The sequence below is a fragment of the Heloderma suspectum genome, chromosome 1 (genome assembly GCF_057233095.1).
Source record: "Heloderma suspectum isolate Gila_16-S chromosome 1, 16-S_ref, whole genome shotgun sequence".
Classification (NCBI taxonomy): Eukaryota; Metazoa; Chordata; class Lepidosauria; order Squamata; family Helodermatidae; genus Heloderma; species Heloderma suspectum.
The window spans coordinates 384,875,132-385,163,489 of NC_139458.1; the positions used below are offsets into that span (position 1 = coordinate 384,875,132).

The 288,358-nt window shown below is 45.1% G+C and overlaps 1 protein-coding gene and 1 long non-coding RNA gene across 2 annotated transcripts; one reads left to right on the plus strand and one right to left on the minus strand.

Annotated features, from left to right (window-relative positions):
- Nucleotides 1-10,783: 10,783 nt before the first annotated feature.
- MOCS1 (molybdenum cofactor synthesis 1) lies at nt 10,784-63,331 on the minus strand. The gene is made up of 11 exons (XM_084828537.1): nt 63,117-63,331; nt 48,459-48,591; nt 46,409-46,576; nt 44,091-44,255; nt 34,237-34,298; nt 32,761-32,872; nt 32,102-32,217; nt 30,474-30,584; nt 25,304-25,424; nt 23,014-23,061; nt 10,784-16,418 (listed from the first exon to the last, which is right to left on the minus strand). The coding sequence occupies exons 1-11, from the start codon at nt 63,252-63,254 to the stop codon at nt 15,544-15,546; spliced, it is 2,049 nt and encodes a 682-aa protein (XP_084684663.1). The 5' UTR covers nt 63,255-63,331; the 3' UTR covers nt 10,784-15,543.
- A 109-nt stretch (nt 63,332-63,440) lies between these two features.
- Nucleotides 63,441-145,715, plus strand: LOC146359968 (uncharacterized). The gene is made up of 3 exons (XR_014786892.1): nt 63,441-63,591; nt 112,257-112,460; nt 144,479-145,715. It is a non-coding gene; the product is annotated as an uncharacterized LOC146359968 (long non-coding RNA).
- Nucleotides 145,716-288,358: the final 142,643 nt, after the last annotated feature.

Consider the following 288,358-nt stretch of genomic DNA (forward strand, 5'->3'; position numbering starts at 1 on the left):
CCATCATCATGCAGTCTATGATGCACAAGAAAGAGCGAGACAGAGTAATCCAGATGTGCCACAGCAGATGTTCCATTGGGACAAAGTTCTGAACAAACCCAAAGAACTCAGTTTGCTTCCCAGTGTACATCTGCTCCTCCCCAAGGAAGGCTGGAGCTGGAGTCAGGAACACCAACATCGTTACAAATCCCTGCTCCTGTGATTTTTACAGCAGTTGAATTACCGGCTGCAAAGATAATATCCCCCTCCCTGTTAAAAAGTTCACCTGCTAGTTGTTGCAAATGAAGCTGCTGTGAAATGGTTGGAAAAGCAGTCTGGGCATATTTCCGGTCAGCTGGCAACTTGAGAAGAAGACCCCATGTTGCTAGATTCTCAGTAGGACTAGAGATCAGCCACCGCCGCCTCCTCTCTCCCGCTTGCTCTTCCTCCCCATAAGAAAACAAAAGCATGGGGGAGCAGAAAGTCCCCCCCCCTTTGGCAAGCTGTTCCCCAACAGAATTGGAGCTGAACAGATCACAAGCAAAAGTGAGCACAGCCCCCTCCCCTTCCCTCCCCCACGCCACACATTCGTTGGACCTGTAGAGAAGAAGGCTCAAAATTCTCCAGAGCCCAATGCAAATATTTTAAGATGATCTGACCTCTGTGGTCAGAGGCCATCGGGAGCCTTGATCGTGTATTTTGCACAAGTTGACATTTGCAAACATTTTTCAGCACAGCTACATGTAGCCCTCAAAACAATACTCAAGCAGAGGGGCTAACCATGAGTCACAATGGGGCTAGCTCCTTGGTCTCCTGAAACTGTCTCAGCTTGGGCACAACTAGTAGCTGGATAAAATGGAACTCCTGGTCACACCCGCCACCAGACTTGTGTCCAGGAATACCCCCACACCCCCATTTCAAACAGACTGAATGCCTAAACTGGATATTGACACCCACTACCAGATATTCCTGTATCTGGGTTGCGCTTCTGTTGGGCCGCCCTCTTCCAACCTATTACACCTTCCCGACACCTGTACCTCACTGAGGGCCAAAGGGGGAGAGACGTGGCTGGGAATCATACACATACCAGTGAGATCTAGCTCCCAAACCTCTACTGGTCTCTCCTCTTTATGTATGAATTACTTTTTAACCTTGCCTTCCCTCCCAGAAGCTGACTGATAGCTCTCCCCTCCCCCATTTTATGCTCACAACAACACTGAGGGCAGGGTTAAACTGACAGATGGCAACCGTGGGCCAGTCACTCCCTAAGCTTCATGTCTGAGTGGAACTTGAACCTGGCACCTAGTCTGGCATGCCATCTCCAGATGTTTTGGCCCACACCTCTCAAGCCCCCTCAGCATTGGCTACATTGGCCCAGCCTGGTGGGAGTTGTAGGCCAAAACATCTGAATAGCCTCTAGTTGCCCATCCCTGCTCTAACTAGTCCATTGCACGGCCTCCCATATAGAAGCCGAACAGCATTTCCAACACACTGTTCACTAATATGGCAACCAGAATAGAGTATGCACATGAAGCAAAGCTGGCCACCTTTCCATTATTTACTCCAACAAAGGATTTGAGTTTCCTTAGGGCAGAATGTGGATCCTCCCATCTTTCGGACACATAATGTGAGACTTGGAAACAATTCCTCAAGGAGAGGAGAGGAAGCTTGTAGGCATTAGTCTGCTGTTTTTATTTCATTGTGGTGATAAATCTGCCATCATGCGAGATGCTAATCTGGTCTTCTTTTACTAAGTGGCAGAGTTAAGAGGGGAGGGCCAAGGCTCAGTGGCAAAGAATACAGATGCAAAGCGGAGAGAGTTCAAGGTTTAATCCTTAACATCTCTGAGTAAAAAAGATCTGAAGTCGCAGGGTTGAGCCCCTTGAGAGCTGCTGCTAGGATAGACCTCCACAATAGATGACATAGTATAAGGCAGTTCCTCAAAGTCCTAGGGATATAAAGCATATTTTCAAAAAAAAGGATTCTAGCAAATTTGGAGCAGAGGCATTTTTCAGAGGCAACAGCGTTTTGCGGGGCTTGTTCTGTTTACCAAGTGGATCTTCCCCAACCCTCCACACTCCCTGTCAGCTGCATTTAATTTTAGCAACAGCACTATCTCGGAACATCTCCCCCCCGCCCCCCCCCGGAATGCAAACTCTCAAGTAAATAAGTAACAGCTTCTTGATGCAAAACGACTGCCCAAAACCACACTGCACAATGCACAGCAGCCAGTTGGGTCATGGTTTCCTCCATGGGGACCCACTTTATATACAGGCAGTAGCGCGGAGCATTGCTGCTTCCTTCTATTCCTAGCTTCTGCTAGCTCTTGGCCCCACGTTTTCCAGATCCTTTAATTCAGCCTCCTCCAAGCTGGTGCCCTGTAGATGTGTTGGCGTGTGACTCCCATCATCCCCAGGCTCTGAAAGGAAGACAACGTATTCAGACATTGTTTGTCTCTCACCTCTCAAGAATAATAATCAATGTCAATGCCATTTCCCCCTCCACAGTGCCTTGGGAGCAGGGATGCAGAAACTCAGGCCCTGGGACCAAATTCAGCTCTCTGGGACTCCCAATTTGGGCCTTGGGGGTTCCTCAGAAGACCACACTCCCTTCTCCCCAACCACCAATTGTATGGTGGTTCCCCAGTTTTTATACAGTCTTTTCCCCATTCTAAAAGGTTGAAATGCCCCTTTTCAGGTTTAGTGGCTGGCAGGAAGAGCTTTAAGCTAAAAGAGGCTGGTATTTTTGATATTTTGGGCTCCACCTCCATGTTGCTTTTGGCCCCACCCACCACTAGAATATGGCCTTTGAGAGCTTCTCCAAAATGGAATTGGGCCCCCAGGCTGAAAGCAGCCCTGCACCCCTGCTCTGGAGTAAGCCAGCTTTGGTCACATTACAAAAAAGGTAAAGGTAAAAAGGGCCGCGGTGGCTTAGTGGTTAAGACGCTGAACTGCAGACTGCGGAAGGTCAGCAGGTCAGCAGTTCGAGACCCGAGTGCTGCGTGACGGAGTGAGCTCCCGTCTTCAGTCCCAGCTTCTGCCAACCTAGCAGTTCGAAAGCAAGACATTGCAAGTAGATAAATAGGTACCGCCTCGGCGGGAAAGGTAACAGCGTTCCGTGCACCTCAGTGTTCAGTCATGCCGGCCACATGACCATGGAAGTGTCTTCGGATAGCGCCGGCTCTTCGGCTTAGAAACGGGGATGAGCACCGCACCCTAGAGTCGGACACGATTGGTTGGGGACACCTTTCTAAAAGGTTGAAATGCCCCTTTTCAGGTTTAGTGGCTGGCAGGAAGAGCTTTAAGCTAAAAGAGGCTGGTATTTTTGATATTTTGGGCTCCACCTCCATGTTGCTTTTGGCCCCACCCACCACTAGAATATGGCCTTTGAGAGCTTCTCCAAAATGGAATTGGGCCCCCAGGCTGAAAGCAGCCCTGCACCCCTGCTCTGGAGTAAGCCAGCTTTGGTCACATTACAAAAAAGGTAAAGGTAAAAAGGGCCGCGGTGGCTTAGTGGTTAAGACGCTGAACTGCAGACTGTGGAAGGTCAGCAGGTCAGCAGTTCGAGACCCGAGTGCTGCGTGACGGAGTGAGCTCCCGTCTTCAGTCCCAGCTTCTGCCAACCTAGCAGTTCGAAAGAAAGACATTGCAAGTAGATAAATAGGTACCGCCTTGGCGGGAAAGGTAACAGCGTTCCGTGCACCTCAGTGTTCAGTCATGCCGGCCACATGACCATGGAAGTGTCTTCGGATAGCGCCGGCTCTTCGGCTTAGAAACGGGGATGAGCACCGCACCCTAGAGTCGGACACGACTGGTTGGGGACACCTTTCTAAAAGGTTGAAATGCCCCTTTTCAGGTTTAGTGGCTGGCAGGAAGAGCTTTAAGCTAAAAGAGGCTGGTATTTTTGATATTTTGGGCTCCACCTCCATGTTGCTTTTGGCCCCACCCACCACTAGAATATGGCCTTTGAGAGCTTCTCCAAAATGGAATTGGGCCCCCAGGCTGAAAGCAGCCCTGCACCCCTGCTCTGGAGTAAGCCAGCTTTGGTCACATTACAACCCACCAGCTAAAAGACTAGGGATGTGGGAGAAAGCCGCAGTGGAATCAAATGAGTCTGGATTTCTATGAATCCGACCTGTGGATTCCGTAGCGGACTGGCTTTTTCGAAGTCACATGGATTCTGCAGACTTGCAGACCAGTTTTTTTTTGTTTTTACTTTCCAGAATTTTATGCACATTTGGTCATAGACAAATACGTAAAATTTAAAAAAGCTGGTCAAAAATGTGCATTTCCCCCATAGGTTAAAGCATGAAAATGCACATTTGGGGGGATCTGTGCATTTTGGCAAGTGTGAATTTGCGCAAATGTGAATTTGCACAAATTCAGGAAATTAGAAAAAATCCAATTCCGCCAATGAGTGGAGGACAGAATGAGAGGCACCTGACAATCCACGGAACAGATTTTACCAACTCTGTACATCCCTACTGAAGACAAATAGTGTTGGTCAGGTTGCTTGCCCCTCAGACAAAATTATAGTTCCACAGGCAATAAAGAATGGCTCTTAGTTGAACCCCAGTCCCATATTTTTGCCATTCTTCTCACCTATGTAGAGTAAATGTGGTTCAACTGTGGACCTTTAGGGTACGGTGGCAAGTTTAATGCAAATGTCGACCCACTATGCAGCAACTGTGGAAAAGGTGAATTCCACGTTAGGGATCATTAGCAAAGGCATTGAAATGCTATGCTGTGACGACACTTGGAATACTGCACATAGTTCTGGTCCTCGCACCTCAAATAGCATACTGTTGAGCTGGAAAGGGTGCAGAAATGACCAGAGGGCTGGAACAATTCCTGTATGGGCAAAGATCACAACATTTTTCTTGCTTTCTAAATTCTTAAAGAGAGGCATATTATAGCAGCCTGTGTGTGTAGTATTCGCTAATACCCCCCCCGCCCCGCTGAAGTGAACCGTCTGTGTCTTCTCTGTGTTGATCCTCCCAGAACAGAAATTAAAGAAGGGTTTTTTAAGATTATTGTTCAATTGCTCTTGGGTCTTACCTTGTCGCATGCGCTGTTACCCTGCCTTCCATAAAATAACACAAAATACAAAACAATAAATTAAAGACACCCATCCTTTGCTTAGGCAGTTCTGCTTTTCTTCATCTCTTGTGTGTCTGTGTCCGTGTGCGCCCTAGATTGTTGTTCCACCAACACTATACGTCCAAATTTCAAGGCAGTGTTGACAAAGCACGAGACACCTAGTAGGTATATTAATTACCTACTTATTCGAATAACACTCCACTGTGCAGCAAAGCAATCCAGTGCAATATGAGGCATCTTCGGGGCATTGGCGGGGCAGAGGTGAGCGAGGTGCTGCTGTCACTAGCAGCACCGTTAGGCCAGCCGCCTGTCCCCTAGTCCAGATAGTGCCTCCCGGTGCAGTGGGGCAGCAGAGCGCGGAGGCCAGTTGCAGTGCTCGGAGGTCACTGCTCGAGGAGGCTGGCGTGGGCAGGGGCAGGAGTCGCACTCTTGCCCAAGGCGGAGCAGCATCTCCTTCTGCAGTGGAAGGGGGGAGCCCACTGATGGACGCCAGGTCAGAGGTGTCTGCCGCCCTGAGTGGTGGAGGGCGAGGAGGAGGAGATCAGCCAGAGTGTGTTGGAGGAGAGCAGCAGGCAGAGGCTCCAGCACCCGACCCCTCTTCCATTGTTCCCCTGCTCGTGTGGTGCCCCCCCCGAGTCAAGGCAGGCAGTCTACATCTCTTCTCCCCCGAAACGTCAGGGCAGCATCGTGTGGGACCACTTTGAGTTGGGAGCGGATCCCAGCACTGCCGTGTGCCGCCACTGCAGGGTCTCTGAGCAGGGGAAACAGCCGGGGCACTACAGCACCAGCAGCCTGCTCCTGCGCTGAAGGAGGCAGCACCAATCGGCCTGGCTCGGGGAAGAGGTCCCCGCGTCCCAGCAGGCTGGCAGCAGGGGAGCAGAAGGCTGGTAGTGCCTCTGGAACTCCTGCAAGCGCTCCGCCTCTCACCCCCAAGACGTTTAGGCGGGCCACCATGGAGGAGAGGAAAGTATGAGTCCACCCGGTGGAGGTTTCCAGCGTTCAAAAATCAGTGGCCTTTCTGGGCTAGGCACCGACTACTTTCAAAAATCAGTGGCCCTTCTGGGCTAGGCACTGACCGTGTGCATTCAAGACACTTCCAAAATACTCATTTAGTGTGTGCTAGAAACAAACAAAAGCGGGTAAAAAATCACCTCTGCCAGCCTGCCTGCCCGGTAATGTGTGTATTCAGCCATAGAGAGGCTGAGCCGGTGCTTCTTCTGAATAAGGGTTTTGCACTTCGAAGAAACCTGCAGCAGAGATGAGAGACAGTGACCTCTGCTTCAACACACTTTCCCTTCTGAGTTTGGACTGAGTTTCTGGGAATATCAAATTCAACCTGCACCTAGAACACAAGCCAGCAGGCCAAACGGCCTGGAATTTGGCAAATGGGATGCCCTTGAGGGGGCCCGGGAGGGGCCCAGGTGTCACGCACGTCCATGGAAACAGAGAAGTTACGGCTCTTTGCTTTCTGAATTTTTGTGGAAAAAATCAAGTTTCACCAGTGCCTTGCACACAAGCCAGTGAGCCAAACTGCCTGGGCTTTGAGGGGTGCGATTCCCTTGAGGGGGGCTCGGAGGCCCAGGTGTCACCTGTGTTTGTGGAAACAGGGAGAAGTTACAGCTCTTTGCTTTGAGAGTTTCTGTGGAAAACATCAGATTTTAACTCCACCTGGCACAAAAACCACTGGGCCAAACTGTCTGAACTTTTGCATGTGGCCTCCTCGCCAGGGGGGTGGAGAGGTCCCCAAATTTCATGCCTGTGTCATAAAAACTAAAAAAGTTATTACCATTTGTGTTTTCCCATGCAAGTCAATGGGAAATGCCAAAAACGGGCAATCCAGATATCTGAATCTTGCTTCGGATTCAGACCTGAGTTGAAGTGGAGGGGGTCTGAAGCGATCCGAGGCGGACAGGAGTCACTTCAAAGGATTTGAAGTGGCATCCAAAGCGGGGGGCCTGTGCACTGCCCTACTCGGAATCCCTTCACAGTGAATCAGTGGGATGTACGTGGGGACGGGTTTGTCAGCGGTGCTCTCTGCCTTTCATTCATTGGGGCAGGGAGATACTTCACTTATTCACTCAACCATCAACCAGAGAACCAAGGGCTCCTGGGAGGCGGCACCTCCTGCCTCCCAGGAAGAACGTCAGGGCACAGGGGAGACCAGCCTAGCCCAATACATCAGTCAGCGCAGTATTTGCTTTCTTTCCCCTCCTTCCTCCCAGTCCCCTTTCCTTTTGTGCCATTTCTTTTAGGTTGTAAGCCTGAGGGCAGGGACTGTCTTAGTATTAACCTTTGTAAGCCACTCTGGGAGCCTTTTTTGGCTGAAGAGTGGGGTCACAATGCTCTAAATAAATAAATCCCATTACTGTGAGAGTAGGAGACATTTCTATGCATATGAAGAGTATTTCTGAACCATTGCGAGGTTTGTCAAGGCTCCTGTCTTCCCTGCCAATAGGACTAATCGAGCGTTGCCTGAATTCTCCATGAACCCAGAAGAATGGAGGCTCTGGCAACATTTTGCCTTTTCCATTGACCACAGTTGGGACTAAAATTGGGCAGAATGGAGTCCCTCCTATTGGCAGCCCTAACAGGAGACATAAGACTTTGTGGGTAGCAAGTTATCACCTCTCCTCTGCTATTATTACTTGGACTCTGTGAAGGGTGCCCTCCCTTTCCCTTCCAGCACTGATCTGTGCCAGCAGCAAATGCCACACACAGTTATAACTTCTAACATTTCTTTTCATACCCTGACTTGGCTGCAGAGGCACTGATTATTGAAGCTTTAAATCTTGTGGGGAAGGAGGGAGGTATTAGCTTTCCTAAAGTAAAGGACATTAGCCGGGGTGGGGAGGTGTCTGTAAAAAGAAACCAAGGGACTCTATCCAACATATTAGCCAAAACAGTACATATTTTCAAGTTTTAAAAGGTGGCACCCATGTAAAATACTCAAAGAAGCATCTGGCTGTTCACCTAGTCTGGTTTGAGTAGTTCCACAAACTCAGTAATCTATACCATTTTAGCTGAATAGCTATCCTACAGATTCTTCTACAATGCTAAAGGAAGCCTTAAATATAATTTACCTCAATGTATCAGCAGGTATCCATGGAATCGTGACACCACTGATCCAACTGTTTTTGTGGACACAAGCAGGGGCTATCCTGTTTTGTTCAATGGCGGAGGCCATGCTGCTAACAACAGATCTGGTGCAGTCTCTCCCTTCTCCTATAGTGGGGAGCATCACACAGGGAAAATGTGGTTTCAGAAGGATACACACACAGCTACTACAGAATCAAACAGGAGTCATTTTCCAGCCCAGATGTCCACCCCAAATCATCCCCAGGAGACTGATGGAATCCAATGGATTTCTGAACGCTCTTGGGGATTTTCCAGGGGAGAGAGCTGGTGATCCAGCTGAGGCCCTAGTCTCACTGTGGAATGGTGAGATGTGGCAGGCCACCCATTTGATTGCACCTCCTGAATGCCCTCTCTGGCACTGTAGAGCCTGCTCTGCTCCTTGGCATACTGGGGAGCGCCAGACAATGAAACAGGCTGGGCATTGGCTAAAGCACAAATAGCGTAAGACCTGAAGTGAAGATGACCAACCATGCTCTAGAGCACATCGCGAAGGCTTACTTTGCTGCCTCCATTGCGTCGTCGAGCAGCTGTCCAGTGGAGCTCTTTGGGGTGGTTCAGGGGTTGTTAACAGTCTCTGGGGTGAATGGAGCCATGGTCCCGTTAAGGACCCGCTGTGACCTTTTGGCATCACACTTTGAGGACAAAACTGCTGGTCTCGACACTGTTGTTAGCACAGCTCCAGTCAAGGTATCCACTGCCACCATCTGCCTGATTGTGTGGCCTCAATTGCAGTTGCTGCAGCGGATGACATGGACAAGGTGCTTGCAGCAGTGTGACTGACCACATTCTCTCATGATCCTTGACCTTCCTAATAAGAACTAGCTGAGGATGCATGATCAGGCGGGTCCAGGGGGTGCTGAATGCATCTTTGCACAAAAGGATGGTTCCTTTTGTCCCGAAGGAGGCAGTAGTACGACCACTCCTAAAGAAACCCACTCTGACAACTACCACCCAGTCGCAAATACCCCTTTCTTCGGGAAAAGTATTTGAGAGGGTTGTGGTGAAGCAACTGCAGGGACTCTTGGAGGATTCTGATTATCTGGACCCATTCCAGTCTGGCTTTCGACTTGGTTATTGGACTGAACCAGCCTTGGTTGCCTTGATGGATGACCTTTATTGGGAGAGGGACAGGGGGAGTGCAACCCTGTTAATTCTGCTCAGCCTCTCATTGGCTTTTATTTATTTCATTTATATCCCACATTTTTCCTTCTTAAGGAACCCAAGGCAGCATACATAATCCTCCTCCTCCATTTTATCCTCACAACAACCCTGTGAGGTGGGTTGGACTGAGAGTCTCTGACTGGCCCGAAGTCACCCAGTGAGCTTCCATGGCCAAGTGGGGACTAGAACCCGGATTTCCTGACTCCCAGTTCAACACTCTAGCCACTACACCACACTGGTTCTCCAGTGGTATCCTCCTGGATCAACTCCATGGGCTGGTCATTACTGTGTTACATGGTCTTACCTGCGGGTGGATTTCAGAGTAACATTGGGTGACTGGTTCTTGGCCCCTTGACAGTTACACTATAGGGTTCTGCAGGGTATCATCTTGAGGAGGGACCCTCATGCTCAGCCATCTGGATGTTTGTAACCTGAGAAGCAGGCCTACTCATATCTAGACTAGCCTGGGAGAACACCTCCCCCATGTCTGACGGTTCTCCTTCAGAATCTGAACTGCTATCCCACTCCCTGTGCTCAGAAACACCCGACATCAGGCGTCTTTTCTGTGGAACTCCCTGCCTCTTGATGTCAGGCAGGCAACAAGTGTTGTTTTTGGCACCTGCCGAAGACAACTTTATTTCAAGACGCCTTTCTTGATTGACCAGTCATGGTTTTTATTGGTATTGTTTTAGAAATGTTTATTATGTTTTATTCCTTTTATCACCACTCTGGAACCTGTTTAGATGTGGAGCGATATATAAATGTTGTAAATAAATAAATGACTAAATAAGGATTTAGATTTCACTGCACTGCTTCTTTGGTCTATTCCTCTTACTATAATTAATGAAATACAAACTTACCAGTCTCCCTAAAATATATTAAGACATGCAACTTTTCCTTACATAATAGGAAAAAAATGTCCAAGGGGTAGGCAATTTTTTTAAATTGTAATTCCTTATCTGAATAGAACTGCCTATGCTATCCCTTCTTACACAGCTGCTATGCTCTTTCTTACACTTTGGGTAGCTATCACTTCTCTATCCAACGAAATTCCTTTCATTGCCAATATCTCTTAAAGTCTAAAATCAAAATATCAAGGCGATGGATTTGGTCACCTATGATCAAATAACCTTTCCAACTTCATCAACCCCCTTTCCTATTTCAACTTTATTTTGCCTAGTTCAAGACAGCAAGTCTAATGGATAAGAACATAGTCCTTGTATATTGTTGGGACAGATCCAGTGATTCTGAAACCAAATTGAAGACATTTGTGGGAAAAAAGGTCTTCAGAACAGTCTTCATGTTCTCCCCAGTGACTTTTTACCTCTCCTTTGTTCAAGTCTTCATCCATAAAAAAGCTGGACAAATTTGAATGTACATCTTCAGAAATAAGTTTGCATACTCTTACATTGTTTGCAATTTTCTTTATTCTTAAAAGTGCAGTACAGAAAAAAAATTAAATCTCAGTACCACTTAAGAATTCTTAGTGTAAATTATTCTGTCCCAACTTCACCATTATATGGAAAACATACCAACTTGTGCATAGATCCAAGAGTTACTTATATTGTGGTCGATTATGGCACCAAAATGTGCCCAACAACTCACTTTGAATATAAACAACCTCCTCCCCAAACCCGTAATCATGAAGCCCAATCGATTCACCCACAGGCAAGCTTAAAGGCAATTTTATTTTTAAAAGTTCTTATCTAGATACCCTGTTATCAATTACTGCACAGGTTTTTTCAGAAATCAACTCAATGTATTCAGAATCGGCATTTATACTATACTAAACTAAGCTTTCTTTTCACTGAAGTTAATTTCTAAGCCCTTTTAAAAGAAATCATGTCACAGCATTCCTGAATAAAAAGCAAAAGCCCCAGAATGAACCTTTTATAGTTTTCTTTTCTTTAAAGGAACTCCTTCACATTTGGTAGGTGGGAACCATGGGATCGTTATCAACTTGGGTATAGTACTGAATCTTCTGTGCTATCCAAATATGCTTTCAAGCTAAATACTGCTGAACAGCAATGTGGGACAGTAGAAATTCCAGCGCTTTATTTTTCCACAGAAAATTTTTCTATTTCATAAGTTCATTAACAACAATGAATGAATGCCAATTACGAATACAATATTAGGCCAGCTTGGCAGTTTCAAAGTTGTAATTAATGTTTTTCAGGTCATGATCCTTAGCAAGTATGTGAGAGAATACATATATGTCTCCGTATGAAATAAGAATTAATAGGAAGTGACAGCGAAACTGAAGGAGCCCCAACAACCTCAGGGTAACAGAACTGAACTCTGCTGAAATAGGGGAGTGGTTGTCAGCATATCATGTAGTTCTTTGGGTTGCTAACAGTACTTAGTGCTGACTGGGGAATGCTGGGAGTTGTAGTCCAACACATCTGGAGGACACCAGATTGGGGAAGGCTTAATTTAGAGTGTCAGTAGTTTTCAGTTCTTTCGCTTTTTTCTTAAATTTAAACAATGTAAGGAAAGTACATGCTATTGTCTTTACATACATTAGAAATGTATACATAATATAACATTTAAATAACATTAAGGGTGCTTTGATTTTTTTCCCCTCAGACATTTCAGGTCAAATACTTGTGATGCATTGGGACAAAAATAATAACAACATGGTGTACTTTTTTAGCTTTGTTGTTATCTAAATAGAAGTAAAATAAACATACCAAATTAGATCGTTTTCTAGGGCATCAGAAAATGTTCCAATGCAAAGTTTTCCAGAAAACCAACATCACTGTTACTGAAGGTACAAAAGTCAAGCTACCCCACCAAAGCAAATGTCTCTTTTGTTACTGACTTTTAACAGCAATTGAGGAGCATCTTAACATCCTAGCAGCCAGAGTATATTCTTGCAGCACCAGAATAGTGCCATATCATCACCAAGAATTCACTGGAAACATCTTTTACACAAGCCCCAATTGTACACTTGTTTATCTCATTCACTTCACAGGAACATGTATAGGAAACATTCCTGGTGGACCCTGCAGACATTTGTCATAGGATGCCATCAGGAACATTCATTTTCTGGTGCAGTGATCTCAGGACACTGTCACCAGAGTAAGAAACACAAATTAAGTTACCCTGAATCTAACTAATGCTTCACGGATTACCTTTTTCAACACAGAGGTGACCTCTCACTCATGGTGAAAATAACCAGTCACTTCGCGCTTTTCTTTGAATGCTCTAGATGTAGGAAAAATATACAGATGTGTGAAGCAGCAATTGTTAATTTTAGTTCAATGAGATTGGCAGATACTTCGCTCAATGCACAAAGATGTGGGATAAAAATGACTATGTAGGAACTGATGCAGGAAACTATGTTTCTTTTACATGATCATTTTCTAGTTTCCATCTTTATCTTTAACAGAAGAAGCTTTCGTACAACAGAAACTTGGTAGACTTTGGACATTGCAGTCCAACTAATTAGGGACATTAGGGATAGCCACAAACTGTCAAATCCGGATTCATATTATTCTACAGCACTATTTATGCAGCTAGAATTCTTAACATACCAAAACATGCATAAATGGAGTGCTAGTGCAAGAGATGCTAGATTAAGTAGGAAGCAGACTGGTGGCTTGGTGTTCATTTCAAACCTGCATCCTCGGGTTTCTGCTATAAACTGGAACTAATGCTATGAGACAACAATATCAGAGTTGCTGCTTCACACAGAGGCAAATTTAGGTAAGGAAATTCTTTAAAGCTTAATCCTGGAACATTGCCTGCAGCAGATACACATTGTACTACAAAAAACTGGAGACAAATTTTGATTACAAAACAGCTTGAAAAATCCAGCCACATGCAAAGGCCAAATTCAGTCTGGAAGCACAACTACCACTGTCTTCTCTCACCTTTCCAATCCAATAGGGTGGAAACCCAATTTCTTTTTCATTCTCCTCCTGCTTCCCAACCTTGGGGCATTCTCCGCTTCATTCCTAAACACTAAAGACATCGTTATACAGCCTAATTTAAAATTTTGAATGAGATCCTCAACACAGTGTGAAAATCAGATGCATGGCTCAAAATTTAAGGGCTGAAAGTAAATCTCACATACATTGAAAAAAATCAGCCTAAGTATTAAAAATACAAAAAGCCAAGCTTTTTGAAGGTTTTAAAGTTTCATTTTGAAATGCAACTTCACAAGAAATGAACGTGATACTGTCCATCTTCTAAGTGAAAAAATGTGTGTGCACAGCTTTGTGTATGTGGGAAGGGGCAGACAGTGAAGGCGGGGGGGGGATAAGCAGGAGTGGACTCACACACAACACAGCACACATAGGAGAGGAAGGAAGGGCATCCTTAAATCTTGTTGATGAATTTTAAGGCAATAGTGCTCAGAATCCGCTTTCCCAAGTCAAAATACTTTGGTTTATGTCTAATAGTCCTTGCTTTCAACAGTATCCTTAAGCATATGTTGGGAAAAATGGATTAGAATATAAATTTGAAGTTCTGCAAGAAAATAAGAGTTAGAAGGCTTTTTTGTTGTTGTTCAGTCGTTCAGTCGTGGCCGACTCTTCGTGACCCCATGGACCATAGCACACCAGGCCTTCCTGTCCTCTGCTCTCTCCCGGAGTGTGCTCAAGTTCATATTCATTGCATCCGTGATGCTATCTAGCCATCTCATCCTCTGTCGTCCCCTTCTCCTTTTGCCTTCAGTCTTTCCCAGCATCAGGGTCTTTTCCAGAGAGTTTTCTCTTCGCATTAGGTGGCCAAAATATTTGAGCTTCAGCTTCAGTATCTGTCCTTCCAAGGAGCACTCAGGGTTGATTTCCTTTAGGATTGACTGATTGGACCTCCTTGCAGTCCAGGGGACTCCTAAGAGTCTTCTCCAGCACCACAGTTCGAAAGCATCAATTCTTCGGTGCTCAGCCTTCCTTATAGTCCAGCTCTCACAGCCATACATTACTACTGGGAAAACCATAGCTTTGATTAGACAGACCTTTGTCGGCAAGGTGATGTCTCTGCTTCTTACTATGCTGTCTAGGTTTGCCATAGCTTTCCTCCCAAGGAGCAAGCGTCTTTTAATTTCATGGCTACAGTACTTCCCTATATTTGTTTCAACTCTAGTGTGTTACTTACATAGGATTATACCAGTATGAATGCTACCATGGCGGACATGTTGGAAATGACCATCCAGGAGGTTCTGGGTAAACAGAGTAGAGAACATTTGGAGAGGTAACCAAAAGGTATCCCTGGGAGTGGTTTCAGCACAAAGAGTGTGTATCCTCCTGCAGAGGAGAAACAAGACTATCGCTTCTGAAAAATAACTTTGCTGAAGGAAGACTATTTCCAAAAAGGTGGCAGATAAGAAGGAAGAGAAATAGCAGCTATGTTAATAGGTGCAATTTTGTTGCCAAGAAAAAAAGTTGAACGTGCAAGTTATTGTACCCCATACAGTCTGAACATATTTAGGAGCCTAAAGTTTCACAGCACATAGGCAGGACTAGGTTTTGAGTATTTACTATAACTTTTCCCAGTTGACAAAATCTCCCCCCCCCCCCCTATTTTCAAGAATAAAGTTGAGCTATTTTCACTGTACCAAAACTGTATTTGGCCCAGCTGATTCTGGAAGTGGTGAAGTTCCTCACAGTTTATGTTTTCCAGTGTTAGACCCATGTGTGGTATTAAAATCACTGCCCTTTTTGTTAGAGAATTCTAGCTACCATTCTTTGTCCCCAGCTGAATTCCTAGGTCTGGATCAGATTATTCTTAACCAGCGGAGTCTAGTTCAAATCCTGTTGTGCAAGTGGTTTTAGCGCTGGTGAAAAAGAGATGGACAACTGTGAACACTGGAGACTGTAGCTTTGTACACAACCGGAACAGTTAAAACTGCTCATCATTCACAGCTACACGTCAGCAAGCAGTGCAAGTCCAAAACACCTTAGCAAGGCTTAGAAGCTACTGGCAAGGAGGCCATTTGCTACACGGGCAGAAGGCAGGTGAATGAGAAGATCCAAGCCTACATCGGACAGGCCAGACAAATTATATGAGCAGCTGTCAATCCAACAGCAAGATGATAGGCAACTCAAGTTGTGCTTTCTAGTTGTCAATGGTTGGAACCCTGATTCTTAGAATGTGAAGATGATGCCTTTGGAGCTGTTATGCAGGGGATGACCTGTGGATGATCCCTTGGTTTAGATCTGCATTAACCTCGCTGGAAGTCGCCTCTTTGTCCTCCTTCCTTACTGAGCAGTTTCACCTCTTCAATAACCATGTCGTGAGTGACTGCTTTGCACATATCATACACTGTCAGGGCAGCTAGGCTGGCAGCTGTCAAGGCTTCCATCTCCACGCCCGTTTTCCCCTGGGTGCGGCACAGAGCCCGGATCACCACCGCGTGCCTCCTCTCATCCAGGCTCAGAGTGACGTCCACTAGGCTCAGTGGGATGTTGTGGCACAGTGGGATCAGCTGGCTGGTCAGCTTGGCTCCCTGAATCCCTGCAATCTGAGCAACCGCCAGCACATCCCCTTTTTTCATTTGGCTTTGCCGCACCAAGTTAAATGCCTTCTCACCTAGACGGATCATGGCACTGGCCACGGCAGTCCTTTCAGAGTTTGGCTTCCTGCCCACATCCACCATAGATGCACGGCCCTCCTGGTCAATGTGGGTGAGATGATCTGAGGCACCAAGAAATGTGGCAGTGGGAAGAGATCGCCAGCTCTCCTCCTCTGCTTGCTTCCTCATCACTCCAGAGTGAAGGTCCCTAATCGAGTGAGAGGTCTGCTTGGAGAGAACAGTTCCTGTCCAAAGGCACTTTGCATCCAAGCTCGAGTTCTTTCGGAGGCTACAGTTGCTACTGAGCTGAGTTTGCGGGATTCTTATGGCAAGCTGTCGTGCTGAACAAGATCCTGGCAAGCCATGCTGTCCTGTAAACACATTTTTCTTAAATGTTTTCCCCATCTGTTTGGATAAACTTGCTCTCAGAGTCAGCCAATGGCCAAGTCTGTGGCCCCAGTCATTTAAGCTTCCTCGGTCCTGCAGGGCATCTTGAAGCAGGAGGAATGACCTTGATGCTGCCTCTAGGGAAACAACAATGAAGTAGATGGTTAGAAGATAAAAGCTACTAGCAAATGTATGCAGAGTTCTATAAACCCCTATGAAGCATGGAGAAACATATATATCTGTATCCTTTCAGATAATGAATGTTTCCTTATTTTGCCAGGGTTCTTATCAGTTTTTAGAAAGCAGCTACTGAGGTCTATGGAACCCACAGTCCAGAAAACTGCACTAACTCTCATGCCAGGCGGGGCCTTGGCATTGTTTCTTGTACTGCAGCTCCCCCTGCTACATGGTGCGCTGCATTTGAAAAATGGTGGGCATTTTAAATGCCATTTGTACTCATAAGGAAAGAGAAAGGCAAAATTTGCAATGGGTGTGTGCAGGGCCACAGCATACCTAAAGCAGATATGGCTCAAATCCCGGAGCGCCACTAATCCAGAGAGTCTACAAGTGATCACGGAGCAGAGTTATAAAAACACTACTGCATTTAATCCATCCCTTGATGGAATTATGGATACTACAGCCATTCTGAAATGGTGATAGTTTGTCCTCTATTCTAGGGGTAGGCAACATGCTGCCCTCTAGATGTTGTGATCAACAACTCCCATCAGCCCCAGCCAGGAAGTCCAATGGTCAGGGATTATGGAAGCTGAAGTCCAAAACATCTGGAGGGCATCAGTTTGCCTACCTCTGCTCTAATCTAATTAGGGATGTCAGAGAATCCCGTGAAGGATCTCGGTGAGGCCGAATGCCAGTGCATTTGGCCCCCCGAAATTCATGGCGGAATGGCCTGCCACCCCCCCGCCCCCCGCGGATCTCCCCTGGGACAAGACTTACCTGGGGCGGATGTTTCGGGTGGCGGCGGGTGGTCTTCCGACTGGCTGCCACCGCTGCCATTTGCAGTCTGTGTTTTTTTCTTTTCTTCCCCCCCCCCCCCCCCCATAGACGTGATAGGCTACGTAAAGACTTACGTAGCCTATCACGTCTGGGTAAAAAACAACAACACGCATATGCAAATTTGCGTTCCTTATTTTTCGCCGTCTTAGTCTACGTAAATATTTACGTAGACTAAGACCGCGAGAAATAAGGAACGCAAATGGCGGCGGCCATAGCCGCTGCCATTTGTGTACGCGTTTTTTTTTTTTTTTTACCCAGAGCCCTCCGTGGCGGGAAATCCGGCTGCAGACGGCCCTGGCCTGGGCCTGGACAGCTGCTCTGCGGAGCCGCCGCGGAACACAGCCAGCTGTCGAGGATTCCGGGGGGAGGACCGGATCGCCTCCCCCCCCCCATCGAGGATTCCGGCGGGAGGGACGGAATGCCTCCCGCCCCACCATGAACAGAATCCACGAAAAGTTAAGTGACTTTCATACATCCCTAATTCTAATAAGAAACTAGAAGTGAGGAAGGAAAGTCTGACTCATGGAACAGTGGCTAGAAGTAGAAGGGACTAGATGGAGCCTGGGGCTGCGGTGGGCAGCATGCAGCTTTCTGTCTCGAAGACATCCTGATGGAGTCTCTTGTAGATGTGGAATCTCTTGCAGATTATGATTACCCTTCCTCCATAGTTTTGGAGCTGTAAACTATCATGTAAAAAATGGACATAGGGGAATCTGTCAGGAGTCTGAGAGATGTAGTGGTTTGTGAATTGGAGGCCAATGTCTGATGCATGCATGACTACATGGATGCACGAAACTACCCCCCCACCCCCATGCTTGGGAAACCACAGAGCTCTTTTAAGTGTACAAAGACACATCCAGGGGAGGGTACCCAGTATGGTGAGGGCTCTGGAAACCAAGTCCTATGAGGAATGGCTGAAAGAGCTGGATACGTTTAGGCTGGGGAAGAAAAGATTAAGGGGAGACATGATACCAGTCTTCAAATATCTAAAGAGCTGTCATACAGAAGATGGAGCAGCCGTGTTCTCTCTTCAGAGGCAGGACTAGAACAAATGGGTGGAAATGGCAAAAAAATCAGATTTCAGCTAAACACTAGGAGAGACTTCCTAGTGGTAAGAGCTGTTTTGACAGTGGAGCAGACTGACAAGGGAGGTGGTGGGCTCTCCTTCACTGGAAGAATTTAAGCAGGGGCTGGATGGCCATCTCTCAGGGATGGCATAGCTCCAACATTCCTGCACTGAGCAGGGGGTTGGACCAGATGACCTCCAAGGTTCCTTCCAATTCTAGAATTCAATGAGTCTATGATCACAACGGACCAAGACCCCTGACTTTCAGAAGTGGCTTGTTCTGTGGGAAAAAAAGGTTGGTGGGAAGGGGATTGCGGCTGCTGAGGAAAGAATAATTAACTTTAGACAAAGGAAAGGAAAAGCCCCACTGGTGTACAGAGATTGTTGTGCAGTCCTCTAGATCAGGGGTAGGCACAAAGTAGATATCCAGATGTTTGGAATTTCAACTCCCAGCATTACTACCCATTGGTCATGCTGGCAGGGGCTTCTGGGAGTTGAAGTCCAAAACATCTAGAGATGAACCTTTTGCCCACCCCTGCTCTCGACTGTAGCCCACAGACAGATTCACTTACACGATCACTCCCAAGAAGGCCGGTTCCCTGGCCACACGTACGCTTCCCCCCAACATAATCGGGAGCTTTCGGAGTGGGGTGTCGCATTGTTAAGCGCCCACTTTCAATTCTGTGTCTCATTACTACATCATTTTTACTAGCACCTTAGTCCTTTTTAGCACACCCTCATTTGGTGCAGCAGCCAAAACTTTAAGAGTGGGAAGATTCTACTTTTCCGTCCCTGGAACCTGAAGGAGTAACGGGCAGCGACTTGCATAAAAGGAGCTGCGGACTGTTGCCAGCTCGTGCTGCGTTAACAACAGGCACGTCAAGCCTGTGGCTGTGCTGCTGTGAGCTCAGATTCCCTCACTGACACGCGTTACCTTTGCTCTGGCTGGGAGCGTTGCCAGCCTAAGTTCCAAGCCCACTGGGAACTGGACCCCTCTGCCCTTCTCATTAATCCCTTGGCTGTGGCAAGTCTAGAGTCCAGTGCCAAGGTCCAAGTCAAAAGGAGCCTCTTAAGCATAATAGAAGCAATTCTCTTTATGAGCAAGAGAGGGAAAAGGGGAGGAAGAGGCGAAGTAGTAGCCAAATCTCTCTTTAATGATGTGTACCTTGAAGCAGCAGCTTCGGCACACTCTTTCTGGCTTCCCTGTGAACCTTCTGCTCCAACAAGGAGCCCTGGTTTATTTCCAGCAGCTGAGAGACAAGGTGGAGCCCAATGCAGCTCAACTCACAGACCAGTTTTGTCTTTAAGAGGAATTCTAACAAAGACTCAAGGTCTGATCATCCTACAGCAGAAGGCATTTCTACTTTGAAGGCACAGGAACACACACACACTCTCTCTCTCTCTGCCCTGGCTCAACTCTTGGGATGCAGGGGCACCCCCACACTGATCTTAACAGGTCCACCAAGCCAGCGGAAAACAGTATGTGGAATCAGCCCAGGTGATACAGTGCAGCCATCTTCCTACACTTTTCTTGGGACACCTCCAACATGCCTGGCTCAACAAGACAGTCCCCGACCGAGAGCAGGAGACCTTCTGATAGACTGGAGAAGTGTACTTCGCAAGCAATTTTTGTTCCACTCCCTCAGCATGATTGGCTACAAGTCCTCTGCAAAGTTTGGTGCACTTCCTCCACTCCCTGCACTTCCTCCATTCCCAGCGCCATTTCAGCTTCTGTCAGGTTCTCATTTTTCCATTCCTCAGTTTGTTCTGTCCCATTTCTACATCAGTTTGTGACTTAAAGTCCATCTGAAAATTCGCATGCACATTTCTCCTAATTTATACATCTTTGTACACATTTTTTGTTCAGAGAACTGCCTCACAAAATTCTGAGAAATTTACTGAAGGATAACTGCATTCTGATTCACATACTGATTCTGGAAGTGCGAATTTGTTAAGTTCTTATAAAAATGCAACTGAAATTCTCCCACAGCCCTGAGGACACATTTAAAGGAGAAGGTCTCAAATGCATTTTAGAATGTTTCCAGCTGCAGAGTTTAGGGCTGTAAAATCCATAGCATATGCCAAGAATGCTGAAAAAAGGTAATGCAGTACATCCACTGTCAAGGGCTCCTTGGAGGCCTCTCTCAGACTAATCCAGTAGCCAAGTCTAGACACAGACAAAGGGAATCTTTTCAAAGCTTTATTCCTCTTTTACAATTTAACAACTCTACTGTTAGCAACTAGATATGAGCAGCAGAGTACCTATGCCCTACGTTGGAACAGTTGGTCCCTGTTTGAAGGAGAATCACTGGCAGACCCTGAACTTATGGGCTAGGGAGAGTCCCTCCCCTTTTCCCTTGGATCCTCTGGGCGCAACCGTTGTTTGCGCGCCAACCGGGCACTACGCCTCCTCTCCGCGCCCTCCATTTGGCGCCGCTCCCTGCGTCAGTGTCGCGCGTCCAGCAAGTCTGCTTCCCGCGCTCTCTCACTCCCAGGACTGCTATCTAAGCTAGGAATGCTGGTGGGAGGAATCTCTGCCAGCTGTTGGCCCTGGGAAGGATGAGCGCACTCCTCTCCCAGGAGCGGCTGCTCTTCCTCAGAATCAGAACTACTCTGGGATTCTATGGGCTTAGTGTCCACCCTGACATCCACTCAGATACATGCTCAAATGATTCATTAAAGCTTTATAAGTGACGCAGGTAGACGGCGCAAGATGTATACAACCAACAGAAGACCCCCCCCCCCCAACGCCCGGATTTGCTCATAGATGAGTTTATTGATAGACCCTAGAACAGGGGTTTACCCTAGAGTAGGGGTAGGGAAGCCCTCCAGATGTTTTAGACTACAACTTCCATAAACCCTGATTATGTTGGCTGGGGCAGGTGGGAGTTGACCCCTTTACTGCATCTTATACACAAAGTCATTCCTACTTTAGCCTGCTGATCTGTGAAATATCAGGTTCTGTGAAATATCCAGCCACACCCCAATAGCTAACTGTGGAATCCATTAGGAAAAGGAAAGGAACGCTTGTGTGCTGCCTGCAACCAAATACCAGGTGAAATTTTCTGGCGAAGGCCTAGCCTCTGCCACAGATCTGGGATCTAACTTTATGGTCCTACTAAACTGGACTCCCTGCCATTTATCTGGCAGCATGCCTGTGCTAAGTTTGTACCAATGCTCTCTGCTTCTTGGTGAGTTTCTTTCAGTTCCTCATAGCTCAAGATATAGTGGCTGGTTTCCCCTAGTATATGACTGGAGAGGACTTTGTTAGTGGTGGAGTTGAAAATTAAAACACTAATAACTTGCATGGCATGAGGAGCAGAGATTGTCATACTGTGACACGGGGCTGGGGAGGCTGTCTCCATGACTGCCTTACAGATGCATCATTGCCGACACAGGAAGAAGCACGGCATACAGATGAAGACAGTGTGGAGTTTCAGGCTATGATTCAGAAGTGCCTGTATTCTATAATCCAGCACTGCCAACCCACAGCACTGCTTGCATTTATGTCTCTACTGTAGAAGTCTTAACTGCACCCTTCTTTTGCATCTCACCAAACGTCCCACCATGCCAGGGAGCCTATGTGAAAGAATGCGCCAAAGGAAACACTGAGATCAGTCTATATTTTAAGAGAATCTGGTTAAATCGAAGCAATGAAGGGAAACATGGCAATATGCTAAGACAGCAGAACAGTACAACTAATTCTTTGCATAGCTCTCAGTTGGTATGTAGTGGAGGCTATATACCCTCAACCCCATCCTTAGGGCTCTCCACCCACTTCCTCCAGCCTGTTCACACAATAGCTGGATTCACTGGAACTATGCAATCAGCTTGAAGTCCAAATTAGGAAGCCCCTCTAGCTGTTCTCCATACGCCTGTGCTAGCCTATGTGTGACAATAATACTGGCTCCTGGCTCAGCTCTGGTCACAGAGACCATACTGTTTGTACAGAGAACGCCAGTGGTTAATTTTCCCAAGAAGCAGAAATGCATGCTTGTCAGACTCGATCAAGTTCTTTGCTACAGAACAGTCTGTCGTCAGCCAACCTGCCATTCCAAAACCAGCTGGAAGGATCCCATCTTTGCATCAAGCTTCCTTTGCTCCCCCCAAAATGCCTTGTTCAATTATAGGCAAGGCCCCAAATACATCTAACAAGAGCGCCACTGGGATGGTGACAGGTTTACCACACAGTTCTCCCATGCTGTGGGAGCGCTAGTAGTTAATTGCTCCCATTTTCCAAATTATCCAACCACATAATTCTAGCAATGCATCCAATTTTGAAGTGGCTGGGAAGAACACAGAGAGAACAAGGCACTTCTTCATTATAAACATCTCACCTACAGACCACGAGGAGGAAAAAGGCGAGGTGGCCCATGAACTTCCACAATGGTGGATAACCAAGTTGTGCATTCAGAATAAGGCTGGCATGAACGGCCCAAGAGATTATGAGGTTTCAGCCAAATAATGTGTAATACCTCCTTGTGTGAGTGTTTAAAAAGTATTTGTATCTCTTCTTTAAAAATTGAAATACATCTAGCCTTTGCTTACGGTACATGAATAGTTTTGCATAACTTAGACTGAACGACTCCCCATGAGGCAAATGTAAATATAGCATTATTGAAGTATTTGTTACGTACAGATTGGTCACCCACCAATGAGGATCATCGGTCTGTTCTTCATCTGGGAAATGTTGAACATGCCTGGGAATAAAATAATGAATTATGGAGTCTTGTGGATTTTTATCTAGATATTCTATCATAAATGGAAACAGTATTGGAAAAGTGCAGGCAATAGTATAGAGATTGGCATTACACACATCCAGGGAGACATTCTCCATCAGAACAAGGGATTCAGAAGTACACGGGTGAGGATACACAATTTATTCCAGCAACATAGGGCTTCTTCTGCATTGTTCTTGTGGGCCTTCTTGAGCAGAAGAAGGAAGTTTGAGTCCCCTAAATAAAACAAAACCAGGCTACACTGACAATTCACATGGGAAGTGCACACACAGCCTCCTGTATCATACAGGTAAGGGAGGACTGGACCAGAAGCAAAATGCCAGAACAGGACACCTAATCACAAGGCTTTAGAAGATCCAGAGAGTTCTCCTGTGCTGTGGAACTGTCCATGTTTCCATATGGAGGCTCACCTTAGACCCTACGAACTACTACAATAAGATTTGGGTTTACAGGCTGCAGAATTTTAAATGGTTGTTAAGGCACAGGTGTCACTGCACTGATAATAAGGCCAATTACAATTTATGGAAATGTAAAACCTAAGAAAGCATTCCCCCCCCTCCCCCCAGGGAATGGAGTTCACAGAATTCTCATTGTGACTTGGCTTTTCTACATTTCTAGCCTTTCAAATCCACAATCAACAGTAGTATTTGCCTTGTACTGGAAAGAAAAAACACACTAGAATAATGCCAAATGTCATAAATACAATGCTTGCCACAATTAAAACTTTCAAACTGTCACAACATCAACACTGTTTTAAGTTGCTAGGTGGAACTAAAAGCCAAGTTGCAAAGGTAAAAATAAAGTGACTGTGAAGAAATGCCCTGTTTATAACTGTTGTTATGTAATGTTTACTTCGTGCGGCCTCCGTGAGGCTACAACGTACCTGAGTAGGACTGAGGCCTCTGTTTGTTACTGTAAAAGGCCTGTGTAGTAGTTGCTGAGTGACATTCTGAAGCGGGGGAGAGAGACAATCACTTTGAATATGGTTAGATAGGGCCTGGATCAGGTAAATTTGATCCTGACTGACTGGGGATTCTAGCTAGGTGGAAAAGAGCGGTTGGGAAATGGCAATTAAGGAGCTGACAGTTGAGGGATTCAGTTCATCTGTGGTAGTCACTGAGGGAGAAGGTCTGCTGGTTGGTGTGTGGTGTTTTAGAAGGACTAGAAGCAGAAGAGAAAATGAACAGCTAAGGCCTGAATATTAAGCTCTTCTTTCTTTGTGGGATAACCATATGTGGCTGGTGAAGATCAGGTGTAGGGAGCAGGTGGCTGTGTTATGCCAGGAGGCAGCCCTACGATCTTGCCAGAAGAAGGTTATATCTGCCAGCAGATAACAAGTGGCAAGAAATGTAACAGCAGCTTTGGTCTCAGAGGAAGACTACTCCTGGAAACTGGACTTGGTTGTCGGTGTATTTGCTGGGGTGAAGGTTTAGGGAATGTGGCCTGAGGTAAAAGAAGTCATTAGAGGCTTTTAATAGCAACAGTCTCTCTTGACTCCTTAAGAATTGTCACTAAGCATTCTGTTGAAAACTCCAAAGTAAATATTAGTATAATGTATTATAATATTAGTATTATGTAGAAAATAGCTGTTTCATAAATTAACTTGTTTAACAGTTCATCTCATCTCTAGTGTTGGTGTCCATCTCACACCAAAGCCTCTTATACCATGCTACTAGGAGGATTTATAGTATTCTAAGTTAATTGGTGGCAGCAGAAAAGGGCCAGCTTGGGGAACCCTGAGTTATAATGGCAGAGAGTTCAATAGGCCCTGAAATATAAGCATTTGCTGGAAACAAGAAACCCCATAGGTGGCATTGCTCAGTGAAGGAGCAGTTACCCCACAGGTAGTGGCAGTGCTGGGGAGAGAAAATCCACTATAGTGACCAGTTGCCACTTAGGACAAGAAGCACATAACATCTTCAGCATAAAATGAGATTGTTGTTCAGTCGTGTCCAACTCTTTGTGACCCCATGGACCATAGCACGCCAGGCCTTCCTGTCCTGCGCTCTCTATAAAATGAGATCCTTTCATGCTAAAAAAAATAGTTGAACCCCCAAATACACAGATAAAGAGATCAAGTCCTATTGATCATGTATTCTGTTATAGACTAGGGCACTGCACTGTCTGTGCTTGCTCTTAAATGGTGTGTACAATATGACCTATGTTACTTGGAGGGGAAAAGCCCCACCATAAAATGAAATACCTGCATGTTGTTTCTTCTTCCTCCCAACAGCTGCACCAATGATTTCAACCAATTCTTCCTCTGTGGCATTAGAACGTAAGTGATCCCGCAAGGACACTTCTGAACTTCCAAAAAGGCACACCTGAAAGATTGGTAAATGTACATTTAATAGTGGAGCATAGGCCATTCACGTATACAAAACAACTAGAACAAATTAAGGAAATACAGCATGAAGTCAAAATCTAAAATGGTTAAAACTAAAATTCACAATACATTATTTAAAATTCATTTACATTCATTTAGAATAAACTGCTTCCATATTTAAATGGATAATTATAATCTGAGAGTTAAGACAGCTAAAAAAACATTAAAACAAGGCATCCCCAGAACAGTCAACTACATTATCAAAGATAAATTTTGCACCAATTCTCGATGCTGCCAAAGCAAAGACAGAGACCTTGTGAGTTACAGTGGAATCTATATCAGACAAAATATTTTAAAAAATCTGTTCTGGAACAGTGATACAGTACAAGAAAGACAAAATAAAACCCAAACATGTAGACCTTGGTTCACCTGAAAGGAGGATGCAGTAGAGGAAGAGAGGGGATGCATAAGTGTCGGTGACACGGGGGAAAACTTCATGAAAACAGCCTCAAAATGTTTCATCTTTAAATCAACTTTAGGGATGGGAGAGCAGAAGGCTGCTCACCCTGAGAATGAATCGGGGGCCTTCAAGGTGCCCAAAGAAGCGTTGACACCCCTCAAGGGGTGTGCACAAAAGAAGACTTAATGGGCCCCCTGCCCCCAATCCTGCCAGGGGAAGTGGCTGAAGGCAATGAATCCTTTGAAGGCAAGGATTGCATGGGCTGACAGCTAGCGTGATCCTTATCTTGAAAAGGCAGCCAGACATCTATGCTATTCCAGGCTGGGAGGCTGCCACACAGGGATGTAACAATTACAGAACAACATTCATCAATCAATCAAAATAGAAGCAGCACCCAATCCAACAGACCCACTTACAGGCCAAGGACCTTCTTGAATAAAGCGGTCTTTGCCTGCGGGCAGAAAGACAGCAGAGAGGGAGCAAACCTAGCCTCCCTTGGGAGTTCCACAGCCTTAGCAGGCGGGGATTGTGTGGGCTGACAGGTCTGCCACCTCCCAGGATGTACCTTCAAGGGCGTTCCATCCCGGGCTGCAAGGATAGCGGTGGTCATGGTGGTGGCAGTGTGAGAGCACAATAAAGGTGGGCAGCCTGCTGGAAGTGGACTGTGCTGCCCGCCCTGATTCTGTTCAGACACTGAGCAGCGGTTTCCACTTGTGAAGGCAGCCTTTATCTGGCAACAGCCTCCCACAAACTGGCGTCCACCAGAGTGGTTGTTTTAAAACTCCCATCTTTCCAGTGGCCATGCTGGCTGTGGATGATGGAGGTTGTAGTTTCCCCCCATCTGGAAGGGGGAAAGTTGCTGAAGGCACTCTTAGAACATGAGCACTGGATTAAAGATGGGCATGGGTTTGATGCTTGAACTCTCTAGCCAGATGCACCTCCCATCCATGCTTCCCTCTACAAGCACCAATAAGCTCCACGCCTTTGTCTCAGACCTGAACTCTGCTATAATAAAGAGCATGAGCATTCTTCCAATGCTCATCGTGTTATATTTACAAGCTGCTGGCAACTGGGGACATGGTAATGGCTTCCCTGACAAAAACAAGACAACAGTCATCATTTTTTCAGCTGCAGGAAAACTTGGAGGTGTGCGTGCGTGCATGTGGGGGGGGGGAGGAGGAGGAAGAATCGTCAGGAAGCTAGACAGCCACTCTCTCCTAAAAAAAATGCTATTCCATAATTGCAGTACACATGGGTGCTGGGTAATCTACAGAGTATGGCTCACATAATGGCTAGAGAAGCTTAGGGCTCCAGATTCTGGAGGGCCCTCGGGCCTCAATGAGTCTACCTTTCCGCCACCATGGTCTCCAGCTGCTATTGCTCCTCATCCTCTTTCTCATCACTGCTCCATTCGCTTGCTTGACAGGCAGGGAGCCAGACAGCAAGTAGGCAGCGGCATCCAGCGGCAGGGAGCCAGAAAGCAAGTAGTGCTCCTACTTACCACCACCACCATCGCGTTGGCAAGAATGAGAGGCAGGTGAACAAGCAGGTTGCAGTGGTGAAGAGAAGGGGCAACTCAAACAGGCCCCTGACTGAAGTGGGCCCCTGCTGGCCTGTAGTCCTCAGCAGGTGCTCAACTAACCCTGTCCTTGATGCCGGCCCAGGTGAGCAACTCGTGCAGCATCAAATGCTGCAGCAAAGTTGCCTGTTTAAACAGAATTTGTACTGCAGCCTTCTGCAACTTGGTGCCCTCCAGATGTGTGGGACTACAACTCCCATCATTCCCAACAAATGGTGGGAGCTGTAGTCCAACGCATCTAGAGGGGACCAGATTGGGGAAGGCTGATGCAGTGGATATCAAGCCACAATGAGTGTTCTGCGGTTATTCTATGATGGCGTTTTCCAATGGCAAGCTTTGGCTGCTTGGGGAGACCAGCATCGACAGATCTCAGCTTTCACTTTTTTGTCACAGAACACCGCTTCTCAAAGGCACATACGACCATCAAGAAAACTGTTAAGCGTACATTGCTCCAAATTCAAATTATTCGAAACTGTTCACAAATGCCAGAACGATGTTAACAGCTAAGATCAATCATTCACTAATATCTGTTAGAAAGGCCAGCCAATGAAAGCCTGGCCAATGAAAGGCAGCACTTGGGGGTTGGTGCGCCCACTGAAATATAACAAGAGACTGGTATACGTTCAAAATGGTGCAAGTGACGAGGAACTGCTTCCACATGACAAATTTATATGAAGACAAGTATATAAGCAATTAAGGCACAATCATTTCTGCGCGCCAAATTGCAGAGGAAATCAATAATTCCAATGCATATACACCAGCATATGTACTGTGCCTGGTTTTGTGTATATATATGGCTGATTCCACTTCCTGACTTATGGCTGCTTTGGCAGCGTTACCTCTTCTGTGGGGTGACTGGCTTTCGAAGCACAAGGACGTTCCAGAGAAAGACTGAGTTGGAGAAAATCAGGTTAAAATTATTTTTTGCTAGCAAATCTTTGGGGAATAAGTAAGATTGAGAATATATATGTTTCATGAGTCTATGAGTCTTTTCAGAATTTCCACATTTAATACAATATTGAAGTTCTCTCCAGATGAATTAATCAGCTCACAATTTATAATATGCTTGGCTATTTGGCCTTATTTAATTGATCAGTACACCAGTGAATATTTACAATATTAAGGAAATTGAATTTTTTGGTGATATTAGATTTCAGAGTGCGTTATATATAACAATTAAGAAAAGTTCCTGAGGAAGACTATTTCTAGTCGAAACGGTAACACAATGGGGTTCCATTGAACAAGATGGCGGATATGATGTATTGGAACTATTCCTTTGTAATTGACTGATATGGCTGATATAATGAATATGCAGTGCAATTATTGATTTCCTCTACAATTTGGAGTGCATAAATGATTGTGCCTTAATTGCTTGCTTGCTTGCTTGCTTGCATGCATATATATATATATATATATATATGTGTGTGTCTTCAAATTATTATAAATTTTACTCTTTTCATACAATAATTATTGGTAAATTACAGTTCTGTAAGGTTCCTTGAACCTTGTGTGTTTTTGTAGAATTCTAATTGGGGATCCTATCTTCTTTTTTCATTGGGTGCACACAACAAATGACAGGTTCTTGCAACAACCATGACTCCCTCTTCCTGGGAAATGTGGTAAGTCCCCCTTGAACAATTTAATGACTGGATCTGAATAACTTGCTAACAATTCAATCATGCAGTAATACTGGTATATAGGAGTTCTCTTCTCACGGTGTGCTATTAGGCTTAGGGAGTGAAAAGGTGAGCCACCATATGGCGAAAATTTCAATTGACAAGGCTACCATGTAACAACTGCTGAATCCATCCCAGTCTCTCAGCCTTGTGAGCCCACAGACATTACTAGTATGTTTTTGTTTACTAGGGACTGGCAGGGGAGGGACACAGAGCTCCACCTCTCTTCCAGCAGCCTGTTGCTTTCCTGTGTTGGGTGTGGAGGAGGGGGCTTGCCTCCTCTGGCAACCTGGAGGAGGGACAAAGAACTCCACTCCCTCCCCTATCAGACCACTCACTCATCAGAATACATGTTCTTGTCAGCTATGGCTACCAGGAAAGTGCCTGAATACAAGGGGTAAAACTGAACAGAAGTCCTACTTAGAATAGATCCACTGAAATGTGTGAGCCTTAAGTTAGTCACAACTCACTTAAGTCCCTTTTACTTCAGTGGGTCTACTCTAAGTAGAACCTCTGTTGGATTTTACCCAAGGCTGCCCAACTGTGAACCAAAGCTCTGCTTTGCATATTTTAGGGACACTTAAGATCCAGTTCTACAAGTTGTTTCAGCTACTGAACTCATTCTAACTTGGTGTTGACAGATAGTACTAGAACGCTAGCTGCCATCATGAGGTGGGCTGGAACACGAGTGCCAACACTGAACTGAAACTAATTTCAAATGCACAACAGTTTAATTTGGCAAGAAGCACTGATCATCCTCTCCCAGCTACAACCCCGCAGCCCCCCATGCACGCACACACACAATCTCTCCCTCCGATTGCTCAGTCTGTGCAACACATGCCTGATCAGACAGATCACGCAGAGCTCTGCAGTGAAACTGGATATTGGGAAAGAAGAAAAACCAAGTCCTCCACAGCCCCCTGGCTCTCATTACTGGGAGTAGCCTGTTGCCAACTTGAGATGATTTTAACATAAAAAGCTCAACAACGTGTTTATCTTTGCAGGCTACTCACCAGTTAGTTTTATAGCTTAAAGACGGTGCAGAATGAAAATAGGGATGGAAGAAAGGCAATATTTCTGGAACAGCAAGAGCTGAGCAAAAAGGTACAGTTGTTCCTTCAAGCAGTAAATTAAAGAAACTACAGTAGGATGCAACAGGGATTGTCATTTGATTTACCACTTGTGTTTAGGCAGCATTCGCCCAGTGACTTCTGGGCCTGTTTTGGATGCAGTGCCAATTTTGTCTGCGTGCACATGATGGAGCTTATATAATCAATCAAATATTAGCATGCATTCAAACATCCTAGCTTGTCAACAACAGGATGCTACTACCTTCAAGTTTCCATCAGCTGTGATCCTCAGTCGATTACAGGATCCACAGAAGTGCTCAGACATCGAGGTGATGAAGCTGACTTGCCCCTGAAAATGTGGTACCTTATATGGCTGCCATGACCCAGACATGGACAAGAAAGATAAAGCAGAGAGAGAAGTTGAAGGACATCTTCATTAACATTTGAATTATCAATTTGGCTGGCCCTCGTTAGCATTGGGCCCTTCAAGCGAATTAAATGGGAGATGGCTACAGGATACTGGCAGCGCCATATCTACAGGCTGAATCTAAGGTGAATTTACAGAAGGAAGTGTCACCATGAGATGAAAAATTGCCTGTTATGTGTGTAATACTGAAAACAAACAGCTAACCACTTCTTGTGGTTGTATGACTTTCACTATGCAAGGGCATGTTTGATAAAGAGTAGCCAGCAGAATTACCAGGATTCTTATTTTCTTGTGATACTTGATTGTGTGACTTTGTTCTACAATGTATGCAGAACGGAAGATTCCATGACGACTGTTCTGGTAGCACTGCAGTAAAATGTGACGTGAACCATGTACAGATCATGTGTAACAACTGGCTGTACCTACATTTAGCCATCTGTACACATTCTGGAAAACTGTAATTGGACATGGATTCCCAGAATCTGTACACCATGTGTATAGGTTTTCTATTATTTTCTATTATTTTCGCCCTAATCATCATCAAATTTTTTACTGTCTTTTCTCTCTTCTTCACCCATTTTTTCTTTCCTGTTGAGTACTCTTTCCATTAGTGGAATGTTGGTTTTGCTGTATGTTTAAGTAGTTGGAAAAAAATGGAAACGTTGCAGAAAACATTAAATTAAAAAATGCACATACAGCCCAGCAGAATACAGGTGGGTACAATTACTACCCATGATGATCTAAACACCAATAAGAGTTTTTTCCCCTTCATGTGTTTTCTATGTATGAATTTTGTTACATATGAAGCAATCTTGAGGACTGCTTCACATATGACGTTACCTAACAGTTTCCAATATGTGCTACATATGGCAAGAGAGAAACTCATGTGATATGTATGCCACATGAACCACAAGTATGTGGTTGTATTTATATTTACAACTTTCGTATCTGTGCAAGAAAAATACCATGTCTGAAGCATCCCTAACTTCAGTGGGTCAGCATGGACACAATTAAAGATAACCTTAACTATCCAAGGAAAAGACAAACTGGTTTTTTTTTATCATTCCACAGCAAATTAGGAGCTAATTTCAGCTATCCTGTAGGATAGTAAGAGATCTGGTTTGCAGATACAGCTCACTTTTGCTTCTTAGCCTTAAAATTCATCATACCAGATGTATACTTGAATCTTCTGTGTACCCTTCTCTACGGCACATCAAACAGTTTTGCTTCAGCTACATTTAGGCTATTTTTATCTGGCCACAGACTCCTTCCAGTATTATAATCCTTTAATCATGATGGCCATAATTGCCAAAAATATGTGGCGAGGTGTCTATGAGGACAATTGCAGCCATTTCACTTTTCCTTTCAATAGCTTATCTCATTGGCATTGGCTCAGCTGGCTTATAAGCATGCCCTGAATTTTGATAAAATTTTGGGACTCCTTTGATCATGCTAGTAACCACCTTGGCAGTGCTAGAGACATCTTCACATGGCAGCTTTTCCAGCTCTGGCCATCTTTGCTTGATTGTATCCAACATCTCCTTATACCTCACCATTTTCTTGAAGTTCCACTTGTTGCCTAGAATGAGAGGGGAACCAATATTACTGATCGGTGTGTCTAACAGTGTTGGTGTGGAGAATCTAGAAATTCTACAGCACAAAAGGCATATCTTTGTGATCTGATTAAATTCTGCATACAAAGTTATGTTTGTATGCCCTCCCCGTTCCCTTCCCCAAGAAATTGACATTTGTGTCAGGAGCAGCAGAGCATGGAGGACTGAAGGCGTTGCAGAGAAGAACAGTTAAGAACCAGTGAAAGACAGCAAGTAAAGCAGAAACCTGTGCAAGTCCCATTCTATTGTACAAGAATACTGCTTGCCGTTCTGTTAGTTTTTCAGTGTGGTTTGTGCAATACTCAAGGGCCTTTGTATGGGTGGAACTGGGTCTAAGCTATAAAAACATCTTCATCAAGCTTCAGTTTCTCTATCTGTTAGTAAAGTATATAATGGGAAGGTAAATTACCCAACTTTCATGAATGTTGTGGGAACAACTAAAGGACTGTAAAGTGGATGCGATATGTCATCCTCTCAAGCCAAGCACAGCCAAGGGCTGAAGCACTCACCGTCAAAGGGCATGTATTCTATGAAGCGCACATCCAGAGGCTGCTTCTCAGTAAGAGCCGCAAAATCTACCAGCTCATCTTCGTTGAGGCCTCTCATAACCACACAGTTCACCTAGGAGGAAATCAAAGGACAGTCGACTGAAGCCAAGGGGTGCACGGCTTCCAACATCACTAGCATGACAGCATAACCTGCCATCCAGATAAGGGCTCAGGATGAAGACCGAAAAAGGGCAATTCTTCATTAACTTTTGTCTAAAGGAGAACCAAAAAGCTGGGGGCTGGGAATTTATTCCAGAACCTGATCATCAGGATGGAGGCTCTACACCAAACTTCCCTAACCTGGTGTTGGACTGACTCCCATCATCCCCAGCCAGCATGGCCACGGCCCTGCTGGTTGGGGATAGTGGAAGCTGTAGCCCAACACATCTGGAGGACACCAGGTTGGGGAGGGTTGTGTACACTCACTTCTGTTTTCCATTTTTGATTCAGGAATGGTGACACAGACTACAAACAGATGTTAGGAATGTATTGTTTAAACAAATATGACTAATAATCATTAAAGAGAATACAAATACATGAGATATAGATCTGGAATTCAGAACTGTCACTTGAGGCACAGGTGAACTCAGTGGCACGGAGCACTTTTTATCAGCTTAGGCTGGTATACCAACTACGCCCTTATCTGGACAGAGATAGCCTAGCTACAGTTATCCATGCTCTGATAACTTCTCGTCTGGATTACTGCAATGCCTTATACGTGGGGCTGCCTTTGAAAATGGTCCAGAAACTTCAGCTGGTCCAAAATAGGGCAGCAAGATTGTTAACAGGGACTGGCCTGCGAGCTCATATTACGCCAGTACTTTTCCAGCTGCACTGGCTGCCGGTCCATTTCCGGGCCCGATTCAAAGTGCTGGTGTTAACATTCAAAGCCCTTAACGGCTTGGGGCCAGGTTACCTGAAGGATCGCCTCCTCCCATATCTGCCTGCCCGGACCTTAAGATCATCATCAGCAGCCCTTCTCCGTGAGCCCCTGCCAAAGGAAGTGAGGCGGGTGGCTACTAGGAGGAGGGCTTTTTCTGTTGTGGCACCCCGGCTCTGGAATGAGCTCCCTAGTGAGGTTCGCCTGGCGCCTACATTGTACTTCTTTCGGCGCCAGGTGAAGACCTTTTTATTTTCCCAGGCATTTTAGCTTTCTAAATTTTTATCTTTGCTGTTTTAAATCTGTATTTTAAACTCCTGTACTGCTGCTAGGTTTTATTGTGGTTGTATTGTTATATTGTGGTTTTAATGTTCTATATATTTTAAATTGTTTTATTGTGTGTTGTTTGGTTTTAGTTTTTGTGAACCGCCCAGAGAGCTTCGGCTATTGGGCGGTATAGAAATAAATAAATAAATAAATAAAATTTTACAACAGTGAACTTATTATCTGTGATGATGAATAAATAGCTCAAGATTTGTAGCATGGAATATTCTCACCTTAACAGGATCATATCCAAGTTCAAGGGCTTTGTGAATCCCTTCCATCACCTTGTGGAAACCTAAAACATAAGACACGGACCAACTGTAACATTGGAAGGATAAAATAGTTCTTCTTTTAAAAATAATAATGAAGGGTCTTTTTAAAAATATAAACTGAATTTAACACAAATATGTTACAGGTCATACTTTGTATTTTTGTGGCAAGTTATGAATATTTCCATTTCAATTGAACAGTATGGTTATCTTCTTTTCCAGCTCATGGGGAAAAGAACGTACTTCCAACTATCAGCCATTGCTTCTGGAAAGTCTGGACATCTAGACCAAGATCCAAAATGCTGCTTATATTCACACAAGGAGTTTGCATTAGCCCAGTGGGAAGCCTTTTCTTTTTAACTGAATGGATGACTCTATACACACACACACCTCAAACTGCTTTTGAAACTTTGCTCAGATACAAAAGCAACTGTCATGTGGCATGGATGTGCTGCTGTTGAAACCCCCCCCCCCCCATCCAGGTCTAGCCATCCCTAGTGCTCACAGAACCAGTTTCACAATCCCCTGGATTCTATTCTTCAAGTAAAGAGGCCTATACGCTGCTTCTGACAAGTAGGTAGACTTCATCTGATGTCAATTCCTGGGTGGTGGGTTGCTGGGAAGACTCTGTTCTTCCAAGAGATAAGGGAAATAGCAGGATGGATGGGAAAAGGGTCTGAGAAAAGGTATAAGCCTGAAATAAGAAACTTGGAATGACACAGGAATTGCTTGATGTCAAAGCTTGTTTGTTACTTTTCCATCCTGTGCCTCAGAAAACCTCTGACATCAATTGCAAGGTTTACACTGATAAAAGAAGCTTGCAGACTAAACATGGCAGCTGAGAGTATAACATGTAGTGATAAACATTCCAGAGTTACCCTCGTGAATAGGATGCTCACGGAAGCTCTGGGAAGCGGGTCAGAAAGAAGGACATTTGTGTGACTTTAGGAAAGGCAGAAAGCCATTTAGAACCAAGAGAACAGTCATCAAAACACAATGCATCAGCATAGGACAAACACACCAGTCACACAAGATGTCTAGACAATTTGTACCAGCTCACTTGTTTTCTTAATGTGTAATTCAGAGAAAATCTGCAAAGACAAGAGCTAGCCCTACATTGGAATAGATCATACCCCTGCAGAGAATAAACCCAAGCCCAAATTTCCCTCTCCAGACATCACTCTCCCACTCAGGGTGAGAGGAAAGGCTGGATCAGACCAAATGCCTAAACAGCCCACCATCCTGCTTCCTAAAGTGGTCAACCAGATGCCTCTTAGGAAGCCCTCAAGTGGCACATGAGGGCTCTCCTGTTTTTGTTCTCAGCAACTGGTATTCAGAGGAATGCTGGCTCTGATTCTGGAGGTAGCAGACAGCCATCATGACTATTAACCATCAACAGACTTTCCTGCTTCCATGAATTTGCCTAATCCCCTTTCAAAACCATTTACAGTTGTGGCCATCATCACATCTTGTGATTTACAAAGTACTTGGGTGAGGTTTATTTATTTTTTATTTTATATATTTTTACATTTATATCCCACCTTTTTTCCTCTTGCGAGGAACCCAAGGCAGCTATGTGATCCTCCTGCTGTCCATTTCATCCTCACAACCACTCTGTGAAGTAGGTTAGGCTGAGAGTCAGGGACTGGCCTAAAGTCACCCAGTGAGCTTCATGGCAGAGTGGCAACTAGATCCAGGATCTCCTGAGTCCTAGTCTAACACTTTAACCACTTCACCACACTGGCTCTCACAGTTTGTCTCTGACAAAGCACCATAACAGTCTGGAGTCCCATCTATTTAATGTCTTCTGTCTTCACAAGAAGCAGATATAGTTGCTTGACCAAACTATAATAAACTGTTCAAAACTTTGGTAAAGCCATACGTTTTCCAGGCATTACAACGGAGTGGTTGTTGCACTGGATTTGCAGAAAATCAGGTTGGCTTTGTCCGAACACAATAAGGATTCCAGGATTTGTTTCATACTCAAGTGCAGGTACTCAAAGGACAGGTCGCTCCATCTATCCAGAGATTCCCATACATAGCACAATCCAGATTTAGCAACAACTAAATATAACACAAAGGAAATGTGCAAACATCTTGAATCTATTAAAATCACTTTAAAAGCTGGTCCCCCCAACCCCGTATGAACTTGATTTAATGATACAGTAGCACCATCTAGTGGCTACAGGTGAGCATTTCCCCTGTAAACAGCAGGCTACAGACATTGAAATCTGAAACTACTTGCTTCCTTTCAAAAGCCTGGTTTCAACTTCGGTGTGCATGTCAGATTCTCACGAAGCAATATTAATCCTGTTTCCACGCTGCCTCTCACCACCCTAAGACTGTGAAGTCAACATTTGCTTTTTCCTAACAAATTCCAACACACGAAGTAAAACCTTTTATACCTGTATCTGCAAACACCAGTATAAACCCCATTTAACCACAGCCCAAAGGGAAGTGTGTGCACTCCGTACCCAAGTTTAGGGCCAAATATTCTCCCCCACTGCACTTTCACAGGGCCGTTTGTTCCCCCCACAAAAGTGTGCGTATGGTGGTTGTGGTGGTGGGGAGGAGAATTCTCTGCATCTTTTGTGTATATATGGCTGAATTCTATTAGTGTTTGGAGGAGCCAGTAGGCTTACTATTATAAGAGGCGACGGCAAGGGATTTCCACTTCCTTCTACATGCACAAACCCTTTGCCCACTGCTTCAAACGGTGGTGTGGTGGCGCTGCGATCAGCAGCTTAGTGGCATTCCTCCTTTGCCACAGAATGGCCCAATGGGGATTGCGTGGAAAAAAAGGAACAGCTGCTCCTGCTACTCTTCACCTCTCCTTCAAGGTCCCAAAGGGTTAGTCTTACACCCCATACTTTTATCAGTCCCTTACACTGACAAATGATGAGGCTTGGGAAAAAATCAGCGCTATGTTTCCCATGTGCAATTTAGGATGTCAAGTGGAACATCCAGGTGGATATGATGGCGAGATGAAGGATGGGGCCGAAGGCAAGATGGTGTAAGAAAAATGCATTTGGAAAGAGTCTGCTGGTGGTGGCAGCTAAAACCTTGAGAACTAATAACATTAGAGAGAAAACAAGTGGAAACTGCAACAAAATGTTGCAGTGTGGAGTTATTCTGTTCAAGATTCTAGTTACTCCATTCCACCACCACCACATCCATTTTCTATCCTCTCCCCAGTCAGTCATTCTGTGGACACTGAGCATGTCCAGTCCTCACAGGGCTGTTTCTTTTTTTTTGGGGGGGGGAGTGCTCCCTCAGGGGTTTCTCTAATGATTTTTTGTGCTTTTGCAAACTTTGGGGTTCCGCCCAAGCCTGTTGATAGCTCCTCCCTTGTACACTGGTGGTTTGGTTTTGGCTATAGAAGCAACACTGCTCACAGCCTGAACATCTGAAAGAGAAGATGTAGAGAGGTGCTATTTCCATTGTCTCCCAGGAACACAATCTTGGGTTCATCTTCAGCTACTCCCACCACATCCAGGCTATTGCCAAGTCTTTCTGCTTCCCCTTTCAACATCTTTATCTTTCCTACCACTGAAACCCCTGCCAATAATCCCAGCCCCACTCATCTAAACTGTTGCAATGTCTGTATTTGCTGGTCTTCCATTCTGTCCTATCTCCAAACCTCCCTCCCCCCACAGATAAAAATAGGGATTTAACTTTCATATAAGCTTCCTGGGCTACTGTTGTAGAATAGCAGCCACTTTTCTTCTGCATTTATCTGACAGCTTTATGGATTTTGAAGAGCTCCCATATGATCACAGTGACAACCAACACTTAGAATTAACTTTGTAGGTGCTGGATGTTTCAAGTGTGATAGATGGCAGCAAATAATTTCTTTTGTCTGATGCATTAATACATTAATGGAGTTATGCAATGTCTTTTGAATCACTGAGCCTTCATTAAAACATGCAAAGTTTTGTACTTGTACATTTATTGAGAAATCCTATACAGCAGTTACACTGGGGGGAGGGGGGGGGATGCTACTGCACTTGGCGTTGCACTTAGAAGACACATGGAGGAGCATATGAAGATCTACCCACCGCCTCTCCAGAGACATCAGCAGCCAGAGATACCAGCGGCAAATAGCAGCAGCAGAGGGCAGCAGCATTAAAGACCAGAAAGAAAGGGGCAAACACAGATTCTACCTGCTCCTTTTTAGCTGCTGCTCTCTTTTATATATTTTTATACTGTTTTATATTTTACATCCTAACATTTTAATATGTGCCTGGGAAGTCCTTTGAGCAACTCAGGGGGTCGGGGAGGTGCCACCATAACTGTGGTCACGGGTAGGGGGAGGTATGGCGTTGGGAGATTAACAGGCCAGCTGAGGAGAAGAGGGGCTAGACACCTTACAGCTGTCCCCTCTTCTGGTTCTTCCCTCAACCAGATGGTTCCTGGCGGCCTTACCGGCTTGCCCTCGGGTCTGGTGGTGCTGCTGCTGAATGCCAGGTCGGCCCAAAATAACATCTCCCTCATCCATGATTTGATTGTGGATGAGGGGGCTGACCTGGTATATATTACTGAGACCTGGGTGGGGGAACTGGGAGGGGTCACTCTCTCCCAGCTGTGCCCTCCTGGGTACTCAGTGCAGCACCAACACCGACTCGAGGGTCGGGGAGGGGGCGTTGCCATGGTCTATAGGAATTCAGTCCCTCTCTCCAGGCTTCCTGCTCATTCGAGTACAGATCTTGAGTGCTTGTACCTTGTGTTGGGTACCTGGGACAGATTAGGGTGTTGGTGTACCGCCCACCCCGCTGCCCATCAGACTCCCTGCCTGAGCTGATGGAGGTGGTCTCGGACTTGGTGTTGAGGACCACTAGGAAGATGGTCCTGGGGGATCTCAACTTCCATGCTGAGGCTGCTGTAGCCTGCACCCTGGCTCAGGACTTCATGGCTGCCATGACAACCATGGGGATGTCCCAACATGTCATCGGCCCAACGCATCTAAAAGGACACACACTTGATCTGGTTTTCTCGACTGGGCAGGAGGATGGTGACCTGAAAGTGGAGGAATTAACATCTGTCCCTTTGTCATGGTCAGATCACTTCCTGCTGAGGTTTAGACTCTCGGCAGCCTTCCCCCTCTGCAAGGGTGAGGGACCTATTAAAATGGTCTGCCCCCAGAGGCTAATGGATTCCGATGGACTCCAGAAGGCTCTGGGGGATTTTCCTGCTGGTATGGCTGGTGCTCCTGTTGAAGCCCAGGTTGCTCTGGGGAATGCAGAGATGACTCGGGCGGTTGACATGATCGTGCCCAAGCGCCCTCTCCCTCTGAGCAGACCCCGGCCAGCTTCTTGGTATACACCTGAGCTGAGGGCAATGAAGCAAGAAGGGAGACAGCTAGAACACAGGTGGAGGAAAACTTGTGCTGAGTCTGAGCGAATACAGGTAAGAGCTCACTATCGAGCCTACTCTGTGGCGGTGAGGGTGGCAAAGAGACAGTTCTTTTCCACCAGCATTGCATCTTCTCAGTGTCGTCCAGCGAAGCTTTTCTGAGTGGTTTGCGGCTTGTTACATTCTGCGCCAGGGAGAGAGACTGTGGAACCCTCAGTTGCATGCTGTGACGAGTTTGTGTGGCACTTTGAAGATAAAGTCGCTCAGATTAGCCATGAATTGGACACTACAATTAATGCAGTTCCATTGGTAGAGGCGTTCAGAGCACCATCTGGTCCAGTTCTATTGGATGAGTTTTGGTTTTTGAGGCCTGAGGATGCGGACAAGGTGCTTGGCCAAGTCCAATTGACCACTTGTGTGCTTGAGCCTTGCCCTTCATGGCTTATTAAATCAAATAAGGAGGGGATGGGTCAAGGAGGTTGTAAATTCCTCCTTGAGAGAGGGAGTGGTGCTGGCCTCTTTAAAAGAGGCGGTAATCAGACCACTCCTGAAAAAGCCTAACTTGGACCTGGAGGATGTTAACAATTATAGGCCAGTGGCCAACATCCCCTTCTTGGGCAAGGTGCTTGAACGGGTGGTTGCAGGACAGCTCCAGGCACTCTTGAATGAAACGGATTACCTACATCCATTTCAATCGGGCTTCAGGCCTGGTTTTGGAATGGAAACTGCCTTGGTCGCCCTGTGGGATGACCTCTGCTGGGAGAGGGACAGGGGGAGTGCGACCCTGTTGATTCTCCTGGACCTCTCAGCGGCTTTCGATACCATCGACCATGGTATCCTTCTGGATAGGTTGTCTGGGTTAGGAGTTGGAGGCACTGCACTACAGTGGTTCCGCTCCTACTTGGATGGCCGATTCCAGAAGGTGGTGCTGGGGGATTATTGCTCTGTGCCATGGCAATTATGCCATGGGGTTCCACAGGGCTCTATTTTATCCCCCATGCTGTTTAACTTCTACATGAAACCGCTGGGGGAGGTTATCCGGAGGTGTGGGCTGAGGTGCTGTATGCGGCTGACAACCAGTTCTACCTCTCTTTCTCATCAAACCCAGGTGAGGCAGTGGCTGTTTTGAATCAGGGGCTGGGCATGGAAATGGACTGGATGAGGGCCAATAAACTGAAACTCAATCTAGACAAGATGGAGGTACTGTTAGTGGGCGGTTCGTCTGCCCGGCTAGGTGATATTCAACCTGTTCTGGAGGGGGTTGCACTCCCGCTCATGTTCGTAGCTGGGGGGTGCTCTTGGATCCAAAACTGTCACTTGAGGCACAGGTGAACTCAGTGGCATGGAGCACTTTTTATCAGCTTAGGCTGGGATACCAACTACGCCCTTATCTGGACAGAGATAGCCTAGCTACAGTTATCCATGCTCTGATAACTTCGCGTCTGGATTACTGCAATGCGTTATATGTGGGGCTGCCTTGAAAATGGTCCGGAAACTTCAGCTGATCCAAAATAGGGCAGCAAGACTGTTAACAGGGACTGGCCTGCGAGCTCATATTACGCTGGTACTTTTCCAGCTGCCCTGGCTGCCAGTCCATTTCCAGGCCCGATTCAAAGTGCTGGTATTAACATTCAAAGCCCTTAACGGCTTGGGGCCAGGTTACCTGAAGGATCGTCTCCTCCCATATGTGCCTGCCCAGACCTTAAGATCATCCTCAGCGGCCCTTCTCTGTGAGCCCCTGCCAAAGGAAGTGAGGCGGGTAGCTACTAGGAGGAGGGCTTTTTTTGCTGTGGCACCCTGGCTGTGGAATGAGCTCCCTAGTAAGGTTCACCTGGCACCTACATTGTATTCTTTCCGACGCCAGGTGAAGACCTTTTTATTTTCCCAGGCATTTTAGCATTTTAGCTCTTTAGACTTTTAGCTTTGCTGTTTTAAATCTGTATTTTAAATCCCTGCACTCCTGCTAGGTTTTATTCTGCTTGTATTGTTTACAGTGGTTTTAATGTTTTATATATTTTGTATTGTTTTATTGTGTGCTCTTTGGTATTAATTTTTGTGAACCGCCCGGAGAGCTTTGGCTATTGGGTGGTATAGAAATAAATAAATAAATAAATAAATACTGCTATGCCAACAGAATGGCTGCTGTACCCTGTTATGTCCTCAGCCGGGAGAGGAAACCAAAAATCCCAAAGCAAGTATAAAAATGGCAGCCACCCCGCCTAGAATCCCTGGAAACACCATTAATTGGGGACTGTGCAAGCATCGATGGCCGCATGTTGCTCACACATGGCAGGAGCCAACTTTTGCTGGCATATTTTTTGCCAAAAGAACCGCTATACTGGGGCCCTTTACTAGCAGAACTCAAGCACAGGATTCAGCACTTAATCTATAAATGTTGATACAATGACGAATGGCCTTTATGATGCATTTGTGGATATCAAGGCAGCTTGTGACACAACTGACAGAAGAAATATAGAAGATATTTCTAAAACTGAGGGTGCCAATATCTATAAAGATCCTGTAGTTGGACACGACTTCAGGAGTTAAGGAGTGCTCCTTCAGGTTTACTAACAAACACCTTCCCTTTTATGGGGGTGGGTAATGGGTGGAAAGAAGGCTGCATTTATATAAAATTGAAAGTTTGAAGAACTTACAGGGTTAAACAAACTGTGCCCATTCAAAAAATTATAGAATTGAACTTATACCTGCAGATCATACGGGTTTTTTATGGTCCACTGATGTGGAGTCATCCCAGAATACAGTCTTAAAAACCTCCTAGGGTAACATCTTCAATATTATTATGAAATCAAACATGCATGCTTTCAGTAGCAAAGACAATATATCTATATTTATTTCATTGCTGGCTGAATTTCATTCTTGTGACAGATGGCAGTCCTCAGAGGATAATATAGTTTCAAGAACAATAATTAAATCCCCCCAAACAACCCACTTGGGCCCAGAAAATAACCCAACCGATCTAAGCATATGGTTTTTCCACAGGTATTTTTTGGTAGATTCTAGAATCTGCTGCTAAATTGGAATTTAAAACCAGCTGAGAGATAACATCATTCAGAATTATTTAGCCTTAATGGCTCATAATAAAACACTACTCAGATAATCAACAATGACATTTTACTATGGCCTAGAACATTTAATTGGTTTATTAGAGAACATTTGTTATTGCATGAATGAGAAACTTAATAAATAAATGAAACAATAAATATTTGGACTGGAGGAAAAAAGCTCTCACACTACTGAGATTTCAGCAAATGCCCTCTGCTGTATGGGACAGGAAATATTGTAATGTGCCTTTTACTTGCAATACTGTATCTGCAGTGAGGAAGATATAGAAGATATTCTACACTATATGATATGTGGTCCCATTACAAAAAAGTGCAAAATACACTTCTTTGTCATTTATTTAAAGGAGTGTGAGTGCTGGTCATATCAACAAACACAGAATTTCTGTTTGCTAACACTAAATAAAGATTACTTGAATTACAGCTACTACTGCTCTGGCTGCTTCCAGATGCCAACCAAAAGATTTTGGTGCAAATGTAGTTGATTGCAAATTGGATACCTGACATATGATTAATTGATAATTGGACCCTTGTTTTGTTTTAAGCTTTGTTTTTTGATATTGCAGGGATTTTCCTTATGGAATTCTACTGCTATTGTTATGGACAATGGCTAAAACTAAGGAACTAATGTCTTACTTTCTCTCAAAATGCCTTTGCTGATAAATCCTCTCTCCCCTGTTGCTAGGACCACATCAGCCCTTGCCATCCGCCTCTGTAGACATTTCACATAAACTCAGTACCATTTAAAAGATTCTACTTTTTGGTCCCTATTTATCTCCTCCTCTTCTTCTTGTGTTCTCTTCTCAGTTGGAGTTCATTTGCTATGAGGTATTTATGTTTTGCCCTTGCATTCTTCCCCCACATACAGCTTCTCTTCAATGGAACTCTTTCCTGCTCTTTGTTAAGCTAGCACCCATAAATTCCCCTTTTTAAAAGTCAAAACTTGTCTTTTGCAGCAGAGCTTTTCCTAAACCACCATGCACTGCCAATTAAGTCTCCCATACTTCCTTTCATCACTATTCCTTTGTTAAGTTCTTTCCTTTGCCTCCACATTAGTCCTGTCTATGTAGTGTACATGACAAGCCTTCTCAAGTCTAGCTGTTTGTGCTAAAAATGATATATAGGTCACACAAACACTGAGTGATCCCAGGTTTAAGTCATGTATATTCCTCTCTGTTCACTGGACTGTGATGAAAAATGAGTCCTGCTTGCAAAAGACAGAATGGAAAAGGTCATGATCAAGTATGGATCAAGTGTGCATTCTCCTAAATTAGATTCAGTTTCCCATTCCATACCATTTGGTACTCAGGCAGACACGATGCAAGATATAATGACGACACTGCTAATAATGTTACTGGAAAAATCACAGCGAGGCTCCAGCTGTACCTTTTCGACGGGCAATGAATTCAAACTTGGCCGGGACCAACGTGTCCAAGCTGATGTTAATGGCATCTAGGCCAGCTTCCTTCAGCCGGGGCAATAGCCTAGCTAAGTTGATACCGTTGGTTGTGACAGCGATGGATTGCAACCCTTCTAGTTTGCGCATCTGAGCTGGGAAAACACAGCAATGGGGTCGGGGGGAGAGAACATTAGCAAAACAAGACAATGAAAGCCCAGAGAGTTAGATGTATCAGTGAGTCATAAAACAAAACAAGCAGCACAGGGAGGGGGTGAAAAAAACTGACATGTGCAAATCACACACCCCCAATATGGAACTTGCATTGATAACTATACGCATCACTGCTTGCTATACTTTTCAGTGAGTCTATGGGAGTCAGTTTCTTTAACCTAGTCTTCCTGGAAAAACAATTTACCTCCTTCATTCTCGTATCATCCATAAACTTGGATAAAAACACAGGAAGCTCCTTATATCATGTCCGCTTCGGGTAGAGAATACTGGGCTGACTGGTTGTGGCTCTCCAGGGACTTAGGCAGAGGTCTTTCCTGTCACCTGCTATTAGATCCTTTTAACCGCAGACAGCAGAGCCTGAACCCAGGACCTTCTGCATGTGCGCAACTGCTGAGCCGTGTTCCCTGCCCACAGTAGCCAAGAGCCCTTTCATACATTACATTTTCCTCCATAGACATTATATCTATGTAGGTAAAAGCAAGCATAAGATCACATACAAAGCATGGTGTGGTGTTTTATGGGTTACAGCTGAAGAAGCTGGACAACCCCGTACCACAGAAAACATACTGCACTCGATACTGACAGCACACATACCCTTTCCTACACAGAAGTTATGTTTATAAAAGAATAATGCAAGATACAAAGTCAAACTAACAAGGAGGGAAATGTTATACATGTACTATGTTGTTTTATTGGGAAGTGAATTTATTCAGATAATTGAAATACTAAGAGTCATATTGGGCCTGGATGTATAGAGATTGACTTACTAACTTTCAGAATTTCTGAAGATGAGAAAAGAAAACCCTTGAAATACATAAGACCAGGACAAAACTGAAGGAAATAATCCTGCACTGCCCATTTCCATCATATATGCGGTAATAATATGTAATAATAAATAAATGGCTTGGGATCAGGTAATCTGAAAGACCGCCTTTTCCCATATGTATCTACCTGAACCTTAAGATCTTTCTAAGAGGCCCTCCTCCAAGTGCCCCCACCAAATAAAGTGAAGCAGGTGATGGCCAGGGAGAACTACTAACTTTTCAGTAGTGGGACCCCAATTATGGAACAGCCATCCCAGAGGTTCACTGGCACCATCCTTGTGGTCTTTTCAGCACCAGGTGAAGGCCTCTCTGATCACCCAGGCCTTTTATATAACTTTTTTTGTATTTTACATTGCTTTTGATTTTATAGTTTTATGTTCTAGTCTGTATTTAAATTGTTTTTATGTTTATTCATTGTAAGCCACCCAGAAAACTTTGTAATGGGACAGTATATAAATGTATACAAATAAGTATCCTAAGCATGATCTCAACTGTCCAAATGCCAGTTCTTATGCTACCAAAATGGCACCCCACACAAAAGGGAGGTACCAGCATGCTTGGGGAAACCCTAAAGTTTGCAGAAGTACAAAAAACCTGGGGGGGGGGTTGCTCCCACAACCAGCTCCATGAGGACTGAGCATGCTCAATAGACAGAGGAAAATAAAAGGAAAGGTTCCTCCTGTGCAAGCACTGGGTCATTACTGACCCCTAGATGGATGCTGCTTGCGCTGGCGTTTTCATGGCAGACTATAGCGGGGTGTTTTGCCACTGCCTTCCCCAGTCGTGGCTACCTTTCCCCCAGCAAGCTGGGTACTCATTTTACTGACCTCGGAAGGATGGAGGGCTGAGTCGACCTGAGCCGGCTACCCAAGACCCAGCTTCCGCTGGGATCGAATTCAGGTTGTGGGGAGAGTTTCGGCTGCAATACTGCCACCTACCACTCTGCGCCACACGAGGCCCCTATATAGACAGAGGAGGCTGACCAATTTGATGGCGAGGAAAACCATGAAAACCAGGTGGGAGGGGGAACCCTGAAGACAGGCGCTCTACACTGCAACATCCGTATCTGGAGGAGAGCATCTGAAATTGAAGATGGTTATTATGCTTTGTGTACAGCAATGTATACCTATAGATCTGCCTGAATTCTCAAAGCACTACAAGTAGCATTCTTCCATAGCATGGTACTCTGCTCTAAATTAAGCTCTGTGCACTTGTGAACATTACATAGAGAAGTATACATGAGGACATACCTATGATGTCAACCACATCAGGCCGGATGAGAGGCTCTCCCCCAGTCAGCCGGATCTTGTCCACACCTTCCTTCACAAAAAGCCTGGCAAGAGTGATGATCTCCTGGGTGCTCAACAGTTCAGACCTGGGAGTTAGCTGAACTCCCTCTTCTGGCATACAGTACTGACCTGAAACAAGCAGCAAATTGAAATGCAACATAATCTCAGCTATCCATATCTCTTCTCCAAATACTTACAGAATAAATCCAAGCACATAATTTACTCAGTAAATAAGCATACTTTACCTGAAAATAAAATTTACATTATAGATATTGTGTTTTGGAATATGCAGTTCTTATGTAATTTCCATTTCTGCCTTTTTATAAAAGGGGAAAATTCTATCACCCCCATCTCTCATGGAGTAGATTCCTACAGGAGAAGCCACCCACTATCAGATGACAGATGCTTCACAGAAAGCAATTCAAGAGGAGGGCCTAGAATCATAGAATAGTAGGGTTGGAAGGGGCCTACAACACCATCGAGTCCAACCCCCTGCTCAGTGCAGGAATCCAAGTCAAAGCATCCCTGACAGATGGCTGTCCAGCTTCATCTTCAATGCCTCCAGTGTGGGAGAGCCCACTACCTACCTAGGTCATTGGTTCCATTGTCGTATTGCTCTAACAGTCAGGAAGTTCTTCCTGATGTTCAGCTGGAATCTGGCTTCCTGTAACTTGAGCCCATTATTCCGTGTCCTGCATTCTGGGATGATCAAGAAGAGATCCTGGCCTTCCTCTCTATGACAAACTTTCAAGGACTTGAAGAGAGCTATCATATCTCCCCTCAGTCTTCTCTTCTGAAGGCTAAACATGCCCAGTTCTTTCAGTCTCTCCGCAGAGGCCTTTGTTTCCAGTCCCTGATCATCTTCGTTGCCCTCCTCTGAACCCTCTCCAGCTTGCCTGCATCCTTCTTAAAGCGTTGTGCCCAGAACTGGACACAGTCCTCAAGATGAGGCCTAACCAGTGCTGAGTAGAGGGGAACTAGTACTTCCTAGGATTTGGAAGCTATGTTTCTATTAATGCAGCCCAAAATAGCATTTGCCTTTTTTGCAGCCACCTAATCTTGCTTTCCCTCTCAGTTTAACACCTTCTCCACATTCCACAACTCTTATGTTCCAATAGTGTCACTGGGCAGCAGCATTCCAGCAGGCTGTAGCAGAGGGAGGAAGAGAAGGGAGCAGAGCCACCACAAGCTCTGCTGAGAAGCAGCCAGGCTTCCTCCCTCCCTCAACTGCACCCGGCAGCAGCCATTCCAGCAGGTCGCAATGAGGGAGAAAGAGAAAGGAGGCAAGACCACCTCAGCTCTGCTGAAACCAACAACTTTTTATTCCTCCTCTCCTTGAACTCTTTTTCAGATGGTCATTCAAAGAACTGTTGCCCCAGTTTGTTTTTTCCTCTCTTCCCTCCTAATACCTTTTCCTTTTGTGTTGTGTCTTTTAGATGATAAGCTGGAGAGAAGGGGCTGTTTGGGGATTTTTTTTTACTGAGAGGTAAGCCACTCTAGGAGCCTTTTTTTGGCTTAAGAGGAGGGTAAAAGTCCTTTTAAATAATATATATCTAAAATTATTTCTAGGCTGCCTTTAAGGGTGGAAGTGTATTTATTTATAATAAATAGAGTGCTGTGGCTACCAATGAAAAAACACTTCCATGTCCTGGGATATCATATACAACAACCCCACGAGATGGTTGCCTCCTTGAAATATGAAATTATGGGGACCAGGCTCTCTGCTTTATATTATAGCTTTGTGTTTCATGACTGAACAATCCCCAAGGACGCGAGGCATTGGAATGGGAACCTGGCCTATAAAACAGCTGCTTCATGTGGTTGCTACTTGATGTGTTAACTGCTGCAACATGGAGCCAACTAAATGAAAGAAATGTTGGGGTGACATCCATTTTGCTATAGTGCCTCAGAAGGGTTCAAGTCTGTTAACGATGTGTCCAGTAACAGTACATCATGAGAACATAGCTTTGGACTTTACAAACATGCTCCTATTCAGAGCAGAGAGACTTACATCTGAGGTTGCATTTCTCAGTCACGGAGATCCTCAAGTAGTTATGTTGGCGACCAAAGCTATCAGTCAAGAAAGCGGAGAAAGGGGCAGCGTGTTCAGCTAGGAATCCTTTTCTTCTTGGAATTATAATCTCCTGTGTTACAAATAAAATTACTCTCACCTTTAAGATTACATACATTTGTTGTGGGTGGGGGAAGAGAGATGGATTCTGCTGAATACTTGGGGGAAAAGAACTAAGTGAAGTCAGGTAATTTTCAGCCCAGGCTGCCTAATGCATTGTTTTCTTGCCAGCATTTTAAGAGCTGGGCCACTGTATGTCATAGCACACACTGAAATCTTTTTTAAAAAAACAACACAAGACGCAATTGACTGATGGCTGAGCAGACTGGTACAACACAGTCACTAGTTAGAGGGGATGTTTAGCATGGGTCTCCTAAGGAAATATATTCTCAAAATCATAGTGCTCCACTGAAAGTATTAATGACTTGAACAAGCTTTTAGATGAAACAGCAAAATATACTCAAGGCTTATAAACTGCCCCAACAACCAACTAAGACAAAATGAAGGAAGGAGAGTGCACCTTAGGCCGCAATTCTATGCACACTCACTTAGGAGTAACCCCAATTGAACACAATGAGACTTACTTCTGAAAAAAAACATGTACAGGATTGCACTGTAAGGGCACAATCCTATGCATGTTCAGACTGAAACGAGTCTTACAAGTCCCAGCATGCCCTAGCCACTGGCTACAGCATGCTGGGAGCTGGACTGTTTTCCTGTCTAAATATGCAAAGGTTTGCGCCCGAAATTGCTCAAGGATATAGTCGTCCCTTAAAGCTGCAGGTTTATCATGCAATAGATACAGCTGGCACATTAACACCATGATTACTCAACTCCTTCTATAGGTCTGCATGACTGGAAGCACATCACGGTCAGCTAGCTAATCCCTTCCACAAACCGTGCATCTTCCCTCCCCAAACGCTAACTGATTAGCCACAATTCGAAAGGAATAGGACATGCCAACTTACACGCTGCCAAAGTGTCTACGAGTCAATAAAGACACAGATAAAGACATGAAACAGATCAAATGAACGACTTACAGTGCCAACTCTTTCGCAGAGAAACATTTCTGATTTCAAAGACTCAGGCCAGTGCAGAGTGGGTGGGGGTTAGGGTATGAACACCTCATGGTGCACATCCTCCAACCCCTAATCCTCCCTTCCAGAGTACTATAAGCTCTTGGGGCAGCCAGCCCCCACCTGGGGACTTCCAGATGTTTTGGACTACTACACCTATCTGCCCCAGACAGCATGGCAAATGTCATGTGTGGGTGTTGTAGTCTGTCTTAGGGAGCAATCCTATGGCTACTAGACACTGTCTCGAGAGCTGCAGGATTTTTGGTTTCTGGGAACCGTGTTCGGAGCCAGGGCCTGAACGTGGTTCTCAGAAACCACGCTCTCCGCCCCCTTGTAGCTGGTGCGGTTCTCTTCATGCCGGCTACTTCTCCTCACTCAGAAATGGAGCACGGAGATAGGAGAAAGAGGGCAGTCGTGGGGGGTGGGGAGGAGACCATGGAAGCTGCTTCATGAGGCTTCCTATATGTTGTTCAGCCTCCCCCTCTTCTGCTCTGAAGTCTCCAGCTAGATGCATGAAATCACGCATCTAGCTGAAAATGGAGGACGGGTGGAGCATGGAGGAAAAGATCCCCTCCGTGCTACAGCCACCCTGCATAGGAGAGTCGCCAGCCTCCAAGTTCGGAGGCTGGTGACTATCTTCATAGGATTATGCACCAATGGGCTCAGTCAGACCAATTCTATGGCTCCCCTGCTCTGACACCCTCAGTATCCCCCATGTCCTGGGACACGCTGAGAATGTTCTGTCCAGGGAGGGGTGGGGGCTCTTCTTTTCAATTACAAACAGATATTTTGTGCATACCAGGGGAGTTCCTTGGCTGTATAGAAACCCCCATGTTTGTGTGCCGCCCATTTCACTGCCCTGCTGATTTGATGCTGGATATAGTAACAGTGACGATTTTATAGAATCATAGAATAGTAGGGTTGTAGTGTGGTTGAGCCACGTTACTTTTTCCTAGGTACAGAACGTGGCATTTATCCTATTAAATTTCATTTATAAAATAAAGATTGGTGGTATAATAATAGCGTTATACCTCATTTCAAGAACCTCATGCAAAGACTCCTTCTCACGCACACACTCTACCCCGCTGCCAACTCAAGCCACAAATCAGCCAAAGCACACTCCCTGCTCAGGAGGGAAGTGGCAGCAGCTCCCTCCCTGCCAGAGTACGGAGAGCAAGGCGAGTGACACTTGGTTCAGCAAGGCTTCAATACATTAATTCAGGATGAGCATCCAACAAGTGGAAAAAACAGCCATGATGCACAAGGGATACTTGACAATGCAAATGTAGGTTTCCAAGTGGTGCTCACTGTTTCTTTACATATGATTTGTCACAGATCAAGACAAAATGTATTAGCAATGGAACACAAGGAAGTCAAGCAACTACAATTGAAGTAGTCATTTAAGAAGCAGGATATTACATGAATGCCTAATAAACTATTCTGAACAGGTATGCAGTGTTATAGATGGATGGGGAAAGGGTACTTAACTCAAACACTATCATTCCCTCTACTTCTGAAATTCAGAGGTGAGTGTACATCCTTATACAGCCCAAACTGCACCATCCACACCCAAGAGGATACTATCTACAGTCTTAGGGGAATCCCAAGGTTTGCAGAAGTACAGAAAAAAAGGGGGGACCCTTTAGGGGGAGGAAAAACCCTCAGTGTCCTCAGTGGCCACAGAAAGCTGACTGACTGTTGGAAGGGGGGCACACAGAAAACTGGGGCAGGGACGAGGAGGGCATAGCTGACTGACTGGAATACTGAACAGAAGCATGCCACACTACAACAGTTTGCTGCAGGTCCCGCATTTTATACCTAATACCAGTCAGCACCATTAGCCACTTCAATGTTTAGACAAAATCACAACACTGGATTTATTTATACTTAACATTCTTTAGATTATCTATTCTAGATAAAGGCAAAGGAACCTCAAAAAAATATAATCCTCTGTGCTATCCACAGAGAGGAAATGCATCCCCTGTTCAAAGGACAGCTGTATTCAGAAAGGAAATACTTCAGCTTTCAGAGCATGAAGAGCAGGAGGGGACAGTAAGATGTTAACTAATGAATGTGCCGTTTTGATTTGCTGGCAGCTGATAGATTTGCTGTAATATGCTCAGAAAAGCAATAACAAATCCTGAGTTCATCCTTACATAATGCAGGACTGTTGCTCACTCATCGTTACCTTTTTCCACTACTGGAGACAAAAAAGCTCCCAGGTATCCCACATCCTGTACCTCTGCATTTAATTTTACTTTCTTTTTTTGCCCTAATTACTGACATTTGCATTTGAAGTCCAGGATTATGTGGTTATTTTTCTCCTAAACTTCTGCTACTTCGATCTCATTGACCAACTCTTCCTATTGGGGAGATTCATGTGGGCCTTGGGCTTGTTTCAAGCCCTTGCCAAGTTTGGCTCTGCTGGAATGTTTTGACCAAGGTGATGAAGACCTCAACAGAAGAAGTTGAAACTAAACCTGGAACTGAAACTTTGAAGATGGAGGGGCTATCCACATAGGATCAGACTTCATTTTAAATGGCTGCCACTAACGTCTGTGGAACAAGGTAAACAAGCAGCAGCAGTCTAGAATTCTGGGGGAGGGCAAAACCTGCTCTCCCCCCTCCCACTTGGGACCACCAGAGCCAAGAAGCAGGATTCACCTCCAGTCAGCAGTGCCCCTAGTATGCACAGTTAGTTGCTTCCGTGCTCCTTGCCCCCTTCCTGTCTGTGCTCTTTGCCCCCTCCCTGTCTCAGCCAGCATGGAGAGGGAGTAAATGGGGCACTCCTGTGGGCAGGGAAGGGAGCGGACTGGAGAGGCCAGTTTATGCAGTATCTCCCAGCCTCTACAGCCTCCTTCCCTCCCCTTTGGCAGCAACTCAGGCATGCAAAAAAGCCCTTCTAGCTAAAAAGCAGAGCGGCAGGTGTGGCGGAGGCAATGATTGCCTCTGCTGTGCCTCCCACTCTGCACTGGGTGCTCATAAGCCTCTGAGACTGGAGGCTTACAAGCATCAAAGGCAGATATTTCTACCCTCTACCTTCTGAAAGAGGAAGCTGTGAGCAAGGCAAGTCAGGAGTGTGTTGGAGACTCCTTGCTTTGCAGGGTTTGTTTCCTCAGCAGACACCAGAGCAGTTCAGCTTTCCCCCACCTGGTGCCCTCTAGATGTTTAGGACATCAACTCCCATCAGACCAACCCAGTATGGCTAATGGTCAGGAATGCTGGGAGGTGTAGCCCACAACATCTGGAGGGTGCCAGGTTGGACAAGGTTCGAGTAGCTGAAGACCCCATTACTACTTATGCTTGCTTCCCTAAGACATCTGTAATGTTTCAGGAAAGCATCATCCACATCCTTTCCCTTGGATGGTATTCTGTAGTATACTCTGACCCGAATATTGTTTTTATGCATTTGTCGATTTATTTTTACCCAGATGCTTTCCATGGGGCTAGTGAGTTCATTCTTAAATTTGACATAAAAAATTACTCCCCTCACTTTCTGTTGCATTCTTTATTTAAATGCTATATTTTTAATATGCCCAAGAAGAAAAAGTTCTCTGGGGGGAATTAAATGATAAAAGAATAAAATCAGTACAGAGTAAAAACAAAAACAGTAACAAGCACAGAAAATACAATATAAAACATATAAAAGCAGCCATTCCAGCACTCTATGGGCAAATCTAAACTATACAATATAGAATCTGAAAGGAATGTTTTCACTTGGTGCCAAAAAGATAACAGTGTGGGTGCCAGGCAAGTGTCCTTGGGAAAGGTATCCCATAAGTGGGGCTCCTCAGCTGAGAAGGCCCTCTCTCTTGTAGCCACCCACCTAACTTCCTTCAACAAGGCACCCGAAGGAGGACCTACGAAGTTGACCTAAGAGTCTAGGAAGGTAAATATGAGAGACCTTCCTTTAGGCAGTCTGGCCCCAAGCTATTTAGGGTTTTAAAAATCAACACCAACCCTTTGAAATGGGCTTGGAAACAGACTGGAAGGTAGTACAGCTGACTGGTGACACATGAGCGTATTGACCAGCCTGTTAATAGCCCATCAGCTCTATTTTGGACTAACTGAAGTTTTGAAATAGTTTTCAAAGGTAGACCCTCATACATGCATTGCAGTAATTTTATTTATAGATAAGTTTACAAGCTGCCTTTCGGCCCAAATAGGACCTCCAAGTAATCCAACTAGTTGGTTACCAGAACACAGATGACTGTTGCCAGGCTATCGCTGTCCAGATAGGGTCACAGCTGGTATATCAGCCTTAGCTGATAAAAGCAGTGCCAACTCACCAAGGCCACCTGTGTCTCAAGTGACAATGATGGATCCAGGAGCACCCTCAAAACGTGCACCTGAGCCTTCAGGACACAGGCAACCTCCTCCAGATTATGTTGAACATATCTCAACTGGGCAGATGAACCACCCATGAAGACTACTTCCAACCTGTCTGGATTGAACTCTAGTCCCTCATCTAGTCCGTTACCTGGCCCAGGCACCAATTCAGGTCATCCACTTCCTCACCAGGATTATATGAAAAGGAGAGGTAAATCTGGGTGTCATCTGCATATTGAAGGTCACAGCTGACATCCCTGGATAACCTTCACCATCTAGGAAGAGCCATCCAAGAAGAAATGGAACTACTGTAAAACAGTGCTCCCAGCTCATGACAGCTGATCCAGAAGGATACCATGGCTGATGGCACTGAAAGCTGCTGACTCCAAGAGAACCAACAGGGTTGCATCTATTCTCTTTGAAAAAGTTATATCCGTTGATTGCTACATTCCAAATCATATGAGACTTGGTCAGATGACTCACATCTATAAAGTTGTGCTTACATTCCCATATTCAATGTCATCTTGTTTATTTTCCATAATCTGCACATTAGTGTAAAAAAAAGGAAAAATAAGTGCTCAAACTCATCTCTTTTAAGAACTGTAGAGCATTATCTTCTTTAAGCTACAACTGCCTATTTGTATTTGAGATTGCCTATGTAAATGTTTAATCTATGCTAGCACCTGAAAGCAAGTTAGGACTTGAACTGTGAAGAGCTGTATTTTGCTGACACAGTCACTTTGTAAAGTTCCTCTGAGTATGACAGCTGATAGCAACACAAATGGTATAATACTGAGTAGCTATTTTTTTCTCACATCTTTGAAGTCAAGAGATAAAGTAGGTGCTTTCAAGTTACCAAATGAAATCTGTTCAGCAGTGGAAGTCTGGGGAAAACATAGTTTGCAAGCCCAATTTGCAACAACACAGTGGCTCTCTTTAATGCAACATTCATGCCTAGCATTTCCTACCATCCTTGAATTAGAAACCCTTGATTATTGCCACATGCCCTGCAAAAAATTCCTGAAACCTACCCCTTGGCCAGAGTTCATGAGAAATGCAATGCCACAGCCTTTTCAACACCCCTCCTCTCTTCCCCAAATTGGCACCCTATGTGTTTTGGACCACAACAATGGCAGGCATTAAGTTCACACCTATCACTTTTCTTTCGAAAAGATAACATCTCAAATTATTTTCTCCAAATGGCCAGTTCTAACCACTATGAGGGCTGCTGCTTATTTGCTACTAAGTTGGCCAACTGGAGTGAAGGTGTATATGTTCCTATGCGACACATAATCAGGTTACAAATTACACAATACCAAAGGTCAGACTGAACTATTAATGTGAACTACTGTTGATTTATTAACTAGATTCATAGAATCATAGAATAGTAGGGTTGGAAGGGGCCTACAAGGCCATCGAGTCCAACCCCCTGCTCAATGCAGGAATCCAAGTCAGAGCATCCCTGACGGATGGCTGTCCAGCCTCGTCTTGAAGGCCTCCAGTGTGGGAGAGCCCACCACCTCCCCAGGTCATTGGTTCCATTGTTGTATTGCTCTTACAGTCAGGACGTTTTTCCTGATGTTCAGCCGGAATCTGGCTTCCTGTAACTTGAGCCCATTATTCCGTGTCCTGCACTCTGGGATGATCAAGAAGAGATTCTGGCCTTCTTCTCTGTGACAACCTTTCAAGTACTTGAAGAGAGCTATCATATATCCCCTCAGTCTTCTCTTCTCAAGGCTAAACGTGCCCAGTTCTTTCAGTCTCTCTTCAAAGGCCTTTGTTTCCAGTCCCCTGATCATCTTTGTTGCCCTCCTCTGAACCCTCTCTAGTTTGCATCCTTCTTGAAGTGTGATGCCCAGAACTGGACACAGGACTCCAGATGAGGCCTAACCAGTGCTGAGTAGAGGGGAACTAGTACTTCCCGGGATTTGGAAGCTATGCTTCTATTAATGCATCCCAAAATAGCATTTGCCTTTTTTGCAGCCACATCACATTGTTGGCTCATATGCAGCTTGTGATCGACAACAATTCCAAGATCCTTCTCGCTTGTAGTGTGGTTGAGCCACGTATCCCCCATCTTGTAACTGTGCATTTGGTTTCTTTTTCCTAGGTGAAGAACTTGGCATTTATCCCTATTAAATGTCATTCTGTTGTTTTCTGCCCAGCGCTCCAGTCTATCCAGATCACTTTGAATTTTGTTTCTGTCTTCCAAAGTATTAGCTATCCCACCCAATTTTGTGTCATCTGCAAATTTGATCAGCACTCCCTGCACCTCCTCCTCCAAGTCATTAATAAAAATGTTGAAGAGCACTGGGCCCAGGACTGAGCCCTGCGGTACCCCACTCGTTACCTCTCCCCAGTTTGAGAAGGTCCCATTGATAAGCACTCTTTGAGTCCGATTCCTCATGTTATCCCACTGCTTTTTAGGCAGAAATTGGATGAGGCAGTGGGAGCCTGGCTACCCGGACTGCCTAGCCTTCTGAATAGAAAGTCTTATCTCAGAGCATCTGATTAGTTTATTTAAATATCACAAAAGACCAAGTATGTTCTGCTTTTTATTCAGCTTCATGTTATCTCCTTCTCCCCTCCCACCCCTCTACACCATACTATTGGTATTCCCATTTTAAGAGAATATTTTGGGTGACATATTTTGATCACCAAGAGGCACACGAAGATGGACTGCAACAGAGATGGTTAGTTCAGATGCAGGAACCAGAAAACCAGCTAGGTTTCCACTGGACTGCATGGTGGGAAGAGGCACCTCAGTAAAGGATGGATGTTTTCCTTCACCTAGGTTTTTTTTGGGTGTGTGTGTGTGGGGGGGGGGTACAGCCTCTTTTCCTCCCCTCTCCCAATAACGGCTCAGTGATACTAGCTGCACCAGAAAGTTATATTTGGAGGATTGGGGTACTGGCAGGGTGGGAGGAGGTGGGCGGGCAATTTTTAAAATTGGGATTGACTCAGATAATAAAGTGAAGTTATTTCTGGCTTTTTTGGAAGTAGCTCAGCTTATTTTGCAAGCCACTCTTAAGTCATCACAGAGGAATTCATCCATCTCTACCAACTAGAGTAGAGCTGGTTGGAAGAGGTTCTGAAAGAAATGGGGAAGACTGAAAGCTTTTCAACTGCACTGTTTTCTGTCCTCATCACTTTCTTACAGTACCTTCTACCCCAAAGATGGGGAACCTGGGATTGTATCGATTAGTCCTACTTAGTGTAGACCCATTAAAATGAATGGGACTTTAGTCATCACTAATTTAAGTCCCATTCATTTCAATGGGTCTACTCTAAGTAGGACTATCATTTGATACAACCCTGACCTGCAACTCCCTACCATCCCTGACCACTGGCCATGCTGGCTGGGGCTGATGGGATTTAGCATCCAGCAACATCTGATGCCCACAGGTTCTCCACCCCTGCGGTCTAGCCCTTTGGAAATGATCTTATAGAACTTGTATAGGTGATATGAACAACTAATACCATGACTGTTCCAGAAGGTGCCTTGATAAGTGATAGAGTGCCTAATGAATGCTTCCACATATTTGACTAAGTCACAAATTATATTGGACAGAATATAAAACTCCAATTCAATTAACAGCTTTTGTTCTCCCAGCAAATTTGCCATCAGCCTGAAACACAAAACTACATCTATTGTATTTCTCTCAACTCTCATGTCTGATGAAACACCTTGCTTAAAGAATTTATTATGCAAGCCATTATCCCATTGATTAATGCAAACATAAGGAATAATGTTCTTCTGCTGCTCCATCCCAGTTTCTGTCATCTTCAACTCTTCCTGAAACTTGAGGGCCATGCCTGTAAAAGCTAAGCCCCCACACAGCAATCCTGAAGATCTAGCTTCAAAAACCTCAGGCAAGATCATATCTAGAGGCTTTTAAGGTTCCCATGGATATACTATTCCAGTTTTAAGCTCTTGTGGTTCTTCACTTTGATAATACGATACGTGATTCACTGAATCTGGCAAATCTTATTAACTCTAGAGGTGGAAGACCCAAACTGCATTCTTGATTTCACTTTGTAAAGAACATGATTATTTTGCAGACATTCATCAAAATATGTTGCAAAAACATCTGGGCAGAACCTCAGCGTGTCTTGGAAAAAAATGTGGAGAGAATTAAATGAACAGGGGCTGCAGTTCAAATTATAACGTGTCATGGGTTTTTAGTGCAGGATTGGAGATTTGATCAAGATAATGTAGGCTAGTTCAGACATAACAGGAAACCATGGTTTAATTATTTTTGGATTTGCACGCTCCCCCTTCCCCAGGCCACAAGGAAGAGAATAGAAGCTTTTAAACAAACCACAGTTCCCCGATACGTTTGAACTCCGTGAACTGTGGCTTTCTTAAATTGTGGTTTCAGATCAAGCCAGTATCTGAAACCATAATTTGCTCCTGGATTGTTCCAGCAACCCATTGTTTAAAGTTAAAATTGTTAAACTTTAAACAAACCGCAGTTCCCAGTTCTGACATAACAAGGAACTGTGGCTTGTGCTTCCTATGTTGCAGCTGCCCAAGAGGAAGAGAGGAGCACAAGAATCTGAGACTCAAGCAGGAAATGAGTCCATAACATAAATATAGAAGCTTGCCGATTAGGATATTTTGTTGTCATGGAGGTAATTTTCTAATGATTACTTGCGAAGAACACCCATCGCAGACCTAGTTGCTGAGGCCACAATCCTATAAGATCTACCCTCAATGCTTGTAAGCCTTCAGTCTTGGAGGCTTATGAGCACCCAGTGCGGAGGGGGAGGCATAGCAGAGGCAATCATTGCCTCCACGCTCTGCAACACCTGCCACTCTGCTTTTTAGCTTGAAGGGCTTTTTTGCATGCCTAACTGGGTCGCTGTCAACGGGGAGGGAAGGAGGCTGGAGAGGCTGGGGGATACTGCATAAACTGGCCTCTCCCGTCCACTCCCCTCCCACAGGACAGGAAGGGGGCAAGGAGCACAGATTCCTGGGCTCGAGATCAGAGTGCTGTCTCAGACCTTGGATCCAGGGATCTGAAATATCATCCCCCCCCCCCCCGATACTGTCTAGGGGCCATAGGATTGCTCCCTTAAATACAAGGACCAAAAAATAGTTTGCTGGATTTTCTGCTCGAAAACACACCATGTGACAGGATGTGACCAATAAATGTTATGCCAGCTATGAATATTTGTCAAGTTCCATTTTTACAGAAAGTTATAGCTCCAAAAAAATGTCAACTCTGTTTTCCAGTATGGCCTCTGAGGAGGTGGAACTCATTTCAAAGACATTTAACACTTGCAAGTTGGATCTGCGACACAATGTTGAGTACATCCTCCCTCCCCAACAGGCATGCTCTTGTTTACGGTGCCAGCCATGCCATCCTCCAAGGTACAAACTGTAAGGGGCTCAAAAAGCCCCCTCCCCCCACACACACTTTCCATCATTCTTTTTGATCTGACATTGCACTTGATTTTCCCAAAGGAGTGAATGGAAGCAACTAATTGTGCATACTGAGAAGCACTGCTGACTGGAGGTGAATCCTGCTTCTTGGCCCTGGTGGTCCCAAGTGGGAGGGGGGAGAGCAGGTTTTGCCCTCCCCCAGAATTCTAGACTGCTGCTGCTTGTTTACCTTGTTCCACAGACGTTAGTGGCAACCATTTAAAATGAAGTCTGATCCCATGTGGATAGCCCCTCCATCTACAAAGTTCCAGTTCCAGGTTTAGTTTCAACTTCTTCTGTTGAGGTCTTCATCACCTCGGTCAAAACCTGTAAGGGTTTACATTCCAGCAGAGCCAAACTCGGCAAGGGCTTGAAACAAGACCCACATGAAACTAGGCCGAGGTCTGCATGTGGCCTTCAGGCTGCAAGTTCGCCATTCCTGTGCTACCAAGTAGCAGAATCCAGGAAAATGGAGTTTGAGTGTAGATAGGTAAAGAACATCAACCTGTTCTATTCTCATACATATTTAAACCCTCATTGGTTGGAGCTATCAGCATGAATCCCATTCCTTCTGTATATGTGAACTGAATCCATTGCTTGGTGTCTAACCAGCAGCTAGAGAAACCCAGATTCCTGGAACAACCTAGGGTGACTCAGCTTTCTGTGGGAAATAACACAGGGCCTCCCAACTTGCTGCAAGGGGAGATTATGTATGCTTCACACCAGCTATCTTGTTCACAGTAGCACTTTTGGGAAGAATTAGAAGTTGTGCAACAGCAGCCTTGTGAAATACTTCACTTCAAAAAGCAGAAATCACCTTAGATACCGCTCAAAATACAAGCAGAAAAACAAATAAATTGTGTCAATTAATGTTATTCAAAAACTTATGACAGTTAATACAATCTATTACTATGCATTACATACAACTATACATCTCTAGGGGAAATTCCAAATTTGTCCAGTTAATAAAATCAGGTTAGGGAGCAATCCTATGGGGATAGTCAGCCACTTCCAAACTTGGAGGTGACCAACTATCCCGTGCAGGGTGGACAAAGCATGGAGAGGATTTTCTCCTTCACGCTCTGGCCACCCTGCATTTCTGGCTAGACAGCTCATTTCGGCTGTCTGGCCAGGGTGCGTCAAAGCGGGGGGGGGGGGAGGCCGGATGGCGCATAGGAAGCGTTGTAATAGTACTTCCATGGTCCCCTCCCTCAGAAATGCCCCCCTTTTGGCCACTCTGCACTGCTCTTATGAGCGCGGAGCCAGGGACGAACCGCGCCACCTACGAGGTGGTGGGGAGTCGGGTTTCTTGGAACTGAGCTTGGAGCACTGACTCCAAGTTCGGTTCCCAGAAACCAAAAAAATCCTATGGCCATCTAGACACTGTCTTGCGGTCATAGGATTCAAAATTTAATTTAATTTAAAAACTGATACTCAGTGGCAGTTCTAAAGGCTAAGGTATAAACTCTTAACAATCTTCTTCACAGAAACACAAATATATCTACTTCAGCCTCAGTATTGCATCTCCTTTCACACAGCTGTGACGTAAAGTTTATTATTATACATTGTATTCAATGAAGCTGACAGACTGTCTCAAAAGATCTTTCACAGATACTAAGATTTAGAGCATCTCAATTTGTTTTTCTGAATAGTTATGAGTTAACCCTCATTCTCAATATACATGAAAAAAATTTTATGGTACAAAGTGGATATCTAAAATAACTATACATTATTGATAACATACCTATGTGAGAAAGTACACACAATGAGGCTGCAGCAGATATATACATTTCATTTTAAATATTGCTGGAAAACTACCTATTGGTAATCATTTATTTATTATTAAAATACTCTATAGACCACCTTCATCATAAAAGATAACAAGGTGGCATGCAAAATACCAATTCAATAAAACCACAGTAAAACAAGCAGGGTGCTGAGAAAGACTTCAGTTAAAATGTGTTTGGCATTTTTAATAAAGCTTAATTCTGGCAGTTTTAATCTTTATAAATTGATCTATAGTGTACAAAATTAAAAATTATCTTTGGAGATGTTACATGATGGCTATAACAGTTTCACAGTGCAATCCTATACATCTCTACTTAAAAGGAAGTCTCATCGAGTTCTATAGTGTTTACTCCTAGGTAAGTGGGTACAGGATTGCACCCACAGTTTTTCAGTTTCACTAAATATATGGCGAGCAATGTATAGTAATAAATTGACTTGACTACAAGAATGTTACAAGAACATTTAGTTAGTATATAATTTTTATACACCAACTTCTTTTCTGAATTTATTGGCGGTTATAAGCCACTGGAAATGTCTGTTCTAGCATTTTATCTAGGACGTCTTGATTAAGTGCTGACTGGGTAACATGTAATCACTTGCCCTTAATAATCCTCCAATTCTTTCTTCTAATCTGAACATGCAATCTAGATTACTATTAGTAACTAGAGGGTAAATTAGTTCAGTCTTACCAAACGCCAATTTAGCTTCTCATGTAGAATATGGAGGAACCCCTTGGCGGCATGTACTCGGCATGTGCAGAGTACATTTCCCTCAACAGGGGCTGACCACTGCCATCCCTCCTACATAAGACTAGGGACAACATTTCCAGGTCAGAAACTGGAATACCACAATACCTCCCTGTGCCAGAAGTTACCCAATCTGTTCCAGGGCCCCCGGACGTTACACCACAACATGCAACCTGATCCCATACATGCGCATGTACTCAGAAGTAAGTCCCATTGAGTTCAGTAGGCTAAAACTTTACCCCCAAGTAAATGTACACAGGATATCCCGTGACTGTGTGTTTGTTTGAAGTCAACACTTCCTGCATCTGATAAGTGCAGTAAGGGGAGCCATGACAGAGGTATACTAAATTGTTCACGGTGTGGAGAAAGTGGATAGGGAGACACTTTTCTCCCTCCTTCACAATATGAGAACACGGGGTCATCTGAGGAAGCTGATTGATGGGAGATGCAGGACACATAATAGGATAATTAAACTATGGAATTCGCTACAAGAGGTAGTGATGGCCACCAATTTGGATGGCTTTAAAAGGGGACTGGCCAAATTCCTGGAGAAGGCTATTGATGGCTACTAGCCCTGATGGCTATACGTTGCCTCCAGTACCAGAGGCAGCATGCCTATGTACACCAGTTGCTGGGGAACATGGGCAGGAGGGTGCCGTTAACCTTATGCCCTACTTGTGGGTTTCCTAATAGGTCTGTAGGTCAGACCGTAGGTCTGACCCGGCATGGCTGTTCTTATGAAGCGGGCAGCGTCCACAAACGCGCACGCCAGAACCCATGTGCTCGTCTTTACGGCGCCACAAGACGTTTTGCCGCCGTTTGGCTGCAACGGACTGACAGGCTACCCCTGGGAAGGGCCGCAGCGCAGCGGCAGAGCACATGCTTCGCACGAAGAAGGTCCGAGATTCAATCTCCGGGTCGGGCTGGATAAAAACTCCTGCCTGAAACCCGGGGCAGACGCTGCCAGTCGGTATATCTGGCCCGGACAGGGCTCAGACGGACCAAGGGTCCGGCTCGGTACCAGGGGGCTTCCCAGGTGCCTCCCCTCTGGAAACCCCACCACACACGCTTCGTTGGGAGGAAGCCCCACTGAACTCAGCGGCACTGACTGCCGAGGAAACGTGCCCCGGATCGCAGCCTCTGCCCCTCCGCCCCTTCGGCAGCCCGAGAGCACCCCAAGCCCTTCCTTGACCGACGCGCCCCCTCCCCTGCGCCCGTCCGCGCTCCTCACCTGGGCGGAGGCAACTTCCAGCGCCTGCTGCTGCTGCCTCACCGGCGCCCCAGAGCGGCAGCCTCTCCCCGGCGGAGCTCGGAAGGCCCCTCGCCACAGCAAAGCCCAGCTTCCTCGCCGAGCTACGGCGGCTGCCATGGGCCCTCCCAAGGCGACCCCGCCGCCCGCTCGCCGGGGCCTTCGCCACCAGCACCACCCCGGGCGAAATACGGGACCACGCGCCGGCCGGAGGAAAGTGAGCCGAGAGGGCGGGGAGCCAGCGGCCAATCGCGATGCGGGAGCGGCGGGACTCCTCGCTAGGCATGCTGGGATTTGTAGTCGGCCAAGGCGGCAAAGCTCCTTCCCTGAAGGTTCCAAGATCGTGATTCGCACGGTCAAGTTTCGCCCGTGCACGTTTACGCGGAAGTCAACCCAGCACAGTTGAATGGGATTCCTTCTGGAGTAAGGAGGATTGCACAGCCTCAAACTTTTAAAGGTAAGAGATACCGCAGGACCGTGGAGTCTCTCCCATGTGGTGTTTTCTCGAGTAGCAGCTTTCTGAAAAAAGAGACATTCGTCATCATCGTTTTGATTTTTTTTTAATTTAAAAAATGGCATGTATGTTTATCAGCCACCTCAAGAGTGTTTTTGTTCGTTCGTTTCAAAGTCCAATGATTCTGCACCTTTTTCTAATGAAAAACAGTGACCACAACCACGTTTACGTTTGCCAACTTGCCCAACTTGCCCTACGAAAGGGTTGGCAAGCAGTTATTTTTGTAAAAATAATTAGGCTGCCTTTACGGGCTTGTTTGTTTTGCTGTAACATATTAGGAAAGTAGAAGCAGTTGCACATGGAATGGCAGGGGGCGGGCAGAGAAGAGAATGGGAAGAAAGTAAAACAAGGATCCATGAAATAAAAAAGGGATCCTCATGATTTCATGTTTTTTAAAGAGGAGTTTCCCCCCCCCCATCATATCACAGAGCACGTCTGCCTACACAGAATGAAACAGAAAAATCACGGATCAGCCACTCGTGGGCACAGCCACAGTGCAAAAACAGGGATCCTTGGCAGGGATCCTTTTGATGTCATATGATTTTTACAGAGCAAATCCCCCTAACCACCATCATATCACAGAGCACATCTGCCTCCATGGACTGAACCAGAAAAGTCACAGATCTGCCACGCATGGGCACAGCCACACGGCACAAAAACAGGGATCTGAGGCAGGGATCCTTACAGATCCTGATTTTTAGAAGAAAGATACCCGCAAACAGCATCAAATCTCAGAGCACATCTGCCTCCACGGACTGAACCAGAAAAATCATGGATCTGCTACTCATGGGTGCAGCCACAGCGCAATAACATGGATCCGAGGCAGCGATCCTCAGGGATCCTCATGATTTTTACAAGAAAGATACCCCAAACCACCATTGTTCTACAGAGCACATTTGTCTCCACAGACTTAAGCAGAAAAATTGCAGATCTGCCACTTGTGGGCACAAGCACAGCACAAAAACATGGATCGGAATTTTATATGGGGTCCACATGGAACCATGGTCAAATCATAGATCACGTGGATGCCCATGTACTGAACCAAATTACTGATCCTATACTTGACTGTTCCACTACAGTACAGAAGCATGGATTTAAGGCATGTGTCCTCAGAACTGAACCTTAAAAATCATGGATCCTGTAATCACTTTTTTTAAAACCCTGGGTTTTTAGGAACGAGTGAGCATGCTAATGCTTGCAGCCTGATCTCCTGCTGTGACTGAGAGCAGCTAAATAATCCAGGAAAGTTTCGTCTTTGGGTTGTTTGTTATGATGTGTGCAAACAAGAAAGTCTGGCTGGTCTCTTCCAGAACAAGCCTAAGGAACAACCCCAAACCAATCTGTGGCTTATTTCTCTCGGTTGATCATGAATAAACAAACCAGGATTCCTGGTTCCATGTCACAGCAAACTAGCAGAACATCCCTGGGTTGTTTCAGTGCTCCCATTCACAGCAGAGATGATCCGGCAGTGTTCACCAGCACGCTGGCATGCTCACAGCCCAGGATTGTTGTGATATGTTTACCAGGCCTCTTTCTCCAACTCCATAACCAAATCAGCCCTCATCCTTCTATACTCACTGGCCTCTAAAAAGCATGTATCCATTGGAGCAAGGTGTTCCCATGGAACAACAACAGGTATATGAGGAATGGATCCTCATGAATCATCTGAGTAGTTTTTACAAGGAACACCTAAAACCAAGTGTTAAGTCACACTTTACACCCCTATCTATGGAGTGCACCATAAAAATCAGCATGGATCCAGCATGTTATGTCACACCATGCTGCGCAAGCTTTGATCATGTAATCATAACATTATAAAAACCTATCTCTGAGGCACAAGATCTAATGGATCTTCATGGTTTTGGGATGCATGCCCACCATCTAATTACAGCTCACATCCACCTGCAGGTAATCCAATACAAGCAGGGATGTACAGATTTTGTTAGATCCTTTCTGTCTGTGTTTGTCAGGTGTCTTTAATTCCATCGTCCACTCATTGACGGAATTGGATTACTTTCTACGAGAATTATCTTCCACTTGTGCAAATGCACATTTGCACTAATGCACATGAGCGCTAATGTGCATTGTTGTTGTTCAGTCGTTCAGTCGTGTCCGACTCTTCGTAACCCCATGGACCATAGCACGCCAGGCCTTCCTGTCTTGCGCTCTCTCCCGGAGCGTGCTCAAGTTCATATTCATTGCATCGGTGATGCTATCTAGCCATCTCATCCTCTGCCGTCCCCTTCTCCTTTTGCCTTCAGTCTTTCCCAGCATCAGGGTCTTTTCCAGAGAGTCTTCTCTTCGCATTAGGTGGCCAAAATATTTGAGCTTCAGCTTCAGTATCTGTCCTTCCAATGAGCACTCAGGGTTGATTTCCTTTAGGATTGACTGATTTGACCTCCTTGCAGTCCAGGGAACTTGTAGGAGTCTTCTCCAGCACCACAGTTCGAAAGCATCAATTCTTCGGCGCTCAGCCTTCCTTATAGTCCAGCTCTCACAGCCATACATTGCTACTGGGAAAACCATAGCTTTGATTAGACGGACTTTTGTCGGCAAGGTGATGTCTCTGCTTCTTACTATGCTGTCTAGGTTTGCCATAGCTTTCCTCCCCAGGAGCAAGCGTCTTTTAATTTCATGGCTACAGTCACCATCTGCGGTGATCTTGGAGCCCAAGAAAGTAAAATCTGTCACTGCTTCCATTTCTTCCCCTTCTATATGCCAGGAAGTGATAGGGCCAGATGCCATGATCTTCGTTTTCTTAATGTTGAGTTTCAAACCAGCTTTTGCACTCTCCTCTTTCACCCTCGACAAGAGGCTCTTGAGATCCTCTTCACTTTCTGCCATTAGGGTGGTATCGTCTGCATATCGGAGGTTGTTGATAATTCTCCCAGCAATCTTAATTCCGACCTCTGATTCATCCAACCCGGCATTTCTCATGATGTACTCTGCATATAAGTTAAATAAGCAGGGTGACAATATGCAGCCTTGTCGTACTCCTTTCCCAATTTTGAACCAATTGGTTGTTCCATGTCTGGTTCTTACTGTTGCTTCTTGACTCTCGTACAGGTTTCTCAGGAGACAGGTAAGGTGGTCTGGTACTCCCATCACTTTAAGAATTTGCCACAGTTTGTTGTGATCCACACAATCAAAGGCTTTAGCGTAGTCAATGAAGCAGAAATAGACATTTTTCTGGAATTCTCTTGCTTTCTCCATGATGCAGCGAATGTTGGCGATTTGATCTCTAGTTCTCTTCGAAGAACTAGAGCTGGCCTCTTCGAAACCCAGCTTGTACTTCCGGTAGTTCTTGGTTCCCATACTGCTGAAGTCTAGCTTGTAGGATTTTGACCATCACCTTGCTGGCATGTGAAATGAGCGCAATTGTGCGGTAGTTTGAACACTCTTTGGCGTTGCCCTTCTTTGGAATTGGAATGTAAACTGACCTTTTCCAGTCTTGCGGCCATTGTTGAGTGTTCCAAATTTGTTGGCATATTGAATGCAGCACTTTAACAGCATCATCTTTTAGGATTTTAAATAGCTCAGCTGGAATACTGTCATCTCCACTAGCTTTGTTGTTAGTAATGCTTCCTAAGGCCCACTTGACTTCACTCTCTAGGATGTCCGGCTCAAGTTCAGTGACCGCACTATCATGGCTATCAGGGACATTAAGATCTTTCCTGTATAGTTCTTCTGTGTATTCTTTCCACCTCTTCCTAATCTCATCTGCTTCTGTTAGGTCCCTGCTTTCTTTGTCCTTTATCATGCCCGTCTTTGCACAAAACGTTCCCTTGAGATCTCCAATTTTCTTGAAGAGATCTCTAGTCTTTCCCATTCTGTTGTTTTCCTCAATTTCTTTGCATTGTTCATTTAAGAAGGCCTTCTTGTCTCTCCTTGCTATTCTCTGGAACTCTGCATTCAGTTGGATATATCTTCCCCTTTCTGCCTTGCTTTTCGCTTCCCTTTGTTGCAGAACCCAGAGTCAGAGAGACCACGGAATGAAGGAAAAAGAGATTCTTTATTTAACGCGCGGGCTTAAGGCTGGAATCATTTCCAAAGAGCCAGAAGCCCCGAAATACATCAGCACATTGGTTTTATAGACATTGTGACACATATGAAACGGCTCCTCCTCCCCCTCCCGCGTGGGGTTGCAGTCCTCAACATTACTTCTCCTAGCACTATTGTTTATAATACAAGAACTGGGTTATAGGGTAGCCATGATAAGGAGAGAACAGAAGAGAACAGCAGAGAACAAGATATACAACTGTATGACCTTTGACAAGATAAGGAATTCCTGTGTCTCGTCAGCTTACAACAATATATTCAAGGGAGAAAGAGCTCAGCAAGAACATGAAGCATGAGACTGCATGAAGCTACTTGTTGGAAAAGAGTGTTTGCTATGATCAGCGTGTTCTCTTGGCAAAACTCTATTAGCTTTTGTCCTGCTTCATTTTGTACACCAAGGCCATGCCTGCCTGTTATCCTGGTGATTTCTTGACTTCCTACTTTAGCATTCCAATCCCCTATGATGAAGAGGACATCTTTTTTTGGTGTTAGTTCTAGAAGGTGTTGTAGGTCTTCATAGAATCGATCAACCTCAGCTTCTTCGGCATCAGTGGTTGCGGCATAGACTTGAATTACTGTGATGTTGAATGGTTTGCCTTGGATTCGTACTGAGATCATTCTATCGTTTTTGAGATTGTACCCCAGTACTGCTTTTCCCACCCTTTTCTTGACTATGAGTGCTACTCCATTTCTTCTAAGGGATTCTTGCCCACAATAGTAGATATGATGGTCACCTGAATTAAATTTGCCCATGCCTGTCCATTTTAGTTCGCTGATTCCCAAGATGTCGATGTTCAATCTTGCCATCTCATATTTGACCACCTCCAGCTTACCTTGATTCATTGATCTGACATTCCAGGTTCCTAAACAATATTGTTCTTTACAGCATCGGATTTTCTTTTCACCACCAGACACATCTACAGCTGAGTGTCCTTTCGGCTTTGGCCCAGCCGCTTCATTCTTTCTGGCGCTACTTGGAAATACCCTCTGCTCTTCCCCAGTAGTATATTGGACACCTTCCGACTTGAGGGGCTCATCTTCCGGCGTCATCTCTTTTAGCCTTGTGATACGTTCCATGGGGTTTTCTTGGCAAGAATACTGGAGTGGGTTGCCATTTCCTTCTCCAGTGGACCACATTTTGTCAGAACTCTCTGTCATGACCTGTCCGTCTTGGGTGGCCGTGCACGGCATAGCTTATGTCTTCACTGAGTTACGCAAGCCCCTTCGCCACAACAAGGCAGTGATCCATAAAGGGGAATGTGCATTACATTATTGCAAGTATGCATTAGCACTAATGAGCAGTGACGCAAATCTCCCTCAAAAGTAAGAGAATGGTCTGGAAGTTCACAGAATCTGTGCAGAAGAAGTTTGCAATAGAATCCACAGGTCAGATAAATAGAAATCTGAACTAATTTGAATCTATAGCAGATTTTGCCAATGTCCCTAACTAAATGTATGTTATTTTATTTCTCTGCTCTTTTCCTGCTAAGAAGTGGCAAGTCAGTTAGCAATACTACATAAATTAGCAATACAACATCAACAATTACAAAATAAAATAATAATATACAAAACAGCACCAATATATTATTGTATAATAATATACAAAATGGCACCAATGTCTGTAAAGAGAGCAAATATACAGATTCAGGGGGGGATAAAACCACAGTTTCAATTATCATAAAAAATGGTTACCGGATGCTCTTCACCATTTCTCTGAAGGTGGAATGAGAGGAGGCCAGGCATATCTCCCATGGGAGACAGTTTCAAAGCTTTGTTGCCAACACAGAGAAGGTCCTGTCCATTGTACCATTGTGCCTCAGACAGTGGCAGAATGTGAAGCGGAACCCTCCCTCCAGATTTTAAACAGGTGGGCTTGATCACATGGACACACATGGTCCTTCACATAATATTGGTTGAGGCTGGTAATGCTTCAAATATCAAGACCAGCATTTTGAATTTGGCATGGAAACATACCAGGAGCCAACATAGGTAGGAGCAATTTGCTCCAGTAAATTGGCTATTGTCAGTAGCCTGGGAACTGTCCACCAATATAACTGGATAGCTACTAGTTCAACCACAATATGAGAGGAAGAAGGAAAAAAATCAGTTGACTGTTGGTATGCTGCATTTTCTGATTTCTACATCACCAGGGGCAGAATCCAATGCATCCCTTGTGTGTGTGGCTAGCCCCACCGATTTTGTTCCACAAGTGGCCACTACCGGTGATTTAGCGCTTCTGGGGTCAAGCCGAAATGAGAGGAAATGCTCATTTTTGGAAGGGGACAGATCAGCGGATCAGATCAGTGGACCTGCCCCCTTCCAGAAATGAGCATTCCCACTTGTTTGGGGGCTTTTCCCTGGAAGCGCTACCCTGCTGGTCTGCAAGTGGTAGGGGCCACTCGTGCAACAGAATTGGTGGGACTGGCCGTGTGTGAATCAGAATCAGCAGCCAGCTCCACTGGCAGATGGGCAGCACTGGATTCTGCCCTTAGACACCACAGTTTAGGAAGTTTAATCCCTGAAAGTATCCAGGGCATCATCTGTTGTCAGAGGACTTTCAGTTTTTATGACCCAAGGATGAGGACAAGGTGCTTGTTTAAGTTAGCCCAAGCACCCTTGCCCTTCGCTGCTTATGACATCCAGAAGGGAGGGGATGACCAGCTCATTTTGAAAGGTTATCCATTCTTCCCTACTGGTCAGAGTGGTCAGACCACTTCTGAAATAAATATCCTTGGATCCAGCAGGTCTGAATAATTATAGGCCAGTAGCTAGCATCCCTTTCCTGGGCAAGGTGCTTGAGAGGGTGGTAGCAGATCAAACCCCATCACTCATGGATGAAATTGATTTTCTAGATCTACCTTCAGTCAGGGTTTAGGCCTGGTTTCAGCACAGATAATGCAGTGGTCACCCTGAGCTTTGCTGTGAGAGAGACAAGGGGGGTGCAACCCAGTTGATTCTCCTGGATCTCTCAGTGGCTTGCGGTACCATCAGCCACGGCATCCTTCAGGACAGGCTGTCTGAGCTGTGTGTGGGTGGTACAGCTTTGCAATAATTCCATTCATACTTGGATGGGCATTTACAGAAGGTGGTGCTGGAGTGTGTGCGCTAAACTCCATGGCATGCTTTGGGGACCAACAAGGTTCCATCTTGTCCCACATGCTACTTAACATCAACACTGAAACTGCTGAGGGAGGTCATTAGGAGAGGGCAGCAGCATCGGTATGCTAATGGCACATAGCTCCATCTCTCTTTCTCATCTGATCCTGGTGGGGAAGAGGATGTGCTTATTATTAGTGCCTGGCCAGGGTAATGGACATAGTGAGGGCCAATAAACTGAAGCTTGATCTGGACAAGACAGAGGTACTGCTGGTGGGTGGCTTGACTCTCCAGGTCCTTGCAACTAAGAGTAGTCTGGCTGTCACTTCTAACAGTATCAACATTCTTGACTTGGAGACCTGAAGTTTGATATATGCATACCTCAAGGCACCCGATTATGAGAAAAATGGGAGATCTGCACAATTTTACATTTCCTCAAGCACTCAAAGCATGCATTAAAATGGTTAAGCTACTTCCATGCTAGTTAGGAAATGGAAAGTTGATACAGTCACTATCTAAAACACACTGCTGAAGTCTGAAGGGGTATTGGCACAGCTCCCCCTCAAAAAGGGGGTTGTTGTTGTTGTTGTTCAGTTGTTAAGTCGTGTCCGACTCTTCATGACCCCATGGACCATAGCGTGCCAGGCCTTCCTGTTGTCCGCTCTCTCCCGGAGCGTGCTCAAGTTCATATTCATTGCATCGGTGATGCTATCTAGCCATCTCATCCTCTGCTATCCCCTTCTCCTTTTGCCTTCAGTCTTTCCCAGCATCAGGGGCTTTTCCAGTGAGTTTTCTCTTCACATTAGGTGGTCAAAATATTTGAGCTTCAGCTTCAGTATCTGTCCTTCCAATGAGCAGTCAGGGTTGATTTCCTTTAGGATTGACTGATTTGACCTCCTTGCAGTCCAGGGGACTCATATGAGTCTTCTCCAGCACCACAGTTCGAAAGCATCAATTCTTCGGTGCTCAGCCTTCCTTATAGGCCAGCTCTCACAGCCATACGTTGCTACTGGGAAAACCATAGCTTTGATTAGACGAATCTTTGGTGATGTCTCTGCTTCTTACTATGCTGTCCAGGTTTGCCATAGCTTTCCTCCCAAGGAGCAAGTGTCTTTTAATTTCATGGCTACAGACACCGTCTGCAGTGATCTTGGAGCCCAAGAAAATAAAATCTGTCACTGCTTCTATTTCTTCCCCTTCTATATATGCCAGGAAGTGATGGGGCCAGATGCCATGATCTGAAGTACATTTGGGTTTATAAAAAGGGGGTACTCAAGGTATAAACCCAAATGTACTTCAGATCACTGAGAAAGCTGAAAATTGGACCCCCATAGTCTAACACACACATACTAACTAATAGGAAAGTCTGAAAATAGAGTCTTCATTAAATATGTTGGTTAAAACAGAGCACATGAAGTTTCCCTTATAACAGAGGCCAACATTCCAGCATAGAGCAAACAAAACTCTGTCGGCTGGAGTATTGAGCTGTGAGAGTTCTGTTTCTTCTTAACACACTTCAGCCAGGGCCAAACTAATGTGATTTAATTACAAGAATGTCATTAACAGGAATTTTTTTTGGTTATGTAACTAGAAGCCCCAGGGGAAGCCTCCAGACAGGACCCTGAGGGGTGGGGAGGCAAAGTTTAACGCTTTCTCTCCTTGCCAGAATCATTTCCAGTTGCTGTTAAGGTTCTCCAGTGAAGATCCACTAGCTCCCGTTGTGCTAGCACTGGGTCCACAGGATACAGCCCAAGAGATTTAAGCTGCAGTAGAACAGATTTACACTGAACATTTGTAAAACCAGTTAGGCAAGGACATTATAAAACTGTTTGGCCATGATTTAAAAAGAAATGGTTACAGCGTGCTATATCGCAGAACCATACTGATTAGTAGTTTATCTTTAATTCATGTAGTGTCAGATTTATCACTTGTAACTTTATGGAAGTGTTGGTTGTTAAAGGAGGTTATCTCCGCATTGCTCCAGAGCGCAGGAACAGAGCCAATGGGTGGAAATTGCAGGGAAGCAAATATCTGCTAAACGTTAGGAGAAATGCCTTGAGCTGTTGGTCAGTGTAATGAACTGCCTTGGGAGGTGATGTGTTCTCCTTTGCTGGCAGCATTTAAGCAAAAACAAATAAGCAAACAAAAGGTGGAAAGGGAAAGTGCGTAGCCACAGAAGGCCAAACAAACAAGCATTCCCTGAGTCAGACAACCACAGAAAAATCCAATGTCTCCATAAAGTGCATTAAAAATGAACACAAGTAGAACAAAACATACAAACCTGTTGCAAAAATACACATATACACATTCAATATACAAAGTAGTAACTGTAATACCCAATATACAAAGTGCTTAACTGTAGTCAGAGCGCTGGCTCTTATCTCTGTTTTGAAATCTTCCTCAGTAAGAAAAGGATTCACATACTGTATTGTCCAACATAAGAAGAGCCGTGCTGGATCAGAACAAGGTTCACCTAGTCCAGCATTTTGCTCACACAGTGATCGTACAACGATAGTACAACTTGTCTGGATTCCATACAGCCGCACAAGTCATCAATATCCCAAGCACAAACTTCACCTGAGCTGGCAATAGCCAAGGACAAAGAATAGAAAAGCCTGATGTTAAATTTCCTCAGACACATTGGGCCCTTCTAAAATATTAAAACAGTTCGGTCAGCTATGAGCAGAGAGCAACAGAAATTTGATTTATATCGATGGGCTTACATCTTTACAGTGTTTGGTTTTAAGGCTGATTCAGTATATATTTCTAGTTGTGAGGAAGGATGTTTACTTTTGAAGAAAGAATGAAATGGTAGGGGGGAGATGAGATGTGAAGGCATGGGGGGAAAACGGGGGGGGAATAGGAAAATTCAGAATAAAACTATCCCCCTCCCCAATTTTCCAAAAATCCCTGAAAAAAAACAACAAAACAGTTTTTTCCTGCATTTTTTCCAGGGGTTTCCCCCATTTTTTTCCAGTTCTTTTCTGGTGAGATTAACTAGTTAAAACAGATATGACAAGCTAATGTTTTGTATGACTGCTTTGAATGGTCAGCCTCCTGTATAGCATTTTCCTAATTTCTTATGAAGGTGGTGAGGTGGGGGATGATAGTGAGCGCTTCTCCACCTGGCTCCTTTGCCCACCCCATGTCTTAATAAGGGAAAGTGTGGCCAAAGCACTGGCTGGAGGAGCTCTGTCCAGACTGGATTACACCGGGCTGTGTGGCCACACACTCCAGATGCCAGGGGTCATAGCCCCACTCCAGACATCATCTGGACCGTGGACTGCTGGATGGGCACACCTTGCTGGGATTCTCTAGTCAGTGTTTTGGTAGATATAGGGCTTCCACACTAAATTTACTTTTAATCACATGTTTTTCCCATGGCATTGAATGCATTTCATGTGGAAGGAGAGCTTCAGAGTGCTGCTGATATGTAGTCTGAAAGGAGAAAAGAAGACAGAACACACAGACTCGAGTAGTATATATTGATTTTGCTCGAGGATCAGCCATCACTATAAGTCAGCCTCCCTTGACAGGAATGAAGATGACTCCGAACTTCTGATCTGAGGCCTTCTTGACACAACTGGTTAGCTTCTGGTTACCTTTCTTTTAAATGGTGTCATTCACTGCAAGTGGGTCATGTATGGGGTCATACTTTGACTAAAGTATGCTGTTACCCCTTTAGTGGAATGCATTTTCTAGCAGGGATGGAACGATCAGGACCCTGGGGAGAGGAACACTTAAAATGCAACCCCTTGCAGGGAGCATACCAGGCCCAAACAACAGTATCCACCGTGAAGGGAAAGATGCAGAATTTCCAGACAATTTCTACGCAGTTGTCTCAGTTAAGATCCTTTCTACAGCTGCAAGCTGGCTCAGAAGGCAGCTGATGGAGTGAGGTTGGTGAACAGCACTTCACTAATACAAAGCCACTGATATTGAAGGGATGTGTGAAGGAGTAGAATAAGGACAGTGTTGAGGCAGCTGGAAGTTGTACAAGAGGCTTCTTGAAGACACAGCTTGTTATACTACTCAGATTGGTGGATTGTTTCTTCTCCTGTTGAACCTGGTAAGGCCCTAAGCCAACCAGAGTCTGAGCCAGGAATTCCTGTTTGAAACACCTCCGCATGCCTTGCCAGGACTATTTGTTCAACCCTGCAGCAGCACATGAGCTAAACTGATGGCAGTACTTTTGTTACCTCCTTTTCCTTTCCTCTCAGTTGTACTTCCATTTAAGCCAGCAGGTGTGTTACCCTGCTAGAACAGGGAAAGGAAGTGGTCTTCTCTGCTCCCCAACCTTGGGTGGGACCCCATCCAGACCTCGCTCCTACAGAATACCAGGAAAGGTGCCAATGCCCCTTCAGTTCAGTGGACAGAAGCCCATATCCCTCCTGGAACAGCTGCCCACACCGTTAACACATACATTTATTTATGAATGTATTTCTTTATTTCTTTACATACAGAGTTTATGCACTATCTTTCAACAAAAAGTTATCAAAATGGTTTCTATAATACTAAAACATCCTAAAACATCTCAGTTCTAAAGTGTTCATTATTTATTTACCACATTTCTATACCGCTCAATAGTCAGAGTTCTCTCAGTGATTCACAAAACAGAAGTAAAAGCATACAATGTAAGAACAGTAACAGAGATATTTTTAGATATAGTAAACGGTATATAAGTTAACTAAATAAAGCACCGCCCTATGCAGGCATTCAGCCTGCACATGGGAGGGCTAAAACTGTGGTGGGTGCAAGGGCACCCCCCCAAGCTCCTCCCCATGTTCCCATGTTCCCAACCCCTTAGAGAGATTTTTAATGTGGTATGTAGTGTATAATCTATTAAATAATACTAATGATAAATATAATAATGCTAATAATAACCTTGCCATTGTCAGGAGGTCACTCCCTGTTGCCTTCTGAAATCCTCAGGTAGCCAGAATCAACATGCAGACAATAGGGCTCTTTTCCAAGGCTTTATTCCCATTCAACCTAATGATGCTTACAGATGCTAATTGCTTGATTATGAGTAAGATGTAAGAGAGCTGCCTGCTTGGAGGTTCTAACCTTAGGAATCAGTTGATCTCCATTTGAAGGGGAAAGCGAGAAACCGCTGTACTTATGAGCTAGGAGGAGAGAGTCCACCCCTTTCCCGTGGGGCATCACGGCGCCGCTGTTGCCGATACGCAAAGCGGGCTGAGCGCCGCCTCTCAGCACCCGCCATCTCACGCTTGAGGGTGCGCTGGCGCCCAGCGTCCAGAAACTGCTGTTGCTCTGCCCTCTCCCTGCCAGGTTCACTATCACTCTCAGGAATGTGTACCGGGAGGGGCTCTCCCCCAGGATGCTCCTCTGAAATGCGTGGGTTCCTCTCCCGCGGTTACTAACTCTTCCTCAGAATCAGAACTGCTTTGAGGCTCTCTGGGCTCCGATCCAACCCTGACAGCCATGTTGAATGGCAAGGTCTGAAGGCGACATCTACTCCCATTCACTTGAATGCAAGTAGAACCCTTTGTGTGATCAGGAACCCCGTTTCATCAGGGCTCCTGATCAGATGGAGGGTTCTGCTCACTTTCAAGTGAACATGAATAAAAGCCCTCTTCAGACCTTGTTGCTCAATGTGGTAAGGTTGGGAATAGGGAGGGTAGGCTCAGTGTACGCAGGGACATTGGGAAGCATACCCTCACCCCCACTACCTTTTTAGCCCTCATGTGTGCAGGCTGAACACCTGCGTTAGGCTATCGTGAAATACATTTTTTTTAAAAAATGGTCACAGAATAAAACTAAGGCAAGACCAACAGCAGAGGGCAACAGTAATGCAGGCCTGGTGTTTTAGTTTTACTTGTCCTTGAACAGAAAGTTCCTTGCATCTTGTATTTCCTCACCAGCAGCTCTTTGCTTTTGGAACACTTGGCAGCAGCGAATGTTGGAGACACTATGGGAACTGTGATGGTAAAATGTCCTCTCCTCAGCCTGTTCTTGCTCTTATTATCTCATTTTCAATGTGGCCACTGCAGGCCTGATAATAGCCTCTGGAAGTGTGTTATTGATAATACACTGCAGGCCCAGGCAGCACAAGATCAAAGGGCGCAGAGACTTCTCCTAGCCCAGACAGATGGTATCAATGGCTCTCAGAACTCTCACCAGGGGCGTTGTTAACAGCTGGGCACAGGCTCTGGATCTTTTTTGAGCTGTGCCCTGGATCTTTTGAGCTGTCTTAATTGCCATTTTTTTACATTTTCCCATTGACTTGCATCGGAAAATAGAAACGGCCATAAGATTTTACATTTGTATGATAATACATGAAATTTGGAGACATGGTAGCCCCCATGGAGCTGACTGAATCTGCCAAATATCAGACAGTTAGGCCTAGTGGCTTTTGTGCTATCTACAAGTAAAATCTGCTTTTTTCAAGAAAATGTGTCAAAGCAAAGAGCTGTAATTTTTTTTGTTCTTCCACATATGTGCATGGAATTTGGGGACCTGGCAGCCCTTATGGAGCTAACTGAGCATGCCAAAGTTCAGACAGTTAGGTCTAGTGGCGTTTGTGCTAGCCACGGGTAAAATTTGCTTTTTTCAAGAAAATCTGTCAAAGTAAAGAGCTATAATTTTTTTGTTCTTCCACATAAGTTCATGGAATTTGGGGAACTGGCAGGCCCTATGGAGCTGCCTGAACCTGCCAAATTTCAGACAGCTAGGTCCAGTGGCTTTTGTGCTAGCCATGCATAAAGTTTCTGAAAGACTAAAAGAAAAAGTAAAAACTGTGAAGCCACACAGGGGATTAGAGATCCTAATCAGAAGATGTTTGAGGTGACCATTAGGAGGTCACTATCCCTAATTCCTGGTGCAGGTTTTTTTGAGGTGCAAAAAACCTCTCTCCCCCTACTTTTCTGCTCTTACATGCCCACTGTTGGGAGCTTGCTTGCAATGAAATTTTGAAGAGGGAGAAGGAAGGGAAGAAAGAGCTCCATGTGAAATACAGGTATTTCACACAGCATCTGATTTTACTGCCCACAACTGGAATATTTGGCTTCTGCAGAAGTTTAGTAGCTTCAGTACAGCAAAGGATCCAATCAGCCTCCACAAACTTCTTTCTCTCCCCCCACTTTAATTTCTCCAAAATAGCTGGGGGACTCAAATTTTTCCAAAAGGAGGGCTAGGACTATGTGGCGTCTTGATCGAGGAACTGCCGAGGGTTTTAAATAGGTCCTACAGTTTTAAAAAAGCTAGAAAAAGCCCTCAGCCACCTCACATCATGAAGTTAACTTAAGGACCTGCAGTCCTTACAAACCCTCCACAGCCTCCTTAAATTCCTCTGAAGTACTACCTCTCTGAAAGGAGCCACTTGGCTTTAGGGAATTCTCTCTACCCCCCCTCCCCCCCCCGCATTTCCAAGTTTCTTCTTCCATCCCCTATCTTGTTCTTTCATTTTCTTCTTTATTCCACCCAGAGCATATCTTGGGGAATTCTTAAAGAGAATTCTCTTCACTGGGCAAAAGAAGTTCTAAACTGTATTTGACTTTATACAGACAGACAGACAGGAGTGTTGGTTGTTCTCCTCCTCCTCACTAAAGTCTTTGAGAAAAGTGGGTTCACACGGTTGCAGAGAAACAAACCTGGAGCTGTTTTGTTTGTCAGTTGCCATTATTGACCAGTAGGAAGGGCTGTAGCTCAGTGGTAGAGCACATGCTTGGCATGCAGACGGTCCCCGGTTCGTTCCCCACCATCTCCAGGTAGGGCTAGGAAAGAATCCTGCCTGAAACCCTGGACAGCCACTGCTACCAGTCAGTGCATATATTCCAGCACGAGTTACTTTTGCAGGGAGGTTTGCACCCTGATGTTCTGCGTGTTTACTCAGAAATAAGTCCTGAAATGTAAGCATGGTACTGCAGGCTTAATACATCCATCCAATGAATTGACTACCCTTTCAGCTCAGTCCTATGCATGTTTTGTCGTCTGTGTGTGTGTGTGTGTGTGTGTGTGTTTGTTTGTATGAACTCTAGCTTCAGTGGTGAGGGAAAGGCACTTAGTACACGCTCAGAGTTTCACCATAACTTAGCCCTAGTTTTGAAAACAGACTCACTGGCTGAATCCTGGTGAACTCTTGGTACAAATGAAGTTATGGGGAGGAAGATATAATGAGAGCTTGAGCATAACAAGGAGGAGGTAGAGGAGAGTTGCACAAAGCAAGACATCTGTTTTTATAGAGTTGCTGGAGGATGGTAGGATGAGGAGGGATGGTTGCATGGAGGGGAACAGAATTGGTAGGGAGATAATGTAAGTGCTCAGTGGTGAAAGAAAAGCCTTCTGCGTATGCTCAGAGGCACTCTATGTTTAAGAATCTAAGAGCCTTGCTGCATCAAACCAAGGTCTATCTAGTCCAGCATTCTGTTCACACAGTGGCCAACCAGATCCCCTCGGGAAACCCACAAGCAGGACATGAGTGCAATAGCACCTTCCCACCCATGTTCCCCTGATGCTAACATTGGTGAAATGTAAATAAATTCTAGTCATTCTAAATTTGCATGCATGTATATACTTCAGAATCTTTGCAGGTTTCTTGCCTGGGGACACCTCTAATGACCTGTGCATTTTCATACAAATTTATCCAAAAACGATTGGGGAAGGGGTGAAGGGAAGGGAAAGCAAATCACTCCCTCCCCCAAATTGGAGAATTTTCCTTCCACATGATCTGCTGCACCTATCCTTCTGAAACGTTGCTGCTTTCTTAGGGACACCTCTAGGCTGTCTGTAATGTTCAGAACAATGGTCCACAAGGAACATAGGGAGATAAGTATGTCCTCTTCTGGAGATCTCAAAATATCAAGGCTACCCTTGCACAACCCCTCCTGTGGCTATCATTCTGAAATTTGGCAGACATGGTCTCCTCTGATGGGGCAATGGATCCTGAAATTTTTATCCAATTCTTCCAAGCAATAAAAATGTTATTGGCAGTTCTCTTTAAAAGAAAATCAGAATATAAATGTTGCACATATTTTTCTGACATTGGCCAGGTGTAGTGTCCTTCTAGGGGGCTCCTATGCCTAAAATTATCATCCAGTTCTGACCAAGAGAAAAGGGTTACAGTTTTTTTTCTAATTTCCCATGGTAGTCAACAGGAAGCGTAAAGACTCATTTTTCCAAACCTTGACTCAGGTTTGGTGCTGAGCTGAAGTGGTCTGACTACAAATTCGCCCGAGTAGAAGCAGGAAGTTTTCCAAAACGCTGAACTGGGGTCTGAGTTGAAGTGGGGTGGGGCGTCAATGCACACCTCTTATGCATGTATACATGTAATCTATACACACACACGCAAGCACACCATATGCTCACACACTCACACACACACACACACACACATATATTAGAGTTGCGCTTAGACTTTTGTGTATGTGTATATATCATGCAAATTTGTGTTATGGGCCCGTGCCCCAGATCTTTTAAGAACCTAGCAATGCCCCTGACTCTCACAGCTGTTATTTAGTAGCATACAATCTGTTGAGGCATGCAAAATACTATGAACTGAATATATGTTCAACATATATGTGAGTGGAAAATGTCTTGGAAAATGCAATGCAGTTGTATTAAATTTCAAAGTGGTACTTCTCTTGGCATGAACAAAGGGGCTCCGTGGCACTGGGAAGAGTGGCTCTTCCTAGTGCCGATTGAGTCCGTGGCTTCACGTGCCACTCATTTTCCCAATGGGGACTACGAGCCCAGCAGTGGTCGAGTCTATTGGTTTGTGGGTGCCTACATCCCCACAGTTATCTCCAGTCACAGATTCCTTGCTGTTATCTCCGCTCACAAATCAGAAATAACAACAGGGAATTCCTCCGGGGAGCAGTCGTTGGAGGCAAAGCTCTGCCCCCTGGAGGAATCCAAGGAAGCCTGCAGGCCAGATGAGGAACCTCCAAGGGCCTGAGGTTCCCCACCCCTGCCCTAAATGAATCCATGAGAGATGTAGCTACAGTCATGATCTGTTTACATAGCTATCCCTTCAAAGCAATACTCAAACATTCATTTCATGTGTGGATTAAAGCATGGGAAGCTGAGGATAATACAGGCTGCTGGAGAGATGATTGTGCTATGCAAGACAAGACATTGTCACACATTCCTCAACCACCTCTTAAGTAAGGTAACCACAAGCAACCTGAACCTGTCCTGCTTTGACTGTAGCAAACTCTGACTGCAGTGAAGTCAGGAAACCTTCAAGCCTATAGCTGATAATCCAGTGGGGTTCAGGCTACAACAGAGGTGGTCTATATCTAGGCAGAAGTCAGAACACAGGCAAGCAGTCAGACAAGAAGATCAGGCAACACGATAACAAGCAAGTGGTCAAATGCAGTAAATCAGTCAGGTACGTTACACAATCCAGAAGCAGGGTCATGAGGCAGTCCAAAGGGTCAGGAAACAGAGCATCAATCACGGGGCACGGTTCAGGAGGCAAGGTACATAGCAGAGGTGGGATGAACCAAGTTGTTCCAATGCTGTCTGGGTTTCTAGTGAAGGCTTTTAAGCCCAAAGCCTGCTGGACCCCACCCAGAGCTTAGCGGCTGTAATCAGAGCTCCCTTTCTAGAGCCCTAACCCTGAGGAGTCAGTTTCTCCTGTGGAGACCTTTTCTGGAGCGAGCACACCTTTGCACAGGAGCCCTATTAGCCTGTCCCTTGAGGCAACAACAGGGATGGCTGTGCAACCACCTCCCCCGAGGGCTCAGGCTCCTGTGAGTCTGGTGGCCAGTCCTTGGCCTTGTGCTTTTGGGGCCCCTAGCTCTTCCTTTGAGGAGGACTTCTCCAGTGGGGGTATGACATCCAGTGGGGGCATGACAGAACCCAACTCACGACAGTTTCTCCGAAATTTTCTTCTCCTTTGAATTTCCTTTTGAAAGCAATTTCTTTTCTGTCAAATTGAATGAGAATGGTCAAAAAAAACGTGGGAGGAATTTTTGGCGCAGTGCTAATATCAGTGACTGCTAGTTATGATAGCTATATATTACCTCCAGTGTCAGAGGCAGTATGCCTGTCTCAGTGCCAGTTGCTGGGGAACATGAGCAGGAGGGTGCTACAGCTACTGCACTCATGTCCTGCTTGTGGACTTCCTGGAAGAAGTTGGTTGGCTACTCTGAGAAGAGAATGCTGGACTAGATAGGTATTTGGTCTGATCCAGGAGACCAAAGGCCTCTCTATATTATGTTCTTCTGTTTATACCCTGCAGAGTTCTGTCAGTTATATTTATCCATAGAGAGGACCAATGGATGCTGAGTCTCCAAACATCCTTTTTTACATTGACTTGCAAACCAGAGCCAGAACATATTATTTTAGTTTATTTCAGGATTTTTCCTTCTGACAGTGAGGAGAAGCAAGGAAAATGAGTCCTGCTCACCTGAAAAAAAAAAAAGAGTGGAGTAAGGTACAGAATGTTTATTTCTCAAATACTGAATAAAATGCTAACCAGCACAGCGCTGTAAGCTATTATAGGAAGTATATCAAAATTGGATTTTCGGCAGTGAAAAGAACACTGTAGCCCTGCCCTTTGACTGTTGTAACCACTAAACTCTACTCAGTCGTTGTCTTCCCCTGGGCTGGCCCAAAACATTTTTCTGTTTAAGGCAGAGTAGAACATGGCGCACACCCCCACAGCTCAAGTGTAGCTGCATATAGAGATATTCAGGAACGGTGTTTCAGTTTGCAAATCATCAGAACCTGCCTGCTCAAAACCCAAATGTGACCACGAATAGGAGTGCATGTTTCAGAAAAAGCTCATATCCCAAACCAGTGTTCACGTTAAAAAATGTGTGTTTTTTTTTTAAATGTGCACTTTAAAACATACTCTTCTAAAAAAGGAAAGAAAAAACATTTTTTCTCGGTCAATGGGGGAAAGTTCACACTTTAAAAAATGTGCATGGAAATTTTCCCATTTGAACGAAAAGAAAAACAAGTCACAAATGAAAACAGGAGTGAGACGAACCGAGCATCAAAGTGTACAGAGAATTTTGGCAAGTTTGCACATCCCTGGTTCTCCTAAATGTGTAGTAGTCAAGGGTGCTGGTCAAGTTATTTCAGTACCTGAGGAAGAAAATCCCATAAACAGTAAAAATACAATATTAATAAATCACATATCTAACAATTTGCTGCCCTTTCGTGAAACACCAAATCAGCTGCCTGAGGCGCCCACTTCACTCTGGCAGAAGGTAGGGCCAGCCTGCTCCTCCCAGCTTCTGAGATTTCCCAATGCATTTCTTAGCAACTGTAAATACTAGACAGAGTATGTTGTGTATCTACTACTAAATTCCATGCTTATATGAATCACAGAATGCACATCCCTTATGTAACACATCATCATCATCATCATCATCATCATCATTTCTATACTTCCCCATAGCCGAAGCTCTCTGGGAAGTTTACAAAGGGCTTATTTATTTATTTATTTAGATTTATTAGCCACCCGTCTGGCCGGATTAAAGAAGATACCTGGTTCTTCCTGACTTATATAGGAGTAAAGAAGATACCTGGTTCTTCCTGACTTCTGTGACAAATGTACAGGCCCAAAACATGAAGTTCTAGGGGCCTGGTTGTCTTTTCTCACTCTCTCTTGCTGTAGCTTCAGATTTTTATATTGAAACAAACACATGTGTCACAGTGACAGAAATGTGTGACAGGCATAGTCACACAATGGGAAAGCGTGTTTCTAACTCTGTGTGAGCTGTCATTCCAAACTTTCTGCTGTAGCCATGAAAGTAACATGGGGAGAAAAGGGCCTGTTGTTCTTAGGTCTCCCTTGAAGAGATTTCGTGTGGTGACTGAAGCGACTTTTACACCATTGTCTATGGGAGGAGATGGAAGTGACATGCCCCAAATGTCACCTTTGCAACAGTTAGTTTGGCAAGCCTAAAATTTTGATGGTGGTGGTGGTGGGTGTACAATTTCATTTTACATTGTATACACAGACCTTTTAAAATCTACTTCTTAGGCACACTGCTGCATGTCAGCAGAAATAAGAATATACACACTGAAAATATTATTTCACTACCTTTTAATGGAACATTGCAATGTTTTCATCAATACAAAGATCACTTCCTCAAGAAGTTCCCAAGGATATGCTACATTCCTGTTGTCCTGCGTGTTACTATTTTTATGGTTACTGATTAAATGAGGGTCCAATCCTATGCATGTTTAGACAGAAAGAAGTCCTACAACTCCCAGTATTCCCCAGCCGGCATGTCTAAACATTGGATTGTGCCCTGAAGCAGCCATTTTTTAAATGTTGCACATTACTCAAGTAAGGCCAAAGCAGTTCTTCAGCCCGCATATGGTTCCCAGACAGTTCAATTATATATATTATTTGTGGGAACTGTATTGAGTAGAACTTGAAATATGCACATATTTATTGATTGCTCTGTCTCCAGGGTAATCTGCTGGGAGTCCCTCTTTTTCTGGAACTTGAGCTTTATTTTTTCCTCATGACAGGAAATCTGCACTATTGCTTTCCTCCAAAAATAAGTACTGTGGAGGTGTTTAAAGATGTTTTAGACTCTAGGCACAGCCGCTAAGGAGACCCTCTCCCTTGTTCCAATTAAAGGTATCTCTGAGGTCCTTTAGATATTGTGGCCCTAAACATTTCAGGGCTTTAAAGATCAACACCAGGACTTGGATCCAGAAACAAATAGGAAGCCAGTGTTATTGGTCCTGTTTTCAACTCTTTGTTTGATATATGTATTTTATTGACTTTTGTTCACCGCCTTGGGCTAACAAAAGGTTTACCTTAAAAGGCAAGATATGAATGCATCAGATAAATACATGAATGATAATGTATCAGACCAAACAGGAATGGAATAAGAGGAGGAGCATTATATGTAAAGGACGTATACACATGCAAGGAAATCCATGAAGCTGAACATGAAAGGTCAGTTGAAAGTATCTGGGTAAAGATAAAAGGAGAGGACAATAATAGAAATATCATTGTGGGAGTCTGCTACACACCACAAGCCAGGCAGAAGACTTGTATGATGCCTCCATACATCAGATTACCAGGTTTTCAAAGAAGACAGGCATAGTAGTAATGGAAAACTTTGCCTTGATATCTTTTGGAAGTCCAGCTCTCCTAAGAAGGAAAGGTCTAATAAATTCCTGACTTGCCTTGCTGATAACTTCAACTTTCAGAAGGTACAAGAAGAGACAGGGAGATCACCTGCCCTAGACATTATTTACTACATTTCTGTACCGCCCCATAGCCGAAGCTCTCTGAGCGGTTCACAGAAGCAGACCCAACTCTTACCAACAAGGAAGAACTGGTTAATGAGGTGAAAGTAGTGGGAACCTTGGATGGAAGTGACCGCATCATTTTGGAATCAATGATGTTAAGGAAAGGGAAAGCCAAATGTAGTCAGATGTGCACCATGAACTTTAGGAGAGCTGATTTCAACAAGTTAAAGAAATACTGGATGCGATCTTATGGCTAGAAATATTTGAGCAAGAGGGAGTTCAAGATGAGTGGGAATTTTTTAAAAGTGAGATTTTGAAGGCACAATTGCAAACCATTCCAGTGAGCAAGAAAAATGGGAAGCATCTAAAGAAAGCAGTGTGGCTGCATAAGGAGCTTTGTGATGAGCTTAGATTTAAAAAGGACATGTACAGGAAATGGAAGGAGGGGCAAAGGCAACCCCCCACGGATGAGTATGAATGAGTAACCCAAGCTTGCAGGGAGAATGTCAGGGGGACTGAGTCCGGGAATGAGCTGAGGTTGCTGTGGATGTTAAAAATAACAGAAAAGGTTTGTTTTTGTTTTTACTGTGTCCAGAGCAAGAGGAAGAAAAAGAAAATGGGAGAAGGTGAAAAACAGGCAACAGAGAGAAGGCAGAACTGCTTAATTCCCATGTTGCTTCAGTCTTCTCCCACAAGGAAAATTGTGCTTGACCAGACAAAAATAGATCAGGTGATGAAGGGAAGGAATTGCAGCCCCAAATAGGTATCTATGGGGACACCTAGGCAGTTTATCTGAATTCAAGTCTTTAGGGAAGTGACAAAGTGCATCCCAGGGCACTCCAGGAACTTTCAGATGCCGCCTCAAACCCTCCACCTCTAATATGGAGAACAAGTGAAGTGCCACGAGGCTGGACGTGGGCAAATGTTGTTCCCATCTTCAAACAGAGGATCCAGGCAACTACTGACTAGTCAGCTTGACACTGATACCTGGAAAGGTTCTAGAACAACTCATTAAGCAATCAGTCTGCGACTGTGTCATAAGGGTGTTCAATGAAATGACTAGAAAAGAAACTGGGGGTCTCTTTAAATGCTTAGGAATCAAATCTCCAGATGAAACACATGAACAGAAGGAAGCTAGGTGTGTTAGTTTTGAATCTTTTGACTCGGTGTCCAAGTGGTCATGGATGTTCAAAAAGCATAAAAAACAATGGATCAGACACTCAGAACTGAACCCAAATTGTAGTATGTCCAATCTTGGTGCCTTTGTTGCAGCAAAAATAAATGCAGCTTGCTAACAAAAGCTTCAGCAATATCTCACAAGCCCCATGGCTGTACAGGTTGAAATTGGGAGAGGGGGAGAGGATTACACCTTGGATGGACTCGCCATTGGCTGACAAATTGCATTTGTATGCTTAATAACTTAATAGCTAGCATTATATTGTCTGTTTATTAAATCTAGCGTGATGGGAGGAGGCATCCATCTCCCTAGGTTTTTCAGCATCGCCCACAATGTTCTCCCAGACCGAATGACTCCATTAAGTCATCTCTTTCCAGGGAGTATTAATTGGATGTTATCAGAGTTTCTGTTGTCTGTTCTTCCTGTTCTGATTATGATTATATGTTGTTGGTTATTTTATTTTTGTGATTACTTCTTGTACATTATCAAATGAGGTGCTTTTGGCTTTACTGCTTTTTGAGGAATGGTGTATTTTCAGCAATTTATTTGACTAGTGATGGGGAGCCTTGAGGTTCTCTCTTTAAATGTCACGGGCCTTGGAAACCCAGTTAAGAGGCGATGGGTTTCAGATAAGATAGAACAAGTCAGTCCAGATTTAATTTTTCTGCAGGAGGCACATAATAAAAATTCAGTGATAAAAAACCTGCTGGTTTAAAAGACCAGAGTTAAGGCTATCTCCTGTTGGCTCAAACTCCCCAAAGCCAGGAAATGAGAAGCTGAAGCTGATGCCTTAACAGATGTGCCCTGTGGTCAGTAATTATGTTGTGCAATGTCAAACATTGTGCTTGCTTACAGCTTACCCTCCACGCACCCGCACTTTTCCTTGGTCTTTCAGGACCAACTTCAGATGTAATAGCTTCCAAAATATATTATTTATTTAGAATATTTTTGGATCACCCATCTACTCAATGGATAGTCAAAGCAATGAACAATAAAAATACAAAGATTAAAATTCATAAACATACAAAAACCTAAAACATATTTTAAAATTGGGGATTAATGACAAAAACAGAGAGTGGTATTAACTGTTAAAACCTTGGCAGAACAATATTGTCTTCACCAGCTGTCTGAAGGGCACTAAGGAGAAGGCTAGTCTAACCCCCCTGGGGAGAGTGTTCAATAACATGTTCTACTACACAAAAGACCCAGTTATGAGTGCTGACCATCCTCACCTCTCTAGGAGGTGGGGCATGCAACAGGGCTTCACATGACGAACACACATTTCAGACAGGTTCATTTTTTTAATGAATTTTAATCTCCTTGTAAACCACTGAAAGATATTTTTAATATAAGTAGTATATAAATCTATTAAACAAATAAATATGCTAATTTATATGTATAGATGCAAATTTAGAAATAATTATTATAATTTAAATAGAAATACAGTACATCTCATCATACTGTAGAAGACTGTGACCTGTGTGCCTGCCTGTTCAGCCGGCTGACTAGGTGCTGAGTGTTTCTAGGCAACAGTTTGACAGTTCATTATTTTTAAACTGGAATTGGATAGGACAGCCCTTCAAACAGAGGACAGTCCTCCAGCAGCCTTCAAGTAGAGGACTGCCCTCTAGTCACTGTATCTGAAAGCCCTGCTATTCAGTCTGTACAGCAATTACTGTTCCTGAATCACAGACTCACATGGTGTCTACTGCATCATTGCTTTGGCTTAATGTTCCTGGGTTTGTGCATTTTTTTCTATGACACTCTAGGAAGTTTTATGCCCAGTCCTATGAACCAGTAGTTGGTGCCACATTTCATAGAACTAAGCTGTAACTGGTTTACTCAGAACACACTTGGGGGATATCTTGGGTTACTTTTACCTGATATGCATGTTTTCATCTGTAGGGAATTCTGATGTTGGGAAGACCTCTGCATGTAGTTTGAGAAAGGACAGCTACATAGAGGCCTTCCTGAACTGGCTCAAATACAGCTATTGCCCTGGTGTTTAAAACCGGCAAAAAGCTGTATAGCAGCTAGATGGAGTCATTGGCCTGTAAATCACAACAAAGCCTTCATTCCATTTTTCTCCATCAAACACATACTGAGAAAATTCAAGTGGTTCAAGTGATGTCTTAAGTAGTAATTTAATCATTGCCTCAATTATATATTATTAACAATTTATATACCTCTGCAGAGGGGCTCTAGAAGTACCACTAGTAAAAAGGATGAGAGAGAGAAAAACTTGAGTCAAAAGGCCAAAAAAGCAAAATTGCAGTGTTGTTTTTACTGCAGAGACCTCTGGCTGGTTGAGAGGGTGACAAAATGTTGAAGCCAGTGTGCCAGAGTGACCCACGGATGCTAGGCCTTGCTGCATAGTATGACACCTCTGGTGTACCTGGGGAGATATAGCATTGCTGCCCTCTATGTGCACTGGAGGTGAGGCTAAGATATGTCCCAAGGCTGGCAACACCTACCCTACAGTGTCCCCAGAACCTTCTGGAAAGGGGCAGATCCTGGGTCCATTCCAGAAATACTTTTGCTCCAGCTGAAAGCTGTATCTCCAGCCCAGATTCTATGCCATCCTTACCTACACCTAGACATGCTTAGCTTCAGCAGAAGAACTGCTTCATGTACTCCTCAGTTTGTTCTCTGGGCCACTCTCTGGATGGGAAATCCTGTATGAGAGTTGTATTATTTCTGAGGGAAACAGCTGACATTTCTATAGATGTTATTCTTCCCTTTATCCTGGTTGTATTGTTGTATGGTCTGCTTCTTTTGATAGTAACTCGAACAAATAAAATAATGATGTCAAACTGCATAATAACAACTAAGGTTGCATTCTTGGACAGATCACAGCAGGATATTGCATATCACACTGCTCAAAGTACAGCATAAAATATTTGTGTAAGATACACAGTAAAATGTATTCCTCAGTACACTGGCAGCTCTTGAGGCAAACACAGCTTTCTTAGAAAATGTTAAAGGCAAGTCCTAAAATTGATAGTGCGATCACTCCTGGGAAGTAAAGTAAATATGACAACACTGATGAGGCAGAAGGTCTCTGGGGATGTGGCAGGGAGCGCATCAGAGATATTTCACCCTTCAGTTCAAGTTAGTATGTCCTGTAAGTGCTAAAATATATACATAGGGTACCATTTACACATTTTTTTTCCACAAGCAGATATTTTCATGAGAAAGTGAAAGAAGTGCAGGGAGCTTGCAATGCCCTAAGACAGGAAGAATCCCACTGGTTCCCTCTTCTCTCCCCCCTGCCCCCCAGTAGTTGTGTTCTTAATGCAGAAGACTTAGGGCATCTCTACACCAACCAAAAATCCTGCATCTAAAACCAGGCTTTCTGGCTCCATTTTAAATGCAGGATCATAATGACTCCCTTCCCCCGCACCCGCTTCCTTTCCCCCCTCCCCTTTCCCCCTCCTTCTCCCAGTATCTGAGTCTTCCATTATCGTTCATTGATCTCACTCCTCTTCTTGCTGCTTTTGCTCTTTTCACAGAGGGAACTCAAGCAGAACACAATGGGGTAATTTGATGGCTCATTATCTGCAATCTCTTTAAAAGTGGAACAAAGGGCATTTAGTGCAGGAGACGCCCTGGAGGTTAACGGTGTCATGTAAAGAGCTCGCAAACTTCCGTGAGGGAGCAATCTCAATTGCAGGATAAAAACTCTGTGTGAGGAAAGCCTAAGTTATAGGCTGCAATCGAATATACGTTTATATGCTTCTCTCTATCTTTTGGTTGGGATGTCTTCCTCCAGAATTATTTATTACCTCCTTGCATGTTTTCGTGTTATGCTTTTGGTGATTCAAACTCCCACAAAATGGAAATGTGTCCGTTGGCATCCTTGATGAGCCTATATTTAGATGTTGGAATTCCCAGGTCTGGTAATGTCCACTCTTCCTTGCTATCTGATAAGGCTGCTAACTTTGATTTTAAAAATACTGGGCCCTGCCTGAATGGGGCCATGGAATTAGAACCGGGGAAAGCAGAACAGAACCTTGTTGGTTCAGGAGCAGAGCCTGGAGGAATCTTGCAGTTCAGAAGCAGAGTCAAGGTATCTGGTGAATGACCAGCAGAATCTGCTGAGGCAGGTTGAAAACTGGCAGGTAATGGGTGGAACCTGCCTGGCATACCAAAATGTTTGTTCATTTTGTATGCAAAAATTTCCTAGGTACCTTACAACCAAAAATAAATGAAATATTTGCACACACCCCCACATCAACCTTAACATATTTATTTATTTATTTCATTTTTATATCGCCCAATAGCCAAAGTGCTGTGGGCGGTTCACAAAAATCAAAACCACAAAGTACAACATAAAACAATATACAATATGAAAGCTAAAAACTACAATATAAAAGTACAACCAGACTAAAACCTAGCAGCGATGCAGATATTTAGAATACAGATTTAAAACAGCAGAATTAAAAGACTAGAGTGCTAAAATGCTAGGAAAATAGAAAGGTTTTCACCTGGCGCCAAAAGGAGTACAACATAGGCTCCAGGTGAACCTCTCTGGGCAGCTTTTTTCCAGGCAGCTTACAACCAAAAATAAATACAATATTTGCAACCCCCTCTAAAATCAACCTTAATTTTTTCCAAGTTGCTTACAACTGAAAATAAATAAAATATTTGCACGCCCCCCCAAATCAACCTTAAAATTTTCCAGGCAGCTTACAACCAAGAATAAATAAAATATTTGTAACCACCCTTAAAATCAATCTTAAAATTTTCTAGGCAGCTTACAACCGAAAATAAATAAAATGTTTAAAATCCCCCCTAAAATCAACCTTAAAATAAAACCATAAAAGGAACAGCAAAGTAGTAAAAGCAAGAATAATACTCAAAGATAAAACACAAAACACTAAAATCCAGAGCAAATTTTTAAAGAACATTTTAGCCTGGCATCTAGGCCAAACCCTGTGGAGAGTGTTCCAGATCTGGGATGCCACCACAGAAAAAAGTCCTCTTGCCACATAACATTTGGTGGCAGGGGCACCTGGAGAAAAGCCTCCAATCACAATCTTAAGAAATGGACAAGTTCATGTAGGAGCAGGCAGTCCTTTAGATACCTGAGTCCCAAGCTGTGTACTGGTGTTCCAAACCAAATTACTGGTTACTTGACAGAACACAGTTTTACAAGTTGGACCAATGCAATGCTTGTTGGTTGGCAGTGTCAGGATTATTTTCCTAGTCAGACTGACCCACTCACCCATTCCTATCTATGCCACAGCCAAATCAGTCTGCTAATAGAGTCAACAAATTACATCTATGCCTCTCAGTGAACCCTTTGCCTCGGATGCTAATAGGCTGCTGCCCATCTGATGCTATAGGAAAAGCAAGAGATAGAATCCAGCAGCAATGAGAGAGGGCAGGTAAGGAATCATGCTCCTGCTGGATTTTGGCTATCTCTTGCTTTTCCTGTAGCATCAGATTCTTCATGATTTATTTGTTGTTTCTAAACTGAAGAACCACACGCTCAAGGATGATAGTTCAGAGAAAAAATAGCCGAAGTCTGTTCTCCCTTATAAGCCACAGTCATCTGGGGATGCTTAGTGGTGCAACCAGCCATGTTAAGAGAGTGTTTATCAAGATTAGAAGCTCCATTATTCCTATCACATAGAATCTGGGAAAGTCAACCAGATTATAAGATAAATATTGTAGTGTCTCCTTTGGAATCAGGACCTACTGTGAAGATAAACTTTCTGAAAATATTTCTAAGATGGGATCATATAATCCACCAGCACATCGTTTAAAATAGCTTTTGCATTCCTTATTGTGGCAAAACTCTTCTTTACACAGAGACGACAGGGGATGCTGGAGAACATGTCAAGTGAGTTGGCTAGAAAGGAATATTGGAGATGGTTGGAGAGGGCAAGGGCTGATGCACAGTGTGAAAAAGAGTGATAAAATCTGCCAGGACAAGTAAAATAGACTAGAGCAATGCCTAATTGAAAGGAGATCAGAAAGAAGAAGAGCAAGAGAAAAGTATCTAGATAGGGCAATATAAAGCAAATTAAAGACAAAAGAGGGTGGAAACGTATAATGGTTTGAAAAGGCCACAAAATTGAGATGGCTGGGGGGCTGAAAGAGACCCTTCTTCAGTATGAAACGAGAGAGGCAGCAGGTACATAAATGCTGGTCCCATCACCTGTTCCAGAATCTACCGCTGTACTGTTTCCCATTAGGTAGCTGTCCATTTGATGCTTGATCTGCTTCTTTACAAATGTTTAAGGAGAAATATGGGAGTAGACCACCCTGTGGTGGCTCCTAAATATATATCACATACTTTGAACTGGGCCTATTTCTGTTAGGAAATTAAGAACGCATAGAGTTTGCCCCTGTTGTTGTCGTCATTTTGTTCTCATAAGAAATGAAAGAGAATGAAGTGCTACTCGTGAAGGCAGACTTGCGTGTCAAATAAACCTCGGCCAGTCTTGCCTTCAGTTTCAAAATGAGAACTGGTGCAGCCAATGCATTAGCCCTGTTCAGTTGTACAGAAGCAGTGGTCCTCTTCAGACATTGCCACCCAACCTGTCAAGGTCAGGAACAAGGAGGGTTGGGCTGGGGACGTTGGGGGCCAGGCCAGTGTGCATATCCCAATGTCCTTGAAATACATTTATATACCCAATTTGGACATGCCATGGTATATAGCAGCCTTGAGCACTACTTTTAGTGGAAAGGAGGGAAATCAATCAATCAATAGATGAATAAATATATGTAGTTTCATAGTACAGGGTATGTAGTTTAAACACAAATACAACGCTAGACCGTTGTTCTGTCATGCCCACTCTGAAAATTGCTATGTAGATACTAAGGATGACTAGACATTAGTGATCTGTATTGTACTCCGTATTTAATAATAGAAAATAATTCAAATGATGAGATTAGAGACCCACAATTATGCTGCAGTTGCCAAAACTGTCAATCCCAGTATCGGCCCTGCATTGTAAAATCTTGGAAATGAATTGCAAGATGCCGGTGGATAAACAGTTTGTAGCAGAGATGCAGTAGAGTTTGACTGCTGGATGTCTATTGAACTGTTAGCATTGCTTAGCACAGTGTACTCCCCACTCTGTTTTGACTTCCCCTTGTGCATGCTTAAGTGAAGGCAGTAAGAAAAAAAATGTTGAGAGAGAAAAAATGTTGAGAGAGAAAAAAAGTCTTACAACTCACAGCATTCCCCAGCCAACATGCTGGCTGGGGAATGCTGGGAATCATAGGACTTTTTCTCTCTCTCTCTAAACCTGCATAGGATTGCACCCTAAGGCACAAATTCCTCCTTGGAATTCTTTCCTCCATATATGAATAAGGCAGTGACCGGGCCATTCATCACTGCCACTATCCCCGTCTTTGACGTATGGATCAAGAAGATAGCAGATGTTCTTTGATTTCAGTGCCAGATTGATTGCGGAGTCATGTGTTTATATCTCCATAAATAAAGTGTTCTTTAAAAACAGAACAGACAAAACATAATCTTTTAAACACACTTGGTGGATTTGTTTTGTCTGTACCTTGAATGTTCTCTCTTTGCCTTTTTTAAATGTTCTGCCTTTTTAAATGCCCATGCTTCAGAATGCGACATTTCACATTGTTATGGTTGTATGTTTTCTTTTCTTTCTCTAATGTTTTCTTTTTTTCCCATTTTTTCCCTGTTTTTTTCCTTCATTTTTTAAAATTTCTTTTTCTTGTAACACTTCCATACCAGTGGGCCGGTGTTTTTAACCTCCAGTGAGTAGAGGACAAGGCACAGGCTACTCTAGAACTATCAGAAAGCTAGACACAAAAAGGGAATAGAGGCTATGGAAGGAAAAGACTCTCCAGTGGTGGTGACCTGCAACGGCTGTGCCATGTTTGTTCTCTTGTCTGAGAACAACATGGCCTACAAGTGCAACAGGTGCAAGTTGATCACACTGTTGGAAGAAAAAGTAAGAGGACTGGAGCAGTGAGTGTTGACCCTCCAGGGAATAAGAGAACCCAAAGAGTTATTGGACAGAACGGTGGAACTACAGCAGCAAAGTGAAGAACAGAAGCTAGAAGACCAACAGCAAGCTGAGGCAGAAGAGGAAAATGCTGAGGTGAGGAAAAATGAGGTAGAGGATACTCCTTGGAAAAAGGTGACAGTTAGGAGCAGAAGAACTAGAAGCCACTCTGCACCAGTGGAGGCAGTGGAACTATGGAACTGTTTCCAGGTACTTGAGGATGAGACTGGAGGACAGCCTGCAGTAGAAGAATTACAGGGGAACCTGCATGAGTGCAAGCAAGAGGACGACGGTCAGTCAAGCAGAGGCGATGGAACCAAGGTCTACAACAACAAGAAGAGAAGAGCAGTAGCAGTGGGAGACTCCTTGCTGCGTGGTATTGAAACCCAAGTATGTCGTGAAGACCCATGGACTCGCCAGGTATGCTGTCTCCCAGGAGGACAGATTAGAGACGTGACTGAAGGGTTGCCTGCACTCATAAAGCCCACTGACAAGTATCCCTTTCTTCTCATCCATGTGGGAACAAATGATACCGCCAAGCGGAGCTACGAAGAAATCACATCAGACTTTGAAGCTTTGGGAAGGAAACTCAAGAACTTCGGGGCCCAAATAGTTTTCTCATCCTTCCTTCCAGTAGTTAGAAGAGGGACAGAAAGGGAAAGAAAAATACTCTGGATGAATGACTGGCTACAAAGGTGGTGCCGACATGAGAGATTTGGATTCTGGGACCATGGGCTATACTTCCTGGAAGATGGACTGTTGGAAAGGGATGGGTTGCACCTCACAAAGGCTGGGAAGAATGTGTTTGGCCACAGCATGAAGAACTTCATCAGGAGGGCTTTAAACTGAATCCTACGGTGGAGGAAGAAGTAAAGTTTGGGGTAACAGTGGACCACTCATGCACCACAATGGAGAGAACAGCTCTAATAGCACCCAATAATAGTCTTCAGAAACATGTAGGAAGAAAGCCAGACTATAAAGCACATAGTCTTCAGTGTCTATACACTAATGCCCAGAGTATGGGAAACAAACAGAACAAACTTGAACTCTTAATACAGGAGGGAAATTATGACTTGATAGCTGTAACTGAAACTTGGTGGGATGACTCCCATGACTGGAATACAGCAATTGAAGGATATAACTTGTTCAAAAAGAACAGAAGGAACAGAAAGGGAGGTGGAGTTGCACCATATGTTAAAAATACGTATCTCTGCACAGATATACAGGAGGATGAGCTTGGTAGCCCCATCGAGAGCATCTGGGTTAAAATAAATGGAGCAAAGAATAAAAGGAACATGGTGGTCAGAGTCTACTACCAGCCACCCAATCAAGGAGAAGACAAGGATGAAACTTATGAAAAGCAAATTGCCAAGGTTTCAAGGAAGCATGACGCAGTAGTAATGGTGGACTTCAGTTTCCCCAATATTTGTTGGGAGACAAATTCTGCAAAGCATGGCCCATCAAAGAGATTCCCGATTTATGTTGCTGATAATTTCCTCCTACAGAAAGTAGAGGAAGGAATTAGAGGATCAGCTATCTTGATTTGATCCTAACCAACAGAGATGACTTCGTGGATATAGTAGCAGTCACGGGAACTCTGGGGGAAAGTGACCTTGTTATACTTGAGTTCTTGGTTCTAAAGGAAGCAAAAGCTGAATGTAGCCAAACGCGTACCCTGGATTTTAGGAAAGCCAATTTTAATAAACTCAGAACATTGATCAGTAAAGTCTCATGGCAAGCGACTCTAACGAGAAAAGGAGTCCAAGATGGGTGGGAGTTTAAAAAAAAGGAAATTCTAAAGGCACAATTACAAACAATTGCAACAAGAAAAAAAGGCAGAAGACAACAGAAGAAGCCAATGTGGCTTCACAAAAAGCTTAGAGATGACCTGAAAACAAAAAAGGACACATACAGGAAGCGGAAGGAAGGCCAAGCTACAAAGGAAGAGTACAGGCAGGTAGCACAGAATTGCAGGGATGGCGTCAGGAAGGCTAAAGCTGAGAAAAAGGTGAGGTTAGCGAGGGATGCTGAAAGCAACAAAAAGGCTTTCTTCAGCTACGTGCATAGTAAAAGGCAGAGGAAAGAAATGGTGGTTCAACTATTAAATAAGGATGGCAAAATGATAACAGATGACAAAGAAAAGGCAGAGGTGCTCAATTCCTACTTTGGCCCAGTCTTCTCTCAAAAGAGGGTGTATGAGCCCTCTGGCAAAGGCGAAGTACAGGCTGAAGGGGCAGGATTGCAGCTTCCTATCGATAGGCGTATGGTCAAGGAACACCTAATGACTTTGAGTGAATTCAAATCTCCAGGGCCAGATGAACTACATCCTGGAGTAATAAAGGAACTGGCAGAAGAACTCTCAGAACCACTGTCTATTATCTTTGAGAAATTATGGAGGATGGGTGAAGTGCCAGATGATTGGAGGAGGGCTAATGTTGTCCCTATCTTCAAAAAGGGTAAAAAGGAGGAACCTGGGGACTACAAGCCAGTCAGTCTGACATCAATCTCTGGGAAAATTCTGGAGCAGATTATAAAGCAATCAATTTGTAAGCATCTTGAAAACAATGCAGTGATTACTTGAAGCCAACATGGATTTGTCAAGAACAAATCCTGCCAGACTAATGTGATCTCATTTTTTGATCAGGTGACCTCCCTTGTTGACTGTGGGAATGCTGTGGACATAATATACCTCGACTTTAGCAAAGCTTTCGACAAAGCGCCCCATGATATCCTGATGAGCAAACTAGCTCAAAGTGGGCTAGATGAAACAACTATCAGGTGGATCCACAGTTGGCTACAGGATCAAACTCAAAGAGTGCTTACCAATGGGATCTTCTCCAACTGGGGAGAGGTAACAGGCGGGGTACCGCAGGGCTCAGTCCTGGGCCCAGTGCTCTTCAACATTTTTATTAATGACTTGGATGAGGGAATGCTTATCACATTTGCAGATGCCACAAAATTGGGCAGGATAGCTAATACCCTGGAAGACAGAAACAAAATTCAAAGTGATCTTGATAGGCTGGAGTGCTGGGCAGAAAACAACAGAATGGCACTTAATAGGGATAAATGCCAAGTTCTGCACCTAGAAAAAAAGAAACCAAATGCACAGTTACAAGATGGGCGATACTTGCCTCAAAAATACTACAAGCGAGAAGGATCTTGGAATTGTTATCGATCACAAGCTGAATATGAGCAAACAATGTGATGTGGCTACAAAAAAGGCAAATGCTATTTTGGGCTGCATTAATAGAAGTATAGCTTCCAAATCCCGGGAATTACTAGTTCCCCTCTACTCAGCACTGGTTAGGTCTCATCTGGAGTCCTGTGTCCAGTTCTGGGCGCCGCACTTTAAGAAGGATGCAGACAAGCTGGAGAGGGTTCAGAGGAGGGCAACAAGGATGATCAGGGTCTGGCAACAAAGCCCTATGAGGAGAGACTGAAAGAAGTGGGCATGTTTAGCCTTGAGAAGAGAAGACTTAGGGGAGGTAGGATAGCGCTCTTCAAATACTTGAAAGGTTGTTCCAGAGAGGAAGGCCAGGATCTCATCTTGATCATCCCAGAGTGCAGGACATGGAATAACGGGCTCAAGTTACAGGAAGCCAGATTCCGGCTGAACATCAGGAAAAACCTCCTGACTGTTAGAGCAATACGACAACGGAACCAATGACCTAGGGAGGTAGTGGGCTCTCCCACACCGGAGGCATTCAAGATGAAGCTGGACAGCCGTCTTTCAGGGATGCTTTGACTTAGATTCCTGCATTGAGCAGGGGGTTGGAGTCGACGGCCTTGTAGGCCCCTTCCAGCCCTACTATTCCATCTATGTTTCTGTTTATGAGCATGAGATGCATCATCTGATGATGAGAACATCATCTGCTCTCATACTATTGTCTTTCTAGCTATGAACAATAAACAATACCCAGCAGTGAAGCCACTGAATAGAGAAAGAGCTTTCATCTCTTGCTGAATGTACCATTGTACCACTGAAAGTGCAGTGATCCTCCATGTGCCAAAGTCTTGATCTGCATAAACAAAAGTAACTTTGGCCGTTACCTGCCATCTTGGCTTTCTTCAGTGTCTAATTTCAGCATTACCCATTTCACATATATATCTTTTTATATTGGGTTCTTCATACTCCATGAATACAATTAGAATGCCATGTTTTATTTATAAGAGAGGCAAAAAACTCACACCTCCTACTATATTATCTCAGCTGGATTTGCTCACTTTGCATCACCTCCAGTTTCTATTTCACTTTGAGTTTTCATCTTCTTTCTTGTATCCGCTTTTGGCAGCTCCTGATCATGTCCACTTATGCCTTAATCCTAGCAAAACACAGAGGAGTCTGTATTAGGCTTATCAGACCCATTTTTCAAATGTTATTATCATTCATTACCAAAAGTGTTTTCTGCTTCTTCAACTTTGTGATTTCAATGCTCTTTCAGAAATGAGGGGACCACTCACTGTGGCTTGAATTTTGCACAATGCAGAGGGAGCAATGCAATTTTTCTCATTTTAGACTATTTTCTATAGTGAGCGATTGCTTTTAACTCTCTCTGCATCCCCAGGTGTGATCTACAGATTCTTGGCTGTAGACGTTCAGGCTCTCACACTTTTGGTAGAAGCCAGGAACGAAGACAGAATGGATCATTTGTTGTTGTTGTTGTTCAGTCGTTAAATTGTGTCCGACTCTTCGTGACCCCATGGACCATAGCACACCAGGCCTTCCTGTCCTCCGCTGTCTCCCGGAGCGTGCTCAAGTTCATATTCATTGCATCGGTGATGCTATCTAGCCATCTCATCCTCTGCCATCCCCTTCTCCTTTTGCCTTCAATCTTTCCCAGCATCAGGGTCTTTTCCAGTGAGTTTTCTCTTCGTATTAGGTGGCCAAAATATTTGAGCTTCAGTATCTGCCCTTCCAATGAGCAGTCAGGGTTGATTTCCTTTAGGATTGACTGATTTGACCTCCTTGCGGTCCAGGGGACTTGTAAGAGTCTTCTCCAGCACCACAGTTCGAAAGCATCAATTCTTCAGCGCTCAGCCTTCCTTATAGGCCAGCTCTCACAGCCATACGTTACTACTGGGAAAACCATAGCTTTGATTAGACGGACCGTTGTCGGCAAGGTGATGTCTCTGCTTCTTACTATGCTGTCTAGGTTTGCCATAGCTTTCCTCCCAAGGAGCAAGCGTCTTTTAATTTCATGGCTACAGTCACCGTCTGCGGTGATCTTGGAGCCCAAGAAAATAAAATCTGTCACTGCTTCCATTTCTTCCCCTTCTATACGCCAGGAAGTGATGGGGCCAGATGCCATGATCTTAGTTTTTTTAATGTTGAGTTTCAAACCAGCTTTTGCACTCTCCACTTTCACCCTCAACAAGAGGCTCTTGAGATCCTCTTCGCTTTCTGCCATTAGGGTGGTATTGTCTGCATATCTGAGATTGTTGATAATTCTCCCGGCAATCTTAATTCCGACCTGTGATTCATCCAACCCGGCATTTCTCATGATTTACTCTGCATATAAGTTAAATAAGCAGGGCGACAATATACAGCCTTGTTGTACTTCTTGCCCAGTTTTGAACCAATCGGTTGTTCCATGTCCGGTTCTTAATCCTGGTGCTTCTTGATCCTCGTACAGGTTTCTCAGGAGACAGGTAAGGTGGTCTGGTACTCCCATCTCTTTAAGAATTTGCCAGAGTTTGTTGTGATCCACACAATCAAAGGCTTTAGCGTAGTCAATGAAGCAGAAATAGACGTTTTTCTGGAATTCCCTTGCTTCCTCCATGATCCAGAGAATGTTGGTGATTTGATCTCTAGTTCCTCTGCCTCTTCGAAACCCCGCTTGTACTTCCAGTAGTTCTCGGTTCACATGCTGCTGAAGCCTAGCTTGTAGGATTTTGAGCATAACCTTGCTGGCATGTGAAATGAGCGCAATTGTACGGTAGTTTGAATTCTCTTTGGCATTGCCCTTCTTTGGAATTGGAATGTAAACTGACCTTTTCCAGTCTTGTGGCCACTGTTGAGTGTTCCAGATTTGTTGGCATATTGAGTGCAGCACTTTAACAGCATCATCTTTTAGGATTTTAAATAGCTCAGCTGGAATACTGTCATCTCTGCTAGCTTTGTTGTTACTAATGCTTCCTAAGGCCCACTTGACTTCACTCTCGAGGATGTCTGGCTCAAGTTCAGTGACTGCACTATCATGGCTATCAGGGACATTCAGATCTTTCCTGTATAGTTCTTCTGTGTATTCTTTCCACCTCTTCTTAATCTCATCTGCTTCAGTTAGGTCCCTGCCTTCTTTGTCCTTTATCATGCCCGTCTTTGCACAAAGCGTTCCCTTGAGATCTCCGATTTTCTTGAAAAGATCTCTAGTCATTCCCATTCTGTTGTTTTCCTCGATTTCTTTGCATTGTTCATTTAAGAAGCCCTTCTTGTCTCTCCTTGCTATTCTCTGGAAATCTGCATTCAGTTGGATATATCTTCCCCTTTCTCCCTTGCTTTTCGCTTCCCTTCTTTCCTCAGCTACTTGTAAAGCCTCATCAGACAGCCACTTTGCTTTCTTGCATTTCTTTTTCTTTGGGAAGGATTGAGTTACTGCCTCCTGAACAATGTTACAGACCTCTGTCCATAGTTCCTCAGGCACTCTGTCTATCAGGTCTAAGCCCTTAAATCTATTTGTCACCTCCACTGTATATTCATAAGGGATATGGTTTAGGTCATACCTGAATGGTTTAGTGGTTTTCCCTACGTTCTTCAATTTAAGCCGAAATTGTGCAACAAGCAGCTCATGATCTGAGCCACAGTCAGCTCCAGGTCTTGTTTTTACTGACTGTATAGAGCTTCTCCATCTTTGGCTGCAAAGGACATAACCAATCTGATTTCGATATTGACCATCTGGTGATGTCCATGTGTAGAGTCGCCTCTTGTGCTGTTGGAAAAGAGTGTTTGCTATGATCAGCGTGTTCTCTTGGCAAAACTCTATTAGCCTTTGTCCTGCTTCATTTTGTACACCAAGGCCATGCTTGCCTGTTATCCCAGTGATTTCTTGACTTCCTACTTTGGCATTCCAATCCCCTATGATGAAAAGGACATCTTTTTTTGGTGTTAGTTCTAGAAGGTGTTGTAGGTCTTCATAGAACCGATCAACCTCAGCTTCTTCAGCCTCAGTGGTTGGGGCATAGACTTGAATTACTGTGATGTTGAATGGTTTGCCTTGGATTCATACTGTGATCATTCTATCATTTTTGAGATTGTACCCCAGTACTGCTTTTCCCACCCTTTTGTTGACTATGAGTGCTACTCCATTTCTTCTAAGGCATTCTTGCCTACTGTAGTAGATATAATGGTCACCTGAATTAAATTTGCCCATGCTTGTCCATTTTAGTTTGCTGATTCCCAAGATGTCAATATTCAATCTTGCCATCTCATGTTTGACCACCTCCAGCTTACCTTGATTCATTGATCTTCCATTCCAGGTTCCTAAACAATATTGTTCTTTACAGCATCAGATTTTCTTTTCACCGCCAGACACATCTACAGCTGAGTGTCCTTTCGGCTTTGGCCCAGCCACTTCACTCTTTCTGGTGCTACTTGGAAATACCTTCTGCTCTTCCCTAGTAGTATATTGGATACCTTCCGACCTGAGGGGCTCATCTTCCGGCATCATATCTTTTAGCCTTGTGATACATTCCATGGGGTTTTCTTGGCAGGAATACTGGAGTGGGTTGCCATTTCCTTCTCCAGTGGACCACATTTTGTCAGAACTCTCTGCCATGACCTGTCCGTCTTGGGTGGCCCTGCACAGCATAGCTTATGGTTTCACTGAGTTACGTAAGCCCCTTCGCCACAACAAGGCAGTGATCCATGAAGGGGAGAATGGATCATAGCCAGGGTTTAAGCACAGAAAACCATTTTCAGAGCTGGGGTCTAACTCCATAACTTGTGGAGCAACCAAGGTTGGCTGGAGATGTCATGCTGCCTGAGGTGAAGGACAAGGCGGCACCCCTTGCCCAGTCTATGTACAGACACTAACCAGGCTGGCAGTTTAATTTTACTTCAACACTGATGCTGGGGCAGCATCCTTCACCATGCCTGAGGGCAGCTTAGGAGTCTCAGAGCAGGCTGCATGATACACCCAGCTCTCTTCTCCAGCACCTCACTGCAAACAGATGCCGTAATGCAGTGGTGGCACTGGCTTGTGTTATTTCAGCAGAGCAATGCATGTGTAGGCCCAATGCCTACTGAATGCGTGGCCTGGGCTGACTGCCTCTCTGCTTGCTCGCTCATTCATGGGACTTTCCTAATGGTACTGTCTGCAACACATTGGGAGATGGCGAGGAGCACATAGGCTCCGTACTAAATGCATGGACATCAAAGGCAGGAGCTGCCACTGCGATCCTCCTCCACTCCCCTTGTGGAGTCTATCCTGTTTGGTCATGTGATCAGGGCTTTTGTCAACTTGATCCTGATAAAGTTTAGTGAGATTGGCAAGTGTGTTTAGCATTGCAGCCTTATGCATCTAACTATATAGTGGAGGTCCATAGATTCAAATGGGACTTGTCCCCAGTCTCAGCATTAAACAGGTGGCAGTAGGATCCATGTGTTTGAGTAGTGGTACATGGGCTCCCTTCCTTTTTACCACGGATTTATTTATTTTGTTTGTACTCCACCTTTCACCAAAAATGGCACTCAAGGCGGCTTACAGAATCAATTAAAACTGATTGAAACAAAATAATACATTAAAATACAATAAAAACACAACAATTCAAAGCAAAAAGAAAATATTATATACAGCACCCAACCCAACAGACCGAAAGTACCTAAAATAATGCATAATTCATCCAGGCATCTTCACATAGACCATAAATGCTGCTTTCCTATTTGCGTGATTCATTCTTCCCTGTCAAAAACAAGTGTGTCTGCGTGTGTGTGTGTGTGTGTGTGTTGGGGTGGGGTGGGGAGATACGGCACAAATGGAACTGACATGCACACAAGTCCATTGTGAAGCACCTGCATCATACTGTAGATGTATCATAGAGGGGTGCATGCTTTGCTCCTCCACCTGGTTTGCTCTCAGAAGCATTTCCCTAGTACGTTAAATGTTTTAAAAAAATGATCTTGATATCCAGTGTCATTGCTATTATGTGGAGGTGATGTGCTTTTATTTTTCCTGCCCCTTTTGACCATTAACTATAAGGAAACAGAAATTATGATATTAATTTCACATCTAAAGGAAGTCATCTTCTGGAATGCTAATATGCAAATTAACAAATTACCAGATTTAAACTCCTTAGAAGAAAGGCAGGATAAAATAAATAAATACAGTGGTGACCCCTTTTACATGTTCTAATACACAATGACTACTGTTCTGGGTCAATTTTAATGACACCCTATATATTCTGACATATTCCGCCTGATTGCTTGTTTTGATTTCAGAAAGTGGTCGGTTGATTTTAAAAAAATCATCATCACCATTACCATCCTAGCTAGCTAATGAACCAAGGGATTTCTGGAAGTGAATTCCATTTCTTTTGAGCTCTTTCATCTTATGCAAACTGGTGGGCTCCTGTTCTTGCTGAGTTCTTTGTGTATTTTAGCTACCTTTTGTAACATTCTGCAAAAATGGTTATTTTTTGCAGAATGCACTTTTCTGCTTCTTTAAAAATAGGACTACATGAGAACTCCCTGCATCCTGCTAAATTAATCTTATCAGTGCCATACATAAAAGCTATTATGCACCCTTAGCAATGAAACTGTGGTACTGAATGGAACAAAGGACGTATTGAAATGGCAGAACCAGCCACGTTTTCTATTAAGAAATGTGTCATTTGCCAGCTCAGCAAAACTCTGCAACTTAGGCAGCAATTCTACATCCAGTTATTAATTCATAAGTCTTGTTAAAGTTTCCCCACTTCATATATGAGCCCTTTGAAAAACATTAGTGTATTTATGGGCAATCAAGGATCAGAGCGATGGAGGAGCCTCTTCCTAGAGTGGGGGGATAGAGGGAAGGGCATCAGGGTCCCACACATTGCCTCTATGAAGGAAGTAGGTGGGTTTAGGTATTTTCAAATAGGAGCAGAATTGAGTAAATCAGAGTTACAAAAGTCTAACGTTGCAGGCAAGGCACAAAAACCATGGACAGAGCATGGGAAGCTGGGTGTGGGGCTGTGTCCCAAGCCACCTTGGGAAGGCCTGTATTTTGAAAGGTGGCCAGGAAGTATTTTTAAATAAATAAATAAATAAATAAATAAATAAGGCTAGCTTGCAGGTAACTTTAGGCATGGCTTCCCTGCTGAGGAGCTGACTGAGCTCTGTGGTACTTACTACTTCAAGGACGAGCCCACCTCAAGCTCTGTTTCTCTGGGAAAGGTCAGCTCATGGCAAAAACTCACTCCTTCACACAGTGAACAGTTAAAATATGGAATTCACTTCCACAAGATATAGTAATGGACACCAATTTGAATGGCTTTAAAAGGGGATTACAGAAATTCATGGAGAATAAGGCTCTCATTGGCTACTAGTCATGATGGCTATATGCTGCCTCCAGCATCAGAGGTACTGTGCCTCTGTATACCAGTTGCTAGAGAACATGAGTGGAAGGGTGCTACTGCAGTCATGTCTTGCTTGTGAGATTCCCACAAGCAGCTGAACTATGTGAAAGGAATGCTAGACAAGATGGATTCTTGGTTGGATCCAGCATGGCTCTTAGGTTCTTATGAAGTCAAAAATACTCTTGCCTCAAGCTGTAGGTGATGGTATCTATGCCATGTACATCACAGATGAGGGGAGATGACTCCCACACACGGTCTTCATAATGTAAGGGAGCAATCTTATGTGGACTGATGGTCACCTCCCACCCCTGCTCCATGCAGGAATCTAAGTCAAAGTGTCCCTGACAGATGGCTGTCCAGCTTCATCTTGAATACCTCCAGTGTGGTAGGTAGTTGGTTCCATTGTCATATTGCTCTAACAGTCAGGAAGTTTTTCCTGATGTTCAGACGGAATCTGGCTTCCTATCACTTGAGTCCATTATTCTGTGTCCTGCACTCTGGGATGATCTAGAAGAGATCCTGGCCTTTCTCTCTGTGACAGCCTTTCAGGTACTTGAACAGCACTATCATATCTCCCCTCAGTCTTCTCTTCTCATGCCCAGTTCTTTCAGTCTCTCCTCACAGAGCTTTGTTTCCATTCCCCTGATCATCTTCGTTGCCTTTCTCTGAACCTTCTCCAGTTTGTCTGCATCCTTCTTAAAATGTGGTGCCCAGAACTGGACACAGTACTCAAGATGAGGCCTAATGACACATAGGATGTGTTGTATCGGCATTTCTGGCCTCCCCACCCTGCCCCCAGGAATGCCCCTTTTTTGCCACTCAGTGCTGCTCTTATGAGCATGGAGCGCGGGGCTGATCTGCGCTGCCTATGAGGCAGTGCGGGAGGGGGTGGGGGTCGGTTTTCTGGGAACCAACCTAGGAGCATGGGCTCCGAGGTCGGTTCCCAGGAACCAACCTATCCTATGGCTGTCTAGCTGCTTACTAGCAGCCATAGGATTGCACCCTAAGTGTCTTACCTGTAGGTGTACTTAGAACAAACATAATGCATAAAGTGGACCTTTGTGGAGTGGAGTATATTGTGTGGAGTCAGTCACCAAACCGTATTCACTTATCAAATGGAGCATATCAGTGCCACATATTCCTGTCAGTGGCTGGTGCTAGCATGCAGATGTTCCATGTAATGCAGAAGTACAACATCATAGCTGGATGGATCTAAATGTGGAGACCATTTCAAGCAGCCTCAGCGTGTGATAAATGTAGGATATTGACTCGCTAGTGGTCATACTTGAACAAAGGGAATGTTTTGTTGCCTTTACAAAGCTCAACTGGCATTTGATCCTGTTAATGAATAATGTTGTAAAAAAAAAGAAATAAGAGTTTTACAAGTGAATGCATTTTTAACTTCATTGAACTCCTACATTATTACCATTTCACTACAAAAACAGAAGTGTATGGGTGGCACAAGAGGACCACATTATTCACGTGCTGGCCAGGTGGGTTCTGAAGTGTCGGTTATTTGGGGAAACACTATGAGATTGTATTTTCATGTCCTAGTCATAAGAGCGGTAGACATCAAAGAAAACTGTCGAGAACTATGGGTTTAAAGTACAGCTAACTCTGTGCTGGATTTTGGCCTGTGTGTGTAAAACTTTACAATTCCTGTTTGATTCACCCTTACAAGAACAAGAAAAACAATTTTCTCTCTCACCCCTCCCTTCTTGTCTGTAGCTCTTGTTAGAAACATTTATATTTAAACGCAGTGTACAGCATTAAAATCACTGAACAATTGATTAAAGTTAAAAACCAAATACAATACAATTTTAAAAAACCCACAATGCAGTACAACCTCCAAATAAAAACAGACTAAAGCCACAGGACAAGTAAAACAACACTTCTGCTTTCAGTATTTTCAGAGTATTTGTATTTTAGTCTCTGTGATGTGGTTTTTAACTTTTATGCCTGATGGTCATTTTAGGCTTTGTGTTGGTATCATATTTTACCCTGTGTTGGCATGTTTATTTGTTTGAGATTGTTTTTTGGCGTGGGGGGTGGGGGGGATATTATTTGTATTTTTGTGCTATTATTTTTTGTACAATGCCTAGCGAAATTTATTTATGAGGCATTCAATAAATTAAATAAATGAATACATAAAATCTTCCTGTGAAAGCTTGTCAGCAGCCTGCAACCTTCAGGCTATATAGGAAAAAGCTTTCCCATTACAGGGCTATGCTATGAGGATGTAACTGGGGTGGACTTTGAACCCCGATCTCCGAGATTCAAGCCCAACACTCTGCTAGGTAACACTAACAGGTGAACTAGGCAAGTACGCTTAGGGCGCAATCTTATCTGGATGCCTGCCAGCCTCCGAACTTGGAGGTTGACGGGCATTCTATGCGAGTGGGAGGAGCACAGAGGTGATCGTCGTCTCCATGCTTCTCTCACCCTGTGTTTTTGCTAGATGGGCGTTTCTGCCTGTCTAGCTAGGACTCTGTGGAGGGGGAGGGAAGGAGGCTGGGGAGAGCTGGGGATACCTTGTGGGCAAGTCAGTATACTGACCTGCCAGCTTTCCGCCACACCGGCTTGCGGTGACTAAATGCAATGCACCAACATTTGCCCCCGACTTCAGCCGCTCACTCCATAACCAGTAGCGTAGGGGCAAATTCAGAAGTGCAGGGTCCCTTCGTGACAGTCACACCCTGCCCCTTCACAGCCATGCCTCCTTCTAAGATTGTACACCCTTGTAAGATATACTGCTTCCAACTGGGATCCAAACACAGTGCAGCTGAGAGTAAGGCAGTGGTATTTCACTTAGACGTCAGAGAAAAAATGCAGGGGTGTTAAAATCTTTTTCCCTCACTCAAACACAAACATTTTAGGTTTTCAAAATATGATATTCTATGGAAGCTTCACCCTCTCAACTCAGCCCTCATGGACAGATCCCTTCTCATTTAAACAGCCCCCTTGCACACTCCCTTAGCGCCTCAACATTACCCATTAGCCTTTCCTAAGCTCCTTCATTATATCTCTCCCGTCACCTTCTAACAGAAACATCCACGCACCCAGCTGGATTGAAACCCCCCCCTTCTTTCTCCTGTCCCCCCAACTTATTTTTTTCTGTTTCCTTTCCCTCCACCAGGGTTTGTTTGCCCAGGGACATGCCAACCTTGTACCAAAAAGTGTAGCTGACAGAGCAGGTTGCATTTGGCATTTCTGCTTACTGTAGAAATTAATGTTCAAGAATTAACAGTGCAATCCAATGGGTGTTTATTTCAAATTAAATTTACAGAGAACTTGGGAAGGCAGCTAAGGCTGCAGTCCTATGCATACTTACCTGGGAGAAAGCTCAATTGGCACTTGAACATAGTGGGGCAGACTGCTGAGTAAACATGCATAGGATTGTGTGATAAATCCTAAAAACTGGCACAAACCAACTCTTACAAGGAATATTAATAATTCAATAGCTGAACAAGACATCATCTTGCTTCTCATTTGCACCACCCATCTGCCTCCATTTTTTTCATGTTCATTAAGATGTGAAAGAAACTTTTCTATAAAATTTTTCTAACCCCTCCACCCCGCACTGTAAAGCACAAAAAGGCACCTATCCTAAACACTCTTACTGAGGAAGCTGGTGTATTGCTGTGGCCCTGTTTTCCTTTCCTGCCTTGGAATTGTGGGAGTGGGGTAGGATGATGCTCTAGCTGGCTCTGGCTGCTGGTACCGGGGTATAGTTTGGAAAACTGCCAAGAACAAGTTTAAGCATCAGGAGTTTTAAGGGTGCGCCCCCTTCGCCACTATAAACAAACCTCAGTTAAGGGTATGTAAATCAGCTTTATGTCTGCTTTTAAGTAAAAGGTACAAAACAATGGGTGCATATTTTCAAGAAGAGAACAAGGGTCTAGGCCATTCACATCTCCACACCCTTACTTCCTAAAGACACATTATATCTAAATCGTGTGAGGAAAAAGGAGAACATAAAAATGATGATGATGATGATGATGATAATAATAATAATAACTTGTATAATAAAAAATTAAGTTTCAAACAGCTATGTAACATTAGATTACAAATTAAAATTAAATTTCGATTGTAAGCTTCTAGGGGCAGAGACCTGAGTTTTTGCTTATGGTTCTCTGTAAAGTACCACATATATTGTAAAAACCAAAGTCTGTACATCTTCTGGAAGCAGCTGAAGACTGCTAAGCTAACCTGGCTGGGGAATGTTGGGAACTGTAGGACTTCTTTCCTGTCTAAACATGCATAGGATTTTGCCCTAATTAAATAAATAATACATCAGATATGGACAACAATGATGATGTGTGTTTTTTTCTACCTCAGATAAAATAGTATCCTTATCATATGGATAGAATATAGCTTCATGGCCATGGGGCTTACTCTCAAGTATGGGGGCTTACTCTCAAGTAAGCACAAAGCAAATATATGGAGGACGTGTGTGTGTGTGTGTGTGTGTGTGTAGAGGGAGAACAAGAAAAAAAGCTGCTTTACTTAACAAATTTATTTAAAAACCGTCAGGGTTGCTGGTAAGGTGCACTTTAGGCCCTCACCCTCTGCAGGAACAGCCAAAAAGAAACGCAGCAGGCTGCAGCCTTCCCCAACCTGGCGCCCTCCAGATTTGCTGGATGACAACTCCCATCGGTTCCAGGCAGCATATTGGCTATGCTGGCTGGGAGGGGGGATGATAGGATTTGCAGTCCAACACATCTGTAGGGCACAAGGTTGGGAAAGGCTGGGTGAGAGACGCAATGGAGAAGTTCTGCGGCCCCTGCCCCAAGCTGTGCGAGCTGTGCAGAGGCAGGCGAGGTGGCCGATATCCACATACATGTCTTCTCGGAAGTAAGCATATAAATTTCAATGAGGTTTATTCCCAGGTATTTCTTATCATTTTAATTTAATTTTTAAAATTTCTTTTCATTTATTTTTCACTCATATAGACTTCCCCTTTCTTCTCTCTGCCCTCCCCTCCCCACACCCAACCTCACACCCCGCTGCCGCCGCCACCACCCAACAAACTCACTGAGCTGACCTATCTGAGTCTGATGTTGGCCAGCATGTTCTGGGGAGCGGGGCGCATCTTGTCTTTTGCTGCAGCAGCCCATGCATGCTGGGTTGCCATAGCTCTACAACTGGCTGGGCTTGCTGGGGCACGGGATTGACAATCAGGATCAGTGTCTCCAGCAAGCAACTTAGCCTGGCCCACTTGCTCCCATTCTTCCCCCAAACTGGATGGCAATGGCGCAGTCTCAGGCACAGGTGCTGCGAGCAGCTCCTCCATCTCTCCCTCTTGGAGCGAGAGAAGGCGGGCTGCAAGAGAGGGTAAATTAACCCTTTTCCGGGTGAGGCTGCTCCCCCCCTCCGCTCCTGCTGCTGCCATGGCCAGCAGCAGCAGCCCTGAACGGGTGGCCAGTGCTGCAGGAGGACAAGGGCAGCGCCAGGTGTGCAGGCACGGAGCAGGGATGGGCAGAGAAGCTGAGAGCTGAGGAGGAGATGAGAGGAGGCCGCAGAGCTCTCTTGGGCTCCCTGTCTCGCCCCTTTTGTCTGGCTGGCTCTGCGTGGTAGATGAAAGGCAGCCGTCAGCCTCCTGCACGCCCTTCCTCTGCTCCCTCCTCCTCCCCTAGCAGACTTTGACATGGCTGGGAGCTGGCTTCAATAAAAGTAGAGGAGCGAAGCCCCGTCATGGCCTGCCACCACTACACCCCTATCCATAACACCGAATGGCCGGCATGCCAGCATTCCAGCAGTTCACCGGGAAGCCGGTGCCTGTGGGGGTCGGGTTTGGGCAGTACGGTGGAGGTTGCTGTCTACCTGCATTGCGTGTCAATCACAACCAAACCACCAGTAACCTGAAAGAGGAGGGAAAAGGGCAGGAAACAGGGAGGAAATTTTGCAATGCCCTCAGTGCATGTAAAGGCTTTTTGCAGAAAAGTAATCACCCCATGAAAAGGTAAGGAATGGAATATAATGAGATTGAAGCAACTATGTAAAGGAGCCAGATCTAATCCTGTGATGAAATTGGATGGAGAAAGTCCCGGTACTGATGCGGATTTCTCCACCCGTGTGACGGAGCCCTTAATAACATCCAAAATATGCTGCCTGAGGGCGACACCCAGGACCGGCCTTAGGGGTGGGTGAACTGGGCGGTCATCCAGGGCACTGGGGGGGGGGGCAGGCTGAGCTGAAGGGGACACCAAGCCGAGCTCAGTGGCTGCATTTTTTAATGTACTGTCTGCAATGAGCAAGGGTTGCAAAAAACAGGTGTCTATAACCATTTTTTTCAAGGTTCTGCAGGCTATTTGGATAGTAACTACAAAAATGGCCTTCCTTCAATTAGCTTTCAAGTATGTTTCATTCTGAATTTCCACTTTGATGTCATCTGTATTAGTCAATCAGTGGAACACAGCTTGACTTTGAGGCAATGTCACTTAGCACTTCAAATACAGTCTGTGCATGCAATAATTCTGACATATGACCCCCAGCTTTGTACACGTATACATGTGTCCTTGCAGGGGGCAGCACCACGGCCTCTGACATCATACCTGCACCAGGCTCCAGAAACCTTCTGGGTGGCCCTGCAAAGCTGACGACGATGGGGGAGGGCACCCAAGCTACTCATCGCCCAGGGTGCTATTTATCCTAAGGCCAGCTCTGATACTGCCTCACTATCCCTAATGCTAGGTTTGAACCTGGCTGATCCCTTGTGGGATCCAAGAATCTTTGGGAGTTGAGTGCTAGGGAAAGTTTTCAAGGGGGGTGGGGGTGGAAGGAGGAAAATGCAGCTGCCCATCAAACCTTCATCCCCACAATCTTTGGTGACAGTATGTGAGTAATACTGATAGTGACAAGATATGAATGGAAGGCAGTGAACTTGGATTCAAGTTGGATTCAAGACTGTGAACTTGGATTCAAGGCTGTGAACTTGGATTCAAGTTGGCAGGTAGAAAAAACAGACTGCAGGAAACTTCAGTGGATTTTGTTCCCAAGAAATAGCAGTGGAGATTATCAGGTGTTTCTAAAAATAAGTCTGAGTGTTTTGCCCACCTAATTGCTCTCGCTAGGTCTATGCAGTGTTTTAGTGTTCCTTTACTTGTTATGTGTTTTCATTAAATTCTTTTGGTGCCATTTCCTTTCCTTTCTTTCTTTTTTAATGAAAAGTTAGCAAGCCACAAAATGAAGCAGACATTTGGATGATAAATTTCACTTTTTAATGTCCAGCTGGTAATCAAAAATGGGTTGGAAGAAATCCCAACCATTTAACTTTTAAAATTAAAGATATAAATGAATTCATGTACAGTGCTCATGAAATTGCTTCAGCCCAGGGTCATATCACTTCTAAGCCAACCCTTCTAAATAATGAGGAAAAAAATACAGGCAGGCAGCCCAGCCCCCAAATGATTCTATTGCATAAGAATTAAGGCCATTTGTAGTGCTTCTTTCTGACAGCAAAGGCATCCACAGAAGATGATGTGTGGCTACCTAAACCCTCTTACAAATAGTTGCCCTATATTTACTATTTGCAGGGCCCAGATTCTGCCGCTGTCAGACTGGCACAGTGATGCACAACTTGGAGTGTGGGAAGTGTCCTAAGTTGACCTCTTCCCTAGAAATGCCCTATCATTATTGCCATGAGAGATCAACCAAATGCCGCTGGAAAATCCCTTCGAAAAAATTCTCTTGTTCTTCGGATTTGGCGCCAGGAAGAGGTTTCCTCTGGACTTGGGCAGGTCTGTATGGTATTTGGGCAGATTCATTATTGTGCATGCACATTTGTTGCAAATGGGGGGATTCATAGCAGCATGGAATATGTAGAATCATAGAATCATAGAATAGTAGGGTTGGAAGGGGCCTACAAGGCCATCGAGTCCAACCCCCTGCTCAATGCAGGAATCCAAGTCAGAGCATCCTTGACAAATGGCTGTCCAGCCTCGTCTTGAAGGCCTCCAGTGTGGGAGAGCCCACCACCTCCCCAGGTAAAATGTAGTGGGTAAGAATGAGGATCATTACTGCATATGTGCATTTGATTGAGTTTGCAAGAATTTAGCTATTGTGTGTTGTCACCTGAGCTCAGCAAGAACCCACAAGGCAAAGTGGTTGGAGTCTCAGCAGCTTAGGTAGCTTGGAGTGCACAACCTGCTCCAACAAAAGCTGGAGGTTGACTTGTAAGTCCCTCAGGCCAGTGCACCTACAGCTGGACCTTGGGGCCAAATGACCATCCAGAGAGCATCAGGTGATGGGGGCATCAGAAGCAAACCCCATTTTATATGTGTAGCCATGATGGTCCTAAGATTTTCATGAGTTTAGAATGCAAAACTTCACATGGTCAGGGTTAGCAGGGTTTAAATCAAGGTCAGTTTTGCTGTTCTAACATATCAAGATTGTAGAAGCAGTTGTAAAGCATGGAGTGGTAGTTGTGGGAGGGAGAAGAGAAAAGTTAGTCAATTGCTTCACAATGGAAGTAATACACAAGGCCATCTAAATGTCCCTGCCCCATAAGATCAGTAAGTCCAAGGTCTAAATTTACCCAGCTGCATCATTGTCCAGACTGCCCCTCCTAGATTCACTCTACTGCCTGAGAAAAGTATAGCAGCCCCAGACATGACTGGCTTATCCTCTTCCAAATCTGACTCGAAGCCTTGGATAGCACTCAAGGCCAGGGCCATGACACCATTGTGACAGATTTGTCCTTGTCTTGGGATATCATGCTATAGGATTTGGGTATTTAGTGATTACAGATCAGCAGGTAACCATCCTATGCATATTCCAGGCACAAAGATGTCACCTAGGAACGGTAAGTTTACAATATTCCTGATATTAACACACAGAACTCTTTAGAAATAGAAGACTGCTTCACTTTCAAAGGTGCAGTTTATTTTTTATAATATTTCATGTTCACTTGTGCCATAAGCTGGACATGTACATTTTTTAGCAGTTATTCTTCCTTTTCCCAGGTTTCTTATCTGAAACACACTTTGCTTTTTTCTGAATTCAGGTGGGAAAAATTCATCTTCCCATAGCAGGCTCTTAGGTCAGTGAAAGGTTCAGTCAAAAGTCACAGCCTGTCAGCACAAATGTTTCTGTCATAATGCTTCTTTTAGAATCAAACTGATTCCATCTTTATATGATGATACATTTTAATATATTATTTATTTCTCTATGAAAATTGTAAACTTATAAAAGAAGTACACTTATAAGAAAAATGTGAAAGAACAACATCTCTATTTTGGATAAATATTTGCAAAGTAGCCTAGTATGCAGCTTGGTACAAGTCTTGCAAGATGCATTGGCTTCTGGGGCAAATATTTGTTACCCCATGCCTTCATGGAAAGCATGAAAACACTGAAAATGTTCCAGTTTCTTCCTGGATGAGTGTGTTTGAGGGTTAACAGAGCCATTGTGGATATTGGTAAGAATAATGGAATTTTGCTTCTACCCCCCACCCCCACCCCCGCATCCAGCACTAGACAGGCCATAAACATGTTGACTGTCAAAGCAAGGCTGTTGTGTCCGCTGCCGAGTTTGAATGTGTTGGAATAGTAGAGCATCTGATTCTCTAAATGAACACTGTCTGGATTCACCCTCAGAAACAGATTCTTGCGTTTCCCTTACCATGTTAAATTTTCACGCCTCCTAAGACGTCTTGTGAAAATAATGTGGGTGGGAGCCCACACTGAGCTGCGCTGAGCATTTGCCTGCAGAATACTTTTGAGGATCAGAATGTACAAGTGGGGCCTGCAGCAAAATGTTGCCATGTAAAATGTCTCTGTTCAGTGTACCAGCCAGGCAGCCAGCCAGCCATGACATCTTTCAGATACTCCATTCCATCTCCCTCCCTCCCGTTTTCTATTTCCCTCTGCCCCAACAGACTGGGCTGGAAGAGGGCCAATAAACTGAAGCTAAATCCTGACAAGACAGAAGCTCTGTGGATTGGTGGTTCCCAAGTCCAGGAATTGGTAAGCGACCTGTTCTGGATGGGGTTGCACGCCCCCCGAAGGAGCAGGTGCATAACTTGGGAGTACTCCTAGATCCAATTCTGTCACTGGAGCCCGAGGTAGACTCCGTGGCCCAGAGTACTTCAGCTGATTTGCTAGCTACAGCCTTTTCTGGACAGGGATAACCTAGCCACGGTAGGACATGCACTGGCAACTTCCTGATTAGACTACTGCAACGCACTTTACGTGGGGCTGCTCTTGAAGATGACTCGGAAGTTGCAGCTAGTGCAAAATGCAGCAGCTAGACTGCTGACCGGAACATCTCATAAAGATCACATAACACCAGTTTTAAAGGAATTGCACTGGCTGCCAATACACTTCCAGTCGGAACTCAAGGTTCTGGTGATGACACTTAAAAAAGCTCTAAGGGGTTGGGGCCTCAATATTTGAGGGAGTGCCTCTCCCTATATATGCCTGCCCAAGACTTGACATCTGTTGGAGGGGCCCTCCTCTGCATCCCACCAGTGCAAGACATACACTATGGTAGGATGTGGGAGAGGGCCTTCTCTGCTGTGGCACCCTGGTTGTGGAATGCCTTCCCCTTGGAGGCCCGACTGGCACATTCATTGGTTTCATTTCGGCGCTGAGTAAAAACATGGCTTTTTACCAAAGTCTTTGAGGGCTAAATGCATTCCCTAAAGTTGCACACTGTTTTAACTGTTTTATTGTTTTAGATTTTAATTAGTACCAGCTTGTTTAATGTTTAATATATTTTTATCTGTTTAAATTATTTACTGTTTTATACTGTTTAAATTGTTTTTATCTGTATGCTGCCCTGAGATCTTAATGATATAGGGTGGGATGCAAATGTTTTAAATAAAATAAATAAACAAAAAATAAACAAACAGACATTCAGCATACTGAGCATGCTCGGTCTTCATTGGGACTTTGGTTCTTTCCCCCTAAATATTTTTTTTCTACTTCTGCAAAACATGGGGGTCTCCTGAGCATGCTGATAACCTCCCTCTTGTTTCTCAGTAGGCCTGTTTGGTCACATAGAAATCATAACTTTTAGCACCAGAGTATGTAGTTAGTATATAGAATACATTGGGGAGGGAGAGTCAAGAACTTTGGGTACTACTTTATTCTGTTCTATGCTAATTGCTCACTGCCTTAGCTCATTAAGTGAGTCATTTTTAACTCAGTGTTGCTAAACCCATGCTGTTACATGCCCTAGTTGACCAACATCTAGCTTCTGTTACTCATTGTGTCATGCTGTGAAAAAAGGCTTGAATTCAAAAGCATGTCCCCACTCCCTTGAATAAGCAAGTGTTTATCATAGACCTTGATGACATGACTCCAGCCTTGATTCTGACCTCACTTACTATATAACTGGACGTGAAGGAGTCACTCCAAACCTGGACAATTCTGAAAGCAACATAATATCAGAATGAGGCATAGTATGTCTTGCGGCTGGACTAGTCACCATTTTCACAGTATCATTGTGAGCTCCATTTATCCCTAATGTATTATTATGGATGTCAACAGTGTTGAACACAGGTTGTGTTTTCAGTAAAAATGTGTTATGACAAACTGTTTGTACAACCACTGATTATAGTCCTTGTTGGGTGTTAGTTCTAAAATGGATTTTGGGAAAGGTTTTGTTGTATACATTGGAATCAGAGAGGGGTAAATAGAAGAGTTTTTTGCAAAATGAAACATCTGCTGGATTAGTTTTTATAGTATACAAACTAATATACTAATATAGTACACAAGAATATGGCTAAACAGGTGTCTCAGTTAACACCTGTTTAAACACCTGATTCCTTGCTTATGTTCATTCATAAATTAAGATATTTAGGGTGCACCCATACAAACTGTTTTCCCAGGATATATCCGAGGAATTACTTGAAACAGCTGGTACAATCTAGAACACGTCCCTCCCTGGATGTTATCCTTGATCAGGTCATCTCCAGTTTTTGTAACTGGGAAAATCAAAAATTTGTTACAAATAGAATAAATGTATGTATGTATGTATGTATGTATGTATTACATTTCTCTTCACCCAATAACTAATGTTTTCTGGGAGGATTACAACCAGTTAAAAAACTAAAATGCCATTTTAAAACACAGTAAAAAAATAATACAAATATTTAAAAGAATAAAATACAATTTCCCTGCAATATTTATCATGATATCTGTACAGATATTGTAGGGCAGAGGTTACCCTACAAGCAAGTAGGCTGGAGTGCTTATGTGTGGGTTACGTTGCTTGAGGGTAGGAGTGCCAGCTTGCCATTTGAAATGGTTTCCTGGAGGAGTTACTTGTGAGGAACTGTAGCCCAGGTGTAGAGCACATGATTTGCAGGCAGAAGAGACTTTCCTATGGCACTTGATTAATTATGAATTACTTTTTCCAGGTTTTTAATACTTTACAAATTGGGCAATAGTGGCCTCGGGAAATTATTATTTACTGTATGCATGAGGATGGACCCCTGCATTGCCATAGAGACTTCAGGCTCAGCATCTAGGAGCTTTACAAACATTAACCCAAGTGCTTTGGGAGGCAGGCATTGTTTTCCATCTTACAGAAGGGAGGTGAAGCACAGAAAGACCTTGGCAAGTTTACATGGGAGGTCAGTTTCATGAGTGGAAGCTGATAGTTCCAGTGCCAACATCCTAATTTCAACTGATGTATGCTATTGTCAGAGCTGGAAAGAAAACAGTTTATCTTTGCATATATAGAAAAGATTCCAGACTTAATCTCCAGGATCTCCACCAGTTAAAGCAGGGGTGGAAAACCTTTTTAGTTTAGGGCCACAATCCCTTCTGCGTAATCTGTTGCGGGTCACAGCAGTGACCAGGGCCAGAGCCAAAAGTGGATGGGTCACCCCTTTTTCCTCTCTATTTCCGCCATCTTTTCTCCTTCCCCCATCTTCTTTCCCATGCAGTGCGCTGCCAGGGAAGGGACAGATTGCTCTTGCCAGAGATCTGATCACAAGCAGGTGGCTTTTGAAATTTGGCAAGGGCCACGTGAAAGTAGGCCAAGGGTCACATGCAGCCCAGAGCTGCAGGTTGCCCACCCCTGAAAAGGATCTGTGGTAGCAGGACAGGGAAGACTGATGCTTGAGTGTTTGGAGAGCCACTACCAGAGCTTTTCTACCTAAGACATGTATTGTGCGCTCATTGTTCCTTACTCACAGTTGTTTAGGGGTTCTTTAGACAATGTCATGACCCTTTGGTTTTGCTTCTGTTTTTTTTAAAGAGGACTTTCCCAGGTTTTTTTAGAACAGGAAAAATGGAGTATTATTTGTGAAAATATATTTTGCTACTTGTGTATTTGTGCTATTCTGCTATAGCACAGCGCTACCTAGAGGTTATGTAATAGCAAAGCAGGAAAGGAAAAGCTGTTTTTGTAGAGCGAGGATCTCAATTCTGCAACAAAACCAAAAGTACATAAAATGGTTTAACTGCGTCATTTGGAAATGCTCTCAGTCAGAGTAGATAATACTAGTATGGGTGGCACAATTAATTGACCCAGTATAAACTACCTTCCAGGGAGGCTGCATAGATCAGTGATAGAGCACACACTTGGCATGCAGATGGTCCCAGCTTCCATCCCTGCCATCTCCAGTTAAAGAATCTTGGGTAGCAGGGCTGTGAAAGTCTTCAGCCTGGAAAGCTTTTTTATTCAAGCAGACCTCTGGTATATAAGCTGATCAGTTGCTTAAAGGAGTTTTAATTGGCTGGATGCTGTTTAACAGATAACAGGCACAACTTGCAAAATGCTGAGAATTCACTGCAACAGCTCCAATGTCCCTCCCAAAATCACTGTGACTGGAGAGCACTGGCGTAGTCATTCCCTGATTGGAGCTAGACTTGTCAGTCACAAAACTACATGTCCTCCTCTGCCTCCCCGCTCTCCCCTTGCTGAGCTTGTGGGAGGTTAAAAATTATCAAATTGGGATGAGGCAGATCCAAAACCTCAGGCCCAGTCTATCTTCAGGCCACTTTGACCCAAATCAGCTCTGGATTCAGAGGCAGTCTAAAAATCTCCAAAGAGGAGGCATTCTCCTCGAATTCATGGCTTGTTTGAATTCTCCTCGAATTCATGGCTTGAGGCATTTACATAGCCCTGATATCTATGCAGTGCGTGTGTGTGTACAAACACACACACACACACACACACACACGACAGAAACAGAGTAAGAAAGCAATGTTGTATGGAATGGAATGGAATGGAATGTTGTAATGATAGAACAGAACAAACCTTCAGAATAACTTCTGTAGTTTTGGGAAGAAATGTCAAGTAATTACTAATGAACTAGATTTTTTTTCACTACGAAGTTCCATTTGGTCTGGAACTCTGTGGGAAAAATAAGAGAGAGAAAATACGAAGTCTGTAGAAGAATTCCCTCAGAGAATAAAGTTGGAGCATCTAACTTCTGTTGGACTGAGCAGAACTGAAGTGTGGCGCTGGTCATTTTCCTTTTCATCAGGTGCCGTCATTTAGCTGACAAGAATTGCTGATGTCTTCTTTAGTTCTGCTGTGGGGACTTATTAAACGGGCTCCCTTTGGTGCAGCTGTAGGGTAACCTTGTGATCTCATACTCTGCATGTCATTATCAGCAGTTCTATACATCCCCAAGAAGTTGGAGAGCTTCAGAAATCTACACCAGACACAGTTTATGCCATTAAAATAAAATCAAAGTAGAAAGAAGGATATGATTCGAAGAAAGGATTCTTATTAGCTTTGTAGATGTACGACCACTGTCAATTATATTCATTTTATTTTTAAAAAGCACAAAACCCAGGACAATGTGCAGAATTGTAATAGTTCTGATTCCTAAAAATCTGGCACGCTGTTTGGGAGTTCTCCTTGTTATTTAACTCTATACCTATAGTAACTTGTATTTATATAACAATGTATGGGAAATCTATGTTATGAAAGATGGCAATCCAGATAAAGTTATAGGTGATTTAAGCCCCACTGATATCTTTAAGAGTTAAGTGCAAAGTTAGGCCATCAGATTTCAATGGAACATTAGCATGTTTAACTTTCACTAGTAAGCATTCTGAATAGTTACAATTATTTAGCCATTACATTATTGGGAATGTAATGGCTAAATGTAACATGAATGAATTTTCCAATACTTTCACTTAAGAAGACTTATTTAAATTTCAACCGACAACTAGGAAGATTTAAGCCACAGTTTGTTTGTTTTTTGAAGTGGCCACATGAAGCCCCAGCCTCACCTCTGCCTTAGATAGGATGAAGCAAGAGTTCATCAAGAGCTACTTTGAATGTCTTTCACGAGCAGGAAAGGAACTTGCTGGCATAATTATTTTTCATTACATAAATATCACATAATTGGTATAACTTAATTTTTCAAGAACCTGGTGGTCATATTCCACTTTAAAGTCATTAGTATATTACACAGGTAGAGTCAATCACCTTCTCACTAATTGAATCTTCTTCCCAGCTGAGATGACCATGAGGCAGTGTCCTATAGTGGCTAGAATGTCAGACTAGGACTGGGGAAGATCTAAGTTCAAATCCCCACCCAACAATAATGCTCACTGGGTGACCTTGGGCCAGTCACTGGGACATAACATTAAACCATAATTTAGACTTATGTGCATGAGACTGCTCCCCTGTCCTCTCTTCTCTGCCATACATATAAGGAGATCAGAAGTGTTCGTTTCCTTTTTCAGCTATCCAGTTTGTCATTTCATCCAAACCAAGAACTGTAGTTAAATTTAACTATATTTTTCCCCCTTCATAACAAGCCATAATTTGTTCTTGGCTTGTTTGGACCAACCATAGTTTAAACTAACCGCAGGTCATTCCAGTTTGGATGAAATGGTAAACTGTGGTTAGTTGAACACAGAAGCAAATGCTTCTGATCTTGCTGGTGCTCTGGAGAAGGAGAGAGGAGTGGGGAGTGCATGATCCTGAGGCTTATTCACATAGCACTAAACTATGGTTTTGTATGATCTCTGGTCACTATCTTTCAGCCTAACCTACTTAATAAGATTAGAGGTTAAGAGAGGGGGGCAGGGGAAAAACTGTGTATGCCACCCTGAGTTCCTTAGAGGAAGAGTGGGATAAACATCTAACGGATAAATAAAGAAGACCTATTGCTAATCCCAGTTGTTCAAACCATGCACAAATCTTAATATCTGTGAAATGTTTAAAAAAGAAAATAAAAATATATTGAATAATATTGGCTGTGTGACCTAGATTCAGAGTTCTTCTTATTAAACAATTAATATTGTATCTCGTGTACAAACTAGTGCTTTATAAATTTTGTCTTATTCAACTCAGACTCTTAGGGCTCAACTATATGATACGTTAAGGGCACAATTCTATGTGGGTTTAGACAGAAAAAAGTCTTTAAAGTTGTAGGACTTTTTTTCTGACTAAACCTGCATAGGATGGTACTTAAACACATAATTGCATTGCTGTATCTTTATTTCTAAAATAAAAAATAGAAGTCACAGGAAGAGAAATTGAATTCTTTTTCTTTCTTTTCTTCAGTCTACAACCAGAAGGGCTAGAATCTTGCTTGATTTTTTTAAACTTAAAATTCAGGTTATCCACCTCATAAGAAGCTTAAGGCTGAATTCGGACATGTATGCAGCTCTGTTGGTGCCTGACTGAATTACAGCTTCATGGACAGAATTGCATGTAGCTACATGATTGTATGAGCAATTTCCCTCATGCTGTTTGGCCAGTTTATGACCAGACAACCACAACCCCTCTTTTTTTAGGAAGTTTGCAGTAAGCGTGGATGAAATTACTGGACCTGCAGGGGGAATCTCTCAGACTTAGGGTATGCTTCATGGAATTGAGTGTGGTCATGGTCACAACCATATGGTGGCTGCCTGCATATTTGAAACAGGACTAAGTGTGTCATCCAAAGCAGTAGCTCATAGGCTCCATATGGCACACAAACTCTATTTTCCACATCCTATGCAGGAAGCATAGTGAAACAGATAACGAACAACAGGGCTGGCCCAAGAGATTTTTCTGCCTGAGGTGAAGGACAAGATCCCCCCCGCCTCCATTCCACATACAGACGTGAAGTGGGTTGGCAGTGACCTTCACTAGGATTGTGCCTTTCACCAGGGCAGCAGGCTCATTTAGGTGGCCCAGGACAGGCTGTGTGGCATACACAGTTCTTTCCTTCAAGCGAGGAAAACAGCAGGTAGGGTGGCCACTTTACCAGAAAAGAGGACAAAAGAGAACACTGATTTGCATAACATTTGCATACGTTAGTTGATAGCTACAGGTGCAAATTTAGAAATAACAACTAGATTTTAAATAGAAAAAGATCTCAGCGTCGTGGGGAAGACTGTGATCAGGTGATCTGTGTGCCTGTGGTTGTCCGGATGCTAACTGTTGATGGGCAACTTCAAGGCCTCTGCTGCAGTCCCTCCCTTCTTATGGTTCTTGGTCTTTAAACCAGACTTGGACTGGACAGGGCTTCAAATAGAGGACTGTCCTGTCTAAAGTAGGACACATGACCACCCTAACAGCTGGGGGCTCAGGCAGAACTGCCGTGGGGCTGCTGCCACTGCCCGTCAGCATCTGTTGCTTGAAGCGGTTGCCTAACTCTGACTAGTGATAGGGCTAGCCCTGATGAACAAAGATGGTAGCCTATGAACTGTGAGCAGAATTACCATTGCATCTCTTTTCATTAAATGAGTGGCTGGGTCAAGGAAGAGTAGAAAACACACCTAACCATAGGAATGGTTGTAAAAGGAGTTATTGTTCAAGCAGAAACCCTGTTTATTCCAGAAGCTTCTAGCTCGATGGATTGTACATGGAATTATATCTGATCAAAATGTCAAAAGCAAAAGTCCCTGAAAAATTGAGCTTTTTGAAATAAGTCCCTTAAAATGCAGGGTATCTTGCAAACCTTGCATAGACAGGAAATTTAAAAAATGGCTTCTGGTGATTATCTAAACTCACCATTCACTTTCTGAACATTAGTTTTGTCCTTGTAATGCTCAGCCGTGTGCGTGTTCTGGGAAACATGAACACAAAAGAAATGGCAGAAAACACAACACAAAAGAATGTGTATCAAACAGGAACGAATATTCATGGAGATTTTTCCAGCTTTGTGTGACAGATGAAAACACACACACACACACACACACTTCTTATTGGAGTTCACAAACAAGAGGTTAGCTTTGCCCCCTCTTTAAGTTAGCAGCAAAAAATCAGCAGCAAAAAACCAGAGGTTTAGGACTCTACTGTGGATAAACCTGAAAGAATAGTTGAAGAGAGAGTGAGAGTATATTTTTTAAACTATTATTTCTGGAAAATGTGTGTGTATGTGTGTGTGTGTAGGCATTGTGATCTCTAGGCATCATACACGGTGCTGCCTAATAGCACAATCTGGAAATAGCATCTAGTTCATATAATTAAGCTGGGTCAAATGTGTCCCCCTGCCTCGTCTCCTACAAAATTGGGAGGGGATTTGGGGGCAAATTTGAGGAAGTAGTTTTAAGAATTTTCATTTCTTTAGTATAAGAAGGCCAAGGGTTTCTCTCACATTTGCCATGGCGTGCGGCCAGTGGGGGCAGCTATCTTTTTTTCCCAAGAATGCCTCTGGGAATGACGCTACATCACGATGTAGCATCATTCCCACGGCGTTCTGCCGAGAGCAGCCAGGCTCCCACTTGAAGCTGTGGCAAGGCTTTTTTTTTTTGCTAAAGAAAAAAGAGAAAGACAAAAACCCTGAGCCAACGCATACATAAAGATAAGAAATGAACATTCATAAAATCCTCCCTCCCCCCACAAAAAGATTAATCCAATCTTTCACCCCTGGAACTGTGGGGGGCGGGGGGGGGACTCTGGGCTAAATACTTCATAGAAAGGAAGGGGTTATTTAGGCCATTGAGTCCAACCCCCTGCTCGGGGCAGGAATCCAGTTTAAAGCATCCCTGACAGGTGGCTGTCCGGTTTTGGATGTTGTGGGCCCCTTCAGAACAGGCCTAATTCAAAAGGAGGTTGCTAGGATTCTAAATGGGATAAACTGCTGGGAATGTATCTCTCCAGTTCTAAAACAGCTTCACTGGATACTACTTTGTTTCTGAGCCGAATCCAAAGTGCTAGTTCTGAATTTTGAATCCCTACACAGCCCAGGCACCTTAAGGAATGCCTGTTCCCACATCAACCTGCTGGAATGCTGAGATCTTCTATTCCAGCCTTTCTCTGGGTACCCCCACCTTCTCAGAGATAAAGAGAGTGGTGACCAGGGAGAGGGAGTTTTCAGCTGTGGCTCCTCCAGTTATGGAATTCCCCACCCAAAGAAGCAGTCCTGGGCATCTCGGGCCTAGGCTCAGTGGTAGAACACCTGCTTACATGCAGAAGGTGCCAGATTCAATCCCCGGCATCTCCAAGTGGGGCTGCAAAACCTCCTGCCTGTACCCCTGGAGAGCAGCTGCCAGTCAGTGTCGACATTACTGGCCTAGGTAGACCAGTGGCCGCACTGTGAGGCAGCTTCTGATGTTCCAATGTACCTATTCTGTTAGATGCCAGGCAAAAACTTTTCCGTTCTGCTAGGCTTTTAATCTATACTTTTTAAACATTGGCAATTTTACTGTGTAGCTGAATCTGCTGTTTTAAAGGGTTTTTAGTGCTTTAAATTTGCAGATCCTTTTGCGTTTGTTTTTCACTTCTAGCACTTCTCATGCATGCTGATAACGATCTCAATTCCCCGAGTGCCATTGCGTAAGTAGCCGAACAGCACAATCCACGCACAAATGGAGGCATCCGCAGAAGGTGTGCAGAAGTACCCCCCCACAAAAGAAATCTTTAGGGGGGAAAAAGGGGAGGGGACCCTCCAAAATAGTCCAATGAGGACTGAACATGCTCAGTCACCACAGAATGCTGACAGCTGGGGGGTTGGTGGGATGGAAAACTGAGGGATAGAATGGAATGTCTGGAATCCTGAACTGCAGCATTCCACACTGCAGTATTTTGTTGGAAGTGCTACTGGTTGTTTTTAATCTGTATTGTAAACCACTCTGATATTATTATTATTATTATTATTATTATTATTATTATTATTATTATTATTATTATTATCCTTATCCTCACAACTACCTTGTGAGGTAGGCTGGGCTGAGAGCCTGTGACTGGCCCAAAGTCATGCAGTGCACTTCATGACCGAATGAAGACTAGAATCTGGATCTCCCAAGTCCCAGTTCAACACTCTAACCACTACACCACTCTAGCTGTTCATATATGGTATGAACGGTAGCATATAAAAGCCTTAAACTGCAGGCACAGCTCTCCCACCACCTGAAGCAGAAGAGCACAGCTGTGCCAGCAGCAGCACCACCAGGGCATCGCCTCCCATTGTCGCCACCACGTCACCTCCCCATAGTTTCCCGCTCCCCCATCGTTTTCCCTCTGGGTTACTGTGAGGATCCTTTCAGAGTGAGCCAGAGGGTGGGTGGGCTTTCTGGAGGCTGGAAAAAGTGGCTGGTGTGGCTCTTTAGAGAGCCGGCCAGGCCAAAATGCCTGACTCTGAGGGGTTCCTTCCTCTCAGCCAGGCATTGTGGGAGGGATGTCACTGGAGACTGCCTGCACCAGTGAATTCCTCCTCCTGCTTCATGGCTGGTGTCTGTCCTTATGTCAGCTACCAAGCAGTAGAGCTAGCTTACACAGCACCAGCTCGGCATGTGACTCAGGAGATTATATCCATGTCCTCGCAAATGACTGCGAGGATGAATTTGGGGAGGGTTGCATTTATTTATTTATTTTAGAAAATGATGAATTGCTTCTCTCATGTACAAAGAGTTTTTAAGAAAAAACACACAGTCACTGTAAAGTGAACTCACCAATATAAAACAATGAAGCAGTATGATACACTAGCCATAGAAGCAAAACAGAATCCATCAAAAGCCTGCTGGAAAAGAAAAATCTTACAGCTCTTTTGAGATTGCAGCAAAGAACTACTTTACTGCGGTAAAGACCCTTGGGGGCCACAGCTTTAGAGGCTGGAAAGACTAAGGAGGGGAGAATAAGTGAGGCACAAGCTCAATGAGGTTCTTTGAGTTCCACCCTGAAACTTGGCCTGCCTTGTTGCTATTCCCGAATGTGAGCTTTTGTGTTGTTCAAGCAGGTAAAGTGCGCATTTGGGTGCCCATCTCCCCCCTTGACTAAAGCGTGAAAATGCATCCCCCCATCTGCATTTCAAACGGCACATTTTTTTCTATCAGACACATTTTGCGAACATGACCGCAAGTTCGGGAGTATGTGAGCCTTGCCCGAAAATGTGCTCTCGTTTGCGTTTGGGTCTGCAAATGGTCAAGTTCTGGTCAAAAATGAATCAAAATGAAATTCTTGTACACTTGTGGTAAAGACCACAAGGACGGGGCAGTGATCAATGCTGAATAAGGTGCTTACCCGTGTAAGGATTCCACATGTGCCCAGTCAGGTTTAAATGCATTCACCATCTGTACTGGCTCATTCTTGTATAGTATTAGCATGGCAGCACTCCACTAACCTGGGTTGCCAATCACTGACTTGCTAATACTATACTTAACTAGGCCAGAACTTTGAAGATTGGACTTCTGAAGTATCATGATCTGAACAGTCCCAAAGAGAAACATGTTTTCTGCATTGCACCTAAGCTACAGGACCATTTTTTCAAAGCCTGTTATTAATCACTGTAACTCTGTCTCTCATTCCAAACCTTGTTGCCCAGTCCGAGGGGAAGGAATGAGTGGTAAAGTAAATGGGCAGTATCCAGTGGGGTGCTGTGCCCCTGCTGATTCCGTTAATCAAATGTGATATACCACTTGTGCAATGGAGATTTAGTGCTTCCAGGAGTGACCCAAAATGACTTGAAATGCATGTTTCTCGAATGGGGTAGTGGAGCTTGCATAAGGGAGCTCTGCCGACATGTCCCTAACCAGAAATGAGCATTTCCGTTCATTTTGGGGCTTCCTATACGAAATACTAAATGTCTGTTGTGTAAGCGGTGGGTCCTGCTTGTGCAGCAGAATCAGTGGGAGGGGCCGCTTGTGCAACGGCCCCATTGGATACTGACCAATGTGTTTCAATCTACCCTTCCCTTCTCTGCAGCCCAAAGTGAGGAAATATATTGTTCTTCGCTGCTGGTTTGGTCTAAAGCAGGAGTGGGCAACTTCTGGTCCTCCAGATGTTTTGGCCTACAACTCCCATTATCCCTCACCACTGGCTATGCTGGCTAGGGCTGATGGGAGTTGTAGACCAAAACATCTGGAGGACCACAAGTTGTCCACCCCTGGTCTAAGGAGTACTATTTTCCTACCAAAACTCTGTGGAACGGAATTTACACCCTGGAGTCTAATCCAGGCTTTTCCTCCAATCCCTCCTTCCCCACACTATCAACACTTGATGAATGAGAAGGGATCGGGTGAGCACCAAGCAATGCATTATATACAAACATGCATATTACAACCCTGACTGTGGCTGCTTTTGGGCAAAGCCATTTCAGGAGGTGTGGGAAGGTGTGGAGGGAGGGGGAGAGAAGAGAGGATGCTTCACCCTTTCCTCACTTGCCACTTTTCAATCGCCACTGCCCCCAAAAGAAAAAGAAAGGCTGCAAATGTGGCTTGAACACCACAGGGTGGCATAGGAAATGGCATTGGGAATGGGGCAACTGCAATGGAAAAATGGTAGGAAGGCAAAGAGTTGAGTGCCTCCTCCCTCTCACCACTTCTCTGCTGAAGATCATTGTTTCCCAAACCAGCTTTAGGAGAAGCAGCAGCCATTGAGGTCTGAATATACATATTTATGTGTAATGTGTAGTTTGGCCCTAACACTCACTAGGCATGTCTGCTTTTGCTTCTAACAACACATGCCTATACCTGCCCACCCAGAACCAAGTCCCGTTTATATCAGTGGGATGTATTCTCAGGCCAGTATGTACAGGATTACAGGCTAAATGTGGATTTAATGAGACAGCTGGATTCTCCTTGATCCTCAAAACCTGAGAAATCTTCCATCAGTCTTGTACTGATATCCCTTGACTAAGCATCCTGGAGAAGTGGGCTTCAGGAATGCTCTCCTTTTCATCTTCCTTCTAAAGAGTTTTGTATTATTTTTTTCCCCATTTGATTCTGGGAATCCGAGATTTGAATGTTCATCCCCATCATTATTCTGTATGATGCCTACTTTCTTCCTACATAAGTTAATATTTATCGATTCTCTCAGCTTCTGCAAATAAAAGCTGCTATTGACAGTATTTTCTTTCTCTCCCCCCCCCGCCCGTTACTTCAAGACTCTTGTCTATTTAAATGCCTCTGCTGCACAGAATAATTGTCTCTGAAAGTGTGTTCAATCACCCTTGACTGTTCTATATCGTTGTTATGCTGCAATTTATGTCAAATACTCTCTCTTGAGATCTTAAGGCTGGATGTCCCTGTGCCTTCATCTGTTTCCTTTTATGGGCGTCGTGGATGGGCAGAACTTGACTTAAACTGGAACATTTAGATGTAGTAGAGTTTTTCTTCTTCAGTGCACATTGTTTGTTTGTTTGTTTATTTTATATCCTGCTTTTTTCCTCTTGCAAGGAACACACTTCCCCCCACTCCCCAGCCCCAGTCCCCAAAGCAACATCTCCTAAGGACTTAACAAGAGGACAATCTTTATTGTACAACATGATTGTTTACAACTTTACTTAGCCCAGATTCAGAAGGGTTGAGAGATTGACAGCATTTTCTTGATTCTGTAGTGTACAACTTCTCTGATTATGAATGCCAGTTTAGCATAGCTAGTTTTGCAAACCTTGAATACTTGGTGTCCAGTTTTTTTTATACAGGGACAGGTGCCATTTAGGAACCTGGGATTGAGCAATAACAAACCTGATCGGGATGTATGTACATTTCACTGATTAGCTCAGTATGTTCTACCTGTGCCGACATGTACAGGTAAATGGGTGAACCCCATTTGTCATGGGGATATGAGATTATAATTATTTCCCACAAGCAAAGAATTCTTAGTCCAAGTCATACCATTTTTGTGATATAGTCCCTGCTCTGTGCACACATACACTTGGATCTTAAGATAAGTTAAGGAAGTTCACAGGAAGAACATTTCCCATCTCCTTCTTCTCCCAGTAACCACCTGAATCTGCTTTAGAGGATTGGGAAGCTCTCCTAAACAATGTGAGATGGGGGGGTGGGAAAAGGCTGCTAGGTAGGGGGAAATCACCCAATATCTGTCTTGGATCTGTAGAAAGGTAAACTAAGGATGTTCCCAGAATGAACATTTTCCCAGTGGAGGCTGGTGGCTCCAATGTCAGTGGGGCAATGAATCCACACCAGGTTTCAGTCAGAACTCTAAAGGAGTTCTGACTGAAACCCAGAGTGGATGCACTGCCCCACTAACATTGGAGCCTCTAGTGTCCATTGCATTTCCCATCCTTTTGTTCCCCCCAAAGCCCCCAGTACCTCATCCCACATTGTCCAGGAGGACTCCCTGACCACCCAGAGAGGCTTTTTGGAGGTCCCAGGTAACTTCCAGGGGAAGTAATGTCTTAGGATCCAAGCCACAGAGCACAATCCAGCAAAAAGTAGTCATCACTTAAGTGCTCCGAAAAGCAATGGGAAACTGTTTTGTATGGCTTCATAAGCTGTGGGAAACTGAGTTATTCCACATATGTAAAAAAAAAAAAAAATCCCAAAGAGATTCTATTTGTTTTATTTATTTCATAGAATCATAGAATAGTAGGAATCCAAGGAATTTAAAACATTTCTCTACCACTCTTCAGTTCAAAATGCCCAGGACCATTTACAATTACAAATAAAAACATAATAAAAATGCAATATATAATTGCAAAGATTTGTATGTAACGTTGTAATGCCTGAGTATATGAGCTCTATAGCTGTCAAACCCTCTTAGCTGGATGTTGCAAAATGCCATCACTGATTCAGGCTACAATCCTACAGCTATTTATCCAGGAGTAAGTAGCTATACTTAATTGAAATCAGTGGGACTTGGAATAGACTGGTATAAGGATTGCATTGTGAGACTGCTAATGCTTTAACAATGATCTTTTTAAAGCATGTTTGCTTGGAAGTAATTCCACGGAATTAATTGGAATTTACTTCTCATGAAGTTTACTTAGTAAGTGTAGGATTGCAACCTTCAAAACATACAATCAGATCGAACCATAATGGACAAAAGTCTGCATTGCCTGTTTTAACAATAAGCCAATACTTATAGACCAGAAAGTGTGACATCCAATAGAGAACACGATTGCATTGCATGAATATGCAGAAACAGCAGTTTCTTTGCCTAGAGTCCTTGAGCATCTCCACACCAGCCTAAAATCCCAAATTTAAAACAGGCTTTCTGCTTCCGTTTTAAATGCAGGATCACGATGGACACCCTTTACACACTTCCTTCACCCCTTCTCCCCCTTCTCCCACTTATCTGAGACTTCCATATGTTTCATTGGTCTAGCTCCTCTCATTGTGAGTTTTCGTTTTTCATGAGGGAACTCAAGCAGAATTCAAGCACTGTAATTTGATAGCTCATATCTCGGATCTTTTAACAAATGGAATAAAGGTCATTTAGTGCAGGAGATGCCCTGGAAGTTGACGACGTCATCTAAAGGGCCCACAAACTTCCATGAGTAACCAATCTCAATTGCAGGATAAAAGCTCTGTATGAAGAAGCCCCTTATGGGATCATGGAGTAACTTAAAGGTCTGGGGCTCTCGCTGAGGACAGTGTTGTGTATTTTAAATTTTGGACACAAAGAAGAGTCCTGATTTTAGTTCTGCCATTTCCTCCCTCTGGAATGAGAGACTTTGCAACCCTACTTTTGCTGCCATGATGTATGGTGTGTGCATGTGAATGTGTTGGCATTTTATTTATGTAGAAATATAGATGTTCTTGGTTATTTACTTTGCAGTGGACATAGCGTCGTCCTTAGCCCTATGTGCTTGCAGGCTGTTGCAAAAAGGGAAAGAACTCTTATCACTCAAAGGGGGTGTGTTGGGGGGAAATCAACATAGGAAGGATGCCTAGACTGATCTGTGGGAATGCTGTGGACATAATATACTTCGACTTCAGCAAAGCTTTCGACAAAGTGCCCCATGATATCCTGATGAGCAAACTAGCTCAAAGTGGGCTAGATGAAACAACTATCAGGTGGATCCGCAGTTGGCTACAAGATAGGACTCAAAGAGTGCTTATCAATGGGATCTTCTCAAACTGGGTAGAGGTAACGAGCGGGGTACCACAGGGCTCAGTCCTGGGCCCAGTGCTCTTCAACATTTTTATTAATGACTTGGAGGAGGAGTTGTAGGGAATGCTGATCAAATTTGCAGATGACACAAAATTGGGCGGGATAGCTAATACCCTGGAAGACAGAAACAGAATTCAAAGTGATCTTGATAGGCTGGAGTGCTGGGCAGAAAACAACAGAATGGCATTTAATAGGGATAAATGCCAAGTTCTGCACCTAGGAAAAAGAAATCAAGTGCACAGTTACAAGACGGGTGATACTTGCCTCAACAATACTACAAGCGAGAAGGATCTTGGAATTGTTATTGATCACAAGCTGAATATGAGCCAACAATGTGATGTGGCTGCAAAAAAGGCCAATGCTATTTTGGGCTGCATTAATGGAAGTATAGCTTCCAAATCCCGGGAAATACTAGTTCCCCTCTACTCAGCACTGGTTAGGCCTCATCTGGAGTCCTGTGTCCAGTTCCGGGCACCACACTTTAAGAAGGATGCAGACAAGCTGGAGAGGGTTCAGAGGAGGGCAACGAAGATGATCAGGGGACTGGAAACAAAGCCCTATGAGGAGATATGATAGCGCTCTTCAAGTACTTGAAAGGCTGTCATAGAGAGGAAGGCCAGGGTCTCTTCTCAATCATCCCAGAGTGCAGGACATGGAATCATGGGCTCAAGTTACAGGAAGCCAGATTCCGGCTGAAAATAAAGAAAAAATTCCTGATTGTTAGAGCAACATGACAATGGAACCAATGACCTAGGGAGGTGGTGGGCTCTCCCACACTGGAGGCATTCAAGATGAAGCTGGACAGTCGTCTGTCAGGGATGCTTTGACTTAGATTCCTGCACTGAGCAGGGGGTTGGATTCAACAGTCTTATAGGCCCCTTCCAACCCTACTATTCCAAGATTCTATGATCATATGACATTGATGCAGGATGGTCAGTTTAGGTTCCAACCCTCTGACAAAGCAGCCCTCATTAGCCACAAAAGCTTGTGATAGTTTTTATGCTTACCAGAAAGGTAAATAAACCCTATTTGCATGAATATGCATTTTCCACTTTGTACCACTAGATGTCCTGAAAATTCTTTGTCTCGATTGATGCAGATTTTTTTGCTAGGAAAAGCAAAAAGAAACAGCTACACAAAGACACAGCTATGTATGAAAGGATCTTGGCTGCTGGGGCATAGTTTTAAGACCATAACTAATATTTACTGTATGAATGTATTCAGTTTAAAAGCTGAAAGGAAAGTGCTGTGATAATAGGGAACTTAACAATAATGGGAGATCTGTATCAAAAGGAGGAAGGATAGTTGCTCAGAGCCACGGAGATGGAAGCTGGGAAATTAATATTACAGAGATGGAAAGTGTGTGATTACTCAGAATAATAGACGGGTTGCATAGTAGAAATGAGAGGCTTAGCAAATCCATGAAAAATGTCCTTCAAGCTACAGAACATGATAAAAGATAGTTAAAATGCAGAAGACTAAGCTCTGCTGTTGGCGTATGCATAAATGTATAGCTAGAGTAACCCATCCATCTTAAATGGAACAATTCAAGGCCAAAGGCCAACTTGAAAGCCCATCAGCAGCCCAGTGCCTGTGTAGGAAAAGAGACACAGATGTTGATAGGCATTTTGGTGATCAGCATGTATCATAAATTTATTCACACAACCAATTACCTTATGTACTTTAGGGAAACAGTCACTACCTGTTTATTTTACAGACCATGTGCTCCCATATGGACGTCTCCACCCACTTCAGCTACCTGGAGTTGTCATAGAATCATAGAATAGTAGGGTTGGAAGGGGCCTACAAGGCCATTGAGTCCAACCCCCTGCTCAATGCAGGAATCCAAGTCAGAGCACCCCTGACAGATGGCTGTCCAGCGTCGTCTTGAACGCCTCCAGTGTGGGAGAGCCCACAACCTCCCTAGGTCATTGGTTCCATTGTCATATTGCTCTAACAGTCAGGAAGTTTTTCCTGATGTTCAGCCGGAATCTGGCTTCCTGTCACTTGAGCCCATTATTCTGTGTCCTGCACTCTGGGATGATTGAGAAGAGATCCTGGCCTTCCTCTCCATGACAACCTTTCAAGTACTTGAAGAGCGCTATCCTATCTCCCCTCAGTCTTCTCTTCTGAAGGCTAAACATGCCCAGTTCTTTCTGTCTCTCCTCATAGGGCTTTGTTTCCAGTCCCCTGATCATCTTCGTTGCCCTCCTCTGAACCCTCTCCAGCTTGTCTGCATCCTTCTTAAAGTGTGGTGCCTAGAACTGGACACAGTACTCTTTGTCTGTCATTACACCATGCCTGTGGAACTTCTTCCCCCTTCTTCTTTTACTCTATTCATGTGTGTGTGTGTGTGTGTGTGTGTGTGTGTGTGTAAGATACACCCCCACCCCCCGAGGGGTCCTCGAAGGAGGAGGAACTTGGTTTACCTGAGCTCAAGGACTCTTCTTCCCCTGAGAATGATCCAGCGGCAGTGTCTCCGGAGGGTGTCGGGGGTGCAGCTGAAGAGGAGGCAGACATTCCCCCTATCTGGTGAGGGCTTCCCTCCTCTGGTGAGGGCTTCCCTCCTCTGCCTCCTCCTTCCCCAGAAGGTTTGGATCCCAAGTCAGAAGTAGAGCATCAGCCCTCATGAAAGACTACATATGAAGCTCAGAGAGCAATCCTAGCCCCTTAGGAGAAGCGTCGGCCCACAGTCAAGGAATCTGGGAAGGCCTTCTTCCTATAGCTGACTTGGCTGGAAAGCTTGCTAATGAGTTGAAGCTGGGAGTTGGGTGTGTCCAGGCTACAGCCTGTATAAAAGGCAGCAAGGCCAGTCAAGCCATCATTGGCAACAATGTCTTTATCTGTCACTGGTATCCGTGCATGCTTTGTGTATTCTGAACTCCTGACCTGAACTGGACTTCATGAATGACTTTGGACTGATTCTGACTTCGCCTCTACGTCTCCATTGCTTGGATTTCTTGAACTGCCTAATGAGCTGTTTCTTGGCCATGCACCTTATCGCTGTTCATTACTACCAGCACCTTTGAAGCATCTCTGTTGGCAGAACTCCCAGTTAGAGGAAGCTGTGTGTTTTGAAAACACCTCCTGATAGAGGACTCTGTCTTTGAACTAGGACAGTGTGAGTGCAAGTGTGCGCACGTGTGTGTGTGTGCACATTCTGCCTGCTATAGATAATAACCCCGACGAGGAAAGTCAGGAGACCCACCCTGATCATGCTAGTAATTGTTGAATTATTTGCAGCTAACTTGAATATCTCATTCATGTCTTAAAAATAAAAATAAATGTTTAGTTGAAAACTTAGTAACTCTAAAAAACTGGCCATGTAAAAGACCTTTACAGAGCAGAATTACACAGAATCCTAGAGTAGGAGGGGGCCTTGTTGGTCCAACCCCCAGCTTGATGCATGAAATTCACAGCTAGAGTTTCACCAACAGATGGTTCTCCAGCCTCTGCATGAAGACCTCTAATGAGGGAGCACCTCCCCAGCTTCCACAGGTAATTGGTTCCACTATTGAATTGTTCTTACCATTAAGAACATTCACCGAATGTTCAACCAAAATCTAGCCTCCTGTGCTGACAACATTTGGTGGTCTTTTGCTCTGCTGACAAGGATTTGCGGGCAGGGTTAACACCTTGCACCCCTTAAGAGACTCCTCTCAGCCCCTTATTTGAGATTCCCTGTTTGCTCATGGGATGAACAGAAGGTTAGAAGACCCCTTAACAAAGCTGGTTAATCTGGGGGGTTCTCTGGATGGGTGGGGACTTTCCTCTACAGGGAAAATGGCATCCTTTTCTATCAGACGAGAGAGGTTTTATAGTGTGTGATAGCTTAGAAGTAGAACCTAAGAACCATGCTGGATCATGCCAAGGTCCATCTAGTCCAGCATTCTGTTCACACAGTGGCCCACCAGCTGCCCAAGGGAAAACTGCAAGCAGGACATGAGTGCAATAGCACCCTCCTGTACAGGTTCCCCGGCAACTCGGGGACATAGGCATATTGCCTCTGATACTGGAGGTAGCGTATAGCCATCATGACTAGTAGTCATTCTAATCCCCTTTTACAGCCATCCAAATTGGTGGCCATCACTACATCTTGCAGAAGTAAATTTCATAGTTTAATATGCACTGTCTCCCTATCCACTTTCTCCACACCATGCATAATTTTGTTTTGTACACCTCTATCATGTCTTCCCTTACTCGCCTTTTTTCTAAGTAAACAATCCCAGATGTTGTAACCTTTCGTGATACGGGAGTTGCTCTAGCCCCTTGTTTATTTTAGTTGCCCTTTTCTTCACTTTTCCCCAACTTTACAATATCCTTTTTTAGGTGCTGTGACAAGAACTGTACACAGTATTCCAAGTGTGGCTGCACCATAGATATGTATAAGGGCAGTATGATCTTGGCAGTTTTATTATCAATACCTTTCCCAATTATGCCTAACATGGAATTCGCCTTTTTCACTGCAGCCGCACACTGCGTGGACATTTTCATTGAGCTGTCCACCACAACCTCAAGATCTCTTTCTTGGTCAATAACCACTAGCCCTCAGCTTATATGTGAAATTGGATTTTTTTGCCCCAATGTGCATCACTTTACACTTGCTTACTTGCTTACATACAAAATCGCATTTCCTATTTTGATGCCCATTCTCCCACTTTGGAGAGATCCTTTTGGAGCTCCTCATGACCCCTTTTTGTTTTAACCTCCCTAAATAATGTGGTGTTATCAGCAAACTTGGCCACTTCACTGCTCCTAATTTCAGATCATTTATGACCAAGTTGAAAAGCATTGGTACCAGTACAGATCCCTGTGGGATGCCACTGTTTATAATCTTTACAGTTTGTCCACAACCTTCTTATCCTCGTTTAGTACTAGGGATGGTGTGGTTGCCCGATTCTGTCCTGGAATCTGGCAGAACACCCCTGCCCACACCCCTGAGCCCCGCTCCCCAAGCCACTGCATCCACTTTCCCCCTGTCCACGCTCAGCGAGCGGCCCACACTCACACTGGCGGCCTCGGTGAGCTCCGCAGTCACCATTTTTTAAAAAAAAAAATCAAATGGCAATTGCAAAAATGCGCAATTTGCAAATACGCATATTTGTCCACACGCAAAATGCATTTTTTTTGTAAAAAAATGCATTTCGTGCATATGCAAATATGCACATTTTTGCAATCACTCCCCCCCCCCCCAAAGGCAACCGCAGAAATCGATGAAGCCACTGGGGTGAGTGCAGGCTGCTTGCCATGCACAGCAAGGGCTCAAGCATGGTCTGGGGACCAGCGAGCAGGGGCAGGGGCTGGGCGGGTGCCCAGAGAACCCGGATGGGGGGGTTCGTACATCCCTATTTATTACTCCTTTAACTCCATTGTCATCCAACGGTCCAATTGCCTCCCTAGCTGGTTTCCTGCTTCTGATACAGTATATTTAAAGAATTCTTTATTGTTGGCCTTGATGTTGTTATCAATATTCCATTCAAGATGCTTTTTTTGCATCTCTTATTGTCTCTTGCACCTCCTTTGTCCAAGCTTGTGCTCCTTTTGGTTCTTGTCAGGATTCCTTTCGCCCCCACCTTACTTCTAAGCCCAAACATACACAGACGAGAGGCTTCAGTTTAGGGATGGCAGAGAATTCCACCACGGATTCCAGTGAGGCCAAATGCACTGGCATTCGGCTCCCTGGAATCCATGGCGGAATGGCCTCCTGCCCTCCCGCTGCCCCGCAGAACCCCCCGGGACAGCACTTACCTGGGGCAGATGCGGCAGCGGCTTTGGCGGCGGGTGCAGCAGTGTGGCAGCGGCGACAGAAGGTGCGGAGGCGGGGGCGGCGGAAGGTGCAGCAATGCCGGAAGGTGCAGGGGGTGGCGGAAGGTGCGGCGACGGCGGAAGGTGTGGTGGCGGGGCCGGCAGGTGCAGTGGCAGCGGGGGCGGCGGCAGGGGCAGTGGTGGGGGTGGCGGGGGCAGTGGTGGGGGCGGCGGGGGCAGCAGGGGCGGTGGAAGGTGCAGCAGTGGAAGGTGTGGCGGCAGAAGTTGCGGGGGCAGCGGAGACGGCGGGGGCTGGTCTCCTGGCCTGCCGCGGCTGGGCGCAGCGTATGCAAATGGCGGCGGCTACGGCGGCTGCCATTTGCGTTCAGTATTTTTCACCGTTCTAGCCTATGTAAATATTTACGTAGGCTAGAACGGCAAAAAATAGCGAATGCAAATGGCGGCCGCCGTAGCCGCGGCCATTTGCCTATGCGTTTTTTTTTACTTTGCTGTGATAGGCTATGTAAATATTTACGTAGCCTATCATGGTTAAGTACAGGGACACAAACGGCGGCGGCTATGGCTGCCGCCGTTTGCGTCCTTGCTGCCCAGCGGCCGGATGTCCGGCCACCGGCAGAGACGGCCGGCAGCTCCACAGAATCCCCACGGAGTGGAGCTGGCCGGGCAGGATTCTGGGGGGAGGGACGGAGCGCCTCTCCCCTGTCGAGGATTCCGGGGGGGAGGGACAGAGCGCCTCCCCCCCCACCATGAAGCAGATCCGCAAAACGGTAAGTGACTTTTGTACATCCCTACTTCAGTCTACAGCTTTTTAATCCATTACTTCACAGGGTCATACAGATGCAAATTCTCAGTGACTCTCAGTCTACAAAGGAATGCCTTCAGGGGATTCAAAAGGAAGTTATGAGAGTTGCCTGCCGTTTGATGAGGGAGGCGGTCTGATTAGCCTAACTTAAGTGGGGGAGGTCCCTCTCTTCTCGCGAGGCCTCGAAGCGCAGCTTTTCACACAAGGCCAATCGGGTAGACCGTCTAAGTTCTGCCCTGCCTTCTCTCTCTCTGCTCTGCGCCTGCGTCTGGCATCTATTAGGTCATACTCCTCAGACCCCGCCTCCTGTTCGCTGCCTCTCACGGGGTGTGTGTGTGAAGAGGGATCCTCATCCTGAGCCAGCTGGATGTTTGTAACCTGGGAAGCTGGCCTACTCATATCTAGACTAGCCTGGGAAAACACCTCCCCCATGTCTGGCGGTTCTCCTTCAGAATCTGAACTGCTACCCCACTCCCTGCGCTCAGAAACACTCCTGACAGTTCTCCTCATTTGGGCAAGACTTCTATTTTCTGAAAGAAGTCTTCTCTCTAATAGCTTCCTTGACACTGCTCATTAATCATGCTGGTAACCTCTTGGACTTGGTGCTACCTTTTCTAACCTGTGGTATACATTCTCGCTGAGCTTTTATATTGTGGTTTTGAGTAACCTCCAAGTATTTTGAAGGCATTTAACCCTCTTGACTCACCCTTTGATCTACCTTTCTATCAGTTCCCTCATTTTAGAGACTTTCCTCTTTTGAAGTCAAATGTGACTGAATGGGACTTCCTTGGCAATTTTCCACTTAAATATATATTAAGTCTGATGGCACTGTGGTCACTCACATGTCACATTAGGTTCTGCATGGCACCACTTAGGATTAAATCTATGGTTGCCTCCTCTCTGGTCAGTTCCTCTGGTCATAGTCATTTAGGGCATCAAGAAATTTAACCATTCATGATTGGAACTTGCATTTATCCAGTCTACGCAGGGGTAATTGAAGCCTTCCATTATTACAACACTTCCTCATGCCTTCCTGATTTCATTTTCCCATTCAAGGTCACCCTGAGCATTCTGGTCTGGGGGACAATAGCATGTCCCTAGTACTAAATTCCTTTTGGCACTCAGTAATGTCACCCAAAGTATTTCTGTGGAGGGGTCTGGCAATGTTAGGTTTTCTAGTCTGCTTGAAACTATGCCCTTCTTAATGTACAGAGCAACACCTCCTCCAGTATGCCCTTCCTTGTAGAGTTTCTGTAGAGTTTCTGTAGAGTTGATATCTAGAGACGACCATATCTCACTAGCTGTACAACTTGTAGAGTTGTAGAGTTTCTGTAGAGTTGATATCTAGAGACGACCATATCTCACTAGCTGTCTCCATTCCACCAGGTTTCCGTTATGCTCACTATATCTAGGTTCCCCTTTAAAACCAGGCACTCCAACTCTCATTTTTTGGCTCAGAGGTTTCTATCAGTAACACAGAAACACCTATACACGGTGTCCCTCCCCAGATGTCTCTGGCATGTGCATCTTCTGCAATGGCCCTTAGGCTTCTTTGACTGGCTATCATGTTTGACCATATGCTCAAGACCTATTTCCTCCTCTTCTACATTTGGGGAATCAGAAATATTTTCATCTTCACCCCCTAGGGATGATTCATCCCCAACTGGATGCTTTCCAGCTCCTGTTGGCTTTCCCCCAGGGTTCAGTTTAAAAGCTGCTCTGCCACCTTTTTTTATGTTAAGGGCCAGCAGCTGAGTTCTCTTGTGGTTCAAGTGAAGCCTGTCCCTCTTGTACAGGCCTGGTTTGTCCTAAAATCTTCCCTACTCCCCAACAAATTTGAGCCCCTCCTCTCTACATGCATTGAGATTCCTCAGCTTCGCCTGTCTAGCTGGCCATGTGTATGGAACAAGTAGCATTTCAGAGAAAGCCACCTTGGTGGTCCTGGATTTCAACCTCCTACTTAACAACCTAAATTAGTCTTCCAGGACCTCATGACTACATTTCCACACATGACTGGTACCAACATGGACCACAACCACTGACTCCACCCCAGCACTATCTACAAAGCTATTCAGACAGCATGTGATATCCGCAACCTTTGCATCAGGCAGGCAATTGGCCATACAGTCTACATGCCCATCACAAACCCAGCTGACTGTGTGTCTAATGATCGAATCTCCCACCACCACAAGCCCCCCTCCCCCCAGTGGCAAATCTTCAGCCTGAGAGTATTTTTTTTTCATCTTCCAAGGAATGGGTCTCTTCTGAGGGATCATTTCCCTCTTCCTCAGAATGACACCCTCCTTCCCCAAGACCCCCATCCTCTGTGACAGAAGAGGAGCTGTCACCCAGGGATTGGGGCACTGCTATTAGGTACCTTAAGGTCTAGTCCACCAACCTCTGCCTCTCTCAGCTTCTCCAGTTCAGCAACCTTGGCTTCAAGGAAACAAAGTTGTTCCCTGAGAGCCAGGAGGTCATTCAACCTCACACACACCCATGACTTCTGTCCAAGTAGCAGATAATCATACATGCGGCACTTTGTTTGTCCTGCCATGGTCTCATTCCCCCACCTCTTAGGTAATTCTTGGCCTTATCCATTGTGTCAAGATTCTTGGGCTGCTAGTTTTCTGCTGGTTTTGGCATATTCTAACTGTATACCTTTCATGGTAATCCTTCTCAAGGTAAGGGCAACTTCCTCCCCCTTGAACTACTCCCCCCCCCATGTTTGGACTATCTAGGAAGCAGTGCCTTGTTGTCAGTGTTGCTGACCAGCCAAGAGTTCAGGAGATAACCATTCTCCTCACGTATCTTATTTTTCATTGGGTAAGTATTAGAACACTTATCGGGCTGAGAACTGTTTGATTGAAGAGTTCTGTTCTATCACTCTGCAGTTCATGTAGTTAAACTGGACTCTCAATAAGAAGCATTTATTATTTTCCAATTCACCCTGAGACTTTATTAATGCCATTACTCCTAATACAATCATGTTATTTGAAGTAACAAAAATTGGCCACAGTTTTCTTGTACTGCTGCTTTAGCCTTCCTAGCCACCATAGTGTGTGTATAGGCTGAATTCCCCTGTAGCATTTGTCTCTAAGTGCAGGCACTATGTTGCCTGTTATATTGTAGATATTATTACATACATACCAGACCCTGGGTCAAACTATGAACGATTAAATCAAGAATTGCAAATGTAAGCAAGAGAATAATTTTAACTGTTCATTTTTTCCATGTTCCATGTTCAGAAACAGCATACCTCTGGCTACTACAAGTGGGGGACAAAGAAAATAAGTTTGCCATTGCCTTCTTGTGCTGCTTGGGAGCTTCCTAGTAGTATCTGGCTGACTGTTATTGGAAACACAAAACTGGGGTAGATTAAACTTGGTGTAACTCTGAAAAGATCTTATGTTCAAGTGTTTTCCAATTACGTCTGGGGTTTGGGGTTGGGTCAAGAGATAAAATTAGTTCCGGACGGGCCAGTCAAAAGAAATGCCAATGCAATATGTTCACTTACCTTAAGAACATACCACAAGAAGAGTCCTGCTGGATGAGACCAAAGGCATCCTGCTTCTCACAGTGGCCAACCAGATGCCTATGGGAAGCCTATGGGAAGTCCACAAGTAAGACTTGCCGTCGATTGCCCTATCCTGCTGTTGTTCCCCACGCTTACTGAGCCTGGACATAACATATAACCTTCATTGATAGCCATATCCTGCATGATTTTGTCTAATGCCTTTTTAAAGCCATTTAAGTTGATGGCTGTTACCACACCTTGTGACAGCAAATTCCATAGTTTGTACACTGTGTGAAGAAGTGCTTCCTTTTGTCAGTCCTCAGTCTTCAACGGTTTAGCTTAATGGGCAAATATAGGTGAACCTATAACTTTCAAATACATCACTCCAGTTTCCCACATTCTTCTACAATGAATAAAGCTCATGCCAGCATAAAGTCAGCAGTAACGTTACAGCAGTGATAGCCACAACAAATGATCCTGGATGAGTACAGAGATGAGTTATTTGGGCTGATGGCCAGCCAGTGACTTTTCTTATGCCAGATTTGACCTATGGGACATCAGTTGCTACCCTCTTGTGCAACTTGTGGCCCTCCAGATGCTTGGGCCTACAACTGCCATCAGCCCTAGCCAACATAGCCAGTGGGTAGGGATCATGGGAGTTGTAGGCTAAAAAACCCTGGAAGGCCACATGTTGCCCATCCCTGCTCTAGTGTATGCACTAAAGAGTCTTTATGGCTGCTTGTTAACACATTTTGCTGTGTAAAGGCAACAGGTGGCTCAAATGAAATAGATCAAGGCACACCTCAAAATCCCTGTAGCTTTATTGTTGTTGCCACAGGCAGAAACATTGGAATATTTCTAATGCACAATTTTTCTGTTGATGTGGCTTGTTACGCATTTTCTGAATATGGCGATGTTGTCATAGGTTGGCCATGCTTCCATGGCAACAGGTCTGGCTGCAAAAGCAAGTCTTGAGAAGGTGTGTGGAGCTGAAGATGAATAGTAAATAATATGTATGGTAAATAGTAAAAGGAGAGGGAGAAGATACAATGTACCTGGAAATAGTACCCAGTGTAAAACAGTTGCCATGTCAGCATGTATGCTAAGCCATGGCTTGGGAGCCACTGCTTGATGTGTGAATAAATATCTTGGTCAACCAATGCATTTGAGATGGATCACGCCAGTCTCTCTCAGCTGGTTTCTTCATTTCCTCCTAACAGGGTTAGGGGAAGGCCCACACAATAGTGAAGGTCTTCACTCATTCTCCCAAGCAGCCTAGGACTCCACTGTGGAGAAGCAACTCCCATGCCACTTGAGGGGGCGGGTGTATGAAGGAGGCCTACTATTAGCCGTCAGGTACTGTGACACCTCGGTAAGGTGCAGAACAACTGAGCTACAGTATTTCAGAGTCAGGTCACAGCCTTCAACTAGCCATTTAGATAAGACTATATCATTCAGACGATCTGTTCCCTGGATCACAGTTTCATTTTCTTCCAATGCTCTTTGCCAATTCATCTCTTGCAAAGTCCATTATATTCATCTTCAACATCCTGGTTTAGTGCTGCCACTAAGTGCACTCCAGAGAGCAACTGATTTTAAACAGAACGTTGTGGCAATTTGTCTGATTAAAAAGACCAATAATGTTTGTTTCATTACGTGGTGAAAAAGAACATCACATTCTCAATGAATGAGTATGGAAACAAATGTGCCCAGTTTGGTTCTTGCCATGGATTTCCTTTTCATTCACAGAATGAGTCAGCGGCCATGTGTGCTGGGGAAGGTCACACTGTGCTGTTCAGTAGCTATTGTTGCTGAACAGTGTCATGACCCAGAACAGGAGCAATAGCCAGGACTCAGAGTTGGATGAGGAGGAACCAGCTGGCTTGGGTGAGCCAGCGCCAGTGATGGGGCCACTGGATTCAAGACCTCAGAGAAGTCCAGCCCCAGGACCCCCAGAAACAGTGCCCCCTGATTGTACTCCCCAAAGGAAACAGGGTCCTCCTGGCCAGGGACCTTATACTCCCCATATCTTGCTCACCACATGGGAGCAGATGAGGTGACTACATGCTCAGTTCTAATCCTGAGGGCTGCCCATTTAAGGCTCTCCAGTCTTCATCCAGGTGGACTGGAGTCTGAGTGGGGTAGTCAGGGCTCCACTCAGTTTGAACCAGGTTTGATACGTTATCTTTTCTGCGTAATTCTGGCATTAAGTGCCATTATTCCCCCCCTTTTTTTTTACATCCCTGGAGCAAGATCCTACTTTGTGTAGGGGAAGGAGACCTATAACCTTTCCCCCCTCACTGTGGTCCTCATCCAGATCAAGATCCTGCACCTGCAATTTGCATTGCCAATAGGATCCATTCATTTTGATGGATACCTTTTTGGCAAAGCAAATTGCAGGTGTGGGCCTCCCATCCCAGACTGGGATTGAAGTGCGGAGCAAAAGATTAAAGGCCCCCCCCCACAGATCACCCCCTGCACTGGGAATTAAAAAACAAAACTCTCTGCACTCAAGGCCAGAACAACACATAACGAGTATCATAGAATTATAGAATAGTAGGGTTGGAAGGGGCCTACAAGGCCATCGAATCCAACCCCCTGCTCAGTGCAAATACACAAGTAGTGTGTATTTTGGTGCTGAGATGCCATTGGAACAAGTGATCAGTTCCCAGAGATCTGTTTATGTTCCAGAATGTTCTGTACCCAACTGCCCTTGCTCTTGGGCTAGATCATGGCCTGCCAAGCTTGGGAATCCTGTGCATTCCTCTGTGTTTGTGCTCTTGGACATGAATCACAGATTGGACTCTGCCTGTTCCACCAGTTCCGGTTGCTGAACTGCACTATCTGCCTCCTTGGGACAAGACAAGGAGGGACTGGGAAGGGAAGACTCATTTACAGACGAGCTGAAAGGGGGTGGGGTAGGAGAGAAGTGCAAACTCATAGTGGTGTACCTATGCCATGGTCCTTAGACCTCAGTGGAGGAATAAATAAATTATGTCTTTGGTTCATGTTGAGAACATAAGAGCCCTGCTGGATTAGACCAAGGGTCCATCTAGTCCAGCATTCTGTTCACACAGTGGCCAACCAGTTGTTGACCAGGAACCCACAAGCAGTACATGAGCGCAATAGCACCCTCCTACCCATGTTCCCAGCTCACTGTCTCTGGTACTGGAGGTAGCACATAGCCATCAAGACTAGTAGACATTGATAGTCTTCTCCTCCAGGAATTTGTCTAAACCCCCTTTAAAGCCATCCAAACTGGTGGCCATCACTACATCCTGTGGTAGCAAATTCAGTAGTTTAACTGCGCTGTGTGAAGAAGTATTTCCTTTGATCTGTCCTGAATCTCGCATGGGTCAGCTTTATGGGATGACCTCAGGTTCTAGTATTTTGAGAGAGGGAGAAAAATGTCTCCCTAAAATGTTGGTCTCTGAAGGCTATTATACTATTTGTATTTTGGATTCTAGGTCATTAAAAGAGTTCTGAGGCCCAAGGAAGAAGGGAGAAAAGAACATGCCATCCAGACAACTTGTCATTCGGAACTTGCCAATGGAAAATGGCTTGGAACCAGGCTACCTGAAAGACTGCCTTCTCCCATACAAGCCTGCATGGTTCTTAAGAGCTTCTGGAGAGGCCCTTCTTTTGAGACTGCTACCTTCAGGGGCGTGTTTGATGGCGACCCGAGAGAGGGCCTTTTCAATGGCCTCTCCCAGGCTGTGGAACTCCCTCCCAAGGGAGGCTAGGTTTGCTGCCTCTCTGCTGTCCTTCTTCCAGCAGGCAAAGATGGCTTTGTTCAAGAAGGTCTTTGGCCTATAAGTGGGTCTGTTGGGTTGGGTGCTAGTTTATCCTCCCCCACCCCCTGTACTTATGTTTCTATTGTGTTTTAATATATTGCTGTATTGTTTTAATCAATTATAATTGTACTTTTTTTTTGTGGAAAGGCAGGGTACAAATCAATCAATCAAACACCTGAAGCACCTGGTTCCCCTGCTTCAGGTCTTGGGACATTAAAAGATCTCCGCAGCTTCAGGAATACAGTAGTCTTCAGGCACCTGCCAAAGGGTGATGCCTATGCGAGTCCACCATTTGGGAATAGTGCTTTGGAGGTGAGGTGAAATGGTGTAGGGTTTTTTTTTTAACTGATCACAGAATGTTGGGGAACAGGTAGGTTCTAGGTTTTCTGAGTTGTTAGGGAATGGACTGTAGCCCCCATTGTGAGGGTTAAAATATTGGTAATGGGTGGGGAAAGGGTATGAATTTACAATTGCAGTTTAAAATGTTTAAACTAGTGATTCATAAACTGACCCCACCATAATTCATAAGATGCTCGCTGAGTTACGAATCCAGTGTTATAAACTCAGTTGACAGTTCCCTTTTCTTATGAGGTTTTGAAATATCTTCACATTTTTGCACATGCACTTCACCAAAGCGCATCTTGGGAATGTGGTGTACAAAACATGGTACTCTTTCCCACCCTGTGCATCAGGACACATTCTGTCTCTGGCCATCTGTTATCACTTTGTTTACAATAGAAGACTGACTTGGAGCTACAGGCAGAGCCTGTGGAAGCAGAACAAGCAGAAGCAGCATGGAAATGCTTATTCATTATGTTGGGTTATTGTACAGTCCCAAACTTTTAACCCAACTGATTCCTTTGGCAAAGAGTAATTAAAGACTTAAAAATCACCCCACATGGGTGCATTGAAAACAGAACCTTTTCATTTCCTTCAGAAACTAAATGGGTACAGCAACGAACAACTGAGCACGCTCAAACATGGCAGAATTTGACTGCTTGGTCGTGTCATCCGTGCAGATGCAGGCACAGAAAATATAAAGTAACTCATCTTTATCAGTTTGGATTATGAACATTTTAAAGCTTGTTGGATCAAAGTCAGGGCTCATAGTACATTTGAGAATTACGAGCCTCCTAGATTCGGCTGATTCTGAGTTTCAGCAGCATCATTAATGTAAACTGCTTCAAGGACCTGATGGTTGAAGATAAATGGGATATAAATAGAATGAATGAATGAATGAATGAATGAATAGAAAAACATAACCACATTCAGGGCTGGCTCTGGGTTTGAGGATTCCACCCAGCAAAGTGGCATCTAGTACCACCCCAACATCTGTGCCCCCTTCCCCCAAAGGGCACTGAAAGTGGCAGCAGCAGTGCCATGATGGGTAGTGGGCAGCTTGTGGTGTTGTGGGGAATTTTTATTATTATTATTATTATTATTATTATTAAATTTATTAATCGCCCATCTGGCTGGTAACCCAGCCACTCTGGGCGGTGTACAACATACAACAAAACAGTTTAAAACAATAAAATTCTACAATAAAAACATTTTCTAAAATACCCTAACCCACCCCAAATGCCTGCCTGAACAACCACGTTTTTAATGCACGATGGAAGCTCATTAAAGAGGGGGCATGGCGGAGTTCCCTAGGGAGGGAGTTCCACAGAGTGGGGGCCACCACAGAAAAGGCCCTCTCCCTCGTCCCCACCAGTCTAGCTGTCCTGGCTGATGGGACAGAGAGAAGGCCATCCGAGGCTGATCTTGTTAAGCGGCCTGTCTGGTGCTGCTGGAGGCGCTCCTTAAGATAGGCTGGGCCGGAACCATATAGGGTTTTAAAGGTCAAAACCAACACCTTGAATTTGGCCCGGAAAACAACTGGTAACCAGTGCAACTCCTTCAGCACTGGAGTGATGTGATCTCGCCGGCGGCTGCCTTTAATCAGGCGAGCCGCCGCGTTCTGTACCAGCTGCAGCTTCTGAACCGTCTTCAAGGGTAACCCCACGTAGAGTGCATTACAGTAGTCTAAACGAGAGGAGACCAGGGCATGTACTACCGATGGGAGCAGATGGTCGGGAAGGAAGGGGCACAGCCGCCGTATCAGATGGAGTTGATACAGCGCTGTCCGGCTCACAGCTGACACCTGAGCCTCCATGGACAGCTGGGAGTCCAAAATGACCCCCAGACTGCGGACCTGGTCTTTCAAGGGTAGCCGTACCCCATTCAACACCAGGTCAACATCCCCCAGCCTTCTGTTGTCTCGCACCAAAAGTACCTCGGTCTTGTCAGGGTTCAGCTTCAGCTTATTCCTCCCCATCCAGCCACTCACCGTCTCCAGACATTTGGACAGGGATTCTACGGCCAACCTTGGTGAAGATTTGAATGAGAGGTAGAGCTGCGTGTCATCCGCATATTGATGACACCGCACCCCAAACCTCCTGATGATAGCCCCCAGTGGCTTCACATAGATATTAAATAGCATCGGGGAGAGGATGGAACCCTGTGGCACCCCACAAGTGAGTGGCCACGGGTCCGAAACCTCCTCTCCCAGTGCTACCCTCTGGTACCTGCCGGACAGGAAGGACCAGAACCACCGCAATACGGTGTCTCCAATGCCCAACCCCTCCAGGCGGTCCAGGAGGATACCGTGGTCAACGGTATCAAAAGCCGCTGAGAGGTCGAGGAGAACAAGGAAGGAGCATTCACCCCTATCCAGAGCCCTCCTCATATCATCTACCAAGGCGACCAAGGCCGTTTCTGTCCCATGCCCAAGCCTGAAGCCCAACTGAAATGGGTCTAGATAATCAGTTTCTTCCAAGTGTGCCTTCAGCTGCATCGCCACCACCTGCTCAATCACCTTGCCCCAAAATGGCAGATTTGAGACTGGGCAAAAGTTGTTCAAAACTTGAGGATCCAAGGAGGGCTTCTTTAAGAGCGGTCTTATCACTGCCTCCTTGAGGGCTGATGGCATCACTCCCTCCTCAAGGGAGGCGTTCACCACCGCCCTGATCCCCTCACCCAGCCTCTCTCTGCAGCCCATAATGAGCCAAGATGGGCAAGAATCAAGTAAGCAGGTGGTCGGCCTTACAGATGAAAGCACCTTGTCCACTTCATCAGGAGGAAGAAGCTGGACAAGCTTCTTCCTCCTGATCGATCCCACAAAACCGGTTTGCCACAGGCCGCCTCTTGCTCACTAACTGTATCCACAGCGTGCAGAGTAACACACCTAATCTGATCAATTTTATCTGCAAAGTGCCTTGCCAAGGCCTCACAGGAGGCCTTAGAATGCTCCAGTGGTTCAGGAGCCAAAGGACCGACCAGGCTTCAGACCACTTGGAACAGCCTCCTGGGACAGCACTCTGCAGACGCGATAGAGGCAGCATAATATTCCTTTTTTGCTGCCTTCACCGCCACGTGATAGGCTGAAGATACAGCTCTAGCCCGTGTCTGATCGTCTTTGGAGTGAGACTTCTGCCACCGGCGCTCTAGCCGTCTCACCTCCTGTTTCAGAGCTCGTAACCGCGGATTGAACCATGGTGCAGTCCGAGACCTGTTCAGGGGGAGAGGGTGTTTCGGAGCCACCTGATCTAATGCCCCAGTGATTGCGGTATTCCAGCCACCCACCAGGGTCTCGACCGAGTGGCCGTTGGTGTGCCCCAGAGAATCCCCAAGCGCATTCAGGAATCCATTTGGATCCATAAGACGCCTGGGGCGGACCATTTTAATGGGTCCTCCACTCCTGCAGAGGGGTTGTGGAACTGAGAAGTCCAACGTCACCAGATAGTGATCTGACCATGACAAGGGGGTGGTGGATATACCCCTGACTTCCAGAACACTCCCTGCTTCTCCAGAAACAAACACAAGGTCTAGTGCATGATCAGCTACATGGGTGGGCCCAGTTAGAATATGGTGCAGCTCCCAGGAGGCCATGGTCTCCATGAAGTCCCGAGGTGCTCCTGTGAGGATGGCCTCCGAACGTACGTTGAAGTCCCCCAACACCAATACGTTAGGGGACTGTACACGCACATCAGAGACCACCTCGGCCAGGGAGTCAGTCACCTCAAGCACCTCGGCCAGGGAGTCAGTCGTGCAGCGGGGTGGACAGCACACAAGCAGAATCCGCAGACTGCCCTTCGGGCCCAACCTCCAGTACCTGCACTCAGCAACCTTGGTCTCCTGGAGAGGGGGTCTGGTGAAGACCAAGGACTCTCGGTAGATAACAGCCACTCCCTCTCCCCGATCCCCAGCCCTTGGCTGCTGTGCATACGAAAATCCGGCTGGACACATGGCTGCAAGGATTGGAGCAGCAGCCTCAGCCAGCCAGGTCTCCGTAATACATGCCAGGTCTGCACCCTCATCCAGGATCATGTCATGGATGAGGGAGGTTTTCTGGGTAACAGACCTGGCATTGCAGAGCAGCAAACGAAGGCCAGAAGATGGGGTCACGCCTCCCCCAGCCATCCTTTGGCTCTGGACAGGCCCGGAGCAGGGGACAGATACTACACATCTCTCCCTTGTTCCGCTTATCTGGCATGGCCTGCCCCTAGCGCTCTGCCAGTGCCTGCCACTCAGCCTTGGTATGTTCTGGCCCCCAACACTCCCCCCACTGCCTCCATCAGGTGGACACATGCCCCCTCGCTCCCGCCTATCAGGCAGGCTACCCACCCCTAAAAACACAACAAAATCCCCCAGAAAAAACAACAACAACAACAACAAAAACCGATTAAAAAAATCCCCTTAAAAATAACACCAGGCAGGAGTCCACAGGGAAGGCCTGGTGGTGGTGGTGGTGGTGGTGGTGGTGGTGGTGGTGGCGGCGGCGGCGGCGGCGGCGGCAGCAGCAGCAGCAGGCCCAGCAGCTACAGCAGCAGTCATGCCTCTTACCCAGTGGTGGTGGTGGCTTCTCCTGCAGGCCCTGGCTCTCCCAGGCCACCTCAGCCAGCCAGCTTATGTAGCCCCTCCAGGGAGGGACAGGTAGAAGCAGCACAGCTGGCTCGGTACCTGGGGGCCTGGTCCTGCAGGGACTGGCGGTCTGCCAGGCAGAAGTCTGAAGGGAAGGCCTGGTGGTGGTGCCGGCGGTGGCGGCGGCGGCGGCGGCAGCAGCAGGCCCAACAGCAGCAGGCACGCCTCTTCCCCGGTGGTGGCGGCTTCTCCTGCAGGCCCTGGAATTCTACATGGTTGAAATCCAGTAGCCCCCACTGAGTAAAAACAAAGCTCGGGGAGGAAAGGGGTAGGCTGGTGGGACTAACCTGGAGCAGGCATCAGCATCCATGGGCCCTCACCATGTGCCTGAGGATACCAGGTGCTAATACTGGGCCTGATGACATTCCATGATGGTGTCTTAATCCAGCTCACCACTATTGGACCCTGGAAACGACTAGTGGCAGTGGTAGAATGTAGCCTTGCATCACCGCTATAATGAGATGTAGTGGCAGGACTGACTCTGAGCTCAGGGAGATAGTTAGCAGCTCAGATTCAGAAGAGGAGCAGCCAGAACCAGGGCATGCTGGCCCAGTATTAGCACCTGGTATCCTCAGGCAGGTGGTGAGGGCCCATGGATGCCTGCAGACCACCCAGCGGTTCGCCTCATGCATAGGGATGTACGAAAGGCACTTACCTGGTCCCGCAGCTTGCTTCGTGGTGGGGGGGAGGCGCTTCAGTTCTCCCCCCGAAGTTCAGGCCGGGGAGGGAGGCGCCCCGCCTCGTCCAGCCGAAATTCAGGCCGGGGAGAAGCGCCCCGTCTCCCCGGCTGCGAAATACAAAAGTGAAAAAACAAACAAACACACACCCATGATAGGCAACGTAACGATTTACGTAGTCTATCACGGCTAGATTTCCAAAGTCAGCCGTGATAGGCTACGTAAATCGTTATGTAGCCTATCACGGGTGACTTTGGGGGAAAAAAAAGCACGTATGCAAACGTTTGCGTTCCTTATTTGGGCCCGGGTAGTCTACGTAAAGATTTATGTAGACTATGGCGAAAATAAGGGCAACGCAAATAGTGTTGCCCTTATTTTCGCCATAGTCTACAAAAATCTTTATGTAGACTACCCGGGCCCAAATAAGGAACGCAAATGGCGGCGCCCATGGGCGCCGCCATTTGCGTACGTGCTTTCCCCCCCCACAAAGTCACCTGTGATAGGCTACGTAACGATTTACGTAGCCTATCACGGCTGACTTTGGAAATCTAGCCGTGATAGGCTACGTAAATCGTTACGTAGCCTATCACGTTTTTTTTTTCTTTTTACTTTATTTTGTAATGGCAGCGGCAGCAGCCGGTTGGAAGACCGGCCGCCGCCCCCGCCCCCGACGAACCGCCGACGAACCGCCACCGGGACCCGCCGCCGAGAGGGACATTCGAGGGAGGTAAGTCCCATCCCAGGGGGGTGGCGGGGGGGTGGCGGAGAATTTCACCGCCAATTTTGGGGGGCCGAATGCGTTGGCATTCGGCCTCCCCGAGATTCGTGGAGAAATTCTCCGCCATCCCTACCATGCAGTCAGCAGGGGCAGGCAGCCAGCAGGGGTCCAGCGAGCGGCTCGTGAAGCAGACTTGGGTGAGTCCGTCCATCCTTGCTTGCTCAGTCTGCTGTCCAGGCACTATTGATGGGGAACTTCTAGCTCCAACTCTTTCTTCTGATGGTTCTTTATCTTGGACTGGACAGCCCTTCAAACCAAGGACATCTTCAAAACAGAGGACAGCCCTCTGTAAAAAGGGACACATGCCCACCCTAGCTACTCCCCTCTATTTTTGTCTCCATTCATGCCTTGTTTAAAAGGCCTTTATATAGCTAGGAGCTGCTCTAAACCCAACATCTTTAGGTCTCTTATTCAAATCATGATGAACACATCTAGGATGGTTTACCTTTGCAAAGTGTAATGTTTCAACAGCTTTCCATATAGAAAAGTGGAATCAATATTTTGTTGTTGTGGATACAGAAAATGTAAATAATTTTGTTTCAAATTGACATTTTGACTTAAATGTCACCTCTGTGCATTTGGAAAACAAGAAAACAACTTAATTTTAAAAAATAAAATATACTGAACACGTTAGCATTGACCAGTAGCTGGACTGCCTAAGGGTATTTTTACATCACACCAAAAGGACCTTTGAGTTTCTCTTGTGCTGTTTGTGTACATGTGTGGATAATGTTAACGGAGGACAGGAGCGAGTATGTGGAAAAGAGGAATTTAAAAAAGCATCAGTATAGATCCAATTTACATGTAAGGTTACACACCTGAGACATGAAAAAAACAAACGAACACCCGATTTAAGCATCACTTGTGAAAATGACTTAAGGAAAAGAAAGTACCGGTAATGAATAGGTTTCCTAGGGTGCTATCCTGGTCCAAAGAGGTGGAAAGAAGCAAAGGGGCTCTAGAAAACGACACACAGGTGCTCAATGTATTTGAGGGCTGTGCAGAAAACTTAAAAGCATTACACATCATCATTCACCAACATTAATAACCACAAAGGTACTGAAGGATTCAAAACAAACCCTTAGGATCCAAACAGGTTAGTCTAAATTGTGAGTGTTCTTGGAATCTAAGGAATGCAAGTGCCACTCAAAATTATAAACTATAAGTACATATTTCCTTGTGTTGGGGGCACGGTTGGGTATCCATCCATGCCATGTTCCTGATCCCCTCTTTTAGCCTCTCCTGACATTGCAGCTCTGACAGAAGAGGTAAGTGATGTAGAACTTTTTGTGGGGAATGGGAGGGGAGATCTGAAGTTGGATCTCACCCTCCAGTGGTAGACATCTCCCTCTCTCTCCCTCTCTCTCCCTCTCTCTGCCCTTGGCGGGGGAGATCCTATACATCCCATTGCTCCTGGGATGCCCTGCCAAGGGGCATAGGATTGTACCTTCAATGTCCCAGGTTATGATGTCTGGATTCAGTAACTTCTTAAGTTTTTTTAAAAATTTGTTTACTGTAGAACATTTTCTTTTGTTGCCCTATTTGTCTTTTGTGATACTGTTGTTCTTTTTTTAATATAGAAGACATTTTTAAGAGACAAGTCTATCACTGCCACAGTCAGATATTCTCTTATAATCGACTGTATATATAGCCCTGCGTTGCATGTCGCAATAACCCTTTAAAAAAAAAAAAAAAAATTCTGGATGTTGTGAACTCAGAATTGTGCTGGCGCATGCTGCCTGATCAAGTGGCAAGGCAACCCACAGACTTTCTGTACGTGGTTTGTTTTTACATATGAACCAGGAACTCTGGCTTGTCTTTCCATTAGGGATGTCAGAGAATTCCGCCACGGATCTTGGTGAGGCCGAATGCCAGTGCATTCGGCCCCCAAACTCCGTGGTGGAATGGCCTGCCCCCCGCCCCCCCCACGGATCCCCCCCGGGACGAGACTTACCTGGGGCGGATGTTCCGGACGGCGGCGGCTCCAGTGGCAGCTTCGGCGGCGGCTGGTCTTACGACCGGCTGCCACCGCCGCCACCATTTGCAGTCTGGTTGGGTTTTTTTTGCCCATTCATGATAGGCTACGTAAAGACTTACGTAGCCTATCACGTCTGGGTTTAAAAAACAAACAAAACGCGTACGCAAATGGCGGCGGCTATGGCCGTCACCATTTGCATTCCTTATTTTTGGCCATCTTACTCCACGTAAATATTTACGTAGACTAAGACGGCGAAAATAAGGGGGAACGCAAATAGCGTAGTGGCTATTTGCGTTCCCCCTTATTTTCGCCGTCTTAGTCTACGTAAATATTTACGTAGAGTAAGACGGTGAAAATAAAGGGGAACGCAAATAGCGTCCGCTACGCTATTTTCATTCCCCTTTCTTGTCTTCGTCTTAGTCTACGTAAATATTTACGTAGACTAAGATGGCCAAAAATAAGGAACGCAAATGGCGGCGGCTGTAGCTGCCGCCATTTGCGTACGCGTTTGTTTGTTTTAACCCAGACTTGATAGGCTACGTAAGTCTTTACGTAGCCTATCACGGCTGAATTCAGGGACGCAAATGGCGGCGGCTACGGCCACCGCCATTTGCGTCCCTGCTAGCCAGTGGCCGGATGTCCGCCTGCTGTTGGAGCCGGCCAGTGGCTCCATGGAATCCCCACGGAGCGGAGCCGGCTGGCCAGGATTCCGGGGAGAGGGACAGAGCGCCTCCCCCCCCCAGTGGAACCCGGCGGAGCCAGGTAAGCGGGGTTTCATACACCCCTACTTTCCATCAAGCCAGAGAAATAACCCAACAACAAACTGTTGGCTATTTCTTTTGCTTGTCAGGGGAGAGACAAGACAGAGTTCCTTCATGGTAAATAAACCACAGATGGAAGGTCTTTGGTGTGTTTAGCCAGTGGGAGTAATCAGACAGCATGCTACCACATTCACAATAACCCATAATTTTTGTAAAGATCTGTGTTATTGTGAAGTGCAAACCAGGCTACGGGGTACTGCACTTCTACTATTACACATTAGCTGCAGACAGCTGCTGACACCAGCAAAGACTGGCAAGTGCTTAGACAAATAACAATGAGTGAATTTGCCACTTGTACTACACATCTAAATGAAACAAAGCAAATACACATTTGTTGTTGTTCTGTCATTAAGTCGAGTCCGACTCTTTGTGACCCCATGGACCATAGCACGCCAGGCCTTCCTGTCCTGCGCTCTCTCCCGGAGTGTGCTCAAGTCCATATTCATTGCATCCGTGATGCTATCTAGCCATCTCATCCTCTGCCATCCCCTTCTCCTTTTGCCTTCAATCTTTCCCAGCATCAGGGTCTTTTCCAGTGACTTTTCTCTTCGCATTAGGTGGACAAAATATTTGAGCTTCAGCTTCAGTATCTGTCCTTCCAATGAGCAGTCAGGGTTGATTTCCTTTAGGATTGCAAATACACATTACTCATTTATTATTTTTAACTGCTTTAAGCCTTGAGGAGTAATTTGGAACTGCCTCGTGGACCTGCTTGCTTTGAAAGGGCAGTTGAACAAGGATACAGTGTGCAATGATTTGGAATGTTTTGTAACATTTGCAAGACCAGTCTGGTATGCAAGTAGACAAGGAAAACGTTGCACATTTTCTTACATTCTTTGCCCCTAACCGAGAAATGGGGACATTTCTCAGCACTGCTGCTTCTCTCTCTGTTCATGGTTGGCGCATCTCAAACAATCTGTGCTGCTGTTGTTTCCTCTACCTCTCTGTTTCAGAGAAGAAGATAACACACGAAGTTTAAAGACAACCTGAGCTTCCCTTGCTCTGGCTCCTGATCGAGTGAGATGAAGAGAAGCTTGGTTCTAGCCCTCCAGCTGCCCTGAAGGCTACAGTTCCTTGCTGATCTCCTTGTTGCTTAAAGTTCTCAGTCTGTGTGCTTTGGACGCACTGCTCCAGCCTGAGATGTTGCTAAAATGAAAGGAACTAATGTCATCCCTGGCACTCTTTTTTCTTCTCAAAGACTTCATTTAAGTTTCTGAGGAAGAATTTTTCCCCTCCACTCATATTTAACATGCTTTTTGTGCGCTTCCTCTCAACAGATCGTCTTAGGTGCAGGGGCATATTGTTAATCTTGCATGCAGCTGCCATCTCTGGGGCTTGGTTTTTGAAATGAGGAGGTCTGGGACTGAAGTCCTCCTGGAATCCATGCTTTTTGCCTTGGGAGCTCTTCTTATCTATGGAATGATTGCTTTCTATCACTTTGAATATGCTCAATGTGATTCTCTGAATTATTATGTTATACACCAGGTTTATAGTAATGTACTTTACATGGTGAGGGAGCCTCAGATACATTTGCATCTGGCAGCACACAAATGGCATCTACTGTGATAATTTCCAGAGGGGCAGCCATGTTAGTCTGTTACAGCAAAGATGACTATTCCCGCACCTTAAAGAACAACAAACGTATTATGGGATAAACCTTTGTGGACTGGAGTCCACAAAGGGAGGGACCATAGCTCAGTGGTGGAGCACATGCTTTGCACGTGGAAGGTCTCAGCTTCAATCGCCAGCATCTCCAGGTAGGGCCAGGCAGGAATCCTGCCTGAAACCCCAAAGAGATGCTGCCAGTCAGTGTTGACAATGTTGGGCTAGATGGACTATATAGATGGACCCGATGGACTCAATGTAAGGCAGCTTCCTATGTTCAAATGTTGTAAGGTGCTATGAGACTCTTTGTTCAGTTGTGTGCTGTTACTGCAGGCCCAAATGGCTGGAGGAGGTGTTCCCTGGTTAGAGGTGTATACCTCCCGGTTCCCACTATTTTGTTTGTTTAGTTTTTCTGCCTTGGGACTGTTCTCAACAACATGTTTTTCTTCCCTGTCGGGTGAGTAATCATAACTCAGAAAAATACGTGCAGAGGAAGGAAAAGGACCAAAGGCTCTGATGCAGTGATGAAATATAGCAAGGTTAAAAAGAGGGAGGAGGTGTTTTCATAATGTGGATTGAGCATAGGAGTAGAATTGATGGAAGGTCACTTGCTGCCGCACAAGAAGCGAAAAATTTTGTGATGGTTATGAGAATACATCCATGTCCCACTCTGCCTCCATTCCTCTCACACAGGATGACATGGGGGGACTTGGTAATGGGTTTTTTGTGGAAGGTGTTGGGAGGATTGCTGAGCTGCCAGCTGGGGAGCACACCTTTATCTTTCATAAGGTGTTGGAAGATGCCCCTGCCCCAGTTCCTTCCTGGCTGCTATTACTCACTCTTCATCCCTACTCTGCTGAAGCAAATGTCACATCAGTCCTCCCCCGCCCCCCACAGCAGAGGTGAAGAGAAAGGACCAGAGAAGTAACAGGGTGTAAAGTACAGGGGTGATAGACTTTCCTATGCATTGTTGAAGGTAAAGCAGTGATGTCAACGTGCAACATGGCAATCCTAGAAGCTGTAATGTGTATAGAGTATGTCACATCTATGATCTAGGAAAGGAAGACATTGGCTCCAATGACAGAGGACTAATTAGATATGGTGGTGGAACACCCCATGAATCTGGGCCATGTTTATCCCACATTCGGAGGGCAGGGATGATTTAATGTGGGAACAGTGCTGGGGGAAGGGGTTGCTGAATCCTTCTTTATTTCTCCCTTTCCCCTGTAACCACCTCCACCTCAGCTGTTTTTTCTCCTGGCAGGATTTTCTTCCAACATCAGATCCTGGCTGGAAGAAAAACACATCTTTTCCATATTACGTTGCTTCTCCTGTCGCTCCATCTCTCTTCAGTGGTGATGCTTTTCCTGACAACAACCCCCCTCTCCCAAATTGTTGTTCCCAGGTGTGTTTAGCTGTTTGCTTCCTGTTTGTCTGCCATGATGTTCTCAGACTCAGTTTGGCTTTGCTTTGTGCATCTTTCTGCTCTGTCTCATGTCTAGACTGGAATCTGCTGGTCCTTCCCTGGCTGCTAAGACAATCTAACCTGCTCCTGGTCCTGGCTTCTGACAGCTGTTCTCAGTGGTGAACCAGAGCTTCCAAGCATGGACTTGTTCTCAGAAATGGACTTAGCCAGAGGGGAACAACACCATAGTTTAGCAGGCAATGGGTAACTCCTTGACCCATTCCAGGGATGTCGGAGGTATCAGGTTGGGGGATGGAGCTCAACAAGCTTTCATTGGCTCGGTCCCCCGGACTCAGTTCCGGCTTCCACCAGCTGTCCTGACTCAGTCTGCAATGCCAGCTGGGAGATTTTCTGTCTTTTTTTTTTTTTTTTAAGCGTAAATAGTCATTAGCACAAATTGTGGCTGCAATTTGCACAAATGTGTATTTATACCATTTTTAAAAAGTAGAAAAGGTTCCTGGATTTCCAGGGAAACCCATGGCTCGGCTTGCAAATGCAAGCCAAGTTAGGGGCGCCGCAGAAATCTGGTGAGCCCTAAGGGGGCTGGATTTCCTGGCAATGGACATCCCCAACCCATTCCCATTCCCAAGGGCTGTGTATAAGGGAAACATAGGGCATCTCTACACCAGCCTAAAATCCTGCATTTAAAATGGGGCTTTCTGCTTCCATTTTAAATGCAGGATCACAACGACTCCCTTTTTCACCTGCTTCCTTTCCCCCCTCCCCTTTCCCCCTCCTTCTCCCTGTATCTGAGTCTTCCATTATCTTTCATTGATCTCACTCCTCTTCTTGCTGCTTTTCCTCTTTTCATGGAGGGAACTCAAGCGGAACACAATGGGGTAATTTGATAGCTCATTATCTGAGATCTCTTTAAAAATGGGACAAAAGGCATTTAGTGCAGGAGACGCCCTGGAGGATCACAGCATCATGTAAAGAGCCCACATACTTCCATGAAGGAGAAATCTCAATTGCAGGATAAAAGCTCAGTGTAAAGGAGCCCATAGCAAGAACTCTTACCCCTGTGCAATTGCTGTCTGTTTCTACAAATGGCTTACAGAGCTGCTCAAGTGGGTTATCCAACTAGTAAAGGAAAATGAACCCAAACAACCATGAAGCACAATGGTCAGCTTTCTTAGCAGATAGGATAGTATCAAGGCTGGTACCGGCAATGAGGGGGTCCCCCTGGTCCCCCACCCCCAGTGGGATGCCTACTTTGGTGCACTTAACGACAAACTTCAATGAGCGTCTGTGAGCCACCTGCCATTTTGAAGCTCCTAATGCTCTGACATCGCATCACTCCAGGGCACTGTGAAACTGTCAGATTGGTACCTTTCTACCTGCCAACCACTGCCACTCAGGAGCATGGATGGGGCGTCATGCTGTGATCAACCAGGCCAGGTGCTGCTGAAAATTGTAATTGGACATTTATTCTTAAACATGGAAGGGGACAGATTTTTAAGACTACCTGGGATGCAGAAACACCTAGTTATATTCTTGTTTCTTATTAAAATGTCTTCTCTCATTGTCAGAGATGGGAAGAATCTGGGGTCATCACTCCAGCTTTAAACATCAACAGTGGCAATCAGCCAAGGGAAGATGTACTGTTTTAAAATGGATTTTTCCCCCTCCAGCCCCCACTCCCCTAGAGTCCTGGTTAATTTTTAATTTGTCTGGTCCATCCCACCACTGCCCCTTCCTCCCACTTGCATTTTAAATGCTCTTTTAATTAGCATGAGTGGCAGTCCAAATATGACACTTGGTAAGTGGAACTGAGCTGGTGTCTCCATGAACAGTTATTCTCTTCATGTGATGAGAATGGCTGTTTTTTCCTCTACGTGTTTGCTCTTTCTCTCCTGAGAACATTTTTTCTCTTTGCTTTAGCCGTGGGCCAAGCCTCCCAAAGACTGAGACAATAACAATTTGCAGTTGATGGATACAAATCATGAACTCACAGCAAACCTAAAATGCATTAAATAAATGTTCAGATATGAAAACAAAGGCCAGTTTCCTAGGTATTTAAATATATTCTTCTAATGTGTCACAACACAATATATATGTAGAGAGGGTGCTGTATTTATAGTGCTCGGCTATACATTTCAATATCCTGAAAATTAGCCAGTTTTGTAAACAGCTGAAATGTATTCCAAGGGCGCTTGCTCCCACTTTGCTCTCATTCCACCATCTGGGACTGATAATAGCATAGAATCTGCATTGTAGATGGATTGTCTCCACTGTAGATAGATTGTCTAGGGATGGGCTTCATAATGGGACGTGAGATGCAAGGGTTGTTTTATGGCTTAGTAAAATTTAATTACAGAAGTACAGAACTTTTGAAATTAGAAGAACAGAATGTAAATTATGAGCTTTGATGCTTTTAAATTCAATATGGTTTGCTATGGGTCTTAAAGCCATAATATCCGAGACTGGATTTACACAATTAGTTTTGAGGTGGAGAGTAACTGTGGATGGACTTTTCCTCTCCTTTATCATACAGCACAGCTCTGGCTCACATTTCACTCTCTGACATAAGCCCTATGTATGTAAATGTTCAAACTCACATTGCAGTAGAGGAACAAGATTGCTCCTACTAGGGCTAGTTCTTGGGTTGAGGGAGGCCTTCTGTAGGGTCCCTAGTTGTGACCACCATCTTATTTTGCCAAAATTGCAATTCCCTGGAATCCTATCATTCTGAGCCTCAGGAGGCATTGTGACACACACACACCCTGGAGGCCACAAAATAGCACCCCCACCATCAGTGGCTGTTGTGTTTTTGTGTTAGTGGCTTTTTTCTCCTACTCATAATGCCCTAGAATGACAGAACTTCTAGGGCATTGCATTTTGGGAAAATTAAGATGGCGCATGTGTAGAGCTAACATTCATAGATCTAATTTGTGTACTCCTTGTTTTTGGAATGTACAGCTATACAAGCTGAGTCTACGCATGGTGGACCCTACGTGAATAGCCCTCTATTCAATCTTTACTTCCAACATGCAGTCAGTGAGTAGGCCAGGCCTGCACAGTGATGATCCCCTAGTGTGCAGTGGATTTGAATAGGAATGTGTGAGAAATCCATCCCATCATTATTTTTAATGGCTTTGTCCAATCTGCATCACGGGGAAATGGATGTGGACCGGGTATATTTTGCATTTGGAAATCCATACAATCCCAAAAATCCATACATTTCCAGGCTTCCAATGCATTCTACAGAACAAAACAAATGTGTCTGATAAAGTGTGCACATTTGAAAAATGGGTGTACATTTAAAAAAAATGTATACAAACAGTGGGTGGAGGTGTACAAAAATTTGTACCATTTAAAAATGTGCACAGACATGCATTTATTTTTGAAACCCACAAAAAATCAGTGCAGATATTTCCATTGAAAAACAAAACCCCACACAGAACTGCCATGTAAAAGTGGGAAATGGAGGAAGTCTCTAGAAACAGACCTGGCAGAATACATCATTCACTAGATGTTAATGTTTACAATACAATAAAATTTCTAATGAAGTTTTGTTTGCATTTTACACACTCCCTTTTGAGGTCAAGAAATCTTCATGACTGGGCATTTAAGTGGAGGCTCCAGACCATACATTACATCATCTGTGAGGTGTGAAGGGGTGTCCATTTCCCTGCCAGGTAACTTATGAAATGGAGCATAGGTATGATCCACGGGATACTAACACAACGCTATGAAGACATGTTCATCACTATAGGTCCTCATTAGGAGAATTCAGTAGCTCTGTTCACATGACCATATCTTTGAATATGAACGCATGTAGAGGAGAGTCCCCCTTCATGGATCACTGCCTTGTTGTGGTGAAGGGGCTTGCATAACTCAGTGAAGCCATAAGGTATGCCGTGCAGGGCCACCCAAGACGGACAGGTCATGGTGGAGAGTTCTGACAAAATGTGGTCCACTGGAGAAGGAAATGGCAACCCACTCCAATATTCTTGCCAAGAAAACCCCATGGAATGTATCACAAGGCTAAAAGAGATGAAGCCGGAAGATGAGCCCCTCAGGTCGGGAAGTGTCCAATATACTACTGGTGAAGAGCACAGGGAATTTCCAAGTAGCGCCAGAAAGAGTGAAGCGGCTGGGCCAAAGCCGAAAGGACACTCAGCTGTGGATGTGTCTGGGGGTGAAAAGAAAGTCCGATGCTGTAAAGAACAATATTGTTTAGGAACCTGGAATGTAAGAACAATGAATCGAAGTAAGCTGGAGGTGGTCAAACATGAGATGGCAAGATTGAACATCGACATCTTGGGAATCAGCGAACTAAAATGGACATGCATGGGCAAATTTAATTCAGGTGACCATTATATCTACTACTGTGGGCAAGAATCCCTTAGAAGAAATGGAGTAGCACTCATAGTCAATAAAAGGGTGGGAAAAGCAGTACTGGGGTACAATCTCAAAAACGATAGAATGATCACAGTATGAATCCAAGGCAAACCATTCAACATCACAGTAATTCAAGTCTATGCCCCAACCACTGATGCCGAAGAAGCTGAGGTTGATCGGTTCTATGAAGACCTACAACACCTTCTAGAACTAACACCAAAAAAAGATGTCCTTTTCATCATAGGGAATTGGAATGCTAAAGTAGGAAGTCATGAAATCACTGGGATAACAGGCAAGCATGGCCTTGGTGTACAAAATGAAGCAGGACAAAGGCTAATAGAGTTTTGCCAAGAGAACACGCTGATCATAGCAAACACTCTTTTCCAACAGTACAAGAGGCGACTCTACACATGGACATCACCAGATAGTCAGTATCGAAATCAGATTGATTATGTACTTTGCAGCCAAAGATGGAGAAGCTCCATACAGTCAGTAAAAACAAGACCTGGAGCTGACTGTGGCTCAGATCATGAGCTGCTTCTTGCAAAATTTCGGCTTAAATTGAAGAACGTAGGGAAAACCACTAAACCATTCCGGTATGACCTAAATAATATCCCTTCTGAATATACAGTGGAGGTGAGGAATAGATTTCAGGGATTAGACCTGATAGACAGAGTGCCTGAGGAACTATGGACGGAGGTCCGTAACATTGTTCAGGAGGCAGCAACGAAATCCATCCCAAAGAAAAAGAAATGCAAGAAAGCAAAGTGGCTGTCTGACGAGGCTTGACAAGTAGCTGAGGAAAGAAGGGAAGCGAAAAGCAAGGGAGAAAGGGGAAGATATATCCAACTGAATGCAGATTTCCAGAGAATAGCAAGGAGAGATAAGAAGGCCTTCTTAAATGAACAATGCAAAGAAATCGAGGAAAACAATAGAATGGGAAAGACTAGAGATCTCTTCAAGAAAATAGGAGATCTCAAGGGAACTTTTGTGCAAAGACGGCCATGATAAAGGACAAAGAAGGCAGGGACCTAACAGAAGCAGATGAGATTAAGAAGAGGTGGAAAGAATACACAGAAGAACTACACAGGAAAGATCTTAATGTCCCAGATAGCCATGATAGTGAGGTCACTGAACTTGAGCTGGACATCCTAGAGAGTGAAGTCAAGTGGGCCTTAGGAAGCATTACTAACAACAAAGCTAGCAGAGATGACAGTATTCCAGCTGAGCTATTTAAAATCCTAAAAGATGATGCTGTTAAAGTGCTGCACTCAATATGCCAACAAATTTGGAACACTCAACAGTGGCCACAAAACTGGAAAAGGTCAGTTTACATTCCAATTCCAAAGAAGGGCAATGCCAAAGAGTGTTCAAACTACCATACAATTGCACTCATTTCACATGCCAACAAGGTTATGCTCAAAATCCTACAAGCTTGGCTTCAGCAGCATGTGAACCAAGAACTACCGGAGGTACAAGCTGGGTTTCGAAGAGGCAGAGGAACTAGAGGTCAAATCGCCAACATTCTCTGGATCATGGAGAAAGCAAGAGAATTCCAGAAAAACCTCTATTTCTGCTTCATTGACTATGCTAAAGCCTTTGATTGTGTGGATCACAACGGACAGTGGCAAATTCATAAAGAGATGAGAGTACTAGACCACCTTACCTGTCTCCTGAGAAACCTGTACGAGGGTCAAGAAGCAACAGTAAGAACTGGACGTGGAACAACCGATTGGTTCAAAATTGGGAAAGGAGTATGACAAGGCTGTATATTGTCGCCCTGCTTATTTAACTTATATGCAGAGTACATCATGAGGAACGCCAGGTTGGATCAATCACAGGTTGGAATTAAGATTTCTGGGAGAATTATCAACAACCTCAGATACGCAGAAGATACCACCCTAATGGCAGAAAGCGAAGAGGATCTGAAGAGCCTCTTGTTGAGGGTGAAAGTGGAGAGTGCAAAAGCTGGTTTAAAACTCAACATTAAAAAAACTAAGATCATGGCATCTGGCCCCATCATTTCCTGGCATATAGAAGAGGAGGAAATGGAAGCTGTGACAGATTTTATTTTCTTGGGCTCCAAGATCACCGCAGATGGTGACTGTAGCCATGAAATTAAAAGACGCTTGCTCCTTGGGAGGAAAGCTATGGCAAACCTAGACAGCATAGTAAGAAGCAGAGACATCACCTTGCCGACAAAGGTCCGTCTAATCAAAGCTGTGGTTTTCCCAGTAGCAACGTATGGCTGTGAGAGCTGGCCTATAAGGAAGGCTGAGCGCCAAAGAATTGATGCTTTCGAACTGTGGTGCTGGAGAAGACTCTTACGAGTCCCCTAGACTGCACGGTGGTCAAATCAGTCCATCCTAAAGGAAATCAACCCTGACTGCTCATTGGAAGGACAGATTCTGAAGCTGAAGCTCAAATATTTTGGCCACCTAATGCGAAGAGAAAACTCACTGGAAAAGACCCTGATGCTGGGAAAGATTGAAGGCAAAAGGAGAAGGGGATGGCAGAGGATGAGATGGCTAGATAGCATCACCGATGCAATGAATATGAACTTGAGCACACTCCGGGAGAGAGCGGAGGACAGGAAGGCCTGGCGTGCTATGGTCCATGGGGTCAAGGAGAGTCAGATATGACTTAACAACTGAACAACAACAACAGAGGAGAGTGGGATTGTGCCTTCTGGCCCAACTCTTGATCATCAGGAGATCAGTACAGAGCCTACACACAGACATGGGCACCGTAGCAGCGACATGCAACATCTTTTCCACAGCACCATTCTAGAGTGCCATGTTGCTGTGTTTTTTTAAAACAACAACAACAACAACTCCTAGGATGTATATAAAAGACATGAGAAACAATGGAACAGTTCCTAAAATGTTTTTTGTGGCCAAACTAGATGTTCCATGAGACACAGGGCTACCACCAATCCATGTCTCTTTTCTTTTGAATATCTAACATAAGAATGTAAGAGGAGCCCCACTGGATCAGACCAAGGTCTCCTCCAGTATTCTGTTTCCACACTGGCCAACCAGATGCCCATGGGAAGCCTACAAGGAGGACATGAGAGCAATAGCACCCTCCCAGTTGTGTTTCCCAGCAGCTAGTATTCAGAGGCATTGTCCCTCAGAAACCTAGAGGTAGCATATCTCCATCATCATGACTAGTGACTATAGCCTTTTCTTCCCTGAGCCACACATTGGCATGAAGTCACCACACTGTGCATCTCCTTATCAGTGCTTTACATCATTGCGAGTTTCTTCCTAAGTGTTATATACATAACAACACCAGCTTCATTCATATGTTGCATTAAATTTATTTATCATTTCATTCATAGAATCATAGAATAGTAGGGTTGGAAGGGGCCTACAAGACCATCGAGTCCAACCCTTTGCTCAATGCAGGAATCCAAATCAGAGCATCCCCGACAGATGGCTGTCCAGCCTCATCTTGAATGCCTCTAGTGTGGGAGAGCCCACCACCTCCCACGGTAATTGGTTCCATTGTCGTATTGCTCTCACAGTCAGGAAGTTTCTCCTGATGTTCAGCTGGAATTTGGCTTCCTGTCACTTGAGCCCATTATTCCGTGTCCTGCACTCTGGGATGATGATCGAGAAGAGATCCTGGCCTTCCTCTCTGTGACAACCTTTCAAGTAGTAGAAGAGCACTATTATATCTCCCCTCAGTCTGCTCTTCTCAAGGCTAAACATGCCCAGTTCTTTCAGTCTCTCTTCATAGGGCTTATATGTTGCATATTAATATGTTGTATTTAATTAATATGTTGCATTTAATGTATTTATCACAGAACAGCATTGCTAGTTAAGGACACAATCCCACCACTTTATTTCTCCAACCTATAGATCAGAAAATGCTGGTTGGTGCTATCCCATGAAGTTGACTTTTGGGGACTGGGCATCTGTGGAGTTTCTTTATAGTGTCTTGGGATTTGGCATGTTTTCCTTTTGAATTAGGATTCAAATTCTGTTTGGACTGGGATTGCCATCCTACTGAATTTTCTTTTGTTAATGCAGTCAGAGACCAACAGATCTTGTTAAAACTCTTGTAATTTCCCTTCCATTTTCTCCAGGTCTTTTACCAGAGCAGGGCTCTCCCATATTTATTTTGATGCAGGGCTTCTTCACACAGATCTTTTATCCTGCTGTTTAGATTGCTCATTCACGGAAGTTTGCAGGATGATGTCGTGAACTTCCAGGGTGTCTCCTGCACTCAATGACCTTTATTCCATTTTTAAATAGATCGGAGAAAATGAGGTATCAAATTACACCGCTTGTGTTCGGCTTGAGTTCCCTCCGTGAAAAAAGAAAAGCTGCAAGAAGAGGAGCGAGATCAATGAAACACATGGAAGACTCAGTTAAGAGGGAGAAGGAGGGGGAAAGGGGGGGAAGGAAGGACGTTTAAAGGGAGTCTGTTGTGATTCTGCATTTAAAATGATTGTCTGTCGTGATTCTGCATTTAAAATGGAAGCAGAATGCCCCATTTTAAATGCGGGATTTTAAGCTGGCGCAGAGATGATCGCATACTCTACGTATATGCAAATTACCATGAATGGGATTCTCTCCTTGAGATCCACTGAAGTTATCCTAATACTCTCCTATAATGATGAGCAGAAAACCATACAAACATGCTCAGCTCACATAACTGATGTGATTCTCCCTCCCCCCTCACATGGGCCATCTCCTCAGACCCATAGGATTAGCATGAAAAACTGCTCTCTTTAGGCAGCTGGGATTTAAATGGACCTCAGAGATTAAGTACCGTATCTCAGGGCTGGAGTAAATATTCAGAAGCAGACCTAGGACTGGAAGCTGAATTGCTATTGTACAGTGGGAAAGTGAAAGGATGGGGGGAAAGGTACAATTTGCAGTAGAGAAGAGGCAGGTGGGAGAGAGTGCTTAACCCTTCCCTTGCCACTTTCCCACTGAAACCCGTAGGGGCCTTCTCTCCAGCAACTTTCACCTGAGACGGAAGAAGATGCATCAGGAACGCCAGCTGAAGAAAAGCAGGTAGGGTATGAAGCTGTAGGGGAAAGTGGCAGATAGGGAGGAGTTACTCTCCCACTTGCTCTCCCACTTGCCACTTCTCCACTGTGTATTGTCCCTGTCTTTTGCTGCTTTACAGCTCTTCAGCATTGACCCTGGTTCCCACTTCTGGATCTGCCACCAAGTATCTAGTTCAGCTTCAACAAAATTGCATTTATCTATATGGGGCTAGGGCAGTGATTTTCAAATTGGGTGGGGAAGAGGGGGAAGTTTCTGGGAGTGATAGGATTCTGAGTCAAGGCAAACTTTCTTCTGTCCCATCACCCATGATCCAGGTGGATTGAATCCCTGACAAAGGGCCCTCGCTGATAATTCAATCTCTCCTTCTCCTTCTGATTTGGGAAGAAGAAAGTGCAGGGAAATCTTTGTTCTAATGGAAGTTTTCCATATGTGTTTGTGTGCGTGTGTGTACCAGATGTCCTAGTCTTCTGATGGATGAATACTCTAATCCATAGGTCCTCACACAGCAGCAGCAGAGGGTTGAAGGTTGTTGGGGGTGGAGGGTAGAGGAAGTTCAGTGGAGGAGCCCAAGTTCAAAATGTTTGAGACTCTTAAGGGTATGGTGAGGCACACACTAGGAAGACAGTGTAGAGGTACAATGAGTGATACTTCCTATAGTAAACAAATGGCTCATCCAATATCCACCTTCATGTGACATGTCAGAAAGGATAAAGTAACCTCCCCACACACACCCTCCAAAAAAGGCACAAGGAGGCAATGATGATAGAATGAATCAGTTTTGGGGGTCATTTCTTGTAGAGATAAGTAAATCACTGGTTTTGTAGGAAAGTACAGAGAAAGTAACTGAAAAATGATCCCAAGTTTGAAGGATGAGCCCGGGGGAAGCTAAATTTATATAGTGTAGAAAAAGAGAAAGCACATCTCAAGATGACATGATGGGTCTATAAATGCCTTCATGGTAACAATATATAAATGTTAGCAGCATCAAATCATTAAGGAGGATTTGATGGAGGACACTATGCAGCTTACTGAAAAATGCTACAAATCAAGTGATAGTTCTAAGTTTGATGATCACAGAGTGTCCAAAATTCTGACATCCTTTGAAGTCTAGGCAGATCCTTTTGTAGTTCTTTGGCACTGTGAACAGCAGATATGACCACATAATGAAACCTTCTTGTTAATATAAAAAGGGCCCTTATCTTATGAAAACACAAGCTGAGACTGCAATGCGCATGGAGGGATTCACATTGAGCTGTGTGATACCCAGCGATGCCCATTTTGCTTTCTTCCTTCACAGAAGACAGAGATAGGAGTTTCCTGCAAAGAGATTTGTTTAAAAGACATTCAAAAGGACAAAATTTAAAGGAGTACAACCTTTAAAAAATTCATAATTGGAAGCAATTTATAAGTGAAACGATAAAGGGAAGGAGGGTGATTTTTAGACTATGCTTCAGCTGTGAGGTTAGAACAGCCTTCCTCAACCTGGCGGCCTCCAGATGTACTATGCTAGATGCTGGCTGGGGATGATAGGAGTTGTAGCCCAACACATGTGGAGGGCACCAGGTTGGGGAAGGGTGAATTAGATTCACATGCTGCTGAAAGCCACATGTTTCAAAGTAGCACTCTACCAATTTACTTCAATCAGGGCCAGCATCCGTACTTAGCATTCTTGGGCAATTGTTGGGGCCAAAGTGTCCCTGCAACACTCACCACTGAACTGCCCCCACCAGTGCATCAGGTGAGTGGGGCTGTGAGCCACCCGCCATTTTAATTACCCACCCAGTGGCTCCACCATAGCATCACTTCAGGCAGGAGCATTGCTAGGCATTTAAAAAGTTTGGGGCACAGGCCCATAGGACTAATCTACATAAAATGTACATAGAGAGCTGGACAGGCCCAAATGCCTGGCTCTGAAGAGATCATTGCTTAGAGCCAGGCATTGTGGGAGGAGTGTTTCTGCAGATCACCTGTGTACAGAGATCCTGTCTTCCTCTCACATTGAGCATTCCTGAAAGGTTAGAAATCTTCCTTCAAGGCTCTGGTTAGGGATGTCAGAGAAATCCGCCTGAATTTTAAATGGGATCAAATTCTGACAAGTGTGGTCTGTGGAATCCTCCTCCCAACGGGGTGGCCTGGTCGACCCGGACTGGAGCTCATGTGGACCCTTTTTTTTTTTTGGTCCACTGAACGGCAGATTTTACGAAGATAATTACGAAAGAAACTCCGTAAGTCAGAACAAATAAAACAGAACGTGAACGGGTTCCCCATTTTTACGAAAATAAATACGCAGTTTCCTGCGACCACGCGGCTTTCTTTCACTGGGAGGGACTGAGTTGTGAAGTGCACATAAAGCCTCTATCTTTTTTTTTTATTGTCTGTGGAGGTGAGGTCAGGTGAGGCCAGGTGATCCCTCCAGGCCACCCCCCCACCCCCCCAGGAAGATGATGTCATTGAGGGGAGGAAACTCAAGGGAGGGGGAGGGGAGGGAGTCTGACCATTTTTCCCGCCCTCATAGGACGGTGTGTCGCCTCAGTTGCTCCAGACTCGGAGAACAGAGGCGCCACTGCTGCTGCAGATAGAGCGTCCATGTCCAGCCGCAACAGGAGTGTGTTTGTGTCCCCGTTCTACGGCACTGCAGTTCAACCTTTATTACAGTGAAGGTATGTTCTCTGATATATTTACTTTACATGAATGTGCCCCTATTTAGTGATTTTTTGGTGGTGGGGGAAGGCCAGCAGCAAAGGACTCCATGCTCCAGCAGCCTGCACTAGGCAGCTTCTCCCCATGGGATGCAAAATGTGTGCCTTTATTTGGGCCTTGGGCCTTGTGTGGGGGTGCTGGGAGTGGGACTCCATCCTTCAGCAGCCTGTGTTTAAGCCTGAGAAGGACTCCATCCTCCATCATCCTGTGTTTTTCAGGCTGCATGGATGGACTCCATCCACTCGCATCCTGTGTTAGGCCTGAGAAGGACTCCATCCTCCATCATCTTGTGTTTTTCATGCTGCATGGATGGACTCCGTGGTCTTCCACAACACAAGTTCATCTTGGATGTGTGCACATGCTAGGGATGTACGAAAGTCACTTACCTTTTAACGAAATTTGATTCAAGGTGGGGGGGAGGCGCTCTGTCCCTCCCCCCAAAATTCTGGCTGGGGGGGAGGCGCTCCGTCCCTCCCCCCCAAAATTCTGGCCGGGGGCGGAGACGCTTCGTCCCTCCCCCCCTGAATCCTGACCGGCCGGGTCCGCAAATGGCAGCGGCTGTAGCCGCTGCCGTTTGCGTCCCTGCAGTCAGCCGTGATAGGCTACGTAAATGTTTACGTAGCCTATCACGGCTGATTTAAAAGAAAAAAAAACGCGTGTATGCAAATGGCGGCGCCCATGGGCGCCACCATTTGCGTTCCTTATTTTGATATGTCTTAGTCTACGTAAGCATTTACGTAGACTAAGACGGCAAAAATAAGGGGAATGCAAATAGTGTAGCGTCTACGCTATTTGCGTTCCCCTTATTTTCGCCGTCTTAGTCTACGTAAATGTTTACGTAGACTAAGACGTGTCAAAATAAGGAATGCAAATGGCGGCGCCCATGGGCACCGCCATTTGCATACACGCATTTTTTTTCTTTTAAATCAGCTGTGATAGGCTACATAAACATTTACGTAGCTTGTCACGGTATTTTTTAAAAATCTAGCCATGATAGGCTACATAAATCTTTATGTAGCCTCTCATGTTTTTTTGGTTTTTTTTACTGGAAATGGCGGTGGCAGCAGCTGGTCAGAAGACCGGCCGCCGCAGTCGCCATCGCCGAACCGCCGCTGCCAGGAAGATTCGCCCAAGGTAAGTCCTGTCCTGGGGGGGGGGGCAGACCGTTTCGCCACCGATTTCGGGGGCCCGAATGCACTGGCATTCGGCCTCCCCGAGATTCGTGGCGAAATTCTCTGACATCCCTACCACACGCTGGAACAGCATATTGCATATGCTACAGAGACTCTGTGAGCAGAGAGCTGCTATAATTGACTACATTATCGAGAAACAACACCATTCCAAATTTTTTGTCACACCACAGCAGTGGGTCTTGATGCAAGACCTGGTTGACATTTTAAAAATATTTGATGAATGCACAACACTACTGAGTGCAGACTATGCTACACTAGGCCAAGTTCTACCTGTGCTGAAGATTATAGAGAGGGTGCTGAGAAAATGCTGTGCTGGGCTTTGTAAGCGCACCAGTGCTGTAGGCAGTCAAGTCCCCAATCCTGCAATTAGGCTTGCTGAATTCCTTCTGCAGGAGATTGGCACCAACAAACACATCACTTTGATGAGGGGGGACATGAAATACATTGCTGCATCATTCCTTGAACTGCGGTTCCGGGATAGCACAACAAGGGAGGTGATGCAAAACCAGAACCCTGACTTCCAAAGTCTAAAAACCTATTTGACAGAGAAAATCATTGAGTGCTACAAGAGAGATGTTCTGGATGAGAAGGAGCTGGGAAAGAGTGAGGCTAGTAGGACTACTACCTTCCCTACAGATAATATCTGCAGCAGTGACATCACCAGCAGGAAGGGCGATGATGTCACAGCAGCTGCACCACCACGACATACAGGGGCATCTCGTGGAAAGTTCTACTTGTATTCCTCAATGGCAGTGGAGCTTGGTGTAACTGTGCAGGAGAACTGTACAGAAAGAGCCAAGAAAGGATCTGCTTATGATGTGCTATCCAGAAATTGGAAGTTTATGCCAGAGACAGTTTCTCGGAAACGCACAGCAGACCAGAGAGTGATTCTCTCCTATACTGGGACACAAAACGTGGAGTTTGGCCAAATCTGACCAAAGTTGCCATTTGGCATCTATCTTGCCCTCCCTCAAGTGTGTCCTCTGAAAGGCTTTTCTCCACCACTGGCAACATTGTCACCAGTCACCACCCGCCGAAGTAGGCTCACACCAGAACATGTCTCCACCCTGCCTTTATACGTTCCAATATGAAATGGATTCCCAAGCAGCACCTCCCTCCATCACCACCAGCTGAAACTGTCAGCATAGTAGAGCAGTCATCAAGTGACGAGGAGGACCCCTTTGATGATGATACTGCCGCTCATGTGACCAAAGCTCTGAGGCACAATGAGGCAGAATCACGTGATTGTGAGTGTGACCCCAAGTTCATGCACATTTTCAATTGGTAGAGAAAACACCATTTCCAAATGTGCATGTAGAAGAGGCAACTCACAGAGTGGTGGTTGCACCACCAGCAGCACACATATTCCACACTGTAGCCATCTTGTTCTTGTTTTGTCCAAACCAGCAGTCCCTGTCTGGCCTGGGCAGAGCCCAAAGCAGTGGCGATATGTGGTGGTGCTTTACATAACTCACATGGACATGCAGAGTCCAGTTGCGCTGCCCGACTGTGTCTGGCGGCCTATACAGCGTACATCCCTACTACACACACACACAATTTTCTATGCATCCCAGTGTACTTCACTATTGACTTTATATGTATATCTTTATCCCTCTGAATGTCAGTATGATTCTGATTCCCCAAACGTATGTATAGTTCTAATTCCCTTGATGTGTGCTTTTAATTCATTTTAAATTCTTCTTTCATAAATCAAGGAATTGCTTTCAAAGACCTTGTTGTGGTCTCTCTCTGACTCCCTCAGCTTTTGGGTTTTCCTAAGCACCGAGAGTTCTATGTGAAAAGATCCCTCTGGTATGTGTTTAGTTTACATATATGTGACATGCATCTCCATGTAAAATAAAGCATACTTCATAACACCAGGGATGCTGAGCATCTCCCTATGAGGGAAGCTTATGGCAGCTGGGCTTGTTTGGCTTGGAAAGCATTCTTGTTGTTGCGGTTAACAGTAAGCAAACACGAGATCATTGTGTAAAATGATCTAGATTTAAAATATTGTATCTCTGGACGTGAACCAAGAAATCGTTAACTTTTTTTTCAGAAAGAACTTTATAAACAAACAGAACAAAACAAAACACAACAAAACACAAAAACTATTGTAACATTGGTCACTGGCTGCAGGCCTCAGTTCAGATGTAATGCCCATTGGATGGCCTCCACCCTTCTTTGAAGGTCATTACCTGTATGTAGAAAGAGAAGAATAAAGCACAATGGTAATATGCATCTTGCAGGCAAAGTTGTTAGCTCAGGTGCCATTCTGTAGTACTTACAGGTCCTGCTGAGCCTCTGGACATCCCCCAGCAGACGCCTGAGGAGTACCAGAGAAGAGGCTTCATCTGTGGAAGAAGGGTGGCCTTCCTCCACAGATGCTGCTCCTCTTGCTGCTGGCTCTTCCACCTCCTCCTCCTCCTCCTCCTCCTCCTCCTCTGTCCTCTCCCTCTCCGTGGCCCTCAGTGCCTCCTCCACCAGCAAGGCACGATGCGCAGCTGTGGAATGTCACAGTAACAGAATGAATTCAGTTATATATGTGGTGAGTGAACAAAACCACAGTCGTTCATTGATCCATCTATCACCATCCCTACTACCATAAGAACCACAGATTCTGTCCTCCCACCACCACGTCTATTGAGATGATAATTAGGGAGGCAGATTAAACAGTAATGACAGTTTTGGCTGCATGATGGGGATTGCTGGACTTCTGTAATATGCACAGGATTGCACTTTTAGTCACCCCATTTCTACATTTGCAATGTTATGGTCTTTATTTATTCATTCTATTTATGCATTGCATAAATCCCACCTTTTTTCCAAGCGCAAGGAACCCAAGGCAGCTCACATTATCCTCTTCCTCTCCATTTAACCCTCACAACAACAACACTGAGGTAGGCTGGGGCTTTCTGACTGGGCCAAAGTCACCCAGCGAGCTTCCATGGCTGAGTGGACTATACCCAGATCTCCAAGCTCCCAGATCAACACTTGCTCATCAGTTGACTTGAGTGCCAATGTCTTGGTAGAAAGGTGGGGTGCAAAAATTCAGGAATCACTACATAAATAAGGATGACGTGCACACACCGAGAGGCTGGTCTTGCTGCTGCTGATGCCAATCTCTCTCTGTGCGCTGTGTACTGGCAGCAGCAGCATTTCACCGGAGATGGACAGTGTGTCAGTGTGTAATATGATTTGTTGTCAGGGCCGCATAATCCTTGCATGTGGCTGTACAGGAAAGAGTAATGCAGTTCCCAGCATACCTTTTTCAACCAGCCAAAGTGGCCGGAAGATGACCTTTTTCTGCCCAACAAGCATAGGATTGCAGGCTAAATGTCAGGATTTGTTTGTTTCCACATGAGACCACAAAAAGATAGCTTCATTTTCAGGTGGGCTTTTGCAGGAGGGGTGGTTGCAAAACGGGCTGGGACTGGAGGGACAGACATGGGATGGGAATAATAATAATAAGACTGATAGTGTCCAAGAGGAGTGGCACACCGTACACATCGTTGTCTTCATATTCAGTCAAGCTTGATGAAGGGATGGGATAAATTAATATAACTTACCAGGCATATGCCATTGTAGCCTATCACGGCCTAGCGTAGGGACGCAAATGGCTCCCCCTACGCAGGACGCCATTTGTGTCTGCAGCAGCCCGGCAGCGGATGGAGGCCTCACTGCAGATTGGCCTGGCCGGCGGTTCTGCAGACTGGCCATGGAGCGGAGCCGGCCGGGCAGGTTTCCAGGGGGAGGACCGGATCGCCTCCCCCCCCCACGGACCCCAGCGGAGCCAGGTAAGTGGGGTTTTGTACACCCCTATCCAGTAGTATGGGTTTTTTTTCCCGACAACGGTGCCCTCCTCTCTGTGGCAGCCATCCCCTTTTTAATGAAAGAGCGCTTTGGGGCCTTCCATTTGGAGTGCAACTGCCCAGTGGTCCGCACCTGCCCCACTTGCTCCATCTGCCTCCTGATATGCTCCCAGTAGGACCCGTTGCGGCAGGAGCAGCTCCCAAACAGCACTGCCACTGCCTCGCTGTTTTTTGTGTTTATTATGAGGGTCTTGGTCTCCTCCCAGCCCCACCTCCTCCCAAGCACCGCTGTAGCCATTTTTTTGTCCAAACAGTCCAAAGTCCAAACAGCACCACTCAACTACACACACAAACCACCAGACAACCACGCACACACACAACCATCACTCAACTACATACAGACTAACCAGAGAACCACCACCACGCACACGCACAACCACCACACAACTACACACACAATGACCAGACAACCACCACCACGCCGATGCAGACGACATTCAGGAAGTTAGCAGGAAGTTTACGACAGATTTTGCGGAAGCAGAGCTGCAGCCCCATTTTTTTTATTTATTTGGGAGATACTGAGTTTTCTGAGGTTAACGAGACCAGTAAACGCGAGGAACATCAACCACAAATACTCAGAAATTAATAAAATCACAGTCCCTATCTGAGAAAACAAGACAGCAGCAGAGTGCACAGAGGGCGGGAAAAATTCTGGCCATGGGAAAAAATATATAAACAATTACGAAAATAGCGGGAAAGTTCCGGCCAAGGGAAAAAATACGTAGACAATAATCATGGCAGTGGCGAGTGTGGCGGAAGTTATGTGTGTGTGGGGGAATTCCCGCCAAGGGAAAAAAATATGTAAGCAATTACAACGATGGCGAGTGCAGCGGAAGTTACATGAGGGTCAATTCCGGCCAATGGAAAAAACATAAATATTTACGGAAAAACAATTATTAGAGAAGTTACGTCCAGAACGCTGCCTTGACAAAAAAATACGGAAACATTTACGAAAAATAGTGTTCCCCCGGAAGTTCGCGGAATGGCGAACGGAAGTGGACGGCTGCTGGGCGGGGAGGATTTTTCGGCGGTCGGCACGGATTTATTTACGTAATTTCAGAAGTGGAAAAAACCCAGAGGATTCTGGGGGCTTGCGGACAGCGGAACGGGATGAAGGGCGCAAACTACAGAAGTCAAGCGGGATGGCAGGAGCACAATTTGTACATCCCTAGCTCTGGTCAGATGGCTCATCCAGTTTGGGAAATTGGTTTGAAGGTACCAACCAGAGAGAGAAGAAATGAGAAAGTGGATTTTCTTCTGTGTGCTCCTTGATGTGTGTGTGTGGAGGGAGTGGGGAGAGGGGAAGAAGTGTTTCTTTGGAAGAGTTTCTCTCACCAGAACCTTGAAGGCAGATTTTTAACCTTTCGCAAATGCTCAGTGTGAGAGGAAGACAGGATCTCTTGGTGACTGTCTCTGACAAACAAAGGACCTCACTGAGGGGACGCAAAGGTGGTCACATCAGCAGGAGACAATAAGTTTGCACTTTTGGAATGGCAGGTTCTCCTTCTGAGGCAAAATCAGCCTCCCTCCCTCTCCCAGTTCACTTCTGACACAATATATTGGTGGGGGTGGGGGAAAAGGTGTTGAGAACTTCAGAAGGTGTAAACATTAGGTTAAAAGAGCTTAGAGTAAAACTGGCTTATTGTATTTCCTTTCATCTGGCTTAAAACAGGAAGACTAAACTCAACACAAAACATTACTTAGGGGGTATGTCTGTGGCTGCTGCCCTACGGGAAAGTTTTGCGATTTTGTAAGCGCTAACGAAGAGAGGTAGAAGAGGTAAGGGGTTTATGCTGGAGAAGACAGAGGTATCACATCCCTTGCTTGGGACATGCCTGGCTTGGATGCTTATGATGGCTGAAGGCCCTCCTATATCTTTCCAGGTGGAATGGAACTTCCCTCTACAGTCATAGGCTATTGTCCTCAAATCAGCTGATGTTGAGGGTCCTTTGCAACAGTTCCATTGATTTCAGTGAAATATATTTTCAAGGAAACGTATTTGGGGCTGCAGCCCAAGAAACTTCATTTATGTATGTATGTACATATGTATATTATTTGTAAATTTATGAGATGCCTTTTGGCCCAAATAGGGCTCCGAAGGCAATTTACAGTTCTAACATACTGCTTTAAAAACCTTATTTCTTTAAAAAAAAAACCAATAACTTTAAAAACAATTTGAAAACTTTGAAACAGCACCAACAGCAGAAATTGAGACCAGGACAGAATCTTAAAAACAGAGTGGGGAGTTAAGAGATTGGAGTGCAATCCTATGGGGATGGTTGGAAGCCTCCAAACTCCTATCTTTGCCTCTGCACTCCTCCCGTTCTGCAATTCAGCTAGACAGGCCTTTTTTGCCCACCTTGCTGAGGTGTTAGGAAGGGGCAGGAAAGAAGGCTGGGGAGGCCAGACGATTCTTTGTAAGTCCCTTCCCTGCCTACGGGAGTGCCCCCTTTACCTTACCTCTGAGGCTTTTGAGACCTTGGAGATGCAGCTGGCATGGTTCTCTCTGCACCGAGGACAGGGAGCTCAGACTCATGGGTCTGAGGTCGGAGCACTGACTCCAGCCTCGGCTCCAGGAATCTGAACTATGCTATGGCACCCCAGACTCTATCTATGGATCCTACAATTGCTCTCTTAGGGTGCAATCCTATGCATGTTTAGACAGAGAAAAGGCCTACATCTCCCAGCATGCCCCAGCCAGCCATGTTGGTTGGGGCATGATGGGAGTTGTAGGCCTTTTCTCTGTCTAAACATGCATAGGATTGCGCCATTAAAATACTAAAAAGCCATATGGAACACGAATGGTTTTAACAGCCTGGCAAAAACTGAACAGAGAAGGGGCCAGCCTATCCGCCCTTGGAGAGAGCGCCACAGACAAGGTGCTGCCACAGAGAAGGCGCTCTCCTATGTTCCCACCAACATGTCCTCTCTTGGTGGTGGGACACACAGAAGGCATCTGAAGAAGATCTTAAAACATGGGCAGGTTCATATGGGAGGCGGCAGTCTTCAGATATCTTGGCCCCAAGCCATTTAGAGCTTTCTAGAGAAGCACCAGCACCTTGAATTGTGCCTGGGAAACTGATTGGCAGCCAGAGTGGCTGATACAAGATCATTATAACATGATCCCAAAGTGCATGCCAGAAAGCAATCTGGCCACTGCATTTTTCACCGGAGGCTGTTTCTGAACACTCATAAGAAACAGCCTAAGAAAGTATCTAATCAAACAGGGATCTCCTTCTATGTTTTTTTTTTAAATAATCTTTCTTTATAGCTGGAGAAAACTCCACTTCATTTCTCTGGATTAACATTTTAGCATAGCAGGATAGCCGCTACAAGGCAGCTCTCTTAAAGCTCTTCCCTGCTCCCATGGTGGCTTGTGCTTGGAGTTCAGAACAGTGGGTGCACTGGAGGAAATCTAAAAGCAATTTTCCTAAGTGCGTAGAAAAAGACACAGTCATATGTAACTGCACTGCACGTATATAACACTATTGCAAAGTAAATTACATTTGAAGGAACCCCACTGTGGAAAGAGGAATCTTTATACAACTGGGACAGTGGATAAGCATGAACTGTTGATTGAAGATCATGCAAAAATTCGACGTGAAAACTCACTGGAGACAGGTTGGCGGAGATCTGAAAAGCTTGTAGGCACTGAAATGATGTTCAGTTAGCTGTATTCTTATGGGTTGGCTCAGGCTTAGGTTTCTGAGCTTCTGAGGTCTGGCTGGTTAAGAAATCATTGACCATATGCTGTTATACGTCAGTTATTATCACCATGGAATACATTTATAAATGCATAAATGAATGAATGAATACCCTCCCGAGAGGCTGTTGGTTGTGCAGCTCAAGCTTTAGCTGGCAGGGCAAAATGTGCTATTTTGGTTCTTATTTAATTTTGTTATTTACTAATACAGAAAATGGTTTCAAAGTGGTTCACCTAATACAAAATCAAGACAGCTATAAAAAAATCCAAATTAAAATAACCGATAGCAACAAACCAGCACAATCCGTGTGCCTGAGTTCCATATAGGGTATGTTATGCCTTACAGCACAAGCAATAACATATTTTGATTTTCATTTGTAGTGTTTTCTATTTGACCTGATTCTATTTGTGAACCACTTTGAAACCCTTTTCTGTGCTAGTAAATACAAAAAAAAGAAAAGAAATAATTCTCTATCTTTACAAGCTCTCCTATTTTTAGAAAACCTTTTCTGTGTCGGTTTGTCTTCCAGGGAACCCCTGCATATTTGCCTTGAAAACCTTGCATCTCCCTGGGATATATTCTAGCGTTCACGCAAGGCTTCCAAAGGCCAAAGGGAAATGCTTGTTTTGCCTCCGTGCAGCAGGAAGCAAAGAAGCCAAGCCTCACTGGCTAATAGAAACAATGTTTGGCGGCCATGTTCAATGTTTCCTGAAGTGAGGTGCGTGGTGGCCACAAGAAATAGGGCTGCCCTAGTGGTTCCCTCCTCATTGTGGAACCTGCTTCCCAAAGGCAAAACAATTTATTTCCAGCAATGAATTCTTCTGTGTATTTAGACAATTGTTTTTGCGTTTTAAGGCACAATCCTATGCATGTTTAGAAAGAGAAATGTCCCACAACTCCCAGGGAGTGCTGGGAGTTGTAGGACGTTTTTCAGTCTACACATGCATAGGATTGTGTCCCTAAAGTGTCCACTTATCCTCTCAACTTTATTACATTTCAAGAAACCCCATCATATTCTGTAAAATTTGCTACCCAATGTTATTATTTTTAGCCTGCTGCAACAATATGCCTTTGAGGGGCCTGTTAAGGGACTGAAAACAGGATACCTATTGTGGACAACATTAGCATCCTCCCCTCTCCACCATCTTGTGCTAATCCAGAGATACAGAACCCCGGCTATGGAATGAGCTTCCTAGAGAGGTTCACCTGGTGCCAATGTTGTTTCAGCTCCTTCCAGTGCCAGGTGAAGACCTTTTTATTCTCCTAGTACTTTAGCATTTTAGCTTCCTAATCTTTTAGGTCTGCTGTTCTAAATCTGTATTGTAAATCTCTGCATTGCTGCTAGATTTTATTCTGGTTATACTGTTACTTTGTGGTTTAAAGCTTGCATATTTTGTATTGTTTCAAGTTGTACTTTGTGGTTTTAATTTCTGTGAACTACCTGGGCCCCATCTATATGGCACTGCTTTGACCCCCCCCCCCTCGTTGCAACTGCGCAGCAATGTGGCTTTGAATCAGCATGCCCTGTGATACACTCACGATGTACCGTGTGCTTCCCTAACAGACTCGCCATGGCCTTTTTTTTCTTTTTTGCTATTATACTGAAATGTGCAGCTGTGCAGTCCCGTGAGTGTGGGGGTGCGACACTTCAGGGGCTGTTTTGTATTTGAGGGGCTCTGCTGTGTCTTTCCATCCCTCTTTAGGTGAAACGTGGGTGTTTTGTGCTCCTTCATTTCCACACCATCAGTTTTTGTCAGTTCCCCAGCCTGAGACTCTCGCGATGGTTCACACTCAGAAGTGTGAGCACTACGTGCCTAGCCATTGCTCCAAAATGGTGGCTGGTACAATGTTGGTCCTCCCCCAAGACACCCCGCCCCCGGCTCTTGGGCAGCCATTGCGAAGATACGAAGCTGCAAAAATGTGCGAAAGTGTGATTAAATAGATGAAAATGCCCCTCTGTAACTGCGCAGCTGCGAAGGGATGGGGGAAGTAAAGGGAAATGCCTACATGCCTACAACGCGCCCACCGCAAAATGCGAAGTTAGTTTGGGGAAGAGACAGATGGCTCACAAGCACGGGGAACCCTGTAGCAAACCAAAAACATTGCAGCAAAACAACTCCTTGGAACTCTGAATTTTCCAGGTGAAAACCATGGATGGCTGCAAAGTCACAACTGCATCATCTATCATGAGGGACCACGATTCACACCTGCCCCAGAGTAAAAGCCGGATCAAGATGGGCCCCCAGAGAGCTTCGGCTATTGGGCGGTATAGAAATGAAACAAACCAACCAACCTTAGGCCCAGGGGCTGTATCTGGCCCTCCAGGAGTTCAAATCTGACCATCTAGGGTTCTCCAGAAGGCCATATCCCCTTTCCCTGCACCCACATCCTTTCCCCCATCCACTGATCATTTGGTTTCCCAGCTTTTGTGCAGCCCGCCCACCCTGCCATTCTAAAAGGTTGAAATGCCTCTCCTGAGGCTTAGTTACTGACAGCAAGAGCTTTAAGCTACACTATGCTAGTATTTGGTATGTTTTTTTTTGGCCCTGCCCCTTTTGACTTTAGCCACACTCACCACTGGAATGCAAACCCTAAGAATGTCTGTGAAATGGAATTCAGCCCTCGGGTTGAAAGAGGTTCTGCATCCCTGTGCTTATCCACGCACAGGAGTTTTCTGTTGCTAACTCCTTATTTCCCCATTGGCTGTGAGCAGAGATCTGTGCTTATGGGACCACCATGCATATCTAATCATGTGCGCAAGGAATCAGCTAGATTGGACCCTTGGTAGATAATAAAATTAATTTATTTGCATACCCTGCTCAGGACTGCTCAACATGTGATAGGTATCCCCTGTTTCACACAAAAGTTTCTCTCATGCAAATTCCATTCCCAGTGACCTATCCCTAAGCCTCCTTGAGTCTTATGATGCATTTCCAATGCACCAATATGTTAAAAAAAAAAAAACATTTGCAGTGCCCCAGACTCCCAGAGGTCCTTTCTTATACTGCTGTATTCATGGGAGTCCCATCTCCCCTACATGAAAATGTCAATTCTTGTTCAGTTATCTCATTATCCATCACAGACACCCATATCTCTTAACTAACAGGATCTGCAGGAAACAGGATATGAAGGTGGTCTTGCACTTTGCAATGATGCATTTGGGTTGTGTCACTCCCTTGCTGGAGGACTCCTCCTCTGAGGAGGAGCTACAGATCCCAGGAACGGATGATGCCATTGAATCATCTATATCAGGAGACATGGGGGAGCCTGGGCCTTCAGGAGAGAGGACCACAGGTCCATACCCACAGGAAGAGGGAAGCTCTACTTCAGAAACAGACTCTGAGTGACCCCCCAGTCTCAGAGAGCTTTGTCGCCTTAAAAGGCTGATCAGCAGAGCCTGACTGCAAGGAAGGACTCCTCAGGAGAAAGTGGCTCATCATGAGTAGGGCTTTGTCCAGAGAGCTCTAATTTTTGTGAACCACACATAGAGCTTTGGCTATTGGGCAGTATAGAAATGCAATAAATAAATAAGTATATAAATAAATAAAGTACTGCAGCTGAGCTTTGGGTGGGGCTCAGCAGGCTTTGGTGTTAAAAGCCTTCAGTGTCTGCCTAGCCAGTACTAGAAACAATGCTGTTCTCTCAGCTCCTGTGTCTTCTACCTTGCCTCTTGGACCTTGCCCTGTGATTGATGCTCCGTGCTACTTACCCTTGGACTCATCTTGACTCTGCTTATGGGCTGTGTAATATATCTAACTGTATTTTGACCTCTGCCTGCTATCTCGACCACTCCAGCCTTTGCCTGACCCTACATATTTGACTGCTTGCCTGTGCTTTGACCTTTGCCTGTTTCATTGCCTTGCTTCTTGTTTAGTCCCTTCACTGAGAGTCTGTTGCAGCCAATGCAGGACAGATAGGAGGGGAGAGAGGAAACACAGGTGACCTGCATTTCCTCTTAACTTATACAGAAAGCAGCTTGAATATGCACAGCACATTTTTGCAGTTAAAACTGACGTATCCCAAGTTCCTTTTCTGAAGTTAAACTGCGTGATTAAAGAAAATTCATCTCACTTGGACTTCCTCTCCCTCCACATTGTGCTAATGTTAAAGCCATCCTCTGGCAGAAAAGTATATGCTGTGTTATATAAAATACATTGCATTTTGCTTACAGAGGCATTTGTACTTTCTCTCTTTTGAATAATGTCATTATCTTAAGTAGCGATGCCACTGAATTTCATAATTAGTTGGCTTGCTGATTGGAAATCATCCATTTGTAATGCTCACCTTTGCAGCAAGACTGGATCGGTGTCTTACAAATTCACAATCAAGTTTGGAATTGACTGCAGGCTTCGGAGCATGCACACTCTGCATCTAAACAATGCCATTTCTGTGCATCTGATGTGCCTGAGTCCTCAAGTGAAGAATCCCCCCAGAATGATCTTGCACTGCTAAGCTCTTTGCTGCCACCGCTGCAGCTCTGGCTCCTTAAAGGAGGACTCAGACTCAGCAGACTTCTCCATGATTGGGGACAGACTGTGAATAAACATTATGGAGAAAGGCCAGGTGAAAACAACCAATCAGGAAAGGGGTACATAAGGTGGTGATGCATGATGTCATGATGCACTATGTATTTCCAAACTACAGCTCCCAAGATGCACTTTGATGTTGTGCATGCTCAACAACTCGTAAATACAGAATAAGATTTTGTCATAAAGAGGACACATGGCTGATCTTTCCCTCAAAGTTTAGGAAAGATACATTTGGGGCTGCTAAGGCATCTATAGTAACTAGATCAAAACCAGCAGATCAAGTCTTTTAAGTACAAGACATTCTGAGTTGTGGTCTAAAAGAAGCCAGAATCCCATAAGCTAAAACCCATTACCACAGGGGATTTCTTTTTGCTATGGCTAGATATGAGAAACATTGCATTTTTTCCCCAAGTAGCTAATGGAATTAACCTAGTGGAAAGACTGCATAATAGTAAAAATGGTGCAAGGCTAGCATTTAAAAAATGAGTGATGTAGATGTGATGTGACAAAAATTGTGATGTAGATGAAAGTGCCTGATGCAAATAATAACAACAATGCAGATTCTGAAATGAGACAGAGATTGAAAACACATTAAGGCTATGGTGCACTAGTCCCTTAAGGCAGCCTCCATGCACTTTGGCTCATAAGGCTTGACAAGAACTTGATCGGGCCAATGTGCAGACCTCTTGTCTTTACAACATGGCCGCCAGCTTTTTGTTTGACCCTGCCTCAAGCTTTTCAACCTGAGGCTGAAGTCTGTACATTTCCAAGTTTGCAATGCGATTTGCAGACCCTGCCCCCCATTGTGTTCAACAGTATGTGTACATTTGAAAAATATGCATGAAAAATGTGTAGTTCTGAAAAATGCACAATATACTTTAAGAAATGGGAGAATGCGTACATTTCAAAGATGTGCACAATTGATCCATACATTTGGAAAAAATACACACAAAAATATGCATGGATTTTCATGTGAAAAGAAAAAAAGCTTGCAATCTGATATGGACTTGAGTTGGAATGAGTTTCGAGATGGAATTTGGAGAACTTCAACAAACTTGAGTGATGCTGATTTATTTGCACATCCCTAGTTAAAAATCAAAGAAGTTGACATCTGGACTAGTAAAACTCCATGAATGAGGCAAGGCAATGGCATGATAGAAGACTCATTTGGAAGCCTTCTGAGAAGTCCCCATCAAACCAATGCTATGTCATCACACAGAAGCTTCTGGGTGAGGAAAAAAGGTGCCCACGGGGAGAAATATATTTTACATTCCAACAGAGATGGATGGAACCAGGCTGTTTTCTTTCCTTAATTGACCCTTTGGATTCTACTCTATTCAATTTCTCTTGAAGAAGGCAAAATTCTCCATATTTTGGTTTTTCTATAGTTCCAAATGTTTTGTTTTTTCTTTTTTGGACTTGGATATATGCACCCTTTGGTCAGTCCTTGGTTCTATGCATGCCCATATGCAACATTAATTGCTTTGCCTCCCAAGCAATCAGTGCCAGACAGCCCCTCCCCATAGAAAGCTGCAAGCACCTGATTTTATTACCTATGTACTTTGGAAGTGAGCAGGTACTGTGGCATTATTTTTCATTTTTCTCAAAACTAAATGTGCAGGTAGTCCTCATGATTCCACATTCAAAGAACTGATTGCACATCATTCCCCATTCTGCTTAAGTGGATGATTTCTTCTGTAACTGCCATGATAACTAGGGATGTCAGAGAATTCCGCCACAGATCTCAGTGAGGTCGAATGCCAGTGCATTTGGCCCCCCGAAATCCGTGGTGGAACGAAGCCCCCCCCACCCTGCGAAATGGGCCCGGAACGGAACACCTACCTGCTGCCATCTGCGCTGACTTGCGAATGGCGGCCGCATCTGCGGCCACCATTCGCTTCTTCCATGTAGCCGTCAGGGACGCCATTTGCGACCCTGTGGAAGCCGTGATAGGCTACGTAAGTATTTACGTAGCCTATCATGGTAAAACTAAGGGAACGCAAATGGCGGTGGCTACGGCGGCCACCATTTGTGTTCCCTTTTTTTTGCCGTTTTACGGCAAAAAAAAAAAAAGGAATGCAAATGGCGTAGTGGCCGTCATTTGCATCCCCCCCTTTTTTTTGCCGTAATAGCCTACGTAAATATTTATGTAGGCTGAAATGGCAAAAAAAAGGGAACGCAAATGGCGGCCGCTGTAGCCGCCGCCATTTGCGTTTGCTGTTTTGGTTTTTTTTTTGCTGTGATAGGCTACGTAAATATTTACGTAGCCTATCACAGCAAAAAACAAAACAAAACAGCGAACGCAAATGGCGGCGGCTACGGCGGCTGCCATTTGTGTCCCTGCAGGCTGCCCAGCGGCTGGATGTCCAGCTGCGGGCGGCCCTGGCCAGCAGCTCTATGGAATCTCTGTGGAGCGGAGCCAGCCGGAGAGAATTTCGGGGGGAGGGATGGAGCGCCTCCCCCCCACTGCGAATGTCTCCCTTCGAAAAGGTAAGTGACGTTCATACATCCCTAATGATAACTGCTCAGAAACCAGCTGCTATAATTGGAACATTGATCTGCAGCTGTGAATATACAATTTTTGCTTCCAAAAGTGAAGACTGTAAATATTTTTTTGCATCCCTAGTCCACATCATGACGACTCCATCACTATTATTACTATTACCATTACCACCACAAGTTGAGAGTTTTTTCAGGGAAATGCAGAATGTGATGTCATCACACTGTGAGGTCAGAGCCGCCTTGGGAATATTCTCCCTAAAGAAGTTTGATAAAACTATGCAACCAGCAGAAGCAATACAATCAATTAAAATACCTGGGCAAACAGAAATGTCTTAATGCAGCACTTAAAAGATTGTAATGTCAGCGCCAGGCATTTTGCCCAGGCATTTTAATTGATTGCATTGCTTTTCTTGGCTTTATTATTTGCTGCCACTCTGTTCTATTATTTGTATGATGCTTAATCTTTGTGGGTAAAATACAACCATTTGGATGAAGAGTGCTTTAGGATTTTTATTTTAAAAATAAAAATAGAATAAAACCTACTACATGTTGTAGAGCACTGGGGAAGAACATTAGAGGGAACATTATTTCTGTTTGCAGCCTCTTATCTTGGTAACCTGAATTAATCCACAACTTCGTTTCCTAGTTACTAATGTACCATTATGGTGTCTCCTGTCCCTTCAAGTTGTGTGGCTTAGGAGAGCAGTTCGAGTATTTTAATGGTGTGCTGAAATTGCCAGTAGTCCAATAAAATGTATCCAGATACCACATCAATACCATCATAAAATTTTCAAGTGATTATGTTATTCATGAACAGTTTATTAACCAGACAGTAATAAAATCGACTGCAGCCTTCTATGCTAATTGGCAGATGTGCCGATCTGCCAACCCAGAGAAAATCTGAAATACAAGATTTACAAATTCATAAAACATGGTTTCAGTGCAAGAGGATTTCCGTTATATCTTTCTGCCTCTGACCAGTAGCCGCTTCTGCCAAATGAGATGGGGTTTGCTACTATTTAGGTTGCAAGCCTGGACAATCTGGAGTCTCTGATGTCCAAAGCTGTCTCTGCACTGTTGTGCTGGCCGATTTCGTCGTGCTCCCACATCAGATGAAGCAGGAGGAAGGAGAGTGCGGCAAACCATCACTGGCAGGAAGTGTCACTTGTTTTCAAGAAACCCAACCAATTTTTACCAATACAGTGTCATTCAAAAGCCCTTGGCCTCTAAGCAATACCTACATGTTTTAATTGAACAAAAGCGTCGTGTTGAACCTGGTTTCAAAATTCTAAAGGCTCCAATAGTGCCATCGTATAATGTCGACTAAGTAAGTAGAGTACTATTGAATTTAATTGGGTTTGCTCCCAGGTAAGTGGGTGGGACTGAAGCCATCGGTGAGTGGGGCCAGGGACAAAAGTAGGTGAGGTTGCCCCTTTTTGCTCTCTTTCTCTGAGACTGCCTTCTCTCTCTCTCTCTCTCTCTTCTCCCCAGCCAGAGGGGTGCCAAGTGGGTCACTCTTGCCAGGGTCTGAACTGATCACTTGCAGAAGGTTTTTGAAATTAGGCCAAGGGCAATAAGAAATTAGGCTGAGGGCCACAGGTTGCCCACTCTGGGTGCACCACCTTCAGAGAGCAGCCAAAAGTCACTGTTCACATTGAGCTATCTAGACATAGTTTGGCTTACCTCTCTGTGACATTTCAGCAACAAAACCAATGGCATCCAGGCTATAACATCTGCCTACCATGGTCTACAGAGTATAGAGGATTTTTTAAAAAATAAGCTACTCTTATATTATTGCTTTCCCCAACTGGTGTCCCCATATAGCTATGCACATTTGCAAAAATGCACATTTTTGTGCACATGCAAATATGTGCATTTTTGTTATTGACATTATATTTTTCAAACAATGGTGACCGCAGAGCTTGACAAGGCCACTGGGGTGAGTGCGGGCTGCTCACTGAGCATGGGAGGGGCTCGAGTGAGGTCTGGGGACCAGCGAGTGGGGGCAGGGGCTGGGTGGGTGCCCATAGAACCCAGATGGGGGTGGGTTCACACATCCCTAGTGGTGCCCCTGATGTCATCTAGCCATGGAGGCTTGCAGAGGAATCTGTTTGGGGTCTCTGGGCCAGATTGCTCTGCCAAGCCCCAGTGTGTACTGTTCTGGTGATCACATTTCTCAGAAGAGATTTTTTTCTATTTCTCCCCACCCCGCAAGAGAAGGTCACTTTACAGAATGTTCTCTGAATATTCGCCACCATTTAAAAAAAAAACCAGAACCCTAACCCTCCCCCACCTCACAATGCCCCATAATAATGCTAGATTCAGGGCATTATGGAGGATGCAAAATGTTGGCAGGGTGCCAGTGCAGTTGCCGCAGCAGCCTCTTATGAGAAAAAGAAATAAGCTGCGCTACTCATGGTGAACCTCGCCCCTGAGAAACTGTTGGAGAAGTCCTCCTCCCTCTAGAGAAATTTGGTGAAATGGCCCTCCCAATTTCTCTACCCACAAATAGGGTGGTGACCGCCAAGAGACACTGTACGCACAATCCTATGTGGATATTTTAGCGAGTCTACCTTCTCACCACTATTGTGACCAGCTGATATTGCTCACTCTTCCTCATCTTTCTCATCATTGCAACCACTTGCTTGTTTGACAGGCAGAGAGCCAGTCACCAAGTAGGCAGTGGCATCTGCTGCTCTTCGTTCTCACCACCACCGTTATCTGGGTCACAGTGAGAGGCAGGTGAACAAGTGAGCAATGGCCAAGAAGAGGAGCAAGTCCAGAGAGCTCTTACCAGTGGGCCTCTGCTAGGGTGTGGGCCCTCATCAAGTTTCTGACTATGCCTACCTTAGATGCTGGCCCTGGCCTTTGCCCTGATGGTCCTGCTCATGAGGGTCTCATTGGCATTCAGCAGACCATTGTGGGAAACAGGATGCTGTACTAAATAGGCCTTTGGTCTGATCCAGCAAAGGCTGTTACAATAGCCCCTACATATACCTGCCCAACTTGTAGGAGCTCTTCAGTATCTATAGGCATGGGATTGATTGATGTGGCTGAGAGCGATGCACGTGGCATAGGACCATGGACCATGAAGCATCAGGAGTCTGTAGTGCCAGGAGAGCTTCAAGAGTTGCTTGAATTTCCCAACAGAGCTGATGGCCACGGCTGTGAAACAATGCTGTTCAATAAAAAGACCAACGGTGAGCTTCATTCTGCCTCCAGGTTGTGGAATCTCTTCAGAAATATTTGGCTCCCTTCGCCCTTCTATTTGCCATGTTCCAAGACCCCTGTCTGGAGGTGAATGCCCCCAGGGAAGCAAGTTCAAGTTGGCCTCCTGAGAACTTAATAAGCTTCAGCAAAAGTTTCTGCAAAATGTAATTTAAGGAGCCAAATCTACATTTTCTTCCCATTTGTAAGATTCATTTCTTTCCAGTATTCCATGCCAGAAATACATCTCTTCCAGAGCTATCAGAGCAAGGATGTGAATTATGCTTTACGTTCTGAATCTGTAATAGGGAGGGAGTCAACTCAGAGAGTCGAGAATAAAAACTGCATACCCCACATGAATTAGCATATTTCTAAATAACTACTGTACGTGCCTTGATAGGGCCACTGATACTATGTAAATCTCTTCTGCTATTTATTGATATCTGAAACTTACTTAAAGGTTATTGCCCAACCATTGAAAAACAACAATAAATAACACCTTCTTTTAAAGATCTCTAGTTGGATTCACATTTAGCTATACTTAGAGTAGACCCATTGAATCCATGGGACTTGAGTAAGTTATTACTAATTCAAGTCCCATTGACTGTAATGGGTCTACTCCAAGAACCTTATTCTGTTCTATTAGTAGTAAACAACGTGGTTGCAATGGATATGTATGTCAAAGGATATCATCACCAAGATGGTTCTTAGTCAACAACCTGGGGCATTGCGGGTTGGCTGCTCCTTCAGGTTGAGCCACTGGATTCTCAAATCTTCCTCAGGAGAGGCCTTTTAAAAACTCCCTGAGTCCATACATCTGTAGTTGGAGCACCTGCTTTGCATACGCAAGATTCCCAGTTCAATCCCTGGTATCTCCAGTTAAAAGGATGAGATAGCAAGTGATGTGGAAAACCTTTGTCTGTGACAGTGGAGAGCCACTACCAGTTAGTACAAACAATACTGGGATGGTATAAGGGTGCTTTCCATGTTCACCTATGTCTCATATGACTGGAAAGGCAAGTGTGATGTAATGTATAGAATGCTGGATGACCTGACTTAAAATTATTGTTCAAATTTCTGGCTCAGTCACTAATCTTATTGGATGACTTTTGGGTAAGTCTCTTGGCCTACTTATCTCACATGGTTGAAACACGGTTACAACATTGTTCTGAGCTCCTTGGAGGAAGTGTGAGATGCAACGACAATAATAGAAATAGTGGTCCAAAGAACCACACATAGTGTAATCCAAAGAACCACACATTTCATTCCAGAAGCCTGAAGGACTTAGGCTTTTGCTTCTTGAACATCCACCCTCTATGCTGCATGAAAAACCATGAAGAGACTTTCAAAAGCAGTTTGTGATTCAGCATGGGGGACAGAATCTCTTTTAAAATGCGGGGGACACACACACACACACACACACACACCCCATAAATCTTACTGTTGGGCACAGTTTGGATCTTGACCAGCAAGGACTTGAAATCACATCTCTTAGGGTGCAATCCTATAGAGATAGATGGGCGTCTCTGACCTCCCCTGGAGCCAAAGGTGACTGCCTATCCAGTGTGGGGCAGAAGCAGCACGGAGGAGAGGATTCCCTCTGTGCTGCAGCTGCCCTGCACTTTGCCTTAGATGCACGTTTTCACACATCTAAGTTTGGCTTCTGGGAGGAGGTGGGAACAGGGCTGGAGACCACATAGGAAGCTGTTTGAAACAGCTTCTGTGGTCTCCTCCTATCCCTGCCCCCAGAAGCACCCAATTTTCACCCCTCTGTGCTCCATATTATGAGCACGGAGGTGGCGGTGGTACCGTTCTCTCCGCCCCAGATACGAGGGGGCAGGGGAGGGGGCAGGGGAGGGGGCAGGGAGCATGGTTTCCTGGCTATGAGCTCGTAGTGCTGTCTATGAGGTCATTGCTGGGAAAGTGGAAAATCCCATCTCCCCCAGATGCTGTCTAGGCAACATAGGATTGCTCTCTTAGTAAGACCTCCATACACTGGACCACACCCATGTGTTGTCATTGCATTCTGTAGATCATGTATATGGTTTACACCAGAGGTGAGCAGATTTCAGGCTTGTAGGATCTACTTAGCTTTTTATTGGAGCCCTGAGATCCACCTGATCCAGAAAACATTCACTTAGAAATAAAGAATCCTGAGCCAGGAATTTTGTTGGAGCACCAGAATCTAACAGAGCTCCCAGTCCTTTCACACTACTGCAAATCACCCAGAGAGCTCCCTTCTGCCTCACCCTGGTTTACACTGTAATGCAGCAACTAGGCACATATGCTACGGCCAGGGCTCAACAATGTTTAGATGTACCGCTTTAAAACCTTCATCATAATGTTGGAAGGAGGACTGGGAGATATGGTTAACTTGTATTGGGAGCACTTATCCTGTGATTCAGTCCAAGCTGGCAGCATACCAATATGACGGTAAAAACCCCAAAGGAGCCCTACTACTAGAGTAGGTAGTTTAATTAGTGCTATGCTCCCATTTATAATTAGATTTCTATTAGTTTGGTTTGAAGCTTAATTTCATAATAATGGGAAAAAAATAAAAATTCCTGTGGGACTTTTCCTGGTAAATTAATACTGTGGACTTTGATGAACTGATGCTTTTAATAGACTGTGGTATTTGAAAAGAATCTAAATCAAGGCAGGAGCATTACCGTCCCATAAAAGTCAAGGCCACAAGGCAGTAAATCTCTTTACAAGGAAGAGGAATAGGTCTTGGATGGAGTCCGAAAAAGAGTGAACAGCCTGGACTATGAAAGAAAAGCTTAATTTTCAGTTGCAGGGAAGTTGCAACAGGAAGGAGGTAGAATGCCACGCTTCATCTTTTGGATTTTCCCAAGTAGAACCAAGGACATGTTGTCATTGACAGAATAGTTGAGGAGAGACCCTCAACTACTCAGGGTCTCTCCTCAATAGTTGAGGAGACTACTGTTTGTCTCCTGGGGAATGGACTCGATGGTCTTGTAGGCCCCTTCCAACCCTACTATTCTACTATTCTATGACCCCATCCTGCAGAGAAGATCAATATTCAGGGTAAGGGGACATTTTTCCCTATCCTTGCTGTGGGCCAATGAAACTAGGAAGGAGAAACTGGAATATCTTGAGAGCTGGGGGAAGGGCTGAACATCACATTGCCTCTGTGGCTGCCAAATAAAATTCTGGGCAGGGCTGGCCTACCACTTGACAGAGTGTGGTGAGCACCTTAGCAGTGCCAGCCAAAGGTGTTTTCCTGCCTGGGGCAGAGCAGGAAATGTTCTCCCCTCCCACAAGTCCAAATGCATGGTACCCAAGCCAACCAAGTTAGTTTGGCACATGAAGGAGAAAGTCCCACAAGTACCTCTCCCCATCCCTGCCAGCAAAAAAGGGTGGTTCAACTATTAAATAAGGATGGCAAAATAAGAGATGACAAATAACAGGCAGAAGTGCTCAATTCCTACTTCGGCTCAGTTTTCTCCTGAAAGAGGGTCTATGACCCCCCTGGCAAAGGCAAAGTGCAGGCTGAAGGAGCAGGATTGCAGCTCGAGGTTGATAGGGATATGGTCAAGGAACACCTGATTACTTTGAATGAGTTCAAATCTCCAGGGCCAGATGAACTGCATCCTAGAGTAATAAAGGAACTGGCAGAAGAACACGCAGAACCACTGTCTCTTATCTTTGAGCAATTCTGGAGGACGGGTGAAGTGCCAGATGACTGGAGGAGGGCTAAAGTTGTCCCTATCTTCAAAAGGGGCAAAAAGGAGGAACCTGGGAACTACAGACCAGTCTGATTTCCCTGGGAAAATTCTGGAGCAGATTATAAAGCGATCAATATGTAAGCACCTTGAAAACAATGCAGTGATTACTTGAAGCCAACATAGATTTGTCAAGAACAATCCTGCCAGATGAATCTGATTGCATTTTTTGATCAGGTAACCTCCTTTGTGGACGGTGGGAATGCTGTGGACATATTATATCTCAACTTCAGCAAAGCTTCCGACAAAGTGCCCCATGATATCCTGTTGAGCAAATTAGCTAAAAGTGGGCTAGATGAAACAACGATCCGGTGGATCCACAGTTGGCTCCAGAACTGGACTCAAAGAGTGCTTATCAATGGGATCCTTTCCAACTGGGGACAGGTAATGAGCAGGGTACCGCAGGGCTCAGTTCTGGGCCCAGTGCTGTTCAACATTTGTATTAATGACTTGGAGGGGGAGGTGCAGGGAATGCTGTCAAATTTGCAGATGACACAAAATTGGGTGGGATAGCTAATACTTTGGAAGACAGTAACAAAATTCAAAGTGATCTGGATAGACTGGAGTACTTGGCAGAAAACAACAGAATGACATTTATAGGCATAAACGCCAAGTTCTGCGCCTAGGAAAAAGAAACCAAATGCGCAGTTACAAGATGGGGAATACTTGGCTCAACAATACTACAAGCGGGAAGGACCTTAGAATTGTTGTCGATCACAAGATGAATATGAGCCAACAATGTGATGTGGTTGCAAAAAGGGCAAATGCTCTTTTGGGCTACATTAATAGAAGCATAGCTTCCAAATCCCGGGGAGTACGAGTTCCCCTCTACTCAGCACTGGTTAGGCCCCATCTGGAGTACTGTGTCCAGTTCTGGGCACCGCATTTTAAGAAGGATGCAGACAAGCTGGAGAGGGTTCAGAGGAGGGAAACAAAGATGGTCAGGGGACTGGAAACAAAGCCCTATAAGGAAAGACGGAAAGAACTGGGCATGTTTAGCCTTGAGAAGAGAAGACTGAGGGGAGATATGGTAGCGCTCTTCAAGAACTTGAGAGGCTGTCACAGAGAGGAAGGCCAGGATCTCTTCTTGATCCTCCTAGAGTGCAGGACATAAAATAATGGGCTCAAGTTACAGGAAGCCAGATTCCAGCTGAACATCAGGAAAAACTTCCTGACTGTTAGTGCAATACGACAATGGAACCAACTACTTAGGGAGGTGGTGGGCTCTCCCACACTGGAGGCATTCAAGACGAGGCTGGACAGCCATCTGTTGGGGATGCTCTGACATGGATTCCTGCATTGAGCAGGGGGTTGGACTGGATGGTCTTATAGGCCCCTTCCAACCCTAGTATTCTAGTATTCTATGATTCTATAGCAACAAATTAAATAACAGTTTGCTATATTTTCATGACACCCCAAATCTAGAATCTGAGGTGGTCACCTCAGGGCCAAATAAATGTTCCTTTAAGCAGGCATAATGGAGTCACGCATGGTATTTTTATTTACTCTCCTGTAAGTAGGGATGGTGGAGAATTCCTCCACGGGCCCACATGAGGCCAGATTCAAAGGAATCCGGCCTCAGAAGTCCATGGAGGAATGGAGCACTTACCTGCAACTCCCTGAGGAATCCTCCCCAGCCGGATCCTCCTTGCCGCCAGCTCCATAGTGCCAGTGATATGGCCACCATTGTCGTACCACTGGCTGATGCTGAGTGACTCCAGATGCAAATGGCATCGGCTACGCCATTTGCGGCCATAAAGGTCTTAGATTAAGTTAAATGCAGCTGTAAAAGGCTGCATTTAGCTTTAACTAAGGGCTTTATGGCTGCAAATGGCGTCTGCTATGCCATTTGCGTTTGTGGGTTTTCACTAGGGATGTCAGAGAATTCTGCCACGGATCTTGGTGAGGCCGAATGCCAGTGCATTCGGCCCCCCGAAATCCATGGCGGAATGAAGCCCCCACCCCACCACCCCACGAAAGGCGTGTGAAACGGAGCACTTACCTGCTGCCGTCCGCGGTGACTTGTGAATGGCGGCTGCGCTGCGGCCGCCATTCACTTCCTCATCATAGCTGTGATAGGCTACATAAATAATTTATGCCATTTGCGTCCCTGCGGAGGCCGTGATAGGCTACGTAAGTATTTACGTAGCCTATCACAGCAAGCTAAAAAAACCCAACAGCGTACGCAAATGGCGGCGGCTACAGTGGCCGCCATTTGCGTTCCCTTTTTTCCACTGTTTTAGCCTATGTAAATATTTACGTAAGCTATTACGGTGAAAAAAAGGGGAACGCAAATAGTATAGTGGGCGCTATTTGCGTTCCTTTTTTTTCCCACCGTAATAGCTCACGTAAATATTTACATAGGCTAAAATAGCAAAAAAAAGGGAACACAAATGGCGGCTGCTGTAGCCGCCGCCATTTGCGTATGCTGTTGTTTTCTTTTTCCCTGCAGGCTGCCCAGTGGCTGGATGTCCGGCTGCGAGCGGCCCCGGCCAGTGGCTTTGTGGAATCTCTGCGGAGTGGAGCCGGCCGGATTAGGATTTCGGGGGGAGGTGCGGAGCGCTTCCTCCCCATTGTGTAAGTGACTTTCGTACATCCCTAGTTTTCACGCAATAGGCTAGCCTATTGCATGAAAAACCACAGATGCAAATGGCGTAGCAGTCGCCATTTGCGTCCAGAGTCACTCAGCCTCAGCCAGTGGTACAGCAATGGTGCTACGGAGCTGCCCGGTGGCTCTGTGGAATTTCCGTGGAGCGGAGCCAGCCAGTACGGATTCCAGGGGAAGGGATGGATCACCTCCCCCCCGCGGACCCTCCCCCCCAGAATGGAAGGTGGGTCTTTTGTACATCCCTACCTGTAAGCACACACAGCCCTGATTCAGATCAGGACCATGGCACTTTGGAAGACTTAAAGCTACTTCCCCTTTAGTCCCACTATGCCATCCCCAATATTAGTCCCAATATCCCACCCTAAAAAAAGAAAAAAATGCATATTTTTACAATTTGCATTTAAAATTCATACTTTTAGAATCGGGACCCTGCATGGCTTCTTTAGAGTTATGTTTCCAGCTGAAACCCAGAGCGGATTCATTGCCCCACTGATATCAGAGCCATCAGGCTCCACTGGTTAACATTGTTGTTTTTATATTTGCTCGTTTTATGACTATTGGCAGTTTTATTACTGTATCAGTTTCTTTTAAAATTCTTATTATGAGTTTTATGGCTGTAAGCCACCTTGGGAGGGATCCTGCCCTAAAAGGTGGCCAGGACATATTTTAATAAAATAAATGTGTACATAAGATCTAACGCTTCCCCAATTTCAGTGAAATTCTCTAACTGCCCCACCTTCGTGGGCATCGTTGTTTCACCCCCCTCCCAAATGGCCAAAAAAAAAAAGCTCAGCTGAAATGTTCAGCCCAGCTCTGAGCAAATATCAGCAACATTAGAATAGTAATGAAAAATGGGTTTCCCTCTAAGTGTTCCAGAAACTGCTATGTTTTTTTGTGAGCAGCTCAGCAGCCTGGGTGCTCTTACCCTCTGAGTAGTAGATCAACCAATGTGGAATGTGCTTGAAGATGCGTTCTGGGTTGCAGTCTCAATCCTTAAAGTCACTGCAGGAACAGGATTTCAGTGTGCTCTTCTATAGTTAGGAAAGAGAGTTCTGCTTGAGTTATCCCACCCCTGTTGTCTTCTTTCAGCAAGCCGTTTGCCTAGCTGCTTCTGCTGGCTCTTGAGAAATTGTCAGCTCTCGGAGTCTTCCCTGAAGAGAGATTCATATTTCAGCCTATTGATTGCTCTAGCTTTATTCTATCAACAGTTGTCTAGCTTCAGTCAACAACAAGGAAGATGTTGACCCTTCCACAGAGGCACCGCTAGGACTGGATGACTGGGTGCACATCCAGGCTCCCACAGACCTGAGGGCCCCAAATCCAGTCACCACGAAAGCCCTAAGCCCACAAAGTCTTAAAAACAAAACAAAAACCATGTAGAAGAGGTTGAGTGTGCTGTGGAGCAAAACTGCAGTTGTGCCCAGCATCCTCATCAGCCCAGGAAGCCTCTAGGCTCCATTTGGGTGCAGAGGCACTCTTCTATAAATTGGAAAGGAGAAGGAGGAGCGGCTGGCTTTGCCACTGCGTGGCAAGGGGAAGAGAGTGAGCTGGGAGGTGGTGTAGAGAAGAGCAAAGAGAGAAAGAGCATGCTGGAGCAGCTTGAAAGAGTGAGAGAAGAGAGCATGTGCAGGGGTTTGAAAAGAGCAGAGAGAGAGCGAGAGAGAAAACACCTGCCAGGGGTGTGTGTGTGTTGGTGTTGAGCAAGGGGAAAATGAGAGTGCTGGGTGGGAAGGCTGGAAAGGGCTAGGAGAGAGAGTGTACACTAGGAGTGATGGTGGAAAGAGAGAAACCAGTGAGGCTGACCACCCAGGAGTGTATGTGGGCCCCTCCAGAGGGCATCTTGCCCGTGGCCCCTTAACCCTGGCAGTGCTGCTGCTGCTAGACATTACACAATCTTAACCCAGACTTCTCCTTCCCTCAGAGGCTTACATGGGTCCCCCCACATGGTCTTTTCCCAGCAGTGCTCCCCAGCCACACTAACGACTGACCTACTCTGGCCAGCTTCATCAGCACCCTCTAAGCATGTTTGCTCACATAACAGTCTAGAGATGAATCTTCTATGAAAACTGGTTTAACATTTTGCCAGCCCAGCAAGCAATTTAATGCTGCTAGGCTGCCTTTGCCAGCACCTTCACAGGCAAGGAAATTGTTCAGAGTTTGAAGACAGAATCAGAGGAGACCTTTATAAATAAATAACAGAACAGAACCGCCAAAGGCAAGGTTCCCCCCCCTCAAGTATCCTTTTGGTAAAATGAGACCCTCTGCTTTGCTTACAAATGCGATTGTGGAAGTGGCTCTCACGAGATACATATGACTTTGACATTTTACTCGACTTGTCCTGGCTGTTTGGTTTATAAATCCTTTGTGGCAGCAAAGGTTGTGCCTTTCTAAACACTGCAATAAGATCTAGTGTAAACCCCAGTGGGGTGCAAAACACTAGTCTTTTTTTATTTTAAAGAACAGGTATTTCCACTAGAGTACAGAAAGCTTGAGTGATTTACAGAGAGAAGATTCAGATATTAATTATCACAAGGCATTTTTCACAAAATAGCACTTGTGAGTCTCAAATGACCATAGCCCAGTGGAAGAGCAGGTGGTTTGCATACAAAAGGTCCCACATTCAGTCCCTGGCATCTCTGCTTAAAAGGATCAGGTAGCGGGTGCTGGGAAAGACCTTGACAGCTGCTGCCAGACAGAGTAGACAATACTGGGTGTGGAAAAACAGTAAAACCACGAGGCAGTGTTTTACAGAGGGTTATGTAAATGTGTAAATAACAGTGTTTTCTGTGAGATAAGGACATGCAGTACATAAATAGCTATGGATCTGTAGTAAAAACATTGACATTTTGTTTGTAGCCTGTATTAAAAGATACATTGTATGTGTGGCCTACAGTTCATTTCATTTAACATTTTTATACTGCCCTTCTTTCTATTTAGAATTTACAGTTCACAGCCTGTCAAGCAGAAGCAGAGCTAATACACTTTCTATATACAAAAGCAAGGGACTGCTATTGAAAAAAGGAGCAAAGGTTATGCACTGGTCCAACTCATCACTCCAGTCCTCTTACTTTTTCTTCCAGCAGCGTGATCAACTTGCATTTGTTGCACATGTAGGCCATGTTGTTCTCAGGCAAGGAAACAAACGCGGCACACACACTTTGCAGGTCATCACCACTGGAGAGTCTTGTTCTTCCATAGTCTCTTGTCCTTTTTGTGTCTAGTTTTCTGATTGTTCTAGAGTAGCCTGTGTCTGGACCTCTACTCACCGGAGGTTAAAAACAGAGCCCCACTGGTATGGAACTGTGTGTTACAAGAAAAATAAATTTTAAAAAGTAGTAGTAGTAGTAGTAGTAGTAGTAGTAGTAGTAGTAATATTAATAATAAATGTTAGGGGCCTCCCCCTTGACCTCCCCTGCCAAACTCCCCTGGCCAACTCTTGTCCGCTCTCCCTGTTCACTCACTCTGATCACTCGCTCTCTGGGACCTTGCTTGCTTCTGTAGTCCCTAGAGCAGCTAGAGCAGCTTCCTCTGCTCTGCTGGGAGGTGGGAAACAGACTGAAACTTCCTGCCCACACAGCTGCTGGGAGTACTCAGGCCAGTCCCCTGTCAATTCAGTTGGAGCTCTCAGGAGCACCTGCTGAGCTCACAGCCACTCAGAAGGGAAAGGACAGCCCCCTGGGCTTCCTCCAGCCCACTTACTTCTTTGCCTTTGTCTCCTTTGTCTCTTCTTCCACTGTAACTCCCCTGGCCAACTCCTGTTCACTGCTCCAAAAACTTTTGATGTGGAGTGATATTTAAATATTGTAAATAAATAAATAATAAATACTTACAAACATAAGAAGAGCTGGGCTGGATTGGTCCAAAGGCCTGTCTAGTCCGACATTCTGTTCCCACAGTGGCTATGCAGATGCCCTCGGGAAGCCTAGAAGCTGGGCATCCTCCTGCTTGTGTTCCCCAGCAACCAGTATTGAGAGGCATACTGCCTCTGATAGTGCAGGTAATATATAGCCACCATAACTAGGAGCCATGGATAGTCATATCCTCCATAAATTCTTCTAATCACCTTTAAAAGTAATCTATGCTTGTGGCTTCCTCTCTAGAAAGTTATGCAGAGAATAACATGACTTCACTGAACACACCCATCTGTATTGAGAAAAGAACGTAAGTAGAGGCATGCTGGATCAGGCCTAAAATCTATCTAGTTCAACGTTCTGTTCAGGCAGTGGCCAGCCAGCTACCTGTGGAAAACCCATAAGTAGGACATGAGTGGAATGGCACCCTCCTGCTCATGTTCCCTAGCAATGGCGTACATAGGCATACTGCCTCTGATACGCAGGTAGCATAGACCCTTTAGGACTAGTAGCCACTGATAGCCTTTGTCAGGCCCAGCTTCAGCACTTGTAGGTTATAGCCAGGATTTGATTAGAAGTAGCCTGGAAGGGCTTGGGCCTATTCAGTTTCTGAATGTCAGAATTTGTGTGAGCTTATCTCTGTCAGTGTTCTCAGAGCAGAGCCAGGGGGAGTCACCCAACTCCCTGTCCACCTGCTGGTCTGGCCTTGGCAGGCAGGGAAGCTGGAAGCTGTCTGTGAGAACCTGACAGAGGTGGGGTGGGGTTTGCAGAAGAGTAGCCCAGGTTGAAGCATCAATGCTGGAGGGATGAGCAGTGACACCCTGTTTAGACAGCGGCCTTGCTGAAAGGCTAAAGGCACTTATCTGTCAAGGGATCCGGGGAGAGTGTTTTACAGTCACACCTTCCCCTTTTAAGCTAGGAACATCTCGTCTTCATTGCCTGAAGCCTTCTCTGTTTGGATCCATCATCGTCTGGGCTTTTGGAGGCACTCTGCACATAGACTTTTCCTTAATTGGAACTTTGGATTGCTAAAGACTTGCCATGAAAAGTACTGTGACGCTTTTCATAGACTTGAACTCTCATTTGCTGTGGATTGTGTGTCTTTGATTGTCGTCAGCTCAGCATACCAGCAGGCTGGGTTTGATCTACAACTTTTGGACTTTCCTCTGCCTGGACTCATGCAGCGTGGAGTTACCACTGTGAAGGCAGTGGCATGGAACTCCTTGCATGTGTGGGTTTCCACTTCCATTGGTCTTGATAGGCCTTGACCATGTAGCCTGGAGTTATCAACAAAAGATTCAACTTGGACTAACTCTATATGGGTGTGGTTTTGTTTAGGAGTTTCAAGAATTACCTTGATTTCCTGAGGGATCATTCCAGGAATCATTCCCAGTCCTTGCCCAGAGTTTGGAATCCCATGTATGGATTGCCTGGTTTAGATACAGCAGGAATCCCAAGTCCCTTCCCTTGTGCTCAGAGCCGCAGAAATGGCAATGGGGAAATCACATTGATGAGGATCTCAGTCACAGTGGTAGTGTTTAGCTTTGGACTGTTCTGGAATTACATAGAGCCTATAGCTACTGACCATCGGCTATATGATTTCTGAAGAGCGTAACCATTAAGCTTTTGCTGTGGGATTTCCTACAATAAAGAAATCTCACTGATTTTGGTGTGCAATGTCAGAATGTCTGAGCGTTTGTGCTGGGGGGAACTGGAAACCTGACTACCTTCTCCTCCAGGAATTTGACTTTGTCCAATCCCCTTTTAAAGCTATCCAAATTGTTGACCATCACTATATCTTGTGGAAGTAAATCCCATAGTTCAACAATGTACTGTGTGAAGAAGTCCTTCCTTTTATCTGTTCTGAATCTCCCACCAATCAGCTTCATGGGATGACCCCAGGTTCTAGAAATATGAGAGAGGGAGAAAAATGTCTTCCTGTCCACTTTCTCCACACCATGCATAATTCTGTATACCTCTATCATGTCTCCCCTTATTCACCTTTTCTCTGAGCAAAACAGTCCCACTCTTGTAACCTTCCTCATAGGGAGTTGCTCATGCCCCTTGATCATTTTAGTTGCCTTTTTCTGGACTTTTTCCAGAAATGTACATAATATACCAAGTGTGGCCACTTGCATAAAGGCAGTATGATCTTGGCAGTTTTAATTTCGATTCCTTTCCTAATTATGTCTAACATGGAATTTGCCTTTTTCACTGCAGCTAGCTCAGATCCCATCAGTTTATATGTGAAACTGGGTTTTTTTTTTGTCCTAATGTGCATCACTTTGCACTTACTTACATTTAATTGCATTTGCCATTTTGATGCCCATTCATCCATTTCGGAGAAATCCTTATTGAGCTCTTTGCAATCCATTATATTTTAACCACCCTAAATAATTGGGTTTTATCAGCAAACCTGGCCACCTCATTGCTCATCCCTGATTCCAGATCATTTATGAAAGAGTTGAAAAGCATTGGTCCCAATACAGATGCCCATGGGACCCCACTGTTTATACATTTCCATTGGAAAAATGTATGATTTATTCCTACTCTCTGCTTTCTGTTCTTTAGCCAGTTACTGATCTATAAGAGGACCTGCCCTCTTATTCCATAACTGCTAAGTTTGCTCAGGAGTCTTTGGTGAGGGACTTTTGTCAAAAGCCTTTTGGAGGTCCCAGTAAATAATGTCTACTGGATCACCCCTGTCCACATGTTTACTGACATTCTCAAAGAACTCTAGATGGTTAGTGAGCCAGCACTTACTTTTGTGGAAGCCATGTTGGTTGTTTTTCAGCAGGGCTTGCCCTTCTATATGCTTACTAATTTTATCTTTAATAATGCTTTCAACCAAATTACTTGGAACAGATGTTAAGTTGACTGGCCTGATCCCACCCTGGATCCCTTTTAAAAAATTGGTGCTACATTGGCCATCTTCCAGTCCTCTGTTACAGAGGCTGATCTTAGGGACATGTTGCATATTTTGGTTAGAAGATCAGCAATTTCATATTTGAATTGTCTAAGAAGTCTAGGATGGATACCAACTCAACTTGGGGATTTATTAGCTTTCAGTTTGTCAATAAGATAGAAAACTTCATATATTGTTACCACTATTTGCCTCAGTTCTTCAGTCCCTTCCCGAAAACATCAGTTCAGGCAGAGGTATCTGTCCTACATTTTCTGCAGTGAAGACAGATGAAATTAATTCAGTTTTTCTGCATTCTCCTTATCCTCCTTTAGTACTCCTTTAACACCATCATCCAGAAGTCCAACTGCCTCCTTAGCTGGTTTCCTGCTTTTTATATATTTAAGAATTCTTTAGTTTTGGCCCTGATATTGTTAACGATATGCTCCTTAAAATACTTTTTTCATCTCTTATGTCTCATTACGTTTCCTTTGTACAAGATTGTGCTTGTTTTTGTTCTCTTCATTTGGGCAAGACTTCCATTTTCTGAAGGAAGCATTCTGTTCTCTAATAGCTTCCTTGATGCTGCTCATTAACCATCGTGGTGACCCCTTGGACTTGGTCCTACTTTTCCTCACCCTTGGCATACATTCTAGCTGAGCTTTTATTATTGTCGTTTTGAGTAACTGCCAAGCATTTTGAAGAGATTTAACCCTCTTGACCCGCTCCTTTCAACTTCCTTTTTGCCAGTTTCCTTTTTTGAAGTCAAATGTAACTGTTTTGGACACAAAACTGTGTTGGCAGTTTTCCACTGAAACATATATATTAAATCTGAAAGCACTGTGATCACTGTTTCCAATTGGTTTGACAATGCTCATATCTCATACTAAGTCCTGGGAGGTACCACTTAAGATTAAGTTCAGGGCCGGCTGACTACCCCTTGGTCAGTTCCAAAACCAACTGTTCTAGGGCACAGTCATTTAAGGCACTGAGAAATATAACCACTTTATTGTGTCTACAACATGCGTTCATCCAGTCAATGTTGGGATATTATTATTATTGATTAATAAATTTAATAAATAAATAAAATAAATAAATATTTGAAGTCACCCATTATTATAAAACTACCTCATTTGGATGCCTCCCTGACTGCATTTTCCATCTCAAGATCACTCTGAGGATTCTGGTCTGGGGGACAATAGCATGTCCCTAGTCCTAAATTACTTTTGGAGCCCAGTCTTGTCACCCATAGTGTTTCTGTCTGCCCCTTTTTAGGTTTTCTAGTCTGCTTGACGCTATACGTTCTCTAAGAGCCAGGAGATCATTACACCGAATACACATCCATGACTTCTGTCCAGCTAACAGATTGTCTGTCCTGCATTGACTGCAGCAGACTCTGGGTGCAGGGCTAAACAAGAAGCAAGGAATGGATCCAGCTAATGTTCAAGCACATAGGTTTCTGTCCAATAGGGTTAAGGCTAAGGCAGGAGAGGTCAAGATAACAGGCAGAGGTCAAATCACAGTTAGGCAGTCAGATATATTACACAGCCCAGAAGCAGAGTCAAGAAGGAGTCCAAAGTAGCATGGAGCATCAAACACAGGGCAAGGTCTGAGAGGCAAGGTGGCCAACACAGAAACCAAAAGACCAATGTCATTTCCACTGGCTAGGCATACATTGAAGGCTTTTAAACCCAAAGCCTGCTAAGCCCCACCCAGGACTCAGCTGCAGTACATTAGAGCTCTCTGGTCAGATCCCTACTCATGAGTAATCAGTTTCTCCTAAGGAGTCCCTCTTTGCAAGTGAGCAGTCTTTTTCGTGGGAGCCCTACTGGCCTGTTGCTTGAGGCACTGACACTCCTGGGGGCCAGGGGGTTGCTCAGTCTCTTCCTCAGAGGCAAAGTCCCCTCTCCCTTACAGGGACAGACATGCAGTCATCTCCCTCGAGGGCCCAGGCTTCTCCTGCTCTGGTGACAGTGGCTGATCTGGGGTGCCCTCAGTTTCTGGGATCTCTAGATCTTCCTCTGAGGTGGATTCCTCCAGTGGGGACATGACACAGGTCCCATTTATATGGCAGCACTTTGACCCCACCCCACCCCGTCGCAACTGTGCAGCAATGCAGCTTTGAATCCGCAAGCCCTGCGATACACTCGTGATATACTGCGCGCTTCCCTAAGAGACTCACCATGCCCTTTTTTTTTGCCATTATACTGAAATGCACAGCTGTGCAGTCCCATGAGTGTGGGGTGCGACACTTCAGTGGCTGTTTTATATTTCAGGGGCTCTGCTGTGTCTTTCTGACCCTGTTTTAGGTAAAAAATGGGTGTTTTGTTCTCCTTCATTTCCACACCATCAGTTTTTGTCAGTTCCCCAGCCTGAGACTCTCGTGATGGTTTGTACTCACAAGTGTGAGTGCTACGTTCCTAGCCATCACTCTGAAATGGTGCCCGGAGCGATGTTGTTGCTTCCCCCAAGACCCTCCCCAGCCCTTGGGCACTGAGTCCAAAAGCAACTGTTGCGAAGATACGAAGCTGTAAAAATGTGCGAAAGTGTGATTAAATAAATGAAAACACCCCTCTGTGCCTTTGTAACTGTGCAGCTGCAAAGGGATGGGGGAGTAAAGGGGCATCAGGGAGTGACACAGGCACTATGCATGCCTACAATGCGCCCACTGTAAGATGCGAAGTCAGTTTGGGGAAGGCACAGATGGCCCGCAACTGCGGGGGTACCCACAGCAAACCCCCCAAATCGCAGTAAAATGACTCCTTGGAACTCCGCTTTTTCCGGGCAAAAACCATGTATGGCTGCGAAGTTACAACTGTGTCATCTATCACGATGGACTTCGACTTGCACCCGCCCTGTAGTAAAAGCCTGCTGTAGATGGGGCCATAGTCATACATGTGGCTTTCAGTGCAAATTGTGCAATAAATTGGATAGCCCCCACACCTCTGCTGGCTTTCTACCTTCAAAACATTTTAAATTATTATTATTGATTTTGTTTACCTGGAAAACTAAGTTATTCACTAGGAAAAGGTGGGGAATTTATTTACAGTTACTTATTTATAGTTATTTACTGGGAGGAGGTGGGAAAGAGTTGACTGCCCCGGCCTTCTTGCCCTGTTGCTGAACCCGACAGGTACTTAACTCACTTGCGTGCTAAAATAATTCTTTTTACCTTGATGCTTTGTCACTGGGGTTCCTCTCATTTGTGAGCACTGGATAATATGGTCCTACCTATAAAAGGTTTGCACAGACAGGATAGGAAGTGTACACTTTGAAATTTCTGCCCTTTCTGCAAGTCTTAATGGCAATGTAGCCCTGCGGGAAAGAGTTGGCAACTCTAGAGAAATATCAAATTGTGTTTGTTATTGGTCAAGCTAACTCAGCCTCCTGGAAAGATGCTGATAAATTAAGATCCAGGAGGCACACCAGTGACTTTCAACAAGGTATTGATAACCTTTCCCTTGAGACATCTTTACACATAAGTATGATGTGCAAAAGGAGTCCCATGTAGTATAAATATAACATGAAAAGTAGCCCTAATTTACTGGTTCCATTTTCAGACCTTGAGAAGTGTTGAGGCTCATAGATCATAGTGGAAAAGAACCAAGAGCAAAAGAGCTGGTAGCTGGGGCAACGTTTTTGGATAATAGAAAGAAGTAGTAGGAAAACGTATATTTTTTGTACTTTTCCCCCTCCCACTGCAAATCCAGCACAGAATGTCAGGATAGTTCAAGCAGCAGCTAATCAATACATGCATTTCTTTGCCTTAGTACTTTGTAAATGACTTGCATCTTATTCCATGCCCTGAATCTTCACACTGAAATTAAAAGAACCACTGAATGATTCACAGGCCATAGGGATTTTATGTTAGCAGTATGACTCAGCAAACCCCCCCCCCCAAAGACGTGTTCTGTCAGCAAGATTTTTTCCCCTCGAGGGACAGCACTTGTGGTAGCAGGAAAGTAAAATAATCCAACATAAGCGGAAAGAAAGTTCACCCAAACTTCCAAAGGCCCCCAAATTTCCCAGAGGCATTTTGCTTTTCTTCTGAGGCCCCGCTTAATGAGGTGAGAAGCCTATGGCTGGGCTGGACTGGCTTAAGCTGGGGACTCCTAAGATTTCCTGAACATGGAAAACTATGGGAATGGTTTTAGCCTTGCTTGCTCTGTGATACTTATTTCCAGGGCCAGGGTCAGGCTTGAGGGGGCTTTGGATAAGGTGCCCTCTGCTCCCCCTTGGTAAGCGTCCCTTCAAGGCCAGCTGAAAACATTTATTTTTGCAGCAAAAGGTGCCCCATGCTCCAAAGGCAAGGTGCATAATACCCAAGGCCAGCCAAGTACTTTTTGCACGTGAGGCAGAAAATCCCACAAGTGACGCTCCCCCAGAGTAGAAATACAACGGAAATAAACTGGGCTGGCCCAAGATATTTTGCTGTGAAGGACAAGATGATGCCCCTTCTCCCCATCCCACAAACAAAAGCTCACCAGACTGGCAGTTGACTATTGCATGAACTGTAGCAACAGGTCAGCTTCTTCCACTACCCCTGAGGGCAGCAAACTAGCTTGAGGGAGCACAGGGCAGGCTGTGGAGCACACCCAGCCCTGTCTTCCAGCAGAGGAGGATACCCAAGGCCACAGGAGGAGCAACTGGGGGCATTGCCACAGCTGCCCCTCCCCCCAGTATCTGCTGCTTGAAGTAGCTGCCTCACTCTGCCTAATGGTAGAGCTGGCCCTGGTAATAACCGAAATAACTAAGAATTGCTGCCATTTCATGACACTCCAAATCATCTGCCTGAGGTTGCCAACTCACTCTGACTAATGATAGGGCCGGGCCTGATTTCCTTGGTAAGCTTCTCAGGTGGCAGGGGACCCTTCCCCCCCCATTTCTCCCCCTCAATTCAAATTATCTTTATGGTGGTGTAATATAATTCCAGAGGCATTGTTGGGAGGGGGAAGATTGTGCCCCCCACTGTGTGGCTTTTAAAGTGAAAAAAGAAAAGAAGAGAGAGAGGAAGAGGAAGCCCCCTGCTGCCAAAGTAAGCCCCCCTCAAAAAAAAAAAACATTTTGGGGATCAAAGTGTAACTACCCAAATGGTAATGGAATGACCAGCCCAATTCATGAATGGGGTGGCAAATTGGGGACAGCCGTAGCAGTTGTGGGCTGGTCTACAGGTATATGATGCAGTTTGACTGCTGAAATTAAACGGGTGGATCATTAAACTATATGTTGTAGGCAGCTTGGTGCCTTGTGGAGGAAGCAAAAGTTAAACAAATCAAACTTTTCATCTCACTTCTTCTTAACCTCACATGCATTGTGACCAGTTCACACATTTCTAGCTGTCAGTTATCATGTAGAAAAATCAAGTGTTATAATTGCACATGTGAACCTACTCTGTGCCTCCTGGGTGTTACTTCAGTACTAACTGTCAGCACTATGTACAAAACACTGGTTCTCTTCTTGTTGCTGCTTCCCCCCCACCCCGCACCCTTTTCTTTTGGAAGATGCAATTCTTTGCTTGTTACAGGGAAGCATAACATTAAAGGCAGGGCATGGATCACTGCCCCTTCATGGATCACTGTCCCCATCATGGATCACTGCCTTGCTGTGGCAAAGGGGCTTGCGTAAGTCAGTGAAGCCATAAGCTATGCTGTGCAGGGTCACCCAAGATGGGCAGGTCATGGTGGAGAGTTCTGACAAAATGTGGTCCACTGGAGAAGGAAATGGCAACCCACTCCAGTATTCTTGCCAAGAAAACCCCATGGAACTAGGGATGTACGAAAGTCCCTTACCTGAACTGAAACTTGATTCGCGGTGGGGGGGAGGCGCCCCATCCCTCCCCCTGGAAATTCTGGCCGGGGGGGAGGTGCCCCATCCCTCCCGCCGCGAATTCTGGCCGGCCGGGACGCAAATGGCGGCGGCCGTAGCCGCTGCCGTTTGTGTCCCTGCAGTCAGCTGTGATAGGCTACGTAAATGTTTACGTAGCCTATCACGGCTGAGTAAAAAAACAAAAACAAAACCGCGCACATGCAAATGGCGGCGCCCATGGGTGCCGCCATTTGCGTACCCACAGTTTTTTTTTCCCCACTCAGCCGTGATAGGCTACGTAAAGATTTACATAGCCTATCACGGTGTTTTTTAAAAATCTAGCCGTGATAGGCTATGTAAATCTTTACGTAGCCTATCACGTTTTTTTTTTTTTTAAACTTGGAAATGGCGGCGGCAGCAGCTGGTCGGAAGACCGGCTGCCGCAGCTGCCACAGCCGAACCGCCGCCAAACCGCCGCCGCCAGGGACATTCGCACAAAGTAAGTCCTGTCCCGGGGGGTGGGGTGGGGGGGCAGACTGTTTTGCTACCAATTTCGGGGGGCCGAATGCGTTGGCATTCGGCCTCCCTGAGATTCGTGGTGAAATTCTCTGACATCCCTACATGGAACGTATCACAAGGCTAAAAGATATGACGCCGGAAGATGAGCCCCTCAGGTCGGAAGGTGTCCAATATACTACTGGAGAAGAGCAGAGGGAATTTCCAAGTAGCGCCAGAAAGAGTGAAGCGGCTGGGTCAAAGCTGAAAGGACACTCAGCTGTGGATGTGTCTGGTGGTGAAAAGAAAGTCCAGTGCTGTAAACAACAATATTGTTTAGGAACCTGGAATGTAGGATCAATGAATCAAGGTAAGCTGGAGGTGGTCAAACATGAGATGGCAAGATTGAACATTGACATCTTGGGAATCAGCGAACTAAAATGGACAAGCATGGGCGAATTTAATTCAGGTGACCATTATTTCTACTACTGTGGGCAAGAATCCCTTAGAAGAAATGGAGTAGCACTCATAGTCAACAAAAGGGTGGGAAAAGCAGTACTGGGGAACAATCTCAAAAACAATAGAATGATCTCAGTACGAATCCAAGGCAAACCATTCAACATCACAGTAATTCAAGTCTATGCCCCAACCACTGAGGCCAAAGAAGCTGAGGTTGATCGGTTCTATGAAGACCTACAACACCTTCTAGAACGAACACCAAAAAAAGATGTCCCCTTCATCATAGGGGATTGGAATGCTAAAGTAGGAAGTCAAGAAATCACCGGGATAACAGGCAAGCATGGCCTTGGTATACAAAATGAAGCAGGACAAAGGCTAATAGAGTTTTGCCAAGAGAACACGCTGATCATAGCAAACACTCTTTTCCAACAGCACAAGAGACGACTCTACACATGGACATCACCAGATGGTCAATATCGAAATCAGATTGATTATGTGCTTTGTAGCCAAAGATGGAGAAGCTCCATACAGTCAAGAAAAACAAGACCTGGAGCTGACTGTGGCTCACATGACTGTGGCATGAGCTGCTTGTTGCAAAATTTCGGCTTAAATTGAAGATTGTAGGGAAAACCACTAAACCATTCAGGTATGACCTAAATCATATCCCTTCTGAATAAACAGTGGAGGTGAGGAATAGTTTTAAGGGATTAGACCTGATAGACAGAGTGCCTGAGGAACTATAGACGGTGGTCCGTAACATTGTTCAGGAGGCAGCAACTCAATCCATCCCAAAGAAAAAAAAATGCAAGAAAGCCAAGTGGCTGTCTGAATAGCTGAGGAAAGATGGGAAGCAAAAAGCAAGGGAGAAAGGGGAAGATATATCCAACTGAATGCAGAGTTCCAGAGAATAGCAAGGAGAGACAAGAAGGCCTTCTTAAATGAACAATGCAAAGAAATCGAGGAAAACAATAGAATGGGAAAGACTAGAGATCTCTTCAAGAAAATCGGAGATATCAAGGGAATGTTCTGTGCAAAGACAGGCATGATAAAGGACAAAGAAGGCAGGGACCTAACAGAAGCAGATGAGATTAAGAAGAGGTGGCAAGAATACACAGAAGAACTATACAGGAAAGATCTGAATGTCCCTGATAGCCATGATAGTGCGGTCACTGAACTTGAGCCGGACATCCTAGAGAGTGAAGTCAAGTCAGCTTTAGGAAGCATTACTAACAACAAAGCTAGCAGAGATGGCAGTCTTCCAGCTGAGATATTTAAGATCCTAAAAGATGATGCTGTTAAAGTGCTGCACTCAATATGCCAACAAATTTGGAACACTCAACAATGGCCGCAAGACTGGAAAAGGGCAGTTTACATTCCAATTCCAAAGAAGGGCAACGCCAAAGAGTGTTCAAACTACCGTACAATTGCGCTCATTTCACATGCCAGCAAGGTTATGCTCAAAATCCTACAAGCTAGGCTTCAGCAGTATGTGAACTGAGAACTACCGGAAGTACAAGCTCCCATAGGGAGCCGCCATTCCCATTCCTTACTTGGTCACTGTAGTCTACGTAAAGATTACGTAGACTACAGCGACCAAATAAGGAACGCGAATGGCGGCTCCCTATGGGGGCCGCCATTTGCGTACGCGCTTTTTTTTTTTAAAAGTCACCCATGATAGGCTACGTGACGATTTACGTAGCCTATCATGGCTGACTTTGCAGATCTAGCCGTGATAGGCTACGTTAATCGTCACGTAGCCTATCACGGGGGCGTTTTTTTTTTTTAACTTTTAATTTCGCGGCCGGGCAAGGCGAGGCACCTCCTCCCTGGCCTGAATTTTGGCCGGGCGAGGCGGGAAGCCTCCCCCCCCAGCCTGAACTTCACGGGGGGAGCAGCGAAGCGCCTCCCCCCCACCGCGAAAAGCTGCGAGACCAGGTAAGTGACTTTCGTGCACTCCTAGCTTGATCCTTGGGAGGAAAGCTATGGCAAACCTAGACAGCATAGTAAGAAGCAGAGACATCACCTTGCTGACAAATGTTCGTATAATCAAAGCTATGGTTTTTCCAGTAGCAACATATGGCTGTGAGAGCTGGACTATAAGGAAGGCTGAGTGCCGAAGAATCGATGCTTTCAAACTGTGGTGCTGGAGAAGACTCTTATGAGTCCCCTGGACTGCAAGGAGGTCAAATCAGTCAGTCCTAAAGGAAATCAACCCTGAGTGCTCATTGGAAGGACAGATACTGAAGCTGAAGCTCAAATATTTTGGCCACCTAATGCGAAGAGAAATCTCCCTGGAAAAGACCCTGATGCTGGGAAAGATTGAAGGCAAAAGGAGAAGGGGATGGCAGAGGATGAGATGGCTAGATAGCATCACTGATGCAATGAATATGAACTTGAGCACACTCCGGGAGAGAGCTCAGGACAGGAAGGCCTGGCGTGCTATGGTCCATGGGGTCATAAAGAGTTGGACATGACTGAACGACTGAACAACAACAACATGCAACAGCAGGTTTCACAACAGGATTTCTGTTTTCCACAGCGATCCCTCTCTGTTCCCTGGCAATTGGCAGTGGCATCCCTTGAACTAGCATCCACATCTGAATAGGCGGCTTTGCAAAAAGAAACTTGACCTGCTGACAGCACTCTGCACACAAGGCCCCCTTGAAAAGCGGCTCAGGTCTGCCATGAATGTTGCAGTGTTAGAAGTAGTCAATGGAAACTAGTGGAGAGACAGCCCGAGTGAGGAGCCAGAGAGCTGTTGAGGGAGGAACGGAAGTATTCTGTTTACCAAATGGAAGTGAATACATTTGCCTTCCCATTTGGTTAAAGACAAAAGAAAAAAATAGGGAGAGGCAGTCAACAGTTACATTATTATTCATTATTGTGAGCAGATAGCTTTCTAGACTTTTAGCTTTGCTGTTTTAAATCTGTATTTTGAATCTCTGCATTGCTGCTAGGTTTTATTTTGCTTGTATTGCTATATTGTGGTTTTATTGTTTTTATATTTTAATGTTTGTATATTTTATATTGTTTTACTGTGTGCTTTTTGGTTTTAATTTTTGTGAACTGCCCAGAAAGCTTCAGCTATTGGGAGGTATAGAAATGAAATAAATAAATAAATGAAATTCCCAGTCTGCCATTCCCAGTTTTTTGAAGTATACTTTGGGGGATGAGAACCTGCCCCTGACCTATTCTGATGGCCACTTATGGCACAAACCTATGCATGTTTAGACAGAAAAGGGTCCTACAACTCCCAGCATGCCCCAATCAACCATGCTGGCTATGGCATGCTGACAGTTGTAAGACATTTTTCTGTCTAAACATGCTTAGGATTTTTCTCATAGAGATTATTTTTAGAAGCTTATGGGGTGGGTGGGTTCTATTCTGATTCAAAGATCCCCCTGTCCCTCTTTCCTGAACTCCACTATGCCGGTGGCCATGTTTTTAGCAGAGGAGGGCACTCCGTAGCTCTCCATTGCTCTGTCTCTAGAGAGCCACGCGTGTTATGTCCCTAGGCAGGGTTTCTCTTTCGCTAGCTGGGTGTAGAGATGGGTGAACCTGCCAGTCTCATTTTCTTCCACATTCAAATTTTTAAAATCTCAGTTTCTTTCTCTCCTGAATAGGAAGAACACTGAGAATTTTGGAAAATTGTTATCAAAATGAAATGGAAACAACATTCTCACCCATCTGCCCCAGCCACATTCGCTAGGCACAACTACTGCCACCATGGAGAGGACCATGTACCTGCCTGCCGTAGAGCTGTGAAAGATGCGGAGCCGCTCATTAAAAGAGGTGGCAACCCTAATTAAGCACTAACATGCTTGAATAGACAGGGATTCAGACTTTTGAGAGGGAACCACTCAAAGCTCTGAGCCTAGATAGACAAATCTGTCAGTTTCAGTTTCTTCCATGTACATTTTTAAAACATTTTTTGTTCCTTTTGTCTGGAATATGGAGAACTTTGCAAATTCTGGTAGATTCTTATAAAAACTGGACTGAAACGTTGTTTTGCAGGACCATTCATCCCCTGCAAAAAGGGGGATTTCTTTTACGGAACAACGCCCCACATAGCGACACTATGTCATCACGCAGCATCTTTCCCATGGGCATTCTGGCGCAGCAAATGCCCCTTCTCCATTGCATGTCAGGTAAGGTAAGGCACCCCAAAATCTTTGAAGGTGTTTTTCACCTGCCAATTAAATGCTGAAAACAGCAGTCAAACATTTCGGTGCAGCTTTAAGTTCAACAGCCTTGGTAATTGTACCTTGAACTTGCTTACATTGTAGCCTGAGGGATGTCAGAACTCTGGGTCGATGTTGAACATATTCTTGAACTTCCAGGAGGAGAGTGAACAAGAGAGGGTTGTGGGGAGTGCCAGACATATTCTTGAACTTCCAGGAGGAGAGTGAACAAGAGAGGGTTGTGGGGAGTGCCAGACATATTCTTGAACTTCCAGGAGGAGAGTGAACAAGAGAGGGTTGTGGGGAGTGCCAGACATAGCATAGGAACACACTGGCAGTGGTCCTCCAGAGTTTCAGACAGGAGTCCTTCCCAGGAGATGCTGAACCGGGACCTTTTGCATAAAAAGCAGATGGTCTACCATTGAGCTATGGCTCTTCTCAAATGAGCTTTCTAATGTGCTATCAGGAATCTCACCATGGGGAATTTATTATTATTTTTTTATTATTATTTACATTTCTATACCGCCCAATAGCCGGAGCTCTCTAAGCGGTTTACAAAGATTAAAAACATTAAAAATACAATATACAGAGATTAAAAACCATTTACATGAAAATACATGAACAGATAATATATACAAAAGAAACATCTATCTAAAACAACTTCAAACAAACAATCTCAAAAACAAACAACCATAGCCATAAGACATTCCAGGATCAATTAAACACTTATCATATACTGATGAATGCTGGGGAGAAGAGAAAGGTCTTAACCTGGCGCCGAAAAGATAACAATGTTGGCGCCGGGTGGGCCTCGTCGGGGATTATTCTAAAGTTTGGGGGCCACCACTGAAAAGGCCCTCTCCCTTGTCGCTGTCTTCTGAGCTTCCCTCGGTGTAGGCAGCCGGAGGAGGGCCTTAGATGCTGAGTGTAGTATACGGGTAGGTTCGTGTCAGGGGAGATGCTTCATCAGGTATTGTGATCCCAAGCTGTGTAAGGCTTTATAGGTTAAAGCCAGTACCTTGAATCAGGCTCGGAAACATACAGGCAGCCAGTGCAAGCGGGCCAGAGTTGGTCTTACATGTTCAGACCTTCTGGTCCCTGTTAGCAATCTAGCTGCCACATTTTGCATGAGCTGCAGTTTCCGAACCATCTTCAAAGGCAGCCCCATGTAGAGTGCATTGCAGTAATCTAACTTGGAGATTACCAGTGCATAGACAACTGAAGCCAGGTTATCCCTGTTCAGATAGGGGCATAGCTGGGCCACCAACCGAAGCTGGTAGAAAGCACTCTGTGCCACTGAGGCCACCTGAGCCTCAAATGACAAAATGGCTCAAGGAGGACCCCCAAGCTACGAACCTGCTACTTCAAGGGGGGTGCAACTCCATCCAGAACAGGTTGAGCACCCTCCATCCGGTCAGAAGAACCATCCACCAACAGCATCTCAGTCTTGTCTGGATTGCGTTTCAGTTTATTAGCCCTCTTCCAGTCCATTGTCAAAGAGAGGCATTGATTTAGCACATCACAGCCTCACCTGAAGAAGATGAAAAGGAGAAATAGAGCTGGGTTCTATTTCGAACTGCCGCCGGGACCCGCCGCCGAGAGGGACATTCGCCGAAGGTAAGTCCCGTCTGGGGGGGGCAGGGGGCCGGCGGAGTATGCTGATGACAATGCACCCCAAAACTCCAGATGGCCGCACTCAACAGTTTCATGTAGATGTTAAATAGCATGGGGGACAGAACTGTCCCCTGTGGCACTCCATACTGGAGAATCCACGGTGCTGAGCAATGTTCCCCAAGCACCATCTTCCGAAGCCAACCATTCAAGTAGGAGTGAAACCACTTCAATGTAGGGATGTACGAAAGTCACTTACCTTTTCGCAGCTTGGCTTCGCGGTGGGGGGGAGGCGCTTTGCTTCTCCCCCTGAAGTTCAGGCGAGGGGGGGGAGGCGTCCCGCCTCGCCCAGCCGAAATTCAGGCCAGGGGGGGAGGCGCCCTGCCTCGCCCGGCCGAAATTTAGGCTGGGGAGAAGCGCCCTGTCTCCCCGGCCGCGAAACAAAAAGTAAAACAAAAAAAAGACCCCGTGATAGGCTACGTGACGATTTACGTAGCCTATCATGGCTAGATTTCCAAAGTCAGCCATGATAGGCTACGTAAATCGTCACATAGCCTATCACGGGTGACTTTGGGGAAAAAAAAAAAGCACGTATGCAAATGGCGGCGCCCATGGGGCACTGCCATTTGCGTTCCTTATTTTGGCACGTCTAGTCTACGTAAAGGTTTACGTAGACTATGGCGAAAATAAGGGCAACGCAAATAGCGTGCCCTTATTTTCGCTGTAGTCTATGTAAATCTTTACGTAGACTAGACGTGCCAAACTAAGGAACGCAAATGGCGGCGCCCCATGGGCGCCGCCATTTGCATACGCGCTTTCCCCCCCCCCAAAGTCACCCGTGATAGGCTACGTGACGATTTACATAGTCTATCACGGCTGACTTTGGAAATCTAGCCGTGATAGGCTACATAAATCGTTACGTAGGCTATCACGGGTGTTTTTTTTTTTAACTTTAGGTTTTTGTTTTGCAATGGCGGCGGCGGCAGCCGGTTGGGAGACCAGCCACCGCCACCGCCCGCGATGAACCGCCGCCGAACCGCCGCCGGGACCCGCCGCCGAGAGGGACATTCGCCGAAGGTAAGTCCCGTCCGGGGGGGGGCGGGGGGCCGGCGGAGAATTTCCCAACCAACTTCAGGGGGCCGAATGCGTCGGCGCTCGGCCTCCCGAAGATTCAGGGAGAAATTCTCCGCCATCCCTACTTCAATGCAGTGCCTCCCACTCCCAGCTCAGAAAACCATCTCAGAAGGATACCATAGTCGATGGTATCGAAAGCTGCTGAGAAATCAAGGAGGTCACACTCCCCCTGTCTCTATCCTGATACAGGTCATCATACAGGGCGACCAAGCCTGTTTCTGTGCCAAAACCTGGCCTGAACCCTGACTGAAATGGATCTAGATAATCGGTCTCATCCAAGAGTGTCTGGAGCTGGTTGGCACCCACACGCTCAGGAACCTTGCCCAGGAAAGGAACATTTGCCACTGGCCTAAAATTACTAAGATTTTCCGGGTCCAGGGAGGATTTCTTTAGGAGTGACCTCACTACTGCCTCTTTGAGGCAGCCCAGGACCATCCCCTCTCACAAAGAGGCATTAATCACCTCCTTGGCCCAGCCAGCTGGGCCTTCCCTGCCAATTCTCCGGGTGAATGACTGGCTACGAAGGTGGTGCCGACGAGAGATATTTGGATTCTGGGACTACAGCCTATACTTCCCGGGAGATGGGCTGTTGGCAAGGGATGGGTTGCACCTCACAAAGGATGGAAAGAATGTGTTTGGCCACAGCATGAAGAACTTCATCAGGAGGGCTTTAAACTGAATCCTACAGGGAAGGGAGATGTATGTAATGTTGGGGGTAACAATGGACATAGGCGCATGCACTGCAACGGAGAGAACAGCTCTGATAGTGCCCAATAATAGTCTTCAGACACATGTAGGAAGAAAGCCAGACTATGAAGCACATGGTCTTCGATGTCTATATACTAATGCCCAGAGTATGGGAAACAAACAGAATGAACTTGAACTCTTAATACAGGAGGGAAATTATGACTTGATAGGTATAACTGAGACTTGGTGGGATGACTCTCATGACTGGAATACAGCAATTGAAGGATATAACTTGTTCAAAAAGAACAGGAGGAACAGAAAGGGAGGTGGGGTTGCACTGTATGTGAAAAATACATACCTCTGCACAGAAATACAGGAGAATGAGCTTGGTAGCCCCATGGAGAGCATCTGGATCAAAATAAATGGAGCAAAGAATAAAAGGAACCTGGTGGTCGGAGTCTACTACCGGCCACCCAACCAAGGAGAAGACGAGGATGAAACTTTTGAAAAGCAAATAGCCAATGTTTTAAGGAAGCATGATGTAGTAGCAATGGGGGACTTCAATTTCCCCAATATTTGTTGGGAGACAAATTCTGCAAAACATGGCCCCTCCAGGAAATTCTTGACTTGTGTGGTGGATAACTTCCTCCTACAGAAAGTAGAGGAAGGAACTAGAGGATCGTCTATCCTTGACTTGATCCTAACCAACAGAGATGACTTAGTGGATAAAGTAGCAGTTACAGGAACTCTGGGGGAAAGCGACCATGTTATACTTGAGTTCTTGGTTCTAAGGGAAGCAAAAGCTGAATGTAGTCAAACGCGTACCCTGGATTTTAGGAAAGCTGATTTTAATAAACTCAGAACAATGATCAGTAAGGTCCCATGGCAAGCGACGCTAACGAGAAAAGGAGTCCAAGATGGGTGGGAGCTTTTAAAAAAGGAAATTCTCAAGGCACAATCACAAACCATTCCAACAAGAAGAAAAGGTGGAAGACAACAGAAGAAGCCAATGTGGCTTCACAAAAAGCTTAGGGATGACCTGAAAACAAAAAATGACACATATAGGAAATGGAAAGAAGGCCAAGTAACAAAGGAAGAGTACAGGCAGGTAGCACAGAATTGCAGGGATGGCGTCAGGAAGGCTAAAGCTGAGAACGAGCTGAGGTTAGCGAGGGATGCTAAAAACAATAAAAAGGCTTTCTTCAGCTATGTGCATAGTAAAAGGCAGAGGAAAGAAATGGTTGTTCAGCTATTAAATAAGGATGGCGAAATGATAACAGATGACAAAGAAAAGGCAGAGGTGCTCAATTCCTACTTTGGCTCAGTCTTCTCCCCAAAGAGGGTCTATGACCTCCCTGGCAAAGGCGAAGTGCAGGCTGAAGGGGCAGGATTGCAGCTTGAGATCGATAGGCATATGGTCAAGGAACACCTCATTACTTTGAATGAGTTCAAATCTCCAGGGCCAGATGCACTGCATCCTAGAGTAATAAAGGAACTGGCAGAAGAACTCTCAGAACCGCTGTCTATTCTCTTTGAGAAATCATGGAGGACGGGGGAAGTGCCAGATGACTGGAGGAGGGCTAATGTTGTCCCTCTCTTCAAAAAGGGTAAAAAGGAGGAACCTGGGAACTACAGACCAGTCAGTCTGACATCAATCCCAGGGAAAATTCTGGAGCAGATGATAAAGCAATCCATCTGGAAGCACCTTGAAAACAATGCCGTGATTACTCGAAGCCAACATGGATTTGTCAAAAACAAGTCCTGCCAGACAAATCTGATCTCATTTTTTGATCAAGTAACCTCCCTTGTAGACCGTGGGAATGCTGTAGACATCATATACCTCGACTTCAGCAAAGCTTTCGACAAAGTGCCCCATGATCTCCTGATGAGCAAACTAGCTCAAAGTGGGCTTGATGAAACAACGGTCCGGTGGATCCACAGTTGGCTACAAAATCGGACTCAAAGAGTGCTTATCAATGGGACCTTCTCAAACTGGGGAGAGGTAACGAGTGGGGTACCGCAGGGCTCAGTCCTGGGCCCAGTGCTCTTCAACATTTTTATGAATGACTTGGAGGAGGAGGTGCAGGGAATGCTGATCAAATTTGCAGATGACACAAAATTGGGTGGGATAGCTAACTTTGGAAGACAGAAACAAAATTCAAAGTGATCTGGATAGACTGGAGTGCTGGGCAGAAAACAACAGAATGATATTTAATAGGGATAAATTCCAAGTTCTGCACCTAGGAAAAAGAAACCAAATGCACAGTTACAAGATGGGGGATACGTGGCTCAACAACACTACAAGCGAGAAAGATCTTGGAATTGTTGTCGATCACAAGCTGAATATGAGCCAACAATGTGACGTGGCTGCAAAAAAGGCAAATGCTATTTTGGGCTGCATTAATAGAAGCATAGCTTCCAAATCCTGGGAAGTACTAGTTCCCCTCTACTCAGCACTGGTTAGGCCTCATCTGGAGTACTGTGTCCAGTTCTGGGCACCACACTTTAAGAAGGATGCAGACCAACTGGAGAGGGTTCAAAGGAGGGCAACAAAGATGATCAGAGGACTGGAAACAAAGCCCTATGAAGAGAGACTGAAAGAACTGGGCATGTTTAGCCTTGAGAAGAGATGACTGAGGGGAGATATGATAGCACTCTTCAAGTACTTGAAAGGTTGTCACAGAGAGGAAGGCCAGGATCTCTTCTTGATCCTCCCAGAGTGCAGGACATGGAATAATGGGCTCAAGTTACAGGAAGCCAGGTTCCGGCTGAACATCAGGAAAAACTTCCTGACTGTTAGAGCAATACGACAATGGAACCAATGACCTAGGGAGGTGGTGGGCTCTCCCACACTGGAGGCATTCAAGACGAGGCTGGACAGCCGTCTGTCAGGGATGCTCTGACTTGGATTCCTGCACTGAGCAGGGGGTTGGACTCGATGGCCTTGTAGGCCCCTCCAGCCCTACTATTCTATGATTCTATGAATTTTTATTAGCCAAGAGGGGCAAGGATCCAGTACAGAAGTGGTTGCATGAACTGGTCCAAGCACCTTATCAACGTCCTCGAGCTGTACCAACTGAAACTCATCCAGGAGAACAGGACAAGGTTGTGCTCTGGATACCTCACCAGATTCACCTGCTATAACACTGGAGTCTAAGTCCTGGCGGATGGAGGGACAGATTGAGTGGGGGCTGGAGGAAGGCCAGATCTGTTGCAGAAGAGATGTGCAGCTCTACCTGGCCTCTTGTTTTTTTTCAGGGCCCCAAATGTTGGTTACTAACATGTTGTTTGCAGTTAAAATGTCATTGTCTAAGAACTGGAAATCTATCAATATTCCCTCAGTAAAAGAATGCAGTAAAATGTTCTGGTGACCAATTACAATGAGTAAAGTAACAGTACTGCTTAAAGATGTTGATTTGAATGCCCCTTTGTATTTCTCTGTGGATGGTATATGTTTAATTCCTCTTTTCCCCCTTTCTGGCTGTTTTGTACTTCGCACAATAAAAATGGCAAAATGTGTGCTATATTGGAATGAACAGTAGTTTCTGTCATCAAGGTACCATCTCTCAAATGCTGTCTGAAATGTAAAGCAGACTATCCCACTTAACGGTCACTCTCATGGTTTGCACATCAGAGTTCCTCCAAATAGTGCTGCCTGCTCTTCAAAGGGTATGTCTGCATTACAAACCTGAATTCTGGAAACTGTAATGCAGTGAATGGTTCAGGTATCACTAACAGTATTGCAGTTCTTCGGTTGCTCTGGAAAGCCACAGTAATTCAACTAGTCTTGACCCACTATACCTGTGTAGTGAAGGAACAGTCTTAAGCAGCTGTTGATGATGCCACAGTGCTCTAAAAACAAAGAGAGCAGCTTCAGAAAATGACATCACACAGAGAGATGGGGGCTGCATTGCCAAACTATTATGACTGTACTTATACAAGTCATAATGGATATTAATCCAAGACAGTTACAAAGCATTGTGTCAGAATGGATTATGTTCAGCAGGGGCTGGCAGTGTTGCCATCACTGTTTATAAAGGGCGCCGTCTGTTTCTGTTTATGTCCCTGTCTTTCATATTTGTTCCAGCACTGCAGCCCCTCTTTAATATTAATACTGAAGAAATGGCAAAAGAAAACTCAACACATACCCGTGCAAAATGAGAAGTGGCAGTGCATGGCTCTCTGATTTTGGATGATTATTTGTGGACTTCTCTTTTTTTTGTCCATCTGAATTTGTACTTCAGAATAACTTATGGGCTGATTGTCTTTGGGAACACGCACATGTGGATTTATCAATGCATGATAAACAGGGGCCTGGCTGCAAAACATACTCAATAGCAATGTTGTATAAACCAGGCAGACTCCCCACTGTGCATCAGAACAAATGGTTTCCCAAGATGTCATCTGTTAAAAATGATAAAATGCACTTAGCAGTTCATGTGCTGACATTTATTGCCTTTCTCCTTTCATTAAAATAAATGAGAAGCTGGGCTTTTGATATATTTCTTTCAAGGCCTCATTTTGGGAAGGGGTAAAGAGGTATTAAGTAAAGATTGGTGAGGTTTGTAATACAAAGGGAGTTTTAAAGCAACATTTTTTTGTAGGTATTTGTTTTGTTGGGAAGGCAAAGGAAGAAAAACGTGAACACTTCTGTTCATTCCTGTAGTTCTAAAGGCTACCACTCTCTCAAGATTAACAGCAAGGAAATCTGATGGGGTTCTGTCTTTGGGGCCCTCAATGATGTAGCATGTTCCCATTTCTCCCTGCAGTTCTGTGTTCATCTCTCCTCTCAGTATAGCCCAGCCATTAGACCTGTCTCTTCTATTGCTCCTCATTGCATGCCATCATCAGTACCTCCACTTGTCTTTTTCTTTTCCCATTGGTGATGGCTTGATGAGGAGTGATGAACTTAAAGCCCTAATTACCACAACAGTAAGGGTATCCACTGAATGCAGAGAAGAGACAAGCAGTTTGGTTCAGAATATCTGTTAGCATCATCTTTAAGACTTTAAGGGTGCAATCCTATTGGGATAGGCAGCTTCCTCCGAACTCAGAGGCAACCGCCTTTCTAATGCAGGGCAGGAGGAGTGCGGAGGGGATCATCCCCTCTGTGCTTTAGCTGCCCTGCAGTCGCGGCTAGACAGGGCCCTGCATTCGCGGCTAGACAGCTGCGATTTCGGGTGTCTAGTAGGGATGTCAGAGAATTTCGCCATGAATCTCAGGGAGGCTGAATGCCAGTGCATTCGGCCCCCCCGAAATCGGTGGCGAAACAGTCTGCCCCCCTGCCCCCCCCGGGACGGGACTTACCTTTGGCGAATCTCCCAAATGCAGAGCAGCGGCGGCGGCTCTGGCGGCTGTTCGGCGGCGGTTCGGCAGCGGTGGCTGCGGCGGCCGGTCTTCTGACCGGCTGCCGCCGCCGCCATTTCCAGTAAAAAAAACAAAACAAAACAAAAAAAACGTGATAGGCTACGTAAAGATTTATGTATCCTATCACGGCTAGATTTTCCAAAAATACCGTGATAGGCTACGTAAATGTTTACGTAGCCTATCATGGCTGAGTGTAAACAAAAAACAAAAAACTGCGCGTACGCAAATGGCGGCGCCCATGGGAGCCGCCATTTGCATTCCTTATTTTGGCACATGTAGTCTACGCAAACATTTACGTAGACTACGGCGAAAATAAGGGGAACGCAAATAGCGTAGACGCTACGCTATTTGTGTTCCCCTTATTTTACCCGTAGTCTACATAAATGTTTACGTAGACTACACGTGCCAAAATAAGGAATGCAAATGGCGGCGCCCATGGGCGCCGCCATTTGCATACGCGCGGTTTTGTTTTTTTCTTTTCACTCAGCCGTGATAGGCCACATAAACATTTACATAGCCTATCACGGCTGACTGCAGGGACGCAAACGGCGGCGGCTATGGCCTCCGCCATTTGCGTTCCCAGCCGGCCGGGATTCGCGGCGGGAGGGACAGGGTGCCTCCCCCCCAGCCAGAATTTTTTTTGGGGGAGGGACGGGGCGCCTCCCCCCTGGCAAGAATTTCAGGGGGGGGGACAGAGCACCTCCCCCCCACCGCGAAGCAAATTTCGTCAAAGGTAAGTGACTTTCGTACATCCCTAGTGCCTAGCCACAGGAAGTCGGAACGGCGAGCAGACGCCAGACAATGCATTAGAAGCATCGGAAAGGCACTTCCGCTGTCCCTGCCCCTCCCTGCCCCCAGGAATGCCCTGTTTTCACTGCTCTGTGCTCCTCTTATGATCGTGGAGTGCGGGGCTGAATCGCGCTGCCTACAAGGCAGCGTGGGATGGAGGGCGGTTCCCAGGAACTGACCTATCCTAAGGCTGTCTAGCTGCTGTCTACTGGCCAAAGGATTGCACCCTAATCAAAAACTATATACTTATTTTATTTATAGACTGTATCTTGGTGGAATATGGATTTACTTATTTATTAAAAATATTTATAAATAAGTTTTCTGCTCACAAGGGTCCTTAAAAAGCAAAGCACCATTTAAAACAATACAATAACACAACAACAGAATAAAAACAGAAAGATATCATTCTTTAAAACAGACCAAAACCAATATTAAAATCCATCAAAGGCCTGGCAAAACTGACCTTTTACTGTGTGTGTAATACTCAGTAAGGATGGAGACAAATTTATCTCCTTTGGGGAGGAGTTCCATAGTTGGGCTTCTGCTATAGAAAAGGCCCTGTCTTGTGTTTCCACTAATTTAGCTTCCTTTGGTGGTGGGGCATACAACAGGGCCCCTGATGGAGATCAGAAATTAAGGGCAGGCTCACACATGGGAGGAGGAAGTCTTTCAGATATCTTGGTTCCAAGCTGTTTAGGGTTTTATAGGTAAAAAATAGCACCTTGACATAAGTTTGGAAACAAATTGGGAGCTAGTGTAGCTGGTTCAGAACTGATGGTATATGGTTTCTAAAGTGTGTGCCAGACAAGAGTCTGGCTGTTGCAGTTTGCACTAATTGTAGTTGCTGAACACTTTGGGCAACCCCACACAGAGTGCATTGCAGTAGTCTAAACAATCAGGGGGCAAATAAACACATTTGTGCCCATAAAGCTAGATTATCTGAACTAAAGTCAGTGGGCATAGACTGCACTTGGCTTGGATATGAGTAAACAAGCAACAGTTGTGTTCTAACCATGCTTTAGTTGGGTTCAATAATATTTTGTGGCAGTCTGTCCAGTGTGAACATAGAGAAATAGTGTATGAACTGACCAGACATGAGTAGGAGTGTCAGCAAATGCAGTGAACAGGCCACTTCTTTCAGCCACTGTGACTGCAGAATTCTTGTCAATCAAACCCGTGACTGGCTAGTTGTCACAATACCTTTCTCAGTGTTAGTACCTCCCTGGGGATGGCCAAGATTGTTCACATCTAGAAAATCAAAGGTATTGTGTGCAGGGACGTTGGCAGAATCTGGTTTGGGGCTCGAGGTCGGTGAGTTTTTGCCAGCTTGCCCTCACCCTCTAGATGCCAGCTCATGGACTCCAGAGCTTGCCCAACTCAATGCATGGTGAGTTGGGCAAGCTCACAGCACCCGACTTGTCCATGAGCCACCATTTTGCATAAATTGGTCGGTAACCCTTTTACAGAAATTGCCTTTTTTGTGCAAAATGGTGGCTGTAAATAGAACAATTTACACGAAATTGCAGGTATAATTGGTCTAATTAGACTATTTATGTCTGCAATTTTGCATAAATTGTGGTATTTACAGCTGTCATTATATACAAAATGGTGATTTCCATAAAAGATTTACCCATGATTTTATGCAATATGGTGGCTCCTGGACAAACAGGTGTGTTGCCCTGGCCGTAGGCATTGAACTCTTAGGCTAGAGGTAGGGATGGGGGAGAATTCTGCCACGGACTCCCAGAGTCCATGGCGGAACGGAAGACTTACCCCCACCTCCAGGAGGAATCCTCTTTGGCTGGATCCTCCGGCTCCGGATTGCCAGCGATACGGCCGCCATGCTGTATCGCTGGTTGAAGGGAAGTGACTGTGGATGTAAATGGCATCCAGGACGCCATTTACAGCCATAAAGGCCTTAGTTTAAGGTAAATGCAGCCGTAAATGGCTGCATTTACCTTAAACTAAGGCCTTTACAGCTGCAAATGGCGTCCTGGACTCCATTTGCGTCTGTGCTTTTCATTAACGTGATAGGCTACGCAAATATTTGCGTAGCCTATCAAGTTAATAAAAAGCACAGATGCAAATGGCATCCAGGACGCCATTTACATCCACAGTCAGTTCTCTCCCTTCAACCAGTGATACAGCATGGTGGCCGTATCGCTGGCACTTTGGAGCCGGCCGGCAGCTCCGCGGAATCTCCACAGAGCAGATCCGGCCAAAGAGGATTCCGGGGGGGGGGAATGAACAAATTGCCTCCCCCCCTGTGGATCCCCCCCTGGAATGGCAGGTAAGTGTTCCGCCCATCCCTAGTTAGAGGTGCCAAGATAGTGATAAATCAGATTCAAAGGTTTACTTAAAAGGACTTTATTGGGTAACTTACAGCACACAGGAATACCCAGTGGTTGCATCAGACAGCTTCTCTGAACCACGAGCCATTGGGTCAAATGGGTTTTATACCATAGATGTCAGCAATGAGATAGCACAACACTAGCAAGCGCCCCCTAGTGTCCATTCCCAGCATAGGCTAGAAATGTTTGGTTCTCTTGCACAGCCACCTGTAAACAAACTTCGCTTCCCAGACAGAGTGCTTGATAAGGCTTTCTACTCATTAGTAAGGAATGCACTGAGAAGGCTGTTATTGGCCTTTTGACTCATCTGCACATGCTCAGAGGCTTACTAGCATGGGAATTGCACCAATAATGAACTTAAGCAAGCATTATGGATCTCTAGGCCCCTCTAACACTACAAATGACTTGGCTACGCTCCTGGAGCCAATACAGCGGGACATCACGAGCTCTCACCGGGCACCTGCTGACCATCTGGCAGCTTGCCCTGTGTGCCTGCCAGGGTCGGGCAAGCGGTGGGAGTTTGGTGCTTGGCTTGCGGGGCAGGCCTGGGGGAGTTCGCCCATCCCTAATTGTGCATACCAACTTTTCCCTATTTATCCCCAATGTATTTATATACTTATGTATGCATGAATGGCATGAATCTACCCATGTATTCAAGGGGATGTACAAAAGAAATAACAGCAATAAAAGTCTGTTACAGTTAAAGAAGGCTGTAGATCAGCCTTCCCCAACCTGATGCTCTCCAGATGTGTTGGACTGCAATGCTTATCATTTCCAGTCAGCATGGCTATTGGCTGGGAATGATGCCATGTAACGCATCTAGAGGCCTCCTGGTTAGGGAAAGCTGCTGTAGGTTAATTATCCTCCTGATGAATGGTTGTCAAGGTCAACATGGAAATTACAAATGGCCTCATCTGTATAAGTCAACAATCATGGTTTCACTGGTACTACCTCAAATGAGCTCGGTATGTGGACTTGGTCATCTGGCAAGATGGAACCACAACTGTGGGCCATTGGACCTGACAGGAAAGTGACTGCAGTTCCACAACAGATTTGGCCCTGGAGTGGAGCAGGGTGGAGATGCTGTCAGAGTAGTGTACCTGCTACTACAGGATGACAGCCTAATTACCCTGACCTTGTGCAGAGAAGGCAGCAATGCTGTTCTTGTTGCTCACAGGAGCCATTCCTGCACCAGTGTGAATTTAGGAGATGAACCTAGGCTGCCCAGGTCTGAAAATGCCAATTCATACCCCTTTGCTATAAGCAGTAGAGTATATATGTTAGGGATGGCAGAGAATTTCTCCACGAATCTCGGGGAGGCCGAATGCCAACGCATTCGGCCCCCCAAAATTGGCGGTGAAATTCTCCGCCCCCGCCCCCCCCGGGATGGGACTTACCTCCCTCGAATGTCCCTCTTGGCAGCGGGTCCCGGCGGGAGTTCGGCGACGGTTCGTAGGGGGGGGGGGGCGGCGGCCGGTCTTCCGACCGGCTGCCGCCGCTGCCATTACAAAATAAACTAAAAAAAAAAAACAACCCCCGTGATAGGCTACGTAATGATTTACGTAGCCTATCACGGCTAGATTTCCAAAGTCAGCCGTGATAGGCTACGTAAATCGTTACATAGCCTATCACGGGTGACTTTGAAAAAAAAAACAAAAAGTGCATACGCAAATGGCGGCGCCCATGGGCGCTGCCATTTGCATTCCTTATTTGGTCCCAGTAGTTTACGTAAAGATTTATGTAGACTATGGCGAAAATAAGGGCAACGCAAATAGCGTATTTTCACCGTAGTCTACGTAAATCTTTACGTAGACTACCGGGACCAAATAAGGAACGCAAATGGCGGCGCCCATGGACGCTGCCATTTGCATACACGCTTCTTTTTTTTTTTTCACCTGTGATAGGCTACATAATGATTTACGTAGCCTATCACGGCTGACTTTGGAAATCTAGCCGTGATAGGCTACATAAATCGTTACATAGCCTATCACGGGTGTTTTTTTTTTTCTTCACTTTTTTATTTCGCAGCCGGGGAGACGGGGCGCTTCTCCTCGGCCTGAATTTCGGCCGGGCGAGGCGGGGCGCCTCCCCCCTTGGCCTGAACTTCGGGGGGAGAACCGAAGCGCCTCCCCCCCCCACGAAGCAAGCTGCGGGACCAGGTAAGTTCCTTTTGTACATCCCTAATATATGTACATGAAATGTTTATTGCCTCGGAAAAGTTTTAGGCTGGTGATTCACACCAGGGACAGCTGGAGTGCTGCCTTGTCCTGTTGTAAAATAAGATATTCAAAGAATGATCTCTGGCTCTCCTGAGATCAGCTTACCATGTTGCTTCCATAGTCTAGTCTTGAAAGTGCAATTTTCTCTCCTTATACATCATGGCTAATACCGCTCTCAACGCTTTGTCATTTGTGTGTTTATTTATTTAAACAGCTATAGACTTTTTACTTTGGGGGCTAAGGTCTTGCCTCAAAATGTCTGTAGTGTTCTTCTGAAAGGCCCTATTGACAGGTTACATAATAAATGTGAGAGATTTGTATACAGATTTAACTCTGATCTCTATTTCCTATCCCCACAGATTCTGAATATGAAACACAGGTTATGTCTGCTTTGCACTCTGTGTGGGGCTCCCCTTGAAGATGGTTTGGAAACAACAGCTGTTCCAGAAGTCATTTTTGCTGATGTTTTTATTGCCGTTTTATTTAGAGCTCTGCTGAAACTACACATAATATTTTGCATTGAAAAGTGCTTCCTTTTTCAATGAGTTTTTTCAGCATTGCTGGCAAAACATAATTAACATTGCCCTTTCTTTCTCTCTGTTTCAACTAGCGTTGTTTGCTCCTAGTAATATTGTCATACAGCCATATCCTGTTCACAACACGATTGCTGATTGGCTGGATCAACCATGTGATTGACTCAGGAATGTCAGTTGGTTTCATTTTTCCCTCACTGATACCATCATTACATAGTCAAATTTGATTGGCTACTTAGCATTGTGATGTCATCTCATTTATCACATGAGCCATGATTGGCTGGGATTACCTATGCGTTTAACCAAGAAGAAGAAAGAAGCAGTAACTAGAAGGAAAAAAATGGCAGCAAAGCAACAGCAATAGCGGAAACAATAGCAGTAAACAAAACTAAAAAGCGCAACTAAAAAGAAACTCCCAGAGAAGTTGTTTTAAAAACTTCTGAATGAAAACAAGAAGAAGATTAAAATTAAACTGAAGTGGGCAATCTCACTGTGCATTGAAATTTTGATCATTGCGAGCAGCAGGGAGGGAGAGGTGAGAGACTGCTGAACAAGAGGAACAGTGCATTCATATATTTTCTAACATGAGACTTGGGGAGAAAGTGATGCAAGCTAAGCACCCTGACAGTACAAATTTCACTACTTGCTGACAGCATGCTATAACATCACAGCTGCACTAGTGTGGAAAAAAAAAAAGAATGGAAGACACTTTTTAAGCCTAAGAATAATGGCAGACATAAGTTTTGGGGCAGAGGAGGGGTGAGGCAGTTTCACTGGTTGCTAAACAAACATGCATTTTTCTCTTATGGGTTGAGCTCTATGATCCCTGATTTTGCAGGTTTTCAGCACACTGTAGCCTGAATGGGTAAAAGCCAGCCTTGGATAGTGCCTATTGCTCATGATATCACTAGTCCAGTTCCTCCCAATCTCAAGTTTTGCAAGTTAAAAAAAGTTTGTGATTTGTTAGGTAAAGGATAAGCCAATGGATGTCATATGCAATATGTAGGAAAAACTACAACAGTCCTAAGAACAAGATTCCGTAACCACACGTCTGTGATTGTTACCAAAAAACTAAAGCGGCCTGTTGCAAGACATTTCAACTCACCTGCACATAAGACTCTCAGATTTACAATTACCTTCAACTGAACAAACAAAGGACACTGACCTTCTTGACAAAAAGAAAGGCCAGATCTACACCTTGTGTCATATCATTACGATCCCATCATGGTAATGCTATATCCCGCTTGTGAATTTATACCTCGTAGGACACACAATGATATTTGTTTTGGTATTTTGAATAATGTGGAATAAAGAACAGGAAATAACACTACGAAAGCAGTATATTGAATGTATAATATGCCCCAAGAGTTATCAGTGCACTTTAGTACTGCTATAAAGCAATAATGTAGATCTAGTAAAAAAACTTCTGGATCTAGAGACTCAGAACTCTTAGTCCAGATGGCCTTAATCTGGAGAACGATTCATAAGCTTTATACCAGTCATGCCTTTGGTTGTTTTTTTTTTCTCCTTAGGAATTTTCATTTCCCAGCATTCCAAACTGCCACTCTTGGTATCCATTGAACATCACAGCTGAGGGTGGAAGCTGAAACGCTTACCTCATAATATATTTTGAAATTACTCTGTTGTTTGTCTTACACACATACACACACAGTCTATCTTTCATATATATATATATATATATATACACACACACACACACACATATACACTCTCACACACACACACACACACGTGCGCGCACACACACACACATGTATAAGTACCTCTGTATAAATAATAAAGGCAGATAATCTGACTCACGAGGGGAAGGGCAAGACTAGGGCCTGATCTAACATTCAACCTCTTGCTATATTTCCAGTGGAAGTTGTTATGCTAAGCATGACCTTAACTCACTTTGAAGAACCCACTTTGAGTGCTCTTTAAAACATTAAGGGCGCAATCCTGTTTGTATGTCAGGAATCCCCTGTTGCTTACTGAATACTCCAATTAGGGATGTACGAAAGTCCCCTTACCTGGCTCTGCTGGGTTCCGCTGCGGGGGGAGGCGCTCCGTCCCTCCACCCCGGAATCCTGGCTGGCCAGCTCCGCTCCGTGGGGATTCTGCAGAGCCACCGGCCGGCTCCACCAGCAGCTGGACATCCGGCCACTGGCTAGCAGGGACGCAAATGGCGGCGGCTGTAGCCGCCGGCGTTTGCGTCCCTGTAGTCAGCCATGATAGGCTACGTAAAGACTTATGTAGCCTATCACGTCTGGCTTAAAAAACAACAGCAACGCATGTACGCAAATGGCGGCGGCTACGGCTGCCGCCATTTGTGTTCCTTATTTTTGGCCATCTTAGTCTACGTAAATATTTACGTAGACTAAGACAGCGAAAATAAGGGGGAACGCAAATAGCATCTGCTACGCTATTTGCGTTCCCCTTATTTTCGCCGTCTTAGTCTACGTAAATATTTACGTAGACTAAGGCAGCCAAAAATAAGGAACACAAATGGCGGTGGCCATAGCCGCCGCCATTTGCATACGCGCGTTGCTGTTGTTGTTTTTTAAGCCAGACGTGATAGGCTACATAAGTCTTTATGTAGCTGCTGCCATTTGTGTATGCGCGTGTTGTTTTTTTTTTAAGCCAGACATGATAGGCTACGTAAGTCTTTACATAGCCTATCATGTCTTGTAAAAAAAAAAAAACAACCCCCGACAAGACTGCAAATGGACAAGACTCAACCCACCCCGCCGACAAGACTCAAAAAGAGCTGCCACCGCCCGGAAGATCCGCCCCTGGTAAGTCTCGTCCCGGGGGGGATTCGCAGGGGGGCGGGGGGGTGGCAGGCCATTCCGCCACAGATTTCAGGGGGCTGAATGCACTGGCATTCGGCCTCACCGAGATCTGTGGTGGAATTCTCTGCCATCCCTAACTCCAATAGCCAAATCAACACTCAGACAAAAGGGCTGCTTTCCAAGGCTTCAGTTCCATTTACCCTAATGAGGCATACAGATGCTAATTGCTAGAGACTCAGAGAACTACAAAGGAACAGCCATCTAGGGGTTCAAAGGGAAAGTACATCAGTTGATCTCCGTCTGGGAAAAGGGAGGCAATTCTCTGAACTCAAGCAGTGGGAGGGGAAGATCTCCCCCTCTCCCGTGATGCTTCTGGGCGCAGCTGTTGATGTTGAGCCAATCGGGCTGAGTGTCAAAGCTCGGCCCCTGCAATCTCTTGCTTGTGCCTGCGTCTGCACCTCACGTCTAAAAGTTCAGGTTGTCCCTCCCTTTCCACGCCTGGTTCACTGTCACTCCCAGGGATGTGAGAAGGGGGGGCTCCCCCTCCAGCTGCGCCTCTGAAGTCTGGGAAAGTCCCCCCCCCCATGAATTGCCTGTATTCCTCAGAGTCAGAGCTGCTTTGGGACTCTATGGGCTCAGATACAACCCTGACATTGTATGCCTGTCAGCCTCTGAACTCAGAGGTTGACAGGCATCCCATGCAGAGTGGGAGGAAGACGGAGGTGATATTCGTCTCCGTGCTCTTCCCACTCTGAATTCTTGCTAGATGGGAGTTTTTGCCTGTGTAGCTGGGGCTCTGCAGAGTGGGAGGGGAGGAGGCTGGAGGATTCTTCATAAGCTGATCTCCCCAGTCCCCTCCCCTCCCCTCCCTTCCCCCAGAACTGCCCTCTTTCCCTCCTCTCTGAGGTCACCTTTGTGGCCTTGGAGAGGCAGCTGGTGCAGTTCTCTCTGTACCAGCTGGGCGGGGGAGGGGGCTTGGACTCCTGGGTCCGAGGTCAAAGCACTGTCTCCGACCTCGCATCCAGGAATTGGAACTATTTGATGGCCCTCCAGATGCTGTCCAGGAGGCCATAGGATTGCTCTTTAAAATTGTTGTCTTAAATTTGTGAAGGTGCACTTATAGGGGCAGGATATCACTGGCACAGTACACACCATGCATTTTCACAGAAATCCTGGCAGTTGAATGGAGGAAATAAATGTATATGAATGAGTCCTTAGAATGCTTTCATGTTATTTAACTGAGCCTGGAGTGTCCTCCTTCCAGACTGATTAGACCTGGTGCCCTCCAGATGTTTTGGACTACAACTCCCATAATCTCTGACCATTGGCCATGCTGGCAGAGGCATACAGTAATTGGAGTCCAAACTGTCAGGAGAGAATCAGATTGTCAAGGGCTCCTTGGCAGCCTCTTTCAGTCTAATCTAGTAGCCAAGTCCAGACACAGACAAAGGGATTCTTTTCAAAGCTTTATTCCTCTTTTACAACATAACAGCTCTACTGTTAGCAACTAGATATGAGCAGCAGAGTACCTATGCTCTAAGTTGGAACAGTTGGTCCCCGTTTGAAGGAGAATCATTGGCAGACCCTGAACTTATGGGCTAGGGAGAGTCCCTCCCCTTTTCCCTTGGATCCTCTGGGTGCAACCGTTGTTTGCGCGCCAACTGGGCACTATGCCTCCTTTCCGCGCCCTCCATTTGACGCCGCTCCCTGCGTCGGCGTCGCGTGTCCAGCAAGTCTTCTTCCCACGCTCTCTCACTCCCGGGACTGCTATCTATGCCAGGAATGCCGGTGGGAGGAATCTCTGCCAGCTGTTGGCCCTGGGAAGGATGAGCGCACTCCTCTCCCAGGAGCGGCTGCTCTTCCTCAGAATCAGAACTACTCTGGGATTCTATGGGCTCAGTGTCCACCCTGACACAGATTTCCTATCCCTGGATTAGATGGAGTCCAAAATACTGTTCACAATGTGTGTATGTATTTGTGTGCCTGTGTATGAGAAAGTCTGGATACCTCTCTTACATTCAAAGAAACCCCAAATCCAAATTCCAAGCAACTCCAGAATGTAATTATAGCAGTGGAGTCAGTAGAAAAGGAGAGGTCTTGTTTCATTGATTTTACTGTGAAAAGTCAGTTGGAGTCTGATAGGATGGGAAGATTAGTAAAACACTGATTAAATGCTTCAGTGATCCATAACGGAGTAAAAAGGGGTATGGCTTTATCAGCTCCAAGCTGTTTCATTTCAAAACTGGTGTTAAAATAAAAGAATAATTGGTGGGCACAAACTGCCCGAATTTACAAGTTGAGTTATTACTAGCCATGTTGCAGGGACTTCAACAATATCCTGACCTCATACTCTTTCCAGCTGGTTGCCTGGAGCCTACTCACATTTTGTGAAGTCCCGAGTTCTTGTGTTTTATCCCTGTCCTTTTTCTTTCATGAAATGGATCAAAGGCTTTATTTCCAGCCATTTTCCATCACCCTTTAAACTGATGGCTTCATAAAAGAATGATTCCTGAAGCCCCCAGAGAAACAATAACTGCAAGACCTCAATCCATATGAAAGAGATAGCAATCTTTGTTACTTCGTCTCCTTCAGAATTACTTAATCATAAGCCCTCTGCTCTAAGCAGCTCAGTTTTAATGTGAGCTTACTTTGGCTGAATTGAGAATTCCACTCTCCAAACCATAGGCAATACTTTTTGCTGTTGTCTTAAACTCTCCAGTAAACCCCTCTCCAACACCAACCTGGTGGGAACCCTAATAAGATCTCAGAGTCAACCTTAGATTAATTTTATTTATTTATTACATTTCTATACTGCCCAATAGCCAAAGCTCTCTAGATGGTTCACAACAATTTAAACCACAAAATGCAACATAATATACAATATAAAATTTATAAGTTTAAAAATACAATATAAAAGTAAACCCAAAATAAAACTTAGCAGCAATCCAGAGATTTAAAATACAATAACAAATTTAAAACAGAACAAAAATACCGAACTGCCTGGGAAAATAAAAAGGTCTTCACCTGGTGCTGGAAAGAGTACAATGTGGCTAATAATGTAATAGCTAATAATGATCTCAAACAGATCTGACACCACTCATCCAATGAGTAGAATCTATATAGATTTAAATTAACCATGTTATTCGTGGTAGTTGACAAGGGCATCAGGGCAGCAGAAGCAAACCCCCTTCTATTCCTTTAGTCATGATGGTGCTATGATTTAAGTGAATTTAAAATGCAAAATGGTACAAGCTCAGAATATTTATTTCTATCAGGGTTGGCAAACAGTTTTTTTTTTTGTTCTATCTTATCAGGAATGTAGAAACAGTTATAAAGCATGGAATGGTGGTTGCAGGGGGCAGAGAGAAATATTAATTGCATGCTTTACAACTGAAGTAATACACATGGCCATCCAAACGGGGTCCTGGTAAATTCATTAAATCCAGGGTCTAAAATTATTTATTTTAGGCCCTGATGATGCACTAGGCCACTGCAAGAATGCCTAGTGCATAATTTGGAGACAAGACCAGCTAATTAATGATGCACTAGGCCACTGCAAGAATGCCTAATGCATCATTTGGAGACAAGACCAGCCTAATTCAGAACTCTGAATCTGGGGAGACATTCAAGAAGGAGAATTTCAAAAGCACCTCTAAAACTAATAGAGAATCTTGCTTTGAGATTCTTTCTGACTTTGTTGACTGAGTCGCAGCTGCCCCATAATAAACCCTATATCATAGTTTTAAAAATTAGCCATAATTGCTTTAAGTATATAGGTACATAGCTGCAGCTGAATGAAGAGGAAATGTGTTGAGTAAAACACATATTTACTTGATTTCACATGCATTGCACTGAGAATGCTGATACTCTGGTACAAATAACGCTGCTTAATTGCAGTGTTGACCCTTTTTCATTTGCTTCTTGACGGATGAATTGATAATTTGCAATTGACATCTCTCCTGAGGATTTAATTATCTTCATTTTAATAGAGAATTGTAGGGCCCGGTGCTGAAAATCTATGAAGTCATTCTATCTTAGCAACAGAACTGTCCAGCTTCATTTATGAAATCTGAACTTATTATATGCATTTGTGAGCACAATTGAGCTCTGCAGGAAACTGTTTAGATGCTGGCATACAGAACAAAGCGTCCTGCGATCTAGTACTCTCACACCTTTTGATAAACGCTGGCAGGGCATCTAGATTGCCTTAGGGAAGTAAGGGGGTGTGGAAATGAGGGACTTAATCTGGTCTGCAAAGTCACAGCACTTGCCTGGTGAGAAACAGTCCAAGCCACTGACTCAGCATACCATGACCCTTGATTGCCTAAAATTGTACAGATTAATTGCCTTGAAACAAACTTTAACCACATGTTTCTTTTACCCATGCAATCGTAATGTTCAAGAGGTAGATTCATTATATTCTTCCAGTTTTCCTGCCAACAATCCAAAACATGCCTGCTGCCCCCAAATTGGTAAGGGTGCAATCCTATGCATGTTCAGGATTCCCCCATGCTGGGGAATGCTGGGAGTTGCAGGACGTTTTTCTGTGCAGACATGCATAGGATTGCACCTTAAGACATTTTTCTGCCCCTGAAGAACGTTGATTGTTTTTCCTCCCCACTTTTTCTCCCCCCTTCCAGCTCCCACAAGTGTTGCCGAAAAAAGCCTTGTTGGAACTTCCACCACAGTCTAGAAATAACATTTTTTCCTGATTATAACCCTCCCTCTTTTTCTCACAAACATGCACACACTTCACTGTTGCCCTCTTTCCTCCTCAAAACTTCTCAGTGAAGCAAGTGTCTTTGGAGACAGTCCCAGAAGCCTGCAAGAAATAGAAGGAAGGGGTTCCTGGCAAACATGTCCCTCACAATTCATATGCCACCACAAAAATTATTCATGGCCTAGTTTAATTCTTCCTGTGCTTCAGCAATAATAACTTCTGTTCATATAAATGTTGGGGTCATATGGAACATAGGACGCTGCCTTTTACTAGGCCAGGCTATTTGTCCACTTATCCCAGTATTGTCTCCTCTGACTGGCAGTGGCTTTCTAGGGTCTTAAGCAGAGATCTTCCATATAATCTGTCACCTGCTTCTTTTAAGTGGAGATGCCAGGAATTGAACCTGGGATCTTCTGCATACAGGGCTTGTGCTCTACCAGTAAGCTATGATCCCTCCTCTGTATGGGAAGAGAATGTCTGATATGGAGCCTAAGCTCTTGTGAGGTGGTCACTGCCTGTAACAAAATACACTTCTTCTGACCCAAAGACCACTTTCTGGAGAATAGAGTACCTCCTGAGAGTACAGAGGTTGGTCATCCCTTAAAGATACAGGACTTCTGGACGTCTGATGTGTATGCCTGGCTGCACTGTCAAATGCTGCTCTGTCTGGAGGATGGTTCAACCTGGATACAAATCCATAATGGTCAACTTAGGGGGTGGAGGTTGAAGAAAGATCTTGTCTCTTCCTGAGCAAGTGGCCTTGCCATGTTAGAGACACTGGCTCACACTATGACAACCATGCCTCATTCTATCTGTTTCTCCTGATCTGGCCTCTCTCTTCCCTCCTTGAAAATTCAACGAAGCCCAGTGAATTTCTGTCTGGATTACAAGTACCACCCTATTTCTCCACCAAATGTCAGTGTTAATTGCTTTCAAATGTTAGTACCTCTGACATTTCAGGGGACATTGGCAGGCAATATTGGTTGCAGTTTGGGATGCTGCAAGCTAATCTGCCAACTTAACTCCATTTACATTGGGACAGACAACAAGCGATAATGATCAGTGGCCCTTTAGGTCAAACCAACTTTTTAATCCTCTTTAATTAATCAAACACCCAAACAATTAATAACCCCTTTCCTTTCTTGGTTGGCTTTCATTGGAGATAAAGCAAAATCAAGACATTAGCGGAAGGGCATTTGTTTTCCTTTTTTAAATTCCTGCCTATTCATAATTTGTAAAACCTCCTATCCAGCTGAGCTAATTGGAAAAAAACCAACGATATTGGTAGTGGGGCCGCTGTGAGTGAAACCACAGAAGAAGGCCTAAGGCAAGGGTGTTGAACTTCAGGCCCATGGGCCAAATCTGGCCTGCTTGCGGTCCCAATCTGGCCCTCCATGGTTCCCTAACTGGACACACCCCCTTCCACTGACCACTGATCATGTAGTGGTTTCCTAGCTTAGAGAGAAATCCTATGGCTGCTAGACACTGTCTAGAGGGCCATAGGAGTTTTCGGTTACTAGCTTCGAGCTTGTAGACAGTGCACTGAGCTTGAAGCCAGGAAACCACTTTCCCCGCCCTCCCTCTCCTGCTCGTAGCCCATGCTGGGAGAACTGTGGTGGCTTCCTCTCTCGGTGCTTGTAAACTGGAGTGTGGAGAGGGTGAAAAGGGGATGAAAAGGGGGCAGGGAAGGGAGGAGGCCATGGAAGCTTCCTGTGGGGTCTCTAGGTCCTTCCTGCCTCCTCTCTGAAGCCCTGGCTAGATGCACAAAATCGCAAAATTGTGCAGAAATGATTTTTTTGGGGGCGGTATGTGTGTATCACCCCTTCATGGATCACTGCCTTGTTGTGGTGAAGGGGCTTGTGTAACTCAGTGAAGCCATAAGCTATGCCGTGCAGAGCCACCCAAGACAGAGAGGTCATGGTGGAGAGTTCTGACAAAATGTGGTCCACTGGAGAAGGAAATGGCAACCCACTCCAGTATTCTTGCCAAGAAAACCCCATGGAACGTATCACAATGCTCAAAGATATGACGCCGGGAGATGAGCCCCTCAGGTCGGAAGATGTCCAATATACTACTGGGGAAGAGCAGAGGGAATTTCCAAGTAGCGCCAGAAAGAGTGAAGTGGTTGGGCCAAAGCCGAAAGGACACTCAGCTGTGGGTGTGTCTGGTGGTGAAAAGAAAATCTGATGCTGTAAAGAACAATATTGTTTAGGAACCTGGAATGCAGGATCAATGAATCAAGGTAAGCTGGAGGTGGTCAGACATGAGATGGCAAGATTGAACATCGACATCTTGGGAATCAGCGAACTAAAATGGACAGGCATGGGCAAATTTAATTCAGGTGAAGGGCAAGAATCCCTTGTGGGCAAGAATCCCTTAGAAGAAATGGAGTAGCACTCATAGTCAACAAAAGGGTGGGAAAAAAAAAAGCAGTACTGGGGTACAATCTCAAAAACGACATAATGATCTCAGTACGAATCCAAGGCAAACCATTCAACATCACAGTAATTCAAGTCTATGCCCCAACCACTGAGGCCGAAGAAGCTGAGGTTGATTGGTTCTATGAAGACCTACAACACCTTCTAGAACTAACACTAAAAAAAGATGTCCTCTTCATCATAGGGGATTGGAATGCTAAAGCAGGAAGTCAAGAAATCACCAGGATAACAGGCAAGCATGGCCTTGGTATACAAAATGAAGCAGGACAAAGGCTAATAGAGTTTTGCCAAGAGAACACGCTGATCATAGCAAACACTCTTTTCCAACAGCACAAGAGGCAACTCTACACATGGATACCACCAGATGATCAACAACGAAATCAGACTGATTATGTCCTTTGCAGCCAAAGATGGAGAAGCTCTATACAGTCAGTAAAAACAAGACCTGGAGCTGACTGTGGCTCATATCATGAGCTTCTTGTTGCAAAATTTTGGCTTAAATTGAAGAACGTAGGGAAAACCACTAAACCATTCAGGTATGACCTAAATCATATCCCTTCTGAATATACAGTGGAGGTGAGGAATAGATTTAAGGGATTAGACCTGATAGACAGAGTGCCTGTGGAACTATGGACGGAGGTCCGTAACATTGTTCAGGAGGCAGCAACTCAATCCATCCCAAAGAAAAAGAAATGCAAGAAAGCCAAGTGGCTGTCTGATGAGGCTTTACAAGTAGCTGAGGAAAGAAGGGAAGAGAAAAGCAAGGGAGAAAGGGGAAGATATATCCAACTGAATGCAGAGTTCCAGAGAATAGCAAGGAGAGACAAGAAGGCCTTCTTAAATGAACAATGCAAAGAAATCGAGGAAAACAATAGAATGGGAAAGACTAGAGATCTCTTCAAGAAAATCGGAGATCTCAAAGGAACGTTTTGTGCAAAGACGGGCATGATAAAGGACAAAGAAGTCAGGGACCTAACGGAAGCAGATGAGATTAAGAAGAGGTGGAAAGAGTACACAGAAGAACTATACAGGAAAGATCTGAATGTCCTTGATAGCCATGATAGTGCAGTCACTGAACTTGAGCCAGACATCCTAGAGAGTGAAGTCAAGTGGGCCTTAGGAAGCATTACTAACAACAAAGCTAGCAGAGAGGACAGTCTTCCAGCTGAGCTATTTAAAATCCTAAAAGATGATGCTGTTAAAGTGCTGCACTCAATATGCCAACAAATGTGGAACACTCAACAGTGGCCACAAGACTGGAAAAGGTCAGTTTACATTCCAATTCCAAAGAAGGGCAATGCCAAAGAGTGTTCAAACTACCATACAATTGCGCTCATTTCACATGCCAGCAAGGTTATGCTCAAAATCCTACAAGCTAGGCTTCAACAGCATGTGAACCGAGAACTACCGGAAGTACAAGCTGGGTTTCGAAGAGGCAGAGGAACTAGAGGTCAAATCGCCAACATTCGCTGGATCATGGAGAAAGCAAGAGAATTCCAGAAAAACATCTGTTTCTGCTTCATTGACTACGCTAAAGCCTTTGATTGTGTGGATCACAACAAACTGTGGCAAATTCTTAAAGAGATGGGAGTACCAGACCACCTTACCTGTCTCCTGAGAAACCTGTACGAGGGTCAAGAAGCAACAGTAAGAACTGGACGTGGAACAACCGATTGGTTCAAAATTGGGAAAGGAGTATGACAAGGGTGCATATTGTCACCCTGCTTATGTAATTTATATGCAGAGTACATCATGAGAAACACCGGTTTGGATGAATCACATGTTGGAATTAAGATTGCCGGAAGAATTATCAACAACCTCAGATACGCAGATGATACCACCCTAATGGCAGAAAGCGAAGAGGATCTAAAGAGCCTCTTGTTGAGGGTGAAAGTGGAGAGTGCAAAAGCTGGTTTGAAACTCAACATTAAAAAAACTAAGATCATGGCATCTGGCCCCATCACTTCCTGGCATATAGAAGGGGAAGAAATGGAAGCAGTGACAGATTTTATTTTCTTGGGCTCCAAGATCACCGCAGACGGTGACTGTAGCCATGAAATTAAAAGAAGCTTGCTCCTTGGGAGGAAAGCTATGGCAAACCTGGACAGCATAGTAAGAAGCAGAGACATCACCTTGCGACAAAGGTTCGTATAATCAAAGCTATGGTTTTCCCAGTAGCAACATATGGCTGTGAGAGCTGGATTATAAGGAAGGCTGAGCGCCGAAGAATTGATGCTTTCAAACTGTGGTGCTGGAGAAGACTCTTATGAGTCCCCTGGACTGCAAGGAGATCAAATCAGTCAATCCTAAAGGAAATCAACCCTGAGAGCTCATTGGAAGGACAGATACTGAAGCTGAAGGTCAAATATTTTGGCCACCTAATGAGAAGAGAAAACTCTCTGGAAAAGACCCTGATGCTGGGAAAGACTGAAGGCAAAAGGAGAAGGGGACGGCAGTGGATGAGATGGCTAGATAGCATCACCGATGCAATGAATATGAACTTGAGCACATTCCGGGAGAGAGCGCAGGACAGGAAGGCCTGGCGTGCTATGGTCCATAGGGTCATGAAGAGTCGGACACGACTTAACAACTGAACAACAACAATGTGTGTATCAAGGGGAGAGTATCTTTACAGGGTTGTGTTTGTAAGTTTAATGGATAGGATGCAACTGGGCAAATAGGGAAAGGGGGTATGTCAGATGCTTGCTAGTACTGAGAGGGGTAATGAGATAAGAGGTTTACTTGACATCATGTATGCAGCGTCATCTGATTGCATACAGCTGTAAGGATGAGGTGGCTTTAAGTAAGAAGGTTATTACAGGATATTTGGAGGGTGAAGAACAGAACTGGTTCCAGCTGGTTTTAGGAAAAGGGGAAGGAGTTATTTGACCACAGGAAAGGGAAACTGAGGCATTTTCAGGGTAAACATGACACATCAGAAATAGGAAGGAATTGCTGGGGAAAGCATCACGAAAACACACATATGAAGTGACGTGGTCCAATGGAAAAAATGATTTTTGGAATGTGTATTAGAGGGGAGGACATCAAAATAGAGGGGTATTTTAAGTTTGGACACAGAAGGGATCGGGGTTTCTCTTTGAGGAGAGGGTCCCTTTTACTGGTAATGGAACTTGTATGAATGGTAACCAAACAGAGCTGCTAGAAGTGTGAGTATTACTTTTTATCTTTGCTTTGCTGCATGGAAGGTTTGCGCTGGTTAAAATCTTTTTATCTTTTATCTTTTTAAAATACATTTAGCTTATGTCATTTTTTTAGTCTTTATGTGTTGAATTTAAGTAAATTTGGGTGAATGTGAACGCTCTGGTCTTAATCCCCAAAGGAACCTCACCTAACACATCAGGGCCAAACTGAAGCTGTTTAAAGTAGGCGTGCCTAGGTACCCAATACCAGGGATCCTGAAATTTTAGCCTCCAGTTTTTCCCTTGCGGCATGTCTAGCCAAGAATGCAGGGTGGGCAGAGCACAAAGGAGAGCACCCCCTTCGTGCTCTGCCTGAACTGCGCTGGATAGGTGTCAACCTCCGAGTTCGGAGGCTGATGTCCCTCTCGATAGGATTGTGCTCTTATTTACAGAAAGAGCTTCAAGCTAAACAATGCTGGCATTTTGGTCCTACTGCCTTTTGCTTTTGGACCTACCCACCACTGATGTGCAGCCTCCTAGAGCTTCTCTGAAATAGAATTCAGCCTTCAGGCTGTAGAAGGTTCTACATCCCTCGCTTAAGGGCTTCCACAGCTATACCTTCTCTGCCTCTGACAGTCTTTCCATCAGGTGGCAGGGCATGGGTCCTAGGCTCTCCCTGCAGAGCATGTAGCTCCAAGTCTACCATGTCTCTCCCAGGCTCCCATATCTACCTGTTTCCCATCGGGAGCTCCCCAATTAGATGTCAGAACTGGATCGTCCTTTCCCTTTGCAATCAACACTACAATAGACAAAGCTTCAGGCTAATGAGACTTTATTGTGTTAGAGCCTAGTCTCTCTACAAATGTAGATGCAAGGGAAACTCTCAGGCTGCCCCCAGGTTCTAAACAACTAATCAACAATCTCTATGCAGAGCAGATGAACCAGAGGGAGAGAAAGTTGCTGGCAGTTTGGAGTATGAACTAGGGGTGGACGAAAGTCACTTACGTTTTCTCGAAGCTTGTTCGCGGTGGGGGGGAAGCGCTTCGCTGCTCCCCCCGCGAAGTTCAGGCCGGGGGGGGAGGCTTCCCGCCTCGCCTGGCCGAAATTCAGGCCGGGGGGGAGGCTTCCCGCCTCGGCCCGGCCGAAATTCAGGCCGGGGAGGAGGCTTCCCGCCTCGCCCGGCCGCGAACGCGAAAGTTAAAAAAAAAAAGTTAAAAAAAAAATAGCGTTGCCCTTATTTTCGCCGTAGTCTACGTAAACATTTATGTAGACTACAGCGACCAAATAAGGAACGGGAATGGCGGCTCCCTATGGGGGCCGCCATTATCCATACACACTTTTTTTTTTTTTTTTAAAGTCACCCGTGATAGGCTACGTGACGATTGTCGTAGCCTATCACGGCTGACTTTGCAAATCTAGCCGTAATAGGCTACGTGAATCGTCACGTAGCCTATCAGGGGACTTGTTTTTCTTTTTTCTTTTATTGCAATGGCGGCGGCGGCAGCCGGTCAAAAGACCGGCTGCCGCTCCCACCCCGCTCGAACACCCGCCGAACCGCCGGCCGGACCCGCCGCCGGGAGGGACATTCGGCGAAGGTAAGTCCCATCCCGGGGGGGGTGCGGGGGGCGGGGGGGTGCGGAGGATTTCTCCCCGAAACTTGTTTGGTGGGCCGAACACGTTGGCGCTCGGCCCCCCGAAGTTTCGGGGAGAAATTCTCCGCCAACCCTAGTATGAACCTCCCAGCCAAGCTAGCTTCGCAGTTATGCCCCTCCCTTAGTGTGGCTCCCTCCCCACCCCCCGCACCCCCCCCCGGGACGGGACTTACCTTCGCCGAATGTCCCTCCCGGCGGTGGGTCCGGCCGGCGGTTCGGCGGGTGTTCGAGCGGGGTGGGAGCGGCAGCCGGTCTTTTGACCGGCTGCCGCCGCCGCCATTGCAATAAAAGAAAAAAGAAAAAAAACGTCCCCTGATAGGCTACGTGACGATTCACGTAGCCTATCATGGCTAGATTTGCAAAGTCAGCCGTGATAGGCTACGACAATCATCACGTAGCCTATCACGGGTGACTTAAAAAAAAAAGAGTGTACGGATAATGGCGGCCCCCATAGGGAGCCGCCATTCCCGTTCCTTATTTGGTCGCTGTAGTCTACGTAAATGTTTACGTAGACTACGGCGAAAATAAGGGCAATGCTATTTGCGTTGCCCTTATTTTCGCCGTAGTCTATGTAAACATTTACGTAGACTACAGCGACTAAATAAGGAACGGGAATGGCGGCTCCCTATGGGGGCCGCCATTCGCGTACGCGCTTTTTTTTTTTTAAAGTCACCCGTGATAGGCTACGTGACGATTGACGTAGCCTATCACGGCTGACTTTGCAGATCTAGCCGTGATAGGCTACGTGAATCGTCACGTAGCCTATCAGGTGGCGTTTTTTTTTTTTTACTTTCACGTTCGCGGCCGGGCGAGGCGAGGCGCCTCCTCCCCGGCCTGAATTTTGGCCGGGCGAGGCGGGAAGCCTCCCCCCCGGCCTGAATTTCGGCCGGGCGAGGCGGGAAGCCTCCCCCCCCGTCCTGAACTTCGCGGGGGGAGCAGCGAAGCACCTCCCCCCACCGTGAACGGCCTTCAACGACAGGTAAGTGACTTTCGTCCACCCCTAGTCTGAGCCCTGCCCCTAACTTTTCCTGCTTTGCTTTGCATCATGCCCTAATGTCTTCCAAGTCATGCTCCTCCTCCTCCTCCCCCCTCCTCCTCAGAAACTTGCATTCTCACGGTGGAGGGAGGGGACAGGGACTCAGTCTGGGTCATCTGTTGGTCAAGGTCTTGGGAAGACTCTCTTCCAGTTTTACCTCCCCCAGCCTCTGATCTAGCTACTGCTCCAACTCTGATTCAGAATCGGAGCTGTCAGACATCTCAAGGTGCTTAGACTTATTCCTGACATTAGAAGAGGTTGTGCTGATTCTGAAAGGCCCTGGCACCTCTTCCTTCCTTCCTTCCTTCCTTCCTTCCTTCCTTCCTTCCTTCCTTCCTTCCTCCCTTCCTCCCTTCCTTCCTAGCATTCCAACCCTTTCTAGCTCAAATTGCAAACACAAGTGGTGAGCACCATGGTCTGAGCCACCATGCCACAGAGCATGGAGGTAAAGTTTCCTCACCCCTGGGTGAGTGTGGACTGAAGTGTTTGTAACTGAAGAGGTAGGGACATAGTCTGGAGTGTCTCCCCACAGAGTCAAACTTAAATATAAGGATCCACAACTGGTTGCCCCAGGGTGCCTCAGGATGACTCTCTTCTGGTGGAGGTCATCCATCAGGGCAACCAAGGCTGTTTCAATGCCAACCCACCTATACCTGAATTGAACTGGGTCTAGATAATTCATCTTACTCCATCACCTGAACCTGGATCATTACCACCCTCTTGAGCAACTTGCCCAGAGTTAACATTTTGGCTAGATCTTTGGCTACTGGATGGTAGAGAAATCAAATACATACATACATACATACATACATACAGTTGACCAGGTGATAGTTATTTTAATATTCTGGGTCCTGTGAGGCTTTCTTAAGACGTGGTCCTCCAATGGCCTATTCATTTCAGGGCAGCTGGGAATACTTCCTCTCTCAAAGAGGTATTGATAACCTCCTGAACCCTCCCAGTTGGTCAACTTTGGCTCAATATAAGAAACCAATACAGGCAAGGCTCAAGAGTACAGATGGGTGGTCAGACTCCTCCAAGCAACTTGTCCATATCCTCAAGCTATAACAACTGAAACTGATCCCAGAAACCCAGACCAGGCAGTGCTCTGGACACTTGTGCTGGAACTGTAGCAGGGATGGCATCTGCCATCACAATGAATACAAACGGCTTTGCCCTCAAAATGTCTGGCAAAGTTGTCACCACAGGCTTTGAAAACTCCAGCATATCCCTCCTAGGGACTAGATGTAAGTGTAACACCACTTGAAAAAGCTGTCCTGGATGGCTACCCGAGGATGCAATGGTGGTGGAGATGTGAGATGTCTTTTACATCCTCACTGCCACAAATAGGTACAATAATGTACTCTTATTTGTGTTCACTCAGCTGCTGTGAAAGTAATGCCGTCCATGTATTCTAACCATCATACTGCTTGGTTTATTGCCTCCAGGTCTCTAGTAAGCCAAGGTGCTGACTAGGCTGTACAACCCAGGAGAAGATGCTTGGAAACAGTCATGTCCATAGCCATTTCCATCTCAATATTCCATAGCAAAACCAGGGCTGCAGCACCTGCCAGTGGAGGCTGGTGACTCTGATGCCATGGGGAGGTGAATCCACTCTGGGTTTCAGTCAGAACCAGTCATAACCCCAAAGGAGCTATCCAAGGTACCGAACCCTATCCTCAAAATGCGTTCAGCACCTTAGACAGTTCCTTCATTGTTCTGGCTGGTTCTGACTAAAACCCAGAGTGATAATGGAGCCACCAGCCTCCACTGGAACCAGCTGTGTAAACTGGAAAATCCCCCAGAGCATTTAGGAATCCTTTAGATTCCAAAGAGGTCCAGGGTCAGACCATCATCATGGGCCCAGCACCCCTGCGGGGAGGAGACGCCACCGCCAATCAAAGCTTCACCAGGAACTGGTCTGACCGTGACAACGCTGAAAGTTCTCAATGGCACTTTTCCAGCTTAAATTTGGGCAGCTTGGGGAGGGGGCAGAGGGGGGAAGATGGTTCTGTGAAACCATCCCATCCCACTTACCTTTTTCTCCATGGCTGCTGCTTCCAATTTGATTGCTCCTTGTGATGGGACACAAGGATCTTTGTCGGAAGAGGTGGGGAGGGGAGGGTACTCAGAGCTGAAGTCAATGCTACCAGCAATAAGTCGGGGAAAAAACTTCACCACTATTTGCATTCCCCTCCATTGCCCAAAACAGCCTGCAATTGTTCAGCTTGCAGATGGAGTGACAAGGTTGAGGGGTCAGGGGGAAAAAAAAAATTCAGCTCATCTCTAGCTCTACCCCCTGTTGATTGGGATGGGGCTGCAGGGAGGAGAAGGGGAGACCTATTCTTTGCCTGCTGATCCAAATCAAGGTGGCACACAAGAAAAGGTGGCATTGGGGAAGACCTCCCATGATCCTCGGCAACTGCTCACATTCACTTTGGGAGGAGGCTTGGAGCCTTTGAGAACATTTAGAACAGGGGTGGGCAACGTACAGGGGTATGGAGGCCAATTTTACCACCTCAGAACCCATGGGGCTGTACCCCTGCATGCTGCTGCCTCACCACCAAATTCACCACCCAAATTCAGCAGTGCAGTGGCAGGAAAAAATCGGCGCTTTACGGTTACCGCCAAAATTCTGTGGTGCGGTGGCAGAAAGGGGCCTAGTTCTCTTTATTTTAAACCTTCTGCTGCCACATTGCCAAATTTCAGCCGCAAACCACCAACGGTTTTGCCCCCACAGCAAATTTGGTGGTGGCACGGGCCAGTGGGGTCGTACAGAAGGGCAAAGGGGACTGCGTGTGGCCCATGAACTACGTCTTGCCCACAGTCTGTGGTATGTGGAATCATTCTACCATTTGCAGATTTGATCTGGGAGGAGGGAGGGGTTCACGCCTGTATCCTTGTTCAGAACTTTGACAACTGGCGTTGCATTATAGAGTAGTATATAAAAACACCCCAGCACATCAACAGAAGCTCTTGCCTGCATAAAAACTGGCAAATTGCATTGCTTTGGCTCCTGCTGTTGGCTTGAAAATGAGCAACAGCTGGAGCCCAGCAACAAGAAAAACCCCAAAGAACTCTCATCCTAGTTTAGCTTGCAGACCGAGCTTTAATTAACTCCCTCATCCTCTTATTAAAATCAAACTCATTTAACGGGGCTTTTCGCTTCACTCCTTTTGTTCACAGAGCATTGATCCCAGGGATCCTCTTTCTCAGGAAGATCAATGGAGTCAGAGATTACCTGGATATCTCTCAACATCGATGCCCTGTTATTCAGGGAGCATCTTCTGAAGCATGGGCAGCTTTCCAAAAGCCACAACATACAGTCCTGCCTCAGAGGGAAAGAGGCAGACCTTTCATATGCTAAATGTGGATCAAATACCTGCAGGTCACTGATAACTGTGGCCAGACCTCTTGTTCAACGAAACAACACTCCTTGTTTGCATAGCAACCTTGAATTCAGATGGTATGCACCAGGTTGGTGGTGGGGAGCATTTTAACATGTCTGTTAGCCTTTTTGCTTAGTGTCCCCCTTGAAATTAATATGATGTCTGAGGCTTACCACAATGATCACCAAGAACCCTCGTCACCCCACCCCCTAACTCAGTAAGGAAGCAATGCTATGCCCCTTATACATTGTTTGAGGGACCATAGGACAGTGGGGATTCCCCCTCCAAGGCTGGAGACAGCGCTCTGACCTCAGAAGGGGGGGGTCGAAGATCTGACACCCTCCCTCACCCCCTCGTAGCCAGCAAGGAAGAGTGGCACTGGCTGGCCTCCGAGGATGGACACTTGAATTTAGAGAGAGGGGAAAGGGGGTGTTTCGGTGGGCTGGGTGGAGGGGAGACTGGAGAGGCCAGGACATGAGCTATTCTGAGCCTATTCCAGCCTCCTTCCCTCCTCCTCCGAAACACCATCACCAGACAGGCAGAAAAGCCTGCCTAGCGAAAAACTCTTTGAAGAGGCAAAGATCACCTCTGCCACCCCTCCTGCCCTGCTGGCTTCTGCCAGGCAAGGCACTGGATACACAGAAGCCCCCAAGTCTGGAGACTTCCATCCCATGAGGGCGCAACACATAAGATTGTTCCCTAAATTTAGAAAAGGGAAAGGTGGAAAGGAAAGCTCTCTTTGGGAAGGCTTCTGGCCCTGTATTAAATTTCCTATGGTTTGCAGGTTCCCTGGATGCTGCTATACATTTTTACAGCTGTATTCAGGCTTAAGAACATAAGAAGAGCCATGCAGGATCAGACCAAAAGTCCATCTAGTCCAGCATTCTGTTCGCACAGTGGCCAAAGTGCTGCTGACCAGGAAACCACAAGGAGGACATGAGTTCAACAGCTCTCCTCCCACCCATGTTCCCCAGCAACTGGTGTACGTAAGCATACCGCCTCTGTTACAGGAGGCGGCACATAGCCCTCAAGCCTAGTAGCTCTTGATAGACTTCTCCTCCAGGAATTTGTCTAACCCCCATTTAAAGCCATGCAAGTTGGTGGCCATCACTACATCTTGTAGCAGCAAATTCCATAGTTTAACTATGTGCTGTGTGAAGAAGTACTTCCTTTTAACTGTCCTGAATCTCCCACCAACCAGCTACATGGGATGACCTTGAGTTCTAGTATAATGTGAGAGGGAGAAAAAAGTTTCCCTATCCACATTCTCCACACCATGCATAGTTTTGTACATCTCTGTCATGTCTCCCCTTACCCTCCTTTTTTCCAAGCTGTTGAACCCTTCCCTCATGGGGGAGTTGCTCCAGCCCCTTGATCATTTTAGTTGCCCTTTTCTGCATTTTTTCCAGCTCTACAATATCTTGTTTTCACTATGATGACCAGAACTGTACATAGTATTCCAAGTGTGGTTGCACCATAGACTTGTATAAAGGCAGTATGATATTGGCAGTTTTATTCTCAGTTGCTTTTCTAATTAAGCCCAACATGGAGTTTGCCTTTTTTTTTCAGTGGCCACAGACTGGGTTGACATTTTCATCGAGCTGTCCACCACAACCCCAAGAACTCTTTCTTGGTCAGTCACCGCTAGCTCAGATCCCATCAGGTTATACCTGAAGTTGGGATTCTTTGCCCCAGCTTGCATCACTTTCACTTTACACTTGCTAACGTTGAACTGCATTTGCCATTTGGATGCCCATTCTCTGAGTTTAGAGAGATCCTTTTGGAGCTTTTCACAGTCCCTTTTTGTTTTAACCACCCTAAAGAATTTGGTATCATCGGCAAACTTGGCCACTGCACTGCTCCCTCCTAATTCCAGATCATTTATGAACAAGTTGAAAAGCATTGATCCCAATACAGTTCCCTACAGGACCCCACTATTTACTTCCCTCCATTGGGAGAATTTACCATTTATTCCTACTCTCTGCTTTCTGTTCATTAACCAGTTACTGATCCATAAGAGGACCTGCCCTCTTATTCCATGACTGCTAAGTTTGCTCAGGAGTCTTTGGTGAGGGACTTTGTCAAAAGCCTTTTGGAAGCCCAAGTAAACAATGTCTATTGGATCACCCCTGTCTACACGTCTACTGACACTCTCAAAGAACTCTAAAAGGTTAGTGAGACAGGACTTACCTTTGCAAAAGCCATGTTGGTTCTTTTTCATCAGGGCTTGCCCTTCTATATGCTTACTAATTTTGTCTTTAATAATGCTTTCAACCAATTTATGCAGAACAGAAGTTAAGCTGACTGGCTTGACACCCCCCCCCCCCGGATCCCTTTAAAAAAAATTGGTGCTACATTGGCCATTTTCCAGCCCTCTGTTACAGAGGTTGATCTTAGGGACATGTTGCATATTTTGGTTAGAAGATCCACAATTTCATATCTGAGTTCTTTGAGAACTCTAGGATAGAGATCATCTGGGCCTGGTGATTTATTTGCTTTCAATGTATCAATAAGGTTGAGAACTACATCTTTTGTCACTAATATTTACCTCAGTTCCTCAGACTCCCTTCCTGAAAACATCAGTTCAGGCACAGGTATCTGTCCTATTTCTTCTGAAGTGGAGACCTATGGAAAGAATTCATTCAGCTTCTCCTTCAGCTCCCTTGTCATCCAGTGGTCCAACTGCCTCTTTAACTGGTTTCCTACTTCTGATATATTTAAAGAATTCTTTATTGTTGGCCTTGATATTGTTATTGATATGTTCTTCAAAATGCTTTTTTTTTTTTTTGCATCTCTTATTGTCTGCTTGCATCACCTTTGTGCAAGCTTGTGTTTTCCTCCCTTGTGTTTTTCTTCCTTGGCCAAGACTTCCATTTTCTGAAGAAAGCCCTCTTTTCTCTAATAGCTTCCTTGATACTACTAGTTAACCATGCCAGTGACCTCTTGGACTTGGTGCTACCTTTCCTAACCAGTGGTATACATTTTAACTGAGCTTCTATTATTGTGGTTTTGAGTAACCTCCAAGCATTTTGAAGGGAACCCTCCTGACTCCCCCTTTCAACTTCCTTTTCACAAGTTTCCCTCAGTTGCGTCTCTGCTTTAGCCATGATAGGCTATGTAAATATTTATGTAGCCTATCATGAAAAGAGTAGCAACGCAAATGGCATAGCAGACGCCATTTGTGTCCCTGCTCTTTGCCGTGATAGGCTATGTAAAGATTTACGTAGCCTATCACGGCTAAAGCAGGGACACAAATGGTGTCCGCTATGCCAGACGCCATTTGCAGCCGCAGACCAGGGCAGCAGACAGCAGCGGACGGACCGGACCAGCTGACGGCAGTTAGGGTCCATCTGGGGAGAAGTTTGCGGGGTGGTGGAGGGGAGTGCTCCGTTCCGCCATGGTCTCTGTGGGGCTGGATTCTAAAGAATTCAGCCTCATTGGAGTCTGTGGCGGAATTCTTTGCCATCCCTATCAAAAACTGAAGCATAATCCTTGCCTATCCCTACTGGCACCCAAACCCTTTCTTTTATGGATTCCCCCAACACTAACTGATGCAATATTAAATTCCAGGTTTGGCCATAGTTGCGCAATACACAACAGTCAGGTTGAACCAGATAGATAAAATGATAGTCTCTGCACTACATAACAGATGGAGGCCTGAATAAATATTAGACAACGGCAGGCCCTGACTCTTTCAATAAGTTTACTTCCCCATAAATGATTTGTCACGGAGTCATTGGAATGGACCCACAATTGGAGGTCTGTGTTTAGGGTTCATTATATTTTCCCCTTGTCACTTCATCTTTGCGATATATGCAACCTGATGTACTTTTCAAAACATCTCAGCTGACATCTGTTCTTCTCTCCTCTCTCTGTCTAGTTGTGAGGAGTTAATGCCCCATTGTATTGTTCACCTTTATTGATTAAACAATAAATGATTCCCTCTATGGTACACGTTCTGTGATGGTTTGATTAACCCTCTAATTAATTTGTCTTATTTACCCTGTTTGTAATGCATCTGTTTAATTTTAATTTCCATCTGGGAAATTCTGAGATGGGCATACATCTCCCACTCCAATGAATGAAGTTTTCAAAAGAATCTATTGGGATCCAGCCCTCAAAGTATTTCCCAAATGTATTACTCAATGAACCTGGCAAAGATATTTTGTTGTTGGTCAGGACTCACTTTGCACCTTACCACACAGGTAAATCAATGCAAATGGCTGATTTAAATCAAGTTTCCCATTGAAACATTTGCATGTCTTATCAGAACAATGGTGCATATCTGACCATTAAGCCATGATAATTTATAACTAAATAGGTTATTATTATTTACACTCTATCATTCTTACAAACAGGTTTTGCATCTCTTTATCTCACAACGACCCTGTTCAGATGTCACGCTAAGTCATGATGGTTCAGGGTTTTGAGCTAACCATGGTGGCTTAGTGTGATGTCTGAACAGGGATCTGACCCAACCATGGTGGTTTATTAACCACAGACTAATTACGCTCACTAACCACTTGCTGCAAGATGGTTAGTGGGCTCTGCCATGGCTTAGCATGACTCTGTGGTTAATTTGCAGCCATAGAGCTCCATGGCAAGAATGGCCAAAGTAGGAATAGCCAGTCTAGCTTGAGTGGCAGATCTCTATGGTTGAGACACAGCTGCTGATCCCCATCCATGCTAGCAGAGAAGCTCCTGTAGAGCTCTGGCTCATGCCCACCTGTGCCCTGGGCTGCAAGCCTGCAGCCGCGATGGGCATGCTCCTTCTCCCACGAAGGGCATGCCTTCCAACTGGGATTGGGGATCTGCTGAGAGGGGCAGAGAGCAGTGGGAAATGGTGGTGGTACGTCCCTGCCACCAGCAGATTTCCTTTGGCTGATATCTGCCCAGCAACACATGACGTGGCTGCTGCCAGCACCGAGCAGCCAAGTGGGCTGCTGGAATGCCTCACCTCCCATGTGGAGGACTGTGGGTTCCTGCATGAGGGAGGGTGGTTAGAGAATGGTTAGTCTAACCATACTGTGGAACTTGGTTAGCTGCATGCCTGGCAGTGGCACTCACAGTGGTTAGCAGTAACCACCAGGCACCATGGTTAGCGTAACCACCCTTCCCCAATGTATATCTGGACAGGGTCAGTATATATTTTGCCTGCTTTCCTTTTTACCTATAGTATAGAGGGAATGGGTAGGGATGGCGCGGGTGCCTGATTCAGTCCAGGAATCTAGCAGAACCACCCCTGCCTGCACCCCCGAGCCCTGCTCCCTGAGCCCCTGCCTGCCCATTGCTCACGCTCGGCGAATGGCCTGCACTCACCTTGGTGGCCTTGTCAAGCTTCGCAGTTGCCATTTTTTTGAGAAATAAAATGGTGATTGCAAAACTGCGCATATATGTGCACACACAAAAATGCACCTTTTTGTGCATGTGCATATTCGCGTATGCACGAAAATGAGCATTTTTCAACAAATACGCATTTTTGCACACAAACAAATGTGCACCTTCACAAAAATATGCATTTCACACATGAGAATATGCGCATTCGCAAAATGCGCATTTTTGTGCATACAAAGACATGCGCATTTTTGTGATCGCCATTTTTTTTTTAAACAGTGACCATGGAGCTCAATGAGGCCACTGGGGTGAGCGCGGGCTGCTTGCCAAGCATTGGAGGAGCTTGAGTGTGGTCTGGGAACCAGCGAGTGGGGTCAGGGGGCTGGGCGGGCATCTGGAGAACCTGGACAGGGGTGAGTTCGCACATCCCTAGGAATGGGCCAGTTTGCACAATCACCACTGCACATCATGGCTTATTTAAGCCACAGTGGGTTGTGATTCATGGTGATGGCCATTTTGAATATTCAGCCACCAGTGGGTGGTGGTGGGGGGCATTTGCCATGGCTTGCTGTGTTGTCTGAACCCGGGCAGCCCATGGTTTGGTGTAGGGTTATTTGAAGGTTGTTTCCCCCTCCAACAACCCCTGCTGCCTGAGTTCAGACAATATAGCAACCCAGGCAACCCTCTTAAATAAGCCATGGTGGGCTGTGGTGATCATGCAAACCTGGTCAGTATCTTTAACCTATTCCCATATAAGGTCTTTCTTATGACCAGAGCTCATGACAGTTTCAGGCTAACAGCACAATCCTATACATATCTCCTAAGAAATACATCCCATTGAATTCAATGGGACTTAACGTCCAGGTAAGTGGGTATAGGATTGCAGCCTTAGTATGAGAATATAGGAAGATGTACACTGGACAGTTTTGTTGTCTCTTTCCCCCCCAGTATTGCTCCTTTCGGCTTCTCCCTGTCTTTGTGCAGTCTTGTCCTCACAAAAAAACAAAAACAAATGAAGTAGCAAACAAACATGAAATGCCCATGGCTGATAGGTCAAAACAAGGTTTGATAGTATGGGCTGAAAAAATCCAGTGGAAGGCACAATCTTATTGGGATAGGCAGCTGTCTCCGAACTCAGAGGCGACTGCCTATCCAATGCAGGGCAGGAGTAGCATGAAGGGTATCTTCCCCTCCGTGCTTCAGCTGCCCTGCATTTGTGGCTAGACAGTGAATTTCCTGTCTAGTCACAGGAAGTCGGAGTGTGTGTCGGGGAGTGGACGCCAGACGATGCATAGGAAGCATTGGAAAGGCACTTCCGTCCTCCCCGCCCTGCCCCCAGGAATGCTTTGTTTTTGCTGCTCTGCCAAGCGTGGAGCGCAGAGTGTGGGGCCAATCCGTGCTGCCTACAAGGCAGTGCAGGGGGGTGGGGGAGGTTCTCAGGGAACTGACCTTGGAATGCTAGTCTAGCCGCTGACTAGCAGCCATAAGATTGCACCCTTAAATGTTTAAAAATCCATTTTGGGAGGATTTTTAAAAAATCATCTGAGTTTTATCCACCCGTCTATGTTGTCTTAACCTACTACTCTGCCTTGCTTAACCCAACTCTACCACCTGTTCTCTATAAGCACAGAACTACAATCCTCTCTAGTCTGTGTCTTTAGTCACAGAAACTGAAAACCCAGAACTTTTGAGAAGCAAGAGCTGGGAGTTATGGTGGACGGAGCCATTTTCATGAGATGAAAAATGAAATTAATGCCCATGTTTGATTGGTAGGTAACTTCATTTTTATGAGCTTGTAAGTGTAGGTTTAGTACGTTTATGATGAGATTTAATTGAAGTATGTTATTTTTTAAGCTAGGGAGATTAGTTAATATTTTATTTATGACATTTAAAAAAATCAAAACAACTGATGTAAATTTTTAAAAATCTGATTTATTTGATTTTTGTTTCAATCATCTAATTTTTATCCACCCTGTTATCATGTAACTGCATGTTTTTAAGTTATTTGTGGTGTACTCTCCCCAGCATACACTAAAGAAACAGGAGCATAGAGAATGAAAGTAACATTTGTGAACTGTAATGCCCTTGAAGTATAAATTATTAGAATTCTAAAGTATTTCTGGCAATTGTTTGAAAAAAGTGCCTGCTCTTTCATAGTTCTTCCTAGCACTAAAAGTTGTACTGTACTAAAATACGGAGTACTAAAGTATGCCTCCAGTGCAATTTTCAATGCATGTTATCACTGTAATCCCCCACCCCCCAAAAATGGTTTTAAAGATGTTTGAGTTGTTATTCTGAAATGTGGATTCCCATTTTGATGGGTGTGGATTTCCACTAGTTGGCATTTCTAAAAGCTAGGGCTCCTAAACATAAGTCCCCAAATTATGTGTTACTTGATCACCAAACTGTAATTTCTGTTGATTGACTGGTAAATAAGATAAAGCTTGTCACTGACTGCTGTTTCCCCGCAAATGGTTCTACTCTTGTTCGTTGGCTTGGTAAATGTTCCGCATTTATCAATGTGTAATGCTGCAAGGTAGACTAAGGGAGCAATCCTATGGCTGCTAGATGGCCATAGGATATCTTGTTTTCTGGGAACCAATCTCCCCCCACTTCTGCGCTGCCTCAGAGGGAGCATGGAACAGCCCCATCCTCTGCACTTGCAAGAAGAGTGCGGACCGGCCAAAAAGGGGCACGTCTGTGGGTGTTCCAGGGTGGGGAGGGTGGAAATGCCTGTATGACACAGCCAATGTGTTGTACAGCAGCCTCTTCCCCTGCTCAGCCCTCCTGTGGCTAGACAGCTGCAATCGGCTGTCTAGCTGAAAATGCAGGGCAGGAGAAGTGCAGAGGGAACGATCCCCTCTTGTGCTTCTCCTGCCCTACATTGGATAGGCGGTTGCCTCCGAGTTCGGAGGCGGCCACCTATCTGGATAGGATCATGCCTTTACAGTATTTATCAAACATTACCTAGTTTTAGGTTGTTTTACATATTTCATAGAAATAAATAAATAAAAATAAAATTTACATGTGCACAAACCTGTGGCCTGTGAACAGATGATATAACCTGGCAAAGCAATAAGAAAGAAGCTATGCTGGGTTGTGGTTTCCATCATGTCATACACCTTGGTGTGTTCCCTCTGTGTGGTTGCATGGAAATGTGCGTATCTGTTGTGCATTGACTTAGTAAACTAATTTTGGAGTGAGCTTTCCTTGAAACTGATGATAGATCTTTTGTACGATAATAATCGGAAATGCAACATTCACCAGCTATTGCTTCTTGCTGAAGATCCTCAAAAAGTTATTATAGGAAGGAATTGGCCAAAGTCAATAAAAAATACCACACATATAGTTGAGGATCAGGACAGAGTGACCTGACAGGTGCGGCCATCAGCCTGTATACAACATCTACTCTGGCACTGTGTCATTATGTAAACCTCTAGCCACGAATGAATGGATCAGTAAGGTCCCATGGCAAGCGATGCTAGCGAGAAAAGGAGTCCAAGATGGGTGGGAGCTTTTAAAAAAGGAAATTCTCAAGGCACAATCACAAGCAATTCCAACAAGAAGAAAAGGTGGAAGACAACAGAAGAAGCCAATGTGGCTTCAAAAAAAAGCTTATGGATGACCTGAAAACAAAAAAGGACACATATAGGAAGTGGAAAGAAGGCCAAGTAACAAAGGAAGAGTACAGGCAGGTAGCACAGAATTGCAGGGATGGCGTCAGGAAGGCTAAAGCTGAGAACGAGCTGAGGTTAGCGAGGGATGCTAAAAACAACAAAAAGGCTTTCTTCAGCTATGTGCATAGTAAAAGGCAGAGGAAAGAAATGGTGGTTCAGCTATTAAATAAGGATGGCAAAACGATAACAGATGACAAAGAAAAGGCAGAGGTGCTCAATTCCTACTTTGGCTCAGTCTTCTCCCAAAAGAGGGTCTATGACCCCCCTGGCAAAGGCGAAGTACAGGCTGAAGGGGCAGGATTGCAGCTTGAGATCGATAGGCATATGGTCAAGGAACACCTCATTACTTTGAATGAGTTCAAATCTCCAGGGCCAGATGAACTGCATCCTAGAGTCATAAAGGAACTGGCAGAAGAGCTCTCAGAACTGCTGTCTATTCTCTTTGAGAAATCATGGAGGACGGGGGAAGTGCCAGATGACTGGAGGAGGGCTAATGTTGTCCCTATCTTCAAAAAGGGTAAAAAGGAGGAACCTGGGAACTACAGACCAGTCAGTCTGCCATCAATCCCAGGGAAAATTCTGGAGCAGATCATAAAGCAATCCATCTGGAAGCACCTTGACAACAATGCCGTGATTACTCGAAGCCAACATGGATTTGTCAAAAACAAGTCCTGCCAGACAAATCTGATCTCATTTTTTGATCAAGTAACCTCCCTGGTAGACCATGGGAATGCTGTAGACATCATATACCTCGACTTCAGCAAAGCTTTCGACAAAGTGCCCCATGATCTCCTGATGAGCAAACTAGCTCGAAGTGGGCTAGATGAAACAATGATCCGGTGGATCCACAGTTGGCTACAGAATCAGACTCAAAGAGTGCTTATCAATGGGACCTTCTCAAGCTGGGGAGAGGTAACGAGTGGGGTACCGCAGGGCTCAGTCCTGGGCCCAGTGCTCTTCAACATTTTTATGAATGACTTGGAGGAGGAGGTGCAGGGAATGCTGATCAAATTTGCAGATGACACCAAATTGGGAGGGATAGCTAATACTTTGGAAGACAGAAACAAAATTCAAAGTGATCTGGATAGACTGGAGCACTGGACAGAAAACAACAGAATGACATTTAATAGGGACAAATGCCAAGTTCTGCACCTAGGAAAAAGAAACCAAATGCACAGTTACAAGATGGGGGATATGTGGCTCAACAACACTACAAGCGAGAAGGATCTTGGAATTGTTGTCGATCACAAGCTGAATATGAGCCAACAATGTGACGTGGCTGCAAAAAAGGCAAATGCTATTTTGGGCTGCATTCATAGAAGCATCGCTTCCAAATCCTGGGAAGTACTAGTTCCCCTCTACTCAGCACTGGTTAGGCCTCATCTGGAGTACTGTGTCCAGTTCTGGGCACCACACTTTAAGAAGGATGCAGACCAACTGGAGAGGGTTCAGAGGAGGGCAACAAAGATGATCAGAGGACTGGAAACAAAGCCCTATGAAGAGAGACTGAAAGAACTGGGCATGTTTAGCCTTGAGAAGAGAAGACTGAGGGGAGACATTTTAGCACTCTTCAAGTACTTGAAAGGTTGTCACAGAGAAGAAGGCCAGGATCTCTTCTTGATCATCCCAGAGTGCAGGCCACGGAATAATGGGCTCAAGTTACAGGAAGCCAGATTCCGGCTAAACATCAGGAAAAACTTCCTGACTGTAAGAGCAATACGACAATGGAACCAATTACCTGGGGAGGTGGTGGGCTCTCCCACACTGGAGGCCTTCAAGATGAGGCTGGACAGCCATTTGTCAGGGATGCTCTGACCTGGATTCCTGCATTGAGCAGGGGGTTGGACTCGATGGTCTTGTAGGCCCCTTCCAACCCTACTATTCTATGATTCTATGATTCTATGATCCAAAGGTTTAATAGGAAATTATATCTGTGTTACAGAATCTCAAAGAAGAGTATTAATAGCCTAGGAGAAGTACTGCATCCCTTGTCAGAAACTACAGGCTTTCAAGAGAACATCCTTTCAACTCCATTACATCCTGTAGAAGTCAGGGTTTTGTAAGATTCCCACTCATATCACTCACTGTGTATGATAGAATTAATCACCCCTTAGCTTCTACCAGCGTACTCCATTACTTTTGGCTGTTTGGAGAAACATACAATTAAGTAGATAACCAGCTTTGTCTGCGACCTTTTCCCTGATCCCATCTCAAAGTTCATTTTGGGTTGTAGTGAAAGGAAAAAAGAGCTCTTATGTGAGAGATTTCTTCAGATAACTTATCAAAGTAATAATCTCCTTGGTATTTAAAGTTCAATAAGTTGAAATACCAGGTACATATTGGCAGCAACTGGGCAGAGAGAGGCTGCATCCTATCCCTACTTCCCTGGAAGTAAGCCCCCTTGAAGTCAATGGGACTTACTACTGAGCAGATATGGATAGGATTCTACTGGACTTCCAGGTCAAAGTAAGTTTGATGTGTGGAGGCTGAAATGAAACTATATAAAGGCACAATCCTATGCATGTTTAGACAGAAAAAAAGTCCTGCAACCCCCAGCATGCCTGGCTGGGGAATACTAGCAGTTGTAGGACTTTTTTCTACCTAAACATACATAGGAATGCACCCTAAATGGTTGTCTAGACTAGCCTTCCCCAACCAGGTGCCATCCAGATATGTTGGACTACAACCCCCATCACCCCAACCAAGTCTTGTTGACCTGGGATGATGGGAGTTGTAGTCTAACACATCTGGAGGTTGCCCAGTTGGGGAGAGCTACACTATTTGCTGTTAAGGGCATCATTAATTGAGGACCCTTTCAGACAGAAAAGATGGTGCCTACAGTCTCCTGGGACCTTTTGGGGTTACCACACCATATTATGTTGTTTTATTTTCTTTATTATATTCTATTAACTCCATCCAGTGGAGGTTAAAGAAAAGAGGCATGTTTAGGCTCCCATGAGCCTTCTTCCTGTCTTCCTTTTCTTGTCCAAATTCTTGGCCGTTATCCCTCCCAAGCACTCCACTGATCTTAAACTGCTCTGTTCTTCAGATAGTACAACTATCTGTACTACCCCCAATTTCTCACATTCCTTCTAGCTAACTAGGGCTATAAAGATGGAGATGAACATTGCCTGAGGTCCATTTCTCCTGTTATTCTGACATTAATCGTTATTAGAACAAGAATCTGAGGAGGAGAGGGACAAAAGCCAGGCACAGGTTGGGGATGACATAATCTGCTCCCATGAATGTCTACAATTGCTAGAAAAATTAAGTTCCCCTCACACGACTCCCACTGTCCCTTGCTTTCCGGATGATCCACACTGCAGGAACAATCTATATTCCAGCATTTCTTTTACATTCTGAATGTGGGAAAAATATAGCCAGCTTTGGAAGCATTTATCCACTGAGCTGTTTAATTGTTTTCCATGAAGCAGCATCATTTAAAATCAAAGGGTGTGTGGGTTTTCTCCCCTTGATAATACAGTTCAAGTACTTGTGTGTGGCTGACTGCTTTTTAAAGCCACAGAATGAAAGAAAGGGACTCGTCGTCATTCTCCAGCGTTAGAAGTCAGGGGGCCAACGATTTTCTCCCTTCTGCCCTGAAGTGTAGGTGCATTAATGGAAGCAATTCATTGCTCAGAGTTGGCAGAATGCAATCTGGTCTGATTTGTTTCTGTTGCCACTTGCTACAGGCAGTACAAAATGGACAATAAAAGGAATACACTGTGCCTGAGATAGAAGGCTGTATATTTAAATGACTGTTTCCTGCAACCCCCAGCATGCCTGGCTGGGGAATGCTGGGAGTTGTAGGACTTTTCTCCGCCTAAACATACATAGGAATGCGCCCTAAATGGTTGTCTAGACCAGCCTTCCCCAACCAGGTGCCCTCCAGTTATGTTGGACTACAACCCCCATCACCCCAACCAGTCCTCAAATGTGATCATGCAAGCCATAAGTCCAAGCAGAGATTAAACATCATGGCTCATTACTGGTTGTGAGCTTCAAAAATATTTTTAACACGTTCTATTTAAATGCATGTTTAAATAGAGCGTTTGGGCTATTGTTAAAGGAGTGAGGTTACCAAGAAACAACTAAAAACAAAATTCTAAAGCTGTCAAGTGCAACTGATCCTGTGCATGTTTGTGCAGAAATGAGGCACAGTGCCTGGAGGCACTGGCGTGGCTGGGCCGGGGGTGCCGAAGTTCCGAAGCAGATCGAGTGCTTTGGGGAGCCCCCGACCTGCTCTAGGTTGCTCCGTGCCCCCTTCGCTTTGCCTTGGAAGGGGCTCAAAGTGACCCAAAGCAGCCCGCTTCGACTCGGGCCTTGGGCCAAAGTGGTGCACAGCCGTATATTAAAGACAAATGAAATTCATTCTCATTAACACTTCAGCTACAGCACTTTGCATTAACCTTTGGCCGGAGCATTTACATTGTTCCAAAGCATGATTCCACACTGCCTCTCATGTATATAGTACCCTTTGCTTTGGGTTAAATCGAATGTCATGCGGTTGGACTTCTGCTTGCACAGTGGGATGCTGTTCCCTGTTCACCCCCCAGATCTGCTCCCATGGGTTCCCCAACCCTCCGAGCAGATTTTTTTTTGCGGGGGGGGGGGCATGGGCGACGATAGGTGGGAGGGGAAATGTGTTCCATCCTTGGTTTCTGTTCTGCTGGTGGACTGACAGCATTGTCTGTAATTTTGGATACCTGTACCAAAGCAACAACAATATTCCTGTGGATTCCCTAGAAAGGGAAGAGAATCATAGAGTTGGGACCTTGTACATTTTCCAGGTGTTCCTTCTGCTCCAAAGGTAAAAAGCCTTTTACCTTCATCCAAGCCGATGCCTGTACTGTCCACTGTTACAAACTTGAAAAGAAGAGAATCAACAACTGCTGCATTGCTATTATGGGTATGAAACTTTTTAAAATGATTAATCCATATTTTCTTTTTCAAATCACTGGTCCTTGCCATATTATCATACAACTGGATGAACAATTGTTTGTCTGTTATTATTTAGCATCTTTTAAAACAGTTTTCCCCCCCCCTCAAATTATGAACCACTTAGGTCAAGGTAAACAAATTTCAAGTCTTTTTAATGACCAGTGAAATCACCTAGTTTTACCTGCTGTGCTTCAAGCTTTTCTACACAAAGCTGTTAATCCGCTCTATCTGCTTATGGTTTCATTGCAGAATTGAGATCCAAGCACTACACAAAGAGTGTTTCCTTTCCTGCTTTTCCACTACATAACCTCTAGGTGGTACTAGGTGGTACTGCAGAAAGCATGAATACCCAAGTGGAAAAAGCATTTTATTTTGCTTTCACAAATAATACTGCATTTTCCCTGCTCTAAAAAAAACTCATGGAAAGTGCTGTTTAAAAACAGAAATGAAACTGGAATGACAAGCACACAAATGCCTTGTGTAGAAAAACTCTTAGATTTTATTATTTGATCATATTATTACATTTGTATTGCACTATTGTGTTTATATTGATTTCACTACTGCTTATTAAACAGTGGAGTATAAATGTATGAAATATAAAGAAATAACAAAGTTGTGGTGCTTCTTTCACTCTGGGATTCCATTTAGTGAAGGAATTATGGCTGAGAGTAATGCAGGGTGATAGTGGGTGATCTGAGCTAACAACTTTCTTCTCAGATACATGAAGAGCAGAGGGCTTCAGATCAGGCCAAAAGGGAGAAATTAGATACTGGAAATTGAGGCCCTGCAGTATTTGCATATGTGCAAAAATGCACATTTTGGGATAAGAAATTGGAAGGAAGGAATACAGGAATTGAGAGGGGAGGAAAGTAATCTATCTATCTATCTATCTATCTATCTAGACAGACAGACAGACAGACAGACAGACAGAATCAAAGTAAGGGCAAACTAATGGTTGAGAGAAAATTGAAAAGCTGTGTGTGTGTGTGTGTGTGTGTGTGTGTGTGGAAGATAAGCAGTTACAGTGAAATTTTGTGGAGTTTTAAATGAACAAACAACAAGAATGAATGGTAAACCTATTACTGAAGGATGGGGTGGGGTGGGGTGGGGAGACACTAAGATAGCTGTCATAGCACATGCTTTCTTCTTGGCTTCATTCTGCCAAAGGAGAGTGGGAAGGGGTAAGGCTTCCTGTGCCATGGCCCATGCCTGGCAGAGACTGGTGCAGTTGATCTTGGTGGCCACAGCAGAGGCAGGATAGGGTGGGAGCCGAGAGAGAAATGAGAAAAGCCGAGAGAGAGAAAAGCCGAGCTCCCATCCCATCCTCCTGCTTCCCTCTCAGCTCCCATCCCATCCTCCTGCTGCTGTCACCACTGCCATCATTGCACACAATGGCAGCTTGTCAGGGCAGCGGGAGGCTGCTCAGTTATCAGGTGGCTTGCACACCCCAATGAATCATCTTGCACCCCCCCCAGTGTGTGTGCACCCCACTTTGGAGACCACTGCTCTAGCTTCTAGTCCTCTTCTCTCCAGTAACACCGACTCTCTCACAAAGAGCAAATGGGGGTTGACTCACAGCATAGCTCACTCGCTCACTCGCTTCCTCCCTCCTCCTCTTCTCCCCTTCCCCCTCCATCCTCATCTTGTGCCCCTCCCGGTGGCTGGATCTCTCTCAAATTTAGCGCCTCCACCTCCTCTCCCCTTCCCCTCTCCCTCCTCATCTTCTACCCCTCCTAGTGGCCAGATCTCTCTTAAATGGATACATTTTGTGCCTCAGCCCCTCCTCTGCGTGATCTTTCACATGTTGATACATTTCACACATTGATACATTTTGGAGACAGCCTGTCTGGGCTGCTCAGAAGGCATAAGAAGAGCTCCAAATATATGAGGTGGATTGAGGTGCCTTGTAGTTGATGTGCTTCGGTTTGGGGCACCTTGGTGCTGTTCTGATCTGCTTCATAGCAAGATGAGGCACCTCCAAATCAGCCCGTTTCGCCTCCTTATTTGGACTTCGGACTGAAGCGGTGCACAGCCCTACCCATAACATACTTTGTAAGGGCAGCACTTCATAAAGATCACATCTATCTATCTATCTATCTATCTATCTATCTATCTATCTATCTATCTATCTAATCTATCTATCTAATCTATCTATCTAATCTATCTATCTTATCTAAATGTATAAACTACTCTATTTCTTTTTAAAAAAATCCTGAATAGATTCTGGATTTCTTGGCATCACTTCATTATATAATCAAGTGATGTCAATAAAACCGTGGCTGATCATTCAAGAAAAGTTTGTTCAACTAAAAATATCTTTAGCAGACACTGAAACAAAGCAATGCTGGCATCTGCCTGACATGGTTAGGCAGGGAATTCCACAGAGAGGGAGCTAGTACATGAAAAGCTCTATGCTGCCAAGTGAACTCTAAATGGACCTTGGGTCCATGTGGAACCACCAGGAGTGCATCATCCGATGACCTAATTGACTGGGCAGGCTAGTAAGGGAAAAGGCGTTCTTTCAAATATCCTGGTCCCAAGTTGTTTACAGCTTTATACACTAATAACAAAACCTTAAACCTGGTCTGGTAGCAAGTAAGCAGCCAGTGTAGTTCCCTCACCAAGGTGTTACATGTGGAACAGTGGCAGCCCCTGGCAACAGCTCAGCTACTGCATTCTGCATTAGCTACAGCTTCTGGACCAACCTTAAGGGCAGGTCCACATAGAGCACATTGCAGTAATCTAGCTGTGCTGTTACTAGAGCCTGTACAAGTGTGGCCAAGCTATCGCTGTTTAGGAGAGATCATAGCTGGTGTACCAGTCGAAGCTGGTAAAATGCACTCTGAGCCCCCATGGCCACTTTGGCCACCAGCAACAGAGATGGATCCAGGAGTACTTCCAGACTACAGACCTGTTCTTTCAAAGGGAGTGCAACTCCATCTAGAACAAGCAACAAGCCTGTCTCCTGGACCCAGGAACCACTCACCCTCTGTCTTAAATAAAGCTTTGGTTTATTGGCCCTCATCTAGTCCTTCTCTTTTTTGATGGGGAAGAATGGTGCTGATTTGGCCTCTGAATGCAGCATCTGTCGCACTCATTGCATGCACCTGAGTTGCAGCTCATTGGCATAGTAAGTACAGCTAGATCTGTTGTGAAAGGAAAGGTTCTTAAACTGTAGAAAGTAAACGACTGTGTTCAGTTTATTGACACTTCCTGCTTCAGAAGTCAATGTGGGGTGTGCATTTGCAGAGTAAATGAAAGAATATAAATACAGCTGGCAGTGAAGAAGCCTTCAGCAATAGGGATGGATGGATGGATGGATGGGCTATGCAATGATCCTTCTTATGAAAATGGTACATACTAAGTAGCATCTCAGTTTTCACCTGTGAAACGTTGGGAGGGCATGTGGCAAGCATATGAACGGGGCCAATTAAATGTACCCACTTCACTATCACATGCATATGCCAATCACATCCAAACGTCAGGGCACATGGAATGGAGTCTACTTCTGGTGGTAGCTGCAACTATGGAACTCTCTTTATCTAGAGTCCCACTCAAGTCATAGCCAAAAACACCAGAAGACCTGAGCCGAGATGGTAAATTTTAATTCATTGTGGTATGCAGTACTTCACACTTCTGTGGGTATGCTTTATCTCAGTGTTTTTATCAGCTTGCTGTTATTATCTACAATGAACTGTTGGGAAAGGACAGTGCAGAAATTGCAATAACCCTAATGCATACATGCATACATACATACTAATAAGTATAATAAAGAAAGTTAGTGAACTTCCTGAGTTGACTTGAAACTAGACTTGAGGGGAAGGATGGGGGAAATGAGCTATTATTCCAAATGCAACCCAATTCTGAGCCCAAGCCAAACTCTGTGCACCTCTGATGATGTTATCATGAGTGTAAGGGGGTACGATCCCTCACCCAGTCTCCTGATGAACAAGCCCCCTCTCCTTTCGAACCTCCCCCTAATGCTATATGGGGGCTATCCCATTTTATCCTCACAGTAACTCTGTGACTAAATAGATGAGGCTGGCCCAGGTTTTCCCAGCCAGCTTCATGGGGGAGTGGAGATCTGAACTCAGCTCTCTCTGGTCCAAGTCAGACACCATCCACGACCATATTGGCTTGATGAACTTTACAGCTGCTGCAGCACAGACCGAATGACGCAGAGAACCAAAGAGCAAGGGATCCTCTGACCAGCCACCCCACCCCGCACACCCGAGCTTGAGCAAATCTCATTGCAGGAGAAAATAAGGTCCTTTATTACAGTGTATATTTGCCAATGTAAGATCCAAATGTTAGATGGCTTCTTTTTTTCCTCGCATCCCCTGGGCTGCTTTTCTAATCAAGCAGCGCCCATCAGATTGATGAGAGGCACCACTCCTGCTGTGAAGGTTACTTGGGGTTACAAATTTAGCATTTCCGCCTCCCACACTGGTCTGATTTGATTTGCTATGACATTGAGACCCAGCTCCGCTTGTCATACCTGCAGCACTTCATGTCACAAATGTCACATCCAAAAGCAAATACAGACCCAGGGGTTAATTGGATTACGAAGACAAGTGGCACCTTTTTTATTATTATTGACACAGGCAGTAACAGTGATGCTCAGAACAGGGAGCCAAAACCAGAACACTAGAGAAACCAGCAGGGAAGGAAGAATAATTCTGGAACAGAGAAAGAAGCAGTAACAGGGGAGAGGGCAAAACAGTTATTGTAGGAGTGGGCAGGACAGGGGCCTCAGACAGATTTTGTTTAAACACTGCCTCTGTTCATACTGTTCTCCACACTGGCAAACGCTCCCTGACCAAACATGGCAGCAATGCACAAAGAGCTTCAGTGACATCACACAGCGCATAGTTAAACTATGGAATTTGCTACCACAGGATGTAGTGATGGCCACCAATTTGGATAGTTTTAAAAGGGAATGGGACAAATTCCTGGAGAAAAAGACTATCAATGGCTACTAGTCCTGATGGTTATGTGCTTCCTCCAGTATCAGAGGCAGTACGCCTATGTACACCAGTTGCTGGGGAACATGGGCAGGAGGGTGCTGTTGCACTTGTCTCCTGCTTGTGGGTTTTCCGTGGGCAGCTGGTTGGCCACTGTTCACTGTGTGAACAGAATGCTAGACTAGATGGACCCTTGGTCTGATCCAGCAGGGCTCTTCTTATGTTCTTACCTTTGTTTGTAGAGGCAATTGTTTGCATCACACCTATACCAGGATAGTGCCAACATCTCTACATGTTGGTGCCATCCTTGATGAGCGATTTTGTGGTGGTGGTGGATTGGCAGTACTGATGGCAGCACCATTGCCAAGTTCTGGATTATATTTTGTATTTTGTGTAGACAACTAATCACATCTTACTTCTCCTTTCTATGTCACATTCACCAATCCAGTCCCTTGATTATTTTCAAACCATTGTCTCACCCTTTTTGCATTGTGTCTAGGAAATCAAGCTGTATATAGATCGATGGATCGATGGATAGATCCATTTTGCCAAGTGTCTCATTAGAAACCAGTGCTAGATAAGATATAAGGAATCCAGTGGTTCCTAAGTTTATAAATATGTATTATATTCCTCTCTCCCACCACACATGAGATGTACATGCACTGTAGAAAAGAGGAGAGGTGGTTGTTGTTGTTGTTGTAAATTAAACTTCTTGAGTACTAAAATGGTGGCATTGTTCTACCCTTTTGTTCTTATTCAGATCTTTTATTTTATTGATATCTCACCATTCTCCCCCAAAATGACACTCAAGGTGGCTAACAATAAGATCCAAATTAAAAACAATCTTCATTAAAACATAACATAAAAACAAATAGATTAAAAGCACAATTAAAAGAATACCAATGAAAGAAATAAGCAGCACCGACCAATTTAAAACCCCTTCAGCCACATCAGCCTGAATGCCAGACCAAAGATTACTATGCACTTACTCCAAAAGTTGTGGATTGTTAATTAACGGTGCAATCCTATCCATATTTAAATAGAAGAAACTATCGTACAACTCCCATGCTGTTTGGGGAATGCTGGGAGTTATAGGACTTTGTTTCTGCCTAAACAGGCATAGAATTGCACCCTGTATAGAAAATCAGTATAGATGTACAGAAAATCATGTATAGAAAATCAGTAGAACCAGTTAGGATGGCCAGTTATGAATCACCAAAAAAGAGGAAATGCATCACCAAAACAGAGGACAAAAGATGACAACATTCATAGCCAGACAAAGATATTTCCTCAAAGACAAAGGGAATTGTCTTCTCCCAATCATTCAAACTGGCAGGTGCTTGGCAACACCCATGTCAGTGTGTAACACACCCTTCCTCAACCTGGTGCCCTCTAGATGTGTTGGACTACAACTCCCATCATCTCCAGCCTTCCCCCAATCTGGAGGGTACCATTTTGGGAAAGGCTGGTGTAACCTAATTGGGCCTAATAAAGGTTTTGCCTAGGCACCTGAGAACGCTTTCTCTCCTGTTTTGTGACATTATTTGTGTCTCCCCCTCCTTGCTGTTACCTAATAATAACACAGCACACACAGTGGTGACAACTTTGGTGTATTTAGGTTGCCTATTTATCTGGGTGTAAGCCCCATCCAACACAGCTGGATGTCTGACTAAACCTGCATAGGACTGCACTGTTACAGACTTTCTCAGAAGCGGTAAATCCAATTGTGTTCAATGGGGCGTATTCTCTAATGCGTTTAGGACTGCAGTCTAAACCTGGGCTGTGAACCACAACCAAAATGAAAGTGATGTTTTTTAATGCTCTTTTGCCTTAACAGTGGTTTTCTTCTTATTTTTATTATCCCTAATAGAAGGAGTAAAATATCTCTAACCTGCTATTGATTTCTGATGAGGAGCCAGCCAACTATATCAGTTGAAAGCACTTTGCTGGCTAGAGCTGAGCAACAAATATTAGTCTCCAACTGCCATGTTATTTTCCAGCTCCCCAGCCCTGGGCTCCTATAAGGAACTATCCCTATGTCATCTGGCAGCCAGCTCCAAGTCCCATCTAGCCCTGAGCAGTCCCACAGGGAACTCACTGCTTCTGGTCAACAATTAAGGGGTGCATCTTGACAGCATTCTCAAAGGCCAACAGGGAGACAGGCTAGCGACACCATTGACATGCAAATCAGGTCAGTCCTTTCTCCAAGGCTTACTGTGCAATCCTACACATGCCTACTCAGAAGTATGTTCCTCTGAGTTCAATGGCACTTACTCCCAGGTAAGTACTGTATGTACAGGATTGCATCCTTAATGACTCACTTGCTTTGGATTGTTAGTCACTGTGGATGCATCCAAGACCCGGGTTAGAACAGAACACTGAGGAAAGATGATCCTGTACTGTATGACAAATAAAATCCATTTCTTCCTCTTGCAAGGAGACAATGATTTATACAGTCTCCAAAGCAAAAGGGGTGAGAGATGACTTTTGAATTGCAACATCCACTTTGTCATTGTTTAGCCATGAATTTTAAAAAATTGCATTTGGAATTTTGTTAAAGGTCTTTTGAAGATATTGTTTTTAACTTGCTTCTGTTTGCTACTCAAGATTTCCATTGTGTTTTCTCTACTGTAGAAGCATGTGCCAATTCTTTTGTTCTCCATCCTCATAAATGGCTGGAACATATGATATGCAACAGCCACCAAGTAAAGGCTCTTTAAATTGTTTCACCAAATGGCTTATCTGTGTATAGATCATGTGTGGAAGCTCACGGCACGAACTGGGTGGTTTCCTCCACAAAATAGAAGAATATTCCCGCACGCCTGATTTGTGATGATATGGAAAAGAAGTGTCTGTCATGCATGATATGCTACTACACATGCCTGGCACAATGTATGGGGACAAGAAGGGATGGATGGATAGATCTGTTAATCCCGGTCTCACCAAGATTGTCATTTTTGTTAATGTTGTTAAGCTCATCTTGGTCCATTTCTGGTCCATTTCGTGATCTCTAAAACAAAAATCCATATGGAAATTCGTAATTTATGGTGCATATTTTTCCTAAAGTAGAATTTTCTGCACATTTAAAAATGCACATTTCAGCAATGTACTTTGTATTGCTGAAAAGCAGTTTTGTGCACCTTTTTATTTTCAAATGTATGCATTTTGTGTGCATTTTTCTCTAATATGTACATTTTTGCGATGAGATGAACTGCATCAAAAAACTTTGCAAAAGTACAGATTTCAAGCCAACTCTTTCTTGGCTCACTGAACGGGTCATAGAATCATAGAATAGTAGGGTTGGAAGGGGCCTACAAGACCATTGAGTCCAACACCCTGCTCAATGCAAGAATCCAAGTCAAAGCATCCCTGGCAGATGGCTGTCCAGCCTCGTCTTGAATGCCTCCAGTATGGGAGAGTCCACTACCTCCCTAGGTCATTGGTTCCATTGTCGTGTTGCTCTAGCAGTCAGGAAGTTTTTCCTGGTGTTCAGCCGGAATCTGGCTTCCTGTAACTTGAACCCATTATTCTGTGTCCTGCACTCTGGGATGATTGAGAAGAGATCTTGGCCTTCCTCTCTGTGACAACCTTTCAAGGACTTGAAGAGCGCTATCATATCTCCCCTCCTCTTCTCAAGGCTAAACATGCCCAGTTCTTTCAGTCTCTCTTCATAGGGCTTTGTTTCTAGTCCATCATCCTTGTTGCCCTCCTCTGAACCCTCTCCGGCTTGTCTGCATCCTTCTTAAAGTACAGTGCCCAGAACTGGACACAGCACTCCAGATGAGGCCTAAACAGTGCCGAATAGAGGGGAGCTAGTACTTCCCGGGATTTGGAAGCTATGCTTCTATTAATGCATCCCAAAATAGCTTTTGCCTTTTTTGCAGCCACATCACCTTGTTGGCTCATATTCAGCTTGTGATCGACAACAATTCCAAGATCCTTCTCGCTTGTAGTGTTGCTGAGCCATGTATCCCCATCTTGTAACTGTGCATTTGGTTTCTTTTTCCTAGGTGCAGAACTTGGCATTTATCCCTATTAAATATCATTCTGTTGTTTTCTGCCCAGCACTCCAGTCTATCAAGATCACTTTGAATTTTGTTACTGTCTTCCAAAGTATTAGCTATCCCTCCCAATTTGGTGTCATCTGCAAATTTGATCAGCATTCCCTGCACCTCCTCATCCAAGTCATTAATAAAAATGTTGAAGAGCAGTGGGCCCAGGACTGAGCCCTGTGGCACCCCGCTCGTTACCTCTCCCCAGTTTGAGAAGATCCCATTGATAAGCACTCTTTGAGTCCGATTCTTTAGCCAACTGTGGATCCACCTGATCCTTGTTTCCTCTAGTCCTAGGGATGGGTGGATTACTTACCCCGTTCTGGTCCGGGGCATCCATGGTGGGGGGGAGGCGATCTGCCCCTCCTCCCGGAATCCTCCCTGGCCGGCTCCACTACACGGCAAGTCTTTGGAGATGCCAGCCGGGCCTGCCCACAGCTGGACTTCCATCTGCTGCTGGGCTGCGGCCGCAAATGGCGTCCAGCGGAGCAGGAGCCATTTGCGCCCCTGCATTAGCCGTGATAGGCTACATATATATTTACGTAGCCTATCATGGCAAAGAGCAGGGATGCAAATGGCGCCCGCTACACCATTTGCATCCCTGCTCACTACTACTACTCTTCTCTTCTTGTTGTTGTAGGCCTTAGTTTCATTGCCTCTGCTTGACTGACCTTCAGCCTCTTGCTCGCTTTCATGCAGCTTCCCCTGTGATTCTTCCTCTGCAGGCTGTCCTCCAGTCTCATCCTCAAGTACCTGGAAACATTTCCATAACTCCACTGCTTCCACTGGTGCAGAGTGGCATCTAGTTCTTCTCCTCCTGTCACCCTTTTTCAAGGAGTATCCTCTACTGCATTTTTCCTCACCTCAGCATTTTCCTCTTCTGCCTCAGCTTGCTGTTGGTCTTCTAGCTTCTGTTCTTCACTTTGCTGCTGTAGTTCCACCGTTCTGTCCAAAAACTCTTCATGTTCTCTGACTCCCCGGAGAGTTGACAGTTGCCGCACCAGTCCTCTTACTTTTTCTTCCAGCAGTGTGATCAACTTGCACTTGTCGCATGTATAGGCCATGTTGTTCTCAGGCAAGAAAACAAACATTGCACACGCCTTGCAGGTCACCACCACTGGAGAGTCTTGTCCTTCCATCATCTCTTTTCCCTTTTTGTGTCTAGCTTTCTGATTGTTCTAGGGTAGCCTGTGCTTGTTCCTCTACTTACTGGAGGTTAAAAACAGAGTCCCACTAGTATGGAAGTATGTGTTACAAGAGAAATAAATTTAAAAATGTTATAACAATACTAATACTTATACTACTAATAATAATAAGTTAGGGGCCTCCCCCTTGACCTCCCCTGCCAAACTCCCCTGGTCAACTCTTGTTTGCTCTCCCTGTTCATTCGCTCTGACCGCTCTCTCTCTGGGAGCTTGCTCACTTCTATAGTCCCTAGACCAGCTGGAGCAGCTTCTTCTGCTCTGCTCAGCTAGGAGGCAGGAAACAGACTGAAACTTCCTGCCCACACAGCTGCTGGGAGTACTCAGGCCACCCCCCCAATTTAGTTGGAGCTCTCAGGAGCACCTGGTGAGCTCACAGCCACTCAGAAGGGAAAGGGCAGCCCCCTGGGCTTCCTCCAGCCCACTTACCTCTTTGCCTTTGTCTCCTTTGTCTCCTCTTCCACGGCAACTCCCCTGGCCAACTCCTGTTTGCTCTTCCTGTTTGCTCATTCTGATCACTCACTCTCTGGAAGCTTGCTTGCTTCTATAGTCCCTAGAGCAGCTGGAGCAGCTTCCTCTGCTCTGCTCTGCTCAGCTAGGAGTCAGGAAACAGAGGTCGGGAGATGTGAATATGGTAAATCCATTAAACAAACAAACGTTGATAACACAATTTTCTCAGTATACCTAGTGACAGCCATCATATGGAACAATTGAAAATGGCTTGTTCTTCCCAACTTGATGAGTTGTGCTGTTATGCCTGAAGAGATGGAACTCACATTCCACGCAAGGTCTGGAAGAAGCAAACAAATAGATTTTGCCTGCAGTAACATGGCCTAATCTTCTTAATTTGATTCCCTCAAGTGGTCACTTCCTATTTCTTGCTCCTTTTAGCATTTATTTTGTGAGTTCATAATTAGACTCAAACTTCAGACAGATTATGGAGATGGCCTCTTTCCCCAGGGGAGTTATATCTACTTTGGGTGGCTGTGTGTCCTCTGTTATAGAGGGCAGCCCTGTATTTAAACAGCTGCCAGAGGGCTGTCCTTTATTTTGAAGGCATTCTCTATTTGAAGGGCTGTCCAGGCCAAATCAAGTTTAAAGATAAAGAACCATCAGAAGGAAAAGGTGGGCCTTGCAGTTTCCCATTAATAGCATCTGGACAGCAGACTAAGCAGGGCACACAGGTCACCTGGTCACTCTCTTCCACACTGTGGTGAGATATACTTTATTTCTATTTATAACAGCTATTTCAACGTGTGTATCTATGCATATAAATGAACATCTGCACATTTTATGCACATTGGTACCCTCTTTTGTCCATTTTTTTGAGTGATCATTTCCTCTTTTTTGACAATTCAAAAGTCGATGCTCAACCTGAAAGGGTAGGTATGAAATTAAATCACATGTTTTGTGGCACTGAAAGCTGGAGTAGTTCTTTTGAAACGGTTGAAACCTGACTAATTCAGAAATGTCCTTCCCTTGGTAAGGAAGCTGTTTTATCTGACTCAAGGTCATTGGTCATACTATGGAGGGTCTTTCCACAAGAGATTTATTGCACGGAGCTGTTAAAGATGAGGAGCTTGTCAGAAAAAAAAAAAAAGAGTTAGCAATGCTAACAAGAGCACCACAGAACATGGCTGAATTCACAGGGATTCAAACCCAGACTTCTAAGAGCTTGGAACTCAATATTCTGGGCCTGAATAGACAAATCTGCTAGTTTTGCATTCTCCCATATTCGTTTTTTAAAATCTCAAGTCCTTTATGAGGAAATGTATGAATTTAGGTAAATTCTTATCAAAAACTAACCGAACAAAATCCTCACCCATCCTATTCTCATCGAGTGTGGCATGCTAAAGAAACAGGTTGATGAAGGGGACCTGCTTGTACTGCATTGGCCATAAATTGCACAAAAGACTCAGACCTTCTAGCTAAGGGAACCATGGATTGGAGTTAATCAAGAAGCATTAATGATATTCTTATTAATACAAGGTGATAGTTATCACCCTAGAAGCCTTTTCAGTAATGCTCTATGCTCTGATTTCAGTTAGCAGTTAATCAGCCTCTGAAGTAAGTATAGCTTAAGATAACATCATTAACAATGATGAATGTTAAATATATGGCATTAATGCCTTTCCTCTAATGGCCACATATCTTGGGTGCCTACAAGGAAGAGGAAAGGAAAAAGGAAGCAAAATAGAAATGTGTGGCCAGTGGGGGAGATTTTTTTCATGTGGAGTCTGGAAACTTTGCAGCATAGGGTAAAACTAGACATTTTGCCTCAACCTAGTGTCTATAAAGCCAGGCATTTGCTTCTCCCATGCAAATCTGAGCTGGAAAACTGTGATTTATTTTGGAGACAATTAAGGGAGCATGATGGTTTTAATCCTTTCAGCGGAAGCTGGTGGATCCAATTTTGATGGGGCTGTAAATCCATTCTGGGTTTCAGTCCGAACCAGCCAGAACTCTGAAGGAGCTATACAGAATAGGTTCAGCACCTTGGATAGCTCTTTTTAGAGTTCTGGCTGGTTCTGACTGAAACCCAGAATGGATCCACAGCCCCATCGAAATTGGAGCCACCAGCCTCCTCTTAATCCTTTTCTCACTTCCTGAGTTGCTCACGCAACTCCCTGCTACCAGCTGCTTTCCCCCCCTAGTCTAGGTTCCAGATCTGTGTAGCTATCCACAATTTTCTTCTGTAATTTGTTATTATTTACATTTATTTGTTGTTGTGTACATTTATAACCTTCGTTTCCTCCAAAGAACTCAACATAGTTCTCTCCCATTTTATCTTTATAATAACCCTGTGAGGTAGGTTAGGCTGAGAGATGGTGACTGTTCTCCAGGCCTGAGGTATGGTGCATCCTGGCACAGGGTTGACACAGGTGCAAATGCCCCCAGGTGATACGTGCAAATACAGGTTCTTTGGATACCCGTGAAATACGCACACACCCCTTATTCACAATCTTGTGAATTCACATGGATTTTTTGGGCACAGTAGCATGAAACATTCATTCTAACTTCTTTTTCTCAGTGTACGAGATTGTGGAACCTATTGACATGTGAAGGAATAAGTAAGTTTAAGGGAAGATTGATACTAAGAAGTCCTTCTTTGTGTTGGCTTATCTGCATAGCCCTGTTTAGGAGGTCTGGCTGGCTTCCCCAGGAAGTCTGATGCACTACTCACAGTCCCAAATGTATGTCTCGGACACTGTGCATATAGCTCTAGCTGCTACTACTTTTCCAGTGCAGCTGGCTCTTCTGCCATATCTTCTGCTCTGGAAATGTACCATTCCACCTTTTCCATGGTCACCAGCAAGCAATGAAAATACAGGACCCCGTATACCTAAAGAAAGTTTGCCTCTTCTTATTTAAGATCTGGTGGTGGCAAAGGGGAGCCAGGAAGAGCCAGGAAAGTATAGGTAAATTCCATCACATAACCCACTTAATATGGGAGGTTTAGTACTTCATTTTATGGAGAGAGCAAGGACATGCCTGGAATGAACGAATTTCAGTTTGCAGTGTGATATAGCAAGGTTGAGGACAAAACTGTGAAATTGCTGAGGCGTCTTTCTCCCAGAGTTGCCAACAAGCCACTAAGTTGCGCCCCTGCTTCCACACCTGGGCCCACTCTGGGGTCTGCCCCAGGCCATGGCCCTGAACCAGAACTTGCAGACCGATTCATGGGACACTTTGCAGATGTCATTCGTATTTATTCTTCTTTCAATCCAGACCACAGGTTAAAATATTGCTGGAGAGTTCATAGAGATAGTAGAGGATAAGGGAGAAAGATGCTGACACCAAACTAGCCTGTCATGCCGCCAGCCCATCAGGACCCCTGTTCCCTAAAAGGGGGTGGAAAAAAACTGGTGAGCAACTTAAGGCACAATCCTATGCATGTTTAGACAGAGAAAAGGCCTACAACTCCCAGCATGCCCCAGCCTTGCTGGCTGGGACATGCTGGGAGTTGTAGGCCTTTTCTCTGTCCAAACATGCATAGGCTTGCATCCTTAGATATAAAAATAAGAACTAAGATTTATTTAACAGGGAAATAAAATGGGTAGGTGGAAAAGAAACATCCAAATGAAAAAACACACACCACGATTTAAAGTAAGTACAGTAACATAAAATAGAGGGAAGAGAGTCCAACAGTGATAAGTTCCCTGAAGGTAGGTTATTTCTTTTTTCTTTTTTTAAAAAAGCCTGTCTCTAGCTGTGCAGTCCAAGACACAGAAGTAATTGTAGAACTCAGTTACTGACCGTTGTTTATCACTTTCACTTTATTAGTAGTAAGGCAACCAAATACAGGTTGTATATGCCTTGCAAAGAGAAGCTGGTTTTAATTCAGACAAGTATTTCTTTTCTCCAAGGCACTGTTTTAAACTAGGGAAGGTATTAGAAAATCTGGATGAATTTATAGCATCCATATCCTTCGCTACAAACAGGTCTTGAAGCTGCACTAAAATATTGCGTCAGCTGGGGGTAAATTCCAGCAGCAAAAGGGGTCTCTAAATCAAATCCATATTCCCTCAGTAGTAATTTACTATTAGTTAACCAGTTATTTTGAGAGGGTATGTATAACTGCCCTGTTATACACAATTTAACCAGTTCATTTGCAGTGCTTTCTAGCTTTAAATAATAATAAAGAATGGTCCTCAAAATAAAATATAGTATCGGCATTACACCAGCTTCTTCCTGCAAATGTGCCGCTGCCGTTCCTGGCAGAAGACCCAGTAGTATGCGGATAAATCTATTCTGTACTGATTCAGCTCCAGAATGCCCCAGATTTGTGCCCTGTATGTCATCTGAGGGACAACTTTAGTAGCAAAAACCCTTAAAGCTGGCTTCACCAGACTCCCACCCTTTACTCTAGCAAATTTTAGAGCTGACTGCATTGAGCATTGGGCCTTGAGTTTGGTAGCCTGCCAGTGGCTATTCCACAGGCCATTGTGAGCAAAACAAATTCCCATGTAGGGATGGCACAGAATTCCATCATGGAGGCTGAATGCCAGTGCATTTGGCCCCCCGAAATCTGTGGCGGAACGGCCTGCCCCCCGCCCCCCCGCGGATCCCCCCCAGGACGAGACTTACCTGGGGCGAATCTTCTGGGCGGTGGCGGCGGCTCTGACGGCGGTGGCGGCGGCTGGTCTTCTGACCGGCCGCCACCACCACCATTTGCAGTCTGGAGGTGTTTTTTTTTTTTTTTTTAACAAGACGTGATAGGCTACGTAAAGACTTAAGTAGCCTATCACGTCTGGCTTAAAAACAAACAAACGCGCGTACGCAAATGGTGGCGGCTACAGCTTATTACGGCTTATTGTGTTCCTTATTTTTGTCTGTCTTAGTCTACGTAAATATTTACGTAGACTAAGACGGTGAAAATAAGGAGAATGCAAATAGTGTAGCGGACGCTATTTGTGTTCCCCGTTATTTTCGCCGTCTTAGTCTACGTAAATATTTACGTAGACTAAGATGGACAAAAATAAGGAATGCAAATGGCAGCGGCTGTAGCCGCCGCCATTTGCGTATGTGTGTTTTTTTTTTTTAAGCCAGACATGATAGGCTACGTAAGCCTTTACGTAGCCTATCACGGCTGACTACAGGGACGCAAATGGTGGCAGCTACGGCCGCCGCCATTTGCATCCCTGCTAGCCAGCGGCTGGATGTCCGGCTGCTGGCGGAGCCGGCCAGCAGCTCTGCGGAATCCCCATGGAGTGGAGCCGGCCGGCCAGGATTCCGGGGGGGGAGGTGCGGAGCGCCTCCCCCCCGGCAAGGATTCTGGAAGGAGGGATGGAGCGCCTCCTCCCTCAGCAGAACCCGATGGAGCCAGGTAAGGGCACTTTCGTACATCCCTATTCCCATGTAGTTAAATCTATTAGACTGTTCCAAGGGATGGTCATCTAGGACCCATTTATGTGACAGTTGGACAGAATGCTGATGGTGCTCTCTATCCTGGTCTTTCCTCAGCGCCCTCAGGACTTTCCTCCTATTTTCCAGTCCCCTCAGAATTTCCCTACAGTGGCTCATCAGGGTCAAAAAGGGTTGAGATGCTGTCATTCCACCAGAGAGCTTACTTAGGGATGTACGGACGGTGTAAAATCCACTCCATCTGTGTTTCATGGATTGTCAGGCGCCTTTTGTTCCATCATCTGTTCAGAGATGGATCCCAGTTTTTTTCATTATGCAGAAAAATACACAAATGATTCCATAACAGCGTTTGTAACAATTTACTTAATTTACCTTAGTTTGTAACATTTAGTGTATTGTCCCAAATTCCATCCAGCTTTTCCCCACATATTTTTACCGGTTTCAGTAGAAATGTGCATATTTTCTTACAAATAGATTTGTGTAAATTTGGGGAAAATAAAAAAAGATCCAAAAGTTCATGGACTCTGAGGAACTTGGTCCGCAGCCAATTCCACAGGTTGGATTCTTAGAAATCCAAGCTCATTTTAGTCCCTCTCAGATTTCTCCATCATCCCTAGCTGCACTCACATTCCATTCTAGTCCCCCTTCTAACCTGTGAATTTGAGCTTATCAAACTCCATAGGATAAAACTGTGTGGAAAATTGCACTCCCCCCCCCCCAAAAAAAAAAAAAAACCTACAAGTACCTTATATTTCTTCTGGGGAAAAGCACATACTACACCTTCTCCCTTACCTAAGATGACAAACTGTTTTCCAAAAGACACTGTACAAGCAGAGAAATGTTACTACAAATGGAACCCCATTTTAGTCCATAGAAAAAAAACAGGCAATACTTGTCAAACTGCAGCTGGGCACTCATCAAATATTAAACTTCTAGAAATTGACAGAGCATTCTGATCTCAGATGCTCCAGCCAATCCAAAGCCCTACCAGGTTCTTGCTGGCAGGGTGGGAAGAACAGTGAAGGTAATTTTTTTTTGCTTCTTGTTCCTCCTGAAAAGGGGTTTCTGTTAGATGGGCCTCAGGGCCTAACTTCCTGTTTGTGCCAAGGGCATGGTTGGTGCCTGAGAGACTGATGGATATATTAGATCCATGGCCTCTCCCTCCCCAACCATAAGCATACCTCTGCCACACACACCCCTTCCCAAGGTTGGAGTTCTGACCTTGGGAGAGGGAGCCACTGGCAAGGTATCTGTGGTGGCTGAAAGGGGTTTGAAGGGGTGGGGGTTGGGATCTGCAATCAGATCTCCTTCTCCAAGGTTGAAGCTCTCCAGCCTCAGAGGGGGACATCTCCTGCACCCTAAGGCCCCTGGGTTGCTGTCTAAGGGCCACAGGATGGCTCCATAAAATATAAAAGATAAGGCTAGTGAAATTTCTCATGTGGTTTTTGTGCAACCCCAGGTCATAACTAAATTTCTCCTGCAAGTAAGTTGAAGATGATTTCAAAAGTTCTTGCATGGACAAAACACATAAGGAATCTTTTTGGTAAAACAGAAGAGTTTAGATAAGATTAATGAGATTTCTCAGTGAGGCTTTGCACGTCCATGACTACAGCCACACATAATGCACACTTATAGCACAGACACATGAAACATACACATCCGTCACTAGTGCTGTGCATCCTTCTCCTTGAAGGGCAGGATGATGCAAAGCATTCTGATCTAGAAATATATTATGTAGCTGCTATAATGGAAATCGAAGTGGGGGCATACATTTTATAAATGGTGGTGGTGGTGGGGAACTGAAATATTTAATATCTGATATTTTCCTGGTTTTCAGGTTACATAAGAAACCAAAGTACCAATAGGTTGCCAGATACTCATGTTCTATACATTAAAAGGCATCACATTTTTCTCAAGGTCCTTGTCCCAAAATTATAAGATGCTGACATTTACTCATGTCCTCTTTTGGCCATCCAAGTGGTTTGGGAAAAGGCAGTTTCACCAAAAAGTTCCTTAAAGCATGGGAAGCAATGTTCCATCACCTCCCGTCTCTCCCAATTGTCATACAGTAAAAAATTAAGCGCCACAGTGATCCATGCCATTACATTGTCATGTTTTCACTGGCGCTATCATTGCACAGTTCATAAATTCTTGCAATAAAAAAACCAGCACTAAACTGTCTACATGGAGAATGCTAAAATTCAATGTGTCGCTCTCACTTTCATCTCAATTAGCAGCCGCTAAACGGTTAGAGCCAATTCTGCTCGCTTATTTTTGCTGCCTCCCTAATAGCCTGATTTACATCAAGTGCAAAAGAATAGAAACCTAGTTAATTGAGCCTTCACTATCTAAATGGCACCTCGCAGTCCCAGCAAAACAAACATGTGTTTATGGGGGTTTAAGTAAAATGGTTAAAGCCAGTGGAACGGCACCTAATGCGATAACATGCTGGGAAGGTATCTCACAGTCTCCAGCACCTGCCGTAACACACATGTGGGTCTCATACATTTTTACTGGAGCACTTGTGTCTTTCATAGACTTGTAGGAAACAGAAGTCTCATGAAGTCTGGTTCCTACTGGCTCCTCCTTAGACGATAACAAAGCCCTCACAGTGAACTGATTACTTTCATTTCCCTTCAGCCTCTGTTGCTTTGCAAGCTTCGGGACTCAGGGTAAAGAATGCATACACATGACCATTTTTCAAGGGATAATACCACTTGAGAAGTCCTTCATGTGTATTGTCCTGTTTAGTGGCAAAGAGCTCGATCACTCCCCTGCCGCCTGGATTCCTGATCAGGTGCAGAAGTGTAGCAAAACACTATGGTTTAGCGAGAGGCTTACATGGCAAGTTACTATTGGGTTTCCAGTTAGTTTGTGGACCAAATTCAATGGGTTGGATCCAATTGTTTTGGGTTCCTACTTAGAGAAGATAGAGGCATCATACTTAGAGTAGACAGAGGCATTACGCAGGGGGTTGGACTCGATGGTCTTGAAGGCCCCTTCCAACCCTACTATTCTATGATTCTATGAATACAAAAAACAGACATATAACAACAGATCATAATCAGTAAAATGTACTTATCACTCCTCATAGAGAGTAAGATATAGGGGTACCCCTGGAGACACCAAAAATTGTTCTCAAAAATTTGTTTTCAGCAAAATCCATATAATGGAGGAATTTTGCATGCCATATCTCTCCCCCATAGGAGAAACGTGATAAGATATTTGCATTCAATAGATGCAGAATTGGCTGAATTTGATGACTGCCACCTGCATGCCAAAGCTTCAGTATTGCTTTTGGTTGTTGATTTACTGTATCTTTAATTTCAGAGACTTATACTGGTCCTCCCAGTGACCAGATGATGAGAATAGCAAACCCAAATATTGATATATGAGGAAACTTGCTCAATAGATTGAGCATCTATTCTCCAGTTTGGTTTTGAGGTCCTATGTCCGAAGACATAGGAGCCTTAGGGCTCCTTCACACCAGGCTTTTATCCTGCGATTGAGATTGCTCCTTCATGGAAGTTTGCGGGCTCCTTCACACCAGGCTTTTATCCTGCGATTGAGATTGCTCCTTCATGGAAGTTTGCGGGCTCCTTAGATGATACAGTGACCCTGCAGTGATCCTCCTGCACTAAATGCCCTTTATTCTGTTTTTAAGTAGATCACAGATAATGAGCTATCAAATTACCCTGTTGTGTTCTGCTTCAGTTTCCTCTGTCAAAAGAGTTAAAGCAGGAAGAAGAGGAGCAAGATCAATGAAAGATAATGGAAGTCTCAGATACCGAGGGGTGGGGAGGAGGGGGAAAGGGGAAGGGAAAAAGGAAGCACATGTAATAAAGGGAGTCAGTTGTGATCCTGCATTTAAAACGGAAGCAGAAGGCCCTGTTTTAAATGCAGGAATTTAGGCTGGTGTAGAAATGCCCTTAGTCTTCCCATAGTTGATAGACAGTAGATGGGGGGAGGGATACTTAGTCAATGCCAACAGTAACCTGAGTGTGAGATTTGAGAATCATTTCATCAGCATACAGGAGAAAGGATAGCTTTCTGTCACACAGTTTTACACGGGAAAAGAGTCACCTCTGAAAATGCAGCTCCTGGCTTACCTGGGGAGCAGTGTTGTGGTGCACACAGTCCCGGTGGGGAGGCAGGGAGGGGACAGCTGAGCCACGGCAGCGGTGCCAAGTGTGCACCCATGTGGGAGGCAGGGAGCCAATCAGGACTACATTGGCTCAGCAGGAAGAGGGCTTTGTTGGTGGACTGGAGGGAAAGCTTCCCTCCCTCTAGTCCGCCAGAGGCTGTTAAGAGCGGAGCCTCCCACTTGGCTTCAGCATTGTCGTCGCTGACTTCCCCACCCACCCACCCACTCCAGGGTAACTCATTTCTTGCCCTGGATTATGGTTAGTCACCAGTCAACGGGGCTGGGAAGGAATTTTACCTGTGCACAGATTGGCACCAGTGTGCAGGGTTTTCACCTTACCTGCTGCAAGAATAACGACTTGGTGATATTTAGATTTGTTCGGCTTGACAACTATAACTGTAAGGGTGGTTATAAAACTTGAAATGGTAAGTCACAACCTTGTAGGCATGGAAGGCATTGGGCTGTCTGTATCCATTGGGAAGGGGAGTGGGATTGGGTGCCCCATTTTGCCCTTCAAAAGCGGGTCCCTCTTAAGGGACCAGGGGTGTGTGTGGCATTAAGACCCAGCTCAGTGTGGGGCTGCAATCTGGGCCACACCCCAGGGAGGCAGAAAGGGGCTCACTTCAACAGTCTGCACCGTGGGGTGTGCCTCTGACTCCTGCCCCCGACAATGAGGCACCTGGCAGGCAGGCCAGGTTGATGGGATCAGACTGCAGGAATAGGGGTGTACGAAACCCTGCTTACCTGGCTCCGATGGGTTCCGCAGGTGGGGGGAGGTGATCCGTTCCTCCCTCCCGGAATCCTGCCTGGCCGGCTCTGCTCTGTGGTCAGGCCGCAGAGCTGCTGGCTGGGCCAACCTGCAGTGGGGCCTCCAGCTGCTGCCGGGCTGCTGCGGATGCAAATGGCGTCCTGTGTAGGGGATGCCATTTGTGTCCCTGCTTTAGCTGTGATAGGCTACGTAAATATATACGTAGCCTATCATGGGCCAGCATAGGGACGCAAATGGCGGCCGCTACGATGGCCGCCATTTGCGGCCGCAGCAGCCCGGCAGCAGCCGGAGCCTCTGCTGCCGGAGCTGGAGCCGCAGCTAGGTAGGCTTCGTTTCGTGGGGCTTTTGCCGGGTGGTGGGGCGGGGGGCTCCATTCTGCCACAGATTCTGGGGGCCAAATTCACTGGAATTCGCCCCCCCTGGGATCTGTGAATTCTCTAACATCCCTAGGAGGGTAGTCCGATTAATGCATCCATGCCCCTATGTCCCCGCCAACTATATTCCAAGCTGAACCAATAAAATTGTGGCCAATTATTTAAGCCATCCAAGTCTGTGTCTGAATTCGTTTCTCCACCTCCCTCTCCTGCCCCAAAGATACTAGCTATGCACTGCCACACGCAACCTAAGGTAGTGTCATTGACAAACAGATTGAAGTGGAGTGGGGCCAAGAAACATCCTTGTTCAACATCACAAGTCACTGAGGTACTATGAGACATGTGACCTACAAGGGAGAATCTCATTCGGCTATTAGACTTTCCATGTAAAAGTCTTACCAAATCAGAAGATGCTAACAGATGTTTAAATCTGCTAGTCTTGCCCATAACTGATTTCTATCAATTGAATCAAACTCAAAGGCCACACATACAAAAGACAAATGCCACATACAGTTTAGATTTCAATTGTATTATTGATCAAATGGTCTAGTAAAAAACAATGATCTAATGTTGAATGGCCTGCTTGGAACCCAGCTTGTTCTTCAATCAGAATATCATTAATGATGACCCAATCTTCTAGTTTCATTAGCAAATGTCTAGCATATAGGTTAGCTGCAATATAACTAAGACTAATTGGTCTGTAGTTGGATGCCACTTTATGGTCCCCTTTCTTGAAGATTGGGATTACTATGCTTGTGTTCCAGCCCTTGGGGAAATCCCCACTGTAGTTGATATAATCAAACAGTTTGGCCAGGATTGGTAACCACCATTTAATGTTATGTTTAAATACCTCCACTGGAACCCAGTTTTCTTCTGATGCTTTCGTAGCAGGCATTGAGTTAATTAGGTCCTCAGTGTCTTTAACAGATACAGAGGGCCATGAATTTGTAGTACCAAGCATAGAACATAGGGGCTGATGAATGTGTACACATGTGATGAATGTGTTTAATGCAAGTAGCATTAAACAAATTGCTAAAATGCCTTTCCCAGTCTACCTTAGGGGCTTTTCTACATGAGGCATTTATTGTGTGCTTCTCATTCCCTACTCACAATTGTTTCTGGGTTCTTTAGATGATGTCATGACCCTTCAGTTTTGCTTGTATGTCTAACCAGCACTTTCAGCAAGGTTTTTAGAGCAGGGAAAATGTGACATTGTGAAAGTGAAAGAAAGCTCTATTTTCTGTTGTGTATTTGCTCTATTCTGCTACAACACAGTCCCACCTGGAGGTTATGTAGCAGAAAAGCAGGAAAGGAAACACTTGTCGTATAGTGCTTGGATCTAGGGATGTACGAAAGTGACTTACCTTTTGTGGATTATGTTGATGGTGGGGGGGAGGCGTTCTGTCCCTCCCCCCGGAATCCTGGCCGGGGGGGGAGTTGCTCCGTTCCTTCCCCCGGAATCCTCCAACGGCCGGCTGTGCTCCGCGGCAGCTCTGCGGAGCAGCCGGCCAGGTGTGGCCCGGCCAGGCCAGAGCCGTCTGCAGCCAGATTTCCGGCCACGGAGGACTCTGGGTAAAAAAACAAAACAAAACAAACCACCCGTGTATGCAAATGGCGGCGGCTACGGCTGCTGCCATTTGCATTCCTTCTTTTTGGCCATCTTAATCTACGTAAATATTTACGTAGACTATGACGGCGAAAATCAAGGGGAACGCAAATAGCGTAGCGGGCTTTTTCATTCACCGTTTTAGCCTATGTAAATCTTTACGTAGGCTAAAAAGGCAAATCAAAAGGGGACGCAAATAGCACCCGCTTCACTATTTGCATTGCCCTTGATTTTCGCCGTCATAGTCTACGTAAATATTTACGTAGAGTAAGATGGTAAAAAGAAGGAACGCAAATGGCGGCGGCTGTAGCCGCCGCCATTTGCGTACGTGTTTTTTTTTTAAACCCACCCCCAACCATGATAGGCTACGTAAAGATTTACGTAGCCTATCACGTCTTTTTTTCTTTTTTTTTTAAACCTAGCCATGATAGGCTACGTAAATCTTTACGTAGCCTATCACATCTTTTTTTTTTTTTTTTTCACAAGCCTGGAAATGGCGGCGGGGCAGCTGGTCGGAAGACTGCCTGCTGCTGCCGCCGAAGCTGCCACTGGAGCCGCCGCCGGAGCTGCTGCCACCTGGAAGATCCACCCCAGGTAAGTCTCATCCCGGGGGGGTGGCAGGCCGTTCCGCCACAGATTTCGGGGGGGGGGGCGAATGCACTGGCATTCGGCCTCACCGAGATCCGTGGCGGAATTCTCTGACATCCCTACTTGGATCTCAATTCTGTGACAAAACTGAAAGTAGATACAGCAGATTAACAGCCAATTAACAGCCTTGTGCAGAAAAGCACGATATCTGGGGACTCAAAGAGCTTGTTGCTATGCAGACTTTTCTTTTTTATTATCTTCCAAAAAGGTGTGATATTATTTAGCTTATTCTCAGAATCCTGATTACACTTATTCAGCAAATATCTTTAAAGGCAGAACATTTCAACACAATACCTTGCTGTTCCAGAGCTGGGCGGGAATCAAAACTATTTATTAACCCTCCCTCTTCTAGGAACAAATTGTCCAGGGTAGTATCTTTGTTACTCATAATCTTCCTACCGCAGCTAGGATTTTATAGGAAGCCCTTACTGAAATATTATCAGATGATTCATTGAAAGAAGCAGATATGACTTCTTTAGCTGTGCTTAGGTCTACTAGAATTTCAACTGGTGGGTCAATAAAAGCACAGTTGGAGATGTTCTCTGTGGCTGTTCTTATTATTCCCCAAGAGAGAACTGAGATATGTCTTTAAAAATTCTGCTAATTTTTATAGCTTTCTCAAAGAATAGAGGATCATTAACACTATATTTTTAGCTACTATGGTATTTAATGCAAATGTCATAATTGATTGGGTGGTATTACAGTTGTAGAAGAGGTATTCTATCTCTACTAAGTCCTCCACTGTCAGCGGGATTGCGGTCAGAGATGTAAAAAGTTGCAAGAAATGTAATTTGCATTCCAGTTGTAACAGCTTACCTTTGGGTTTGGGATAATTTATAAAACCAAAATCGTGTTTTATTAACAGCAGTTGCCAGGATTTATTGATCAGTGAAAGGTCCTGCATGGTTTCCTGTCCAGTGGGTTTCCAGGGAGTTGAGGTAACCTTCAGTGGTGACTTTGTTACTGACTATGGATCCTGAATCACTCCTGCATTAGCAATTTGCTCTTGTTGGGACATGTTGGCCTTTGGGTCACCAAATCCTTTCCCTCTATCTCACTTAACTTAGTCTTTTCTTGAGTTTATGTTATCTTTTAACAAACTGAATATTTCTCATTTTTGGATTTCTGTGTCATTTTGGTTTGTGTGTGTGGTTTTTATTGTTTTTTTTTTAAAGACATCTGGAGTTTATCTGTTTCTCCTTTCCTTATCACTATTAGAACCTTTACCTTTCTTATCCTTAGTTTTTGTCTGAGGAGTTGGGACCTTTGGAGCATTTTCTGGGATGGTATTATAAGACTTTTGTCATGTCTCCTTAGTTGGAAAGTCTTCAAGAATTATGTTACCCTTTTCCTTTAGTTTACCCAGCACCATGTCTGTAAGCACCATATCTCCTACCTAGGGAGGTTGTGGGCTCTCCCACACTGGAGGCATTCAAGATGAAGCTGGACAGCCATCTGTCAGGGATGCTTTGACTTACAGTCCTGCATTGAGCAGGGGCAGGGGTTGGACTTGATGGTCTTATCAAGTCCAACCCCCTTCCAACCCTACTATTCTATGATTCTAAGTGTTGTCAGCAGCTCCTTACACTCTATCAATAAGTTCTTTATCAAAGATATAACCTGTGCCCAGAGAGTAAACAGCCTTCTGATCATCTCATGCTGGTTGCTAAGTAAATCATTTGTCAAAAGGGGGCAACAAATTCCCTCCAACTCATTTTTAGATAGAATAATAGCATGTTGTGATAAAAGTGATGAAGAAAAACCAAATTTATTAGTTTCTCCTACAATTTTTGGTGGAGAGCAAAATGACTCTTTAACTTTACCTAGTAATGGTTCAATGGGGACAACAATGGGGACCCACTCTACTGTTTATCCTGAATTCTCCTTAGCTAAAGCCACCTCAGTTGCCAAACTGTGTCTATCCTCCTCCAAGTCCAGATCCAGAGCCTTCATAATGCATTGAGGACCCATAGAGCAATCAGAAGCTTCAGGAGCTATACTTTGGTCAGCCTCATTTTTAGCACAGAAAAAAATCTGTGATCCTAAGTTGGTTATGGGCCTTGACCTAAGACACTGCATCCTCTGTCACAGGGGCAAGTCTAAGCTGTTTATACCCAATTCTGGTAAGGACCATTCTGCCCAGCCTAAAGATAATCCCTATTAAAGTTCCAACAGAACAAAACTGCAGATGTCACAGGGCCTAGTGTTGTTATATAGATCTCTCCAGTTGAGTGTTTCCACTATTCCCTTATTACAACCCCAGTGCTCTGTCATCGCATAAACTGTTGCAGAATGAAAACCACTTATCTGCCTTGTCCTTAAAACTCAAGCACAGGCAGAGTCCACTCCACACCAGGTGACATGAAGCTCTCCCAGCTGCAGTCAGTCAGAAAACATCAACAAGGTTACAAAACACTATACACAAAATCCCAAGAGCTCTTGCTGGTAGCTAATAGCTAACAGATGGGCAAGACAAAAGTCAAATATTATCCGTCTTCCTTCTCCGTGCTGTCTCTCTCACTTTCCAAAATTGTCCCAAAGCTACTCGCCAGGACTCACAATGGCAGTTTCTTGTCAGGCAGAGGATGCTCTGACACTATCAGTTTCCTTCACTTTCCCAGCTGGCTGATGAAACTCACAGCAGCTGGGGGTTTACAATTCCAGTACGTAAACCACTCGAGTGCCAAAAACACAATTCTCTTTTGCCAACAGAACTGCCCTCCCCGCACCACTCCTGCCAGGGTTACCTTCCCTTTTGTCAAAATGGGAAGGAAGGGTGCTTCTTCCACCACAAGCCTTCTCTTCCAACAACCCAGAATTCTTTTGAAGAGAGCAGACTGGGTGGGAAGCTATGAAAACAAACCGTCCTGTAGTTACTTGCAGAGTGGTTTTGCAGATTTACAACTGGGCTCTCTTTTCAGCCTTTGTGCCTTCACGTTCCAGCTTTGTTCACTGAACAGGTAGACAGAAGAGTAAGTAGGTGCTCAATAAGGAAAAGCTCTTACCTCTGGCAAGCTGTTGATTGTGCCATTGTTTGGAGAAATACTGTTCCTTGGAGAAAGCCTAATCTCAATGAGATTTTGGAAGAGGCAATTGGAAAGACTGTGCTGGCTGTGTTGACAGGCTACTCTTTTTCCAAGGGTTGTTTACTTTTTTTCTGTTTTCCTCTTGAAACCTTGTTTAGTGATCTTGGAACTCCACCATACTTTCTGGAGGCCAAGCATTCATAGCGACATCACTTTTTGATGTCTAGGTGCATTCCAGGTCATGTTCAGTTTGAGACGTGCAAATTTGGTAAGTTTGCATTGAAAGTCAAACTGAACTAATTTCTTGCTCATCCCTAGTTACGGCTAATTTAATCCCCATGGATTTTAATGTGTCTACTCTAAGCAAGACTAAGTCTGGATCCAACCCAGGGTTCTGATCCAAACCTTTAAAGTCTTAAGGGGGCAATCCTATCAGGAAAGTCAGCCACCTGTGAATTCTGAGGAGGCCAATTATCCAATGCAGGTGGAACATGAAGGGGTTCCTGTTCTCCATGCTCTGCCTGCCCTGCTTTTGCGGTTAGACCTCCGATTTTGACTGTCTAGATGGGAACCTTGGAGTGGGAGTGAGGGAGGCTGCATGGCGCATATGATGCTTCCTCAGTCTCCTCCCCTCACCGCCCCTGGGAATGCCCCTCTTTTGCCCACTCTGCACTGTGGTTACAAGCGCGGAGACAGAGAAGAACCATGCTGCCTACGAGGTGGTGAGGGAGGGGAGTGCAGTTTCTGTGAACCAAATTGGGAGCCTTGGCTCCGAGCTCAGTTCCCAGAAACCAAAAAAATCCTGTGGCCATCTAGACACTGCCTAGCAGCCATAGGATTGCTCTCCATGTAGCCTTTTTCCAGGGTACTTGATGGATGTAAGACCATCCCCATGCACTCATGCCAAGAACTGAGATAACTCAGTGGTGGAGAATGCGCTCAAGCCCAGAAACAAACTCTGGAAACTCGGTAGTGCTTGCCTCAAAGGAGAGGACAGCACTAAAACCTCCCCCAATTCTTCTCCAGCTTGGATTAAAATCTGAGCTGGAGAATATTTCCAGGTTTACCCTTCCTCTGAAGAGCTGACTGTGGAAAAACTGGGGCAGGGAGGGAAGCAAAAGCATACCCTCCCCCAAAGAGGACCCTCTTACTGCAAGTATCCTCAGTGGCAGAGGTCTTTTGCCGGCCAGCTCAGTTTTCCTGGATTCAGCTCTTCAAAGCAATCCACTAGCAAAATAATGGAGAAATATGTTCTTTGCTTTGCTAGGAGACTCCCTGAGAAACTCCGCTGAGGAAAACCTAGGGGTGTGGCCAAAAGGGGAGATTTGGGGTAAGAGGGACTCCCAGGAGCTGTGGGCTTTTGGCCCAGCCCCCACGTTCCTGAGGGTAGCTTTTCAAAGCCATTCCCTTGCAAAGCAAAATGGTTGCATCTTGATTGCTTGTCACAGAGGCAGCTTTTCAAAGTCCTGGACTGGCTTGGAAAATGAAATGAGTTCTTTATTTTGTGGGACTGGGGGAGGAAAAAACTCAAGTTCGTTTCAGAGTCTGTCTAAGGTTGGTGGGAGCAAGCTGGCCTGTCTCTTCTTGGAATGACAGCTCATGAGAATACAGTGGAGGCTGGTAGGTCCTATTTCAGTGGGGCTGTGAATCCACTCTGGGTTTTAGTCAGAACCAGTCAGAAT

Excerpts from the sequence above, each read along its gene's own strand:
- MOCS1 (XM_084828537.1), bottom strand. The coding sequence starts at position 63,254 with ATGGCAGCCGCCGTAGCTCGGCGAGGAAGCTGGGCTTTGCTGTGGCGA. Across the intron at positions 30,585-32,101 it reads ATGTCTCTAGCACTGCCAAG|CCATATAAGGTACCACATTT; the intron begins GTGGTTACTAGC and ends GGGTCATGGCAG. Across the intron at positions 25,425-30,473 it reads CAGCTGATGGAAACTTGAAG|GTGTGCCTTTTTGGAAGTTC; the intron begins GTAGTAGCATCC and ends CCAATCTTTCAG.